This window comes from Desmodus rotundus, chromosome 1 (assembly GCF_022682495.2).
Source record: "Desmodus rotundus isolate HL8 chromosome 1, HLdesRot8A.1, whole genome shotgun sequence".
NCBI classification, from domain to species: Eukaryota; Metazoa; Chordata; class Mammalia; order Chiroptera; family Phyllostomidae; genus Desmodus; species Desmodus rotundus.
This window is the reverse complement of record NC_071387.1, coordinates 133,318,736-133,599,705: the sequence shown is the minus strand read 5'-3', so window position 1 is coordinate 133,599,705 and position 280,970 is coordinate 133,318,736. Positions and strand designations below refer to the sequence as shown.

Sequence of the window (280,970 nt, the reverse complement as noted above, 5' to 3'; positions counted from 1 at the left end):
CCCTCCGTCACGTCCCCACCACTGCGAAGATCCCCCTGTTCTTCCATCCGTAAAGGGGTCCCCCTTTACGGATGGAAGAACAGGGGGGAGGCCCCCAGGAGATGGCTTTCCTCCGAGCCGCGGCTGCTTAGTTTGGGGCCCAGAAGAGGGGCCGCGCATGCGGGGGCAGGCCCCCTCACCACAAGCCTGTCTGCGGGCAACGGGCCCCACCCTTGAGGTATCTTGCCAGGTTCACAGGGTCCCTGGGGTCGTGTCCGGGGAAACGGAAGTCCTCCCTGCCACCCAGAGGACCCCGCGTTTTCTCTTGGACCCCACTTCCCAGCAGCTCTCCAACCCCGGCAGGGGCAGAGTGCACAGGGAAGACCTGGGGACCTAGAGCCGGAGAGGGGGGCCGGCCGCTGTTCAGCTCCAGATGGAGTGGGCCAAGTGGGCGGAACCCACAGCCACCGAGGGGTTCTCCCGGGGGCACTCAGGCCTGAGCCCTGCCTGGGCGGTTAAGAGTCCTGCCCTGGCTCAGACTGCCCCCTCCCGCCCCCAGGAGGCAAACTTGGACCTGGCGACTGCCACTCTCTAAAGTCTGGTCTAAACTACGCAAGAAGCGACTGTGACCACTGAGACCTCGGTCCCCCAGAGACCAACCCCCCTCTCCGTGAAGGCATCCCCGGCCTCCCGTACTTGGTGTCTGCAAAAGGCATTCACCTGCGGCGAGCCTGGGCCCCCGTGAGCAAGACCATGCCCCATGGCAGGAGCCTGGGGAGGCCACTGGAGCCACGGGGGCCAGGGCTGGGGATTTTGCCGGGGTTCTCTCGGGGCCCAGGCGTCCTCTCTCGCCCGCGGAGTGCCCACGCCGTCCCTTGACCCCCGCAGAACACCTTCATCCTGCGATAAGCGGCCCTCTGCCTCCATGGGGCTCGGAAACAAGGGGCCGGGGAGCGAGCAACTGGCCTACTTGGCGGCAAACCCGCAGACCCCTCCGTCACGTCCCCACCACTGCGAAGATACCCCTGTTCTTCCATCCGTAAAGGGGTCCCCCTTTACGGATGGAAGAACATCGGGGAGGCCCCCAGGAGACGGCTTTCCTCCGAGCCGCGGCTGCTTAGTTTGGGGCCCAGAAGAGGGGCCGCGCATGCGCAGGCAGGCCCCCTCACCACAAGCCTGTCTGCGGGCAACGGGCCCCACCCTTGAGATATCTTGCCAGGTTCACAGGGTCCCTGGGGTCGTGTCCGGGGAAGCGGAAGTCCTCCCTGCCACCCAGAGGACCCCGCGTTTTCTCTTGGACCCCACTTCCCAGCAGCTCTCCAACCCCGGCAGGGGCAGAGTGCCCAGGGAAGACCTGGGGACCTAGGGCCGGGGAGGGGGGCCGGCCGCTGTTCAGCTCCACATGGAGTGGGCCAAGTGGGCGGAACCCACAGCCACCGAGGGGTTCTCCCGGGGGGACTCAGGCCTGAGCCCTGCCTGGGCGGTTAAGAGTCCTGCCCTGGCTCAGACTGCCCCCCCCTGCCCCCAGGAGGCAAACTTGGACCTGGCGACTGCCACTCTCTAAAGTCTGGTCTAAACTACGCAAGAAGCGACTGTGACCGCTGAGACCTCGGTCCCCCAGAGACCAACCCCCCTCTCCGTGAAGGCATCCCCGGCCTCCGGTACTTGGTGTCTGCAAAAGGCATTCACCTGCGGCGAGCCTGGGCCCCCGTGAGCAAGACCATGCCCCATGGCAGGAGCCTGGGGAGGCCACTGGAGCCACGGGGGCCAGGGCTGGGGATTTTACCGGGGTTCTCTCGTGGCCCAGGCGTCCTCTCTCGCCCGGGGAGTGCCCACGCCGCCCCTTGACCCCCGCAGGACACCTGCATCCAGCGATAAGCGGCCCTCTGCCTCCATGGGGCTCGGAAACAAGGGGCCCGGGTGCGAGCAACTGGCCTACGTGGCGGCAAACCCGCAGACCCCTCCGTCACGTCCCCACCACTGCGAAGATCCCCCTGTTCTTCCATCCGTAAAGGGGTCCCCCTTTACGGATGGAAGAACAGGGGGGAGGCCCCCAGGAGATGGCTTTCCTCCGAGCCGCGGCTGCTTAGTTTGGGGCCCAGAGAGGGGCCGCGCATGCGGGGGCAGGCCCCCTCACCACAATCCTGTCTGCGGGCAACGGGTTCCACCCTTGAGGTGTCTTTCCAGGTTCACAGGGTCCCTGGGGTCGTGTCCGGGGAAACGGAAGTCCTCCCTGCCACCCAGAGGACCCCGCGTTTTCTCTTGGACCCAACTTCCCAGCAGCTCTCCAACCCCGGCAGGGGCAGAGTGCCCAGGGAAGACCTGGGGACCTAGAGCCGGAGAGGGGGGCCGGCCGCTGTTCAGCTCCAGATGGAGTGGGCCAAGTGGGCGGAACCCACAGCCACCGAGGGGTTCTCCCGGGGGCACTCAGGCCTGAGCCCTGCCTGGGCGGTTAAGAGTCCTGCCCTGGCTCAGACTGCCCCCCCCTGCCCCCAGGAGGCAAACTTGGACCTGGCGACTGCCACTCTCTAAAGTCTGGTCTAAACTACTCAAGAAGCGACTGTGACCACTGAGACCTCGGTCCCCCAGAGACCAACCCCCCTCTCCGTGAAGGCATCCCGGGCCTCCGGTACTTGGTGTCTGCAAAAGGCATTCACCTGCGTCGAGCCTGGGCCCCCGTGAGCAAGACCATGCCCCATGGCAGGAGCCTGGGGAGGCCACTGGAGCCACGGGGGCCAGGGCTGGGGATTTTGCCGGGGTTCTCTCGGGGCCCAGGCGTCCTCTCTCGCCCGCGCAGTGCCCACGCCGTCCATGACCCCCGCAGAACACCTTCATCCTGCGATAAGCGGCCCTCTGCCTCCATGGGGCTCGGAAACAAGGGGCCGGGGAGCGAGCAACTGGCCTACTTGGCGGCAAACCCGCAGACCCCTCCGTCACGTCCCCACCACTGCGAAGATCCCCCTGTTCTTCCATCCGTAAAGGGGTCCCCCTTTACGGATGGAAGAACAGCGGGGAGGCCCCCAGGAGATGGCTTTCCTCCGAGCCGCGGCTGCTTAGTTTGGGGCCCAGAAGAGGGGCCGCGCATGCGCAGGCAGGCCCCCTCACCACAAGCCTGTCTGCGGGCAACGGGCCCCACCCTTGAGATATCTTGCCCGGTTCACAGGGTCCCTGGGGTCGTGTCCGGGGAAACGGAAGTCCTCCCTGCCACCCAGAGGACCCCGCGTTTTCTCTTGGACCCCACTTCCCAGCAGCTCTCCAACCCCGGCAGGGGCAGAGTGCCCAGCGAAGACCTGGGGACCTAGGGCCGGGGAGGGGGGCCGGCCGCTGTTCAGCTCCAGATGGAGTGGGCCAAGTGGGCGGAACCCACAGCCACCGAGGGGTTCTCCCGGGGGCACTCAGGCCTGAGCCCTGCCTGGGCGGTTAAGAGTCCTGCCCTGGCTCAGACTGCCCCCCCCCCGCCCCCAGGAGGCAAACTTGGACCTGGCGACTGCCACTCTCTAAAGTCTGGTCTAAACTACGCAAGAAGCGACTGTGACCACTGAGACCTCGGTCCCCCAGAGACCAACCCCCCTCTCCGTGAAGGCATCCCCGGCCTCCCGTACTTGGTGTCTGCAAAAGGCATTCACCTGCGGCGAGCCTGGGCCCCCGTGAGCAAGACCATGCCCCATGGCAGGAGCCTGGGGAGGCCACTGGAGCCACGGGGGCCAGGGCTGGGGATTTTGCCGGGGTTCTCTCGGGGCCCAGGCGTCCTCTCTCGCCCGCGGAGTGCCCACGCCGTCCCTTGACCCCCGCAGAACACCTTCATCCTGCGATAAGCGGCCCTCTGCCTCCATGGGGCTCGGAAACAAGGGGCCGGGGAGCGAGCAACTGACCTACTTGTCGGCAAACCCGCAGACCCCTCCGTCACGTCCCCACCACTGCGAAGATCCCCCTGTTCTTCCATCCGTAAAGGGGTCCCCCTTTACGGATGGAAGAACAGCGGGGAGGCCCCCAGGAGATGGCTTTCCTCCGAGCCGCGGCTGCTTAGTTTGGGGCCCAGAAGAGGGGCCGCGCATGCGCAGGCAGGCCCCCTCACCACAAGCCTGTCTGCGGGCAACGGGCCCCACCCTTGAGATATCTTGCCCGGTTCACAGGGTCCCTGGGGTCGTGTCCGGGGAAACGGAAGTCCTCCCTGCCACCCAGAGGACCCCGCGTTTTCTCTTGGACCCCACTTCCCAGCAGCTCTCCAACCCCGGCAGGGGCAGAGTGCCCAGCGAAGACCTGGGGACCTAGGGCCGGGGAGGGGTGCCGGCCGCTGTTCAGCTCCAGATGGAGTGGGCCAAGTGGGCGGAACCCACAGCCACCGAGGGGTTCTCCCGGGGGGACTCAGGCCTGAGCCCTGCCTGGGCGGTTAAGAGTCCTGCCCTGGCTCAGACTGACCCCCCTGCCCCCAGGAGGCAAACTTGGACCTGGCGACTGCCACTCTCTAAAGTCTGGTCTAAACTACGCAAGAAGCGACTGTGACCGCTGAGACCTCGGTCCCCCAGAGACCAACCCCCCTCTCCGTGAAGGCATCCCCGGCCTCCGGTACTTGGTGTCTGCAAAAGGCATTCACCTGCGGCGAGCCTGGGCCCCCGTGAGCAAGACCATGCCCCATGGCAGGAGCCTGGGGAGGCCACTGGAGCCACGGGGGCCAGGGCTGGGGATTTTGCCGGGGTTCTCTCGTGGCCCAGGCGTCCTCTCTCGCCCGGGGAGTGCCCACGCCGCCCCTTGACCCCCGCAGGACACCTGCATCCAGCGATAAGCGGCCCTGTGCCTCCATGGGGCTCGGAAACAAGGGGCCCGGGTGCGAGCAACTGGCCTACGTGGCGGCAAACCCGCAGACCCCTCCGTCACGTCCCCACCACTGCGAAGATCCCCGTGTTCTTCCATCCGTAAAGGGGTCCCCCTTTACGGATGGAAGAACAGGGGGGAGGCCCCCAGGAGATGGCTTTCCTCCGAGCCGCGGCTGCTTAGTTTGGGGCCCAGAAGAGGGGCCGCGCATGCGGGGGCAGGCCCCCTCACCACAAGCCTGTCTGCGGGCAACGGGCCCCACCCTTGAGGTATCTTGCCAGGTTCACAGGGTCCCTGGGGTCGTGTCCGGGGAAACGGAAGTCCTCCCTGCCACCCAGAGGACCCCGCGTTTTCTCTTGGACCCCACTTCCCAGCAGCTCTCCAACCCCGGCAGGGGCAGAGTGCACAGGGAAGACCTGGGGACCTAGAGCCGGAGAGGGGGGCCGGCCGCTGTTCAGCTCCAGATGGAGTGGGCCAAGTGGGCGGAACCCACAGCCACCGAGGGGTTCTCCCGGGGGCACTCAGGCCTGAGCCCTGCCTGGGCGGTTAAGAGTCCTGCCCTGGCTCAGACTGCCCCCCCCCCGCCCCCAGGAGGCAAACTTGGACCTGGCGACTGCCACTCTCTAAAGTCTGGTCTAAACTACGCAAGAAGCGACTGTGACCACTGAGACCTCGGTCCCCCAGAGACCAACCCCCCTCTCCGTGAAGGCATCCCCGGCCTCCCGTACTTGGTGTCTGCAAAAGGCATTCACCTGCGGCGAGCCTGGGCCCCCGTGAGCAAGACCATGCCCCATGGCAGGAGCCTGGGGAGGCCACTGGAGCCACGGGGGCCAGGGCTGGGGATTTTGCCGGGGTTCTCTCGGGGCCCAGGCGTCCTCTCTCGCCCGCGGAGTGCCCACGCCGTCCCTTGACCCCCGCAGAACACCTTCATCCTGCGATAAGCGGCCCTCTGCCTCCATGGGGCTCGGAAACAAGGGGCCGGGGAGCGAGCAACTGGCCTACTTGGCGGCAAACCCGCAGACCCCTCCGTCACGTCCCCACCACTGCGAAGATCCCCCTGTTCTTCCATCCGTAAAGGGGTCCCCCTTTACGGATGGAAGAACAGGGGGGAGGCCCCCAGGAGATTGCTTTCCTCCGAGCCGCGGCTGCTTAGTTTGGGGCCCAGAAGAAGGGCCGCGCATGCGCAGGCAGGCCCCCTCACCACAAGCCTGTCTGCGGGCAACAGGCCCCACCCTTGAGATAAATTGCCAGGTTCACAGGGTCCCTGGGGTCGTGTCCGGGGAAGCGGAAGTCCTCCCTGCCACCCAGAGGACCCCGCGTTTTCTCTTGGACCCCACTTCCCAGCAGCTCTCCAACCCCGGCAGGGGCAGAGTGCCCAGGGAAGACCTGGGGACCTAGGGCCGGGGAGGGGGGCCGGCCGCTGTTCAGCTCCACATGGAGTGGGCCATGTGGGCGGAACCCACAGCCACCGAGGGGTTCTCCCGGGGGGACTCAGGCCTGAGCCCTGCCTGGGCGGTTAAGAGTCCTGCCCTGGCTCAAACTGCCCCCCCCTGCCCCCAGGAGGCAAACTTGGACCTGGCGACTGTCACTCTCTAAAGTCTTGTCTAAACTACGCAAGAAGCGACTGTGACCGCTGAGACCTCGGTCCCCCAGAGACCAACCCCCCTCTCCGTGAAGGCATCCCCGGCCTCCGGTACTTGGTGTCTGCAAAAGACATTCACCTGCGGCGAGCCTGGGACCCCGTGAGCAAGACCAACCCCATGGCAGGAGCCTGGGGAGGCCACTGGAGCCACGGGGGCCAGGCCTGGGGATTTTGCCGGGGTTCTCTCGGCGCCCAGGCGTCCTCTCTCGCCCGGGGAGTGCCCACGCCGCCCCTTGACCCCCGCTGGACACCTGCATCCAGCGATAAGCGGCCCTCGGCCTCCATGGGGCTCGGAAAGAAGGGGCCCGGGTGCGAGCAACTGGCCTACGTGGCGGCAAACCCGCAGACCCCTCCGTCACGTCCCCACCACTGCGAAGATCCCCCTGTTCTTCCATCCGTAAAGGGGTCCCCCTTTACGGATGGAAGAACAGGGGGGAGGCCCCCAGGAGATGGCTTTCCTCCGAGCCGCGGCTGCTTAGTTTGGGGCCCAGAAGAGGGGCCGCGCATGCGCAGGCAGGCCCCCTCACCACAGGCCTGTCTGCGGGCAACGGGCCCCACCCTTGAGATATCTTGCCAGGTTCACAGGGTCCCTGGGGTCGTGTCCGGGGAAACGGAAGTCCTCCCTGCCACCCAGAGGACCCCGCGTTTTCTCTTGGACCCCACTTCACAGCAGCTCTCCAACCCCGGCAGGGGCAGAGTGCCCAGCGAAGACCTGGGGACCTAGGGCCGGGGAGGGGGGCCGGCCGCTGTTCAGCTCCACATGGAGTGGGCCAAGTGGGCGGAACCCACAGCCACCGAGGGGTTCTCCCGGGGGGACTCAGGCCTGAGCCCTGCCTGGGCGGTTAAGAGTCCTGCCCTGGCTCAGACTGCCCCCCCCTGCCCCCAGGAGGCAAACTTGGACCTGGCGACTGCCACTCTCTAAAGTCTGGTCTAAACTACGCAAGAAGCGACTGTGACCGCTGAGACCTCGGTCCCCCAGAGACCAACCCCCCTCTCCGTGAAGGCATCCCCGGCCTCCGGTACTTGGTGTCTGCAAAAGGCATTCACCTGCGGCGAGCCTGGGCCCCCGTGAGCAAGACCATGCCCCATGACAGGAGCCTGGGGAGGCCACTGGAGCCACGGGGGCCAGGGCTGGGGATTTTGCCGGGGTTCTCTCGGGGCCCAGGCGTCCTCTCTCGCCCGGGGAGTGCCCACGCCGCCCCTTGACCCCCGCAGGACACCTGCATCCAGCGATAAGCGGCCCTCTGCCTCCATGGGGCTCGGAAAGAAGGGGCCCGGGTGCGAGCAACTGGCCTACGTGGCGGCAAACCCGCAGACCCCTCCGTCACGTCCCCACCACTGCGAAGATCCCCCTGTTCTTCCATCCGTAAAGGGGTCCCCCATTACGGATGGAAGAACAGGGGGGAGGCCCCCAGGAGATGGCTTTCCTCCGAGCCGCGGCTGCTTAGTTTGGGGCCCAGAAGAGGGGCCGCGCATGCGGGGGCAGGCCCCCTCACCACAAGCCTGTCTGCGGGCAACGGGCCCCACCCTTGAGGTATCTTGCCAGGTTCACAGGGTCCCTGGGGTCGTGTCCGGGGAAACGGAAGTCCTCCCTGCCACCCAGAGGACCCCGCGTTTTCTCTTGGACCCCACTTCCCAGCAGCTCTCCAACCCCGGCAGGGGCAGAGTGCACAGGAAAGACCTGGGGACCTAGAGCCGGAGAGGGGGGCCGGCCGCTGTTCAGCTCCAGATGGAGTGGGCCAAGTGGGCGGAACCCACAGCCACCGAGGGGTTCTCCCGGGGGCACTCAGGCCTGAGCCCTGCCTGGGCGGTTAAGAGTCCTGCCCTGGCTCAGACTGCCCCCCCCCCGCCCCCAGGAGGCAAACTTGGACCTGGCGACTGCCACTCTCTAAAGTCTGGTCTAAACTACGCAAGAAGCGACTGTGACCACTGAGACCTCGGTCCCCCAGAGACCAACCCCCCTCTCCGTGAAGGCATCCCCGGCCTCCCGTACTTGGTGTCTGCAAAAGGCATTCACCTGCGGCGAGCCTGGGCCCCCGTGAGCAAGACCATGCCCCATGGCAGGAGCCTGGGGAGGCCACTGGAGCCACGGGGGCCAGGGCTGGGGATTTTGCCGGGGTTCTCTCGGGGCCCAGGCGTCCTCTCTCGCCCGCGGAGTGCCCACGCCGTCCCTTGACCCCCGCAGAACACCTTCATCCTGCGATAAGCGGCCCTCTGCCTCCATGGGGCTCGGAAACAAGGGGCCGGGGAGCGAGCAACTGGCCTACTTGGCGGCAAACCCGCAGACCCCTCCGTCACGTCCCCACCACTGCGAAGATCCCCCTGTTCTTCCATCCGTAAAGGGTCCCCCTTTACGGATGGAAGAACAGGGGGGAGGCCCCCAGGAGATTGCTTTCCTCCGAGCCGCGGCTGCTTAGTTTGGGGCCCAGAAGAAGGGCCGCGCATGCGCAGGCAGGCCCCCTCACCACAAGCCTGTCTGCGGGCAACAGGCCCCACCCTTGAGATATCTTGCCAGGTTCACAGGGTCCCTGGGGTCGTGTCCGGGGAAGCGGAAGTCCTCCCTGCCACCCAGAGGACCCCGCGTTTTCTCTTGGACCCCACTTCACAGCAGCTCTCCAACCCCGGCAGGGGCAGAGTGCCCAGGGAAGACCTGGGGACCTAGGGCCGGGGAGGGGGGCCGGCCGCTGTTCAGCTCCACATGGAGTGGGCCAAGTGGGCGGAACCCACAGCCACCGAGGGGTTCTCCCGGGGGGACTCAGGCCTGAGCCCTGCCTGGGCGGTTAAGAGTCCTGCCCTGGCTCAGACTGCCCCCCCCTGCCCCCAGGAGGCAAACTTGGACCTGGCGACTGCCACTCTCTAAAGTCTGGTCTAAACTACGCAAGAAGCGACTGTGACCGCTGAGACCTCGGTCCCCCAGAGACCAACCCCCCTCTCCGTGAAGGCATCCCCGGCCTCCGGTACTTGGTGTCTGCAAAAGGCATTCACCTGCGGCGAGCCTGGGCCCCCGTGAGCAAGACCATGCCCCATGACAGGAGCCTGGGGAGGCCAGTGGAGCCACGGGGGCCAGGGCGGGGGATTTTGCCGGGGTTCTCTAGGGGCCCAGGCGTCCTCTCTCGCCCGGGGAGTGCCCACGCCGCCCCTTGACCCCCGCAGGACACCTGCATCCAGCGATAAGCGGCCCTCTGCCTCCATGGGGCTCGGAAAGAAGGGGCCCGGGTGCGAGCAACTGGCCTACGTGGCGGCAAACCCGCAGACCCCTCCGTCACGTCCCCACCACTGCGAAGATCCCCCTGTTCTTCCATCCGTAAAGGGGTCCCCCTTTACGGATGGAAGAACAGGGGGGAGGCCCCCAGGAGATGGCTTTCCTCCGAGCCGCGGCTGCTTAGTTTGGGGCCCAGAAGAAGGGCCGCGCATGCGCAGGCAGGCCCCCTCACCACAAGCCTGTCTGCGGGCAACGGGCCCCACCCTTGAGATATCTTGCCAGGTTCACAGGGTCCCTGGGGTCGTGTCCGGGGAAGCGGAAGTCCTCCCTGCCACCCAGAGGACCCCGCGTTTTCTCTTGGACCCCACTTCCCAGCAGCTCTCCAACCCCGGCAGGGGCAGAGTGCCCAGGGAAGACCTGGGGACCTAGGGCCGGGGAGGGGGGCCGGCCGCTGTTCAGCTCCAGATGGAGTGGGCCAAGTGGGCGGAACCCACAGCCACCGAGGGGTTCTCCCGGGGCGACTCAGGCCTGAGCCCTCCTTGGGCGGTTAAGAGTCCTGCCCTGGCTCAGACTGCCCCCCCCTGCCCCCAGGAGGCAAACTTGGACCTGGCGACTGCCACTCTCTAAAGTCTGGTCTAAACTACGCAAGAAGCGACTGTGACCGCTGAGACCTCGGTCCCCCAGAGACCAACCCCCCTCTCCGTGAAGGCATCCCCGGCCTCCGGTACTTGGTGTCTGCAAAAGGCATTCACCTGCGGCGAGCCTGGGCCCCCGTGAGCAAGACCATGCCCCATGGCAGGAGCCTGGGGAGGCCACTGGAGCCATGGGGGCCAGGGCTGGGGATTTTGCCGGGGTTCTCTCGGGGCCCAGGCGTCCTCTCTCGCCCGGGGAGTGCCCACGCCGCCCCTTGAACCCCGCAGGACACCTGGATCCAGCGATAAGCGGCCCTCAGCCTCCCTGGGGCTCGGAAACAAGGGGCCGGGGTGCGAGCAACTGGCCTACGTGGCGGCAAACCCGCAGACCCCTCCGTCACGTCCCCACCACTGCGAAGATCCCCCTGTTCTTCCATCCGTAAAGGGGTCCACCTTTACGGATGGAAGAACAGGGGGGAGGCCCCCAGGAGATGGCTTTCCTCCGAGCCGCGGCTGCTTTGTTTGGGGCCCAGAAGAGGGGCCGCGCATGCGGGGGCAGGCCCCCTCACCACAAGCCTGTCTGCGGGCAACGGGCCCCACCCTTGAGGTATCTTGCCAGGTTCACAGGGTCCCTGGGGTCGTGTCCGGGGAAACGGAAGTCCTCCCTGCCACCCAGAGGACCCCGCGTTTTCTCTTGGACCCCACTTCCCAGCAGCTCTCCAACCCCGGCAGGGGCAGAGTGCACAGGGAAGACCTGGGGACCTAGAGCCGGAGAGGGGGGCCGGCCGCTGTTCAGCTCCAGATGGAGTGGGCCAAGTGGGCGGAACCCACAGCCACCGAGGGGTTCTCCCGGGGGCACTCAGGCCTGAGCCCTGCCTGGGAGGTTAAGAGTCCTGCCCTGGCTCAGACTGCCCCCCCCCGCCCCCAGGAGGCAAACTTGGACCTGGCGACTGCCACTCTCTAAAGTCTGGTCTAAACTACGCAAGAAGCGACTGTGACCACTGAGACCTCGGTCCCCCAGAGACCAACCCCCCTCTCCGTGAAGGCATCCCCGGCCTCCCGTACTTGGTGTCTGCAAAAGGCATTCACCTGCGGTGAGCCTGGGCCCCCGTGAGCAAGACCATGCCCCATGGCAGGAGCCTGGGGAGGCCACTGGAGCCACGGGGGCCAGGGCTGGGGATTTTGCCGGGGTTCTCTCGGGGCCCAGGCGTCCTCTCTCGCCCGCGGAGTGCCCACGCCGCCCCTTGACCCCCGCTGGACACCTGCATCCAGCGATAAGCGGCCCTCTGCCTCCATGGGGCTCGGAAAGAAGGGGCCCGGGTGCGAGCAACTGGCCTACGTGGCGGCAAACCCGCAGACCCCTCCGTCACGTCCCCACCACTGCGAAGATCCCCCTGTTCTTCCATCCGTAAAGGGGTCCCCCTTTACGGATGGAAGAACAGGGGGGAGGCCCCCAGGAGATGGCTTTCCTCCGAGCCGCGGCTGCTTAGTTTGGGGCCCAGAAGAGGGGCCGCGCATGCGCAGGCAGGCCCCCTCACCACAGGCCTGTCTGCGGGCAACGGGCCCCACCCTTGAGATATCTTGCCAGGTTCACAGGGTCCCTGGGGTCGTGTCCGGGGAAACGGAAGTCCTCCCTGCCACCCAGAGGACCCCGCGTTTTCTCTTGGACCCCACTTCACAGCAGCTCTCCAACCCCGGCAGGGGCAGAGTGCCCAGGGAAGACCTGGGGACCTAGGGCCGGGGAGGGGGGCCGGCCGCTGTTCAGCTCCACATGGAGTGGGCCAAGTGGGCGGAACCCACAGCCACCGAGGGGTTCTCCCGGGGGGACTCAGGCCTGAGCCCTGCCTGGGCGGTTAAGAGTCCTGCCCTGGCTCAGACTGCCCCCCCCTGCCCCCAGGAGGCAAACTTGGACCTGGCGACTGCCACTCTCTAAAGTCTGGTCTAAACTACGCAAGAAGCGACTGTGACAGCTGAGACCTCGGTCCCCCAGAGACCAACCCCCCTCTCCGTGAAGGCATCCCCGGCCTCCGGTACTTGGTGTCTGCAAAAGGCATTCACCTGCGGCGAGCCTGGGCCCCCGTGAGCAAGACCATGCCCCATGACAGGAGCCTGGGGAGGCCACTGGAGCCACGGGGGCCAGGGCTGGGGATTTTGCCGGGGTTCTCTAGGGGCCCAGGCGTCCTCTCTCGCCCGGGGAGTGCCCACGCCGCCCCTTGACCCCCGCAGGACACCTGCATCCAGCGATAAGCGGCCCTCTGCCTCCATGGGGCTCGGAAACAAGGGGCCCGGGTGCGAGCAACTGGCCTACGTGGCGGCAAACCCGCAGACCCCTCTGTCACGTCCCCACCACTGCGAAGATCCCCCTGTTCTTCCATCCGTAAAGGGGTCCCCCTTTACGGATGGAAGAACAGGGGGGAGGCCCCCAGGAGATGGCTTTCCTCCGAGCCGCGGCTGCTTAGTTTGGGGCCCAGAAGAAGGGCCGCGCATGCGCAGGCAGGCCCCCTCACCACAAGCCTGTCTGCGGGCAACGGGCCCCACCCTTGAGATATCTTGCCAGGTTCACAGGGTCCCTGGGGTCGTGTCCGGGGAAGCGGAAGTCCTCCCTGCCACCCAGAGGACCCCGCGTTTTCTCTTGGACCCCACTTCCCAGCAGCTCTCCAACCCCGGCAGGGGCAGAGTGCCCAGGGAAGACCTGGGGACCTAGGGCCGGGGAGGGGGGCCGGCCGCTGTTCAGCTCCAGATGGAGTGGGCCAAGTGGGCGGAACCCACAGCCACCGAGGGGTTCTCCCGGGGCGACTCAGGCCTGAGCCCTCCTTGGGCGGTTAAGAGTCCTGCCCTGGCTCAGACTGCCCCCCCCTGCCCCCAGGAGGCAAACTTGGACCTGGCGACTGCCACTCTCTAAAGTCTGGTCTAAACTACGCAAGAAGCGACTGTGACCGCTGAGACCTCGGTCCCCCAGAGACCAACCCCCCTCTCCGTGAAGGCATCCCCGGCCTCCGGTACTTGGTGTCTGCAAAAGGCATTCACCTGCGGCGAGCCTGGGCCCCCGTGAGCAAGACCATGCCCCATGGCAGGAGCCTGGGGAGGCCACTGGAGCCACGGGGGCCAGGGCTGGGGATTTTGCCGGGGTTCTCTCGGGGCCCAGGCGTCCTCTCTCGCCCAGGGAGTGCCCACGCCGCCCCTTGAACCCCGCAGGACACCTGGATCCAGCGATAAGCGGCCCTCAGCCTCCCTGGGGCTCGGAAACAAGGGGCCGGGGTGCGAGCAACTGGCCTACGTGGCGGCAAACCCGCAGACCCCTCCGTCACGTCCCCACCACTGCGAAGATCCCCCTGTTCTTCCATCCGTAAAGGGGTCCCCCTTTACGGATGGAAGAACAGGGGGGAGGCCCCCAGGAGATGGCTTTCCTCCGAGCCGCGGCTGCTTAGTTTGGGGCCCAGAAGAGGGGCCGCGCATGCGGGGGCAGGCCCCCTCACCACAAGCCTGTCTGCGGGCAACGGGCCCCACCCTTGAGGTATCTTGCCAGGTTCACAGGGTCCCTGGGATCGTGTCCGGGGAAACGGAAGTCCTCCCTGCCACCCAGAGGACCCCGCGTTTTCTCTTGGACCCCACTTCCCAGCAGCTCTCCAACCCCGGCAGGGGCAGAGTGCACAGGGAAGACCTGGGGACCTAGAGCCGGAGAGGGGGGCCGGCCGCTGTTCAGCTCCAGATGGAGTGGGCCAAGTGGGCGGAACCCACAGCCACCGAGGGGTTCTCCCGGGGGCACTCAGGCCTGAGCCCTGCCTGGGCGGTTAAGAGTCCTGCCCTGGCTCAGACTGCCCCCCCCTGCCCCCAGGAGGCAAACTTGGACCTGGCGACTGCCACTCTCTAAAGTCTGGTCTAAACTACGCAAGAAGCGACTGTGACCACTGAGACCTCGGTCCCCCAGAGACCAACCCCCCTCTCCGTGAAGGCATCCCCGGCCTCCCGTACTTGGTGTCTGCAAAAGGCATTCACCTGCGGCGAGCCTGGGCCCCCGTGAGCAAGACCATGCCCCATGGCAGGAGCCTGGGGAGGCCACTGGAGCCACGGGGGCCAGGGCTGGGGATTTTGCCGGGGTTCTCTCGGGGCCCAGGCGTCCTCTCTCGCCCGCGGAGTGCCCTCGCCGTCCCTTGACCCCCGCAGAACACCTTCATCCTGCGATAAGCGGCCCTCTGCCTCCATGGGGCTCGGAAACAAGGGGCCGGGGAGCGAGCAACTGGCCTACTTGGCGGCAAACCCGCAGACCCCTCCGTCACGTCCCCACCACTGCGAAGATCCCCCTGTTCTTCCATCCGTAAAGGGGTCCCCCTTTACGGATGGAAGAACAGCGGGGAGGCCCCCAGGAGACGGCTTTCCTCCGAGCCGCGGCTGCTTAGTTTGGGGCCCAGAAGAGGGGCCGCGCATGCGCAGGCAGGCCCCCTCACCACAAGCCTGTCTGCGGGCAACGGGCCCCACCCTTGAGATATCTTGCCCGGTTCACAGGGTCCCTGGGGTCGTGTCCGGGGAAACGGAAGTCCTCCCTGCCACCCAGAGGACCCCGCGTTTTCTCTTGGACCCCACTTTCCAGCAGCTCTCCAACCCCGGCAGGGACGGAGTGCCCAGCGAAGACCTGGGGACCTAGGGCCGGGGAGGGGGGCCGGCCGCTGTTCAGCTCCAGATGGAGTGGGCCAAGTGGGCGGAACCCACAGCCACCGAGGGGTTCTCCCGGGGGGACTCAGGCCTGAGCCCTGCCTGGGCGGTTAAGAGTCCTGCCCTGGCTCAGACTGACCCCCCTGCCCCCAGGAGGCAAACTTGGACCTGGCGACTGCCACTCTCTAAAGTCTGGTCTAAACTACGCAAGAAGCGACTGTGACCGCTGAGACCTCGGTCCCCCAGAGACCAACCCCCCTCTCCGTGAAGGCATCCCCGGCCTCCGGTACTTGGTGTCTGCAAAAGGCATTCACCTGCGGCGAGCCTGGGACCCCGTGAGCAAGACCAACCCCATGGCAGGAGCCTGGGGAGGCCACTGGAGCCACGGGGGCCAGGCCTGGGGATTTTGCCGGGGTTCTCTCGGGGCCCAGGCGTCCTCTCTCGCCCGGGGAGTGCCCACGCCGCCCCTTGACCCCCGCTGGACACCTGCATCCAGCGATAAGCGGCCCTCTGCCTCCATGGGGCTCGGAAACAAGGGGCCGGGGTGCGAGCAACTGGCCTACGTGGCGGCAAACCCGCAGACCCCTCCGTCACGTCCCCACCACTGCGAAGATCCCCCTGTTCTTCTATCCGTAAAGGGGGACCCCTTTACGGATGGAAGAACAGGGGGGAGGCCCCCAGGAGATGGCTTTCCTCCGAGCCGCGGCTGCTTAGTTTGGGGCCCAGAAGAGGGGCCGCGCATGCGCAGGCAGGCCCCCTCACCACAGGCCTGTCTGCGGGCAACGGGCCCCACCCTTGAGATATCTTGCCAGGTTCACAGGGTCCCTGGGGTCGTGTCCGGGGAAACGGAAGTCCTCCCTGCCACCCAGAGGACCCCGCGTTTTCTCTTGGACCCCACTTCCCAGCAGCTCTCCAACCCCGGCAGGGGCAGAGTGCCCAGGGAAGACCTGGGGACCTAGGGCCGGGGAGGGGGGCCGGCCGCTGTTCAGCTCCAGATGGAGTGGGCCAAGTGGGCGGAACCCACAGCCACCGAGGGGTTCTCCCGGGGGGACTCAGGCCTGAGCCCTGCCTGGGCGGTTAAGAGTCCTGCCCTGGCTCAGACTGCCCCCCCCTGCCCCCAGGAGGCAAACTTGGACCTGGCGACTGCCACTCTCTAAAGTCTGGTCTAAACTACGCAAGAAGCGACTGTGACCGCTGAGACCTCGGTCCCCCAGAGACCAACCCCCCTCTCCGTGAAGGCATCCCCGGCCTCCGGTACTTGGTATCTGCAAAAGGCATTCACCTGCGGCGAGCCTGGGCCCCCGTGAGCAAGACCATGCCCCATGGCAGGAGCCTGGGGAGGCCACTGGAGCCACGGGGGCCAGGGCTGGGGATTTTGCCGGGGTTCTCTCGGGGCCCAGGCATCCTCTCTCGCCCGGGGAGTGCCCACGCCGTCCCTTGACCCCCGCAGGACACCTGCATCCAGCGATAAGCGGCCCTCTGCCTCCCTGGGCCTCGGAAACAAGGGGCCGGGGTGCGAGCAACTGGCCTACGTAGCGGCAAACCCGCAGACCCCTCCGTCACGTCCCCACCACTGCGAAGATCCCCCTGTTCTTCCATCCGTAAAGGGGTCCCCCTTTACGGATGGAAGAACAGGGGGGAGGCCCCCAGGAGATTGCTTTCCTCCGAGCCGCGGCTGCTTAGTTTGGGGCCCAGAAGAAGGGCCGCGCATGCGCAGGCAGGCCCCCTCACCACAAGCCTGTCTGCGGGCAACAGGCCCCACCCTTGAGATATCTTGCCAGGTTCACAGGGTCCCTGGGGTCGTGTCCGGGGAAGCGGAAGTCCTCCCTGCCACCCAGAGGACCCGCGTTTTCTCTTGGACCCCACTTCCCAGCAGCTCTCCAACCCCGGCAGGGGCAGAGTGCCCAGGGAAGACCTGGGGACATAGGGCCGGGGAGGGGGGCCGGCCGCTGTTCAGCTCCACATGGAGTGGGCCATGTGGGCGGAACCCACAGCCACCGAGGGGTTCTCCCGGGGGGACTCAGGCCTGAGCCCTGCCTGGGCGGTTAAGAGTCCTGCCCTGGCTCAAACTGCCCCCCCCTGCCCCCAGGAGGCAAACTTGGACCTGGCGACTGTCACTCTCTAAAGTCTTGTCTAAACTACGCAAGAAGCGACTGTGACCGCTGAGACCTCGGTCCCCCAGAGACCAACCCCCCTCTCCGTGAAGGCATCCCCGGCCTCCGGTACTTGGTGTCTGCAAAAGGCATTCACCTGCGGCGAGCCTGGGCCCCCGTGAGCAAGACCAACCCCATGGCAGGAGCCTGGGGAGGCCACTGGAGCCACGGGGGCCAGGCCTGGGGATTTTGCCGGGGTTCTCTCGGGGCCCAGGCGTCCTCTCTCGCCCGGGGAGTGCCCACGCCGCCCCTTGACCCCCGCTGGACACCTGCATCCAGCGATAAGCGGCCCTCTGCCTCCATGGGGCTCGGAAACAAGGGGCCGGGGTGCGAGCAACTGGCCTACGTGGCGGCAAACCCGCAGACCCCTCCGTCACGTCCCCACCACTGCGAAGATCCCCCTGTTCTTCTATCCGTAAACGGGGACCCCTTTACGGATGGAAGAACAGGGGGGAGGCCCCCAGGAGATGGCTTTCCTCCGAGCCGCGGCTGCTTAGTTTGGGGCCCAGAAGAGGGGCCGCGCATGCGCAGGCAGGCCCCCTCACCACAGGCCTGTCTGCGGGCAACGGGCCCCACCCTTGAGATATCTTGCCAGGTTCACAGGGTCCCTGGGGTCGTGTCCGGGGAAACGGAAGTCCTCCCTGCCACCCAGAGGACCCCGCGTTTTCTCTTGGACCCCACTTCCCAGCAGCTCTCCAACCCCGGCAGGGGCAGAGTGCCCAGGGAAGACCTGGGGACCTAGGGCCGGGGAGGGGGGCCGGCCGCTGTTCAGCTCCACATGGAGTGGGCCAAGTGGGCGGAACCCACAGCCACCGAGGGGTTCTCCCGGGGGGACTCAGGCCTGAGCCCTGCCTGGGCGGTTAAGAGTCCTGCCCTGGCTCAGACTGCCCCCCCCTGCCCCCAGGAGGCAAACTTGGACCTGGCGACTGCCACTCTCTAAAGTCTGGTCTAAACTACGCAAGAAGCGACTGTGACCGCTGAGACCTCGGTCCCCCAGAGACCAACCCCCCTCTCCGTGAAGGCATCCCCGGCCTCCGGTACTTGGTGTCTGCAAAAGGCATTCACCTGCGGCGAGCCTGGGCCCCCGTGAGCAAGACCATGCCCCATGGCAGGAGCCTGGGGAGGCCACTGGAGCCACGGGGGACAGGGCTGGGGATTTTGCCGGGGTTCTCTCGGGGCCCAGGCGTCCTCTCTCGCCCGGGGAGTGCCCACGCCGCCCCTTGACCCCCGCAGGACACCTGGATCCAGCGATAAGCGGCCCTCTGCCTCCCTGGGGCTCGGAAACAAGGGGCCGGGGTGCGAGCAACTGGCCTACGTGGCGGCAAACCCGCAGACCCCTCCGTCACGTCCCCACCACTGCGAAGATCCCCCTGTTCTTCTATCCGTAAAGGGGGACCCCTTTACGGATGGAAGAACAGGGGGGAGGCCCCCAGGAGATGGCTTTCCTCCGAGCCGTGGCTGCTTAGTTTGGGGCCCAGAAGAGGGGCCGCGCATGCGCAGGCAGGCCCCCTCACCACAGGCCTGTCTGCGGGCAACGGGCCCCACCCTTGAGATATCTTGCCAGGTTCACAGGGTCCCTGGGGTCGTGTCCGGGGAAACGGAAGTCCTCCCTGCCACCCAGAGGACCCCGCGTTTTCTCTTGGACCCCACTTCCCAGCAGCTCTCCAACCCCGGCAGGGGCAGAGTGCCCAGGGAAGACCTGGGGACCTAGGGCCGGGGAGGGGGGCCCGTCGCTGTTCAGCTCCAGATGGAGTGGGCCAAGTGGGCGGAACCCACAGCCACCGAGGGGTTCTCCCGGGGGGACTCAGGCCTGAGCCCTGCCTGGGCGGTTAAGAGTCCTGCCCTGGCTCAGACTGCCCCCCCCTGTCCCCAGGAGGCAAACTTGGACCTGGCGACTGCCACTCTCTAAAGTCTGGTCTAAACTACGCAAGAAGCGACTGTGACCGCTGAGACCTCGGTCCCCCAGAGACCAACCCCCCTCTCCGTGAAGGCATCCCCGGCCTCCGGTACTTGGTGTCTGCAAAAGGCATTCACCTGCGGCGAGCCTGGGCCCCCGTGAGCAAGACCATGCCCCATGGCAGGAGCCTGGGGAGGCCACTGGAGCCACGGGGGCCAGGGCTGGGGATTTTGCCGGGGTTCTCTCGGGGCCCAGGCGTCCTCTCTCGCCCGCGGAGTGCCCACGCCGTCCCTTGACCCCCGCAGAACACCTTCATCCTGCGATAAGCGGCCCTCTGCCTCCATGGGGCTCGGAAACAAGGGGCCGGGGAGCGAGCAACTGGCCTACTTGGCGGCAAACCCGCAGACCCCTCCGTCACGTCCCCACCACGGCGAAGATCCCCCTGTTCTTCCATCCGTAAAGGGGTCCCCTTTACAGATGGAAGAACAGGGGGGAGGCCCCCAGGAGATGGCTTTCCTCCGAGTCGCGGCTGCTAGTTTGGGGCCCAGAAGAGGGGCCGCGCATGCGCAGGCAGGCCCCCTCACCACAAGCCTGTCTGCGGGCAACGGGCCCCACCCTTGAGATATCTTGCCAGGTTCACAGGGTCCCTGGGGTCGTGTCCGGGGAAACGGAAGTCCTCCCTGCCACCCGGAGGACCCCGCGTTTTCTCTTGGACCCCACTTCCCAGCAGCTCTCCAACCCCGGCAGGGGCTGAGTGCCCAGGGAAGACCTGGGGACCTAGGGCCGGGGAGGGGGGCCGGCCGCTGTTCAGCTCCAGATGGAGTGGGCCAAGTGGGCGGAACCCACAGCCACCGAGGGGTTCTCCCGGGGGGACTCAGGCCTGAGCCCTGCCTGGGCGGTTAAGAGTCCTGCCCTGGCTCAGACTGCCCCCCCCTGTCCCCAGGAGGCAAACTTGGACCTGGCGACTGCCACTCTCTAAAGTCTGGTCTAAACTACGCAACAGGCGACTGTGACCGCTGAGACCTCGGTCCCCCAGAGACCAACCCCCCTCTCCGTGAAGGCATCCCCGGCCTCCGGTACTTGGTGTCTGCAAAAGGCATTCACCTGCGTCGAGCCTGGGCCCCCGTGAGCAAGACCATGCCCCATGGCAGGAGCCTGGGGAGGCCACTGGAGCCACGGGGGCCAGGCCTGGGGATTTTGCCGGGGTTCTCTCGGGGCCCAGGCGTCCTCTCTCGCCCGCGGAGTGCCCACGCCGTCCCTTGACCCCCGCAGAACACCTTCATCCTGCGATAAGCGGCCCTCTGCCTCCATGGGGCTCGGAAACAAGGGGCCGGGGAGCGAGCAACTGGCCTACGTGGCGGCAAACCCGCAGACCCCTCCGTCACGTCCCCACCACTGCGAAGATCCCCCTGTTCTTTCATCCGTAAAGGGGTCCCCCTTTACGGATGGAAGAACAGCGGGGAGGCCCCCAGGAGATGGCTTTCCTCCGAGCCGCGGCTGCTTAGTTTGGGGCCCAGAAGGGGGGCCGCGCATGCGCAGGCAGGCCCCCTCACCACAAGCCTGTCTGCGGGCAACGGGCCCCACCCTTGAGATATCTTGCCAGGTTCACAGGGTCCCTGGGGTCGTGTCCGGGGAAACGGAAGTCCTCCCTGCCACCCAGAGGACCCCGCGTTTTCTCTTGGACCCCACTTCCCAGCAGCTCTCCAACCCCGGCAGGGGCAGAGTGCCCAGCGAAGACCTGGGGACCTAGGGCCGGGGAGGGGGGCCGGCCGCTGTTCAGCTCCACATGGAGTGGGCCAAGTGGGCGGAACCCACAGCCACCGATGGGTTCTCCCGGGGGGACTCAGGCCTGAGCCCTGCCTGGGCGGTTAAGAGTCCTGCCCTGGCTCAGACTGCCCCCCCCTGCCCCCAGGAGGCAAACTTGGACCTGGCGACTGCCACTCTCTAAAGTCTGGTCTAAACTACGCAAGAAGCGACTGTGACCGCTGAGACCTCGGTCCCCCAGAGACCAACCCCCCTCTCCGTGAAGGCATCCCCGGCCTCCGGTACTTGGTGTCTGCAAAAGGCATTCACCTGCGGCGAGCCTGGGCCCCCGTGAGCAAGACCATGCCCCATGGCAGGAGCCTGGGGAGGCCACTGGAGCCACGGGGGCCAGGGCTGGGGATTTTGCCGGGGTTCTCTCGGGGCCCAGGCGTCCTCTCTCGCCCGGGGAGTGCCCACGCCGCCCCTTGACCCCCGCAGGACACCTGGATCCAGCGATAAGCGGCCCTCTGCCTCCCTGGGGCTCGGAAACAAGGGGCCGGGGTGCGAGCAACTGGCCTACGTGGCGGCAAACCCGCAGACCCCTCCGTCACGTCCCCACCACTGCGAAGATCCCCCTGTTCTTCTATCCGTAAAGGGGGACCCCTTTACGGATGGAAGAACAGGGGGGAGGCCCCCAGGAGATGGCTTTCCTCCGAGCCGCGGCTGCTTAGTTTGGGGCCCAGAAGAGGGGCCGCGCATGCGCAGGCAGGCCCCCTCACCACAGGCCTGTCTGCGGGCAACGGGCCCCACCCTTGAGATATCTTGCCAGGTTCACAGGGTCCCTGGGGTCGTGTCCGGGGAAACGGAAGTCCTCCCTGCCACCCAGAGGACCCCGCGTTTTCTCTTGGACCCCACTTCCCAGCAGCTCTCCAACCCCGGCAGGGGCAGAGTGCCCAGGGAAGACCTGGGGACCTAGGGCCGGGGAGGGGGGCCCGTCGCTGTTCAGCTCCAGATGGAGTGGGCCAAGTGGGCGGAACCCACAGCCACCGAGGGGTTCTCCCGGGGGGACTCAGGCCTGAGCCCTGCCTGGGCGGTTAAGAGTCCTGCCCTGGCTCAGACTGCCCCCCCCTGTCCCCAGGAGGCAAACTTGGACCTGGCGACTGCCACTCTCTAAAGTCTGGTCTAAACTACGCAAGAAGCGACTGTGACCGCTGAGACCTCGGTCCCCCAGAGACCAACCCCCCTCTCCGTGAAGGCATCCCCGGCCTCCGGTACTTGGTGTCTGCAAAAGGCATTCACCTGCGGCGAGCCTGGGCCCCCGTGAGCAAGACCATGCCCCATGGCAGGAGCCTGGGGAGGCCACTGGAGCCACGGGGGCCAGGGCTGGGGATTTTGCCGGGGTTCTCTCGGGGCCCAGGCGTCCTCTCTCGCCCGCGGAGTGCCCACGCCGTCCCTTGACCCCCGCAGAACACCTTCATCCTGCGATAAGCGGCCCTCTGCCTCCATGGGGCTCGGAAACAAGGGGCCGGGGAGCGAGCAACTGGCCTACTTGGCGGCAAACCCGCAGACCCCTCCGTCACGTCCCCACCACGGCGAAGATCCCCCTGTTCTTCCATCCGTAAAGGGGTCCCCTTTACAGATGGAAGAACAGGGGGGAGGCCCCCAGGAGATGGCTTTCCTCCGAGTCGCGGCTGCTAGTTTGGGGCCCAGAAGAGGGGCCGCGCATGCGCAGGCAGGCCCCCTCACCACAAGCCTGTCTGCGGGCAACGGGCCCCACCCTTGAGATATCTTGCCAGGTTCACAGGGTCCCTGGGGTCGTGTCCGGGGAAACGGAAGTCCTCCCTGCCACCCGGAGGACCCCGCGTTTTCTCTTGGACCCCACTTCCCAGCAGCTCTCCAACCCCGGCAGGGGCTGAGTGCCCAGGGAAGACCTGGGGACCTAGGGCCGGGGAGGGGGGCCGGCCGCTGTTCAGCTCCAGATGGAGTGGGCCAAGTGGGCGGAACCCACAGCCACCGAGGGGTTCTCCCGGGGGGACTCAGGCCTGAGCCCTGCCTGGGCGGTTAAGAGTCCTGCCCTGGCTCAGACTGCCCCCCCCTGTCCCCAGGAGGCAAACTTGGACCTGGCGACTGCCACTCTCTAAAGTCTGGTCTAAACTACGCAACAGGCGACTGTGACCGCTGAGACCTCGGTCCCCCAGAGACCAACCCCCCTCTCCGTGAAGGCATCCCCGGCCTCCGGTACTTGGTGTCTGCAAAAGGCATTCACCTGCGTCGAGCCTGGGCCCCCGTGAGCAAGACCATGCCCCATGGCAGGAGCCTGGGGAGGCCACTGGAGCCACGGGGGCCAGGCCTGGGGATTTTGCCGGGGTTCTCTCGGGGCCCAGGCGTCCTCTCTCGCCCGCGGAGTGCCCACGCCGTCCCTTGACCCCCGCAGAACACCTTCATCCTGCGATAAGCGGCCCTCTGCCTCCATGGGGCTCGGAAACAAGGGGCCGGGGAGCGAGCAACTGGCCTACGTGGCGGCAAACCCGCAGACCCCTCCGTCACGTCCCCACCACTGCGAAGATCCCCCTGTTCTTTCATCCGTAAAGGGGTCCCCCTTTACGGATGGAAGAACAGCGGGGAGGCCCCCAGGAGATGGCTTTCCTCCGAGCCGCGGCTGCTTAGTTTGGGGCCCAGAAGGGGGGCCGCGCATGCGCAGGCAGGCCCCCTCACCACAAGCCTGTCTGCGGGCAACGGGCCCCACCCTTGAGATATCTTGCCAGGTTCACAGGGTCCCTGGGGTCGTGTCCGGGGAAACGGAAGTCCTCCCTGCCACCCAGAGGACCCCGCGTTTTCTCTTGGACCCCACTTCCCAGCAGCTCTCCAACCCCGGCAGGGGCAGAGTGCCCAGCGAAGACCTGGGGACCTAGGGCCGGGGAGGGGGGCCGGCCGCTGTTCAGCTCCACATGGAGTGGGCCAAGTGGGCGGAACCCACAGCCACCGATGGGTTCTCCCGGGGGGACTCAGGCCTGAGCCCTGCCTGGGCGGTTAAGAGTCCTGCCCTGGCTCAGACTGACCCCCCTGCCCCCAGGAGGCAAACTTGGACCTGGCGACTGCCACTCTCTAAAGTCTGGTCTAAACTACGCAAGAAGCGACTGTGACCGCTGAGACCTCGGTCCCCCAGAGACCAACCCCCCTCTCCGTGAAGGCATCCCCGGCCTCCGGTACTTGGTGTCTTCAAAAGGCATTCACCTGCGGCGAGCCTGGGCCCCAGTGAGCAAGACCAAGCCCCATGGCAGGAGCCTGGGGAGGCCACTGGAGCCACGGGGGCCAGGGCTGGGGATTTTGCCGGGGTTCTCTCGGGGCCCAGGCGTCCTCTCTCGCCCGCGGAGTGCCCACGCCGCCCCTTGACCCCCGCAGGACACCTGCATCCAGCGATAAGCGGCCCTCTGCCTCCATGGGGCTCGGAAACAAGGGGCCGGGGTGCGAGCAACTGGCCTACGTGGCGGCAAACCCGCAGACCCCTCCGTCACGTCCCCACCACTGCGAAGATCCCCCTGTTCTTCCATCCGTAAAGGGGTCCCCCTTTACGGATGGAAGAACAGGGGGGAGGCCCCCAGGAGATGGCTTTCCTCCGAGCCGCGGCTGCTTAGTTTGGGGCCCAGAAGCGGGGCCGCGCATGTGCAGGCAGGCCCCCTCACCACAAGCCTGTCTGGGGGCAACAGGCCCCGCCCTTGAGATATCTTGCCAGGTTCACAGGGTCCCTGCGGTGGTGTCCGGGGAAACGGAAGTCCTCCCTGCCACCCAGAGGACCCCGCGTTTTCTCTTGGACCCCACTTGCCAGCAGCTCTCCAACCCCGGTAGAGGCAGAGTGCCCAGGGAAGACCTGGGGACCTAGGGCCGGGGAGGGGGGCCGGCCGCTGTTCAGCTCCAGATGGAGTGGGCCGTGTGGGCGGAACCCACACCCACCGAGGGGTTCTCCCGGGGGGACTCAGGCCTGAGCCCTGCCTGGGCAGTTAAGAGTCCTGCCCTGGCTCAGACTGCCCCCCCCTGCCCCCAGGAGGCAAACTTGGACCTGGCGACTGCCACCCTCTAAAGTCTGGTCTAACTACGCAAGAAGCGACTGTGACCGCTGAGACCTCGGTCCCCCGGAGACCAACCCCCTCTCCGTGAAGGCATCCCCGGCCTCCGGTACTTGGTGTCTGCAAAAGGCATTCACCTGCGGCGAACCCGGGCCCCCGTTAGCAAGACCATGCCCCAAGGCAGGAGCCTGGGGAGGCGACTGGAGCCACGGGGGCCAGGGCTGCGGATTTTGCCGGGGTTCTCTCGGGGCCCAGGCGTCCTCTCTCGCCCGGGGAGTGCCCACGCCGTCCCTTGACCCCCGCAGGACACCTGCATCCAGCGATAAGCGGCCCTCTGCCTCCATGGGGCTCGGAAACAAGGGGCCGGGGTGCGAGCAACTGGCCTACGTGGCGGAAAACCCGCAGACCCCTCCGTCACGTCCCCACCACTGCGAAGAATCCACTGTTCTTCCATCCGTAAAGGGGTCCCCCTTTACGGATGGAAGAACAGGGGGGAGGCCCCCAGGAGATGGCTTTCCTCCGAGCCGCGGCTGCTTAGTTTGGGGCCCAGAAGCAGGGCCGCGCATGCGCAGGCAGGCCCCCTCACCACAAGACTGTCTGCGGGCAACGGGCCCCGCCCTTGAGATATCTTGCCAGGTTCACAGGGTCCCTGGGGTCGTGTCCGGGGAAACGGAAGTCCTCCCTGCCACCCAGAGGACCCCGCGTTTTCTCTTGGACCCCACTTCCCAGCAGCTCTCCAACCCCGGCAGAGGCAGAGTGCCCAGGGCAGACCTGGGGACCTAGGGCCCCGGAGGGAGGCCGGCCGCTGTTAAGCTCCAGATGGAGTGGGCCATGTGGGCGGAACCCACAGCCACCGAGGGGTTCTCCCGGGGGGACTCAGGCCTGAGCCCTGCCTGGGCGGTTAAGAGTCCTGCCCTGGCTCAAACTGCCCCCCCCTGCCCCCAGGAGGCAAACTTGGACCTGGCGACTGTCACTCTCTAAAGTCTGGTCTAAACTACGCAAGAAGCGACTGTGACCGCTGAGACCTCGGTCCCCCAGAGACCAACCCCCCTCTCCGTGAAGGCATCCCCGGCCTCCGGTACTTGGTGTCTGCAAAAGGCATTCACCTGCGGCGAGCCTGGGCCCCCGTGAGCAAGACCATGCCCCATGGCAGGAGCCTGGGGAGGCCACTGGAGCCACGGGGGCCAGGGCTGGGGATTTTGCCGGGGTTCTCTCGGGGCCCAGGCGTCCTCTCTCGCCCGCGGAGTGCCCACGCCGTCCCTTGACCCCCGCAGAACACCTTCATCCTGCGATAAGCGGCCCTCTGCCTCCATGGGGCTCGGAAACAAGGGGCCGGGGAGCGAGCAACTGGCCTACGTGGCGGCAAACCCGCAGACCCCTCCGTCACGTCCCCACCACTGCGAAGATCCCCCTGTTCTTTCATCCGTAAAGGGGTCCTCCTTTACGGATGGAAGAACAGCGGGGAGGCCCCCAGGAGATGGCTTTCCTCCGTGCCGCGGCTGCTTAGTTTGGGGCCCAGAAGAGGGGCCGCGCATGCGCAGGCAGGCCCCCTCACCACAAGCCTGTCTGCGGGCAACGGGCCCCACCCTTGAGATATCTTGCCAGGTTCACAGGGTCCCTGGGGTCGTGTCCGGGGAAACGGAAGTCCTCCCTGCCACCCAGAGGACCCCGCGTTTTCTCTTGGACCCCACTTCCCAGCAGCTCTCCAACCCCGGCAGGGGCAGAGTGCCCAGGGAAGACCTGGGGACCTAGGGCCGGGGAGGGGGGCCGGCCGCTGTTCAGCTCCACATGGAGTGGGCCATGTGGGCGGAACCCACAGCCACCGAGGGGTTCTCCCGGGGGGACTCAGGCCTGAGCCCTCCTTGGGCGGTTAAGAGTCCTGCCCTGGCTCAGACTGCCACCCCTGCCCCCAGGAGGCAAACTTGGACCTGGCAACTGCCACTCTCTAAAGTCTGGTCTAAACTACGCAAGAAGCGACTGTGACCGCTGAGACCTCGGTCCCCCAGAGACCAAACCCCCTCTCCGTGAAGGCATCCCCGGCCTCCGGTACTTGGTGTCTGCAAAAGGCATTCACCTGCGGCGAGCCTGGGCCCCCGTGAGCAAGACCATGCCCCATGGCAGGAGCCTGGGGAGGCCACTGGAGCCACGGGGGCCAGGCCTGGGGATTTTGCCGGGGTTCTCTCGGGGCCCAGGCGTCCTCTCTCGCCCGGGGAGTGCCCACGCCGCCCCTTGACCCCCGCAGGACACCTGCATCCAGCGATAAGCGGCCCTCTGCCTCCCTGGGGCTCGGAAACAAGGGGCCGGGGTGCGAGCAACTGGCCTACGTGGCGGCAAACCCGCAGACCCCTCCGTCACGTCCCCACCACTGCGAAGATCCCCCTGTTCTTCCATCCGTAAAGGGGTCCCCCTTTACGGATGGAAGAACAGGGGGGAGGCCCCCAGGAGATGGCTTTCCTCCGAGCCGCGGCTGCTTAGTTTGGGGCCCAGAAGAGGGGCCGCGCATGCGGAGGCAGGCCCCCTCAACACAAGCCTGTCTGCGGGCAACGGGCCCCACCCTTGAGGTATCTTGCCAGGTTCACAGGGTCCCTGGGGTCGTGTCCGGGGAAACGGAAGTCCTCCCTGCCACCCAGAGGACCCCGCGTTTTCTCTTGGACCCCACTTCCCAGCAGCTCTCCAACCCCGGCAGGGGCAGAGTGCCCAGCGAAGACCTGGGGACCTAGGGCCGGAGAGGGGGGCCGGCCGCTGTTCAGCTCCAGATGGAGTGGGCCAAGTGGGCGGAACCCACAGCCACCGAGGGGTTCTCCCGGGGGGACTCAGGCCTGAGCCCTGCCTGGGCGGTTAAGAGTCCTGCCCTGGCGCAGACTGACCCCCCTGCCCCCAGGAGGCAAACTTGGACCTGGCGACTGCCACTCTCTAAAGTCTGGTCTAAACTACGCAAGAAGCGACTGTGACCGCTGAGACCTCGGTCCCCCAGAGACCAACCCCCCTCTCCGTGAAGGCATCCCCGGCCTCCGGTACTTGGTGTCTGCAAAAGGCATTCACCTGCGGCGAGCCTGGGCCCCCGTGAGCAAGACCATGCCCCATGGCAGGAGCCTGGAGAGGCCACTGGAGCCACGGGGGCCAGGGCTGGGGATTTTGCCGGGGTTCTCTCGGGGCCCAGGCGTCCTCTCTCGCCCGCGGAGTGCCCACGCCGTCCCTTGACCCCCGCAGAACACCTTCATCCTGCGATAAGCGGCCCTCTGCCTCCATGGGGCTCGGAAACAAGGGGCCGGGGAGCGAGCAACTGGCCTACTTGGCGGCAAACCCGCAGACCCCTCCGTCACGTCCCCACCACTGCGAAGATCCCCCTGTTCTTCCATCCGTAAAGGGGTCCCCCTTTACGGATGGAAGAACAGGGGGGAGGCCCCCAGGAGATTGCTTTCCTCCGAGCCGCGGCTGCTTAGTTTGGGGCCCAGAAGAAGGGCCGCGCATGCGCAGGCAGGCCCCCTCACCACAAGCCTGTCTGCGGGCAACAGGCCCCACCCTTGAGATAAATTGCCAGGTTCACAGGGTCCCTGGGGTCGTGTCCGGGGAAGCGGAAGTCCTCCCTGCCACCCAGAGGACCCCGCGTTTTCTCTTGGACCCCACTTCCCAGCAGCTCTCCAACCCCGGCAGGGGCAGAGTGCCCAGGGAAGACCTGGGGACCTAGGGCCGGGGAGGGGGGCCGGCCGCTGTTCAGCTCCACATGGAGTGGGCCATGTGGGCGGAACCCACAGCCACCGAGGGGTTCTCCCGGGGGGACTCAGGCCTGAGCCCTGCCTGGGCGGTTAAGAGTCCTGCCCTGGCTCAAACTGCCCCCCCCTGCCCCCAGGAGGCAAACTTGGACCTGGCGACTGTCACTCTCTAAAGTCTTGTCTAAACTACGCAAGAAGCGACTGTGACCGCTGAGACCTCGGTCCCCCAGAGACCAACCCCCCTCTCCGTGAAGGCATCCCCGGCCTCCGGTACTTGGTGTCTGCAAAAGACATTCACCTGCGACGAGCCTGGGACCCCGTGAGCAAGACCAACCCCATGGCAGGAGCCTGGGGAGGCCACTGGAGCCACGGGGGCCAGGCCTGGGGATTTTGCCGGGGTTCTCTCGGCGCCCAGGCGTCCTCTCTCGCCCGGGGAGTGCCCACGCCGCCCCTTGACCCCCGCTGGACACCTGCATCCAGCGATAAGCGGCCCTCGGCCTCCATGGGGCTCGGAAAGAAGGGGCCCGGGTGCGAGCAACTGGCCTACGTGGCGGCAAACCCGCAGACCCCTCCGTCACGTCCCCACCACTGCGAAGATCCCCCTGTTCTTCCATCCGTAAAGGGGTCCCCCTTTACGGATGGAAGAACAGGGGGGAGGCCCCCAGGAGATGGCTTTCCTCCGAGCCGCGGCTGCTTAGTTTGGGGCCCAGAAGAGGGGCCGCGCATGCGCAGGCAGGCCCCCTCACCACAGGCCTGTCTGCGGGCAACGGGCCCCACCCTTGAGATATCTTGCCAGGTTCACAGGGTCCCTGGGGTCGTGTCCGGGGAAACGGAAGTCCTCCCTGCCACCCAGAGGACCCCGCGTTTTCTCTTGGACCCCACTTCACAGCAGCTCTCCAACCCCGGCAGGGGCAGAGTGCCCAGCGAAGACCTGGGGACCTAGGGCCGGGGAGGGGGGCCGGCCGCTGTTCAGCTCCACATGGAGTGGGCCAAGTGGGCGGAACCCACAGCCACCGAGGGGTTCTCCCGGGGGGACTCAGGCCTGAGCCCTGCCTGGGCGGTTAAGAGTCCTGCCCTGGCTCAGACTGCCCCCCCCTGCCCCCAGGAGGCAAACTTGGACCTGGCGACTGCCACTCTCTAAAGTCTGGTCTAAACTACGCAAGAAGCGACTGTGACCGCTGAGACCTCGGTCCCCCAGAGACCAACCCCCCTCTCCGTGAAGGCATCCCCGGCCTCCGGTACTTGGTGTCTGCAAAAGGCATTCACCTGCGGCGAGCCTGGGCCCCCGTGAGCAAGACCATGCCCCATGACAGGAGCCTGGGGAGGCCACTGGAGCCACGGGGGCCAGGGCTGGGGATTTTGCCGGGGTTCTCTCGGGGCCCAGGCGTCCTCTCTCGCCCGGGGAGTGCCCACGCCGCCCCTTGACCCCCGCAGGACACCTGCATCCAGCGATAAGCGGCCCTCTGCCTCCATGGGGCTCGGAAAGAAGGGGCCCGGGTGCGAGCAACTGGCCTACGTGGCGGCAAACCCGCAGACCCCTCCGTCACGTCCCCACCACTGCGAAGATCCCCCTGTTCTTCCATCCGTAAAGGGGTCCCCCATTACGGATGGAAGAACAGGGGGGAGGCCCCCAGGAGATGGCTTTCCTCCGAGCCGCGGCTGCTTAGTTTGGGGCCCAGAAGAGGGGCCGCGCATGCGGGGGCAGGCCCCCTCACCACAAGCCTGTCTGCGGGCAACGGGCCCCACCCTTGAGGTATCTTGCCAGGTTCACAGGGTCCCTGGGGTCGTGTCCGGGGAAACGGAAGTCCTCCCTGCCACCCAGAGGACCCCGCGTTTTCTCTTGGACCCCACTTCCCAGCAGCTCTCCAACCCCGGCAGGGGCAGAGTGCACAGGAAAGACCTGGGGACCTAGAGCCGGAGAGGGGGGCCGGCCGCTGTTCAGCTCCAGATGGAGTGGGCCAAGTGGGCGGAACCCACAGCCACCGAGGGGTTCTCCCGGGGGCACTCAGGCCTGAGCCCTGCCTGGGCGGTTAAGAGTCCTGCCCTGGCTCAGACTGCCCCCCCCCGCCCCCAGGAGGCAAACTTGGACCTGGCGACTGCCACTCTCTAAAGTCTGGTCTAAACTACGCAAGAAGCGACTGTGACCACTGAGACCTCGGTCCCCCAGAGACCAACCCCCCTCTCCGTGAAGGCATCCCCGGCCTCCCGTACTTGGTGTCTGCAAAAGGCATTCACCTGCGGCGAGCCTGGGCCCCCGTGAGCAAGACCATGCCCCATGGCAGGAGCCTGGGGAGGCCACTGGAGCCACGGGGGCCAGGGCTGGGGATTTTGCCGGGGTTCTCTCGGGGCCCAGGCGTCCTCTCTCGCCCGCGGAGTGCCCACGCCGTCCCTTGACCCCCGCAGAACACCTTCATCCTGCGATAAGCGGCCCTCTGCCTCCATGGGGCTCGGAAACAAGGGGCCGGGGAGCGAGCAACTGGCCTACTTGGCGGCAAACCCGCAGACCCCTCCGTCACGTCCCCACCACTGCGAAGATCCCCCTGTTCTTCCATCCGTAAAGGGTCCCCCTTTACGGATGGAAGAACAGGGGGGAGGCCCCCAGGAGATTGCTTTCCTCCGAGCCGCGGCTGCTTAGTTTGGGGCCCAGAAGAAGGGCCGCGCATGCGCAGGCAGGCCCCCTCACCACAAGCCTGTCTGCGGGCAACAGGCCCCACCCTTGAGATATCTTGCCAGGTTCACAGGGTCCCTGGGGTCGTGTCCGGGGAAGCGGAAGTCCTCCCTGCCACCCAGAGGACCCCGCGTTTTCTCTTGGACCCCACTTCACAGCAGCTCTCCAACCCCGGCAGGGGCAGAGTGCCCAGGGAAGACCTGGGGACCTAGGGCCGGGGAGGGGGGCCGGCCGCTGTTCAGCTCCACATGGAGTGGGCCAAGTGGGCGGAACCCACAGCCACCGAGGGGTTCTCCCGGGGGGACTCAGGCCTGAGCCCTGCCTGGGCGGTTAAGAGTCCTGCCCTGGCTCAGACTGCCCCCCCCTGCCCCCAGGAGGCAAACTTGGACCTGGCGACTGCCACTCTCTAAAGTCTGGTCTAAACTACGCAAGAAGCGACTGTGACCGCTGAGACCTCGGTCCCCCAGAGACCAACCCCCCTCTCCGTGAAGGCATCCCCGGCCTCCGGTACTTGGTGTCTGCAAAAGGCATTCACCTGCGGCGAGCCTGGGCCCCCGTGAGCAAGACCATGCCCCATGACAGGAGCCTGGGGAGGCCACTGGAGCCACGGGGGCCAGGGCGGGGGATTTTGCCGGGGTTCTCTAGGGGCCCAGGCGTCCTCTCTCGCCCGGGGAGTGCCCACGCCGCCCCTTGACCCCCGCAGGACACCTGCATCCAGCGATAAGCGGCCCTCTGCCTCCATGGGGCTCGGAAAGAAGGGGCCCGGGTGCGAGCAACTGGCCTACGTGGCGGCAAACCCGCAGACCCCTCCGTCACGTCCCCACCACTGCGAAGATCCCCCTGTTCTTCCATCCGTAAAGGGGTCCCCCTTTACGGATGGAAGAACAGGGGGGAGGCCCCCAGGAGATGGCTTTCCTCCGAGCCGCGGCTGCTTAGTTTGGGGCCCAGAAGAAGGGCCGCGCATGCGCAGGCAGGCCCCCTCACCACAAGCCTGTCTGCGGGCAACGGGCCCCACCCTTGAGATATCTTGCCAGGTTCACAGGGTCCCTGGGGTCGTGTCCGGGGAAGCGGAAGTCCTCCCTGCCACCCAGAGGACCCCGCGTTTTCTCTTGGACCCCACTTCCCAGCAGCTCTCCAACCCCGGCAGGGGCAGAGTGCCCAGGGAAGACCTGGGGACCTAGGGCCGGGGAGGGGGGCCGGCCGCTGTTCAGCTCCAGATGGAGTGGGCCAAGTGGGCGGAACCCACAGCCACCGAGGGGTTCTCCCGGGGCGACTCAGGCCTGAGCCCTCCTTGGGCGGTTAAGAGTCCTGCCCTGGCTCAGACTGCCCCCCCCTGCCTCCAGGAGGCAAACTTGGACCTGGCGACTGCCACTCTCTAAAGTCTGGTCTAAACTACGCAAGAAGCGACTGTGACCGCTGAGACCTCGGTCCCCCAGAGACCAACCCCCCTCTCCGTGAAGGCATCCCCGGCCTCCGGTACTTGGTGTCTGCAAAAGGCATTCACCTGCGGCGAGCCTGGGCCCCCGTGAGCAAGACCATGCCCCATGGCAGGAGCCTGGGGAGGCCACTGGAGCCATGGGGGCCAGGGCTGGGGATTTTGCCGGGGTTCTCTCGGGGCCCAGGCGTCCTCTCTCGCCCGGGGAGTGCCCACGCCGCCCCTTGAACCCCGCAGGACACCTGGATCCAGCGATAAGCGGCCCTCAGCCTCCCTGGGGCTCGGAAACAAGGGGCCGGGGTGCGAGCAACTGGCCTACGTGGCGGCAAACCCGCAGACCCCTCCGTCACGTCCCCACCACTGCGAAGATCCCCCTGTTCTTCCATCCGTAAAGGGGTCCACCTTTACGGATGGAAGAACAGGGGGGAGGCCCCCAGGAGATGGCTTTCCTCCGAGCCGCGGCTGCTTTGTTTGGGGCCCAGAAGAGGGGCCGCGCATGCGGGGGCAGGCCCCCTCACCACAAGCCTGTCTGCGGGCAACGGGCCCCACCCTTGAGGTATCTTGCCAGGTTCACAGGGTCCCTGGGGTCGTGTCCGGGGAAACGGAAGTCCTCCCTGCCACCCAGAGGACCCCGCGTTTTCTCTTGGACCCCACTTCCCAGCAGCTCTCCAACCCCGGCAGGGGCAGAGTGCACAGGGAAGACCTGGGGACCTAGAGCCGGAGAGGGGGGCCGGCCGCTGTTCAGCTCCAGATGGAGTGGGCCAAGTGGGCGGAACCCACAGCCACCGAGGGGTTCTCCCGGGGGGACTCAGGCCTGAGCCCTGCCTGGGCGGTTAAGAGTCCTGCCCTGGCTCAGACTGCCCCCCCCTGCCCCCAGGAGGCAAACTTGGACCTGGCGACTGCCACTCTCTAAAGTCTGGTCTAAACTACGCAAGAAGCGACTGTGACAGCTGAGACCTCGGTCCCCCAGAGACCAACCCCCCTCTCCGTGAAGGCATCCCCGGCCTCCGGTACTTGGTGTCTGCAAAAGGCATTCACCTGCGGCGAGCCTGGGCCCCCGTGAGCAAGACCATGCCCCATGACAGGAGCCTGGGGAGGCCACTGGAGCCACGGGGGCCAGGGCTGGGGATTTTGCCGGGGTTCTCTAGGGGCCCAGGCGTCCTCTCTCGCCAGGGGAGTGCCCACGCCGCCCCTTGACCCCCGCAGGACACCTGCATCCAGCGATAAGCGGCCCTCTGCCTCCATGGGGCTCGGAAACAAGGGGCCCGGGTGCGAGCAACTGGCCTACGTGGCGGCAAACCCGCAGACCCCTCTGTCACGTCCCCACCACTGCGAAGATCCCCCTGTTCTTCCATCCGTAAAGGGGTCCCCCTTTACGGATGGAAGAACAGGGGGGAGGCCCCCAGGAGATGGCTTTCCTCCGAGCCGCGGCTGCTTAGTTTGGGGCCCAGAAGAAGGGCCGCGCATGCGCAGGCAGGCCCCCTCACCACAAGCCTGTCTGCGGGCAACGGGCCCCACCCTTGAGATATCTTGCCAGGTTCACAGGGTCCCTGGGGTCGTGTCCGGGGAAGCGGAAGTCCTCCCTGCCACCCAGAGGACCCCGCGTTTTCTCTTGGACCCCACTTCCCAGCAGCTCTCCAACCCCGGCAGGGGCAGAGTGCCCAGGGAAGACCTGGGGACCTAGGGCCGGGGAGGGGGGCCGGCCGCTGTTCAGCTCCAGATGGAGTGGGCCAAGTGGGCGGAACCCACAGCCACCGAGGGGTTCTCCCGGGGCGACTCAGGCCTGAGCCCTCCTTGGGCGGTTAAGAGTCCTGCCCTGGCTCAGACTGCCCCCCCCTGCCCCCAGGAGGCAAACTTGGACCTGGCGACTGCCACTCTCTAAAGTCTGGTCTAAACTACGCAAGAAGCGACTGTGACCGCTGAGACCTCGGTCCCCCAGAGACCAACCCCCCTCTCCGTGAAGGCATCCCCGGCCTCCGGTACTTGGTGTCTGCAAAAGGCATTCACCTGCGGCGAGCCTGGGCCCCCGTGAGCAAGACCATGCCCCATGGCAGGAGCCTGGGGAGGCCACTGGAGCCACGGGGGCCAGGGCTGGGGATTTTGCCGGGGTTCTCTCGGGGCCCAGGCGTCCTCTCTCGCCCAGGGAGTGCCCACGCCGCCCCTTGAACCCCGCAGGACACCTGGATCCAGCGATAAGCGGCCCTCAGCCTCCCTGGGGCTCGGAAACAAGGGGCCGGGGTGCGAGCAACTGGCCTACGTGGCGGCAAACCCGCAGACCCCTCCGTCACGTCCCCACCACTGCGAAGATCCCCCTGTTCTTCCATCCGTAAAGGGGTCCCCCTTTACGGATGGAAGAACAGGGGGGAGGCCCCCAGGAGATGGCTTTCCTCCGAGCCGCGGCTGCTTAGTTTGGGGCCCAGAAGAGGGGCCGCGCATGCGGGGGCAGGCCCCCTCACCACAAGCCTGTCTGCGGGCAACGGGCCCCACCCTTGAGGTATCTTGCCAGGTTCACAGGGTCCCTGGGATCGTGTCCGGGGAAACGGAAGTCCTCCCTGCCACCCAGAGGACCCCGCGTTTTCTCTTGGACCCCACTTCCCAGCAGCTCTCCAACCCCGGCAGGGGCAGAGTGCACAGGGAAGACCTGGGGACCTAGAGCCGGAGAGGGGGGCCGGCCGCTGTTCAGCTCCAGATGGAGTGGGCCAAGTGGGCGGAACCCACAGCCACCGAGGGGTTCTCCCGGGGGCACTCAGGCCTGAGCCCTGCCTGGGCGGTTAAGAGTCCTGCCCTGGCTCAGACTGCCCCCCCCTGCCCCCAGGAGGCAAACTTGGACCTGGCGACTGCCACTCTCTAAAGTCTGGTCTAAACTACGCAAGAAGCGACTGTGACCACTGAGACCTCGGTCCCCCAGAGACCAACCCCCCTCTCCGTGAAGGCATCCCCGGCCTCCCGTACTTGGTGTCTGCAAAAGGCATTCACCTGCGGCGAGCCTGGGCCCCCGTGAGCAAGACCATGCCCCATGGCAGGAGCCTGGGGAGGCCACTGGAGCCACGGGGGCCAGGGCTGGGGATTTTGCCGGGGTTCTCTCGGGGCCCAGGCGTCCTCTCTCGCCCGCGGAGTGCCCTCGCCGTCCCTTGACCCCCGCAGAACACCTTCATCCTGCGATAAGCGGCCCTCTGCCTCCATGGGGCTCGGAAACAAGGGGCCGGGGAGCGAGCAACTGGCCTACTTGGCGGCAAACCCGCAGACCCCTCCGTCACGTCCCCACCACTGCGAAGATCCCCCTGTTCTTCCATCCGTAAAGGGGTCCCCCTTTACGGATGGAAGAACAGCGGGGAGGCCCCCAGGAGACGGCTTTCCTCCGAGCCGCGGCTGCTTAGTTTGGGGCCCAGAAGAGGGGCCGCGCATGCGCAGGCAGGCCCCCTCACCACAAGCCTGTCTGCGGGCAACGGGCCCCACCCTTGAGATATCTTGCCCGGTTCACAGGGTCCCTGGGGTCGTGTCCGGGGAAACGGAAGTCCTCCCTGCCACCCAGAGGACCCCGCGTTTTCTCTTGGACCCCACTTTCCAGCAGCTCTCCAACCCCGGCAGGGACGGAGTGCCCAGCGAAGACCTGGGGACCTAGGGCCGGGGAGGGGGGCCGGCCGCTGTTCAGCTCCAGATGGAGTGGGCCAAGTGGGCGGAACCCACAGCCACCGAGGGGTTCTCCCGGGGGGACTCAGGCCTGAGCCCTGCCTGGGCGGTTAAGAGTCCTGCCCTGGCTCAGACTGACCCCCCTGCCCCCAGGAGGCAAACTTGGACCTGGCGACTGCAACTCTCTAAAGTCTGGTCTAAACTACGCAAGAAGCGACTGTGACCGCTGAGACCTCGGTCCCCCAGAGACCAACCCCCCTCTCCGTGAAGGCATCCCCGGCCTCCGGTACTTGGTGTCTGCAAAAGGCATTCACCTGCGGCGAGCCTGGGACCCCGTGAGCAAGACCAACCCCATGGCAGGAGCCTGGGGAGGCCACTGGAGCCACGGGGGCCAGGCCTGGGGATTTTGCCGGGGTTCTCTCGGGGCCCAGGCGTCCTCTCTCGCCCGGGGAGTGCCCACGCCGCCCCTTGACCCCCGCTGGACACCTGCATCCAGCGATAAGCGGCCCTCTGCCTCCATGGGGCTCGGAAACAAGGGGCCGGGGTGCGAGCAACTGGCCTACGTGGCGGCAAACCCGCAGACCCCTCCGTCACGTCCCCACCACTGCGAAGATCCCCCTGTTCTTCTATCCGTAAAGGGGGACCCCTTTACGGATGGAAGAACAGGGGGGAGGCCCCCAGGAGATGGCTTTCCTCCGAGCCGCGGCTGCTTAGTTTGGGGCCCAGAAGAGGGGCCGCGCATGCGCAGGCAGGCCCCCTCACCACAGGCCTGTCTGCGGGCAACGGGCCCCACCCTTGAGATATCTTGCCAGGTTCACAGGGTCCCTGGGGTCGTGTCCGGGGAAACGGAAGTCCTCCCTGCCACCCAGAGGACCCCGCGTTTTCTCTTGGACCCCACTTCCCAGCAGCTCTCCAACCCCGGCAGGGGCAGAGTGCCCAGGGAAGACCTGGGGACCTAGGGCCGGGGAGGGGGGCCGGCCGCTGTTCAGCTCCAGATGGAGTGGGCCAAGTGGGCGGAACCCACAGCCACCGAGGGGTTCTCCCGGGGGGACTCAGGCCTGAGCCCTGCCTGGGCGGTTAAGAGTCCTGCCCTGGCTCAGACTGCCCCCCCCTGCCCCCAGGAGGCAAACTTGGACCTGGCGACTGCCACTCTCTAAAGTCTGGTCTAAACTACGCAAGAAGCGACTGTGACCGCTGAGACCTCGGTCCCCCAGAGACCAACCCCCCTCTCCGTGAAGGCATCCCCGGCCTCCGGTACTTGGTATCTGCAAAAGGCATTCACCTGCGGCGAGCCTGGGCCCCCGTGAGCAAGACCATGCCCCATGGCAGGAGCCTGGGGAGGCCACTGGAGCCACGGGGGCCAGGGCTGGGGATTTTGCCGGGGTTCTCTCGGGGCCCAGGCATCCTCTCTCGCCCGGGGAGTGCCCACGCCGTCCCTTGACCCCCGCAGGACACCTGCATCCAGCGATAAGCGGCCCTCTGCCTCCCTGGGCCTCGGAAACAAGGGGCCGGGGTGCGAGCAACTGGCCTACGTAGCGGCAAACCCGCAGACCCCTCCGTCACGTCCCCACCACTGCGAAGATCCCCCTGTTCTTCCATCCGTAAAGGGGTCCCCCTTTACGGATGGAAGAACAGGGGGGAGGCCCCCAGGAGATTGCTTTCCTCCGAGCCGCGGCTGCTTAGTTTGGGGCCCAGAAGAAGGGCCGCGCATGCGCAGGCAGGCCCCCTCACCACAAGCCTGTCTGCGGGCAACAGGCCCCACCCTTGAGATATCTTGCCAGGTTCACAGGGTCCCTGGGGTCGTGTCCGGGGAAGCGGAAGTCCTCCCTGCCACCCAGAGGACCCGCGTTTTCTCTTGGACCCCACTTCCCAGCAGCTCTCCAACCCCGGCAGGGGCAGAGTGCCCAGGGAAGACCTGGGGACATAGGGCCGGGGAGGGGGGCCGGCCGCTGTTCAGCTCCACATGGAGTGGGCCATGTGGGCGGAACCCACAGCCACCGAGGGGTTCTCCCGGGGGGACTCAGGCCTGAGCCCTGCCTGGGCGGTTAAGAGTCCTGCCCTGGCTCAAACTGCCCCCCCCTGCCCCCAGGAGGCAAACTTGGACCTGGCGACTGTCACTCTCTAAAGTCTTGTCTAAACTACGCAAGAAGCGACTGTGACCGCTGAGACCTCGGTCCCCCAGAGACCAACCCCCCTCTCCGTGAAGGCATCCCCGGCCTCCGGTACTTGGTGTCTGCAAAAGGCATTCACCTGCGGCGAGCCTGGGCCCCCGTGAGCAAGACCAACCCCATGGCAGGAGCCTGGGGAGGCCACTGGAGCCACGGGGGCCAGGCCTGGGGATTTTGCCGGGGTTCTCTCGGGGCCCAGGCGTCCTCTCTCGCCCGGGGAGTGCCCACGCCGCCCCTTGACCCCCGCTGGACACCTGCATCCAGCGATAAGCGGCCCTCTGCCTCCATGGGGCTCGGAAACAAGGGGCCGGGGTGCGAGCAACTGGCCTACGTGGCGGCAAACCCGCAGACCCCTCCGTCACGTCCCCACCACTGCGAAGATCCCCCTGTTCTTCTATCCGTAAACGGGGACCCCTTTACGGATGGAAGAACAGGGGGGAGGCCCCCAGGAGATGGCTTTCCTCCGAGCCGCGGCTGCTTAGTTTGGGGCCCAGAAGAGGGGCCGCGCATGCGCAGGCAGGCCCCCTCACCACAGGCCTGTCTGCGGGCAACGGGCCCCACCCTTGAGATATCTTGCCAGGTTCACAGGGTCCCTGGGGTCGTGTCCGGGGAAACGGAAGTCCTCCCTGCCACCCAGAGGACCCCGCGTTTTCTCTTGGACCCCACTTCCCAGCAGCTCTCCAACCCCGGCAGGGGCAGAGTGCCCAGGGAAGACCTGGGGACCTAGGGCCGGGGAGGGGGGCCGGCCGCTGTTCAGCTCCACATGGAGTGGGCCAAGTGGGCGGAACCCACAGCCACCGAGGGGTTCTCCCGGGGGGACTCAGGCCTGAGCCCTGCCTGGGCGGTTAAGAGTCCTGCCCTGGCTCAGACTGCCCCCCCCTGCCCCCAGGAGGCAAACTTGGACCTGGCGACTGCCACTCTCTAAAGTCTGGTCTAAACTACGCAAGAAGCGACTGTGACCGCTGAGACCTCGGTCCCCCAGAGACCAACCCCCCTCTCCGTGAAGGCATCCCCGGCCTCCGGTACTTGGTGTCTGCAAAAGGCATTCACCTGCGGCGAGCCTGGGCCCCCGTGAGCAAGACCATGCCCCATGGCAGGAGCCTGGGGAGGCCACTGGAGCCACGGGGGACAGGGCTGGGGATTTTGCCGGGGTTCTCTCGGGGCCCAGGCGTCCTCTCTCGCCCGGGGAGTGCCCACGCCGCCCCTTGACCCCCGCAGGACACCTGGATCCAGCGATAAGCGGCCCTCTGCCTCCCTGGGGCTCGGAAACAAGGGGCCGGGGTGCGAGCAACTGGCCTACGTGGCGGCAAACCCGCAGACCCCTCCGTCACGTCCCCACCACTGCGAAGATCCCCCTGTTCTTCTATCCGTAAAGGGGGACCCCTTTACGGATGGAAGAACAGGGGGGAGGCCCCCAGGAGATGGCTTTCCTCCGAGCCGTGGCTGCTTAGTTTGGGGCCCAGAAGAGGGGCCGCGCATGCGCAGGCAGGCCCCCTCACCACAGGCCTGTCTGCGGGCAACGGGCCCCACCCTTGAGATATCTTGCCAGGTTCACAGGGTCCCTGGGGTCGTGTCCGGGGAAACGGAAGTCCTCCCTGCCACCCAGAGGACCCCGCGTTTTCTCTTGGACCCCACTTCCCAGCAGCTCTCCAACCCCGGCAGGGGCAGAGTGCCCAGGGAAGACCTGGGGACCTAGGGCCGGGGAGGGGGGCCCGTCGCTGTTCAGCTCCAGATGGAGTGGGCCAAGTGGGCGGAACCCACAGCCACCGAGGGGTTCTCCCGGGGGGACTCAGGCCTGAGCCCTGCCTGGGCGGTTAAGAGTCCTGCCCTGGCTCAGACTGCCCCCCCCTGTCCCCAGGAGGCAAACTTGGACCTGGCGACTGCCACTCTCTAAAGTCTGGTCTAAACTACGCAAGAAGCGACTGTGACCGCTGAGACCTCGGTCCCCCAGAGACCAACCCCCCTCTCCGTGAAGGCATCCCCGGCCTCCGGTACTTGGTGTCTGCAAAAGGCATTCACCTGCGGCGAGCCTGGGCCCCCGTGAGCAAGACCATGCCCCATGGCAGGAGCCTGGGGAGGCCACTGGAGCCACGGGGGCCAGGGCTGGGGATTTTGCCGGGGTTCTCTCGGGGCCCAGGCGTCCTCTCTCGCCCGCGGAGTGCCCACGCCGTCCCTTGACCCCCGCAGAACACCTTCATCCTGCGATAAGCGGCCCTCTGCCTCCATGGGGCTCGGAAACAAGGGGCCGGGGAGCGAGCAACTGGCCTACTTGGCGGCAAACCCGCAGACCCCTCCGTCACGTCCCCACCACGGCGAAGATCCCCCTGTTCTTCCATCCGTAAAGGGGTCCCCTTTACAGATGGAAGAACAGGGGGGAGGCCCCCAGGAGATGGCTTTCCTCCGAGTCGCGGCTGCTAGTTTGGGGCCCAGAAGAGGGGCCGCGCATGCGCAGGCAGGCCCCCTCACCACAAGCCTGTCTGCGGGCAACGGGCCCCACCCTTGAGATATCTTGCCAGGTTCACAGGGTCCCTGGGGTCGTGTCCGGGGAAACGGAAGTCCTCCCTGCCACCCGGAGGACCCCGCGTTTTCTCTTGGACCCCACTTCCCAGCAGCTCTCCAACCCCGGCAGGGGCTGAGTGCCCAGGGAAGACCTGGGGACCTAGGGCCGGGGAGGGGGGCCGGCCGCTGTTCAGCTCCAGATGGAGTGGGCCAAGTGGGCGGAACCCACAGCCACCGAGGGGTTCTCCCGGGGGGACTCAGGCCTGAGCCCTGCCTGGGCGGTTAAGAGTCCTGCCCTGGCTCAGACTGCCCCCCCCTGTCCCCAGGAGGCAAACTTGGACCTGGCGACTGCCACTCTCTAAAGTCTGGTCTAAACTACGCAACAGGCGACTGTGACCGCTGAGACCTCGGTCCCCCAGAGACCAACCCCCCTCTCCGTGAAGGCATCCCCGGCCTCCGGTACTTGGTGTCTGCAAAAGGCATTCACCTGCGTCGAGCCTGGGCCCCCGTGAGCAAGACCATGCCCCATGGCAGGAGCCTGGGGAGGCCACTGGAGCCACGGGGGCCAGGCCTGGGGATTTTGCCGGGGTTCTCTCGGGGCCCAGGCGTCCTCTCTCGCCCGCGGAGTGCCCACGCCGTCCCTTGACCCCCGCAGAACACCTTCATCCTGCGATAAGCGGCCCTCTGCCTCCATGGGGCTCGGAAACAAGGGGCCGGGGAGCGAGCAACTGGCCTACGTGGCGGCAAACCCGCAGACCCCTCCGTCACGTCCCCACCACTGCGAAGATCCCCCTGTTCTTTCATCCGTAAAGGGGTCCCCCTTTACGGATGGAAGAACAGCGGGGAGGCCCCCAGGAGATGGCTTTCCTCCGAGCCGCGGCTGCTTAGTTTGGGGCCCAGAAGGGGGGCCGCGCATGCGCAGGCAGGCCCCCTCACCACAAGCCTGTCTGCGGGCAACGGGCCCCACCCTTGAGATATCTTGCCAGGTTCACAGGGTCCCTGGGGTCGTGTCCGGGGAAACGGAAGTCCTCCCTGCCACCCAGAGGACCCCGCGTTTTCTCTTGGACCCCACTTCCCAGCAGCTCTCCAACCCCGGCAGGGGCAGAGTGCCCAGCGAAGACCTGGGGACCTAGGGCCGGGGAGGGGGGCCGGCCGCTGTTCAGCTCCACATGGAGTGGGCCAAGTGGGCGGAACCCACAGCCACCGATGGGTTCTCCCGGGGGGACTCAGGCCTGAGCCCTGCCTGGGCGGTTAAGAGTCCTGCCCTGGCTCAGACTGCCCCCCCCTGCCCCCAGGAGGCAAACTTGGACCTGGCGACTGCCACTCTCTAAAGTCTGGTCTAAACTACGCAAGAAGCGACTGTGACCGCTGAGACCTCGGTCCCCCAGAGACCAACCCCCCTCTCCGTGAAGGCATCCCCGGCCTCCGGTACTTGGTGTCTGCAAAAGGCATTCACCTGCGGCGAGCCTGGGCCCCCGTGAGCAAGACCATGCCCCATGGCAGGAGCCTGGGGAGGCCACTGGAGCCACGGGGGCCAGGGCTGGGGATTTTGCCGGGGTTCTCTCGGGGCCCAGGCGTCCTCTCTCGCCCGGGGAGTGCCCACGCCGCCCCTTGACCCCCGCAGGACACCTGGATCCAGCGATAAGCGGCCCTCTGCCTCCCTGGGGCTCGGAAACAAGGGGCCGGGGTGCGAGCAACTGGCCTACGTGGCGGCAAACCCGCAGACCCCTCCGTCACGTCCCCACCACTGCGAAGATCCCCCTGTTCTTCTATCCGTAAAGGGGGACCCCTTTACGGATGGAAGAACAGGGGGGAGGCCCCCAGGAGATGGCTTTCCTCCGAGCCGCGGCTGCTTAGTTTGGGGCCCAGAAGAGGGGCCGCGCATGCGCAGGCAGGCCCCCTCACCACAGGCCTGTCTGCGGGCAACGGGCCCCACCCTTGAGATATCTTGCCAGGTTCACAGGGTCCCTGGGGTCGTGTCCGGGGAAACGGAAGTCCTCCCTGCCACCCAGAGGACCCCGCGTTTTCTCTTGGACCCCACTTCCCAGCAGCTCTCCAACCCCGGCAGGGGCAGAGTGCCCAGGGAAGACCTGGGGACCTAGGGCCGGGGAGGGGGGCCCGTCGCTGTTCAGCTCCAGATGGAGTGGGCCAAGTGGGCGGAACCCACAGCCACCGAGGGGTTCTCCCGGGGGGACTCAGGCCTGAGCCCTGCCTGGGCGGTTAAGAGTCCTGCCCTGGCTCAGACTGCCCCCCCCTGTCCCCAGGAGGCAAACTTGGACCTGGCGACTGCCACTCTCTAAAGTCTGGTCTAAACTACGCAAGAAGCGACTGTGACCGCTGAGACCTCGGTCCCCCAGAGACCAACCCCCCTCTCCGTGAAGGCATCCCCGGCCTCCGGTACTTGGTGTCTGCAAAAGGCATTCACCTGCGGCGAGCCTGGGCCCCCGTGAGCAAGACCATGCCCCATGGCAGGAGCCTGGGGAGGCCACTGGAGCCACGGGGGCCAGGGCTGGGGATTTTGCCGGGGTTCTCTCGGGGCCCAGGCGTCCTCTCTCGCCCGCGGAGTGCCCACGCCGTCCCTTGACCCCCGCAGAACACCTTCATCCTGCGATAAGCGGCCCTCTGCCTCCATGGGGCTCGGAAACAAGGGGCCGGGGAGCGAGCAACTGGCCTACTTGGCGGCAAACCCGCAGACCCCTCCGTCACGTCCCCACCACGGCGAAGATCCCCCTGTTCTTCCATCCGTAAAGGGGTCCCCTTTACAGATGGAAGAACAGGGGGGAGGCCCCCAGGAGATGGCTTTCCTCCGAGTCGCGGCTGCTAGTTTGGGGCCCAGAAGAGGGGCCGCGCATGCGCAGGCAGGCCCCCTCACCACAAGCCTGTCTGCGGGCAACGGGCCCCACCCTTGAGATATCTTGCCAGGTTCACAGGGTCCCTGGGGTCGTGTCCGGGGAAACGGAAGTCCTCCCTGCCACCCGGAGGACCCCGCGTTTTCTCTTGGACCCCACTTCCCAGCAGCTCTCCAACCCCGGCAGGGGCTGAGTGCCCAGGGAAGACCTGGGGACCTAGGGCCGGGGAGGGGGGCCGGCCGCTGTTCAGCTCCAGATGGAGTGGGCCAAGTGGGCGGAACCCACAGCCACCGAGGGGTTCTCCCGGGGGGACTCAGGCCTGAGCCCTGCCTGGGCGGTTAAGAGTCCTGCCCTGGCTCAGACTGCCCCCCCCTGTCCCCAGGAGGCAAACTTGGACCTGGCGACTGCCACTCTCTAAAGTCTGGTCTAAACTACGCAACAGGCGACTGTGACCGCTGAGACCTCGGTCCCCCAGAGACCAACCCCCCTCTCCGTGAAGGCATCCCCGGCCTCCGGTACTTGGTGTCTGCAAAAGGCATTCACCTGCGTCGAGCCTGGGCCCCCGTGAGCAAGACCATGCCCCATGGCAGGAGCCTGGGGAGGCCACTGGAGCCACGGGGGCCAGGCCTGGGGATTTTGCCGGGGTTCTCTCGGGGCCCAGGCGTCCTCTCTCGCCCGCGGAGTGCCCACGCCGTCCCTTGACCCCCGCAGAACACCTTCATCCTGCGATAAGCGGCCCTCTGCCTCCATGGGGCTCGGAAACAAGGGGCCGGGGAGCGAGCAACTGGCCTACGTGGCGGCAAACCCGCAGACCCCTCCGTCACGTCCCCACCACTGCGAAGATCCCCCTGTTCTTTCATCCGTAAAGGGGTCCCCCTTTACGGATGGAAGAACAGCGGGGAGGCCCCCAGGAGATGGCTTTCCTCCGAGCCGCGGCTGCTTAGTTTGGGGCCCAGAAGGGGGGCCGCGCATGCGCAGGCAGGCCCCCTCACCACAAGCCTGTCTGCGGGCAACGGGCCCCACCCTTGAGATATCTTGCCAGGTTCACAGGGTCCCTGGGGTCGTGTCCGGGGAAACGGAAGTCCTCCCTGCCACCCAGAGGACCCCGCGTTTTCTCTTGGACCCCACTTCCCAGCAGCTCTCCAACCCCGGCAGGGGCAGAGTGCCCAGCGAAGACCTGGGGACCTAGGGCCGGGGAGGGGGGCCGGCCGCTGTTCAGCTCCACATGGAGTGGGCCAAGTGGGCGGAACCCACAGCCACCGATGGGTTCTCCCGGGGGGACTCAGGCCTGAGCCCTGCCTGGGCGGTTAAGAGTCCTGCCCTGGCTCAGACTGACCCCCCTGCCCCCAGGAGGCAAACTTGGACCTGGCGACTGCCACTCTCTAAAGTCTGGTCTAAACTACGCAAGAAGCGACTGTGACCGCTGAGACCTCGGTCCCCCAGAGACCAACCCCCCTCTCCGTGAAGGCATCCCCGGCCTCCGGTACTTGGTGTCTTCAAAAGGCATTCACCTGCGGCGAGCCTGGGCCCCAGTGAGCAAGACCAAGCCCCATGGCAGGAGCCTGGGGAGGCCACTGGAGCCACGGGGGCCAGGGCTGGGGATTTTGCCGGGGTTCTCTCGGGGCCCAGGCGTCCTCTCTCGCCCGCGGAGTGCCCACGCCGCCCCTTGACCCCCGCAGGACACCTGCATCCAGCGATAAGCGGCCCTCTGCCTCCATGGGGCTCGGAAACAAGGGGCCGGGGTGCGAGCAACTGGCCTACGTGGCGGCAAACCCGCAGACCCCTCCGTCACGTCCCCACCACTGCGAAGATCCCCCTGTTCTTCCATCCGTAAAGGGGTCCCCCTTTACGGATGGAAGAACAGGGGGGAGGCCCCCAGGAGATGGCTTTCCTCCGAGCCGCGGCTGCTTAGTTTGGGGCCCAGAAGCGGGGCCGCGCATGTGCAGGCAGGCCCCCTCACCACAAGCCTGTCTGGGGGCAACAGGCCCCGCCCTTGAGATATCTTGCCAGGTTCACAGGGTCCCTGCGGTGGTGTCCGGGGAAACGGAAGTCCTCCCTGCCACCCAGAGGACCCCGCGTTTTCTCTTGGACCCCACTTGCCAGCAGCTCTCCAACCCCGGTAGAGGCAGAGTGCCCAGGGAAGACCTGGGGACCTAGGGCCGGGGAGGGGGGCCGGCCGCTGTTCAGCTCCAGATGGAGTGGGCCGTGTGGGCGGAACCCACACCCACCGAGGGGTTCTCCCGGGGGGACTCAGGCCTGAGCCCTGCCTGGGCAGTTAAGAGTCCTGCCCTGGCTCAGACTGCCCCCCCCTGCCCCCAGGAGGCAAACTTGGACCTGGCGACTGCCACCCTCTAAAGTCTGGTCTAACTACGCAAGAAGCGACTGTGACCGCTGAGACCTCGGTCCCCCGGAGACCAACCCCCTCTCCGTGAAGGCATCCCCGGCCTCCGGTACTTGGTGTCTGCAAAAGGCATTCACCTGCGGCGAACCCGGGCCCCCGTTAGCAAGACCATGCCCCAAGGCAGGAGCCTGGGGAGGCGACTGGAGCCACGGGGGCCAGGGCTGCGGATTTTGCCGGGGTTCTCTCGGGGCCCAGGCGTCCTCTCTCGCCCGGGGAGTGCCCACGCCGTCCCTTGACCCCCGCAGGACACCTGCATCCAGCGATAAGCGGCCCTCTGCCTCCATGGGGCTCGGAAACAAGGGGCCGGGGTGCGAGCAACTGGCCTACGTGGCGGAAAACCCGCAGACCCCTCCGTCACGTCCCCACCACTGCGAAGAATCCACTGTTCTTCCATCCGTAAAGGGGTCCCCCTTTACGGATGGAAGAACAGGGGGGAGGCCCCCAGGAGATGGCTTTCCTCCGAGCCGCGGCTGCTTAGTTTGGGGCCCAGAAGCAGGGCCGCGCATGCGCAGGCAGGCCCCCTCACCACAAGACTGTCTGCGGGCAACGGGCCCCGCCCTTGAGATATCTTGCCAGGTTCACAGGGTCCCTGGGGTCGTGTCCGGGGAAACGGAAGTCCTCCCTGCCACCCAGAGGACCCCGCGTTTTCTCTTGGACCCCACTTCCCAGCAGCTCTCCAACCCCGGCAGAGGCAGAGTGCCCAGGGCAGACCTGGGGACCTAGGGCCCCGGAGGGAGGCCGGCCGCTGTTAAGCTCCAGATGGAGTGGGCCATGTGGGCGGAACCCACAGCCACCGAGGGGTTCTCCCGGGGGGACTCAGGCCTGAGCCCTGCCTGGGCGGTTAAGAGTCCTGCCCTGGCTCAAACTGCCCCCCCCTGCCCCCAGGAGGCAAACTTGGACCTGGCGACTGTCACTCTCTAAAGTCTGGTCTAAACTACGCAAGAAGCGACTGTGACCGCTGAGACCTCGGTCCCCCAGAGACCAACCCCCCTCTCCGTGAAGGCATCCCCGGCCTCCGGTACTTGGTGTCTGCAAAAGGCATTCACCTGCGGCGAGCCTGGGCCCCCGTGAGCAAGACCATGCCCCATGGCAGGAGCCTGGGGAGGCCACTGGAGCCACGGGGGCCAGGGCTGGGGATTTTGCCGGGGTTCTCTCGGGGCCCAGGCGTCCTCTCTCGCCCGCGGAGTGCCCACGCCGTCCCTTGACCCCCGCAGAACACCTTCATCCTGCGATAAGCGGCCCTCTGCCTCCATGGGGCTCGGAAACAAGGGGCCGGGGAGCGAGCAACTGGCCTACGTGGCGGCAAACCCGCAGACCCCTCCGTCACGTCCCCACCACTGCGAAGATCCCCCTGTTCTTTCATCCGTAAAGGGGTCCTCCTTTACGGATGGAAGAACAGCGGGGAGGCCCCCAGGAGATGGCTTTCCTCCGTGCCGCGGCTGCTTAGTTTGGGGCCCAGAAGAGGGGCCGCGCATGCGCAGGCAGGCCCCCTCACCACAAGCCTGTCTGCGGGCAACGGGCCCCACCCTTGAGATATCTTGCCAGGTTCACAGGGTCCCTGGGGTCGTGTCCGGGGAAACGGAAGTCCTCCCTGCCACCCAGAGGACCCCGCGTTTTCTCTTGGACCCCACTTCCCAGCAGCTCTCCAACCCCGGCAGGGGCAGAGTGCCCAGGGAAGACCTGGGGACCTAGGGCCGGGGAGGGGGGCCGGCCGCTGTTCAGCTCCACATGGAGTGGGCCATGTGGGCGGAACCCACAGCCACCGAGGGGTTCTCCCGGGGGGACTCAGGCCTGAGCCCTCCTTGGGCGGTTAAGAGTCCTGCCCTGGCTCAGACTGCCACCCCTGCCCCCAGGAGGCAAACTTGGACCTGGCAACTGCCACTCTCTAAAGTCTGGTCTAAACTACGCAAGAAGCGACTGTGACCGCTGAGACCTCGGTCCCCCAGAGACCAAACCCCCTCTCCGTGAAGGCATCCCCGGCCTCCGGTACTTGGTGTCTGCAAAAGGCATTCACCTGCGGCGAGCCTGGGCCCCCGTGAGCAAGACCATGCCCCATGGCAGGAGCCTGGGGAGGCCACTGGAGCCACGGGGGCCAGGCCTGGGGATTTTGCCGGGGTTCTCTCGGGGCCCAGGCGTCCTCTCTCGCCCGGGGAGTGCCCACGCCGCCCCTTGACCCCCGCAGGACACCTGCATCCAGCGATAAGCGGCCCTCTGCCTCCCTGGGGCTCGGAAACAAGGGGCCGGGGTGCGAGCAACTGGCCTACGTGGCGGCAAACCCGCAGACCCCTCCGTCACGTCCCCACCACTGCGAAGATCCCCCTGTTCTTCCATCCGTAAAGGGGTCCCCCTTTACGGATGGAAGAACAGGGGGGAGGCCCCCAGGAGATGGCTTTCCTCCGAGCCGCGGCTGCTTAGTTTGGGGCCCAGAAGAGGGGCCGCGCATGCGGAGGCAGGCCCCCTCAACACAAGCCTGTCTGCGGGCAACGGGCCCCACCCTTGAGGTATCTTGCCAGGTTCACAGGGTCCCTGGGGTCGTGTCCGGGGAAACGGAAGTCCTCCCTGCCACCCAGAGGACCCCGCGTTTTCTCTTGGACCCCACTTCCCAGCAGCTCTCCAACCCCGGCAGGGGCAGAGTGCCCAGCGAAGACCTGGGGACCTAGGGCCGGAGAGGGGGGCCGGCCGCTGTTCAGCTCCAGATGGAGTGGGCCAAGTGGGCGGAACCCACAGCCACCGAGGGGTTCTCCCGGGGGGACTCAGGCCTGAGCCCTGCCTGGGCGGTTAAGAGTCCTGCCCTGGCGCAGACTGACCCCCCTGCCCCCAGGAGGCAAACTTGGACCTGGCGACTGCCACTCTCTAAAGTCTGGTCTAAACTACGCAAGAAGCGACTGTGACCGCTGAGACCTCGGTCCCCCAGAGACCAACCCCCCTCTCCGTGAAGGCATCCCCGGCCTCCGGTACTTGGTGTCTGCAAAAGGCATTCACCTGCGGCGAGCCTGGGCCCCCGTGAGCAAGACCATGCCCCATGGCAGGAGCCTGGAGAGGCCACTGGAGCCACGGGGGCCAGGGCTGGGGATTTTGCCGGGGTTCTCTCGGGGCCCAGGCGTCCTCTCTCGCCCGCGGAGTGCCCACGCCGTCCCTTGACCCCCGCAGAACACCTTCATCCTGCGATAAGCGGCCCTCTGCCTCCATGGGGCTCGGAAACACGGGGCCGGGGAGCGAACAACTGGCCTACGTGGCGGCAAACCCGCAGACCCCTCCGTCACGTCCCCACCACTGCGAAGATCCCCCTGTTCTTTCATCTGTAAAGGGGTCCTCCTTTACGGATGGAAATACAGCGGGGAGGCCCCCAGGAGATGGCTTTCCTCCGTGCCGCGGCTGCTTAGTTTGGGGCCCAGAAGAGGGGCCGCGCATGCGCAGGCAGGCCCCCTCACCACAAGCCTGTCTGCGGGCAACGGGCCCCACCCTTGAGATATCTTGCCAGGTTCACAGGGTCCCTGGGGTCGTGTCCGGGGAAACGGAAGTCCTCCCTGCCACCCAGAGGACCCCGCGTTTTCTCTTGGACCCCACTTCCCAGCAGCTCTCCAACCCCGGCAGGGGCAGAGTGCCCAGCGAAGACCTGGGGACCTAGGGCCGGGGAGGGGGGCCGGCCGCTGTTCAGCTCCAGATGGAGTGGGCCAAGTGGGCGGAACCCACAGCCACCGAGGGGTTCTCCCGGGGGGACTCAGGCCTGAGCCCTGCCTGGGCGGTTAAGAGTCCTGCCCTGGCTCAGACTGCCCCCCCCTGCCCCCAGGAGGCAAACTTGGACCTGGCGACTGCCACTCTCTAAAGTCTGGTCTAAACTACGCAAGAAGCGACTGTGACCGCTGAGACCTCGGTCCCCCAGAGACCAACCCCCCTCTCCGTGAAGGCATCCCCGGCCTCCGGTACTTGGTGTCTGCAAAAGGCATTCACCTGCGTCGAGCCTGGGCCCCCGTGAGCAAGACCATGCCCCATGGCAGGAGCCTGGGGAGGCCACTGGAGCCACGGGGGCCAGGGCTGGGGATTTTGCCGGGGTTCTCTCGGGGCCCAGGCGTCCTCTCTCGCCCGCGGAGTGCCCACGCCGTCCCTTGACCCCCGCAGAACACCTTCATCCTGCGATAAGCGGCCCTCTGCCTCCATGGGGCTCGGAAACAAGGGGCCGGGGAGCGAGCAACTGGCCTACTTGGCGGCAAACCCGCAGACCCCTCCGTCACGTCCCCACCACTGCGAAGATCCCCCTGTTCTTCCATCCGTAAAGGGGTCCTCCTTTACGGATGGAAGAACAGGGGGGAGGCCCCCAGGAGATGGCTTTCCTCCGAGTCGCGGCTGCTTAGTTTGGGGCCCAGAAGAGGGGCCGCGCATGCGCAGGCAGGCCCCCTCACCACAAGCCTGTCTGCGGGCAACGGGCCCCACCCTTGAGATATCTTGCCAGGTTCACAGGGTCCCTGGGGTCGTGTCCGGGGAAACGGAAGTCCTCCCTGCCACCCGGAGGACCCCGCGTTTTCTCTTGGACCCCACTTCCCAGCAGCTCTCCAACCCCGGCAGGGGCTGAGTGCCCAGGGAAGACCTGGGGACCTAGGGCCGGGGAGGGGGGCCGGCCGCTGTTCAGCTCCACATGGAGTGGGCCATGTGGGCGGAACCCACAGCCACCGAGGGGTTCTCCCGGGGGGACTCAGGCCTGAGCCCTCCTTGGGCGGTTAAGAGTCCTGCCCTGGCTCAGACTGCCACCCCTGCCCCCAGGAGGCAAACTTGGACCTGGCAACTGCCACTCTCTAAAGTCTGGTCTAAACTACGCAAGAAGCGACTGTGACCGCTGAGACCTCGGTCCCCCAGAGACCAAACCCCCTCTCCGTGAAGGCATCCCCGGCCTCCGGTACTTGGTGTCTGCAAAAGGCATTCACCTGCGGCGAGCCTGGGCCCCCGTGAGCAAGACCATGCCCCATGGCAGGAGCCTGGGGAGGCCACTGGAGCCACGGGGGCCAGGCCTGGGGATTTTGCCGGGGTTCTCTCGGGGCCCAGGCGTCCTCTCTCGCCCAGGGAGTGCCCACGCCGCCCCTTGACCCCCGCAGGACACCTGCATCCAGCGATAAGCGGCCCTCTGCCTCCCTGGGGCTCGGAAACAAGGGGCCGGGGTGCGAGCAACTGGCCTACGTGGCGGCAAACCCGCAGACCCCTCCGTCACGTCCCCACCACTGCGAAGATCCCCCTGTTCTTCCATCCGTAAAGGGGTCCCCCTTTACGGATGGAAGAACAGGGGGGAGGCCCCCAGGAGATGGCTTTCCTCCGAGCCGCGGCTGCTTAGTTTGGGGCCCAGAAGAGGGGCCGCGCATGCGGAGGCAGGCCCCCTCAACACAAGCCTGTCTGCGGGCAACGGGCCCCACCCTTGAGGTATCTTGCCAGGTTCACAGGGTCCCTGGGGTCGTGTCCGGGGAAACGGAAGTCCTCCCTGCCACCCAGAGGACCCCGCGTTTTCTCTTGGACCCCACTTCCCAGCAGCTCTCCAACCCCGGCAGGGGCAGAGTGCCCAGCGAAGACCTGGGGACCTAGGGCCGGAGAGGGGGGCCGGCCGCTGTTCAGCTCCAGATGGAGTGGGCCAAGTGGGCGGAACCCACAGCCACCGAGGGGTTCTCCCGGGGGGACTCAGGCCTGAGCCCTGCCTGGGCGGTTAAGAGTCCTGCCCTGGCGCAGACTGACCCCCCTGCCCCCAGGAGGCAAACTTGGACCTGGCGACTGCCACTCTCTAAAGTCTGGTCTAAACTACGCAAGAAGCGACTGTGACCGCTGAGACCTCGGTCCCCCAGAGACCAACCCCCCTCTCCGTGAAGGCATCCCCGGCCTCCGGTACTTGGTGTCTGCAAAAGGCATTCACCTGCGGCGAGCCTGGGCCCCCGTGAGCAAGACCATGCCCCATGGCAGGAGCCTGGAGAGGCCACTGGAGCCACGGGGGCCAGGGCTGGGGATTTTGCCGGGGTTCTCTCGGGGCCCAGGCGTCCTCTCTCGCCCGCGGAGTGCCCACGCCGTCCCTTGACCCCCGCAGAACACCTTCATCCTGCGATAAGCGGCCCTCTGCCTCCATGGGGCTCGGAAACACGGGGCCGGGGAGCGAGCAACTGGCCTACGTGGCGGCAAACCCGCAGACCCCTCCGTCACGTCCCCACCACTGCGAAGATCCCCCTGTTCTTTCATCTGTAAAGGGGTCCTCCTTTACGGATGGAAATACAGCGGGGAGGCCCCCAGGAGATGGCTTTCCTCCGTGCGGCGGCTGCTTAGTTTGGGGCCCAGAAGAGGGGCCGCGCATGCGCAGGCAGGCCCCCTCACCACAAGCCTGTCTGCGGGCAACGGGCCCCACCCTTGAGATATCTTGCCAGGTTCACAGGGTCCCTGGGGTCGTGTCCGGGGAAACGGAAGTCCTCCCTGCCACCCAGAGGACCCCGCGTTTTCTCTTGGACCCCACTTCCCAGCAGCTCTCCAACCCCGGCAGGGGCAGAGTGCCCAGCGAAGACCTGGGGACCTAGGGCCGGGGAGGGGGGCCGGCCGCTGTTCAGCTCCAGATGGAGTGGGCCAAGTGGGCGGAACCCACAGCCACCGAGGGGTTCTCCCGGGGGGACTCAGGCCTGAGCCCTGCCTGGGCGGTTAAGAGTCCTGCCCTGGCTCAGACTGCCCCCCCCTGCCCCCAGGAGGCAAACTTGGACCTGGCGACTGCCACTCTCTAAAGTCTGGTCTAAACTACGCAAGAAGCGACTGTGACCGCTGAGACCTCGGTCCCCCAGAGACCAACCCCCCTCTCCGTGAAGGCATCCCCGGCCTCCGGTACTTGGTGTCTGCAAAAGGCATTCACCTGCGTCGAGCCTGGGCCCCCGTGAGCAAGACCATGCCCCATGGCAGGAGCCTGGGGAGGCCACTGGAGCCACGGGGGCCAGGGCTGGGGATTTTGCCGGGGTTCTCTCGGGGCCCAGGCGTCCTCTCTCGCCCGCGGAGTGCCCACGCCGTCCCTTGACCCCCGCAGAACACCTTCATCCTGCGATAAGCGGCCCTCTGCCTCCATGGGGCTCGGAAACAAGGGGCCGGGGAGCGAGCAACTGGCCTACTTGGCGGCAAACCCGCAGACCCCTCCGTCACGTCCCCACCACTGCGAAGATCCCCCTGTTCTTCCATCCGTAAAGGGGTCCCCTTTACGGATGGAAGAACAGGGGGGAGGCCCCCAGGAGATGGCTTTCCTCCGAGTCGCGGCTGCTTAGTTTGGGGCCCAGAAGAGGGGCCGCGCATGCGCAGGCAGGCCCCCTCACCACAAGCCTGTCTGCGGGCAACGGGCCCCACCCTTGAGATATCTTGCCAGGTTCACAGGGTCCCTGGGGTCGTGTCCGGGGAAACGGAAGTCCTCCCTGCCACCCGGAGGACCCCGCGTTTTCTCTTGGACCCCACTTCCCAGCAGCTCTCCAACCCCGGCAGGGGCTGAGTGCCCAGGGAAGACCTGGGGACCTAGGGCCGGGGAGGGGGGCCGGCCGCTGTTCAGCTCCAGATGGAGTGGGCCAAGTGGGCGGAACCCACAGCCACCGAGGGGTTCTCCCGGGGGGACTCAGGCCTGAGCCCTGCCTGGGCGGTTAAGAGTCCTGCCCTGGCTCAGACTGCCCCCCCCTGTCCCCAGGAGGCAAACTTGGACCTGGCGACTGCCACTCTCTAAAGTCTGGTCTAAACTACGCAACAGGCGACTGTGACCGCTGAGACCTCGGTCCCCCAGAGACCAACCCCCCTCTCGGTGAAGGCATCCCCGGCCTCCGGTACTTGGTGTCTGCAAAAGGCATTCACCTGCGGCGAGCCTGGGCCCCCGTGAGCAAGACCATGCCCCATGGCAGGAGCCTGGGGAGGCCACTGGAGCCACGGGGGCCAGGCCTGGGGATTTTGCCGGGGTTCTCTCGGGGCCCAGGCGTCCTCTCTCGCCCGCGGAGTGCCCACGCCGTCCCTTGACCCCCGCAGAACACCTTCATCCTGCGATAAGCGGCCCTCTGCCTCCATGGGGCTCGGAAACAAGGGGCCGGGGAGCGAGCAACTGGCCTACGTGGCGGCAAACCCGCAGACCCCTCCGTCTCGTCCCCACCACTGCGAAGATCCCCCTGTTCTTTCATCCGTAAAGGGGTCCCCCTTTACGGATGGAAGAACAGCGGGGAGGCCCCCAGGAGATGGCTTTCCTCCGAGCCGCGGCTGCTTAGTTTGGGGCCCAGAAGGGGGGCCGCGCATGCGCAGGCAGGCCCCCTCGCCACAAGCCTGTCTGCGGGCAACGGGCCCCACCCTTGAGATATCTTGCCAGGTTCACAGGGTCCCTGGGGTCGTGTCCGGGGAAACGGAAGTCCTCCCTGCCACCCAGAGGACCCCGCGTTTTCTCTTGGACCCCACTTCCCAGCAGCTCTCCAACCCCGGCAGGGGCAGAGTGCCCAGCGAAGACCTGGGGACCTAGGGCCGGGGAGGGGGGCCGGCCGCTGTTCAGCTCCAGATGGAGTGGGCCAAGTGGGCGGAACCCACAGCCACCGAGGGGTTCTCCCGGGGGGACTCAGGCCTGAGCCCTGCCTGGGCGGTTAAGAGTCCTGCCCTGGCTCAGACTGCCCCCCCCTGCCCCCAGGAGGCAAACTTGGACCTGGCGACTGCCACTCTCTAAAGTCTGGTCTAAACTACGCAAGAAGCGACTGTGACCGCTGAGACCTCGGTCCCCCAGAGACCAACCCCCCTCTCCGTGAAGGCATCCCCGGCCTCCGGTACTTGGTGTCTGCAAAAGGCATTCACCTGCGGCGAGCCTGGGCCCCCGTGAGCAAGACCATGCCCCATGGCAGGAGCCTGGGGAGGCCACTGGAGCCACGGGGGCCAGGCCTGGGGATTTTGCCGGGGTTCTCTCGTGGCCATGCGTCCTCTCTCGCCCGGGGAGTGCCCACGCCGCCCCTTGACCCCCGCAGGACACCTGCATCCAGCGATAAGCGGCCCTCTGCCTCCATGGGGCTCGGAAACAAGGGGCCCGGGTGCGAGCAACTGGCCTACGTGGCGGCAAACCCGCAGACCCCTCCGTCACGTCCCCACCACTGCGAAGATCCCCCTGTTCTTCCATCCGTAAAGGGGTCCCCCTTTACGGATGGAAGAACAGGGGGGAGGCCCCCAGGAGATGGCTTTCCTCCGAGCCGCGGCTGCTTAGTTTGGGGCCCAGAAGAGGGGCCGCGCATGCGCAGGCAGGCCCCCTCACCACAAGCCTGTCTGCGGGCAACGGGCCCCACCCTTGAGGTATCTTGCCAGGTTCACAGGGTCCCTGGGGTCGTGTCCGGGGAAAGGGAAGTCCTCCCTGCCACCCAGAGGACCCCGCGTTTTCTCTTGGACCCAACTTCCCAGCAGCTCTCCAACCCCGGCAGGGGCAGAGTGCCCAGGGAAGACCTGGGGACCTAGAGCCGGAGAGGGGGGCCGGCCGCTGTTCAGCTCCAGATGGAGTGGGCCAAGTGGGCGGAACCCACAGCCACCGAGGGGTTCTCCCGGGGGCACTCAGGCCTGAGCCCTGCCTGGGCGGTTAAGAGTCCTGCCCTGGCTCAGACTGCCCCCCCCTGCCCCCAGGAGGCAAACTTGGACCTGGCGACTGCCACTCTCTAAAGTCTGGTCTAAACTACGCAAGAAGCGACTGTGACCACTGAGACCTCGGTCCCCCAGAGACCAACCCCCCTATCCGTGAAGGCATCCCCGGCCTCCGGTACTTGGTGTCTGCAAAAGGCATTCACCTGCGTCGAGCCTGGGCCCCCGTGAGCAAGACCATGCCCCATGGCAGGAGCCTGGGGAGGCCACTGGAGCCACGGGGGCCAGGGCTGGGGATTTTGCCGGGGTTCTCTCGGGGCCCAGGCGTCCTCTCTCGCCCGCGGAGTGCCCACGCCGCCCCTTGACCCCCGCAGGACACCTGCATCCAGCGATAAGCGGCCCTCTGCCTCCATGGGGCTCGGAAACAAGGGGCCGGGGTGCGAGCAACTGGCCTACGTGGCGGCAAACCCGCAGACCCCTCCGTCACGTCCCCACCACTGCGAAGATCCCCCTGTTCTTCCATCCGTAAAGGGGTCCCCCTTTACGGATGGAAGAACAGGGGGGAGGCCCCCAGGAGATGGCTTTCCTCCGAGCCGCGGCTGCTTAGTTTGGGGCCCAGAAGCGGGGCCGCGCATGTGCAGGCAGGCCCCCTCACCACAAGCCTGTCTGGGGGCAACAGGCCCCGCCCTTGAGATATCTTGCCAGGTTCACAGGGTCCCTGCGGTGGTGTCCGGGGAAACGGAAGTCCTCCCTGCCACCCAGAGGACCCCGCGTTTTCTCTTGGACCCCACTTGCCAGCAGCTCTCCAACCCCGGTAGAGGCAGAGTGCCCAGGGAAGACCTGGGGACCTAGGGCCGGGGAGGGGGGCCGGCCGCTGTTCAGCTCCAGATGGAGTGGGCCATGTGGGCGGAACCCACACCCACCGAGGGGTTCTCCCGGGGGCACTCAGGCCTGAGCCCTGCCTGGGCAGTTAAGAGTCCTGCCCTGGCTCTAACTGCCCCCCCCTGCCCCCAGGAGGCAAACTTGGACCTGGCGACTGCCACCCTCTAAAGTCTGGTCTAAACTACGCAAGAAGCGACTGTGACCGCTGAGACCTCGGTCCCCCGGAGACCAACCCCCTCTCCGTGAAGGCATCCCCGGCCTCCGGTACTTGGTGTCTGCAAAAGGCATTCACCTGCGGCGAACCCGGGCCCCCGTTAGCAAGACCATGCCCCAAGGCAGGAGCCTGGGGAGGCGACTGGAGCCACGGGGGCCAGGGCTGGTGATTTTGCCGGGGTTCTCTCGGGGCCCAGGCGTCCTCTCTCGCCCGGGGAGTGCCCACGCCGTCCCTTGACCCCCGCAGGACACCTGCATCCAGCGATAAGCGGCCCTCTGCCTCCATGGGGCTCGGAAACAAGGGGCCGGGGTGCGAGCAACTGGCCTACGTGGCGGAAAACCCGCAGACCCCTCCGTCACGTCCCCACCACTGCGAAGATCCCACTGTTCTTCCATCCGTAAAGGGGTCCCCCTTTACGGATGGAAGAACAGGGGGGAGGCCCCCAGGAGATGGCTTTCCTCCGAGCCGCGGCTGCTTAGTTTGGGGCCCAGAAGCAGGGCCGCGCATGCGCAGGCAGGCCCCCTCACCACAAGACTGTCTGCGGGCAACGGGCCCCGCCCTTGAGATATCTTGCCAGGTTCACAGGGTCCCTGGGGTCGTGTCCGGGGAAACGGAAGTCCTCCCTGCCACCCAGAGGACCCCGCGTTTTCTCTTGGACCCCACTTCCCAGCAGCTCTCCAACCCCGGCAGAGGCAGAGTGCCCAGGGCAGACCTGGGGACCTAGGGCCGCGGAGGGAGGCCGGCCGCTGTTAAGCTCCAGATGGAGTGGGCCATGTGGGCGGAACCCACAGCCACCGAGGGGTTCTCCCGGGGGGACTCAGGCCTGAGCCCTGCCTGGGCGGTTAAGAGTCCAGCCCTGGCTCAAACTGCCCCCCCCTGCCCCCAGGAGGCAAACTTGGACCTGGCGACTGTCACTCTCTAAAGTCTGGTCTAAACTACGCAAGAAGCGACTGTGACCGCTGAGACCTCGGTCCCCCAGAGACCAACCCCCCTCTCCGTGAAGGCATCCCCGGCCTCCGGTACTTGGTGTCTGCAAAAGGCATTCACCTGCGGCGAGCCTGGGCCCCCGTGAGCAAGACCATGCCCCATGGCAGGAGCCTGGGGAGGCCACTGGAGCCACGGGGGCCAGGGCTGGGGATTTTGCCGGGGTTCTCTCGGGGCCCAGGCGTCCTCTCTCGCCCGCGGAGTGCCCACGCCGTCCCTTGACCCCCGCAGAACACCTTCATCCTGCGATAAGCGGCCCTCTGCCTCCATGGGGCTCGGAAACAAGGGGCCGGGGAGCGAGCAACTGGCCTACGTGGCGGCAAACCCGCAGACCCCTCCGTCACGTCCCCACCACTGCGAAGATCCCCCTGTTCTTTCATCCGTAAAGGGGTCCTCCTTTACGGATGGAAGAACAGCGGGGAGGCCCCCAGGAGATGGCTTTCCTCCGTGCCGCGGCTGCTTAGTTTGGGGCCCAGAAGAGGGGCCGCGCATGCGCAGGCAGGCCCCCTCACCACAAGCCTGTCTGCGGGCAACGGGCCCCACCCTTGAGATATCTTGCCAGGTTCACAGGGTCCCTGGGGTCGTGTCCGGGGAAACGGAAGTCCTCCCTGCCACCCAGAGGACCCCGCGTTTTCTCTTGGACCCCACTTCCCAGCAGCTCTCCAACCCCGGCAGGGGCAGAGTGCCCAGCGAAGACCTGGGGACCTAGGGCCGGGGAGGGGGGCCGGCCGCTGTTCAGCTCCAGATGGAGTGGGCCGTGTGGGCGGAACCCACACCCACCGAGGGGTTCTCCCGGGGGGACTCAGGCCTGAGCCCTGCCTGGGCAGTTAAGAGTCCTGCCCTGGCTCAGACTGCCCCCCCCTGCCCCCAGGAGGCAAACTTGGACCTGGCGACTGCCACTCTCTAAAGTCTGGTCTAAACTACGCAAGAAGCGACTGTGACCACTGAGACCTCGGTCCCCCAGAGACCAACCCCCCTCTCCGTGAAGGCATCCCCGGCCTCCGGTACTTGGTGTCTGCAAAAGGCATTCACCTGCGTCGAGCCTGGGCCCCCGTGAGCAAGACCATGCCCCATGGCAGGAGCCTGGGGAGGCCACTGGAGCCACGGGGGCCAGGGCTGGGGATTTTGCCGGGGTTCTCTCGGGGCCCAGGCGTCCTCTCTCGCCGGGGAGTGCCCACGCCGCCCCTTGACCCCCGCAGGACACCTGCATCCAGCGATAAGCGGCCCTCTGCCTCCATGGGGCTCGGAAACAAAGGGCCGGGGAGCGAGCAACTGGCCTACTTGGCGGCAAACCCGCAGACCCCTCCGTCACGTCCCCACCACTGCGAAGATCCCCCTGTTCTTCCATCCGTAAAGGGGTCCCCCTTTACGGATGGAAGAACAGCGGGGAGGCCCCCAGGAGATGGCTTTCCTCCGAGCCGCGGCTGCTTAGTTTGGGGCCCAGAAGAGGGGCCGCGCATGCGCAGGCAGGCCCCCTCACCACAAGCCTGTCTGCGGGCAACGGGCCCCACCCTTGAGATATCTTGCCAGGTTCACAGGGTCCCTGGGGTCGTGTCCGGGGAAAAGGAAGTCCTCCCTGCCACCCAGAGGACCCCGCGTTTTCTCTTGGACCCCACTTCCCAGCAGCTCTCCAACCCCGGCAGGGGCAGAGTGCCCAGCGAAGACCTGGGGACCTAGGGCCGGGGAGGGGGGCCGGCCGCTGTTCAGCTCCACATGGAGTGGGCCAAGTGGGCGGAACCCACAGCCACCGAGGGGTTCTCCCGGGGGGACTCAGGCCTGAGCCCTGCCTGGGCGGTTAAGAGTCCTGCCCTGGCTCAGACTGCCCCCCCCTGCCCCCAGGAGGCAAACTTGGACCTGGCGACTGCCACTCTCTAAAGTCTGGTCTAAACTACGCAAGAAGCGACTGTGACCGCTGAGACCTCGGTCCCCCAGAGACCAACCCCCCTCTCCGTGAAGGCATCCCCGGCCTCCGGTACTTGGTGTCTGCAAAAGGCATTCACCTGCGTCGAGCCTGGGCCCCCGTGAGCAAGACCATGCCCCATGGCAGGAGCCTGGGGAGGCCACTGGAGCCACGGGGGCCAGGGCTGGTGATTTTGCCGGGGTTCTCTCGGGGCCCAGGCGTCCTCTCTCGCCCGGGGAGTGCCCACGCCGTCCCTTGACCCCCGCAGGACACCTGCATCCAGCGATAAGCGGCCCTCTGCCTCCATGGGGCTCGGAAACAAGGGGCCGGGGTGCGAGCAACTGGCCTACGTGGCGGAAAACCCGCAGACCCCTCCGTCACGTCCCCACCACTGCGAAGATCCCACTGTTCTTCCATCCGTAAAGGGGTCCCCCTTTACGGATGGAAGAACAGGGGGGAGGCCCCCAGGAGATGGCTTTCCTCCGAGCCGCGGCTGCTTAGTTTGGGGCCCAGAAGCAGGGCCGCGCATGCGCAGACAGGCCCCCTCACCACAAGACTGTCTGCGGGCAACGGGCCCCGCCCTTGAGATATCTTGCCAGGTTCACAGGGTCCCTGGGGTCGTGTCCGGGGAAACGGAAGTCCTCCCTGCCACCCAGAGGACCCCGCGTTTTCTCTTGGACCCCACTTCCCAGCAGCTCTCCAACCCCGGCAGAGGCAGAGTGCCCAGGGCAGACCTGGGGACCTAGGGCCGCGGAGGGAGGCCGGCCGCTGTTAAGCTCCAGATGGAGTGGGCCATGTGGGCGGAACCCACAGCCACCGAGGGGTTCTCCCGGGGGGACTCAGGCCTGAGCCCTGCCTGGGCGGTTAAGAGTCCAGCCCTGGCTCAAACTGCCCCCCCCTGCCCCCAGGAGGCAAACTTGGACCTGGCGACTGTCACTCTCTAAAGTCTGGTCTAAACTACGCAAGAAGCGACTGTGACCGCTGAGACCTCGGTCCCCCAGAGACCAACCCCCCTCTCCGTGAAGGCATCCCCGGCCTCCGGTACTTGGTGTCTGCAAAAGGCATTCACCTGCGGCGAGCCTGGGCCCCCGTGAGCAAGACCATGCCCCATGGCAGGAGCCTGGGGAGGCCACTGGAGCCACGGGGGCCAGGGCTGGGGATTTTGCCGGGGTTCTCTCGGGGCCCAGGCGTCCTCTCTCGCCCGCGGAGTGCCCACGCCGTCCCTTGACCCCCGCAGAACACCTTCATCCTGCGATAAGCGGCCCTCTGCCTCCATGGGGCTCGGAAACAAGGGGCCGGGGAGCGAGCAACTGGCCTACGTGGCGGCAAACCCGCAGACCCCTCCGTCACGTCCCCACCACTGCGAAGATCCCCCTGTTCTTTCATCCGTAAAGGGGTCCTCCTTTACGGATGGAAGAACAGCGGGGAGGCCCCCAGGAGATGGCTTTCCTCCGTGCCGCGGCTGCTTAGTTTGGGGCCCAGAAGAGGGGCCGCGCATGCGCAGGCAGGCCCCCTCACCACAAGCCTGTCTGCGGGCAACGGGCCCCACCCTTGAGATATCTTGCCAGGTTCACAGGGTCCCTGGGGTCGTGTCCGGGGAAACGGAAGTCCTCCCTGCCACCCAGAGGACCCCGCGTTTTCTCTTGGACCCCACTTCCCAGCAGCTCTCCAACCCCGGCAGGGGCAGAGTGCCCAGCGAAGACCTGGGGACCTAGGGCCGGGGAGGGGGGCCGGCCGCTGTTCAGCTCCAGATGGAGTGGGCCGTGTGGGCGGAACCCACACCCACCGAGGGGTTCTCCCGGGGGGACTCAGGCCTGAGCCCTGCCTGGGCAGTTAAGAGTCCTGCCCTGGCTCAGACTGCCCCCCCCTGCCCCCAGGAGGCAAACTTGGACCTGGCGACTGCCACTCTCTAAAGTCTGGTCTAAACTACGCAAGAAGCGACTGTGACCACTGAGACCTCGGTCCCCCAGAGACCAACCCCCCTCTCCGTGAAGGCATCCCCGGCCTCCGGTACTTGGTGTCTGCAAAAGGCATTCACCTGCGTCGAGCCTGGGCCCCCGTGAGCAAGACCATGCCCCATGGCAGGAGCCTGGGGAGGCCACTGGAGCCACGGGGGCCAGGGCTGGGGATTTTGCCGGGGTTCTCTCGGGGCCCAGGCGTCCTCTCTCGCCGGGGAGTGCCCACGCCGCCCCTTGACCCCCGCAGGACACCTGCATCCAGCGATAAGCGGCCCTCTGCCTCCATGGGGCTCGGAAACAAAGGGCCGGGGAGCGAGCAACTGGCCTACTTGGCGGCAAACCCGCAGACCCCTCCGTCACGTCCCCACCACTGCGAAGATCCCCCTGTTCTTCCATCCGTAAAGGGGTCCCCCTTTACGGATGGAAGAACAGCGGGGAGGCCCCCAGGAGATGGCTTTCCTCCGAGCCGCGGCTGCTTAGTTTGGGGCCCAGAAGAGGGGCCGCGCATGCGCAGGCAGGCCCCCTCACCACAAGCCTGTCTGCGGGCAACGGGCCCCACCCTTGAGATATCTTGCCAGGTTCACAGGGTCCCTGGGGTCGTGTCCGGGGAAACGGAAGTCCTCCCTGCCACCCAGAGGACCCCGCGTTTTCTCTTGGACCCCACTTCCCAGCAGCTCTCCAACCCCGGCAGGGGCAGAGTGCCCAGCGAAGACCTGGGGACCTAGGGCCGGGGAGGGGGGCCGGCCGCTGTTCAGCTCCACATGGAGTGGGCCAAGTGGGCGGAACCCACAGCCACCGAGGGGTTCTCCCGGGGGGACTCAGGCCTGAGCCCTGCCTGGGCGGTTAAGAGTCCTGCCCTGGCTCAGACTGCCCCCCCCTGCCCCCAGGAGGCAAACTTGGACCTGGCGACTGCCACTCTCTAAAGTCTGGTCTAAACTACGCAAGAAGCGACTGTGACTACTGAGACCTCGGTCCACCAGAGACCAACCCCCCTCTCCGTGAAGGCATCCCCGGCCTCCGGTACTTGGTGTCTGCAAAAGGCATTCACCTGCGTCGAGCCTGGGCCCCCGTGAGCAAGACCATGCCCCATGGCAGGAGCCTGGGGAGGCCACTGGAGCCACGGGGGCCAGGGCTGGGGATTTTGCCGGGGTTCTCTCGGGGCCCAGGCGTCCTCTCTCGCCCGCGGAGTGCCCACGCCGTCCCTTGACCCCCGCAGAACACCTGCATCCTGCGATAAGCGGCCCTCTGCCTCCGTGGGGCTCGGAAACAAGGGGCCAGGGAGCGAGCAACTGGCCTACGTGGCGGCAAACCCGCAGACCCCTCCGTCACGTCCCCACCACTGCGAAGATCCCCCTGTTCTTCCATCCGTAAAGGGGTCCCCCTTTACGGATGGAAGAACAGGGGGGAGGCCCCCAGGAGATGGCTTTCCTCCGAGCCGCGGCTGCTTAGTTTGGGGCCCAGAAGAAGGGCCGCGCATGCGCAGGCAGGCCCCCTCACCACAAGCCTGTCTCCGGGCAACGGGCCCCACCCTTGAGATATCTTGCCAGGTTCACAGGGTCCCTGGGGTCGTGTCCGGGGAAACGGAAGTCCTCCCTGCCACCCAGAGGACCCCGCGTTTTCTCTTGGACCCCACTTCCCAGCAGGTCTCCAACCCCGGCAGGGGCAGAGTGCCCAGGGAAGACCTGGGGACCTAGGGCCGGGGAGGGGGGCCGGCCGCTGTTCAGCTCCACATGGAGTGGGCCAAGTGGGCGGAACCCACAGCCACCGAGGGGTTCTCCCGGGGGGACTCAGGCCTGAGCCCTGCCTGGGCGGTTAAGAGTCCTGCCCTGGCTCAGACTGCCCCCCCCTGCCCCCAGGAGGCAAACTTGGACCTGGCGACTGCCACTCTCTAAAGTCTGGTCTAAACTACGCAAGAAGCGACTGTGACCGCTGAGACCTCGGTCCCCCAGAGACCAACCCCCCTCTCCGTGAAGGCATCCCCGGCCTCCGGTACTTGGTGTCTGCAAAAGGCATTCACCTGCGGCGAGCCTGGGCCCCCGTGAGCAAGACCATGCCCCATGGCAGGAGCCTGGGGAGGCCACTGGAGCCACGGGGGCCAGGGCTGGGGATTTTGCCGGGGTTCTCTCGGGGCCCAGGCGTCCTCTCTCGCCCAGGGAGTGCCCACGCCGCCCCTTGACCCCCGCAGGACACCTGCATCCAGCGATAAGCGGCCCTCTGCCTCCATGGGGCTCGGAAACAAGGGGCCGGGGTGCGAGCAACTGGCCTACGTGGCGGCAAACCCGCAGACCCCTCCGTCACGTCCCCACCACTGCGAAGATCCCCCTGTTCTTCCATCCGTAAAGGGGTCCCCCTTTACGGATGGAAGAACAGGGGGGAGGCCCCCAGGAGATGGCTTTCCTCCGAGCCGCGGCTGCTTAGTTTGGGGCCCAGAAGAGGGGCCGCGCATGCGGAGGCAGGCCCCCTCACCACAAGCCTGTCTGGGGGCAACGGGCCCCACCCTTGAGGTATCTTGCCAGGTTCACAGGGTCCCTGGGGTCGTGTCCGGGTAAACGGAAGTCCTCCCTGCCACCCAGAGGACCCCGCGTTTTCTCTTGGACCCCACTTCCCAGCAGCTCTCCAACCCCGGCAGGGGCAGAGTGCCCAGGGAAGACCTGGGGACCTAGGGCCGGGGAGGGGGGCCGGCCGCTGTTCAGCTCCACATGGAGTGGGCCAAGTGGGCGGAACCCACAGCCACCGAGGGGTTCTCCCGGGGGGACTCAGGCCTGAGCCCTGCCTGGGCGGTTAAGAGTCCTGCCCTGGCTCAGACTGCCCCCCCCTGCCCCCAGGAGGCAAACTTGGACCTGGCGACTGCCACTCTCTAAAGTCTGGTCTAAACTACGCAAGAAGCGACTGTGACCGCTGAGACCTCGGTCCCCCAGAGACCAACCCCCCTCTCCGTGAAGGCATCCCCGGCCTCCGGTACTTGGTGTCTGCAAAAGGCATTCACCTGCGGCGAGCCTGGGCCCCCGTGAGCAAGACCATGCCCCATGGCAGGAGCCTGGGGAGGCCACTGGAGCCACGGGGGCCAGGGCTGGGGATTTTGCCGGGGTTCTCTCGGGGCCCAGGCGTCCTCTCTCGCCCGGGGAGTGCCCACGCCGCCCCTTGACCCCCGCAGGACACCTGGATCCGGCGATAAGCGGCCCTCTGCCTCCCTGGGGCTCGGAAACAAGGGGCCGGGGTGCGAGCAACTGGCCTACGTGGCGGCAAACCCGCAGACCCCTCCGTCACGTCCCCACCACTGCGAAGATCCCCCTGGAGATGGCTTTCCTCCGAGCCGCGGCTGCTTAGTTTGGGGCCCAGAAGAGGGGCCGCGCATGCGCAGGCAGGCCCCCTCACCACAGGCCTGTCTGCGGGCAACGGGCCCCACCCTTGAGATATCTTGCCAGGTTCACAGGGTCCCTGGGGTCGTGTCCGGGGAAACGGAAGTCCTCCCTGCCACCCAGAGGACCCCGCGTTTTCTCTTGGACCCCACTTCCCAGCAGCTCTCCAACCCGGCAGGGGCAGAGTGCCCAGGGAAGACCTGGGGACCTAGGGCCGGGGAGGCAGGCCGGCCGCTGTTCAGCTCCAGATGGAGTGGGCCATGTGGGCGGAACCCACAGCCACCGAGGGGTTCTCCCGGGGGGACTCAGGCCTGAGCCCTGCCTGGGCGGTTAAGAGTCCTGCCCTGGCTCAAACTGCCCCCCCCTGCCCCCAGGAGGCAAACTTGGACCTGGCGACTGCCACTCTCTAAAGTCTGGTCTAAACTACGCAAGAAGCGACTGTGACCGCTGAGACCTCGGTCCCCCAGAGACCAACCCCCCTCTCCGTGAAGGCATCCCCGGCCTCCGGTACTTGGTGTCTGCAAAAGGCATTCACCTGCGGCGAGCCTGGGCCCCCGTGAGCAAGACCATGCCCCATGGCAGGAGCCTGGGTAGGCCACTGGAGCCACGGGGGCCAGGGCTGGGGATTTTGCCGGGGTTCTCTCGGGGCCCAGGCGTCCTCTCTCGCCCGGGGAGTGCCCACGCCGCCCCTTGACCCCCGCAGGACACCTGCATCCAGCGATAAGCGGCCCTCTGCCTCCATGGGGCTCGGAAACAAGGGGCCGGGGTGCGAGCAACTGGCCTACGTGGCGGCAAACCCGCAGACCCCTCCGTCACGTCCCCACCACTGCGAAGATCCCCCTGTTCTTCCATCCGTAAAGGGGTCCCCCTTTACGGATGGAAGAACAGGGGGGAGGCCCCCAGGAGATGGCTTTCCTCCGAGCCGCGGCTGCTTAGTTTGGGGCCCCGAAGAGGGGCCGCGCATGCGGAGGCAGGCCCCCTCACCACAAGCCTGTCTCCGGGCAACGGGCCCCACCCTTTAGGTATCTTGCCAGGTTCACAGGGTCCCTGGGGTCGTGTCCGGGGAAACGGAAGTCCTCCCTGCCACCCAGAGGACCCCGCGTTTTCTCTTGGACCCCACTTCCCAGCAGCTCTCCAATCCCGGCAGGGGCAGAGTGCCCAGGGAAGACCTGGGGACCTAGGGCCGGGGAGGGGGGCCGGCCGCTGTTCAGCTCCACATGGAGTGGGCCATGTGGGCGGAACCCACAGCCACCGAGGGGTTCTCCCGGGGGGACTCAGGCCTGAGCCCTCCTTGGGCGGTTAAGAGTCCTGCCCTGGCTCAGACTGCCCCCCCCTGCCCCCAGGAGGCAAACTTGGACCTGGCGACTGCCACTCTCTAAAGTCTGGTCTAAACTACGCAAGAAGCGACTGTGACCGCTGAGACCTCGGTCCCCCAGAGACCAACCCCCCTCTCCGTGAAGGCATCCCCGGCCTCCGGTACTTGGTGTCTGCAAAGGGCAATCACCTGCGGCGAGCCTGGGCCCCCGTGAGCAAGACCATGCCCCATGGCAGGAGCCTGGGGAGGCCACTGGAGCCACGGGGGCCAGGGCTGGGGATTTTGCCGGGGTTCTCTCGGGGCCCAGGCGTCCTCTCTCGCCCGCGGAGTGCCCACGCCGCCCCTTGACCCCCGCAGGACACCTGCATCCAGCGATAAGCGGCCCTCTGCCTCCCTGGGGCTCGGAAACAAGGGGCCGGGGTGCGAGCAACTGGCCTACGTGGCGGCAAACCCGCAGACCCCTCCGTCACGTCCCCACCACTGCGAAGATCCCCCTGTTCTTCTATCCGTAAAGGGGGACCCCTTTACGGATGGAAGAACAGGGGGGAGGCCCCCAGGAGATGGCTTTCCTCCGAGCGGCGGCTGCTTAGTTTGGGCCCCAGAAGAGGGGCCGCGCATGCGCAGGCAGGCCCCCTCACCACAAGCCTGTCTGCGGGCAACGGGCCCCACCCTTGAGATATCTTGCCCGGTTCACAGGGTCCCTGGGGTCGTGTCCGGGGAAACGGAAGTCCTCCCTGCCACCCAGAGGACCCCGCGTTTTCTCTTGGACCCCACTTCCCAGCAGCTCTCCAACCCCGGCAGGGGCAGAGTGCCCAGGGAAGACCTGGGGACCTAGGGCCGGGGAGGGGGGCCGGCCGCTGTTCAGCTCCAGATGGAGTGGGCCAAGTGGGCGGAACCCACAGCCACCGAGGGGTTCTCCCGGGGGGACTCAGGCCTGAGCCCTGCCGGGGCGGTTAAGAGTCCTGCCCTGGCTCAGACTGCCCCCCCCTGCCCCCAGGAGGCAAACTTGGACCTGGCGACTGCCACTCTCTAAAGTCTGGTAAACTACGCAAGAAGCGACTGTGACCGCTGAGACCTCGGTCCCCCAGAGACCAACCCCCCTCTCCGTGAAGGCATCCCCGGCCTCCGGTACTTGGTGTCTGCAAAAGGCATTCACCTGCGGCGAGCCTGGGCCCCCGTGAGCAAGACCAACCCCATGGCAGGAGCCTGGGGAGGCCACTGGAGCCACGGGGGCCAAGCCTGGGGTTTTTGCCGGGGTTCTCTCGGGGCCCAGGCGTCCTCTCTCGCCCGGGGAGTGCCCACGCCGCCCCTTGACCCCCGCTGGACACCTGCATCCAGCGATAAGCGGCCCTCTGCCTCCATGGGGCTCGGAAACAAGGGGCCCGGATGCGAGCAACTGGCCTACGTGGCGGCAAACCCGCAGACCCCTCCGTCACGTCCCCACCACTGCGAAGATACCCCTGTTCTTCCATCCGTAAAGGGGTCCCCCTTTACGGATGGAAGAACAGGGGGGAGGCCCCCAGGAGATGGCTTTCCTCCAAGCCGCGGCTGCTTAGTTTCGGGCCCAGAATAGGGGCCGCGCATGCGCAGGCAGGCCCCCTCACCACAGGCCTGTCTGCGGGCAACGGGCCCCACCCTTGAGATATCTTGCCAGGTTCACAGGGTCCCTGGGGTCGTGTCCGGGGAAACGGAAGTCCTCCCTGCCACCCAGAGGACCCCGCGTTTTCTCTTGGACCCCACTTCCCAGCAGCTCTCCAACCCCGGCAGGGGCAGAGTGCCCAGGGAAGACCTAGGGACCTAGGGCCGGGGAGGGGGGCCGGCCGCTGTTCAGCTCCACATGGAGTGGGCCATGTGGGCGGAACCCACAGCCACCGAGGGGTTCTCCCGGGGGGACTCAGGCCTGAGCCCTCCTTGGGCGGTTAAGAGTCCTGCCCTGGCTCAGACTGCCCCCCCCTGCCCCCAGGAGGCAAACTTGGACCTGGCGACTGCCACTCTCTAAAGTCTGGTCTAAACTACGCAAGAAGCGACTGTGACCGCTGAGACCTCGGTCCCCCAGAGACCAACCCCCCTCTCCGTGAAGGCATCCCCGGCCTCCGGTACTTGGTGTCTGCAAAAGGCATTCACCTGCGGCGAGCCTGGGCCCCCGTGAGCAAGACCATGCCCCATGGCAGGAGCCTGGGGAGGCCACTGGAGCCACGGGGGTCAGGGCTGGGGATTTTGCCGGGGTTCTCTCGGGGCCCAGGCGTCCTCTCTCGCCCGGGGAGTGCCCACGCCGCCCCTTGACCCCCGCAGGACACCTGCATCCAGCGATAAGCGTCCCTCTGCCTCCCTGGGGCTCGGAAACAAGGGGCCGGGGTGCGAGCAACTGGCCTACGTGGCGGCAAACCCGCAGACCCCTCCGTCACGTCCCCACCACTGCGAAGATCCCCCTGTTCTTCCATCCGTAAAGGGGTCCCCCTTTACGGATGGAAGAACAGGGGGGATGCCCCCAGGAGATGGCTTTCCTCCGAGCCGCGGCTGCTTAGTTTGGGGCCCAGAAGAGGGGCCCCGCATGCGCAGTCAGGACCCGTCACCACAGGCCTGTCTGCGGGCAACGGGCCCCACCCTTGAGGTATCTTGCCAGGTTCACAGGGTCCCTGGGGTCGTGTCCGGGGAAACGGAAGTCCTCCCTGCCACCCAGAGGACCCCGCGCTTTCTCTTGGACCCCACTTCCCAGCAGCTCTCCAACCCCGGCAGGGGCAGAGTGCCCAGGGAAGACCTGGGGACCTAGGGCCGGGGAGGGGGGCCGGCCGCTGTTCAGCTCCACATGGAGTGGGCCATGTGGGAGGAACCCACAGCCACCGAGGGGTTCTCCCGGGGGGACTCAGGCCTGAGCCCTGCCTGGGCGGTTAAGAGTCCTGCCCTGGCTCAAACTGCCCCCCCCCTGCCCCCAGGATGCAAACTTGGACCTGGCGACTGCCACTCTCTAAAGTCTGGTCTAAACTACGCAAGAAGCGACTGTGACCGCTGAGACCTCGGTCCCCCAGAGACCAACCCCCCTCTCCGTGAAGGCATCCCCGGCCTCCGGTACTTGGTGTCTGCAAAAGGCATTCACCTGCGGCGAGCCTGGGCCCCCGTGAGCAAGACCATGCCCCATGGCAGGAGCCTGGGGAGGCCACTGGGGCCACGGGGGCCAGGGCTGGGGAATTTGCCGGGGTTCTCTCGGGGCCCAGGCGTCCTCTCTCGCCCGGGGAGTGCCCACGCCGCCCCTTGACCACCGCAGGACACCTGCATCCAGCGATAAGCGGCCCTCTGCCTCCATGGGGCTCGGAAACAAGGGGCCCGGGTGCGAGCAACTGGCCTACGTGGCGGCAAACCCGCAGACCCCTCCGTCACGTCCCCACCACTGCGAAGATCCCCCTGTTCTTCCATCCGTAAAGGGGTCCCCTTTTACGGATGGAAGAACAGGGGGGAGGCCCCCAGGAGATGGCTTTCCTCCGAGCCGCGGCTGCTTAGTTTGGGTCCAGAAGCGGGGCCGCGCATGCGCAGGCAGGCCCCCTCACCACAAGCCTGTCTGCGGGCAACGGGCCCCACCCTTGAGATATCTTGCCAGGTTCACAGGGTCCCTGGGGTCGTGTCCGGGGAAACGGAAGTCCTCCCTGCCACCCAGAGGACCGCACGATTTCCCACAAGCCACACTGCCTAGCAGCACCTTCAGCCCCGCACAGACAGTGTGCTAAGGACAGACTTGGGTACCGGGGGCATGGGCGGGAGATTTCCCATGGAACTCTCTAAGGACCCGGTGCCCTGTGTGGCCGGGGGAGTGCCCATGCAATTCCTTGACCCCGCAGGACACTTGCATCCAGCAATAAGCAGCCCTCTGCCTCCAAGGGGCTCAAACACCTGGGCCCGGTGTGCGGGCACCTGGCGTACGTGGAGGAAAACCGCAGACCCCTCTGGCCCGAACCCCCCACTGCGAAGATCCCACTTTTCTTCCATCCGTAAAGGGGTCACGCTTGAGGAGTGGAAGAACATGGGGAGGCCCCCAGGAGATGGCATTTCTCCGAGCCGCGGTGGCTGGTTTCGAGCCTATACGTGTGCCGCGCCTGGGCACTCAGGCTCCTCACCACAAGCGTCCCTCGGGTCACGGGACCCACCCTTGAGGTGTCTCCTTACCCACCCTTGAGGGTCACGTGACCCACCCCTGAGGGGTCTCGAGACCCACCCTTGGGAGGTCACCTGTCCCACCCTGGAGGGGTCAGGTGACCCCCCCTTGAGAGGTCACAGCAGTTTCAGAGGGTCCCTGCGCACCTGTCCGTGGAAACAGAAGCCCTCCCTGCCACTCAGAGGACCGCGCCATTTCCCCTAGGCCACAATGCCCAGCAGCACTCTCAGCCCCGCACAGACAGTGTGCTAAGGACAGACTTGGGTACCGGGGAATGGGCGGGGGATTTCCCATGGAACTCTCTAAGGGCCCGGTGCCCTGTGTGGCCCGGGGAGTGCCCATGCCGTTCCTTGACCCCGCAGGACACTTGCATCCAGCAATAAGCAGCCCTCTGCCTCCACGGGGCTCAAACACCTGGGCCCGGTGTGCGGGCACCTGGCGTACGTGGAGGCAAACCCGCAGACCCCTCTGGCCCGAACCCACCACTGCGAAGATCCCCCTTTTCTTCCATCCGAAAAGGGGTCCTCCTTGAGGAGTGGAGGAACATGGGGAGGCCCCCAGGAGATGGCTTTTCTCCGAGCCGCGGCTGGCTCGTTTCGGGCCTACAGGTGGGCCGCGCATGTGCAGTCAGGCTCCCAAGCACACACCTCCCTCGGCTCAACTGACCCACCCTTTAGAGGTCACAGCAATTCCACAGGGTCCCTGGGCACCTGTCCGTGGACACAGGAGCCCTCCCTGCCACCTAGAGGACCACGAGATTTCCGCTGGGGAACACTGCCCAGAAGCACTCCCAGCCTCGCACAGACACTGTGCTCAGGATAGACTTGTGGACCAGGGGCCTGGGCGGGGAATTTTCCAGGGAACTCTCTAAAGGCCAGGTGCCCTCTGTCGCCCTGGGAGTGCCCACGCCATCCCTTAACCCTGCAGGACACTATGATCTAGCAATAAGCAGCCCTCTGCCTCCACGGGGCTCAAACACCGGGCCCGGTGTGCGAGAACCGGGCGTACGTGCAGGCAATCCCGCAGACCCCTCTAGCCCGTACCGACCACTGCGAAGATCCCCCTTTTCTTCCATCCGTAAAGGGGTCCTCCTTGAGGAGTGGAGGAACATGGGGAGGTCCCCAGGAGATGGCTTTTCTCCGAGCCGCGGCTGGCTCGTTTCGGGCCTATAAGTGGGCCAGGCGTGCGCACTCAGGCTCCCCACCACAAGCCTCCCTCGGGTCACGGGACGCACCCTTGAGGTGTCTCCTGACCCACCCTGGAGGGGTCACGCGACCCACCCCTGAGGGTTCACGTGACCCACACCTGAGGGTTCAAATGACCCACCCCTGAAGGGTCACGTGACCCACCCTTGAGGGGTCTGGTGACCCACCCCTGAGGGGTCTGGTGACCCACCCTTTTGGGGTCACGTGACCCACCCTTGGGAGGTCGGGTTCCCCACCCTTGAGGGGTCACGTGACCGACCTCGAGAGGTCACAGCAGTTTTACAGGGTCCCTGGGCACCTGTTCGGGGAAACAGAAGCCCTCCCTGCCACTCAGAGGACCGCACGATTTCCCACAACCCACACTGCCTAGCAGCACCTTCAGCCCCGCACAGACAGTGTGCTAAGGACAGACTTGGGTACCGGGGGCATGGGCGGGAGATTTCCCATGGAACTCTCTAAGGACCCGGTGCCCTGTGTGGCCGGGGGAGTGCCCATGCCATTCCTTGACCCCGCAGGACACTTGCATCCAGCAATAAGCAGCCCTCTGCCTCCACGGGGCTCAAACACCTGGGCCCGGTGTGCGGGCACCTGGCGTACGTGGAGGAAAACGGCAGACCCCTCTGGCCCGAACCCACCACTGCGAAGATCCCACTTTTCTTCCATCCGTAAAGGGGTGCTCCTTGGGGAGTGGAGGAACATGGGGAGGCCCCCAGGAGATGGCTTTGTCCGAGCCGCAGCTAGCTCCTTTCGGGCCTATAAGTGGGCCGCGCATGTGCACTCAGGCTCCCAAGCACACGCCTCCCTTGGCTCACCTCACCCACCCTTTAGAGGTCACAGCAGTGCTACAGGGTCCCTGGGCACCAGTCCGTGGACACAGGAGCCTTCCCTGCCACCTGGAGGACCACGCGATTTCCGCTGGGGAACACTGCCCAGAAGCACTCCCCGCCTCGCACAGACACTGTGCGAAGGATAGACTTGTGGACCAGGGGCCTGGGCGGGGAATTTTCCAGGGAACTCTCTGAAGGCCAGGTGCCCTCTGTTGCCATGGGAGTGCCCACGCCGTCCCTTAACCCCGCAGGACACTATCATCCAGCAATAAGCAGCCCTCTGCCTCCACGGGGCTCTAACACCTCGGCCCGTTGTGCGAGCACCTGGCGTACGTGCAGGCAAACCTACAGATCCCTCTGGCACAAACCCACCACTGCAAAGATCCCCCTTTTCTTCCATCCGTAAAGGGGTCCTCCTTGAGGAGTGGAGGAACATGGGGAGGCCCCCAGGAGATGGCTTTTCTCCGAGCCGCGGCTGGCTCCTTTAGGGCCTATACGTGGGCCACGCATGCGCACTCAGGCTCCCCCACCACAAGCCTCCCTCGGGTCACGTGAACCACCCTTGAGCTGTCAGACCATTTGCACAGGGTCCCTAGGCACCTGTCTGGGAAACGGAAGCCCACCCTGAAACCCAGAGGACCGTGCGATTTCCCATGGGCCACACCTCCCAGCAGCTCTCCCAGCTCGTCAGAGACAGTGTGTGCAGGAAAGATGGGGACCAGGGGCCTGTGTGGGGGATTTTCCATGGAGCTGTCTGATGGCCAGGCGTCCTCTCTCGCCCGGTGAGTGTCCAAGCCGCCCCTTGACCCCCGCAGGAGAACTGATTCCTGCGATAAGCGGCCCTCTAGCCACATGGGGCTGGGACACCTGGGCCCGGTGTGCCAGCAACGGGCCTACATGGAGGCAAACAAACAGACACCTCAGGCCCGACCCCACCACTGCGAAGATCCCCCTTTTCTTCCACCTGTAAAGGGGTCACGCTTGAGGAGTGGAAGAACATGGGGAGGCCCCCAGGAGATGGCTTTTCTCGGAGCCGCGGCTGGCTGGTTTCGAGCCTATACGTGGGCCGCGCGTGCGCACTCAGCCTCCCCACCACAAGCCACCCTCGGGTCACGGGACCCACCCTTGAGGTGTCTCCTGACCCACACTTGAGGGGTCACGTGACCCACCCCTGAGGGGTCTCGTGACCCACCCCTGACGGGTCACGTGACACACCCCTGAGGGGTCTCGTGACCCACCCCTGAGGGGTCACGTGACCCACCCCTGAGGGGATTCGTGACCCACCCCTGAGGGGTCACGTGACCCACCCCTGAGGGATCTCGTTCCCACCCTTGAGGGGTCACGTGCCCCACCCTTGAGCGGTCTCGTGACCCACCCTTGCGGGGTTACCTGACCCACCCTTGAGGGGTCTCGAGAACCACCCTTGGGAGTTCGCCTGTCCCACCCTGGAGGGGTCAGGTGACCCGCCCTTGAGAGGTCACAGCAGTTTCAGAGGGTCCCTGGGCACCTCTCCGTGGAAACAGAAGCCCTCCCTGCCACTCAGAAGACCGCGCGATTTGTCCTAGGCCACACTGCCCAGCAGCACTCTCAGCCCCGCACAGACAGTGTGCTAAGGACAGACTTGGATACCGGGGGCCTGGGCGGGGGATTTTCCATGGAACTCTCTAAGGGCCAGGTGCCCTGTGTCGCCCGGGAGTGCTCTTGCCTTTCCTTGACCCCGGAGGACACTTGCATCCAGCAATAAGCAGCCCTCTGCCTCCACCGGGCTCAAACACCTGGGCCCGGTGTGCGGGCACCTGGCGTACGTGGAGGCAAACCCGCAGACCCCTCTGGCCCGAACCCACCACTGCGAAGATCCCCCTTTTCTTCCATCCGTAAAGGGGTCCTCCTTGGGGAGTGGAGGAACATGGGGAGGCCCCCAGGAGATGGCTTTTCTCCGAGCCCCGGCTGGCTCTTTTCGGGCCTATACATGGGCCGGGCATGCGCACTCATGCTACCAAGCACAGGCCTCCCGAGGCTCACCTGACCCACCCTTTAGAGGTCACAGCAGTTCCACAGGGTCCCTGGGCACCTGTCTGTGGACACAGGAGCCCTCCCTGCCACCTAGAGGACCACGCGATTTCTGCTGGGGAACACTGCCCAGAAGCACTCCCAGCCTCGCACAGACACTGTGCGCAGGATAGACTTGTGGACCAGGGGCCTGGGCGGGGAATTTTCCAGGGAACTCTCTAAAGGCCAGGTGCCCTCTGTTGCCCTGGGAGTGCCCACGCCGTCCCTTAACCCTGCAGGAAACTATCATCCAGCAATAAGCAGCCCTCTGCCTCCACGGGGCTCAAACACCGGGGTCCGTTTTGCGAGCACCTGGTGAACGTGCAGGCAAACCCGCAGACCCCTCTGGCCCGAACCCACCACTGCGAAGATCCCCCTTTTCTTCCATCCGTAAAGGGGTCCTCCTTGGGGAGTGGAGGAACATGGGGAGGCCCCCAGGAGATGGCTTTTCTCCGAGCCACGGCTGGCTCTTTTCGGGCCTATACGTGGGCCGGGCATACGCACTCAGGCTCCCAAGCACACGCCTCCCACGGCTCACCTGACCCACCCTTTGGAGGTCACAGCAGTTCCACAGGGTCCCTGGGCACCTGTCCGTGGACACAGGAGCCCTCCCTGCCACCTAGAGGACCACGCGATTTCCGCTGGGGAACACTGCCCAGAAGCACTCCCAGCCTTGCACAGACACTGTGCGCAGGATAGACTTGTGGACCAGGGGCCTGGGCGGGGAATTTTCCAGGGAACTCTCTGAAGGCCAGGTGCCCTCTGTTGCCCTGGGAGTGCCCACGCCGTCCCTTAACCCCGCAGGACACTATCATCCAGCAATAAGCAGGCAGACGCCACCCTCGGCTCACCTGACGAACCCTTGAGCTGTCAGACCATTTGCACAGGGTCCCTAGGCACCTGTCTGGAAAAGGAAGCCCACCCTGCCACCCAGAGGACCGCGCGATTTCCCATGGGCCACACTTCCCAGCAGCTCTCCCAGCTCCTCAGAGACAGTGTGTGCAGGAAAGACTTGGGGACCGGGGTCCTGGGCTGGGGATTTTCCAGGGGGCTGTCTGATGGCCAGGCGTCCTCTCTCGCCCGGTGAGTGTCCAAACCATCCCTTGACCCCCGCAGGAGAACTGATTCCTGCGATAAGCGGCCCTCTAGCCACATGGGGCCGGGACACCTGGGCCCGGTGTGCCCGCAACTGGCCTACATGGAGGCAAACAACAGACACCTCAGGCCCGACCCCACCACTGCGAAGATCCCCCTTTTCTTCCATCCGTAAAGGGGTCACGCTTGAGGAGTGGAAGAACATGGGGAGGCCCCCAGGAGATGGCTTTTCTCCAAGCCGCGGCTGGCTGGTTTCGAGCCTATACGTGGGCCGCGCGGGCGCACTCAGGCTCCCCACCACAAGCCTCCCTCAGGTCTCGTGACCCACCCTTGCGGGGTCACCTGACCCACCCTTGAGGGGTCTCGAGAACCACCCTTGGGAGGTCACCTGTACCACCCTGGAGGGGTCAGGTGACCCGCCATTGAGAGGTCACAGCAGTTTCAGAGGGTCCCTGCGCACCTCTCCGTGGAAACAGAAGCCCCCCCTGCCACTCAGAAGACCGCGCGATTTCCCCTAGGCCACACTGCCCAGCAGCACTCTCAGCCCCGCACAGACAGTGTGCTAAGGACAGACTTGGATACCGGGGGCCTGGGCGGGGGATTTTCCATGGAACTCTCTAAGGGCCCGGAGCCCTGTGTCGCCCGGGAGTGCCCATGCCCTTCCTTGACCCCGCAGGACACTTGCATCCAGCAATAAGCAGCCCTCTGCCTCCACGGGGCTCAAACACCTGGGCCCGTTGTGCGAGCACATGGCGTTCGTGCAGGCAAAACCGCAGACCCTCTGGCACGAACCCACCACTGTGAAGACCCCCTTTTCTTCCATCCGTAAAGGGGTCACGCTTGAGGAGTGGAAGAACATGGGGAGGCCCCCAGGAGATGGCTTTTCTCCGAGCCGAGGCTGGCTGATTTCTAGCCAAAACGTGGGCCGCGCGTGCAAACTCAGGCTCCCCACCACAAGCCTCCCTGGGGTCACGGGACCGACCCTTGAGGTGTGTCCTGACCCACCCTTGAGAGGTCACGTAACCCACCCCTGAGGGGTCACTCGACCCACCCCTGAGGGGTCACGTGACCCACCCCTGAGGGTTCAGTTGACCCACGCCTGAGGGGTCACGTGACCCACCCCTGAGGGTTCCCGTGACCCATCCCTGAGGGGTCTCGTGACCCACCCTTGCGGGGTCACGTGACCCACCCCTGAGGGGTCTCGTGACCCACCCCTGAGGGGTCACGTGGCCCACCCCTGAGGGGTCTCGTGACCCACCTCTGAGGGGTCATGTGACCCACCCCAGAGGGATCTCGTGACCCACACATGCGAAGTCACGAGACCCACCCTTGAGGGGTCTCCAAAACCACCCTTGTGAGGTCACCTGTCCCACCCTGGAGGGGTCAGGTGACCCGCCATTGAGAGGTCACAGCAGTTTCAGAGGGTCCCTGCGCACCTCTCCGTGGAAACAGAAGCCCTCCCTGCCACTCAGAAGACCGCGCGATTTCCCCTAGGCAACACTGCCCAGCAGCACTCTCAGCCCCGCACAGACAGTGTGCTAAGGACAGACTTGGATACCCGGGGCCTGGGCGGGGGATTTTCCATGGAACTCTCTAAGGGCCCGGTGCCCTGTGTCGCCCGGGAGTGCTCATGCCTTTCCTTGACCCCGCAGGACACTTGCATCCAGCAATAAGCAGCCCTCTGCCTCCACGGGGCTCAAACACCTGGGCCCGGTGTGCGGGTACCTGGCGTACGTGGAGGCAAACCCGCAGACCCCTCTGGCCCGAACCCACCACTGCGAAGATCCCCCTTTTCTTCCATCCGTAAAGGGGTCCTCCTTGGGGAGTAGAGGAACATGGGGAGGCCCCCAGGAGATGGCTTTTCTCCGAGCCGAGTCTGCCTGGTTTCGGGCCAACACCTGGGCCGCGCTTGCGCACTCAGGCTCCCAAGCACATGCCTCCCTCGGCTCACCTGACCCACCCTTTAGAGGTCACAGCAGTTCCACAGGGTCCCTGGGCACCTATCCTTGGACACAGGAGCCCTCCCTGCCACCTAGAGTACCACGCGATTTCCGCTGGGGAACACTGCCCAGAAGCACTCCCAGCCTCACACAGACATTGTGCGCAGGATAGACTTGTGGACCAGGGGCCTGGGCGGGGAATTTTCCAGGGAACTCTCTAAAGGCCAGGTGCCCTCTGTTGCCCTGGGAGTGCCCACGCCGTCCCTTAACCCTGCAGGACAGTCACATCCAGCAATAAGAGGCCTCTGCTTCCACAGGGCTCAAACACCTGTGCCCGTTGTGCGAGCACCTGGCGTATGTGCAGGCAAACCAGCAGACCCCTCTGTTCCGAACCCACCACTGCGAAGATACCCCTTTTCTTCCATCCGTAAAGGGGTACTCCTTGAGAAGTGGAGGAACATGGGGAGGACCCCAGGAGTTGGCTTTTCTCCGAGCCGAGTCTGCCTGGTTTCGGGCCTACACCTGGGCCACGCATGCGCAATCTGGCTCCCAAGCACAGGCCTCCCTCGGCTCACCTGACCCACCCTTTAGAGGTCACAGCAGTTCCACAGGGTCCCTGGGTACCTGTCCGTGGACACAGGATCCCTTCCTGCCACCTAGAGGACCACGCGATTTCCGCTGGGGAACACTGCCCAGAAGCACTCCCAGCCTCACACAGACATTGTGCGCAGGATAGACTTGTGGACCAGGGGCCTGGGCGTGGAATTTTCCAGGGAACTCTCTAAAGGCCAGGTGCCCTCTGTTGCCCTGGGAGTGCCCACGCCGTCCCTTAACCCTGCAGGACAGTCACATCCAGCAATAAGAGGCCTCTGCCTCCACGGGGCTCAAACACCTGGGCCCGTTGTGCGAGCACCTGGCGTATGTGCAGGCAAACCCGCAGACCCCTCTGGCCCGAACCCACCACTGGGAAGATCCCCCTTTTCTTCCATCCGTAAAGGGGTCCTCCTTGAGGAGTGGAGGAACATGGGGAGGCCCCAAGGAGATGGCTTTTCTCCGAGCCGCGGCTGGCTGATACCGAGCCTATACGTGGGCCGCGCGGGCGCACTCAGGCTCCCCACCACAAGCCTCCCTCGGATCACGGGACCCACCCTTGAGGTGTCTCCTGACCCACCCTTGAGTGGTCACGTGACCCACCCCTTAGGGGTCACGCGACCCACCGGAGAGGGTTCACGTGACCCACCCCTGAGGGGTCACGTAACCCACCCGTGAGGGGTCTCGTGACCCACCCATGGGGGGTCACGTGACCCACCCATGAGGGGTCTCGTGACCCACCCCTGAGGGATCACGTGACCCACCCCTGAGGGGTCTGGTGACCCACCCCTGAGGGGTCACGTGACCCACCCCTGAGGGGTCTCGTGACCCACCCTTGAGGGGTCACATGCCCCAACCTTGAGGGGTCTCGAGAACGACCCTTGGGAGGTCACCTGTACCACCCTGGAGGGGTCAGGTGACCCGCCATTGAGAGGTCACAGCAGTTTCAGAGGGTCCCTGCGCACCTCTCCGTGGAAACAGAAGCCCTCCCTGCCACTCAGAAGACCACGCGATTTCCCCTAGGCAACACTGCCGGGCAGCACTCTCAGCCCCGCACAGACAGTGTGCTAAGGACAGACTTGGATACCCGGGGCCTGGGCGGGGGATTTTCCATGGAACTCTCTCAGGGCACGGTGCCCTGTGTCGCCCGGGAGTGCCCATGCCCTTCCTTGACCCCGCAGGACACTTGCATCCAGCAATAAGCAGCCCTCTGCCTCCACGGGGCTCAAACACCTGGGCCCGGTGTGCGGGCACCTGGCGTACGTGGAGGCAAACCCGCAGACCCCTCTGGCCCGAACCCACCACTGCGAAGATCCCCCTTTTCTTCCATCCGTAAAGGGGTCCTCCTTGGGGAGTGGAGGAACATGGGGAGGCCCCCAGGAGATGGCTTTTCTCCGAGCCGCGGCTGGCTCTTTTCGGGCCTATACGTGGGCCGGGCATGTGCACTCATGCTACCAAGCACAGTCCTCCCTAGGCTCACCTGACCCACCCTTTAGAGGTCACAGCAGTTCCACAGGGTCCCTGGGCACCTGTCTGTGGACACAGGAGCCCTCCCTGCCACCTAGGGGACCACGCGATTTCCGCTGGGGAACACTGCCCAGAAGCACTCCCAGCCTCGCACAGACACTGTGCGCAGGATAGACTTGTGGACCCGGGGCCTGGGCGGGGAATTTTCCAGGGAACTCTCTAAAGGCCAGGTGCCCTCTGTCGCCCTGGGAGTGCCCACGCCATCCCTTAACCCTGCAGGACACTATCATCCAGCAATAAGCAGCCCTCTGCCTCCACGGGGCTCAAACACTGGGGTCCATTGTGCGAGCACCTGGCGTACATGCAGGCAAACCCGCAGACCCCTCTGGCCCGAACCCACCACTGCGAAGATCCCCCTTTTCTTCCATCCGTAAAGGGGTCCTCCTTGGGGAGTGGAGGAACATGGGGTGGCCCCCAGGAGATGGCTTTTCTCCGTGCCGCGGCTGACTCTTTTCGGGCCTATATGTGGGCTGGGCATGCGCACTCAGGCTCCCAAGCACACACCTCCCTCGGCTCACCTGACCCACCCTTTGGAGGTCACAGCAGTTCCACAGGGTCCCTGGGCACCTGTCCGTGGACACAGGAGCCCTCCCTGCCACCTAGAGTACCACTCGATTTCCGCTGGGGAACACTGCCCAGAAGCACTCCCAGCCTCACACAGACACTGTGCGCAGGATAGACTTGTGGACCAGGGGCCTGTGTGGGGAATTTTCCAGGGAACTCTCTGAAGGCCAGGTGCCCTCTGTTGCCCTGGGAGTGCCCACGCCATCCCTTAACCCTGCAGGACACTATCATCCAGCAATAAGCAGCCCTCTGCCTCCACGGGGCTCTAACACCTGGGCCCGTTGTGCGAGCACCTGGCGTACCTGCAGGCAAACCCGCAGACCCCTTTGGCCCGAACCCACCACCGAGAAGATCCCCCTTTTCTTCCATCCGTAAAGGGGTCCTCCTTGAGGAGTGGAGGAACATGGGGAGGCCCCCAGGAGATGGCTTTTCTCCGAGCCGCGGCTGGCTCCTTTCGGGCCTATACGTGGCCCGGGCATGCGCACTCAGGCTCCCAAGCACACGCCTCCCTCGGCTCACCTGACCCACCATTCGGAGGTCACAGCAGTTCCACAGGGTCCCTGGGCACCTGTCCGTGGACACAGGAGCCCTCCCTGCCACCTAGAGGACCACGCGATTTCCGCTGGGGAACACTGCCCAGAAGCACTCCCAGCCTCACACAGACACTTTGCGCAGGATAGACTTGTGGACCAGGGGCCTGGGCGTAGAATTTTTCGGGGAACTCTCTGAAGGCCAGGTGCCCTCTGTTGCCCTGGGAGTGCCCACGCCGTCCCTTAACCCCGCAGGACACTATCATCCAGCAATAAGCAGCCCTCTGCCTCCACGGGGCTCTAACACCTGGGCCCGTTGTGCGAGCACCTGGCGTACCTGCAGGCGAACCCGCAGACCCCTCTGGCCCGAACCCACCACCGAGAAGATCCCCCTTTTCTTCTATCCGTAAAGGGGTACTCCTGAGGCGTGGAGGAACATGGGGAGGCCCCCAGGAGATGGCTTTTCTCCGAGCCGCGGCAGGCTCCTTTCGGGCCTATTCGTGGGCGGGGCATGCGCACTCAGGCTCCCAAGCACACGCCTCCCTCGGCTCACCTGACCCACCTTTTAGAGGTCACAGCAGTTCCACAGGGTCCCTGGGCACCTGTCCGTGGACACAGGAGCCCTCCCTGCCACCTAGAGGACCACGCGATTTCCGCTGGGGAACACTGCCCAGAAGCACTCCCAGCTTCGCACAGACACTGTGCGCAGGATAGACTTGTGGACCAGGGGCCTGGGCGGGGAATTTTCCAGGGATCTCTCTGAAGGCCAGATGCCCTCTGTCGCCCTGGGAGTGCCCACGCCGTCCCTTAACCCCGCAGGACACTATCATCCAGCAATAAGCAGCCCTCTGCCTCCACGGGGCTCAAACACCTGGGCCCGTTGTGCGAGCACATGGCGTTCGTGGAGGCAAACCCGCAGACCCCTCTGGCACGAACCCACCACTGCGAAGATCCCCCTTTTCTTCCATCCGTAAAGGGGTCCTCCTTGAGGAGTGGAGGAACATGGGGAGGCCCCCAGGAGTTGGCTTTTCTCCCAGCCGCGGCTGGCTGGTTTCGAGCCTAAACGTGGGCCGCGCGTGCAAACTCAGGCTCCCCACCACAAGCCTCCCTCGGGTCACGGGACCCACCCTTGAGGTGTCTCCAGACCCACCCTTCAGGGGTCACGTGACCCACCCCTGAGGGTTCACGTGACCCACCCGTGAGTGGTCTCGTGACCCACTCCTGAGGGGTGAGGCGATACACCCCTAGGGGTCTCGTGGCCCACCCTTGAAGGGTCACGTGACCCAGCCTTTTGGGGTCACGTGCCCCACCCTTGAGGGGTCTCGAGAACCACCCTTGGGAGGTCACCTGTCCCACCCTGGAGGGGTCAGGTGACCCCCCCTTGAGAGGTCACAGCAGTTTCAGAGGGTCCTTGCGCACCTCTCCGTGGAAACAGAAGCCCTCCCTGCCACTCAGAAGACCATGCGATTTCCCCTAGGCCTCACTGCCCAGCAGCACTCTCAGCCCCGCACAGACAGTGTGCTAAGGACAGTCTTGGATACCGGGGGCCTGGGCGGGGGATTTTCCATGGAACTCTCTAAGGGCCCGGTGCCCTGTGTTGCCCGGGAGTGCCCATGCCCTTCCTTGACCCCGCAGGACACTTGCATCCAGCAATAAGCAGCCCTCTGCCTCCACGAGGCTGAAACACCTGGGCCCGGTGTGCGGGCACCTGGGGTACGTGGAGGCAAACCCGCAGACCCCTCTGGCCCGAACCCACCACTGCGAAGATCCCCCTTTTCTTCCATCCGTAAAGGGGTCCTCATGAGGAGTGGAGGAACATGGGGAGGCCCCCAGGAGATGGCTTTTCTACGAGCGGAGTCGGCCTGGTTTCGGGCCAACACCTGGGCCGCACTTGCGCACTCAGGCTCCCAAGCACATGCCTCCCTCGGCTCACCTGACCCACCCTTTAGAGGTCACAGCAGTTCCACAGGGTCCCTGGGCACCTGTCCGTGGACACAGGAGCCCTCCCTGCCACCTAGAGGACCACGCGATTTCCGCTGGGGAACACTGCCCAGAAGCACTCCCAGCCTCGCACAGACACTGTGCGCAGGATAGACTTGTGGACCAGGGGCCTGGGCGGGGAATTTTCCAGGGAACTCTCTGAAGGCCAGGTGCCCTCTGTTGCCCTGGGAGTGCCCACGCCGTCCCTTAACCCTGCAGGACAGTCACTTTCAGCAATAAGAGGCCTCTGCCTCCACGGGGCTCAAACACCTGGGCCCGTTGTGCGAGCACCTGGCGTATGTGCAGGCAAACCCGCAGACCCCTCTGGCCCGAACCCACCACTGCGAAGATCCCCCTTTTCTTCCATCTGTAAAGGGGTCCTCCTTGAGGAGTGGAGGAACATGGGGAGGACCCCAGGAGTTGGCTTTTCTCCGAGCCGAGTCTGCCTGGTTTCGGGCCAACACCTGGGCCGCGCATGCGCACTCAGGCTCCCAAGCACACGCCTCCCTCGGCTCACCTGACCCACCCTTGAGCTGTCAGACCATTTGCACAGGGTCGCTAGGCACCTGTCTGGAAACGGAAGCCCACCCTGCCACCCAGAGGACCGCGGGATTTCCCATGGGCCACACTTCCCAGCAGCTCTCCCAGCTCCTCAGAGACAGTGTGTGCAGGAAAGACTTGGGGACTGGGAGCCTGGGTGGAGGATTTTCCAGGGGGCTGTCTGATGGCCAGGCGTCCTCTCTCGCCCGGTGAGTGTCCAAACCATCCCTTGACCCCCGCAGGAGACCTGATTCCTGCGATAAGCGGCCCTCTAGCCACATGGGGCCGGGACACCTGGGCCCGGTGTGACAGCAACTGGCCTACATGGAGGCAAAAAAACAGACACCTCAGGCCCGACCCCAACCCTGCGAAGATCCCCCTTTTCTTCCATCTGTAAAGGGGTCACGCTTGAGGAGTGGAAGAACATGGGGAGGCCCCCAGGAGATGGCTTTTCTCCGAGCCGCGGCTGGCGGGTTTCGAGCCTATAGGTGGTCCGCGCGTGCGCACTCAGGCTCCCCACCACAAGCCTCCCTCGGGTCACGGGGCCACCCAAGAGGTGTCTCCTGACCCACCCCTGAGGGGTCACGTGACCCACCCTTCAGGGGTCTCGAGACCCACCCTTGGGAGGTCACCTGTCCCACCCTGTAGGAGTCAGGTGACCCGGCCTTGAGAGGTCACAGCAGTTTCAGAGGGTCCCTGCGCACCTGTCCGTGGAAACAGAACCCCTCCCTGCCACTCAGAGGACCGCGGGATTTCCCCTAGGCCACACTGCCCAGCAGCACTCTCAGCCCCGCACAGACAGTGTGCTAAGGACAGACTTGGATACCGGGGGCCTGGGCGGGGGATTTTCCATGGAACTCTCTAAGGGCCCGGTGCCCTGTGTTGCCCGGGAGTGCCCATGCCCTTCCTTGACCCCGCAGGACACTTGCATCTAGCAATAAGCAGCCCTCTGCCTCCACGGGGCTCAAACCTCTGGGCCTGGTGTGCGGGCACCTGGCGTTCGTGGAGGCAAACCCGCAGACCCCTCTGGCCCGAACCCACCACTGCGAAGATCCCCCTTTTCTTCCATCCATAAAGGGGTCCTCCTTGGGGAGTGGAGGAACATGGGGAGGCCCCCAGGAGATGGCTTTTCTCCGAGCCGCGGCTGGCTCCTTTCGGGCCTATACGTGGGCCGGGCATGCGCACTCAGGCTCCCAAGCACACGCCTCCCTCGGCTCACCTGACCCACCCTTTAGAGGTCACAGCAGTTCCACAGGGTCCCTTGGCACCTGTCCGTGGACACAGGAGCCCTCCCTGCCACCTAGAGGACCACGCGATTTCCGCTGGGGAACACTGCCCAGAAGCACTCCCAGCCTCGCACAGACACTGTGCGCAGGATAGACTTGTGGACCAGGGGCCTGGGCGGGGAATTTTCCAGGGAACTCTCTGAAGGCCAGGTGCCCTCTGTCTCCCTGGGAGTGCCCACGCTGTCCCTTAACCCCGCAGGACACTATCATCCAGCAATAAGCATCCCTCTGCCTCCATGGGGCTCAAACACCTGGGTCCGTTGTGCGAGCCCCTGGCGTACATGCAGGCAAACCCGCAGACCCCTCTGGCCCGAACCCACCACTGCGAAGATCCCCCTTTTCTTCCATCCGTAAAGGGGTCCTCCTTGGGGAGTGGAGGAACATGGGGAGGCCCCCAGGAGTTGGCTTTTCTCCCAGCCGCGGCTGGCTGGTTTCGAGCCTAAACGTGGGCCGCGCGTGCAAACTCAGGCTCCCCACCACAAGCCTCCCTCGGGTCACGGGACCCACCCTTGAGGTGTCTCCAGACCCACCCTTCAGGGGTCACGTGACCCACCCCTGAGGGTTCACGTGACCCACCCGTGAGTGGTCTCGTGACCCACTCCTGAGGGGTGAGGCGATACACCCCTAGGGGTCTCGTGGCCCACCCTTGAAGGGTCACGTGACCCAGCCTTTTGGGGTCACGTGCCCCACCCTTGAGGGGTCTCGAGAACCACCCTTGGGAGGTCACCTGTCCCACCCTGGAGGGGTCAGGTGACCCCCCCTTGAGAGGTCACAGCAGTTTCAGAGGGTCCTTGCGCACCTCTCCGTGGAAACAGAAGCCCTCCCTGCCACTCAGAAGACCATGCGATTTCCCCTAGGCCTCACTGCCCAGCAGCACTCTCAGCCCCGCACAGACAGTGTGCTAAGGACAGACTTGGATACCGGGGGCCTGGGCGGGGGATTTTCCATGGAACTCTCTAAGGGCCCGGTGCCCTGTGTTGCCCGGGAGTGCCCATGCCCTTCCTTGACCCCGCAGGACACTTGCATCCAGCAATAAGCAGCCCTCTGCCTCCACGAGGCTGAAACACCTGGGCCCGGTGTGCGGGCACCTGGGGTACGTGGAGGCAAACCCGCAGACCCCTCTGGCCCGAACCCACCACTGCGAAGATCCCCCTTTTCTTCCATCCGTAAAGGGGTCCTCATGAGGAGTGGAGGAACATGGGGAGGCCCCCAGGAGATGGCTTTTCTACGAGCGGAGTCGGCCTGGTTTCGGGCCAACACCTGGGCCGCACTTGCGCACTCAGGCTCCCAAGCACATGCCTCCCTCGGCTCACCTGACCCACCCTTTAGAGGTCACAGCAGTTCCACAGGGTCCCTGGGCACCTGTCCGTGGACACAGGAGCCCTCCCTGCCACCTAGAGGACCACGCGATTTCCGCTGGGGAACACTGCCCAGAAGCACTCCCAGCCTCGCACAGACACTGTGCGCAGGATAGACTTGTGGACCAGGGGCCTGGGCGGGGAATTTTCCAGGGAACTCTCTGAAGGCCAGGTGCCCTCTGTTGCCCTGGGAGTGCCCACGCCGTCCCTTAACCCTGCAGGACAGTCACTTTCAGCAATAAGAGGCCTCTGCCTCCACGGGGCTCAAACACCTGGGCCCGTTGTGCGAGCACCTGGCGTATGTGCAGGCAAACCCGCAGACCCCTCTGGCCCGAACCCACCACTGCGAAGATCCCCCTTTTCTTCCATCTGTAAAGGGGTCCTCCTTGAGGAGTGGAGGAACATGGGGAGGACCCCAGGAGTTGGCTTTTCTCCGAGCCGAGTCTGCCTGGTTTCGGGCCAACACCTGGGCCGCGCATGCGCACTCAGGCTCCCAAGCACACGCCTCCCTCGGCTCACCTGACCCACCCTTGAGCTGTCAGACCATTTGCACAGGGTCGCTAGGCACCTGTCTGGAAACGGAAGCCCACCCTGCCACCCAGAGGACCGCGGGATTTCCCATGGGCCACACTTCCCAGCAGCTCTCCCAGCTCCTCAGAGACAGTGTGTGCAGGAAAGACTTGGGGACTGGGAGCCTGGGTGGAGGATTTTCCAGGGGGCTGTCTGATGGCCAGGCGTCCTCTCTCGCCCGGTGAGTGTCCAAACCATCCCTTGACCCCCGCAGGAGACCTGATTCCTGCGATAAGCGGCCCTCTAGCCACATGGGGCCGGGACACCTGGGCCCGGTGTGACAGCAACTGGCCTACATGGAGGCAAAAAAACAGACACCTCAGGCCCGACCCCAACCCTGCGAAGATCCCCCTTTTCTTCCATCTGTAAAGGGGTCACGCTTGAGGAGTGGAAGAACATGGGGAGGCCCCCAGGAGATGGCTTTTCTCCGAGCCGCGGCTGGCGGGTTTCGAGCCTATAGGTGGTCCGCGCGTGCGCACTCAGGCTCCCCACCACAAGCCTCCCTCGGGTCACGGGACCCACCCAATAGGTGTCTCCTGACCCACCCCTGAGGGGTCACGTGACCCACCCTTCAGGGGTCTCGAGACCCACCCTTGGGAGGTCACCTGTCCCACCCTGTAGGAGTCAGGTGACCCGGCCTTGAGAGGTCACAGCAGTTTCAGAGTGTCCCTGCGCACCTGTCCGTGGAAACAGAACCCCTCCCTGCCACTCAGAGGACCGCGGGATTTCCCCTAGGCCACACTGCCCAGCAGCACTCTCAGCCCCGCACAGACAGTGTGCTAAGGACAGACTTGGATACCGGGGGCCTGGGCGGGGGATTTTCCATGGAACTCTCTAAGGGCCCGGTGCCCTGTGTTGCCCGGGAGTGCCCATGCCCTTCCTTGACCCCGCAGGACACTTGCATCTAGCAATAAGCAGCCCTCTGCCTCCACGGGGCTCAAACCTCTGGGCCTGGTGTGCGGGCACCTGGCGTTCGTGGAGGCAAACCCGCAGACCCCTCTGGCCCGAACCCACCACTGCGAAGATCCCCCTTTTCTTCCATCCATAAAGGGGTCCTCCTTGGGGAGTGGAGGAACATGGGGAGGCCCCCAGGAGATGGCTTTTCTCCGAGCCGCGGCTGGCTCCTTTCGGGCCTATACGTGGGCCGGGCATGCGCACTCAGGCTCCCAAGCACACGCTTCCCTCGGCTCACCTGACCCACCCTTTAGAGGTCACAGCAGTTCCACAGGGTCCCTTGGCACCTGTCCGTGGACACAGGAGCCCTCCCTGCCACCTAGAGGACCACGCGATTTCCGCTGGGGAACACTGCCCAGAAGCACTCCCAGCCTCGCACAGACACTGTGCGCAGGATAGACTTGTGGACCAGGGGCCTGGGCGGGGAATTTTCCAGGGAACTCTCTGAAGGCCAGGTGCCCTCTGTCTCCCTGGGAGTGCCCACGCTGTCCCTTAACCCCGCAGGACACTATCATCCAGCAATAAGCATCCCTCTGCCTCCATGGGGCTCAAACACCTGGGTCCGTTGTGCGAGCCCCTGGCGTACATGCAGGCAAACCCGCAGACCCCTCTGGCCCGAACCCACCACTGCGAAGATCCCCCTTTTCTTCCATCCGTAAAGGGGTCCTCCTTGAAGAGTGGAGGAACATGTGGAGGCCCCCAGGAGATGTCTTTCCTCCGAGCCGCGGCTGCTTAGTTTGTGGCCCAGAAGCGGGGCCCCGCATGCGCAGGCAGGCCCCCTCACCACAAGCCTTTCTGCGGGCAACGGGCCCCACCCTTGAGATATCTTGCCAGGTTCACAGGGTCCCTGGGGTCGTGTCCGGGGAAACAGAAGTCCTCCCTGCCACCCAGAGGACCCCGCGTTTTCTCTTGGAACCCTCTTCCCAGCAGCTCTCCAACCCCGGCAGGGGCAGAGTGCCCAGGGAAGACCTGGGGACCTAGGGCCGGGGAGGGGGGCCGGCCGCTGTTCAGCTCCAGATGGAGTGGGCCAAGTGGGCGGAACCCACAGCCACCGAGGGGTTCTCCCGGGGGGACTCAGGCCTGAGCCCTGCCTGGGCGGTTAAGAGTCCCGCCCTGGCTCAGACTGCCCCCCCCTGCCCCCAGGAGGCAAACTTGGACCTGGCGACTGCCACTCTCTAAAGTCTGGTCTAAACTACGCAAGAAGCGACTGTGACCGCTGAGACCTCGGTCCCCCAGAGACCAACCCCCCTCTCCGTGAAGGCATCCCCGGCCTCCGGTACTTTAAGGGTCCCCCTTTACGGATGGAAGAACAGGGGGGAGGCCCCCAGGATATGGCTTTTGTGCGATCCGTGTCTGGCTCGTTTCGGGCTTAGACTTGAGGCCGGGCCGGCTCAGGGCTGGTCCCCCCACCCTACGCTTCCTCGGGGCTACGTGCCCTAGTCTTGAGATATCAGGCCAGGTTCACGGGTGCCTGGGCTCGCACTGGGGGACCTGGAAGCCCTCCGTGCCACGCACAGGACTGTGCTTTTTCCCGTGTACCACCCTTCCCAGCAGGTCTCCCTCCTCCCAGGGGCAGAGTACCCAGGGAAGACCTGGGGACCTGGGGCAAGGGCCAGGGGCTGGCCAGGGTCCGCCCTAGGTTGAGTAGGCCCCAGCTGGCGGAATCCACGCCCCAGGGCGGGTTCCCCTGTGGGCACTCTGGCCTGTGCCCCACCCTGCCCCGAGGCGGCAAACTGTACCCAGCGGCTTCAACTCTCTAAAGCCTCGGCTAAAGTACGTGAGTTAGGACTGTGACCACTGGAGCCTCAGTCCCCCAGTGCTCCAACCCCCATCTCCGTGAAGGCATCGGCTGCCTCCGGTCCTTGGTGTCTGCAAAAGGCATTCACCTGCTGCGAATCTGGGCCTGTCTGTGTGGAACTGGAATCTTTCCCTCCCACGCAGAGGACCTCTCGTTTTCCGGGAGACCAAACTTCGGAGCAGGTCTCCCACACCCGCAAAGGCAGAGTTCCCCAGGGAGAACTGGGGTCCTGGGCCCGGGATGGGGTACCGGCCATGGTTCCACGCCAGATGGAGCGGGGTCGACCGGGCGCGACCAATGCCCACCATCAATTTCTTCTGTGGAGAGTCAGGCCTGGGCTCCACCTGGGTGGCTAAGATTCTTGCTTTGGCTCAAACTCCCTCACCGTGCTCTGTGGCAGCAAACGTTGACCGAGCGGCTACGACTCCCTAAAGTCTTTGTTAAACCACCCAAGAAGGGAGTGTCACCGCCTTGACCTCAGTCCCCCCAGAGCTCGAACCCCCTTCTCTGTGAAGGAATCGGTGGCCTCCTGCACTTGGTGTCTGCAGAAGGCATTCACCTGCAGTGAACCTGGGCCCCAGGGGAGCAGGACCAGGCCGCATGGCAGGAGCCCTGGGAGGCAACAGGAGCCTGTGGGGATAGCCCTCGCGCTTTCCTGAGGGCTTTCTCGAGACCCTGGCTCCCCGTCCCCCCTAGTGAGTCACTCATTCTTTTCTGTTTTTTTTTAGTCATTATTTTATTCAAAATGTTTTTGAGATAGAATTCAAATACCATACCATTCACACAAACTCTACAAGCTAATGATACTTAGTATGCTTACAAACAGTGCCACCATCCTCACGATTAGTTGCAGAACATTGTTGTCCCCCTCAAAAATAGCCTTGCCTTAGAGCAGTCTCTTTCTATTCCTCTCCGAGCCCTGGGCTACCACTAATTTACTATCTCTGTATGGATATGTGTTTTCTGGACATTTTGTATAAATGGGATCTCATTATGTATTATCTTTTGTGACTGGTTGCTTTCATCTAGCATATTTTCAAGGCTCCTCATGGTGTTACAAGGGTCTGTACTTCATTCCTTTGCATGCCCCAGTAGTATTTCATCCTATAGACACACTAATTTTGCTTCTCTTTGTATCACTTGATGGATATTTGAGTTGTTTCTACTTTTTGACTATTATGAATTATAGAGCTATAAACAATCATGTATAAGTTTCCATTTCTTTTGGTTATATATCTAAGAATGGCCTCACTAGAGTTAACATAAGTTAACTCCATGTTTAGCAACGTGAGGAAATGCCAGAGTGTTTTCCAGCGTGGCTACACTAGTCAGCCTGTTTACCTCGACAGTGTATTGAGAGCTCAATGAGAAAAGTAGAGGCAACGTATACCTATGTGACCTGGACCGTATCCAGGGAAACTTAATGCGCATTTTTCCGGAGGGCTAAGGCATTATTTGTGCGAAACCCTATATATATTTTGTCAGTTTTGAAAATTAGTGCTCTTGAAAATTTTGCAGTCAAGTCTAGTTCGCCTGCCCACTGTCCCTGCCTTGATCCTCCCTTTGAGTCAGAGCCCCACGCAGGTTCCGTTGTTCACCACACCTATGGCTGTGCGCTCTCACCTTTTTGTGCTAATTCCAGATAGTGAATCTTGATGCCAATTACACTTCAACACTATCGTCCTTGTGACTGGGTTTCTATCAGCAGGGGCACATGTTGTCATTCTAGCTAAACAGATGTGCAGGGCCATCTATCAGCATATTTCTGAGAAGGTTTCCCTTGCTCTCAGAAAGAGACACAAGAGAAAAGGTAGTGATGATCGTGGCATAGTTTATGAATCTACCCAGATCCCTTCTTAAAAACACAGATTATGCTAAGTGAAATAAGCCAGGCGGTGAGGGACAAATACCATATGATCTCACCTTACTGGAACATAATCAACAAAAGAAAAAAGCAAACAAAATATAACCAGAGACATTGAAATTAAGAACAATGTAACAATAGCCAGAGGGGAGTGGGGAGGGGACAGTGGGAGGAGGGGTTTACAGGAGCTACTATAAAGGACACATGGACCAAATCAAGGGAGAGGGTGGTGGGTTTGCCTGGGGTGGGGTGGGGAGAAAATGCAGACAACTGTAATTGAATAACAATAAAAATTAAAAAAAAAAAAACAACACAGCGGCTAGGATAGCAAAACTGAAACCTGTGGACAGTATCTACAACAAAACCAGGTGACAACTTACCACCTACAGTTACAAAACTAATATAAGTCTCAAGTCATTGTGCAAACGCAAGCAGAGAAGCAACGAGCGTGTGAAAGATCTGAGAACTGCAAAATAATCAACAGGAACTCGTGCAAAATTTTGGTGAGCTATACTGAGAAAAGCAACTGAAACTAAGAGGAGTTTGCACACTTCACTAGAGGGGAAGTTTTAGGGGCTTGTAGTAAAGCCTGGGAGCAGTTTGGGCCCTGAGGAATAGAATCTAAATTGAACAAGACAGAGACAAAACAGACCAAGACTTAATATTGTGTCCTTCAGGACAAGCCAGAGTCCAGAAGACAGCCAGGCCCTCCACCCTGATGCCAGGGACCTCACTGGAGCAGTCTGCAGACTTTATGTCATGACCCCTCAGTTTTGAGATAAGTCTTAACCAAGCAAATGGGGGCAGTGAATCCAGTGTGCCCCATCCCTCCCACTCATCCCCCAGGGCCCAAGAGCCAAAGAGTGCTGCCCGATGGCTTTCAGAAGAGAAGGAGCCTGCAAAGCAGCCAAAGCTGTCTTGCCTACACCCCAAATGGGCCAGCATTAAGTCAGCAGCACTGGACTCATGCAAAAGTGACAATGAGGCACATGGGCCCTGGCCTGGAAATGCTGAAACTGAGGATTTTTGACATGAGAGATCGAAGGTAAATGATGGCAGAAGGTCCCACAGCCAAGAGTCGAGACCAAATCCAGTCGTGGACCTGTCACTCCCCAAGTGAACTGGCCTGTGTTTGTTAGGAGGCTATCCTTTTTTCTATAAGGATGTTCTGCACACAGTCCTCCACGTTGTCGGGTATAATGATAGTTGTTAACACCAGACACTCCATCCTGGGGGGGGGGGTCTACTAGCATGTGCAAATGCTTACAATTCTTACCATAATGGTTGGTGCCAAGGGGGTGAGGCAGAGATGGGTATAGCCCAAGTGGATCCCAGAGTTAGGAGACTGGTTTCTAGCCCCATGTGCCCTTCCTTAGCTGTCCCCACTCCATTTACTGTGGGCCCAGGGAGCCAGAAAACTTTCTGGAATGTTAAAATGGTCATGTTGAATTTCTTCATTTTACAGGTGAGAAAACTCACCAGCCAGGATTAGAAATCCTGGTCTTGAATACTTCCCGTGTATCTTCCTCTCTGTTACAGTAGTATCCTTTTAATATTAAACTCAGTGCAATGTAATTAAGAAAAAATCTATGGTCAAAAATATATTTCAATAAGTAGAGGAAAATGGATTTTGGCTTATCCATGTTGTTAGGGTAATTGAACCAGTAGCTTTTTTCAGCTGCATCTATCAATTGACTCAATCTACATTTTATTCTCAGGGCACACATCCACGCATAGCCCCTGGAGTGCCTGGCTTTTGTCTAATAGACAACAGGGAGGAGAGACAACAGCTCTTTGTAAGTCAGCTATGGCACTAATTAACTTGAAAAGGCATAATTTCCACATCCTAGGGGGCCATAGCACCTCTGACCTTCCACTGGCCTCTCTCACCTGCCACCTATTGCCATTCTTCATGTTCCTTCCTGGCTCTTGCCTTCTAATTCCTAGACACAGAGTGGGTGGGCAGGTAGAGACGACGGCATAGACAGTTGGTGAAGAGCAGAGAACCTCCAAAGTCCCATATACTCCCAGCGTCAATTTGAGATGCCTGGAAGCTGGTAATGACAAGCTGTTAGATGCTGCGGGGGCAATCAAAGGGGACCAAACCATGGTCTTTGCCCCCTACCAGAGGGAAACTCTTTGAGGAAAACAAACTTGGAGATGACAACCAACTAAAATGTAAAGAGAAATTTCAAATGAAATGCTAAAGAAAAAAACGTTTCTAAGGGCTCTCATTAGAGAGGACTTGAATGATGAAAAAGATTTCATAGAAGAAGTCCTATCTAATAACTGGGCCAAGAAGGGGTCTGGGGTGGAAGGGCATTTCCAGCCAAAGAGAAGAACATGGGCAAAGGCAGAATGTGCTGTGGGAATGACGTAGAGTTCTCAAAGGAAGTAGGTGGAGAACTGACGGTGAAAGGCTTTGACTGCTATGAGTCAAGGGTGCGTGCTCCTTAGGTCACTGGTAACTAGCAAGAGCACTTTAAATAGGGGCCAGGGATGAGAAGACTACTGCAAAGATTTAGAAATTTGCCTGGAAACAAGAGGAGAAATGAGATGTGATTTTGAGGGATAAAAGTCTACAGGAAAGTAATTTTTTTGTTTGTTTTTAAGTATAAAGACAATCTGAGTATGTTTATAAAAAGAAGGACTCAATGGAAAGGAGCATCCACGTCCATTGCTGTCTCTTTCCCTCTTCCTTCTTCAGAGACAGCAGGAGGATGTCAGGGGAGACTGTACTTAATTTATACCTCCTTCACTTCAACGGTTTGACTTCTTGTCATATCCTTTCCATCTGTATCTAAGGAACTAGTGTTTCTGCTATCATCAAAGTTGAACTTCTCAGCCTACATTCTCCATACCATTCTCTTCTGTCTCTAGGATCTGATTCCACCAAATTATCTTTTAGTTTAAATATTCTCCTCTCCACTGATTCTTTCTCTGTATAAATGTCTTCATGTATGTAGAGAAGAAGACGGAGAGCCTTGTTACCACTGGATGAGAGTGGAAGTGCAGGTTACCCACGTGGTTTCCCTGACACCAGCCTAGTGAGCCCACTTAGCCTTTGCTGATGGGAATAAAAGTGGGGCCATCATTTTTTCTGTGGTGTTGAGCTGGAGTAGAGTGGTTGTTTAAAAGTTTTCTGTCTTTCCCTGGGTAGGCAGCTCAGTTGGTTGGAGCATCGTCCCAATATACCAAGGTTGTGGGTTCAATCCCTGGTCAGGGCACATACAACAAGCAACCAATAAATGCATAAATAAGTGGAAAAACAAGTCAATCTCTCTCTCAAATCAATAAATAAAAATTTTAAAAATAAAAACGCTTTCTGTCTTGCTAGGTTGCCCTTTTCTGAAGGATTTTCTTGTGGCTTTGGTTTTTTCTAGACTGCCTGGTTCTCCAGCACTGAGTCTAGTACATATGAGGTGGGAAAAAACCCAGGGAACTCACTGCTATGTCACCCCTTGGATTCCAAGGCCTAAAGACAGTTTTCTTTCATCCTTCACTCTTCTGATATCTGTTTTATACATAGTGTCCAGGGGGGTTAGTTGTACTTAGTGGGAGGAATAAGGGAAAGTGCTCTACTTCCCAGAAGCAGGAGTACCCATAGTCTCACTTGAGTTTTATGGCCATGAGTTCAGAAAAAGACGAGCTGGCAAGAACACATATCTTTCTTCAGCCACTTCCAATGACCAGAGTGCAAGTACTGGGAAGACAGAGGTTGAATTTAATCATGACTGTGATTTTTGTCAAGTGAGTATGCCAAAGCAAAGAGGGACAGGAGAGTTGAATGATCGTATTGATTGACCATGGACTTTATGTTGGGGAAGGAGGATGGAGAGGACATCAGTGAGTGAAGGACAGCAAACATATGACAATATCAATGGGTTGGAGGTACTAACAATATTGAAAGGTCGTTGGAGTCCATATACTAGAGAAAGGAAGCCGGAAAGAGCAGTGGCAGGGCAGAATGCATGAAGTTGAGTTTCAGGTAATAACAAGCTCTGAAGTATGACTGCAGGAGCATGTAACTGTGGTAGGGTGGAAGACAAGATCCCTGGAGGAGAGGATTAAGAGAACTGAGACACCAGGGAGTTAGAAGAACCATTTGTGTCTATATAGAAATTACCAAGAATCAAAGCAGAGGTAGTTTTAAAGAGCGATGGTGATCCAGGAACTAAAATCAAGGAGTAATAAAAGAAAATGACGTAGGGGCAGTAGACTATAACAATGAGGGAAAGAAAGTGGGAGTGATAAAATCTGATGGCAATGTTGACAGCCTTTTCCCTATCCCACTCGGGCTCCCAATTCCTGTTAGCTTTCTTGTTACTTTTGGAAAATGAGAGTCTTATAATTCAATAGGCCATTTGCTAAGTAATTCATCTTCATTTTTTCCAGGTTTTCATGGCAGGACCTTCGGCTTTACCCCTTACAGGGATTTTATCAGATCACCATTGCCAGTGAGCACCAAAACAATTGTTCTCCTAGGTAAGATTTCCGGCTTGCTTAGGCCATAGCCTGGGGGTTGCTCTACCCCCTGGTTTGTCATGACCCTCTGGGTCTGAGAGGGGAATCTAGGTCACCAAGGGAGGTTGAAGAGAGAATCAACCAGAGGACATTTCTCTAACATGTTTCCTTCTGGGACACAGAGCTCTGCCCCCAGGCTAACAATCCCAGTATTGATTCTCCACTGCTCAGGATTCACTCTGGAATCAGCGGAGGATGATGGCAGATACAAAGGAATAACTGGTACCCCTCTGTTTCCATCTGGGAACAAAAGCAGAAGCTGAAGAAGGCAGCCCTGGGAAAGAAGTAAGTGGAAAGAATAGTTACATTCCACTCCACCCTAAAGTTACATTTATCAAGAGCCTGCTATGTGTCTATGTGTCTGGCTCTACACTGAGTGTTTGTTAGTTTGTCAGCACCGTCATACTGCAGGATGGGGTTCTTTTTCTACCTTTACAGATGGGAAAATGCTCAGAAAACTAAATAACTGAATGATCGTCACATTTGCCAAGGGGCAGAGATAGGATTCAGACCACAGGCTACCTGAGGCAAAAGTTTATGTTGCATAGCAAGAAAGCACCTGGAAATCACAACACAGTAAAGCCCAGGGAATACAGCCTGATATGTGTCGAATCACGTTACAACCATCTTCTACACTACGGAGTTTCTCTAGTTGTCTGCGCATGTTGCAGTTTTATTGAAGAAAATATTGCTTAGTAGATAAGTGAAAAAGCTATGGGCTTATTGCTACTCTTATTTTCATCATTAAAATAAAAATAAATAGCTGAAGATCTGACATATACAACTATACTTATTCATACATCCAGGTTTTTCCTAGCCACTCTTTTCTGCATGGAAGAAGAACTACCCCCTCATAAATAAATAAATAAATACAGTTACAGTTATATTTTATGTCTATACCCCCCAGGAATGCAGGTATCTCCCAAACACAGATGTGAATTATGAGGATGTACAGAGAAATTGGCATACATAAGTAAACACATAAAAATTAGTAAGAAGGTAAAAGCTAAGGTATGGGTCTTTAAGGAGCGAGGAAAGTGGTGGAAGAGTAGGTGGAGAGCAGTTAGAAAAGGGAGGGAGGGTTTAAAGATCTCAGTGTGTAGCAGAACAAAGGATACTATAGCCGGTACACAGTGCCAGGTCTTCCAATGATAGCTTTATGATAATTCTCAGTATAATAAAGAGAGGGCCTTTGAGCATCTCTCTTCTGAGCAGGAGACTGGGTTGCCAAAGCCAAATTTGTTCTATTACTTCTGAGTTTTCAATTTCAGCCAACAGGAGAACATATGTATATTCTTCGACCAATATGGCAGATTCTGCACCCTTCCTGTTAAGCACATAAATATATCTCTTTTTCCTGGAGTTTCTGCCAGTATATGATGGGACTCTGCGATGCACTCAAAAGAATCAGAGGCAGGATGCTAGGTCTTCAAATGTTGCTCTCTAAGCTCGAGAGATTAAGTACACTCACACAGGACGCTCGGGGAGCATAGACACTGAAGCCATTCTGCCTGGGATGGAATCCCGGCTCTAGCACCGTTAACCTGTTCTTGAGCAAGATACGCTCTGTGTGGCCCAGTTTTCTCCTCTATAAAATGGGAACATATATATAATGCACCTGGAAGACTGCATGCTATATAGTAAGTACTATACACGGCCAAGCAAAAAAGAAAGGAGAATATCAATAGATGCGGAAAAAGCGTTCGATAAGATACAGCACCCATTTCTGATAAAAACACTCAGCAAAGTGGGAATAAAGGGAGCAGTCCTCAACATAATTAAGGCCATATATGAGAGACCTACAGCCAACATCACATTCAATGGACAAAAACTTAGAGCTTTCCCACTAAGATCAGGAACAAGACAAGGATGCCCTCTCTCACCACTCCTATTCAACATAGTATTGGAAGTCCTAGCCACAGCAATCAGACAAGAGAAAGCAATAAAAGGCATCCAAATTGGAAAGGAGGAAATGAAACTGTCACTGTTTGCAGACGACATGATAGTGTACATGGAAAACCCTATAGACTCCACTCAAAAACTACTCGACCTAATAAATGAATTTGGCAAAATAGCTGGATACAGAGTCAATACCCAGAAATCAAAGGCATTCCTGTACACCAACAACGAAACTGCAGAAACAGAAATCAGGAAAAAAATCCCATTCGATATAGCAACAAGAAAAATAAAGTACCTAGGAATAAACCTAACCAAGGAGGTAAAAGACCTGTACTCAGAAAACTACACAACACTGAAGAAAGAAATTAAGGAAGATACAAACAAATGGAAGCATGTACCATGTTCATGGATTGGAAGAATTAACATCATCAAAATGGCCATACTACCCAAAGCAATTTATAGATTCAATGCAATCCCTATTAGAGTACCCATGACATATTTCACAGATATAGAACAAACATTGCAGAAATTCATATGGAACCATAAACGACCTCGAATAGCAGCAGCAATTTTGAGAAAGAAGGACAAAGCAGGAGGTATCACAATACCTGATATCAAACTGTATTACAAGGCCACGGTAATCAAAACAGCCTGGTACTGGCATAAAAACAGGCACATAGACCAATGGAACAGAATAGAGAGCCCAGAAATAAACTCAAATCTATACGATCAATTAATATTTGACAAAGGAGGCAGGAGCATAAAATGGAGCAAAAACAGTCTCTTCAACAGATGGTGTTGGGAGATCTGGACAGCTACGTGCAAAAAAATGAAACTCGATCACCAACTTACGCCATACACAAAAATAAATTCAAGATGGATAAAAGACTTAAATATAAGCCGTAACACCATAAAAGTCCTTGAGGAAAACATTGGCAGGAAAATCTCAGACATTCCACGCAGCAACATCCTCACAGACACATCCCCTAAAGCAAGGGACATAAAGGAAAGAATAAACAAATGGGACCTCATCAAAATAAAAAGCTTCTGCATGGCTAAAGAAAACAGCACCAAATTACAAAGAGAACCAACAATATGGGAAAACATATTTGCCAATGATACCTCAGACAAGGGCCTGATCTCCAAAATATATAAAGAACTCACACGACTCCACTCCAGGAAGACAAACAACCCAATTAAAAAATGGGCAAAGGACTTGAACAGACACTTCTCCAAGGAAGACATACAGAAGGCCCAGAGACATATGAAAAGATGCTCAGCATCACTAGCCATCAGAGAGATGCAAATTAAAACCACAATGAGGTATCATCTCACACCAGTCAGAATGGCCAACATAAACAAATCCACAAACAAATGTTGGAGAGGATGCGGAGAAAAGGGAACCCTACTGCACTGTTGGTGGGAATGCAGACTGGTGAGGCCGCTGTGGAAAACAATATGGAATTTCCTCAGAAAACTAAAAATGGAACTGCCCTTTGACCCAGTAATTCTGCTGCTGGGATTATACCCTAAGAACACTGAAACACCAATCCAAAAGAATCTGTGCACCCCAATGTTCATAGCAGCACAATTTACAATAGCCAAGTACTGGAAGCAACCGAAGTGCCCATCAGCAAACGAGTGGATCTAAAAACTATGGTATATTTACACAATGGAATTCTACGCAGCAGAGAGAAAGAAGGAGCTTATACCCTTTGCAACAGCATGGATGAAACTGGAGAGCATTATGCTAAGTGAAATAAGCCAGGAAGTGAGGGACAAATACCATATGATCTCACCTTTAACTGGAACATAAGCACTAGAAGGAAAAAGCAAACAAAATATAACCAGAGACATTGAAGTTAAGAACAATGTAACAATAGCAAGGGCGGGGGTGGGGGGGTGGGGGCGGGGACAGTGGGAAGAGGGGATTACAGCAACTACTATAAAGGACACATGAACAAATCCAAGGGGGAGGGTGGAGAGGGGGGAGGGAAGTGGGTTCACCTGGGGTGGGGTGAAGGGATGGGGAGAAAAGGCATACAACTGTAATTAAATAACAATAAAAAAAAAAAAAGAAAGGAGAGAGAGGGAGGGAGGGAGGGAGGAGAAAGGGAGGGAGGGAGAGAGAGGGAGAGAGAGAGAGAAGGAGGGGAGAAAAGAAAGAAAGAGAGAGAGAAAGAAAGAAAGAGAGAGAGAGAGAGAGAGAGAGAGAGAGAGAGAGAGAGAAGAAAGAAAGAAAGAAAGAAAGAAAGAAAGAAAGAAAGAAAGAAAGAAAGTTACAAATGAGTAATTTCAACTAAATGAGTGGCTATAGAGCAGAGTGAGGTGGAATTAACCAAATAAGTCTTCAAAGAAGACGTGACTACAAAACAGACTGTAAAAGGAACATTCAGGACCATCGATATGAACATGGCCTATGAAAAGACCTTGCTCAGGGGTTGTTCGGACAGAGTCCCCTAAGCGTCCCACCTGCTCTCTTTGACTTTGAACTCCGTAAATTCCCTTATTTAGAAGAACTTCTACTTTAACTTAGTCTAATGTAATTGTTCCAGTTATTCCACCCATCCCAAATCCTCTTCCAAGATTAACACCTTCTCTCCTTATGTTTTCCTTTTGATTGTAAAGTGAAGAAAAATAAGAAGGCTTCCAGGCAGAAAATGGTGAGAAAAGTGAAACTTCCAGGACATTATCAGGAAAACCAAACAGTAGGCTGACCCTGATGGTGGGCAAGGCTGTGAGAACTTGGGCAAGAGAGCAAGCAATGTGGAGATGCTCACAGAGACACCTGGAAAAGTAACCCCAGAGTCAAGTTTTTGGTGAAAGCACCATCTCTGCTGTCTTCATAAACCACACAGGGGAGAATGAACGGGTAAAGCTTTGGTAGAGCTCTGCCAGGGTGTGACATCAGAAGACACACCAGAGTAAAGCTAACCATGTTAAGGAATGTGGGAAAAGTTTCAGCCAGAGCAGAGCTGGGAGTCCACACTCAGGAGAGGCCCTGAAGGTGCAATGAGTGCAAAACTAGCTTTACCTCTGGCTCACACCTCGCCGTGCCGCACACCCAGTCATATTGCCTCGATGGCGAGAAAACTTTACGTGTACCCGTCAGAGGGTGAATCAGAGAATCTAGATTGAAACAAAACTGCAAAATGTAGTCAGTGGCAAAAGCTTCAGACAGAGCTCAGCAGCCCCATCACTGGGTGGCCAAACTGAAGGAAAAACCCCTGTCTTTGCGGTGAGTATGGGAAAGGCTTCAGATAAAGCTCAAAGAGAATCCGCTAGGGAGAGACCCTGCAGAGCAATGGATGTGAGAAGGTTTCCTGCCTCGGCATCAGTTTTGTGATACACAGGAGAGCAGCCTCACAAACCCTGCATGTGGGAAAGTTCAGGTCGTGGCACCTGCCTAATTTTACATTATAGAATCTATCTGGGTGAGAAAACCTAGCAGTGTCGTGTTACTGTTAGAGATTCGGTGGCAGCTCTCATCTTTTAAGATACCGACAACCTCAGGAACAGTTTGACAGAGGAAAGTTCTGTAACATTATATTCCCTTGGTCATAAGCAACTACATAAGGCAAAGGAGAGAATCCACTACTCCAAGGGGGACTTGGCTCATGAATAAAATACCACAGGAGCAAAACTATCTATTTTGCCCTTTACCCCCAGGATTAACTGCATGGTGTTGAAGAGACAGCCCAGGCATTCTCATATGAGTGTGTAACGAAAAGAATACCGTGCAGGGATTGGGGGTGTTGAGACCAAGACAAGATTTCTTTGATATGAAGGGAAACAATCCTTGGAAATTGTGATAGGGTTATCTCAGCCATGAACTCTGATTTTTAGGGTAAATTGTGAGAATTTCTTTCTTCTCCATTTTTGGCTTGATTTGCTGCTTTTGGTTAAAGCATGTTGGATCCTTCAGGTAAATATTGTTCAGGTTAACAACCACTCTGAAGCTTTTAAGAAATACAAATATTTTGTACTTGCTTTGGCAGCACAAATACTAAAATTGAAATGATACAAAAAGATGTATTATTAGCATGGCCCCTGCACAAGGGTGACACAGAAATCCATGAAGCATTCCATATTTTAAAAAAACAACTCACAGACACAGACAACAGCACAGTCATTACCAGAGGGAAAGGGGGTGGGAGGAGGTAGAAGAGGGTATGGGGGGTACACGGTGACGGAAGGAGACTTTACTAAGGACAGTGAGCACACAGTACAATATACAGATGATGTGTTATACAGAATTATACACCTGAAACTATGTACTTTTATTAACAAATGTCATCCCACCAAGTTCAATAAAAAAGTAAATTAAAAGAAATACAAATATTTTGTGCAATATTATCAAAAGATTAGTATGTATAGAATATATAGCAGCAAAGCAAAAATAGATAAACTCTAATTTTCTCCTGTTTTTCTTTACTCTCTGGGCTGCCAAGGTACATTTTTAAAAGATTTTATTTATTTATGTTTAGAGAGAGGGAAGGGGAGGGAGAGAAACATTCACCAGTTGCCTCTGGCATACTCCCAATGGGGGAACCAGGCCCACAACCCAGGCATGTGCCCCGACCTGAGCCACATCAGCCAAGGGCTGCCAAGTTACATTTTTTGGCTGCTTTCTCACTCACAATGCAGTATCCATAAACTGGCATTTCCCCCAGTCTCTAACCGCCATCTGAGAAGCATCTGAAGAGTACACCATCTCATGCCAGGAACTTCGGTGTTTTCTTACTTTAGGTATTATTGGGCCTCCATCCCAACCTGCCCTGGCACTTAAGAGGCACTTTATTGGCACTTTATTAACACTTTATTATCAGTCCCCATTTATGCCCTGAACCTTTTGCAGAGCCTTCTCCATCAGTGTTGATGGAGACATCGGTCAGCCAGGTGGCTTGCAACAAACTCTGCAACTTGCAAAAGCAGAACTGAAGCAAAAACTAGAGAGTTAAATTGGCAGAGTAGGGTGGAGATGGACATGGGTAGAATAGAGCCTCCTGTGACCTCAGAGTGGCTCTCTCCCTTTGGTCGCATCTCTCTCCATGGCAGAGAGTCAGGCAGCTCCAATTATGTTTCTCAAGTACACACACAGAAACAAAACCCACCGCCACTGTTACTGGGCTTCCAGCTACTATAATTTGCCCCCACACCACTGTGACGGTGAGAGGAATCTTCTCTGCAAAAAACTTAGGCGGTCTAGATCTGGCCCAATTCCCTCCTTAGCTCTGCTGAGTTTCTAGCAGTAGTCATTCAGGAAATAAAGGTACAGGGTCAAATTTGGACCCTTCTTTGACAGATAATGATTAGGAAATTGTTACCTTACTCGGGGAATGGCCAGGGAAGAAGGGGCAGAGGGATCTTTGGGAGATTTTATATGGAAAGCAGAAGTGCACACTAACATCCCATGGCATCCCAAGTCATGTCTGTCCTTCAAGGCCACCTTCTTCATAATGCCTTCTGTAACTAGCTCTGCCTCACAGAGTTGCTGGTAGACAGGCACAAGGCATGAAAGGCCATTGGGTCCATTTTTCATCCAATACAAGGCCATTCTTGCAAGACCCTTGACAAATGGTCATCAGCCCGCCACTTCAGGGTCGGGTAGCTCAGTACTCTGACCTCTCCACCTACACACATGGACTCCTCTGAACATTCCAACTTACAGTTCGTACCACATTTTTAAAGGCAACTTCCTTTTCAAGTTTTAAGAATACCTGTTCCAGACAGATAAAGAAGTGGTACATAGTTATAATGGAATATTGCTCCACCATAAAAAAAGGAATGAAATCTTATCATTTGCTACAACAGGGATAGACCTAGAGGGTATTATGCTAAGTGAAATAAGTCAGATAGAGAAAGCAAATACCATATGATTTTACTTATATGTGGAATATAAAGAACAAAATAAATGAACAAAGAAAACAGAAAAAAACTTACAGGTACAGAAAACGAACTGGGGGTTGCCAGATGGGAGGGGGTTGGACGGCTGAGTGAAAAAGATGAAGGGATTAAGAAGTACAAACTGGTAGTTACAAAATAGTCATGGGGATGTAAAGTGCAGCACAGGGAATACAGTCAATAATATTGTAATAACTATGTATGGTGCCCGGTGGGTACTAGTCTTATGAGGGGGGTCCCTTTTTAAACTATATAATTATCTAACCACTATGCTGTACACCTGAAACTAATATAAAATAATATTAAATGTCAATTGTAATTGAAAAATACAAAAGAATATGCTATTAGATAAATAAAAATACTTCTACTGAGTTAAGAAAAAAAGAATAACTCTTCCACTGAGTATCTACTACAGAAATGAAACATAAAATGTAGGTAGTGAACTTTACTTGAGGGTTTTGGCTGGGCAGAGGATTATTCAATGGAGTGTTTCACTTGCTATTTTGGCAAATATGTAAGACTGATAAAGTAATAACAGTCATTGTATCTAGACTACTTCTTAACACCCCAAATCTCCCCTACTTCCACACTCTGTCACCTTCCCATAGATGATCTCACCTTGTTTCATTCCTTGAGAAACATAATTATAAACTTGATCTTCCTACCACCAAATCTGCAGTCTTTGTGTCTCCATCCACGGGTTCCTGCTCCCCTCCTATGTAACGGAGATGGCGGTCCTTTTATGAAAGGTAAATGCCTGCACTTATGCCCCTAGTCCCATGCCCTCCTTTCTTCTCAAGGACTTCATTTCTACTGTTCTCTTTTCTGGCTTCTCATCTCACTCTCTCCTGGTTTGTTCCTATGAGCATACAAACCTGTCCTTACACCTCCCATCTTACAAACCTCCTCATTGTCCCTTCACATCCATCATTGTCCCTCTGCATCCTTTCGCCTGCCTCACCTCATTTTTCTCAGTGCTGTCAGTACAAGTGACGTGGACTATTCTTTGTTTCCTGGTCACTCTTCAGTCCACTCCAATCTAGATTCTCCTCCCACCACACAACCAAAACTGCTGTTGTCAGAATTACCACTGGCTTCCATGCAACCAAATACAGTGATGATTTTTTTCTATGCTCATTTTACCTGAGCTTTTAGTACCTTTTCAGATGACTGTTCTCTCCTCTTCAAAACCCTTTCATCTCTTAGCTGCAATCTATTGTTTTCTTCCCTTTCCTGGCTCCTCCTTCTCAGCCTAGCTGCTAAACATCAGAGTCTATAGACTCAGTCCCAGGTCCCCCTTTGTCATTTTATTCTCTCCATAGCTAACCTCACTGAGGAGTGAAACCTAAGTATCCTGCTTTTTTCTGCTCTCAGTGCTCCCATTTTTCAATCAGCAGTGATTTTCAAAAACATAAACAGGGTTGTGTGTCTCCCCTGCTTAAAACTCTTTAATAACTTCCCATTGCATTTGGAATAAAATCTAATTCTTTGCTACAAGACCCTGAATAATCAGCCCTCATCTACCTCTTCCATTTCACCACGTACCACTCTCCCTGTGTCGTTCATCATGCTGCGGCCTCTCCAATCTCCTTTCAGTTCCCTCAGCCCAGAACAGGGTGTTTCCCTTTGTCCACCTGACTGGCTCTGTGGAATCAGACAGAAATCACCCGAACGAGGAGGTTATTTATTCAGAACCTCCTGTAGCAAGGTAGTCAGCCACAATCACTTGTGTTTTGGCCGAGACTCAAATGCAGAGAAAAGAGTAGGGAAGGGGGAAGGTTTCAGGTATGCCCTGATTGGAGGCTGTTGGCCTGGGGAAATTTTAGCCAGACTCACTAGAAGTGAGGCATCCTATGTGACTGACTGATTAAGAGTACATATTTGAAAAAAAAAAAATAGAGTACATATTTGTCTTTCTCCAGTTGGAAGAGATGGCAAAGATTAGAGAAGCTGTCAGTTACTAATCCAGTCCTGGTTATTTGGGGAAATTTTGTTAAAGGGGTCGTTGTTTTGCTTCCTGGACTGGTTTCTAGAAACAGTCTAACTTCCTACAAGTTTGACCTGAGGATAGTAGGTTGGCTTCCTGCGACGGTTACTGTAGATAATGGGTTGGTTTCCTGGACTGGTGTTGCAGGTTGTAGGTCAGGTTCTTTTTTTTTTTTTTAAGTCAAATTTCAATTCACATAAAGTTAAATCAGTCAAGTAAGTGAAAATATCAAAATTTGGGGGTTAGTGTAGGGCTGCAGAAATTGAATTTTTGTTGCAAATAATGTGGTATTTGGTGTTTCCATTATTGATTACTGACAAACGATGCTGCAGAAAGAGTAATTGCATTGAATCTCAATTTATCAAGCTCATATTCCATAAACTTCTTGCAGACTTCTATGGCACCCTCTAACGTTTCATCGCTAGTTTCCCCATGGTTAATTGGAAATGGTTTCCGTGCATCTAATTCAGAGAGATGCCCATTTACGTGAACTAATGCAACAAAATGAAGACCCGCTTTTTCACCTCTACTTGGTGCCTCAGTCTGACCTTCGGGGGCACTGGTCTCATGAGTAACTCGAATAGCATCACACTTCTCCAGATATCAGGCTCTTTCTTCAGGGCTCATTGACACAGACTCGTCCAGGAGCTTGCTCAAGGTTGATCCAGATTCAAAGTGCATCTTGTGTTTCGTGTTGGCAAGAGCATGGATCAGTCCAATTGTTCCACAGGCATTTCTGACTGTTTGCTTCATGAGATATACTGATGATGTAACATCATGTCCCTGGGATTTTGTTTTTCCTCTTCTTCTGTTCGGCATACTTCACACTTTTCTGTGATGAGAAGTAACACTGCACACACTGGTCTTGGTGTCATGCTAAGGAGTTCAGGATCCATCCCATATACATCAAAAATTTGCCAATTTTGATGTAGACCCAATTGTTTGAGAAACTGGTTGTTGACCTTGGGAAAGGCCTCCAGCGACAGCCAGTGCTGACGCTCCACGGCAGCTCTACACAGCCACTGGTCAGATTCTACCTTTATGTATGTCTGGCCATTGTCTTTCCATTGTCTCTCAGCTCCATTCCTTCTGTAAGATGCAGGAGCTCCAAACTGGGAAGCTGTACTTGTGTTCGTGATATTCTGACAAAACCTCCCAGAGGACCGGGAGATGTGGATGTGCTGTGGTCATGCCGTTTATCACTCACATTACAGGGGATTGTGCCCCACCTCCAACCTTGATGCTACGTATAGGGTTAGGGGGGGCAGCGTGTGGTAAGTCTATACTGTAATAAACACAGGGGCCTTTGAGACACAGGGGCCTTGAGAGGGCTGTTTTCCTCATGCCTTATGGCTGCTGGCCAGGCAGCCACCTGTTCTCTGAAGTCATGGAGGGGCCATGTCCTGAGTTACCCCACACCTTCCTTCTGATATCAGTTTATTTATTTATTTACTTACTTATTTTAAAAAAATTTATTAATATGTTTATTGACTTAGAGAGAGGGAGGAAGGGAGAGAGAGAGAAACATTAATGTGAGAGAGAAACGTTAATTGGTTGCCTCCCATATGCACCCCGACTAGGGGTCAAACCCACAACCTATGTATGTGCTTCAGACAGGAATTGAAGCTGCAGCCTTTTGGTGCATGTGATGCCACTCAACCAAATGAGCCACCCAGCCAGGGCTCTGCTGACAGTTTCAATTGTACTTCTTTCCTTGTCCACCGATTTAAAGTACGTGCTTTTGCTATTAATTTCATTATTCCCTGTCCTTTCCCTTTGAGACATTTTCCCAAATTTATTATTATTTGTAATCTATGCTTTTAGTTAATATCACACATAGAAGGTCCTCAACAGATATTTGCTGAATGAAGTGATAAATGAATGGATATAGATCATGGTGTCTTTTTCCCATTCCTATCTGACTTTGAAAGGTCACAAAATTATAGCGTGAGAGGTGGAAGGGCCCTTAGAGGCTATTTAATCCAACCACCTCACCTATCACATGAGAAAGACAAGGCCCAAGAGAAAGTAATGACCTGCTTAGGGTCACAATTAATAACAGGAGAAGCAGAGCTAGAAACCAGCCCCTAGTTCACAGTCCCCCTTATCACATTCCTCCTTATCACAAAGCCTAATAATACAGATACTGGGGCTGGCTGAGTTTCTTCACTCTTCCTACTTAAGGGTTTCTACTTTTTCTGTTTTCGATCACCACTGTGGTGTTAGGATTAGTTGTTTAGTTCCAGCTCTGTTAACAATTTGTGTAATCTTGGACAAATTACTGAACTTTTCTATGCCTATTTTGTAATACCTGCTCAATCCTGCTTACAGGGAAATTGCATATTGAAAGTGCCATAGTGGATTCTAAAGCACTCTAGACTCATTAGAATCATTTAAATCACCAATACTCTTAAAACATAGCCCTGGCTGGTGTGGATCAGTGAATTGAGCACCGGAATGAGAAGCAAAAGGTCACCAGTTCAATTCCCAGTCAGGGAACATGTCTGGATTGCAGGCCAGGTCCCCAGTAGGGGGCACACGAGGGGAACCACACACTGATGTTTCTTCCCCCTCTTTCTCTTCCCTTCCCCTCTCTAAAAATAAGTAAAAAAATCTTTAAAAACATAACCAAAGGGACTGCCGACCAAGATGGAGGCATAGATGGAGGCAAAGGTAAGATACACTTTGCCTCCTCACAAAACCAAAAGTAGGATAACAACAAATTTTAAAACAAAAAATAATCAGAATTGCGAGAAAACTGTATGGAAGTCTAAAAACCAAGGAGTTGAAGAAGAAACGTTCATTCAGACTAGTAGGAGGGGTGGAGAAGGACACCCGGGACAGAGAAGACCTGCAGCAAGGCAGCAGCTGGTGAACCAGGGCAAGGAAGATGGTGACTGGTGCGTCAGGCATTCTCACATTTGCCTGTGGATGGAAGAACAACTGAGGAGCAAGACAGACTGCGCAACTCAGGATTCCAGCGTGGGAAAAGAAAGTCTCAAAACCTCTGGTAAAAACCTGTGAGGGTTGCAGCAGTGGGAGAAACTCCCCGCCCCACAGGAGAGTTCCCCGGAGAGATCAACAGAGTGTTGGAATGTACACAAACCCACCCACCCAGTAACCAGCACCAGAAAGGCTCAATTTGCTTGTGGGTAGCGGGGGAAGTGACTGAAAGCCAGCCGAGAGCCAAGGAAGTGTCATTGTTCCCTCTCCGACCCCTCCCCCACAGACAGGGCCACAACACAACCACATGGGTTGTCCCGCCCTGGAGAATACCTAAGGCTCTGCCACTTACAACGTGGCGGATAGACCCCACACTTCCCAGGAGGATCCCCCTTGGTCACTAAAATATTTCTCTGGCATTTCAGCTACTGCCTGTGGGAGCTGAGCCAGCCCTCTCACCTCTCCTCCACACTCCATACCTGTCACATTGATGTGAAGCTGTTTCTTCTGTCTATGGTTATAAGGCTTCTCTCCTGCTATAGTTTAGTTGTTTATTCAGGGTGAGTTCTGCACAGTCTAGTTATAATTCCAGATTGGTCCTAGGAAGAGGTTAGCGTAGCCTCCACTCACTCCTCCACTATCTTGGGTCTCCCCCAGATCTTCTTTCCCCTCACTGTAATGTGAAGCACTGTTAGGTTAGGATGTAGGAGACCTAAGGCTCCAGGCTCCCTTTCACAGTTACAGTCGAGTTATAATATCATTGTGGCTCCATTTTTCCTCTGTAAAATGGGACTACACTTTTTGCTTTCCTTGCAGAGATTTTGAAGATCATATGACAAAGCTTTGGAGCCCTATAGAAACACAGAATATAAATACTCAGAATAGAAATACATAAGGAAAAAGATACTCCACGTGCTACAGTGAAAGAACGCAGGCATCACAGCTGGGCACATCAGGGTTCCACTCCTGACTCCAATTCTCCCTTCCCTTCTGACATAGACAACTTACTATCCTACTGAGACTCAGATTGCTCAACTGTAAAACTGCAGTGCAGTCCTAAGTAGTTACTGTAAATATCTTGTAAGCCTTGTGTTATGGACTAAATTGTGCTCCCCACCCCAATTCACACAGTGAAGTCCTAACACCCTGTGTGATTGTATTTGGAGGTAGGGCCCTTAAGGAGGTAATTAAATATAAATGAGGCCATAGCCGTAGGGCCCTCAGTCATAGGATTGACATCCTTGGAAGAAGAGGGAGAGACACACCAGGCGTGCACATGCACAGGAGAGAGGCCGAGTGTGGATACAGGGAGAAGGCAGCTATCTGCAAGCCGAGGAGAGAGGCTCAATAGAAACCAAACCTGTGGATATCTTGATTTCTGATTTTCAGCCTCCAGAATGATGAGAAAATAAATTGTATTGTTTAAGCCGCTCAGTCTGTGGCATTTTGTTATGACAGCCAGAACAGACTAACACACCATGTAAGATACTTAGCACAAAAATAACCACATTGTCATGTATACTATATACATAACTTTTTTTCTCTTAGAAACAAGATTTTACTATTGTCCCAATGGTTTGTTAAGGTTATTTATCTAGACCTAGCGATAGGTTGGTGCTAATCCAGTCATATTCTCTCCTGGCTGTCCTCGTGATCAGTGGTGTTTGTGGTATCTCTAGCCAAGGCTACAACAAAGCAGGTGCCATAGTGCATGATTGGTCATGCTCATCATTTTGTCTCTGTGAGAGGTGTCAAGTGACACGTGTGTTATGAAAGGTAAAACTGTCATTGACATCAATTCCAAAACACACCAGTTCCTCTGTTTTGGTATTCACCCTTGAATTTCCCTAATTTTTTCACCTGCTCTATTTTCTGTCTCTCTGTAGGCTCGCCATTAGTTTACCACCCATGCAGCAAGCACACTTCTTATTTTTTCTTCTTATCTAATTCTGATTACAAGGAGTGTCTCTTAGTTCCACTACCTGTGACTTAGCAGGTTCAACTCTGTGTTCACCCTAAATTACATAGTTTCCTTTTTCTGGAATTCCTCCAAGTTCTGTTTTTTTCTCCTCAGATACAAACCACCTGAGCTGCCATTTATGGTGAAGTCATCCTACAGTACTGCACAAGGGGAGAAATGCTAGCGTCAAGTGTTGTCCCCAATGCCTTTCCCAATGGAGGCCGTCATTTAGGAGGTGAAGTCAAAGCACAGCCTGACCCGCGTGGCTCAATTGTTTGGGCAAAAGGTTGCTGGAGGTTGCTGGTTAAACTCCCAGTCAGAACACATGCTGGGGTTGCGGGTTCCATCCTCGGGCACTCAGGAGAGGCAGCCAATGATGTATCTCTCTCACATTGATGTTTTTCTAGCTCTTTCTCCCTCCCTTTCCCTCTCGCTAAAAATAAATAAACAAAAATAAATAAAACCCTTTTTTTAAAGACATAAAGCTGGGCTGGGAAGAGGGAGGAAACCTGGGAGAGGGGCTTCTTTCCACATCCTGCTGGGGCCAGATGCTGGGGGCACTGACTAAGCAATTTCCACCTCCTCCACCACTTATAGCTGGAAACTCAGAACCACAGAGTCAGTCCTGAAGAGGAACTTCAAGTAGAAAACACAGAACCTTCAGGACAGAGAGAAAAAAATCCCACAAAGCCTGACAGAAGGGTATCACATTCCCACCCCCTCACCTGAGCTCCACCCCTCCTGTGCTCACTAGGAATCCAGCCGGCCTCGAAGGCGAGGTGGTTCCCTGAGCCTTCCTCTATAAATGTAGGGGAATCAGATCACCTCCTCCGGCTGCAGACTAGACCAAGGTTAAGAAATAGCTCCTCACCAGTGAGTAAGAAACAAGGACCTAATGGGGAATCTAGCTACCTGGGTGGAAGGAAGGTGCAGGTTGCAAATTTTGAGAACTAGTGCCTGGTGTCTAATTATTCCTTCTGTAGAGAAAGGACCCCAAGCTAATGACTGACTGGGTCCTGACTGCACTCGGTTGGCTCTGGTACTTTTGTAAAAACCACCAATTTTTTATAGAATTAGTCACAGGCTTCCTCCCTGCCAATACCTTACCAAACATTTCTATAAAATTCAACCAACATGCTCAGTGCACCTGTTCACCGATGTGAACACGCAATGCAGAGTGTACTATTCAGCTCCTTTTTTTTGCCTTCAGTCCTTTCCAACATTTGTATGGTAAAAAACAGGTAAGAAAATAGCATCTTGAGCAAACAACTCTTGCTCTATCTTGCCCAAACTTGAGCAAACAAAATATGCAACCCTAACGTTTTGTTTCCCTTTCCTTTTGGAGGTTTGGAAGGGGAAAGCTGTGATGGATGTGGTGACTGCAGAGAAGCAAAATATTTTGCAGTCAAATATTCAAATCTTCAAAATGTCTTAACTTTTTTCCCCCCGCAACTAGGAGCAAAAGAAAAAATGTAAGAGTACAGATCAACATAGTTTCAACCTCAGAAAGAAGTTTCTGGAAAATCAGAGCTGTTTTAAAATGAAAGAGGCTGTGTTGGGAGACAGTGAACTTCCCATCATTGAAAGGGTTTCATGCAGAAACTGGATTGTCAATTGCTAGGAAATGCTTTCTCCAGTTCAACAGTTACTAAGCACTTGTTATACACACATGCCTACAAACTAAATGGGGACTCTTCCACTTGGGTAAGAGGTCAGGTGTGATGATCCCATGAGACCCATTACAATTCTAAAATTCTATGATTTTATCATATCTTGGACCAAAACTGTTTTCACACAGGTGACAAGAGTTTCACCACTTTGTAATGTTTCATGTTTATTTATAATTTAGTGCAGTGATTTTTTTAGTAGCTTATATTTTTCCCATTACCATTTATCCCCCTTATAACCTCTTCCACGCACCTCCTAACGCAACGATGTTCAACCAGTGTGCTGGAGCACAGTTGTGTTGCAAGGTTCTTTGAAACATGCAATACCTGACTACTTAAGCAGAAGCACTGACCTCTTTTCCCTTAGAGTGTCAAATTAAAAAATGGCAACAGCCAACACAATAGCCATCCAATGTGCATGAATCAAAATGATGCTTATTTTTTTGTCAGATTGACCAAAAAATGTATTTTTGGTGTGCTGTTTTAATAATTAATGTGTCATGAGATGAAAAAGATTGAAAATCACTAGTTTAGTGCTTAAGAGCTTAACTGTTGGAAGCAAAGTGATCTGGGTTCCAACGCTAGTTCTGCCACAGAGGGCCATGTGATTGTGTGAAAATAACTATTCTGAACCTGTTTTTCCAATCTCTAAAATGAGTGCTAATAAGTGAAACCACTTCATGATGTTGTGAAGATTAAGTGAGATGATCCACATAAAGCACTTAGTGTGTATAAAACATGATACTCAGTAAATGTTAGTACTAGGCTTTACTAAACTTGTCATTCTCATGCCTGATCCCTAACATTTAGCTCTTTGACTCTATTTGCAGGAGACAAATCTCCTTAATGCTCCATTTTCTCTCTTCAAGCAATCAGTAACTTTCAGCACAAATTCCATAACCCTTGTATTATTTTCTTTTTCCACAAAATCTTACCCGTCAGTATATCCCTTTCTACCTGTATACCATCCTAGTTCACCAAAGTGAACTCACAATTGAACAGCCACCATGTGCCAGGGACGTACCAATAGTTAACCACCATCAGTGAGGGGGTCCTCATTGCCTCACAGTCAGTGGCTGATTCCACAATTTATTCTTAGTCATCCTCCTAGAAGAGCTCAGAGCACCACATGTCTTACATCAGGTTCCCTAAAGCAGGACCTGAGACAGGGATTCAGGGCCAAATGATTGGCTGAGAGTATGCTCTTCAGGGACAATCTTTACAAGAGTGAATGAAACAGGACCAAGCAAGCAAGAGCCTAGCATGGATGTAGTTTCCAGCTCTAGCCTTAGCCTGATCCACAAAGGATGGGCTGGGGAGCATAAGCTACATTACAGTTTACCTCTGCAAGTGAATCAACCTTTCGTACCCCAAGGTCAATCAGTCACTGGCTAAAGTGGGGAGGGCTGATAACTCCTGGGTGTGGCAGCTCCCACCATCTGAGGACAAGTTTTCAGAGTCTCTGGAGAAGGGAAGAGCTGTGAGCACTTAGCAGCCAAAACTCTGAGCGGCTTAGGAAATGGGTGTGCCAGCTTGGCCAAGGGGATCTGGACAGGACACCTGTGTACGACACAATCAAGCAACACGTTTTTACTGGGTGTTTATTATAAGCTAGGCAGTCAGCAGAGGCAAGACTTCAGCAGCACCCAACAGCTCGTTCTCTTGCTCTAACACACAGGCTGAGGTTAACCGTGTTTTCCATGCCATCTTCTTTCTCCCACAACTCTTACCCAGACCTTCCAAGTAGGCAGGCCTAACCAGGCCATGACCTCCCTGCTCCTAATTAGTTTGCTTTCAAATCTGTAATGCAATTGAAAAACCTGCCACACACCATTAACCTGTGGGATCTACCTCCAGAACAACTGGGAAATTAGTGCACATACTGCTTGGACCATAATTCTTCATTCAAGTTGCTCCAATTCCTTCTATGGATGTAGCCACCCACATTCTTGTGGGTAACAGAAGGGGGAAAAAAAAAAAAAAAAAAAAAAAAAGAGTCCACCATTTGGCTTGTCTTCTCTATTCCCCTAAGGTCCACTCCCCTCTCCTTGAGATATGAGTAGCCAAGTTTCTCCCAGATTGACAAACTTAACTCCTCTTTCTAATAGCTAACCTGATGTTAGATTTTTTTTTTTTTAAGTGTTTCATGGAGAAGTTGTCAATTGAATAGGACAGTAAGGAACACATACCATTCAGCCTCTGAACATCAATTTTGCCAAAATATAAATACCTGAAGTCAATTTTCTTCAATACTTTAATACTTACGATGAGAACAATGACTGGAACCTTCTACCAGGTAGGATAATCATTTCTAGGAAAGGTTCGTTGCTGAGGTATCAAAAGGGGTATCATGCTGAAGTTTTTTTACCTGTGCTCTTCCCTGAATAGATAGGCTATCAACCAAGGCAGAAACTACAAATAAAGCTTATTTCTACTGTATTCATGAGGATTCTTCCAGTGTCAGTGTTCTAAGACTCAAAAGAAGAGTAAGTGCCATCTGAAGGCTTTCCTTCACTCACCCATATCCTTGGGTTCTCTTTCATCTACGTCCTCAAGCATGAAGATGCCAACGAAAGGATTTCTCCTTGGGAAAAGCAAACGGATTACCTATTTAGTGTTCTCCAGTGGTCCTAAGTTCTAACTGAAGGATTTCAACAAATCTGTAGGTTTGATGGTTACACTAGAGAAATTGCTTGAAGTTGTTACTACATTCAATATTGGAGTAGGGTTTCCCTTCAGAAAGTCTTCTCTAAATTGAGTAAGAGCTGTGCCACAACACAAGTATCTATACACTTAAGGTATTTAAGGAATCTGTCCTCTCATGACTTCTCATATGTTTGAAGAGGCTACAACTCCAGCTGAAACGTATTCCACATTCTTTGCATTGAAAGGGTTTCTCACCAGTGTGAATTCTCTGATGCTGGTTAAGATGTGACTTCAGAGTGAAGCCTCTGCCACATTCACTACATTGATGGGATTTCATGTTGGAATAGGTTTTTTGACGTTGTTTTATGTGGGAACATTGGCCGTTTTCTCTACATATATCACATTTACAGGTTTTCTCTGAAGTATGAGTTCTGTAATGCTGAATAAGGTCAGAACTGTAACTAAAGACTTTGCTACATATATCACACTTGTAAGGCTGCTCTTGTAACTCAATCTTCTTATCTTCAATCACTGTTAAATTCCAACTATATGCTTCCTCACAAATGCCATTTTTTTCATTTTTCTGGCCCACGTGAAGCACCTGATGTTCAATGAGGCTAACGTACTGAAAAAAGATTTCTCCACATTCATGACACTGATGGGATTTCTCTCTAGAGTGAAGTCTGAGATGCCCAGCAAGGTGTGAACGCCTCCCGAAGCCTTTCCCACACTCATTACACTTAAAGGGTCTCTCCCCACTGTGCACACTCTGATGCTGAACAAGATGGGACCTCACTCTAAACGCTTTCCCACATAAATGACAGGTATAGGGTTTTTCACCAGTGTGGACTCGCTGATGTTGAGTTAAGTGCACACGTTGATTATAGCTTTTCCCACACTCATCACAACTAAATGGTTTCTCCCCAGTGTGTATTCGCTGATGTTGAATAAGATGGGCGCTCTGAATAAAACTTTTTCCACATTCATTACACTTATGTGGTCTCTCTCCTGTGGAGGATTTTTTGTGGACATATGTGACTTCATTGAAATTTATCCTCTTTGAAGATGGTTGGCCTAGTATCTCTTTCATGGGAATTCCCTGCTTTCTATCCAACTTGTCTTCTCCAAAATCTTGAACTTGAGAAACACTTTTTTTGATTCTTCCAGATAGTTCCATGTCTGCTTCTGAGAATTCTGAAGTTTTCTTAACATTCAACTTTGTATTCTTACTTCTTTTGTCACTGCCTGAAAAAACAAAGAGGAAATGCAAATGTCATTTCTTTCAGAACTGAAAATGTCTTTCAGTTCTTTTACAGAAGAAAAATAAACTGTCGGGAAAAAAGAGGATAATCAAATGAAAATATGATGTAATAGGAGTTACAAAGAGGGAAGCATGTATGTACTTGATATCAATAGGAATGAAAAGACCTTTTGGTATTTGTCAAGTGAAAAGAACAAGACAAAGAAGAGGCTTACTTCGAAGGGTGCCAAGAGTGACTGAGGTTAAGTAATCAGAGGGATCAGCAAAGTACTTTTATTATATGGAAAGAAGAGATAGGAATTCTGAAATGGGAGAAGCAGAAATGTGGAAGGGGTAATGACCCCAACATGAGGTAGGCAGACAGAATGAGATAGAACAAAATTATACAATTAGATGTTGAGAACTAACAAGAACTGAAAGAATGGAAAGCGAAGGATTATGCAGGGAATATGGAACTGGAAGAATACCTGACTAGGAGCCAAGAAAAAGGAGAAATGAGCCAGTATAAAAAACTGTCAAGAGGGCAGGTGATATATCAATCTCTGCTCTCTTCACCCTTAGCCAACACTCTAGCTTCAGTTTCCCTCCCCCACAAAGCACCTGCTAAATCTCCTTTGGAAATGTTCACCACCTTTAATGCCTGCTACTCCCACCAAACCATCAGCTCCATGAGGGCATGCATTACACCTGTTCTGTTTACTGCTATACCCCAAGCACTCAATAAATACAGCTAGATAAGAACACAAAGTATCTTTCCTTTGATCAAAAAAAAAAAAAGGAGAGGGGGAGGTAGATGGATATTAATTAGAAAACTAGTCGTAAGAACAACTGCAGGGAAGATGTAAAAGGAAAGACACTATTTTAAAGCAATTGCTTTCCAAGACCAAAGTTCTTGGATGAATTTCCCCAATGAGACAGTCACCAAGTAGAATGGGACAGAATTAGCTGAGGAGATAGCTCAGCTCAACCCAGAACTTTCAAGACACTATGACCTACATAAACTTCTATTCCAGGATAGAAGAGGTGGCCATGGCTATTAATGCAAATGACAAGCTAGGCTTGGGGGCACAGAGGCATAATTTAAAAGTAAATATTTTAGCTAGTCTTAAAGTTTTCTGAAGAATATTAGTAAGAGCCTTTAAGTTCACAGCAGTTTATAGTAATCTCATCCTTATATAATTCACTTAAAAAGAAAATAAGTGAACAAATAGGAAAATTACTCTAACCATATACATAACCAAATTAATGGAAAAAATGGCAAAAAAGTCTCTTCTGTTTACTCAATTTGTTTGAAAATTTTTTTGATAACCCTGCAAGAAATTTAGTACAATTGATTCTCTTATATGTGGTGTAACTGTTTTAAAAAGCAATTTAGTAATACATATCAAGAGCCATAAAGATGTTTTTGGCCTTTCATCCACTAATCCCACTTCTGGTCATCTCTTATAAGAAAAGAATCCTAGCCCTAACTGGTGTGGCTCAGTTGGTTAGCCGTCGTCCAGCAGAGCGAAAGGTCGCCAGTTGAATTCCCAGGCAGGCCACATGCCTGGGTTGTGGACCTGGTCCCCAGCTGGGGCATGTGTGAGAGGCAACTGATCAATGTTTCTCTTCCTCCCTTTCTCCCTACCTTCTCCTCTCTCTAAAATAAATAAATAAAATCTTTTTTTTAAAAAAAGGGATAGAAATACAGTACATAGTAATAGTTCTATTAGTTAGAATGGGTGAGATTTTGGATGGTATTTTTCTCCCAATTCCTTTCCTCCAAACTTCCTATCATTTTAAAATAAAATAAGTGAAACACTATATTGGGAAAAGGGAAAAAAGCAAGTAAGAGAGCCCAACTCCCATTCACTACAATACAAAGTCAATATATAATGTCTAAAATTAATGAGTAAAGCAATAGCAGAATTATTTAAAATATGGAATTACCAGAACAAAACAGAGCTGAGAGCATGTACCTCTGAGGAAAGGGAAGTTGTGGGGATAGGGGAAAAGGCATAGTGTTTTGCCTACCAATTTGGCAATTCCAGTATAAATAATAATAAAATAGACTGTAATCTTTGTTACTTCCTACTGCTCCCATTACCACAACCCATCTCTTCTAAGCCAATAAAACTTTTTGCCTCCATTTGTTCTCTAACACAGACTCTTCAAACATACATCTTTGGGATTTCTCTCTGAAGTGGCGCTTCAGGTGCTCGATCAGGTGGGAGTGCCGACCGAAGTTTTTCCCACACTCGGTACATCCATAGGGTTTCTCCCCGCTGTGCACGCTGTGATGCTGGACAAGGTGGGAGCTCACACGGAAGGCTTTTCCACACACCTGGCACTTATAGGGTTTCTCGCCAGTGTGGACTCGCTGATGCTGAGTAAGGTGCACACGCTGATTATAGCTTTTCCCGCACTCACCACACTTAAATGGTTTTTCTCCAGTGTGGATTCGCCGATGTTGAATGAAGTTTGAAGCTTGAAGGAAAAATTTACCACAATCATTACATTTGTGACCCCTCTCGGCGTTTGTGTTTTGCTTATGGTTAATGTCTGTGATGGTGCCAAGATCTCCTTTCTGGGAACGGTTCCGCCTTGACTTTCCCGCACTGGGGTTGACCTGCCACCTTTCTACCATGCTGTGAAGGTCACTAGCTTCTCCAAACTCTTGACTTTGGGAAACATTTCTTTCAGTGCATCCTGATGTCATCCAGTGTGATTTGGCTTCATCAGAAATCTGCTTTACTATAAGTTCCATATTGTTACTCCTGGACTCATAATCTGAAATAATAGAAGGAAAATGGAAAATTTAGCTATTTCTTGCATTAGAAGAAAAAGACTAAGGGATATAAATAATTATATGAAACCAAAATGAGGGCATGGCTTTATAAAAGTCATTTAACAAAGCCATGCTCTCCTGTTGGGATAAAGAATAGTTAAGCAGGAAACACGGGTCAAGGAAGAGCGAGCTGGCAAGAATGGTTCGAACAGATGAGACTGGTCGGTCTATTTAATGAAACTGTTATCTTCTTGGTATGTTACTCATATAGAGCTGACTGTGGACGCCTAAGCCATATTAACTATTCTTAATCAAATCTGATATTGACTTATGCAGTTAACCCAGTCTTCATCTTCCTCTTCCTGTTTAGTCATAGCTTAGAAGAGGATCTTTACAACTTTCAATCCCCAAAGAATCTGAGCTGAGTATGAGTTAGTCTAAAGGAAAAAAGGCATTCTTTCTATTCTTAGAGAAAACCTACTACTGTCGAGAGCTAGATTAACAACACTCAATAGTCATTAGGGAATATAGAAGTTTAAGAGACTGCAATCAGTTCCCTATGTAACTGGATCAGCAACATATATTTTGCTCAAAACACTGACATTTAACATGGTTTGCAAAGACAAATCTGGAGTACTTAACAAAAATAGGGAATGTTATTTTTTAAATGCTAGATAGATCACAGCCTATTGAGAACTCTCTAATATAGCTTTTTGAAAAAAGAAAAGTTGTCTTCAAATTTACACGATAATATAATAAAAGCTAACATTTGCTGAGTGTGTACTATAGACTAGGCACTATGCCTTTAAATACTTTCAAATTTTATGGCGTTTAATCTTTATAATAACCCTTCGAGATAAATACTATTACTATCCTTTTTTCATATAGTGAGAAGTTATAATTCTTATAGCATGAAGACCACTTTAATTCTAATTTATCTTATAACTGTTTTTACTTAATTCTCTTCCTAAAAAGACATTTTTAACAAGATACTGGTAATAGTCATCACCTCGTGAGGGACTCGGAGACTGAGGATCAGGGGTCGGTGACTCAGTTTTCACTTTGAGCCCATTTATACTGTGTGAATATGTTGTACTATGTGCATGCATGACCTTTTTAAAGCCAAACTCCTCCACCGCACTCACACCTCTACTCCACCACCTACTTGACCACCTGCTGTCTCTCAACGGGTGACTTTGTCTCCAATTTCAGGAAGGTCAAAGCTATCCAGGTAAGAACTCCCTGAACATCCTACAATCACAACTGCAAACTTGCTGGCAGTCTTATTCTTTCAGCCTCTCCTCGCCTCACCATGGAAGAGCTTTCTGCCTTCCTCATGTAACCTGGCTCTCACCATGGCATCCTATTTTCCAGGGACCTCCCTACATCAATTATATGCTCTTCCTTGCCCCAACATTTCAAACTCACTCTCTACTAGTTCTTTCGCAGTAGCACTTAAGTATGATTAAAACTTCTCCCATTAAAAACAAATTTTTAACAGAACATACTAAAATAATCCATCCACCTAACCCTCTCTCTCTTCCCCTTTACAAAGTTATTGAAAGTTTACTTATTGAAAGTTTACTTATAAGAACTTTCTCAAATTTCCTCTCCTTTGCAACCTTCAATGAAATTGTCTCTTGTTCCCAAATGTCCCAGCCATTCCATGGAAACAGCTCTTTCCAAGATTTATTTTTTAAATCTCATTTTTAAATCTGATGAAATTTTTAAAAATCTTGACCTTTTTTGAAGCTGTTAGGAACCTACAGGTGTGAAAATAATCCATTACGGCCGTCCCAGAGCAGGAGGCAGAAACCACTAAACATGTTCTTAATGGAGAAGAGTACACTGACGTTGTAACCACAAGGTAATAAAGAGATGGATGATAAGAAAAATCAGGAAGAATTTAAAACTGCTTGGAGAATGGTATAGAAAAGAACTGTGCCAATAACCTCAAAAGCTGAAACCCATCAAATGCCTGTAATATAACTGAAAAAGATAAAACAATGCTAATACACTCCAACTAGGCAAGTGAGATAATTGAACTGAATTTAAAAAGATGAGACATTTATTAATTTCATTAAACATAATACACCACATAAATAATTCCTTGAAAGGTCACTAGATCTCCACAGAAAACCAAAAAGGGGGCATGTACAAATAAATCAATGAAAAGGAAATACAAATATATATAACACTAGTAATAAAAGAAATGGAAACTTTAAAAGAGCAGGAGTCAATTTTACACTTTTAAACAAAAGCCTGTGAATGGACAAAATCCCTCAGACTGGTATAACATTTTTCAAAAGAAATCTGGCATTATCTACATATTTCACCTAAAGTCTACCAATGTGCCTGATATAGAGTAGTTCTAAAAGAATTAATTCAAAAGAAGCTAAAAGTTATAAGCTCCAAAATGTTTGCCACAGTGCTGGACGTTTTATAATTGCTCCAGGCAGCACAATCAAATACCAGTTTCCAGGATCATAACTTGGTCAGAAATAGTTGCAAAATCTCATTTGGGTGCAAAATTCAAGAGATATGATGAAAAAACAACAATAACAAAAATAAAGTAAACAGAAGGAAAAAATAAGATTAAAAAAAAAAGAAGGGTGCTCACTTCGACAGCACATATACTAAAATTGGAACGATACAGAGAAGATTAACACGGCCCCTGTGCAAGGATAACACGCAAATTCGTGAAGCGTTCCATATTTTTAGCATTAAGCTAAGTGAAATAAGCCAGGCAGTGAGGGACAAATACCATATGATCTCACCTTTAACTGGAACATAATCAACAAAAGAAAAAAGCAAACAAAATATAACCAGAGACATTGAAGTTAAGAACAATGTAACAATAGCCAGAGGGGAGTGGGGAGGGGACAATGTGGGGAAGGGTTTTCAGGAACTACTATAAAGGACACAAGGACAAAATCAAGGGGGAGGGTGGAGGTGGGGGAGGGAGGTGGGTTCAGCTGGGCTGGGGTGGAGGGATGGGGAGAAAATGCAGACAACTGTAATTGAATAACAATAAAAATAAAAATAAAACAAAAACCAAGAAGGGATATGGCAAGTAACATGCAGATGCTAACAGGGCAAACATCATAAAATGGGTACCAGTGGCCTGAGAATGGTGACAGAGTGAACAACTACCTACCCATGCATTACAAGGAAAAGAATGACTGCCATTGAGACTTTGTAATAACTACTATGATAAAGTTATTCAGCAAAATCTGAGATGCTTTCACAAATGAGAATTAATCAGTGAAGAATTATTTAATCAGTCAAGGACTAGAATACAGAAATTACTATAAATTTGTTAAAATCCAAACCTGTTAATTTTAAGCTCTTTCATTTTAAAGCAGTAAAAGATAGTATTTGCAAATACTATCCCTCAAGCATTATGTCTTCAGTCATACCCTTATTATGATGGAAATAATCAGAGTAAGCTGAATAAAGCGGGAGAAAAGATTGATTTACTCTTTCATGGAAAAAAAAGTAAGCTAAATCACAGCAATTAAACCATACATGCTTTTATAAGATGTACTAGAAATATTCTTTGTAAGATAAAATTAAGATGTCCTAATCCATGCAGACACAGTAAGTCTTACCCATGGAGGTAATACTCTCATAATTCTCCTTCCTGCCATCCCTATAGAGAGATTTCTGGGACTGGTCCAAATGTCCCCATTCCTCCAGGATGAAGGAAACAGCCACATCAGCCACATCTTCAATTTTCACCAACTTCTGAAACATGAGATCTCCACTAAATTCCCATTCCCTGTGTTCAAATTTGGAGTGAGGGGAAGAACTTCACTCATTACACAAAGAAATAGAATGAGGGACTATGCTTCAAAGAGGATGGGGGAGTACTGGGTAGAACAGAAAAAGACATACAGTATAAACCCAAGGTGGGCCTGGACTCTAGTTAAAGAGACAGAACTCCTGATAAAAATTCAGGATTATGGTAGCTACTTCTCCAAGAATAGACAGACATGGGTCCTCATTGCAGGCACAGGGACGCCAGCTCACCTGGGACCCAGCTGAGACAAGTGAGGCTGTCAGCTCCTGGCTGTCCTTCAGGGGAAGGGAAGAAACTTGGAGAGCAGAAAGGGCTGAGGGGGTAGAAAGAGAGAAGAGTCAGTGACAGTATCTTTGCTCAGTTCCTACTGCCACCATATTTCACTTTTGGTCAAGAATCTATAATGGTGCCCTGCCATACCAAGGCCAAACTCTTCTGCTTGGCTCTCAAAACCCTCAACATTGCAGGCCCTCCCACATCTACCCTAAAAACACCCTTGCACCCCCAAAACTAGACTCCCTGCTTTGGTCAGGCTAATCTTTGCTGCTGACCTCAGACTGTGCCATTCCCCTATAGAGATGCACTCTGCTCTGACAACATCAAATCTAACCATCTCAAAGAATAACCAAAGTCCCACAGCTTCCACTGCCTAGAGCCCAGAGCTTCTCAAGCTTTAATGTGCAAACAGATCACCTGAGGGTCCTGGTATAGGGCAGATTCTGGCTTAGTAGGTCTGGGGTAGCCCCCACATTTTGCTTAACAAGCTCCCAAGTGATGCTGGTGCTGCTGCTCCTTGGACCACACTTTGATTAGCAAGGCCTTAGTCCACATGCTCTCCCTTTAACGAGCAGCTGACTATAAACCAACCTTATAGTTGGTTTATAGTCAGCCAGTGAGTATATATTGTCTATTCTGTATTAAGAGTAGACAGATAAAATAATTTTTGCCTCCCAAAACTTCAATCACTTACAGGGAGAACAGACATATAAGCCTTACTTACTTCCAGAATAAGGTAAATTACAAATACTACAAATACTTTGAAGTTCACCCTGTAGGAACACAGAAGCAGGGGCACCTACAGAGTGGAGAGTGGAAGGTGGGAGCATCAGTAAAGCCTTTCCACAGGAAGTAGGGGCGGGTGGGGAAACGATAAGGGTGCTTTGCAGGTAGAGTGAATAACACGGCAATGCCTGGGGGGTCTGATCTCTAGATGCTGGTGACTCTCTGGCCCTCTGCTGTCACCTCTGCTTGTTTTTTTCAAGACTCATGGTGCAACCAGATCTCACTGTCAATGTGGGCCTCAACTTGAACAAATAACCCAACAGTTTAGACTTTGCTACGGTTTCCTCAGTCCTGGAGATTACTGTGTATATGCAGCCTGCTTTTGTCCAAGGACTAGGAAGTAATGAGCAATGACACAAAAAGGAGATAATGGTTGTGGATGAAAGACAAAACCAGACAAAGTCTGAAACCAGGAATGTGGCTGAAGTGTCAAAAGAGGACTTGAAGAAAGGAATGAATGCAGAATACTCAAACAGTAATTTTGAATATAGACTATATTCCAATTATTATTGGAATTATTATAATAATTCTACTTATTTTTAAAGTTCCTGTGAAATCCATTGTTTCTTTAGCTTCTGCTCATCTCAAGCTCAAATTAGTCCCAGGGGCAGAAAACCAGCCTGCAGTGCTATCAAAGGCGAGAGGAATGCAGTCTCCCCAGCATTTAGGGGAGAAAAAACCCCCCACAAAACACAGTAATTTTGTTGGGATGAAGAAACTAACTAGGGTCTGGCTCACAGGGCAGAGAAGAGAAGCCGCAACTGGGAAGAGAAGAGTGGCCTGATCTGATGAGACTCCGCAAGTAGAGGGAAGACGATATGACTTAAGGAGGACAGGAATCTGTACTTGGGAAGGCCTGGTGGTAAAGCAAAGGCTGGATAGTGCAGAAGGGGGTAAAAAGTGTAGATTCAGAGGGTTCAAATCCCAGCTTGTCACTTAACAGCTTTGTGACCTTGAACAAATTACTTAACCTTTTTAGGCCTTAGCTTCTTAATTTCTAACATGAAGATAACAGCAATACCTATTCGTTCCACTGGGTTAGGATGAGCATTAACCTTGGTATACCAACTAGGCCTATTAGACACAATTTTGAGTTTCCATTTTGAACAGTTTTAACCACTTTTCAAGACTGGAATAACAGCACTTTTATTCCTGTAGAGGTTTTCTAAAGAACAAAAATAAAATTCATTTTAGTATTTTTAAAAAACAGAATAAAACTCATTCTATCATGTAATTTCTATCTGGATCCACTGGACCCTTTTACAAACTTAGGATGCATTTTGGGATCTGAGTGATCCTATGTCTTCTGTATCATGAAACATTTGCCTATTTCATCATCTTGGGAATTATTTCACTTTTACTAAATCATTATTCATTAATTATTCCCAATGAGAGCATAAAAGACAAAAAATAAGAAATGAGAAAATAAAGAAAATATTTAGGATCATGCAATAGTGAAATACATCATCATTCTTCATTATTCCCAAAGTATTAAATGCATTACGCAGAGTTTGCATCACCTTCAAGAAGGTGTAAGACTATTGACGCCTGCTGTTAGCTTTCATTAGACCTAGCTGAGCATTCGAAGTTTTTCATCTTCCACCCATACTGGCAAAGACAGACCTGCAGTAGACATTTCACCGTTATTAGATGAGTGAGGCGATGAAGAGTGACAGAGAGGAGCATGTGCTCCAATGATAACGGTGAAACTGAAAAGTATGAGGGAAATCTCAGAATGAGTCTACAAGTGATAATATCCTAGATGAATTTTCTCAGATAATAAACACTGTTATTTTTAATTTCATAAAAGGAATATAACCACCTCATCCAGTGAGTCATTCAATTGGAAGGACTTCACGCAATATATATGCAGTAAGACTCTGTACCATCCCATTTTGCTAAAAGGAAAGTATTCATTTTGTTAGAGAGAGAGTATTGTGTGACTGTTTTTTTCATTTTCTGTGGTTTTGATTATCAAAATGTACTTGATACAAAGAAACTTAATTCTTATTAAAATTTCTTTGAAAATTGTTTTATCTTTTGATTCTTCTGTATATTATTCATAAGATGACTTAAATACACAAAAATAAAAAAGACCTATTACCCCAGATGGTAACAGTGAGGACTGTTTTTCCTGGCACAGCGAAGGTGAAATGAATTCCTACAAATAAAGTTTAGAACAGGTCCTGACACATAGTAAGCACTATAGAAATAATAGTTGCTGCTGCTACTTTTGTTATTTTTACCGTGAAAGGAAAGCTAGAAAACATTAGAGCCATGGGACATGTCAAGTAAAAGACCTGACCACTTCTAAGGGGAACCTAGGAGAAAGTCTGGGGCCAAACAGGAAATACAGGTTCACAATTTCTAACCCGTAATTCTGAAATCCCAAAGCTCTAAATACCAAAGGCGTTTTTTTTTTTTTCATGAAGTTAGACATTAAACTAATTTGACAACAAATATTGACAAAAACATATGTGAAGCTATTCAAGTTTTTATTTAATCCACTATTATAAAAATACATACATTTCACCGCCAAAATATTAATGTGTGATTAAGGGGTACCAGCTCAAATCCTGCTGATAGTGTAATATATGGTATATAAATCACATTACCTTACCAAATCTGAAAAATTCTGAATTCTAAAATATATCTGATAGCAAGAGTTCTGCTTAGACGTTATAAACTTGTGGACATAGATCATCACAAATAAGATACTCAGTTGCTCACCTTTCTTCCTTGATATAGCTAATACAGGTTAATGAAACATACCGAGAGTGGGAAGGGGAGAAAGAGAATAAATGCTCACGGTGAAGCACTGCTTGAACTAAGACTTCAAGGTGAATGAGAAGTCAGAACTGAATGCAATTAGGAACCAGAAAGCTTTTTTGACATAAGCATTAAGGCCACAAAATCTATGAGGTACAGTTGGAAAACTCTTGAAAAAAATTACAATACTTTTGTAGATCTTTTAACAGTACCTATAAAGTTGTCATCACCTGCATTATAGCTTTTGAATAGAACTGTAGTACAGTTATAGCCATCCTATAAGCTGACCTCTCTTAACATCAAGGACTCAATTCCAAGTCCGAGACCTTCTCAAACTCCAGATCCTGCCCACTGCAGAGAAGCTGCCCAGCCCAAAGTCCATCTCTTACAGACATTGCCTACCCACATGGCCAGGGCCCTCACTCTCTAGCCATATCTGCTCCAATGAATCACAGATCCTCACCATTTTCCTCCAGATGAGGCTTCTGTGGCTCTTGTTCAGGCTGAGGGTCCAGAGACAGGAGCTGGTGACTGAAGGACTCCTGCATAGCTCCTGGCTGCACCATCTTCTGAGAAAGGCCTTCAGGGCATGCCACAATCTAACAACCACAACCACACCAATCAGTACATTACTGAAAAGGTAGTAAAGAATCTGGTAAATTCATGTTACTCTTTCATTCATTCATTTACCAAATATTTAATGTGCATCTATAATGAACCAGGCACTGATTATACAGTGGCTAATAAACATGGTTTATGTCTAGTTGAAGATGACCTCCCTCAAACATTTTAACATAAAATACATAATTACAAACTATGTTATATGTTAAAAAGGAGAAGAAAGCGCCATGAGGCAGATCAAATGAGACCTACTTTAGATGGGTGGCCATCAAAGACTTTTCTGAAGAAGTGTCACTTAAGTTAAACACCTACAGGATGATAGAAGCTAGCCAGGAGAAAAGTTGTAACTGTTGCAGGCAGAGAGAACAATATAAGCAAAGACTATCAGGCAGAAAGCGGGTGTTTGGTACAGCCAAGGAATCTTAGAAAGGCCAGTGTGGGTCAAGTTTAGTGAAGGGGCCAGAGGTGAGAAAGGAGTTTGGAAAACTCAATTACAGGACTCAGGAAGTCACACTTGGTTTTCTAGCAGACCAACACCAAGATTGACGCTACTTCATGTCCGGTGTACCACAGCCCTCAATCTTTCTGTTCTTGGCTCTTGCTCAACCCTAGGGTACACACAATTATTCTGCCACAACCAGTCTCTAGAATCTACCTGTTCTGGAAGATACTAGCTCAGTGGCAACCTAGCAGGTAATAAGATTCTGTGTTGAGAGAAAATCACCATCCCCCTTTTCCCTCCCTCATAGCTTCAAAACACTTTAGATTTTAACCCTCCTAGTAGTGGCAAAATGTGGTACAGGAGTTACACTAAGAGGCAGCTGTAAATACTGTGTGTGGAAGTTTGCCTATTGTGGACCCTCTCAGGATAAGAGTTAAGATGATGCCAAGTATGTCAAAGAGCACCATGCACACCAAAGAACCAAACCAGCCCTTGATGCCCCCAAGACTAGGATGGAGAAACCAAGGAGGAAGGGTAAGGATAAAGCCTGGAAAAAGGTTTGCTGAGACAAGACCTGCCTGGAGGTAAAGCTGAGGAAAACTGTCAGGGATACAGGAAGCAGGCAGAGAGAAGGGCAAATAAAGTGTGCTGTGGGGGCCCTTGGGAAATCCCCCTTTTGGGCCTTAAATCCTGACCACCAGTAAGCCATGATTTTTCTCTATGTGTGCTTTCCAAAGATGGGCTGCATATCACACTGAGAAAGGAAAATGTGTAACATCGTCTATTAAAAAGTGCTTTTTGTGGCCCGGCCAAGGGGCTCAGTTGGTTGGAGCATCATCCCATTCACCAAAAGGTTGTGGGTTCGATCCCCAGTCGGGGCACATACCTGGGTTGCAGGTGCAATCTCTGGTCAGGGTGTGGGTGTTTGTGTGTGAGGCAATCAGTGGATGTTTCTCTCTCACATCTATGTCTCTCTCTCTCTCTCCCCCTTTCTCATTCCCCCTCCCTCGCTCCTTCCCTTCGTCTCTCTCTAAAAATCAATAAATATATCCTCAGGTGAGGATTTAAACAAAAAATGCTATTTGTTTTAAACTATGCTTTTGAATATTTATTACTAAAAAAATTGGAAAAAGTTTGTCCATTAATATCCCAAGTTAGGTTTCAAAAAGTATTAACTAGATGTCAACGTGAACCTTTACTTCCTGTCCTGAAAGAAGCAATAGAAAGGTTCAAACTTTCCCATCTGCAGAACAATCCTTCAGAAGAGCTGCAGGGTCTGGCCGTGGTCAGCAGCAACTCTCTCTGCTGCCCACTTGCCTCATGGAGTGAGCTTAAACCAGCTGACGAGCCTGAGGGTGTGACGGAAGGTTTAAGTACCCCTTACCCAGAGGTGAAGAATAATGAAACTGGTGCCTTTCAGTGAAGTGCAATGGCTCTGAAGAATGAGGAAAATTCTCTAACTAGCTTCAAACTCTTGTAGACCTATGATCCCATGAGTTTTGTTTCTTTGCTATAAAAAGAAAATTGAAGTTTAACAGAGTATGGGTCTAGCAACAAGAGGAAGGTAGAAGATCAGGTTATTAATGAGTAAGAAAGTACAAGATGATGTTAACAACATAACAATGTCAATCCTCCCTAGATTAATGATTTAATGCAATTCCACCAAAAATACCAACAGGATTTATGGGGCAGGGAAAACTAAGTAAGTAATTATAAAGGTTGTAAGGAAAAAATACTGAGAAATAATTTAGAAGAAGGAAGGACAGCCCTCTCATATACCAAAGCACTTCAAAGAGCTCAAATAATTAAAATACAGCTACATGAACAGACAGTGAGATCAATAAAACAAGATAAAGAGACCAAAAACGGATCCAAATACATGCAGAAATTTGGTATATAATAAAGATGGCATTTTAACCATGGTGAGAAAAAGTGGAATACAAGTTGCTAGGGCAACTGGATAGATATCTGGAAGAAAATAAAGTTGTAACCATACCAAACACTAAACCAAAGTGAATTCCAGAGGGATCAATCATTTAAAAGTGTTAAAAAAAAAAAAAAAGGCAGCAACTATGAGAAAAGTTTCTTACAATACTGTAGTGGAGAAGGACTTTTCAAGTATGGCACAAAACCCAAAAAACATAAATTAAAAGTTCTAAACTGACTGCATTAATAAGTAAATACCCTGCAAAGCAAAGCTCTCCATAAACGAACACAAATAGCAATGTGAAAACATAACACTTGCAATTCAATGACAGACACAGTCCTTACTTTTTCTAATAAGTAAATAATACAAACAGATAATTTAAAGGAAAAAAAAAAATACAGGCATAGCCCTTTAAAATATGTACTGTAGCCCTGGCTGGTGTGGCTCAGTGGATTGAGTGCTGGCCTGCAAACAAAAAGGTCCTTGGTTTGACTCCCAGTTTAGGGCACATGCCTGGGTTGCAGGCCAGGTCCCCAGATGGGGGTGTGCAAGAGGCAACCACACACTGATGTTTCCCTCTCTTTCTCCTTCCCTTCCCCTCTCTAAAAATAAATAAATAAAATCTCATAAATAAATAAAAATAAAATACATATGTAGTCAAACTCACTCATAATAAGAGAAATGGATTAAAATTCCCAGAATTTGAATACTCACTCTTTCATATTGCCAATAATCAAAAAGTTGGAAAACACTGTGTTATTAGATTGTAGGAAAAAGACTTCTCTCATACATCGTTGTGAGGAATATAAGTTCATATAGACTCTACAGAGAGCTATCCATCCACAGCTGTCAAAATTGCACACGCATAGGGCCTCTGAGCCAACAATTGGACTCCTTAGCATCCATTCTACAATTAATGATGTATGTAAGGATATTCATTGCAGCAAAGTTGGTTGTAGTAAAAATTCAGAAACAATCTAAAGGAACAACTTAAAAAGATCCTCGAGAGGAGTTCAATCATGGTATATCCATACAATGGAACATAATGCAGCTTCAGAGTGAAGTAGCTCTGACATGAAACAAACTAAGGTATAAGAAAAAAAGCAAGAGGCAGGAGTACACAATGATTTTAAAACATTTTTTTAAGCATCATGTCATACACATATATGCTTATATATACAGACTATAATATACCTCTGTAAGGATATACATGTATCATGTAAATGGTTGCCTCTGGCGGGAACTAGGCAGCTGGGGAATTAGGGGTGAGAAGGAAACTTACTTTTCATTACAACCTTATGTACCTTTTGAATTTTGTATCATGTCACTCAAAAAATAAATACAGTAATTTTAAAAATAAATAAAATCGCAGACTGTCTTCTCCAGGTTAACACACTGGATACTGCTTCTCTTTGCTGGAGTGGCAGGAAATCTCCACAGTGTACCTAATCCCAGGAGAACAAAAGAATATGAATGAAGCACCACAGTGCTAAGGATCTCACCCCTGCTCAGCAGCTCCTTAACTCTCTTCCTCTCTTTCCTCATTGCTCTAATATCTCCTCTTCCACTCACCTGTTGTCTGTGTTCCTCTAGTTCTCTCTGCATATTTTCTACCACAGCCACAGCCTCTTCTCCATTTTCCGGGTGATGTTCTCTCACCCAGGTCTGGAGCTCTTCAGGAAGGATGGTCAGAAACTGCTCCAAAACCAGCAGCTCTAGGATCTGCTCTTTGGTGTGCAGCTCAGGCCTCAGCCACTCACAGCAGAGCACCCTGAGCTGGCTGAGTGCCTCCCGGGGTCCTGATGCCTCATGGTACTGGAAGTGCTTGAAGCGCTGGTAAAAAGACTCAAACATTGACGGATTGTACTCCTGCATCCAGGTGCAGTCTTCTTCTTCCACTTTCACTATTAGAAGGTCTTCTTGCTCTTGTGAAGTCTCAGCTGGAGGGTCCAAGTCTATAACTTCCCCTGATTCTGTCATTATCATTCCAAACTCAGAGAGCTGTTTTCCACTGATCAAATTTGTTTTCTGCTCTTTAAGATCTTCTGAAGGGCACTTTCATTAGTGCGCAACCTACTGACATATTGGAAATCATTATTAGCACAGAAATGACAAAGAGGTCACTTATACTAAAGATGACCACTCAACAGAGTAATTTACTTTAAAATATGAACTACAGGGCAGCTAGCTGTTACTCCATCCATAAAATATTAATAGAGAATATCTCCAACACTTAAAAAATGTGAATGAGAACCATGAAAATCTGACATCAGGCCCAACCAACACAATTTTAGATGAAGAACATTAAATTTCATATAAGTAATATGATAAGACTTACTACCTAATCCAGACGCAGTCGTTTCTTCTCTCTACCGTAAGTCAAACTCAAGTCAGAACAGGGTCAAAAACAACAGAATGGTCAAAATTGGTCCTGTCCTTCAAGCCACGTGAGCCTGGTAGACTAACGGGAGACTTCATTGGTCCCAAAGAGAAGCAAGGTAAGAGGTACAGATTTGGACCTGGATTTCTCCGAATCGACCCTGACCCCGTACACACGGAGACCGGTCGGGTCAAGGTTAGAGACAAGACCCCGTCTGGATACACAGTCTATTCCCTTTCCTCGAAGCTCCAGCATCAGGGAGCTCTCCTGAAAGACTAAGCTCCCGCAATAAAGACTGGGAAGACGGGTTTCTTCTCACCGACGGGGAGAAAACCGAAGCCGACACTTCACAACACTTCCTCGCCGGAAGTAAGCAAGTTCAAGCCATAAATCCCACCCCCCAGAGCACTTCCGAGTCCTCTCTAGGAATCCCGGAGGTCCGCAGGCACGAAGTGCCCGCCCTAGGCCCCACCCCCGAGGGTCTGTGGGCCAATCGGCATGGATATTGCCGATTGGTCGCTAGCCTTTGAGCCCAGTCCTACGTCCCTAAACGAACCTCAGGGACCGGTCTCTATAGCCGTGGGGGGAAAACAGAGCCACTCTCCTTCCGCACCCAATCCCAAAAACATTTAAACAGCCCGGGCTCCTCCCCTTTATTTGGAGTGCAGAGAGGGGGCGGGGCCTTAGGTGCCCCTAGAGGTTGCTAAGGCAACAGTTGCTAATACTCGATTTGCCTTTGAACTTGCGCTCCCCACCCTCAACGCTCTGCGCCCCAATTCAAAGTAGGACCCGTACCTTTCTGCGAGCCCACAACCCTCACTTCTCTTTAATTTTGAACCTTCCGGTTTTCTCCCGTGAATCCGACCTCTCCCCGTAACCTTTTCTCCGGACACACCCACCTATTTACCACCTCAGTCAGTTCTAGGAGTCGGAGTCTAGTCACGGGAGCCAGTGGCTACCGGGACTACAACTCCCAGGAAGCGCCTCGCAGGCCAGGCCGCTGACCAAGAGGGTCGCGTTTCTCTTTTCAACCTCGCAACCTCGGCGGGCGTCCAGAATATGAAGGGAGGTGTTTCTTCCAACACTTCAGACTGGGAGGAGTGTGGTGCAGGCTGTAGCCTTTACTCCTAGTTGTTGACGTTGGATGCGTAAGCCCCGCATCCCTGCGAAGTAAGGAACCGTCTATGCTGAGCTTCTTCAGCTAAGGGGCTCCCGTCCTTATAATTTCTCACTTTTATATCCGTTTGCAAAGCTCTTCGATGGGCGAGACAAGAGTCACTGTCGCCACTCTTTTACACGTCCTCAAAATGAGGCCTACCTGCTCCACTCTGAAGCAGAGGGCACACATCCTTGGATGCTCCTGGAGAGGTTTTTTTGTTTGTTAAGTTTCTGTTTGGTTTTTTTTTTGGGGGGGGGGGGATGAATTTTCACCAGTCAGGGATGGCGTTCTGAGGTTGACTTGCTAGCGCTGTGATCCACCTTACCGGAATGAAAAACTCAGAAAAACCCTGCTATCTCCAGAGAGAATTTTAAACTGTAGAGGCTTAAATTGACACTGTAGTATGTTTGGTGCATTGTTGTTTTCCTTTGGTTTCACTTTTTACATTTGGTACTTTGCATTTTCACTACCTAGTGAAAAAGTCTATCTTAACCTCCCCCCACCCCCGCCATTGATTTATGATGCTGCCATTATGACGCACTAAATTCCCATAAGATTTGTGGTCTGTCCCTAAATTTTTCTATCCTGTTGCATTGGTCCATTTACTTACAGATGTGATAATACCATGCCCTTTTAATTTATTGAGGATTAATAACTGGGTTTTTTATTGATAATTATATTTTTAATTTTATCATTAATTTTTTTATCATATGTAATGATCTAAACGTCCCAAATAGTTATTAGTCATTATGATCAGTATGTTTCATCCAACTTTCAAACTTTATTTTTACTGTAGCTATCTTGTGTGACAAAAATATTCAGCTTTGTTCTTTTTTTTCAAGTGTTTCAATTTTATTTAACATTTTTAATTACTATACAGCTCAACTTTATATAATGCACAGTACTAAAAAGTACAAAATATTCACTGTAAACATATGGTCATGAAACTGAATACCCACAATGGTTGCATCATCAAACCCAACTTAGCACTTTTGCTCAGTTAAAAAAAAACATAGCTTTTCTGAAATCTTCGTGGACGTTTCCAGCCACTCTACATCTTCCATCTACTCTCTCCTGAACTGGCTCAAATGGCTTAGCACATACCCAGTGTTAAGAAAGTCATTAACACCCTGGCTGGCTGCAACAACCTGTTGTTTTTTTAGTTGTTACTTGAGTGTAAGTCTGTTAAAGTAGCCAAATCTGTGAACCACTGTATTATGAAGGTGAAGAGTGAATTCTTTCAGCTTATCCAGATTTTTTTTATGAATATAGGATATTTTTTCTCTCTGAGGAAGAGGAATTAAACCCTGACTTCAAAAATTCTGACTGAAGCCTCTTTGCTAAGATTACATAAAAGTTCATTACAGATTTGCTATAGAATATTCAATTTACAATACACATGTATTAAAAATAATTTTAGCTCTTCAAACATGCTGAGCTAATTGGGTGTCAGAAATAATTGGTTTTAGCCCTGGCTGGTTAGCTCAGTTGGTTAGAGCGTCATCCCTATAACCAAGGTTGCATTTCAGTCCCTAGTAGAGCACACACAAGAAGCAACCAATGAATGCATAAATAAGTGGAACAACAAATCAATCTCTCGCTCCCCCCCACTCCCCTCATAAAAAGAAATCAACAAATAAAAAGCTTTTTAAAAAGAAATAGTTGCTTTTAATATCTCTTAGGGTTAATGTAACCAATTGTGTTTCTATTTCAAAATATTTTTGCTTCATTGTTTTTCAAAATTAACATTAGAGCCCTGGCAGATGTGGCTGAGTGGATTGAGTGCCAGCCTGTGAACCAAAAGGTCAGTGGTTTGATTCTTAGCAGGTTGATACAGAGAGATCTGATCAGATCACTGGAAAGGAGAGGGAAAGGCCATAGGAGGTGGTAATGGTAAACAATCTAGGATGGGATTGGCTGAGTGGGTGAATACCTCCAGAGCTCATGGAATTATGGGCAAGATTTGAAATAAAAGAAGCAATCTCGGCCACTGGGAGGGGCACTGGCTCTCTCCCGCTCATCGGATCTCTTCCTCAAGGATGCCTGAATCATCATGCTGCAGCTGCCAACGTTTCCCAATGGACCATATTTTGGATGGGAAGTTACATGGGGTGCAGCCTAGGATCAGGCTGGCATGGCAGGGGACGGCTGGGTTATACTTTGAGTGGTCTAGAGCGGACGAGCTCTGAGCCTGTCATTCTTACAAAATTATGTAGCTTTTGTGCCTTACGTTGGTTTAGTTTGTAAACTAACCCTATGGAAATAAAATAATTAAAAACTAATAGGGGGAAATGATAGGAGAACTTAGGTGTGAAAGAGTTTAGCCTTAATTGATAGGCTTAAGTGGTTAATGCATGTGGAAAGCTGTTATTCCAAAATTGTGTAGCTTTTGAATAGATGCCTTTGCTTTATCACCAAAACTTTGCCTCCAGAATTTTGCCTAGAGCAGGGGTGTCAAACTCATTTTCACTGGGGTCCACATCAGCCTTGCAGTTGCCTTCAAAGGGCCAAATGTAATTTTAGGACTGTATAAATGTAACTACTCCTTAACTAGGGGCAAGGAGCTCAGCACTGCCGCCGGGTAGAAACAACGTGGAGGGCTGGATTTGGCGTTGGGCCTTGTGTTTGCCACCTGTGGCCTAGAGGGTGGTAGTGCAGCAGGACCTCTCTTGGTATCTGGTAACAGGAGGATATGGGAGTGGGGAAGAAGGCTGCTGCTCACGATAAACTGTAAACACACTGTAAACATGACTGTGAGGACATGTGCTGGCAGAGTCACTGGTGACATAGCCAGAGGCAGTGAGGAGCAGCTCATGGAGCGCCTGTAAGCTGGGGGGCTGGATGCCGAGCCCAAAATGAACGCCTGTTCATGTGCACCTGTGTGTGGCTGTGAAACTTTGCCCTTCCTAAAAATGGCAGGCGAAAAAGGGTCGAAGACACTGGGGGACTGACAAAAGTGGTGAACACTAATGCACCATAGGAAAAGCTGGATACTTATGGGAAACCATTCCACGTGTGGGAAATGTGGCCCAGCCCCCACTTTTTGAAAAGCCAGTGGGGACTGAGGTTGGGGGGCAGAACCCACGGCCACAGACATGTTCTCCCATGGGGAATCAGGCCGGTATTGTACCTAGGCTGCTATGAGACTTGCTTTTGCTAAAACTCCCTCACCCTGAATTGAGGTAGGAAATGTTTACTGAGTATCTTTGACTTCCTAAAGTCTGTGCTAAACCTCCCAAGTATGGAGTGTAACCAGTTCGACCACTTTCCCCCTTGAGCTGTACCATCTTCCTCTTTGAAGTAATTAGCCTTATTCTGTCTTTTGTTGTCTGTAAAAGGTAGTCACCTGTGGTGAACCTGTGCATAGTGAATGAGGACCATCCTCGATGTAATGTACCCAGAAAAGCAATCAAAGCCTGTCCAGGCAGGGGTCAGCTCTCGCTCTTTGGCTCTCTCTAGCACTGTCTCACTTAAAGAGTGGCCAAGCCGTCCCTTTTTCTCCACAGGATTTCTGTAGTTCGTGTGTATTTGTCTATTGCTGCCACAACACAGGATCCTGCTGGCCAGGATCCGAGTCAGACACTCCCACTAGCTTCCTGCACAGGTGTTATTTCGGGAGGGCCTTTTTTAAAGAAAAGGCATGGAAATGTTACAGAACAGACGGAGGGGGGGGGTGGTTACCCATATACTATTACGGAAAGGATCCCCCTTTCTCTCTCTGGGGGTACCCCCCACACACACACACCTACTAGGTTCGCAATGCCCGCTGCCAGAGGAAAGACGTCTCTCAATGCCAGAGACTGGTGAAAAGGAAAGAAATTATTTCTTTAAAAGTTACACAGACTTAGAATAATGACTTAATATCTTCATTAAAATACTAAAGTCCTCTAGAACACCCACAGACGCACAGTCCTCCCCTCTCCCTCTGCCCAGTCGGGGGTACTGTGTCTCAGGAAAAGAAGTAGAAGTCCGTGATTCAGGCTTCCCGGCACCATCAGCTGTGTGGCTTCCGCAATCTCCAGTTAATCCAAAGCCGTGTGGCACTTTCTCACGGCCCACCAGCAAGAGTCCTTTCTCCCCTTTTCTTCCCGGCAAAGTCTCTCCTGCTGCCTAAGCTGTGTGGCAAAAAGGAGCACTCCAAAACCGAGTGGTCCTCTCTCTTCTCCCCAAAACCACATGGTCCTCTCCTATTCACTCCGCCAAAGCTGCGCGATCCTTTCCCTTCTCCTCCAAAACCGCATAATCCTCCCACCTACGGCTGCTGCGTCTAGGTTTAAATCCCAGCGCCAGTCTTACTCTGCAGCCCCATTTCCGACTCCTCCTACAATCGGTTACACCTGCCAGCATTCCCTATCTTTCCAGCTTTACTGAGCTGCCATAGTAAGTCTGGGCAGGTGTGGCCCCATGGCATGGAGCCAATCTTCTCCAAGCTCTCACGCAGGTGCTGTAACCAGGGGGAGTTGCTTCCCAGTTACATCTTGGGTGGTAGTCACTCCCAGCTCCCAGGCTCAAAGCAGGGCCACAGCTATTTAACATATCTATGAAACCAGTTAAAGGTTATAGATATGTTCAATGACCATGCCAGAGGTTAACTGCACAGCTGTTGCTGTACAAAACAGCTCTGAATGGCTCTGCTCAATGTGTCCCTTTCCCCAGCTCAGGCTTGTGGGGGTGAGGGCATCCTATATATTTTTTCCAATATTTCCTGGACACCTTGAGTTCTGGACCCCATTACAAATCCCTGTTTGGGGCCCTCCTCTTGGCTGCACCCTGTTTCAGAAAGACTGGCTCGCTTTCTCACTCACGCCCTTGGTATGGAAATCATTTTCTTGCTTTGGAGTTTGGTGCAAGCTCCCTCTAGGCTTTTAGCATTTGGATGTTCCAGGCCTCTGTCCCTGCTCCCCTGCACAAATGGGACGGCTTGTGGGACTAGGAGATGTGGGGCCAACCAGGGGCTTAGAGCCTGCAGAAGATGGGAGCCCACTCCTGGAGACAGGCTCCCCTGCTGGGGTGTGTGCCTCCCTGGGCTCCAGCATCTGAGACACGTGATCCAGGGTAGCACAGCACAGAGTTCCAAGACTGCTACATGGAGACAGAGCAGTGTACCCCAGATTCTGAAGGAGAGAGCTTCTGTGAGAAGATGGTGACCCAGAGCCACAAGTGCACATTCCAGAGAGGATGGGGATCTGCTGGTGTGACTGGCTTAAGGACAGATAAGGAAATGGGGACATTCTGAGTGTGTTTTTGGCTTGTGGTCTTTTGGGGAGCAAGGGCAGTTCTAGGTCTTGTGGTAGAGAAGGGCTCCGAGCAGGAGTGCTCTCAGCACCCCTAAGGTTTGGTACCCTTTACCAAACAGGTTTAATAAAAACCTGTTTCCTTCAACACAGATCGTTGAGTAATATATAAGGGTGCCAGGCAGCCAAAACCCAGTTTGCACAGTTACACTACAGATGAAGGGACAAGCTACATTATAGAAGAAAGGGAAATAAGAGCTGAGAAAAACATAAGTCATGATCAGAGTACACAACACAACCCAGTGACAGACTGATAGCAGCTGGTGAGCAGACAGAACCTACAGCTGCTCTTGGTGGAAGGAGATGAAAAATCCTTGGACTGCCGTCCGTACTTGGTATTCTCTTCTAGATTCTGTAATTAGTTATGCAGGCAGATATTTTCTGGAACTGTAAAAGTTTCTCTTATTTATGAATGTTTTTCTGCCTTTAATTTCCTTGCCCATCCTTGACCACCTAGTGGAAGCCTTGTGCAGTACAGAGAAAACCACTTGTCCTGCCAAATTATGATAGCATCCCCACAGAGATGAAGAAGCAGACTTGTGAAAGTTCCTGCCCTCCAGGGACTTTCAAGGCACTTGGAGAGATCAGATATAAACACATGACAAATTATGTAATTAAATTATTACATATTGTTCCACATTTTTAGAATGACAAATCTGAGCCTTTAAAGTTGTGAATTTGTTTCTCTAGAGGGTGATTTGCCAAAAAAAATTAGTCCTGAAGAATCTGCCTTGGCTTATATCAAGTCCTGTTCATGTCTAATCAAAACAGATCACAACAAACTAGTATAATCACTTAGCTGCCACAACCTAAAGTAGGGGTTGACTACCTGTGGTTTTGCACAACTTTTGGATAAATCATTAGTTTGTAAGTTAAACTTTAGCCCATAAGGATGTCATATGGAATTCTTACCTTGCCTGGAACTTTGCATTTATAAATCAGAACATTAATTTTACTCATTTAAATAAATGAATTTACCTATAACATATAACTTTGATAACTTGTTAAATAATATAGATGATTTAATGTAAGTGTTAAGTTAATGGGTAGTATTCTTCATTTCAACTACATGATGTGTTTTTCTGAACATTGTATATAAATGGATCTAAAACATGTACATGATTATTACGGTTTTATTATATATTATTGTTCTTGAAGCAAGGAAAAAACACTAAAAAAATCTTTCACTCTTAGCTAGTTTATCTGCTGACTTTTCTGAGTACATGGGATCCAAAGCTTCAGTTATTTCCATTATTCTTAAAGTAAGCATTTGGTATTTTATATACTTTCAAACATCTTACAATTAAGAGTTTTAGACACATATATTAGTGTCTTAGGATCCATATCAAACCATCCTAATTCTTTTATTTATTGATATTTAGAGAGAGAGAAAAACATAGCTTTGTTGTTCTACTTGTTTTTGCATTCATTAGTTTCTTCTTGTACGTGCCTTTATTTTATCCTTACCAGAGGACACTATTTAACTGCTTTGGAAGAGAGAGGAAGAGAGAGGGAGAAAAACATTGATGTGAGAGAGGAACATTGATCAGTCACCTCTGTACACCCTGACTGGGAATGGAACCCCGTAGGGGTTTGGGACAATGCTCCAACCAACCAAGCCACACTGGCCAGGGCAGAATGCAATTTTTAAAATCTTTTATTTTATTTTTCAGTTACAATTTGCAGTCAATATTATTTTGTATTTTAGTTTCAGGGGTACAGTATAATACTTTACAAAGTGTTCCCTCAATATTTCTAGTACCCCCGATTCCATACAGAGTTATTACAATATTATTGCCTATATTCCTTATGCTATAGTTTATATCCCCGTGACTGTTTCGTAACATTTTATTTAATCCCTTCACCTTTTTCACCCAGTCTCCCAACTCTTCTCCCCTTGGGCATCCATAAGGATGCAATTTTTTAAAAGAACAACCTATTATTTGAAACAAAATGTTATAACACAAAACAATCTGGATGTTTTTTCTATTTGCTTTTTACCTCAAAATTCTTCAGATAGTGATTTATTTGTATATTCAACCTTAGGCTAGAACACAAATGTAATTTTGGGTTGGCAAAAAAATTTGTTTGATTTTTTTCCGTAAGATGGCTCTAGTAGCGCTTAGTTGTCTTTAACCTCATTCGAAACAATTTTGTTAGATTGTATTGTGACAGCTGTCATATCAGTGTCCATTTAAAACTTATATCAAAATTGAGGAATTTTTGTGTAGCCATTTTAATATTGAAGATGGAAGAAAATATGCAACATTTTTGGCATATTATGCTTTATTATTTCAAGAAAGGTAAAAATGCAACTGGAACACACAAAAAGATTTGTGCAGGGTATGGAGAAGGTGCAGTGACTGACCAAACATATCAAAAGTGTTTTTCAAAGTTTCATGCTGGAGATTTCTTGCTGGACAATGTCCCACAGCCTGGTAGACCAGCTGCAGCTGATAGCAATCAAATTGAGGCATTGAGAACAATCATTGTTCTACCACGTGGGAGACAGCTGACATACTGAAAATACCCAAATCAATAAAGTTATTGGTGAAAATGAAAAAATGTGTCTTTTATTTGATGGAAAAAACTAAATGGACTTTTTGTCCAACCCAATAGAAATCACAGGAGCGTAGACAGGAGGAAGGAGGTGGGGTGGCAGTATCCACACTGATAATTGAAAGTGAGGGAGAGGGAGCACTTTTTCATGGTGCCTTGGAGGTGGTCGGCTGCTTCAGGATGAAGCTGAACATTTCTTTCCCAGCCACTGGCTTTCAGAAACTGTTTGAAGTGGATGATGAACACAAACATCTACCTTTTATGAAAAGGGTATGGCCACAGAAGTTGTTATTGATAGTCTGGGTGAAGAGTGGAAGGGTTGTGTGGTTTGAATCCGTGGTGGGAACAACAAACAAGGTCTCCCCATGAAGCAGGGTGTCTTGATCCATGGCTATGTCCTCCTGCTACTGAGTAAGGGGCATTCCTACTACAGACCAAGGAGGACTGGACAAAGAAAGTGCAAATTTGTCCCAGGTTGCATTGTGGATGCCAATCTGAGTGTTCTCAACTTGGTCAGTTTTTAAAAAGGGGGAAAAGATATTTCTGATACTACTGTGCGTTGTTGCCTGGGACCCAAAAGAGCTGGCAGAATCAGCAAGCTGCACAATCTCTCCAGAGAAGATGATGTCTGCTGGTATGTTGTGAGGAAGCCCCAAAACAAAGCAGGTAAGAAACCTAGGGCCAAAGCTCCTAAGACTCAGTGTCTTGTTACTCCACACATCCTCCAAACCAAAAGTTGGTGCATTGCTCTGAAGCAAGAGCATACTGAGAAAAATAAGGAACAGGCTACAGAATCTGCTAAACTTTTGGCCAAGAGAATGAAGGAGGCCAAAGAAAAAAACAGCCGGAACAGACTGCCAAGAGATGTAGGCTGTTCTCTCCGAGAGCTACTATCTCTAAGTCTGAATCTAGTCAAAAATGAGATTTTCTAAGTATTGTAAATAAGATCAAATATTTTTTTAAATGAAGGAGAGGGAGTAAATGATAAAACAAGGAGTTGAGCTTAGACTAGGACAAAATCCTTGGCAGCTATGATACTGAGTGTGAAGGACTGCAAAGGAGCTGGGACACCCTAATGTCAGGGGTGGGGGATGATACAACCTAGTATGGATTTATGGCCTACAAATTTGTCTAAACCATGTTTTAATTGAAATATGTCTTCAGTGACTTAGACTCTTTAAGCTTTACTCTCCTCTGTGCAGTCTTTCACTGTACCCTCCCCTACCAGGGATGGTGGAGTATGTCTCCCTCTGGCTGAACGAACAAATGTACACTCCCCAGTATTGCATTTACTACACTCTCCTGTAAGGATTAAAGTGTCTGTCTCAGGAGACTGAGCAACTTGAGGACAAGGATTACGTCTTCACCAGTTTTGTAATAATATCTATGATGTCAAGCACGATGCCTTCGCATGTATTGGTAAAAGATACCCTACAAATCTTCCTTGTATGGGTGAAGAATGATTGTTCACTACTGATTGTACAGCTGGATCTTTAACTTTTCCTAAAACAACACTTACAAACTTTATTCGCAGACAGTGTGTTAAAGAATGACATTCAAGTGTTAAAAGAAGCGTATCAATTGGGTCTGGAACCCGAAGGACTATAATCTCCACAAAGCAAGGCAGGCATACATCTCTGGAAGGAGCGAGACAGAAAGCCACCAAGACTCATCTCAGTCCTCCAGGGCGCCTAGAGAGCCCCCAGAAATGCAAGGGGTGGGTCCCGCAGGGAGTCGGTGACGCACTTCCGACCTGGGTTACTAGGTTTGTGGGTTTTGTTTTGTTTTTTAAAATTCTTAAAAATCTTTTTTTGTCACGAGACGAGGCGGGTCCCAGTGGCCTAGCCGCAGGTCGGAGGGCTCCTGCAGGGGGTCAGGTGCGGCGCGCCCCTGTTTAAGGAAGGATAATGAGTTCCATGGCTTTTTGCAGGGTTTGATCTTTTCTAACCTGAAGGCAAAACTCCGGGAAAGTCGACACGTGCGGGAGAAAGATGAGTTCGAGCTTAATGGCAAGTCCTGGCAGTGACGCTGAGCCGCGGGGCTGGACGGTGGCTGCGGGGGCCGGGGGCGCCGCGGCGCCCCTTCGTGACGGACTTTTGATAGTAAAAGTGGAGGAAGACTCACCCGGAGGTCAGGAGTGCGACCCGCCCGTGGTCTGTCTGGATCCCGAAACTTGTGGACAGCATTTCTGGCGGTTCCGTTATCAGGAAGTGGATGGACCTGAAGAAGCGCTGAGCCGGCTTAGGGAACTTTGTCGTCGTTGGCTGAGGCCTGAGATGCACTCCAAGGAGCAGATCCTGGAGCTACTGGTGCTGGAGCAGTTCCTGACCATCCTGCCCCCGGAGCTCCAGGACCGGGTGCGGAAGCACCACCCCGAGAACGGAGACGAGGCTGCGGCCCTAGTGCGGGCTCTTCAGAGAGCGCTTGGTGGGACCTCAATCCAGGTGAGGAGTGAGTGTGCTGGTGGGTGGGAGTGTGGGAATGGAGGTGTATGGGATGCTATGAATTTCAGAAGTGTTTTTCTTCCTATTACATTTTGTGTAAACTTTAGAGTGTGTACAACAGTTTTTAAAAAGATTTTATTTATTTATTTTTAGAGAGGGCAAGGACCAGAGAGAAACATCAGAGTGGTTGCCTGTCGCGCGCCCCCTACTGGGGACCTGGCCCGCAACCCAGACGTGTGCCCTAGACTGGGAATCAAACCGAAGACCCTTTGGTTCGCAGGCCGGCGCTCAAGCCACTGAGCCACACTGGCCAAGAGAAAACTTAACTTTTCTTTATTCCTTTAAAAAAAATAGATTGGCAACCTAGGCATGTGCCCTGACTGGTAATCGAACAGTAACCTTTTGATGTAAAGGGACCAGCTCCAACCAACTGAGCCACCTGGCCAGGGCTGCATAAAACTTTTTCCTTTCCGTGGGAAAAAGTGACAGATCCATCCAGGAGTTAATGACCTCCCAGCACAAAACCTGCACGGGAGTGTTGCTGACCCACTGTGAGATACCCTTTCGTCTAATTAGATTATTGGGGAAAGAAAGATGTCGGGATACTAGAAGAGCAATTCCCCACCACTTTGAATGTGAAGATCTCTTTTTACTTTTAACGGTTTGGCAACTCCCTCCTCTAAACAGTTGATAATAGTACTCCAGAGAGGAGAGAGAGGCTGGAAGTGGAGTTAATTATTCATCATACCTACATGATTAAGCCTCCATTGAAGTCCGAATTATATGGAGTTCAAGGAGCTTACAGGTTGGTAAGCACATCCACTTAGTGGGAGAGCAACACACCTCAGCTCTGTGGGCACAGAAACTGCTGAACTTGGGACCCTCCCAGACCTTGCCCTATGCATCTCGTCTATGCCGCTGTTTCTGAGTTACAACCTTTTATAATAAACTGGTAATCAAGGAAATTGTTTTCCTGAGTTCTGTTCTGGAGCTGCTCTAGGAAATTAATTTTGAACCCAAAGAGAGGGTTGAGGGAACCTCTGATCTAAAGCTGGTCAGAAGCAGGTCGTGAAGTTGGGGAGGGGGCATTCTCATAGGACTGACCCCTTAACCTGTGAGATCTGAGCCCATCTCCAGATAGGTAGTGTCAGAAGGAAGTTACAACTGTAGGACACTCAGGTGGTGGAGACAGGAGGCACAGAACCTCATGGGAAAGACCCCAGGGTGGTCAGGAGGCAGATGACAGAAGCTAGGGGAAAGTTTAGGCCAGACCCCAAATTGGAGTTTCAGAGGAGAAGGAAGAGCATGGCACAGCAAACAATAATACTGGGTAGTTTAAATAATCTCAAGTCAGCTGTAAATTAGAGCAGTGGTTCCTAGGGACACCTGGAGTCAGTTTGTGAGTCATCACTGAAACCTAGACAGCCATCTCCCTGCAGCAGTTTTAGAGCCTTCCTTTTCTAAGAACTATAGCTTTGCCTGCTGTGAATAGTAAACTTACATTTATATAAGTCATCTCTAAAGATCATCTTGTTGGGTAACCATCTTACAGTGCAGCGATCAGAGTCCCTGCCGCTGATGAGGGACTTTCATCGGAAGACCAATATTGGTATGCATTTCACATGTGAGGAAACTGTCTCAGAGCCAGCATTGGAACTTAGGACTCTCCGGTTATCTGTACATTTTTATATCAGATTTCTATTTCTATTTTGAGTGATGAAACTTAAATGCATATTTTGCTCTTACCCCAAGTTAGTGTAGACAGTCCACAGAATGGCTTTTGGGATTACAGGAGAATGTCAGCCTCTGTCTTTGGTCACTTTGAAACTCCCGCATCAGTAGAGGATTCACTGGTAAAGACTCAACAGCTGTGTTTGTTACTTCATTCTCAGTGCTTCCTCCTCGGTACTGGCCAACCCCTCTCTGGAATCTGGCCTCATCCTGAGACTGGTGGTAAGGCTCTCGTGGGACAGCAGGTGCTGATGGGAGGTCTTCTTTTGTTTCAGGATTTGATGAAGGCCAAGGATGTGTCTCTTACCTGGGGGGAGTGGAAGCAAATTGACCCAATTCAGAGGGACTTCTACAGGGAGAACATGCTGAAGGATTATGGGAACACTGTCCTACCAAGTAAGTGCTGTGACTTTGCTTGTTTCTGGCTGTGTGTCATTTGTGAAAGGTTTGCTTCAATCTGATCCCTAAGCCAGTCTGCCATTCACAAACAGGTTGAGAGCCTTAGGGTCTTTTGTGACCTAAACAAGACCTCTTTTCTGTATTGTTGGGTGATAGATTCAGCTTCTTGTTTTGATTTATTTTTTAATAAAATACATACAGAAAAGTATAAAAAATTAATGGGCATCTATGTGTCTACTACCCAGGATTATCAGATTTTAACATCAGACATATTGGCTTCATATATTTTTATAATAAATAATGTCACACCTATAAGTGAAGCCCTGTGTACCTTCCACAAAAGCTGTTTCCCTCACTCCTTTTCCAGAGGTAACCAATATCCTATTGTGGTATTTATCATATCCATGTGTGTTTTATGTTATTTTTATATATTCATATAGTCTCTTTCTCTATATGTATGTATAATTGTGTGTGTATAAATGTATATAAACATAAATATATAAATGTGGACATACTTTTACATATTTTTATTATATATAAATTATATCACTATATGATTCTTTTGCACCTTGCCTCTTCCCCATTACATTTTTGAGATTTATCCGTGTTGATACATGTAGCTCTATAGTTTATTTTAAAATCCATATACCCATTGTAGAATATTCCAAAATTCATTAATCCACTCCTGCCAGTGGACATTAAGGCTTCTAATTTTTCACCATTACAAACAGTATTTTACTGAACATTCTTGTGTTTTTCTTCCTATGGTCATATGTAGGAGTTTCTGAAGAGAATGTACTTAGGGATATTGCCCATCATGCTGTCCAAAGGTATACCTGCCGTATATAAAAACTATTCTTTCTCCACATCCTTGTCAACATTGAGTGTCCAGCTGATGGCATGATGTCTTAGCACAGTAGTGCAAGTATTCCTTTTAAAAGAAGAAAAAAAAATTAAAAATATGAACAATAAAATGACAAAAAATACATATCTATCAACCAATAAATCTAAAAACAAAATAATAAACAAGCAGAACAGAAACAGACTCAGAGATACAGAGAACATTTTGACAGTTGCCATATGGGAGGCGCTGTTGGAGGGATTAAGAAGGTGAAGGGCTTAGGAAGCAAATTGGTTGTTATGGAGTAGTCATGGGGATGTAAAGTGTAGCAGAGGGAATATAGTCAGTAATACTCTAATAACTATCTATAGTTTCAGATGGGTCCAAGATTTATTGGGATGCTCACTTAGAAATTACATAATGCCTAATCACTGGGGTGTATACCTGAAACTAATGTAATATTGTATGTCGACTATAATTGAAAAATAACAAATGATTTATATATTTTTTAAATGTTAGGTTATGTCATGCCTCCGGTCCTTATTTCACACACAGTAAAAGCCTGTGATGTCTAATGTGACATAATGTGACATGGCTCTGTGACCTTGCCAGCCCATCTCCTACTGCCCCTCACTCTGCTCCAGCTCCGCTCACCTTGTGGCTCCTTGATCATGGCTGGCAGCCTGCTTCATGGTCTTTGCTCTGATTTATCCCTGTGCTTGGAATATTCTTCCTGCAGATCTCCACTAAGCAAATTCCTTGACTTGTTTCAACTTTTTACTCAAATTGCACTTGTCACAATGTGGCCTGACCTGGCCGTCATGTTTAATACTACAGTTTGCCTTCCACCGTCTTCTCCCACACACTGCTGACTGATCCCTCGCCTTGCTTGCCTTTATTCATAGCATTTATTACCCTGGAACATCCTATATATATTCCAGAGTCTAGTATGAGTCCTAACTGAAGATTAAACCAACAACAATGGCATATTAGGACGATACTCTAACCAACTGAGCTAGCAGGTGAAGGTCTAGAATTTCTTTTGTTAAACCATCGGTCAGACATAGGATAAAATCTCTCTTGACAACCCTTCCAAATTTGCCTGTTATAATGTGGTGACTCATACAACAGTGGAGTAGGGCGGGGGATAAGAGATGGGTTGGTGGGTGCAGGCACAAGTATAAAAGCAAAGAAACAGGGTTTGTACAGGAAAACGCAAGTGCATTTGAGAGGTTAACTAAAATAACTTCAGGAGTGGTTTAATGGAGATTAAAAAAGTTATTAGGGTTGTTTTTCTGCTAGTACTTGCTTATTTCACTCTTGCACAGGATGAAATGTCAGCAATTTGTATCTTAATGTTTCAGGTTTGGGAACCAGCACTGAGAACAAAGAGTTGATTCCAAAACAAGAAATTCTAGAAGTAGAGCCACAGATGCAGCTACAAGAAGGCTCCCCGTGGAAGGCTCCCCTGTTATCCAGATGTGGTGGTACCCATGAGAACAGGGAAGAAAAGCAGTCAGGAAACCCCTCACTGCTGAAACGTGAAAATCCTCCTGAAGAGCAAGGACTCGTGAGCATCTCAGAGCTCAAGAATGGTCCCACAGAAGAGGGAGACTTAAAAAATAATGAATTTGGGAGTAGCGCCAGAAGGTCAGACTTGGCTCTTCATCAGCATGGCCTGACAGCAGAGAGGTCCCGCAATGGTGATGAAGGTGGTGACAAGTGCAAACAGAGTTTAGATATGGTGAAAATTCAAGTGGTGAAATCTCACAGATCTGTTGACAGTGAGGAAAATTTCCATACTCCAGGCCTTTTTAGGACCCAGAGGCAGCTCCGTGAAGAAAGACCGTATAAATGTGAGAACTGCGGGAAAAGTTTCAAACAGCGTTCCGACCTCTTGAAGCACCAGAGAGTCCACACTGGGGAGAAGCCCTATGAATGCCGAGAGTGCGGGAAGAGCTTCAGTCAGAGCGCTGCCCTGATCAAGCACCAGCGGACACACACAGGGGAAAAGCCATACACATGCCCCAGATGTGGGGACAGCTTCAGACAGAGCTCACACCTCAATCGGCATCAACGAATCCACATAGGGGAGAAACACTATAAATGTGCTGAATGTGGGGAGACCTGCCGTGTTTCCAACCGTTTCAGACACCAGAGAATCCATAAAGGGGAGAGACCGTATACCTGTGAGGAATGTGAGAAGAGCTTCAAACGGTGCTCTGACCTCTCTAAACATCAGAGGACCCACACCGGGGAGAAGCCGTATGGGTGCTCCGTCTGTGGGAAGCGCTTCAGTCAGAGTGCAACCCTCATCATACACCAGAGAACTCACACCGGAGAAAAACCTTACAAATGTCCTGAATGTGGTGAAAGCTTTAGACAGAGTCCGCACCTTATCCGACACCAAAGGATCCATAGAAATAAAGCCCCATCATTTTGACGTGCTTCTGCATGAGCTGTCTCATTTTTCTCTCTTCTTTTTTCATTGCCCAGAAACTACATTCTCTGGCTTTGAAGTATTTCACTCAGTCGTGCGTTGTATTTCCTTGGTCGTCATGTTGACAGGAGAGACGTGGTTCTTGCTGACGCATGTGGAGAGTTACAGATCAGCCAGTCTGTTAGCGGGCAGTCAGTTTATTGGTGACCCCTTCCCATGGGAGAGAACGGGCCTAGCTAGAGTGGGGGAGTGAAAGGCAAAGGTTCAAGGCAAAGCAGGGTGGTCTGAGGCCCTGGTGGCCAGAGAGCCAAGAGCGCCCCTGAGCCCCCAAGAGAGCAAGTCCTTTGTTCTGAGGATTTACATTGTTGATGGGATAGGAGGGAAAAAGTTCCACATTGATTAACAGGTAAATGTGGTGCCAGCTTTCCTGACGGGTGTGACTAACCAAACAGATATGTGTGGGGTTCTGTTAGCCCAAACCTTTTCTTGCTCCAGACTCCATTTTTTCATCTTGTAAAATAAAGTACGTGAGAGGAGTCAAAGTTGGGGGGCACTTTCCCAAAGTTAGTTATGGGCTCTTTGGGTAAGCGTTAGGGACTCCGTCGTAAAACAGATAGTGACCAAAGGTAGACAGTTAACCAAATTGTTTTATGGGCTGCTGCTTTGGGCACCGTGGACCCTCTCCCGCATTCCAGGCCCCGGGATGAAAGCACAGTTTCAAGGCTTTCTCTCCCAGAGTGGAAATGCTACCTAGAATCTCAAGGACTGCCCTCCTTCCTTGCTAACCTAGTGTTTCTTGTGATGTGGGAACACCTGGCAACGTGATCAGACCAGGCTCAGGACTGCTGAGTTGGTGTGTGAGACGTATCTCCTTCCCCCGCCCCCACCTCGTTTATTCATTCTACCTAAGCGCTAATAGCATTTCCTGGTGACCAGGACACCACTAACAGCAGTGCAGTCTCAGAGTTCCTATGCCGTCTCCTGCTTCAATCACACCCAAGATAGATTCGGTCTGACTTAAAGTCTGAAGACATAAGTTCATGTATGAAGGAGAAACACAAGTTGGGAGCCACTCAGAGGTGGTTCTGTGGAGACTTCCGAGAAGCGTGACATGCAACAGAGTTCTGTTCTTGTCTCTTTACTCTTTTTACCTCTGCTGCTCTTGGACCAAATCTTGCACACTCCAATTACTTCCCTAAGAATTCATTTTAGTCACTTAGAATTGACTTTCTATTTCGGTGATAGAGAGGATTTCAAATACTTTAGCATCCAAAATACCTTATTGCATACAGGACCTCTCTATATTTTTTACTTCTAAAAGAGTTAATTTTGCAGAGTCTTCTCCCTTACCATTCTTTCCCTACTGTGTTAAACTGTAGGCACAACTAAAAACTCGGATTAGAGCCTAAATCTATTCTCTAAGCACTTCTGCAAACTGGTAACATGTATTGCATCTAAATTCTTGCTGAACCTTTTTTAAAATTGAGATATAAGCACATTATTGGATATTTGGGGGAAAAACAGGAAAAAAGTCACCCATATTTCCACACTTGATCTGTTTTTGTCATTTACAGTTTACCTTTGAACAATGTGGGGGTTAAGGTTTCCTACACCCTGTGCAGTCGAAAGTCCATGTATAACTTTGGACTCCCCCAACATTTAAGTCATCCCTAGGTGTCTGTGGGGATTGGTTTCAGGACCCCTGCAGATAGGGAAATCTGCACCTGCTGAAGTCCCTTACGTAAAATGGCGCAGAAAAATGCGTATGCTCAGCCTTCCATGTTTGTGTCTTTCCAACTAAAAGTTGAAAATACTGTCTTCATCTGTGGCTGGTTGAATCCATGAATGAGAAGTGGCTTCATGGGGCCAACTGTATATTGAAAAAAGCCCTATGTGTAAGTGACTTTCACAGTTTAAACCTGTGTTCAAGGTTAACTGTATTTCCTTCTGATTTTCTGTGCATATTTTTATATAAAAATCAGTTTTTGTATTTCACATTTAATGGTAGGTATTAAGGATTTTATATGGTTTTCATAAACTTTATGCTTAATGGCTGCATCATACTCTGTCAAGTGGGTGTAACAATTGAGCCATTTTTCTTTTATTGGTAATTTCAGGCATTTCGCATTATTGCTGCAAGCAATGCTGTAGTGAATATCAATGTAATTTTAGCATAGTCCGGATTATTCTTTAGAATCCCAGGCTAGGTTCTCAGGTGGTCAGTGTATGTGCTTAGCTTTGGCTTTTCACTCCCAGTTACATTCTATTATGAGAGTTCTACTCTAGCCTTACCTTGTATCAATTTTTTTCCTAAGTGTATAAAAACTGAAACCAAATTAATTGCCTTTCAGAACTCACCTCCTTGACCTTGGATGTGATAGAATAGCATTGCATGCGTTCTTCTTTGACCTTCCTTGTAACTAACAGGAGGGACTTTGAGAGGGCTGGCCTAGGTGCCTTGAGATTTTTGGAGTGTCAATATGGAGTATTTAATTTTTATTTAAGTGAGATCTAATGTTAAGAGAACCAGGCTGAGGAAGAGGCCATGGTAAAAGTTTAAGCAGCCCACGACCTGTATCGCATTGGTGTTTTGTCCAAGTTTATCAGTTACTTGCCCAAGGTCACATAGGTAGTAAGTCATTTACAGGGTAGGGCAAAAGTAGGTTTACAGCTGTGAGTGAGGAAAACAGTTTATTCTTGTAGTATTTTAATTAGTGAATTATTATTTTAACTATTGTATTATTTTCCACATGAACAACTTAAACCTACTTTTGCCCCACTCTATGTATAATCTGGTACAGGTTCTGATCCTAGTGTTCTTTTTCCTATAGAAAGTCTGCAAATTTAAATAAATTATCCTCTCTCCAACTGTAGTTTTCCTCCATTCTTTTCCTCGTCTACCTTCTACAGACATTTACTGTTACCTATATACTGCTTCGATGGCCCACATGTATATCTTTGGTCAAGATGCTTCCTCTGCTTTTAATCCCAGCTCCCTTTTCTCAGCCCCTAAATCACAAATAACAAAGAAAAAACACTCTCATAACAATTTTAAAGTTGTGCTTCTTAATTATCCCATCACCAAATATGTCCCTAACACTATCTGTAGGTTTCGTTGTTTACCACGCAAACTACTGTATACAGTAAGTTAGTATATATACGCCATCTCTGATCCCTAGATTACAACGGGTGAGTGTCTCAGTCCTCTCATGTCATAAAAAAATACCACAGACTGGGTCAGTAACAAATTTATTTCTCCCAGTTCTGGAGGATGGAAGTCCCAGATCAAGGTGCTGTCAGGGTTGGTGTCTTTTGATGCCTCTTTCTGTCTTGTAGACAGCTGCCTTCTCACTGTGTCCTCGCACAGCCTTTCCTCTGTGTAGAAAGAATTCTGGTATCTGTTCCTTGTATAAAGACACTGGTCCTATCAGTTGGAGCCCCACACCTATGACCTCACCTTAATTACCTTCTTAAAGGCCCTATCTCCTAATATAGTAACATTAGGAGTTAGGACTTCAACACATTGGTGAGGAACCACCTTAACACTGTATTCTCCCATAGCAGTGAGCACAGCATTTGCCAAAATGGTAAATCTAGATTTTTGCTAACAAGGTGATAGAAGATCTGACTGAAGCTGGGAGTTATGAAGTCATTAAAATCTATTGTCTTACAACGCCTTTGTTTTAACATATTCAAGTTCTATTCTGGAAGGTCCAGCGCCCTGCTGGGGACTTAATGGGTCTCCAGGGCAGTGGCAGAGTTAAAAGGGAAGCTCCTGGAGCCCCCTGGCGGGAACTTCAGGAACAGGGCTCTGACCGACTCTGGGTTTCCAGATGGTGCACAGGGCAGAGTTGTCTACCAGGCACACTCGTGGGGCTGGCCAGGGCTAAAAAGATGAGCCCCCGCATCGCACATCTGGCAGGATTCTGAACAGTCTTCAGTAACTACTGTTGATTCAGCAGGCGTCATAATGGATCGTGAGATCATTAGATGATCACAGCATGGCTTGGGGGGCTCTGGCCCGCATCTTGAGTGCCCAGAGAGTTGGGCTGCCACTTCAGATGACTGGACTACAGAATCTGTTCTGGCACTCCTATCAGAATCTGATGCCAGATTCTTTTGGTGAGCAAAAGCATTTGTAATTGGGCTCCCCATTTTGATTATCTCACTTGCTGGACTAGGTTTAGCTGTTGGCCACAGCCAGGAATGGTGTTTAGAGCATGTCTCTGGTTCTATAGTTGAAAGTGCCGCTTACAGTTTAGTCTTCCATCAGGCCGTACTGCTGATTTGCACATCAGTGTTCACCCACATGGCCAAGAGCCGCCATCAGGAAGCCAAATCGCCAATTTTTTGCTTTATCAGGGAGTTTTATGGCGCTCACTTGGCAGTAGGGGAAAGTCTTGGAGGGGGTAACTGCCAGTCTAATAGCGGTGCTGCTCCTCTTTACTGATTTGAAATGCATCCCTCTAAAGGCCTTTCTTGTGGAGGTGAGTGGGGAGGTAAATGTTACTCAGCTCCAAGATCTCTACTACACATAGGTCCAAAATCCTTGATCTAAAGCCTTGGGGCTGGTCACAGATGCTTCAAAAATCAGAATTTCTTAGTTTTTAGAAAGGTAAGATATTTACATAATATCACATAGGGCTTTGGGTCAAGATGCCATAATCTAACATGTTAATATTTCTGGAAAAACATGTATGAATGTGAATATGCCAATTGGAACTGTAACTAGGCGGTTTCACCACCAGATGACCTCAGGTAATGCAGGCTTGGTAACCAAATGGATTATGAGAAAACATTTTTGCCCTCAGAGCTTTTAGGATTTTTGGAATTGGAAAAATAGGGATTGTGGACATTTATATATATATACAAAATTTATATATATAAAATTTTATACATATATATATGCATCAGCTATCTATATCAACCTACATAAAATTTTAGGTACATATCTAGAAACACACAAGGCCCAATTTTAAGGACAGAGGGTCCCTTACCAGCTAGTGGAATACAGAGCCACTTTCTTAAATGAGAGCAACTCCTGAAGAATTAGGAAATAATTACGATTCTTGTAAAGTACTAAAGTTAAAGGCTAAAGGGATCATAAAGATTGTGATCTTTGAAAATATCTTTCATTGTATCACTGGGTCCGTCAGATTTTTTTTAAATGTTTTTAATGAGATACAATTTACAAAATAAAAATATTAGATGAATTTTCACAAACTGAACATACCATGTAACCAGTACCCAGACCAGTAAACTAAACATCACCAGGCCCAGTAAGTCCCTCCACCTCGTGCTCCATTCTAATCACTATGTCCCCAACCAAAGGCATTATCTTGTCTTTAAGCAACATAGATTAGTTTTACCTGTTTTTGTGCTTTATATAAATGGAGTCACCCAGTATGCACTTACATTTTTAAAATTTATCCATATTATTGACGTAGTTGTAGACATTTGTTACGGACTGAAGTTTTGTGCCCCCCCCCCCAAATTCATATATTGAAACCCTAACTGCCTGTGTAGCTCTATTTGGAGAGGGAGCCTCTAAAGGTAAGTGAGGTTATAAGGTGGGTCCTGATTGATGGGCATACTGTCCTTCTAAGAAGAGACACCAGGAAGCTTGCTCTCCCCACACATATACTGAGGAAAGACCATGCGAGGACACAGCCGCTGTCTGTTGGCCAGGTCAGCGAAGTCCTCACCAGGAACCAAGTCAGCTGGAACAGCAATTGGTTTCCTCACGGTTTGGAACTCCAAGATCAGGAGGTTGGTGCTGGGCCTCTCTCCTTGGATTAAAAGTGGCTGTCTTCTCCCTGTGTCTTCACATGGTGTTCCTGTGTATAATAGATCTGTACCCAAATTTCATATTTTCATGAGGACATCAGTCAGATCAGACTGTGGCCCTGGTGACTTCACTGTAACTTAATCACCTCCCTAAAGGCCCTTTTTCCAAATACAGTCACATTCTGAAGCACTAGGGTTTAAGACTTCTACATATATATATATTTTAGGGGGTGAATACACAACTAGACCCATAAGAGATGGAAACTGCTGTAAGACCAATCTTAGATATTTGTTCAAGAATTCATTTGTTTTTTTTTATAATAGTGATACAAATAAGTAGCCATTAATTTATTTTTAAAAGTCCAAGAACTTACCTGAAAACTTATTTTGCCAGGAAGTCATCTATTTCTATGTTATTTTAAAATTTATTTTAGCATTTTATGTAGTATTTTTGCTTTATACTTGTTTGCATCCACTTTCCCCTCTCCTTCATTCCCATCAGCTAAGAAATGTTGACAAATGGAGAGGCCACCTTGATGAAGCTACAGCTGAGAATAAACTTGAACAAGGTAATTACTATAGGCAAAAAAAGAAGCATTTCTACATTCTTAGACTTGAAGTTTGATAAAAGCACCTTTTCATGTGGCAACAATTCTGTATTGATTGGTCTCTCCCATGTTTTACACAATTTAGAATTGATAAACCACTTTTTTTACTAAGAAAGAATGTGCTTGGAATAACCGCGGGAATAAAAAGGATATGGCCCCTCAAGTCAGCACTTTGACAGTCGGCACTTTCTGAGTACAAGCCATTTACTGGTGGGTAGAGGAGCTGAAAAACTGGTAGGGGAATGGAGAGACACAGATAAGGGAGGGCAGACGGCTGACAAAACAGCTGCCATGGTGAGGGAATGTATGTAATCCCATGGGAAAATCTGAAAACAGTATGCAGCACATGCTTTAGAGATATTCCACCCAAAGGGGAAAGAGATCTGGTTTACATCAAATTCACATAAAGCACTGGGTAAGGCCTGCTCCCAGGGTGTGATAGTTACCCCCACAGAGCAGTGGCCTGTCATGGTTTTAGAAAAAGTCTGCTGGCCAAGAGATGAAGACAGTGCAAGGCAGATGAAACACACAGAGGGTGTAAGGCCGGGGGGCAGGAGCAGGGCACCAACAGCATCTGCTATAACCACCGACTTAGCACTCTCCATAGGACGTAGTAGCACAGCGACTTTCAACCCGTGTGCTGAACACGCTGCTGTGCCGCACGAATTTATAAAACATGCAACACCTGAGTATTTAGTCAGGGGCACTGACCATTCCCGACTGTCAGATTAAAAAATGACAACAGCCAACACAACAATAACCATCCAGTGTGAATGCATTGAAATTATACCAATTTTTCTGTCAGATCAGCAAAAATTGGTATATTTTGGTGTGCCAGCAAAATTTTGGTGATTAGTTTATGTGTGTCATGAGAAGAAAAAGGTTGAAAATTGCTGTAGTAGCACATTTAATTTTATAAATCAATTTTAGTAATTCTTAATACTGCACTTCACCAGCTACTTAGTGAGTAGCACTTACTTTTAAACAGCCTAACAGTACCAGGTCATTTTTGTATGTGAAACCAAGAAAGGCATTCTTAAATCGTTCAAGACCTATTCAATGGCATCCGGCCTGGGGGACCACAGAGCAAAGCTACCACGCCTCACTTCTGCCTCCACTTGACTTGGGGGAAGGAAGGTATTATAGGGACTCAAGGGAAACTGGATATAACAGCCCATCACATGTTCTACCAAGTAATTGTGGACTACAGCAAGGTTACCTACAAAATGAGGGCCCCCACAGAAAAAAGTTGTTCAGCTTTTTATTAATTTTCATAAAACAATCTAATTATACATATTTGCAATAGTGGTAAGTCCTGGTCTTTAAATGATAGCTGTTCTGATGAGTACCATGTAGACACCTGCTCTCTGTGGGCACCCTGCTGCTTAACCAAGCTTGTGTGCCAGCTGAAAGGTTTCCGGCATCTGTCGCATCTATAGGGTCTCTCTCCATTATGAGTGACCTCAGTGACTTCATGAGTAAGTCATGAAGATTTGACTTAAAACTAAAAGTTTTTCCATATTCTCTGCATTCAAATAATTTCCCCTTAGTATGGGTCCTTTGATGCTGATTTTTTTCTTATTTATTATAATCATCATTTTTTATTTCTCTTCCTTTTAGTTTTGTTTTGTTTGATTTCATTGTTTTATTGGTTTTCTTTGTTCTCCCTTGCATACTGCATTTTAATTTCTCTTCCTTCACTTTATGCATATTCCAATAGCACACTACTCTTGGTCTTTTACTTTTTATTCTTTTTATCCAGATCATGTATTTCTTGCCATATTATTGTTGTTCCAATTCCCACAAGCACCCTTCCCTGGTCTTGGTCCATTTCATTATCTTCCTGAGCTTTATTACTGTTGTGGTTAACTTCATTCTCTAGCACACTACGCCAAGTTTCTATCCCTTATTCTCACTACATCTCACTATCTAACCTAGCATAAGCTCTCTGCTTTCTGGAGTCAGCTCACATTCTTTTACCCCTTTAATAAGAGTATTATCTCTTTTTCCCCTTTTATAAAAAATGCCTAGTTGGGTGAAATATCACAGTTATTGGTGTACTTCTCCAAAGGATCTATCAGTTTTCTACTTGTTGGTACTTTACTTTTTAAATATCCATATATATTTTATTTACTTACTTTAAAGGGGAAGTGGGGCGGGGGGGAAGAGAGGCAGAGAATAATCAATGTGTGGTTGCCTCTTGCACGCTCCCATCTGGGGACCTGGCCTGCAACCCAGGCATGTGCCCTGACTGGGAATCGAACTGGTAAATTTTCGGTTTGGGGGACAACGCCCAACACACTTAGCCACACCAGTCAGGGCTGGAGGTGTTTTTCTCCTGCAGCCAAACCTAGTCCATCCTGACTATAGATTTCACTTGTTTATTGTCCCTCTCTCTTCAGGAACAAATGCTCCACAAGGGCAGGGAATTTTATTTGATTTGTTTTCCCAGGATCTTCCGTGCCTGAAACAGGATAGCACTCAATACTTGTTCACATGAGCACCCTACAGAACTGTGAGCCCCCTACATAGCTGGCCTGCATCCTCCAGTCTTAATCCCCCCCTATCTATTCTCTTACACAGCAGGCTGAGCTATTGTTCAAGTATGTAAATGTGATCATGTCACTGTCTTTCTTTAACCCTCACTGGCTTCCCACTGCCCTGAGGATAAGCTCCACTCTTTACCCAGCATTCACAGCATTTTGTGTTCTGACCCCTGCTGGCCTCCCCAGATTCATCTGTTATCTCCGTTAACTTTTATTCTTTTTTTTTTTTATTATGGTAAAATTTACATAACACAAAATTTACCATTTTAACCATTTTTAGGTGTACATTAAGTACATTCACATTGTTGTGTAATCATCACCACTATTCATTTCCAGATCATTTTCATTATTCCAAACAGAAACTCTGCCCATTTAACGCTAACTCGCCAACTGCCACCATCCTGTTCCAAATCCACCACCTGGCTCTAAACCCTTCCTGCCTCTACAGTTCCTGGTGCCTGGACACTTGTTTACTGAACAACCACCTCTTCATTTTTTCAAAAGCCAGCCCCGATAAGCTCCTCTTCTCTGAAGTCCTTCCAGACCCTCCCCTCACTAAGGCGTCCATGGCCCTCTGCTGTGCACACATCTATCGCGGTGCTCACACCTGACTACACTTGTATCTTCTGCATAATACCGGAGATCCTAGACCATGTCTGATTCATTTCTACGTCCCCAGTGCCCAGTAATACCAGTACATGTTTGGTGAATGAATAAACGGCTGATAAAAGTTTCCTAACTTCCCCATGTCACTTTCCTGATGAAGCTATCAGTTCCTACTATCCACCCAGTGTTTAATTCTTTATTTACACACACATTGATTCATTTAATTCCCACCACAAGGACACCGGGTAAGCATTACATCCCTATTTTACAGAGAAGGAAACTGAGATTCAGGGAATCGCAGCATCACGCCCAAGTCAGAATTGCCTAACTAGCAATGGTTAACGTAGCCTTTCCACAAAAACATAAGGTGTCAGGCGTCATAGTGCCTGGAAAAGAACTAGCAAAAAGAAGGGCTGGAGTTGTGAACCCCTAGGACCTTGCGTACCTCTGTACTAAGAGCCCAGCCCAGAGCTGGGACACACATAGGTACTCTCAAATCATACCTACTTGGAGCCTAAGCCTGGACACAACTTCTCCCCGTGACTGGGAATTCCTTGAGAGTTGGAATTTAACCTCCCATCCAGCATAGTTGGGAGGGAGGATCTTGATACGCTCTTGTGACTTTATACAGCAAATTTAAGGTGACAGAGTAAGAAAGCCAGGATATTCTTTAACTTTGTAGGATGGGGAGCCCAGGCTGAACCCTACTCCCTCTACCCCTGTCCCTAACTGAGAGGGTCCCAGACAAGCGCCCCCCGGAGACTTCACCCGTTCACCTAGCGCACTTACAGCCCCAGCTGAGAGAACCAGTCGCGACCTGCTTCCCGTGAGACTTTGCTCTCCGCGACCCTGGGGCGCATGCGCCCTACCCAGCAGTCCTCGCGCGGCCCAGCAGAGGGGACACTCCGGACTCCAAGATGGCGTCAGCAGGTGGGTATCGAGAATCGCTTAGGGCCGGTCAGTGTAGAATCAGAAGCCGGGGTCAGGTCTCGGAGACGCACTGGGAGGGGAGGGAGCTGCGGGGCTATCTGTCTGTCAGTGAACGCCTTCGCCGCCATCTCCCCCGAGGCCTACTGAGCCCTTTGCCAAGGGTGCTGCGCCTGCCGCCCTCTCTCTGTTCTCCGGGCTGCGCGGCTGGCTTGGAACGAGCCGCCTCGGGACTCCCACCCACTCGCCGCGACGGAATAGCTGCTCTCGTCCCCGCCGCGACCCAGGCGCTGTGCACTTGAACCCTACGTGCAGACTGTATCTCTCTTTTTAAAGTTGAAAGTTAAAATTAAGATTCAGGAGACGTTTAATGCCTAGGACAGTGCCTGAGACAAGGAAAGGTTAGAAGCATATATGTTAACTGCGCCAAATAGGCTTTAAGAGGTGAAGTGACCTATTCAAGGTCACAGCTAGTGAGAGCTGAGCCGGGATTCAAAGCTAGGAGTTTGGGGCCTTGCGGTAAACTGAAGTTGAATTACAAGGATGATCTTAGGACTAGCTGGCTTTTTGGTGACATGTTGTATAAATTTTTGCAGTCATCGAACTGTGCACAGACTTTTATTTTTTAAATAATACGGAAACCACGTACAAGACCTAGATCCTCAAAGTAGCCTTGTCAAGAAGTCAGTACTGAATGTTGATCCCATGTTAAAAATGAGGAAAATAATGTTTGGAGATGTGGTGTGGCCTGCCTGCGATCACATAGCATGATAGTGGCAGGGTTTTGATGTACCTATGTGTGTCTTACTCCAGTAGTAATCTTAGCCTGGAGAAATGAAAAGGAGATCAGAAAAGATGAGAATGGTGGTGTTCCAATCTGTAAAAATGGGCATGAGAGTATTTATGCACAGGTGGCCGTGTTGTTGAAATAAGACAGCATGTGAAAAGGAAGCATCGAGACTTGGCATCTTATTTAAGCAGAGGGTTGTTGTGAAGAGAACTGTGGACTAAGGATTTAACAACTTAGTACATGTAAGGTACCTGGAGCGCTGCCCAGCGCACAGGTGAGTGCTGGTCATCCCAGCTTAAACTCTGGTCTTTGGGCATGGTCATGTCACATCCGGCACATGCAGCAGCATCCTGGGAGAGGGAATTGGATCCAAGTCTCTTAAGTACCGATGATCTGGTAGATGATATCTGTTGCCATGGCATAAAGCCACTAGTTCAGTAGCAAATAAAGTGATGAAAATATGAATTAATAGCAATAGATGAGATCAGGGGCTGGGAGCCTATGGCCAATAGGCTGGATTTCCTGAGGCCTCTTTTTGTCCATAAGCTAAGGATGTTTTTTGTTTTTTTAAAAATTGTTCAGAAAAAAAAGACTTTATTACAGAGGCCTTCTGTGGCCTGCAAATCGTAAACTCTTTATTCTCTGGCAAACCCCTGGGTTGCATTTAGCACCTAGAAGACACTCGGCATTTCCATGCCTCTTTATATAAAGTGAACAGTATGCTTCTTGAAGTCATAAAATCAGACCAGACCCGTGGTCCTTCCACATTCTTCATTGAAAGTTTCTCATGAGCAGGCATTGTGTATGTGGTTGTACCTACCTTCAGATAGCTCATAGAAAGACAAATAATAATAATTTCCATTTACACAGCACCTAAAGCCAAGCCCCAAGGTGGTTACTGTTCTCACCCTTATTTTACAAAGGAGGAAACTGAGGTACAGAGAGGGCAGTAACTTGCCCAAGGACACACAGCTGTAAAGTGGCACAGAACTCAGAACACTGTACTGTGGAGTCTGCCCTGTTATCACTGCGCTCCGTTGGTGCGAACCAGCGACTGCAGAGGGCTGTGCCGCGCTGCGGAGGGATGCTCAGGGAGGGTTCCAGTATGGCTGCCGAGCACTGAGGCCTTTGTCTTCCACTAAAAGAGAAATTCTTGGAATAAATGTAGATGTATCTCCAATGAATCTGATTGCCCCTTGGAGTTTTGTGATGGTGGTCTACTTGTTCTCCTTAAAACTAATGTGATTTTTATTCTATGCTTATAAATTTCTTAATTTTGATTAAGGAAACACTTTTGTCTTCGTAGTACAGAGATAGAAGTATGTAGAAAATGATTGTTGGCTTTTTTCCTCCTCTGAGACGCCAAGGCACCATGCATATGCCATCTTCTGAATGAGGTCCTGAGAACGTGGAATGTGTTTTCTTAGTTTTTGTGAATGTGAAAAAGATAGCTTTAGTGGACCCAGAAGTAGCCTGAATTTTTTTTTTTTTTGAGTCACCAGCCTTATACCAGTCAAAAATATTTTGATTTAAAATACTGTTCTCCTTTTATTTCCCCCAACATAGTTCTATTTTGAAAAGCACTTTGAAACTTTTATTATGGAAGGTTTAAAATAAAAAGGAAACAAAATAATGTAATGAGTGCTTTGTACTTATTACTCAGTGTCAGCAGTTAGCAACATTGTGCTATTCCGATCCATCATCACTCTCCACCACAATGCTATCTTTAAAGCCAGAGTTGGTTTTAGAATGACATGTTGCACTCCTTACCGCATGCAAGAAGGCTTTGAGAGTGTAGCAAAGGTATTACTATGTTCTTATTTAAGAATAAATGTGGTATGGTAATCCTTGGACTAAAAAGTCTACCGATTCAAATGAAGACAAACCTGTGATGTAAGATATGTACTTATTAAACGTTTTTAAAAATGTCACAGGCAAGGTTACAGAGAAAGGTATAGGTCATTTTCAAAAGACACTGTTTGACGTTGAGCCTAATATCATTTGACACTAAGCTCTCCAACCAAGATTTGGAACATACCTTAAACTTCATTTAAGACTATCTGACGTCTCAAAAATATTACTAATCAGTTTTCTTTTTGTAAGAGAACTAAAGGGTGAGATTAATCCCTGAATCCTATGTGGTTAAAATGTCCTAAAGTATGGTTTATGTGCTTTTCCCCCACTGTATCTTTCCTTTTTTTCAAAAAAATGTTTCACATAAACCTTATGACATTTCAAGAGTAATAATAACAGTTACAACTCTGAGCACTGTTCCAAATGCTTGTATATAGATTCTCACTCAATCCTTGGAATAAACCATTTTACAGAAAAAGAAATGAGCTCACAAATTATATAGAAAGGAAGTGCAGGCACTTGAGATCAGGAGGGCAGGAAAAGAGGTCTTTTGGGAGATGACATTTAAGTTGAGATAATCTTGTGAGGAGCTGGCGGCACTCTGGTGCAATAATTCTGTTGCATATGACAACAAAGGGTTTTGGCCCAAGTGTGGTGAGCCCAAGAAGATGAGTGGATATGTTGTCTTCCCTGACGGAATGTTGGCTCCGGAGAGCAAACTTCTTGTCTGTGGTCAGTGCTGTGTCCACAGTGCTTGGTGTGCTACCTGGCATACAGTAGGTGCTCCCTGTTTGTTGGATGAATCTAGGTGGAAGGTTGGGGCAGTTTGTTTGGGACAGGCAGCCCAAACCATGACCCTTAGACCGTGTATGCAAGTCATAGGCTTATGCCACTACCTGTCACTTGGGGCCTGCTGTGATAAGCATTCAGTCTGGTTCATCAAGGTCAAGGGTCTGGTTCTCCAGACGATCTAGCAGATTGGAAGCTGCTGTTCAGCCTTGCGTTTCTCTTGATGGCCTGACAGTCCTTGTCCTTACGGATTGGGAGATGTCAGGAGACCTGTGGGACTCCCTTTGGTGGACACTTGAGGCTGGTCCTTAGAGACTGTTAGTCTTGCCTTGGATCCTCAAAATGGAAAAGAAATCTTGGAGTGATTAAGTCTGGCTTCTCCTGTGGCTGGTCATCTTTAAGAAGGGACTTTAGTTCTTGATTCCTTGCCCCAAAGAGGACACCTACTAAGCAGCTTTTTAAAGTTGACCTCTGGGGAAGGACAGAGGAAGGGGGACCATTCCCTCATGAGCATCTGGACACTCACAGCTCTGCTCCCCTTCCCAGGCCCTACTCTTAAGCCCTGAGATGAATACAATATGGCCTCAACTAGGAGCCCTTCTTCTCCAGTCCTCAGACTCCCATTGAAATACAATCTGGGGCCCATTGGATCATTTGGAGTGGTTTTTACTGTCATTTGACATCTGTGGTCCCAGGTAGGATTCTTGCGGAAGAAATCAGATTGGCTTCAGGAGCATGGGGACCAGACCCAAGGTTAAGTCTTGCCTGTGTGCTCTGTGACTTTGGCCAAGTTGCCCAACTTCTGTGAGCCCTCCCTACCCCTCCGCCTGTTATAAAATAAAGGCATCAATTACTTGCTTCAAAGATTAAATGAGCTAATACATGTAATGTTAAGATTAGTTTTGCAGTAATCTTTTCTGTCCTCCACTTTATTCCTTTCTTCCTCATGGCCCTTAGTTCTCTTTTTACATAGTTATTTCCAGCAAGCTCTTAAAATCCTGTTTTTAGCCTTGGCTGGTGTGGCTCAGTGGATGGAGTGCCAGCCTGTGAACTGAAAGGTTGCTGGTTCAATTCCTGGCCAGGGCACCTGCCTGGGTTGTGGGCCAGGTCCCTAGTTGAGGGAGTGTGAGAGGTAACCAGTTGTTTCTGTTACACATCAATGTTTCTGTCCCTCTGTTTCTCCCTCTCTTTTCCTCTTTCTAAAAATAAAATCTAAAAGAGAAAAACCCCTGTTTTTAACTAATCTGTCACTACAGCAGTTCTGCCATTACATAGACTCTGGATTAAAATGGTGAATTTGGCCCTGGCTGGTGTGGCTCGGTTGGAGTATCATCCCGTTGCAGGTTTGTTTCCCCAGTTGGGGTGTGTGCAAGAGGCAACCAATTGATGTCCGCCCCCTCCACTTCCTCTCTCTCTAAAAGCAATCAGAAATGTCCTTGGGTGAGGATTTAAAAAAACCAGTGCATTTGGTATGACATATTTATTCATAATATTATTTATGTCCAGCCTCTATGTAGTGACGCTATTGTATTGAATGGTTGAAATGAGTGACATGAAAGGATGCTATTTGTGTTATTGGGAGATTTTTCAGTATGTTGTTTTTTTTTTTTTTGCTTTCCTAATCAGTACCATTGAAGGAGAAGAGACTCTTGGATGTCAAACTAGGGGAGCTGCCAAGCTGGATACTGATGCGGGATTTCACCCCTAAAGGCATTGGTGGAGCGTTTCAAAGAGGTCAGAGCCTTATGGGTACATGTAAACAAAAGCAAATCTCTGGTTCTTTAGGTTTCTTTTTCCTGTGAATTAATTTGAGTAGTAAAGGCCTTGTCTCAGACCAGTAAGTTATGCAGGGGACAGGGAGAGATTGTTAGCTCTTGAATTTCCATGCTTGGTCCTGTCAAAGACTGGCTCTGAGATACTTCAGCCAAGAAAATGTTTTCTATGGCTTGGAGTCGGTATCATTGCCTTCGTCTTGGAGAAAGGTCTATGAGCACTTTCACATCATGAGATGCTTTAGGAGGAAAACGAGTGAAGCAAGCGGGCATCAGTCTAAAGCCTAATGCTCATCTTCCTGCCAGGCAAAACTTCCATGATGAGTATTTGAAATGACCTTCCTCCAGGCCGTTGTACTTTAAAGTGCATAGCTAGTCAGGTCAGTCCTGTGGAACCCCTGTCATGTTCCAGGAATAAAGACCCACATCCTCCCATGCGGGCCTGCATGGTCTCCAGCCGCCTCAGGGGCTCCCCTACTGTGTCTTCTTTCTAACTGGCCTCCCTGTGGCCTCTCTTGTGTGCCCCCTTCCTACCCTGAGTGTCCTCAGAATAGAATAAGCTGCGTTTTCGCCACACTTAGTTACAGTAGTCCCTGACTCAGTGGAGGTGCAAGTGGCCTGTTCATGCCCACAGCCACCTGCAGTGTCCTTTCAAGGCATCCCTCACTATTGTAAACCATGGCCGTCTGTGACCATCTCATTCCTTTTCTGTCTACTGGGCCATGACCCCAAGAGGGCAGATACTGTTTCCTCACTGGTGGGCGCACTAATACAGAGAAATGCACAAAGCCTTCCCCCCTCCTGAGTGGACCTTATTGAGGTTTGGATTCTCAGTCAGATTTAGGGTAAGCTGCTGGCACACAGGTTCTGGGTCATTTCCTGAATGGAATACTCAGGATGGCTTTATGTGATTTTAGCCTGATGTTCTCCCTCTTAACTTTTCCCAGGCTGGAGGTGAGAGTGAGGTAGGATCAAAGACTGACAGGCTGAGCCAAGTCTGTAAGATTGAGGCTAAACGGTAGGGGCAGAATCAAGTGGGGGCATAGATGGAGCTTCTCCTGGGCTTGTGGGGACACAAGACTCTGTGGGGCATTTGTGCTTTTCCCTTTATCAACCTGTGAATGTAGGGTCAGTGGCTTAAAGAGCCAGAGCAGAACTGGGTCTCTGAATTTACCAGACTCGACTTTGCACACTATGTGAAACATTCACAGCAAAGCAGGTTAGTGACCTCCTCTGTTTGCAGGTTACTACCGGTATTACAACAAGTACGTCAATGTGAAGAAAGGGAATGTTGCTGGAGTTTCTATGGTGCTGGCAGCTTACGTGCTTTTTAACTACTGCCGCTCTTATAAGGAACTCAGTAAGTGTCTCTTGTGTTACCTTGTCTTCAGTGGGGTTTCCTGTGAGGGGGTGGCATTGGTTCATTGTCAGATTTAGAAGTCCATCATTTTACTGACAGCTGAAGAAGTGGAGGGACTTACCAGAATGTAGTACTTAGGATACTATTTTAAGTGAGAAAATTGTGGCAAAGAGAACATACACAGGAAAAATAAGATGAAGCTGGGGTAAAGGTAGTACTTAGGAAGCATTCTGCCAAAGGCTGATGGGAAATTTGGCTTCATTAAGAAAGCAGCTCATGCAGAGAGGGAAGGAAGTGGGATAGTCTGGTGTCTGTGCAGTGCTCTGGGAAAGTGTAGCTGTTTCCGGTCCTGAGACCCAAGGAGCTTCTCCAGTGGGTGGTCCTAGAAAGTGTCATCGGTGGCCACTGATTGGGTGTATGGCTGTTTGTCTGAGTGGGTGTTCCATCTGGGAAGGAAGAGGCTGGCCAGGGGGCAGATGAGCATCTGAGATGCCTTCTTGTCTCCAGGTCAGCAGTTGGGTTCTGGGTCATTTCCTGAAAGTTCTTAGGATGGCTCTATGTGATTGTAGTAGCCTAATGTTCTCTTTCTCATCTTGTGCTTTCACTGCACATTTTAAGAAACTTAACTTTCTGCTTTTCTAACTTCAGAACATGAGCGGCGACGCAAGTACCACTGAAGAGGACCCACTGGGGACTCCATATTCCTGACCATTGTCTTTGCACAGCACCTCTGAATCCTTTCATATTATAACTCATGCCTAATAAAAGATGACTGGTACTGGGCTGCTTCACTGCTTTGGCCATTTCCCTGCACTCCCGGTCCCCTTGCACAGGATGGGGTAAGATTGCTTTACCACTCCCAAAGGGGGACTGTTAGTCCTGGCCTTTGAGCCATGATGCCATGGGCACCTACATCACTCATCAGCTCAGTGGGTGAGGGGATCACTGAGCATTACAGTTCCAAGTGTTTCCCTGCTCTGCCTTGAGTGTCCTAAGCACTTTTGGCCTTTTGTCACCTGACACTTTTACTGTATAAAGCAGAAGCTCCTGACTTCCAAGATTGCCTTTCCCACCATGTTCTGCATTACCCAGGAGTATTATGCTTGAAGGAAGGTCAGTGGGACAATCCAGAGGAGGAAAAGCACAGGCCCTGAAAGCCTTATCCAGGGGTGTCCAACCTGTGGCCTAGGGTGGCCACGAATACAGCCCAACACAAAATCGTACATTTACTTAAAACCTTTATTTTGCTCATCAGTTTTTGTTAGTGTATTTAACGTGTGGCTCAAGATAACTCTTCTTGTGGCCCAGATGCCAAAAGGTTAGACACCCCTGCATCCAGTACTCTTACCTGTCCTCATCAAAGGTCTTTAGAAAGTGACACGAAGGCCATAACCAGATTCTTATGGGGGGGATGTATGGTGAGCCTATACACTACACAGAGTAGAAGAGGGTGAGATACCCAAATTTGAGTAACATCCAACATTTGAGATGAAACAAGACCTGCCAGTCAGCTGTCCCAAAATTCAAGCTTCCAGACTTCTAGCTGCCAGGAAAAAGACCTTTTGTTGGCAGCATTCCTTCCCTTCTGGAGAGTCATTTGTTGAAAGGGGACAAGCAGGCACCAATGTCAAAGCTTTGTGCTGGGCAGCTAGTGCAGCCACTAGCAAGACCCTTTCCTTGGCATGGAGTGTCTTAAGTAATGAGACACAGCTTAAAAAACAAGCTTTAATCAACCTCATAAAAATTGTTCTTATAATTGAACTTGGATAGGCCCCCTTGCCCAGCAGGTTCCAGGTGGTTTCCCATTTCCAGGCTTAGGGCAATCTCCACAGGCCAAACGTGTCCCAGTGACAGCAGACACTTGATGGGGCAGGAGGTAGGTGCAAAGGTGGACTGCGTCATCTATTTAAAGGGTTGTCTGCAGCTCCAGTTTAAGGTATACCTTAACCACTGTCAAGCATGTGCCCAAGAAAATAAACCCAGAGGAAAAAGACCCTCACACTTGAGAGCCCGGCACCTCTCCTCTCTATTGCTCCTACCTTGGAACTGGACTAGGCTGAGGCAACAAGTCCACTTGAGTTTGCCCTCAAGGGCTGCCTTGTTCAAATCACATTGATAGGCACAGCTTCTGAGTTCAGCAGGACATGGAGGAAGCAGGCATGACCTAGCTGCAGTTTTAATGACCCACCAGACCTTGGGGTCACCAAGAACTGGTGTTTAATGAGGACTGAGGGGAAGGGCTGTCTTTCATACAGAACTGCTTAGCACAAGCTCTTCCCTGCAACTTCCTCCCCTCTCCAGAGGGCGGTGTTCAGGAAGTCCCAGACAGGAAGTGTTGATGCCTAGACAAACATGATGCTGACTTGAGGGACAGAAATGGAGCACATGTCCCTTCTTTTTTAAAAAAAAAAAATTACAGCAAAATGATAGGGAAACTGACAGACATAGCCCCTTGCACTGATAAACCCCAGTGTGCTTGCCTGCCAGCTCCAGCCAGAGTCGCACTAGCACTGGCATTGAACAGTTAAATGCACACTCCCGAGGAGGGCCCAGCGTGGTCCCCCAAATGGGGCCCCCTGGGCTGTTCTGAGCTGTCTCCAGCTGCTGTCACTGTCCACTGAGAAAGGCCAAGTGCCCTTTGGTGCATCTGTTGGCGTAGTGTCCTTTTTCACCACACTGGGAATGGCAGGAAAGGAAGAAGACAAAACAAAAGTTTTCAAATGCAGTTTTCAAGTCAGCACCCACCAAATACCAGGTTGGGAACGGGGACTCTGAAACTCTCAGTGGTACAGACTGTCATTCAAATACAAGGGAAATGGAACTAGAGAAGGTATATGGAACAGAAACTGTAGCCTACAACTTGTCAGGTGGAAGAGAGACTCCTACAGCCAGAGGATGACCTGAGAGCACACAGCAGGGAGCCCCTTCAGCCAGCTGGGCACATGGGCCTGCCCACAGAAGGGCTCTGTGGTGGGTGGCAGGATGAATAGAAGCCCATGGCTCCAGAGCTCCCCACCTGTCCAGGAATCAAGCCCTTCTGCATGGCTGACCAGTCACTTACCTTCTGGGACTCCCCGGAGATGGGAAGGAACCAGGAGAGAGAAGCCACCTGGCTACTCCCCCAATGCAGGGAGGGATTCATTGCTGTGGACACTGAGTGTGGGCTGCACCCAGATTTCCCCTCTCAGTTCTTGCACATCTGCCTAAGCTACCCATGGGGACAGGTTTCAGCCACAGAGTCAGAGATAGGACAATGGTTAGAAATGGGTGAACAGACCTGGTAAAATCACCTCAAAAATCTATCAATGACTGATTTGTCCCAGCTCTAAAGATCCAGTCCGCCTTAAAACTTCCCTTCATTCAATCTTGTTGCTCCTCAAAAGCAGAATTCTAAGAAAGGAAGTGAATGGCAGCTTCAAGCACAGAACAAGGAAGGGGTGCAGAGGTGATAGGGGCACCCACTCTGCACAAACCCATCCAGCCCCTGCCCGGTCCCTGCTTCCTCAGCCTGGATTGTGGGGCTCTACTTGGTCATCACGACCACTGAGAATTCTTGGCTGCTCTACACTTGAGCCTGTCGTCCTTGTGTTTTCAAGTCTTTCCTGACTCTACGTATGACCTGTCTGGTAGAGTGGCCCATGTAGCTGCCAGTTAGTCCTTTGGCTGATGCGATGACCAGATCAGAGGGAGAGACTATGTAGGCCCATTCATAGCATTTGGCATGTCTTATCAGCCTCCACCACTGACCTTGGGTAATCCAGGATTCCCACGTGGCGTCTTTAATACTAACTGTAAAATGCCCCTGGTAAGAAGAGATTGGCAGGTCCCCACCCCAGCTTTCTAAGGTTCCAGGACTTAGGAGAACTTGCTTCACAGAAGCCCTGCTGAAGAGTCCTGCAGGGAGGCAAGACGACAGCTGTACTGTTTCTGGACACCTAAGTTTCCTCACTGCACTTGAGAACTGACTGGAAGCTGCTCAGCACAGGGCAGGAGTCCCCATTTGCCTTGCTTTCACATCCCTTTCTCACTTTCACTCTGTACTCTCCTCACCTGTTCTGGCTCAGGCGCAGAAACCTGAGGCCTTCCCTGAACCCAGGTGCACTTTAACTTCAGTGTCTCTGGGCACTGGCCTTCCCCTTCCCTGAGAACAAGAACCCCTCCCAGGGAAGAGCAGTCTCTGTTCCCTCAGCAGAGCTGGCGCAGAGCACGCGCCGGTCAGTGTCTAAGGGCCTTGAGAAATACTCAGGGGGTCGGCTTTTCTATGGACATTTTAAATATATGCCTTTCGACTTGGATCTTATACTTGCAGGCACAGATGCTCCTGACATCATCAGACAAGAGCTCACAAATGTCTAGATATCAGATTCAGCACTGTTTTTAGCTGCAAAAATTATAATTTAATTGTCTTCCATCAGACAACTGGTAAAGTAAATTATAGCTATATTATACAGTCACTGAAAAATATAAGATTTACGTATACTGATATAGATCTACAATATATTGTAAAGAAACAAATAAAAAAAGGGTACAGAACATTATACATTCGAGGGCCCACCCATTTATATTAAAATACATACTATCCTGGTGCTTGTGTGGATAAAAGTTTACAAGGACAGTTCTAAACACTTCTATGTCATCAATAAGTTTTTTTAAAAAGCATGTATCAACTTTGTATTTCTTCTAACAATTCCCAATCTGAAGTCTTTGTAAGTCTTGTTCAATTACTGGTGGTTTCTGCTGACTCACTTGGTAGTGCTTCTTTCCTCCTATGTTCTGTGATTTTCAATTGTGTACTCATTCTTAGGAACTCTAGCTGTGGGAATTCTGTGTGACCTGGGCTGAGAATAAATTCCTCAAAAAGCCAGGTGCCAGGAGCCAATCTGGGACTGCTTTAGCTTAGAAAACTAGCTTTTTAGCACTCACCAGTGACTATAAATTCTCAAGGGGTCCCCCCCTCTCCTTTCCATCCAGAGCCAAGAACGACAAGTTTCCTTGTGGGGTTTTAAAAAGTTTACTCTTTTCCTCAGTGTACTATTGTGTGTGTGTGTGTGTGCGCGCGCGCGCGCGCGCGTGCAGGGTGTGAGAACGGTACTCTGATTTCTCTATGTGGGCCTGAAGCTTTGCACCATTCCCTTGAGTATGCCCACATGGGATCTGAGGACAACCAGAGGCTCCAGGGCTCACTCTCATTCCTAGATTCCTGCTTCTACTTTGTGTCTAGCCTCTGAGAGATTTCCCTCCCTATTTTTCAAGTGCATTCCATTCATTGAACAGTGTGTGTTTAATTGTTCACCTGGTCTTGGTGTGTTGTGGCAAAGTCAGATGGCCTCCAGCCCACCAGTGGCCTACTTTTATAATCAGCAAAAACAAAGATTTTTCATTTTCAAAATGAACTTTTTGGGGAGTGAGGGAATGGCCACTGACTGTGAAGACCCTTCCCTGCCCCCCAACCCCAAGACTCACCTTGTAACACGTGACCTGCTCCAGCGGCCGGGGTCCCCGGTTGCCTGCACTGCTGTTTTGACTCTGCATGACCCCGATCACCTGCGGGGCTCTCTGCTGATTGGGAGAAGAGTTCTGACTCGTTAACTGGATCAAGGAGGACGACCTTTGTAATGGCGGATTGTTACTTTGCTGGAAAGAGTTACACAACACGGTTTTACTGCGGAAAACACGTGCACGCGGACTACCAATGGGGACAGGAAAAAAGAGGGCGGGACTGCTCCCGAATGACCAGCTTCTGCAGTGGCCCCACTCAGGAGAGCAGGCAGAATAAAAACATCTGGTGGTGATGGCAGGAGCTGCTGCCCGAAAATACCATGCAGACACACAGAAACGAAAAATAAAAGTAGAAAACAAAACACCAAAGAGACGAGGAGGTCTCTGGGGCAGTGGGGCGAGGGCATGAGCAGGCCTTACTTTTGTTTCTGAGGTTCTAGCTTCAGGTCAGGATGAACGCTTGGTTCAGCCAGATGTTTAGCAGCCTACACGGCGAGCGACAGTCACAGAAAAACAGTTGGAGGCTGACATGCTGACCTGCGGTCTAGGGGCTGAGAGGGCCATCCACTAGGGAGTCACGTGAGCAAGGGGGCTGGGGGCTGCTGGGCTGGGGACTGGACAGCAAGGCCACCTCCCAACCAAGTGGTTTCTGGCTCTGGCCTTCATAAATGCAGGTATCCAGAAACAGAAACACTCAGGTTGTCAGGGCTGCACCCACACCAAGGAATTCCCAGCTTTGCTGATAAGGAGTTCTATGTGATCTGCCCCATCACCTCTTGAGAGTAGGGGTCAGTGTAGCAAGTGCAGACATTTCTTCTGGCTGCTCAGCCTCCAGCACTAAGGAGGACCTGGTGGGGCTTTGGACACAGATTCAGAGTCCGGCCAGGGAAGAGATAAGGCTCAAGATTGGTGGGTGGGCTTGCTCAGCCTGCTGAGACACTGCCTAGTTCACTGGCCAGCACTTCCTCTGGGCTTCCACCCACCACCCCCACTCCAGTAGCCAAACCCAGGGTACTCCTGGTTTTGGGAAGGCTGCTACAGATTCCCACTTGCCCATGGTAGTTCCCTCTTTCCTCCTGCTTGACAGGAATCAGCTGGGTTTTAGGACCCGCCTTGCCTAGACAACTGGAGTCAACTGGTCCTTCAGCCCTCTATTCCCAGCCTTCCTGCAGTTGGGAACAACCACACAGAGCGATCATAGCACTGGCCAGAGAACTAGCTAGCCTCGGTTCTGCTCCCAGATCTGCTCCTGCTCAGCTGTGGTACCTCAGGCAAGCCCCTCCCTCCACCGCGAGCACGGCAGACATGTGGGGCTCATGCTGCCTTCCACTCTGGCTCCTGAGGCGGGCTCGAGGAGGGTACTGCTGAGACGCCAAGGCACTTGTCCAGCAACGGAGGAGCAACCAACTGGGTGTTCAGCTCCAGCAGACAACCCTCCATCTCTAGAGGCAGGATGCAAACTGCTTTGCTCTCTGAATTTTCTGCTGGAACTCAGGATGACTCCCCTCCTATCCTCTAACCTCCGAACCCTCTCACAAAGTCTCCAGCTGGGTCTGTGACAGACCGCGCATTGATGCCGGCACCAAGTTCTCTGCTGCAAGGGCACTGCCAGGGCCAGCAGTGCCACAGGGCCGAGGCGGGGCTAGGACACAGTACCTTTGATGGAGGCTGCGTCTGCTGCGGCAGTGGGGGCTGCTCCGTGGTTCCCATTGGGAGTTCAAATCGAGGGCTGGTCACCCAACAGCCAAAGGGGGCACGAACAGGAGAAGAAAAGATGACAGAGAAGCTAGGTCAGGTGGTGTTCTCAAATTCTGGCCAAGGGACTGTCACAGACACTGTCTTCCCAAGCACAGAACACCACAAACCACCTGGACTCAGCTCTGCCCCTGAGGCTGGAGGACAGTGGGAAGAACAGAGCTGACACGCCTGCTCTGCTTATACCTGGCTGAGACAGGGGCAAAGTGCTGCTCAGAGAAATGAATGAAAGAGCAACTGGTATCATCAGAGGGCACAAGCATGCCCCATGAGGGGCTGTGAGCATGGAAACCCCTCCCAACACATACCTTCCCCTGCTGGGTCTAACTTTCTCTGACAACAGAGACTCCCTGGGGGGAAATGCCTGCCTGCCCCACAAGCAGGAACCCCCACGCCACCTATGGGCTCCTGGGCATTCATCTAGGGAGTGGGACCAAGTCAACAGCGCTGACCACCTGCCTACTGTGTAGCAGCAACCAGGACACTGCTCCTGTAGAGGTGTCAGCAGTGCAGATGGAGGCAGCACAGGAGGGGGATACTACTCTATATCCCCTCAACCACCTAAAGTGACAGGTGCGCTGAGGCCCAGGAAAGGAGCACTGAGACCACTGGTCAAGAACTTGGCTTTGGAGGCCTGCAGACCTGCCTTTGAGCAGGTACCACCTCCTGCTGCTATGCAACTCTGGCTAGTGGCTGAGCTGTCGCAGTGTTCTTGTGTGTGAAATAGGCCATTCTCTTTCACACTTGTGAGAGTTACATGAACTAGTCTATGTGAAACCCTAAGCTCAGTATCTCCATACAGGAGGCCTTGACACTGTATAGTTCCCTTCCTTTAGGGCACAGGTTCTTAACCTGAGGGCCCTAAATTATATGCAAGGCTATGTGTGCATGAGTTCTTCTGGAGCACGGGCCCACAGCTCTCATCAGATTCCCTGATGGCTGTGCCCAATAAAGGTTAAGTGCTGGTCTAGGCAGAGCCACCTCTGGGCTCAAGAAGCAGCAAGGGTCCCTCCCCAAACTTCCACCCTTGCCCTAGGCACTGTGCTAACACCACCCAGTGACTGAAACCCAACTGAGCTCAGGGAAGATGTACAGGATAGCGCAAGAGGAGTGTGGGACTTGGGGGAACAGGGGCTGGCTACTCACTGCATGAATTTACACGAGGGCCCCTCCGGGCAGAATCCCACGAGGTAATTCACACAGATAACTCTCCGCGTGTGCCGGTGCCTACACAGGGGACCTGTGGAGCCAAGCGTCAGGTCACTCAGACCACTCCCTCTTTAGGGCATGCCCTTGTGCCCCTCTGGCAGTCAGAGCCCTGCCCAGACCACTGTGTGGGGAACAGAGAGCCAGAGCAGGGCTTCAAATGCTGGCTTCGCCTCTCATTCATAGGGGACACTGGGCAGGACACACAACCTCTCAAATACTAGTTTCCTTATCGAAAAAGCGGTCCACACTGGAGCTTTGGAAGATTCAAGTGAGCTGAGAGTGTAAAGAGGCCTCACTAGCCCTGGCTGGTATGGCTCAGTGTATCGAATGCTGGCCTGTGAACTGAAAGGTCACGGGTTCGATTCCCAGTTCAGAGCACGTGCCTGGGTTGTAGGCCAGGTCCCCAGCTGGGGGTGTGCGAAATGCAACCAGTCTATGTATCTCTCATATATCGATGTTTCTCTCTTTCTCTCTCTCTTCTCCTCTCTCTGAAAGTAAATAAATAAAATCTTAAAAAAAAAAAAAGCCTCACTAGCCCCCAAATGCCTAACACCTTATTTTGTTGGAATAGGCAGGACAGGTAGGGGGTTATGTGAGCAGAGGAAAAGAAGACTGGCCTCCTGCAAGGGGGTCCAGCCACTCTGACACCTACCATGCTTGCAAAAGCCACGGTCGTACCAAGGGCAGTCCTTGATCTTGGACTCGGGGTCGATGTGAAGAAAGGGGCACTCCTTGTTGCTGCATTCTCCTGCAGGGAAACCCAGCCATGTGTCCACTTGGGGCAGCTCTGGAAGAGCTGGACCCAGACCCACCTCGGTTTCTCCCAGGCTGGGGCCCACAGTGTGGCAAAGAGGACCAGGTGGTTCTGGCATCTGGTCCCAGCCTGGCGAACCCTGAAACTCAGGAGAGTGCCTCGGAGCCTCGGTTTCCTGACCTGTACGTGCTCTGTGAAGGTCCTCCCCTCATATGTGTCCATTCTGCCACAAGGGTCAATGACATTGACAAAGGTGGGCAAAGGGTATACAATTATCATATTATTATAACTCATGGCTCCATCCCTTACCCAGAACGGGTGTCCTGCGCACCGTGGTGTGCCCAGATACGCAAACATACCTCCTGAGGCCAGGAAATTACTGTTCTACTCTGATCAGCTTTTCACATGCACTAGTTGGGACAGGGGAAAGATCTGAGGAAACGGGAAAAGTCTACCTTTTAGGACAAAAATAGGGCAGATTTGGAAACTCAAGGCTGGGTCCCTGTGCTAGAAGGCGATGAAGCCTGTATAAGAGGAGCTGTCTCAGGATCAATCAGCCCAGCTGCCACTACCACCTTCCACCCAGCTCAGTTCAGCCACCTCCATGCTTGCCAGTCCTTTCCCATCTATGTTACACATGAAAGGCCAGTCTGGGAAGGTGCAAAACTCCTTCTCAGACCCACAAGTCCCCATGTGGTTTCACCCACCCCTCCCATCTCCTCCTCTTCTCCAGCCACACTGGCCCCCTAGCTGTTCTAAGACAGTCCTCTGCCAGGACTGGCCCCTGCTTAGCCTTCAGATCCCAGCTCAGGTCTCACATCTTCAGAAAGGCCTTCCTGGCCACTCCACCCAAAGGAAATTCCTCCTGTGGATCCATCACTGTTTATTTCCTTCAGAGCACCTGCTGTGCACAATTCTCTTCTTTGGCTGTCTCAGTGGCATATAAGCTGCCTCTTTCCCTGGGCTCCTACAGCAAAAGCACCATGGGGTAGGGAATGAGCCTGTCCTCTTCACCACTGTCTCTTCAGGGCCCAGAAGGGAGACCCTCACCTGTGTCACAGGTGAAAGGAGCTACAGACAGCATGTCTGCACCAGGCCAGGCTTTGCAGGGGAATGGCAGGCAGGGATTTGTCACAAGGGCGGCGACTTGGTGGAGGGGGGAGGGAGGGGGTGGTGCTGGACTGAGGATCACCAGCAAAGAAGTAGGGAACCCAGGACAGCCTGCAGAGCAACCCTTGAGAATCTGCCCATGAGGGCAGGCTCCTGCCTTTGGGGCCAGATGTGAGAAGGCGCCCATGGCGACGTCACTGCTTCCTTCCATGCTGGTTCCAGTGCTGCTGGGAAGGGGAGGGGGCTGGGAAGCCTGAGTCCTATTTCTGTCTGTGCTTTGACCTTAGCTTGTGCTGCCTCTTAAAAAAAGAGCCACAATTGTAATTAATAAGCCAGCAGGCCAAGCCTGTTGGGCTGCTGAAATAATTAGCGTCTCCTCTGACAATACTGCTTTGAGAGCATGAAGCAGGTCTGGCACTCCGAGGCCTACCACAAAGGGTACAGCAGGCCTCCAGCCTCCCACCAGGCCTCTGCACAGGGCCTGGGGTCAGCAGTCCTGAGGCCATAACGGGCCCTTATCCTGACCAACAAGGCCTTTTCCTGGTCAACCTCACTCAGAGCACAGAGCCAGGAGGTTCTATTTCTATCAGAGAGCACGACAGCTTGGCCGAGCCCTGAGCCAGCCCCATTTCCCCGTGCAGTTCACTCAGGACAGCTCAGGCCACATGCTCTCTAAGCAGCAAGCAAGGCAATCTCAGTTGCGAGGTGAAGAGTAGGGCTATCTGTCAGCAGAATATAATCTCCCCAAACTTGCTATTCTTAAGGAATATTTAGGACAGACAAGCTACTATCTGGGATCACAGGCCCAGAGAGAAGAAAACAAACTCTGGCCTGGGGGCCAATCAGTTGCCATATACTAAGAAGCTGGTTTAAGGGAGAAGGTTCACTTGAGCAGAAAGAAGGCTTCCAGTCAGCTGCACTGTTCACGCAGCCACTGGGAGGGTGGATGTTCACCCATCCTCATTAGTTTCAAATTCCCAAAAGTACCTGAAAGTGCTCAAAAAACAGAAGCACTACAAAGATGTAGGGATTACTAGAGAATAATCATGACTTCCCATGACTAAGGGGTCAGCTGAGGTTGGAGGGCAATGCCTAAGGTTCTTATCTGAAGCTGGAGAGATGGGAGATGGGAGATACTGTGGGTGCCCGAGCAGCTGCTTAACTTCTCTGGGTTTTGGTTCTTGGTGGAGTCTCCCCCGGGCTACTGATGCAGGGGGGTTCTGGGTGCAGGGAGGGGCCTTGCGGCACACCTTACAGAACCGCCTTACCAAACTTCGAGTAGAAGTAGCACTCAGGCATCTTGGTCATGTCGTACTCATGCAGGAACTCACACTGGTCCCCCTTCTTGCACAGCCCCCGCAGCCAGTGTTTGCACACCACTGTCTTCTCGCCACTAATGTGGCGAAATGGGCACATGCCCCCTGTGGAGGAAGATAGAGAGATGTGGCCCTGGGGGAGCCAAGGTGCCTTCTCCTCATACCTCCCTGAAGCGCCCGAAAGCAGCATGTCCCAGAGGGCGCCGGATGCCCCTGACAGAAGGCAATGTGATTTTAGGCAGTACAGGGGCACACATTTTTAAGTTTAAATAGTTATGTATTTTATTTTAATGTGCTTCAGTAAAATATAACAAAAACATCATGATTTCACAGATTTTACTGTAAGATGGAGACCTGACAAGCCCAATGGCAGTGTAGAGGAGGAGTAAGTTTATTTCTTTCTTTAATTAAAGCATAGTCCCAAGATCCACAAATATGGCAAAAATTGTAGGGGCAGTTTGAGAAACACAGCCCTAAAAGACAGAAGGTAAAGAGGAGCACCAGCAGAAGCCTGGACTTCGGGTGGGCTCCATCTTCAGTTAAATTGCCTACATAGCCTCCAATAACTAAGACAGAAGATCAACTACAGAATTGAAGAAATGCACTGCACAGAAACTGGGGGAGGTCTGTCTTCTGCAGTGGGATCTGAGTGATCATCCACACAGGCAGGAAAAAGCCATACTCTGGGAAAGTCATAATTCTAAATAGTGGCCTGGTGGGACTACTGGGAAGGCCCGACCACAATTAGGTTGTGACTGGGAAAGATCTAGACCAGCTCTGTTCAACAGAACATTCTGCAATGATGGGAATATTCTATATTTATGCTGTCCAATAATAGCCACATATGGCTATTAAACACTTGCTAACAGACGGTGGCAGGTCAGAAAGGCAGAAGTACTGAGTAAGGACATGGGAGTGGACCAGAAGTGATGATGGTCCAACTAGCTCACTGGAGTGGTAAATGACTGGTTATAGAACCAAAACTTGCCAAAACCAGCCATTAAAACCAACCTTGCTCTTATTCTGTGCTCCCTATTCAAGCCTGTGATTGAAATTTAATTTCCAAGTAAATTTGCCTATAGAAAGAAAAATGGCCAGACATACCTATAGTATGTAAGGTCCTGCCCAGCTGATACTTTTCCTTATGAATAGTCTGGCTCATGCAGCCTCTGTGGGGGCCTGGTGAGTATGAACAAGACTGCATGAGACAGACTACTATGAGGGTTTTTTGATGAGAGGACACAGAGACCACTGAGTCTGTGCAGACTGTGATGGGCTCAGCCATTAACTCTTTGACCTGAGAAAGTTCCCAAACATCTCAGTGCTAGGAGCTTCTGTTCATGTCATATAGGTCAGCTTCTGGCCACAAGGAAAGTGAGGTGAGAAGGCTGGTTCAGGGCCATTTAGGTCCGGTGTTTTAGGGAGAATACCCCATCATGTTCCTAGCCTATCCAAACCACAGTTTCATCTTGGGACACTGTTAGTGTGGAGAAGGCAATGTAACTCAGAGCCCTGATGGCCTACATATAAGTCTGCTGGGGGGCAGAGTGGTAGAAGGCCCCTCAGGAGGAACATAAAGGAACCAGGGGTTTCTTACCTTTGCCACAGGCAGCTTTCAAAAAGAATTCACAGACAGCAGCCCCTGACTCTGTAGAGAGGAGGGAAAAGGAGAGGGGTCAAACAAAGCAAGGTACAATTTCTAACGGTAACATCTGAAGACAGGGAGAGGAAATGCTTCTGGCCTTTGACCTATGAAGGGTTCATGATACAGGAAACAGACAGGCAAAAAAAAAAAAAAAAAAGCAAAACCCAATAAAACAAGAAAAAAATTCCTTATTTCAGTCACTCCCTGCAAAATGAGACATATACGTTGAGACCAGTCATTTTTCAAGGTTTCTGAGAGCCTCCTCTAATAACGATGCTTTCAAGGAATTAGGAGTGAGTGGGGGAAGGAAGAATGGAGCACAAGATCACCGAAATTAATTACCTCATGCCTTCTAGAGGGCTAATGTGAGGCAGAGAGAGGGAACAATCTCACATGAACCACAAGTGAATGGGGACTCTAAGGAGGAACAGGCTCCAGAGAGAGGCTATTAGGGAGGGGAGAGCATAAATGAAGTCACAGAAGCAGGACAGGTCTTAATATTCAATACCAACACAATTATTAAAGGAGCAGTCTTTTGCTTCTACAGATGCAGCTGGTTCAGGTGAAGGGAGCAAGAAAACACAGGCAGACTGCACGCGGTAGAAATCAGTCGGCTCAGGATAAGCTGTTTCCATGAGCCCAGTAATTCACCGGCCACGGCTGCCAGAATAAACCTCCGGGTTTCACAGAGTTTTCTCTATCAGCAAGCGTTTCAGAATTGCTGAAAACCCAGAATCTCTGAAGGCCAGTTTCGTGCCTCCACCTGCTAACTTGCAAGGGATTCCTTGGCTTCCGGGGAGCAGGAAGATTTTGCTAAGACGAACTTAAGGTGGTGGAACTGGGAATCCTGGAGGTACCAGTCATTTGCATTTCAAAAAGTCTAAAAAGGGAGCTCAGGCAGAGGCCCGGGTGTGATGAAAACACCCAAAGTTGGAGTCCAGAAAACAAGTGAGGGATAGGCTCCCAAGGAGTGTGAATTCTAGGAGAATGGAGCTTGAAAGACTAATTGGGGGTCTTCTGTAGGAGGGGTGGTTCTCTCGGCCAGACTCTCCCAACGGCACAGTTTTGATGAAAGCAAGAAGAGATCACAGTGGGGGCTGGATGTGGGAAGGAGGGTTATATAGTACTTTCCTGTGGTTGGCGAGTGTGTGGGGGTGGAGGAAGGTTTTCCAACCCAGGATACCCGCCTTCATTCAGTAATTACTTTAACAGCCAGACATGGTCTTGCCCTCCAGAAGATTATCTTAAGCTAGCCCCAGGGGTTCAAAGATCCAAGGAAGGTGGGCTCCGCAGTCCGAGTCCCAAGACCGAGGGAGAGGGGTCCCGGTCTGAGTCAGTTGAGCCCCTTGCCCGCCGACCCCGGCCCCACGCTCACTGTCCATGCCGGGGAAGGGCAGCGGCTGTGCCCCGAGCTGCTGCTCCACCGCGATCTCCAAGTCGAACTTGATGTGGTCCACGCTGGCGATGATTTCCTGCATGGCGGCGGCGGCGGCGGCCCCTCCGGCCTGGCTACTCCCCAGTACCTTGCCACCCTCACACCTCTACCCTCCACCTTCTGCCGACACAGCGCACTCCTCTGCCTCGCCTCGCCTAACCTGGCCGCCGCCGCCGCCCGAGGTATGCCGGGAGCGCCCGAGCCCGCGCCGGCCCCTCGCCTGTTCAGACCCGGCCAATCGAGCGCGGAGTAGGGGCCGCTCTGCTAGGCTCGGCTAGCTGCCAGCCGAACGTCGGGGGAGTTCGCGGCGACGCTAACTGCGTCTGCACGAGGTCGCCTGGGGCACGCTCGCCCCGGGTGGAGGGGAAGGAGAGCAGGGCTCAATGCGCTGAGAGGCGAGGCGATCGAGGGCCCGGGCGGGTTCGACGCGGGCACCTAGCCCGCGATCACTGGCTGGACCCGGGGTGAATTCCTATTTGACCCTCACTGGAGCCCGGGACCCGGCGGGGACAAGCCAGAGCGGCAGCGAGTGTTGCAGCCAGGGTCAAGCCGGGGGCGTGCGGCGAGGAAACGGAAGCTCTGAAGGCCAGTGCGGAGGGGTCGGGTCAGCTCGAGGCCCCGGGGAGGGGCGGGTCCTCCAAGGGAAGAGAGGGGCTGTATTTCTAACTCGGGAGTTTGTATTAGCCTGGGCAGGTTATTGAAGTTGGGTAGGAAGAAAATTACACCTTTATTGCCTCTGTGAAACTGAGCATTTCCTTCCATGACTGACAAGTAGCGTTAGCAGTGCCCCAAACTAAGTCGTGATTTCAAGTGAGTGTAAATGAAAAGTATCTACAACTACTACAACTGTTATTTCCACTCATCACTCTTTGACATGATGACAGGATCTTGTTTTTTGTATGTTGAAAAAAAGCACATATACTGGTATAGCATAAGTTTGTTTTTAAAACATTTGATACCTGTTTTGATATATATTTTTTGTAATCCTATGTATTTCATTGAATGTAGGTAAACACTTTAATGTGGCCACTTGAACATTTGAAGTTACGTATGTGCTCCCGTTACATTTCTATTGGAGTTGCAGGCTTCACCAGACATGGAATGGTAAAGGTCTTCTGCACTAGTGTCTGTACAAGTCAGCCCATTTGTCTGGTCAAGAGAGGCTGTCCTTGACCTGGGATCAAAGCCAGCTCATCTCCAAAGCTGACCAGCCTGGCCCACAACACTGGTGCAGAGCCCCCAGCAAGTCAGTCTCCTCCCTGGACCTTAGTTATTAATCTGTTCAGTCTGCTGTCACCTCTGAGATCTTTCCTACAGTCATCTACTATAACTAGATCTTAAAGTATTTTCATGCTGGTTATTTTGATATGTTGTTATGAAACAGTTTCAAGTATGCAGAGCACAACCTCTAGCCTAGCACTATCCAATAGCAATATAGTGAGAACACGTTTGTAATTTTTACTTTTCAAGTAGCCACATTAAATAAAAAGAAACTGTGAAATAAATATTAAATTTCCTTTGGCTTGGTGTATCTAAAATATTATCATTTCAACATGTAAAATAATTGTGTATCTTACATCTTTTTGTATGAAGTTTTTGAAATCCGGTGTGATTTCCATGTTTCATGTGCTCAGTAACCACATGTGGCCAGTGGCTACTGTACTTGACAGCACAGCTCTAGCCCATTTGTCCACAACTTTTGCAGAAAAGTGTTTGAATTAGCTTTTCTGGGCAGTGACCCAAAATACTAACATTTTTTCCGAATAATAAATGATAATAGCTGCAATTTTTGAACACCTATAAATGTCAGGCATTGTGCTGAAACACCTTATTTAATCCTTATAACTTTGTGGTGCGGTGAGTGGGATTATTCTCCTTTTACAGCTGAAGAAATTGATGCACAGAAAGGTCAAGTAATGGTTATGGTCACGCAGCTCTAATCAGGTCTCAGTCTCAGCTCTCATTTCAGCACCTGTGCTATTAGATCATGGCTTGGTAATATTACTAGCTAATATCTTTAAGTGCCTACTGTGCTGAACGCTGAATATCTGAGACCTTATTCAGTCATCGCCTCATTCAAACAGTGCTGTGTGGGTGACATTATAGTTAATCCCAGTTCACATGTGAGGAGATCGAAGCCAGAGCAGTGAGTGCCTACGGACTCATGGATCATTTCTGGCTGAGCTTAAGTCAGAACCTAGGCTTCTAACCTCAGGGCTCATGGCTTGTGACCACTTCTCTATCTTGTTTTTGCCTTTTTGGACTATGAACATAAGTTGACTTCATTATTTTTCTGATCTATGCCAGGTCCTGGAGGTAAAAGCCAGAGATGGACCTGGTGAGACTTGCCCGGCTCTTCTCCAGCCCCCGCCCCCTGGGACTGTCCATCCTGCAACACCTTGACCTTCTCAGAGCAAGGAGGGCAGGAGGTAGGGATGGGCCTGCATGGCTGAGGGCCATAGGGCTGACTGGACCAACACCAGCAGCCTTTAGCAGCTCTGTCTCTCAGCTGCCCCTCAGCCAAGGGAGCCAGAGGAATACACGCAGCCTTAGCTCTGACCCAAGCCAGCCCAGCTCCGTGGCCACCCAGGAGGAAGAGGAGGAAGAGAACTTTGGGACTCTCTCTGATAAATACTCCTCCCGGAGAATGTTCCGCAAATCAACGGACCAGTTGTATAACCTACGGCTCAGGGAACAACATGAAGAAGATGAGGAAAGGGAGCTGGAGCCAAAATCATGGCAGGGCCGGAGAAACACCCCTTACTGGTACTTCTTACAGTGCAAACAGCTGATCAAGGAAGGAAAGGTGAGGGAACCTTTGGATTCTGCAGCTCCTGGCTCCTATACTCCTGGTAGCTCAGTACTTTGTGAGGGGCTGCCCTACCTTTTCAATCTCTAAAGGCAGGGATGCTCAGGGCTCTTCTCTTCCCCATCTTCACTCACTCTGGGTGCTATACCAGTGACCCGCCGACCTCCTGGCTATCAGTGCCCCCTCTTCACTGTAGCTCTTGTATTCGAATTTCCAGCCCAGACTTCCTGTGGACTCCCGATCATGTATCCAGCTTTCTGCTCACCATCTCCCTTACACTTACTCACACTGACCTGAAATTTTTGTTCCTAACCTTGGTTTCCCTACACTTTCTCCATCTCACTAAATGGCAGCCCCGTTATTCCATCTGCCCAGGCCAAATGCCTTCAGATCATTCCTAACTCTTCTCTTTCTCTCACCAGCTCTAACTGCAGAATGTTGCCAGTCCTAATACTTCTCACAACCCCACTGCTGAACGCCCAGGCCTAGCCTTCTCCTTGCCCACCTCAGCTATTACCCTTGTCCCAGGGCTCCCCCCACTCGTGCCGCCTCCCGCCCAGGTGTCGGCTCACAGCACAGAGCCGTTCTATTAAAGCAGAAAGCAGATAGTGTTACTCCTTCCTCCCAAACTCCTAGTGTATTCAATGACATTGAAGATGTTCACTCTCTTAGGTATTGATAATGACATTTCATTTGTGTTTAAAATTCTCTTAGAGGGATGTGTTGAAGATGTTATAAGTGAAATAATAGGATGTCTGGAATTTGCTTTAAAAAAATTCTGTTTAGAGAGGAAGTGCAAGGTATAGATGAAACAAGATTGGCTAAACGTTAGTATTCATTGTTAACACAGTTCTCTCTACTTTTGTGTATTTTTGAAATTTTTCATAATGAAAGTTGAGAAATAGAGAGAAGCAGAGTCCTTAAAATGGCTTATGAAACCTGCAAGATCTGCCACCACCCCCTTTCCACGCCCCTCCCTTACCTTGCTACCCTCATCCCCCCACTGACCCTCTTGCACCCACTCCAGACTCTTCTTTGCTTCTCCAACTCCCAGGCATACTCCTGCCTCAGGGCCTTTGCACTGGCTGTTCCCTCAGTCAGCCATGGTGCTTCTTTGCTCACCACCTCCAGATCTTTGTTGACCTGTCACTTTCTGGAGCCCTGATTGGCTGTCATTTCTAAAACTGACTCTCCCACACCTTTCTGCTAGCACTTCACTGCTTCTTTTGTGTTCATAGCACCTGTCACCACTTGACATACTAGATACTGTTCTTAGTTATCTCATTTGGTATCGGTCTTTCCAGACTAGAAGATGAGTTCCATGAGGGAGCTCCCTCCCAGCAAATAGATCTTGCCTGGCACCTAGTAGGACTCAGTAACTACTGGTTGAATGAATGGATGAAAAAATAAGAAGTAGAAGAGTGACTAAGGATTCCAAGGGGAATGGTTTACAGGTGGGGGTGTGGCAGAGACAGCTGTGGGCCAAGGGAGTTTGCGGTCAGAAGAAGCTAGTCACCCAGGGCTGCTGCTCTACACCACGTCAGGGTGCTGTCGCTGTGAATGGCCCCTTGCGATTGTGTCGTACAGTGGCTCTGAGCGTGCCCACCAAACTGACTAGAGCCCAGCCTCCCATCCAGCTCAGACCCAGGGGGCAGGCACTATGGATGGGTCACCAAGGAAGCAAGGGCAAAACAGATCCATAGAATTAACATTTTGGGGGCTTCCTGAGTGCCAGGCCTTGGCTCCACAATAGACCCACAGATGCCAAGACATCTTTGGCCCCTGCTTTCAAGGAGTTTAGCCTGTGGCTAGAGGGAAGGTAGCCATGGCAGTGGGGTTGAGAGCTGCTACAGGTGGTGGGAGTCCAGTGGGCCCTCCTTCCTGGCTACCACAAAGCTCCCATGCTGCAGAGCTCCGGGACCAAGAGGCTGGTGGCAGAGGCTCAGGGTGGGTGTTTGGCTCCTGGGCATATCCGGTCTTGGGCCCAGTGGAGATCACTCAATCTCCCTCCCTCTGCTGAGGGTCTCTGAGGCCACCCTGAGACACTTCCATTGTTTGCTCCTTCCTTCCCCAGTTGGCGGAGGCCCTGGACCTGTTTGAGAGGCAGATGCTGAAGGAAGAGCGACTCCAGCCCCTCGAGTGCAACTACACAGTGCTTATTGGGGGCTGTGGGCGGGCTGGCTACCTGAAGAAGGCCTTCAGGCTCTACAACGACGTGAGTGGGGGGCATAGGGGTGGCAGGGGCAGGCTCTAAAGAACAAGGATTTGGGGACCAAAAACAGCCAGCTGCTGAACCTGAAAATGTCACCTGCTAGTACCTAACTCTGGGCAAATGATTTAACCTCCCCAGCCTCAGTTTTGTCATCTGTGAAATGGAGTGATCTTGGATAATTACATGAGATTACATGGGAAGTCCTCTAGCATCTGCCTGGATTGTGGCAGGCCCCACCCATCCCTCTTTTTCCACTGCTGTCCTCTCCCCACACACATGCACACACATACACCTTTCTTCCAAAGCTGGTCCTTTGAAAAAGGCTTTTATTTCTCTTGGAAGATGGTTTCACTTTACATTCACCCACCTCTGGAGTGTGTTGTCTTTGTTATTCTCAGAGCTAAGAAGCTGTTTCCTTTGTGAGTCAGAAAGGAGCTGTGGACTCTAGCAGAGATGGCCCATCTTCTCCTGCAGCCAGAGCTGGGACATCCTTTACTCCAGCAAGGATTCTTGGGAGCCTGTCTTGTCATTTGGCATACTGCTACTCCAGGCCTGAAAATCTCTAGCTGGAGGCAAGGGGGAGGGATTGTACTTACAAACAATATAGTAACCTTCTTTAAAAGACAAACAAGAGGCTGCCCGGATCACCTAGCCAGCAAAAAGGCATTCAGGTGCTAAGTGAAAGGGGTTGGGGGTGGGGGGGTGTATGGCACGTTTATTGTGACTCGGTTAAGAGCCCTTAGCTGCACTTCCTTACATTTGGAGGGTCCCACACTGCACCTGAGAGAAGCCCAGGTCACTCTATTTAACCTTAGTTATATTACATTACTTCTTTCTTTTTTCCAATTAACTTTTTATTTTAGAATAATTTTAGATTTATAGAAAAATTGCTAAGATAATATAGAAAGTTACCAAATACTCCCACCTCCCCATCTCCCCTGTTAACATCCTTCGTTATGATAGTGCATTTGTCAAAACTGAGAAACCATGTCAGTTCATTACTGTTGGCGGAACTTCAGACTGCGCTTGGCTTTCGGCAGCGTTCCACCGATGCCCTCTTTCTGTTCCTGTGTCTGATCCAGTTCCCATGCTGGCTCCTCCAGTCTGTGGCATTTTCTGAGATTCCTTATTTTTCATGATCTTGACAGTTTTGAGTAGTACTGGCCAGGGGTTGTGTAGAGTGTCCTTCATTTGAGAATTCGTGCATTCTCATGGTGACGCTGGGGTCATGGTTGGGGAAAGAACGTCACAGAGCTGCAGGGCCCTTATGCAAGGGTTTCTCAACATCAGTGTGACTTATCACAGGTGACATTTACCTTGATCACTTGGTTAAATGGTATTTGCCAGGTTTCTCCACCATGAAGTTACCACTTTTCTTTTCCTTTTTTTTTATTTTTAAAGATTTTTATTTATCTATTTTCAGAAAGTGGGAAGGGGGGAGGGAGGGAGAAAGAGAGGGAGAGAAACATTGATGCGTTGCCTCTCACACATGCCTCGACTGGGGACTGAACTTGTACCCCAGGCATGTACCCTGACCGGGACTTGAACTGGCAACTCTTAGCCTTGTGGAATGACGCCCGACCAAGCCACACCTGTCAGGATGGTACTGCTTTTGATATTTCCAGCCTGTGTTCTGTGGGTGTCCTTCACAGCACTTACTATTGTTGTTGGTTACTTATTTGTCTGTTTTGTGTCTCACCTGCTAGAGTGTAGACTCAGTGAGACAGGCTGTACCTGTCCTGGTGTCCACTGTTGGCCAGTGCCTGACTTGTAGTAAGTCCTTAGTACACATCTGTCTAATGTGGGAATATATATGGAGTGTCATCGTCCTCGAAGTTGCAATCACCGTCTTCATTTTTCAGAGGAGGGAATCGAGGCCCAGAGAGATGAAGTGCCTTGTCCAAGGTTACCTCTGAGGTTGGGATTTGAGCCCAAAATGGCCTGACCAGGGCTCTTCACACCCACTCTTCCACAGCAGCTGTTGTCTGCCCTTGGTCAGCTGGCCCTTTTCTGGGAAACAGTGAGCACTTGACTTTACCAGGAGCTCAGTCCCCTGGAGGGCTGGATAAGCACAGTGGTGGACCCAGCCTGGGGTTTGAGACTCCATAGGGTGGGGGGCCCTGAGGTGTGTCGCAGTAACATGGTCCTGACTGCTGTGGTTCGGGGGCCACTCCCCTCCCCTACCCTTGCAACAACCTTTCAAGGTGACGGTATCATTCCTGTTTTTTCCAATGAGGAGCTAACTTGCCCACTCCCTTCAGTTAGTAAATGTTGGAGCTGGGTTTTGTTTGTTGCCTCCCACCCTTTCCCAGACCGGATCCACCCCAGGGCCAGCTGGTGAGAGCATCAGGGAGACCCTGCCTAAAGCAAGTCAGGGCCTGGGTGAGCTTATGAGCGCCATGGGGAGGATGGTTTCCTGTTTGGTGAAACTGAGGTGTGGGGTCCATTTTCAGAGTCCCTCTGGCTGAGTCGGGTTGCGAAAGCTGAGCTCTGCTGTGTTGCTCTGCTCTGCCCCAAGGCCTGTTTAATGCAGTAACAGAGTCCTCTGTAGCTTTCTCAGGCTGGTTGTCACCCATGTGTCCAGCTGATCCTGGAGCCACCTCCACGTTTCTCCCCATCTCCACAGATGAAAAAGCGGGACCTGGAGCCCTCAGATGCCACCTATACAGCCCTGTTCAACGTCTGCGCCGAGTCCCCCTGGAAGGACTCTGCTCTGCAGAGTGCCCTGAAGCTACGGCAGCAGCTCCAGGCCAGAAACTTCCAGCTCAACTTGAAAACATATCACGCCCTGCTGAAGATGGCTGCCAAGTGCGCAGACCTTAGGATGTGCCTCGATGTGTTCAAGGTGGGGATGCCATTCCTTCCTGCCTCCCACCTGGGGCCTGTCCCGTGTAGCAGCGCAAGGCTGCGGCCATCTGTGTCCCTCACACAAGAAGGTTCAGAGACCAGTGAGACAGGCCCTGTGCTGGGCTCTGGGGTTCACAGATGAATCTGATGAGACCCTGCTTGTCAGATTTCTTTATTTTTAGAGATTTTATTTCTTTATTTTTAGAGAGAGGGGAAGGGAAGGAGAAAGAGGGAGAGAAACGTCAATGGTGAGAGAGACATCGACTGACCAGTTGCCTCTCATACACCCCCAACCAAGGACCTGGCCCACAACCCGGGCCTGTGCCCTGACCGGGAATCAAACCCACAACCTTTTGTTGTAGAGGATGACACTGCAACCAACTGAACCTCCTGGCCAGGGCCCTCCAAGGTTTTTTATTTCCCATTTACAGAGGAGGCCAGGAGGGGGTTTGAGCAGGGAGTACCATGAGTGGGGTGGTGGTTCTGCTTTCTTAGGTTGCAAGGAAGCGAGACAGATGTGAGTTAACACTGAAATGAAGGCTTATGGGAAGCAGGAAGGCTCTGGGTTGCCACGACCAAACCTTAGGAGAACCAGGGCCCTTGGCAGCCTTTTCCTCATACTCTTCCTTCTGGCATTTCTCACTCTGTTCTTACCCTCTACCTGTAGTGACCGACCACTTTCTGTCTTACTCCTCACCTCACTGACTGACACTCTTCCTCACCGCATATAGTGAGGTCCCACCCGCACATCCCAGGAGAGAGGACCTGATGGACTGTCCAGGCACCACGTGGTGCAGAGCAGCCTTTGGCCAGTCCCTGGGTTGGTTACCTTGAGTGGGCCTGCCCTGCTGGAGAGGCAGGGCCGTGGGGTCTTGAGCCTGGAGACTTCCCTGTGGGGAACATATCCCTCCAAAGGGTGCTGTGGGCGAGGCCAGTACCGGAAGCTTCCGGAAGAAGTGTGGCCGATGGGCCTCTGACCTGACTGGTACAGAGCTGTCAGGTTGTCAGGTATTTTAGGCGGGTTACTCTGGCTGACCGGGAAGCTGTGAGTGTGCAAAAGCGAGAGCACACAGACCGAAACCTCACTGAGGTGGATGGTTGGCGACAGAGGGGGAGGCAGGAAAATGGCAGCAGTGGGGTGGGAGCACCTCTGCTGACTAGAGAGACAGAGGAGGACAGGCTTGAGGAGGAGACCCTGCAGTGCTAGAGGCAGGGGGAATGGCCAACCCCACCAGGCCTGAGAGACCAGCGATGACTATGCCTTGAGCACTCGCTCTGTGCAGCCGCCACACTGTTCCATATGTTGTTCCAAGGACCCTCCAAGGCAAACGCTGCCTGTGACCCTCCTCCACAGGTGAGGAAACAGGCCATGGAGCCTTGCCACTCTCCCATGGCTGGGACTTGATGCCAGCGCTACAATCCCAAAGCTTCGAGTACAGGGGCTAAAGGTGATCGCTGGGTGGCCTTTGCAGAGGCGCTGCATAGAAGTGATGGGAGCAGCTGGGAAGAGAGACCTGGGAAAGAGAAGGGGAGGAAGTGCGGGCAGCAGTTGGACAGCTTTTCTCAGGAGCCGGGTCGGAGTTGGCCCCAGAGCCAGATTCGGGCCCTGCCTCTTCATGGGGTGTCGGTCTGGGCATTCCCCAGGAGTATCTGTCCTGAGTCAGACCCATCAGGTGGGTCTGGGCTCTGCCACAGATTTCCAATGGGACTTCTTCGTTCCCTTCCCCAGGAAATTGTTCATAAAGGGCATGCGGTCACAGAGGAGACCTTCAGTTTGCTGCTTATGGGCTGCATCCAGGACAAGAAGACAGGCTTTCGATATGCCCTACAGGTCTGTCCCTCCTGGCTCTGCCTTCCTGCCTCTCCTGTCTCCACCCCCACCCCCGCACTGTGTCCAGTGCAGATGATGATCCTGTGTGCGTTTCTTGAGCTCCTGGTACTGTCCTGGGCTGAGTGTTTTTATATTTGCAATATCGTGGCCTTCCCAGAGCACGGTGCTCCTCTGCCCCACCTCGCTTTACAGACAGGGACAGGAGGCCCTTGGAGGTGGTCTGGAGGCATGCTGCCCTGAGAGCAAGGGCGCAGCCAGCCCACGCTCTCCCATTCTGCTCAGTAGACCTCTGTGCAGCCAGCCGGCGTCCGCTAAGCTTATGGTCCCTGAATGCCTGCAGCACACCCACCCAGGGTACTCGCTCATCCATCTCCCCCAGGTCTTCCTGCCAGTGTCTCTGCAGGGGATCCCCAGGAATTGCATGAAGTCCTGGGGGAGTCTCCCAGACACCAAAGTCAAGACATCCCACTCTAATCCCACCTTAGATTCCCAGGAAGAACTCCACTCATCAAGTGGGTAGGCAGTATTAGCAGTGGTACCACAGCTGTTCTAGCTCCTCAGAGTGGGGAAGGACCCACAGCTCACTCAGAGCCTCCTACTTTAGGGGCAGCTCGCAGATCAACAGCACCAACCTCACCTGGACCTTGCCAGGGTCTCAGAACTGCCACCCCTCCTCTGCATCCAGATCAGCATTTCAACAGGATCCCTGGGTAGCTGGTTTGCACAGAGTTCAAGCCCCAGTAATCTGGGACAGCCCTGGGCCAAATGTTTGCCTCGCCTATGCAGACTTCCTGGAAGGAGTGGCCACTCGCCATTCTCTGGCCATCAGCAAGCTTTATAGTGAAAAGTGGCCAAGACCTAGTTCTTTCCTGGCCTAGATCTGTTCTAGTTACAAAGAGTCTGTAACACTAGCAGCTGTGCACAGAGTCTTGTACTTACTAAAGTGCTTGAGCTAGGCACCATTAGCTTTGTTTTACAGATAAGGAAACCAAGGCTCCCCAAGGTTAAGTAACTTGCCTAAGGTCCCACAGCCACCAAGCAGTGGAGCTGGGATTTGAACCGAGATTCATCTGACTCGAGTCAGAATCCCTGTCACAGACCCCATGGGATAGGGTCTGTGTCCCTGCTAAAACTCAGTTTTGTCAGTGCTCCATGGGGAGGTGCCTGCCAAGACCCTGACTGGTAGATAGCAGCCTTCTTGCTAGTCGTGCCCACATGGGCCTTACTAGCCCCTGCCTCGCCTGCACACTGGTTCCTGTTGAGGGCAGGAACTCAGAGCCCTAGGTCCACTGAGTGTGGCCTTCTGTTGAGCACAGAGACAAAGGACAAGTGATACCTTGAGTCCATGTGGGTCTTGGGGTCTGTTAGCAGACATGATCAGAGCAGAGCTTTTTGGAGAACACACAGAACATGTTAGACACCTGTGGGGATGAGACTGACCTCATCTCATGAGGAAATGGGGCTGCCTCAGCCCACGGCCTGGCCGGGTCCCTGTCCACCCGCATCTGCCTTGTGCTCTCCAGTGTGAGAAAGCTGCTGGGGCAGGGTGCACAGCCGGCACTCAGGAAGTGCAGCTGAATCCAATCCTTAAGTTGGCCTAGACTCTTCCAGAACCTAGCCTCTTTGGCCATTAATCCCCAGGGGAGTACAAGGGTGGGCAGGGACCTAGGGCAAAGCCTGTTCCCTGGTACAGGAGCTGTGAGAGAGGGCAGAGGGATGAAACTGAGAAGACCTTTGGGGTGAGCGAAAGGGAAGAAAGGAACGGTATCCCCCTGAAGTTTCCTGTAGAGTTCTCAGATTCTTAGAATTCTTAGTTGCCTAGAGCCTGATGTGGGGTCAGATACTCTCTGGGTTATTCCTGCACCCTTTGTGTTTGCCAGCTGGCTGCTGACTCTCAGTGCTTGCTCCCTCCTTAGAGGAAGCATGGAGCTGAGGCTTGTTTCTCCCTGGCAGGTATGGAGGCAAATGCTGAGTCTTGGGCTTCAGCCAAGCTTACATGGTTACAATCTACTGTTGGGGGCAGCTCGGGACTGCGGCCTGGGAGACCCAGAAGTGGCCTCAGCGCTGCTCCTGCGGCCCAGGGAAGAGGTGGTGTCACTCCAGCCCCCGGCACATGGACGGTGGGCAAGGAGGAAAGCCCAGGCTGGGACAGTTGACAGCATGTCAGCCAGGTTGCACGTGGAGACCCTGGAGAGACTGCTGTTCCTGGAACCTTCTCAGGCACTTGAGAGGCCTCCAGAGCCTCAAGAGGCCAGAGTCCCCTGCAAGTCCCAGCCCAAAGTGGAAACCAAGGTGGACTGTGAGCACACTGTGGCCCTTGCCTCTATGGCCTCAGAGCCACCTCTGTGGGGGCTGGACGCCAACCTCCTGACTCTCGGGGCAGTCCCCCCGGCTGTGGTCTCTTTTGGGACTGTGACCACCCCAGCTGACAGGCTGGCCTTGATGGGGGGCCTGGAGGGCTTCTTGGGCAAGATGGCAGAGCATGGGCTCCGGCCTGACATCAGAACCCTCACACTGCTGGCTGAGCTGGTAGATCCTGGTAGCCCTGCAGAGTCCTCACTGCTGACCATCCTGGACATGCACCAGGTGGAGGCCGATGTGACATTCTTCAACACTCTGATGAGGAAGAAGAGTAAGCTGGGCGATCTGGACGGAGCGAAGGTGAGCGTGGAGGCAGACTCTGGGCTCTGGGCTGGAGCCCCTTCTTTCCCTCCCTCTTTTGACACTCTGACTGTGGGACCTGGCTGCCCTGCCAGATGAGTCATCCACTTCCACAGTTAGTGGGCAGACTGTCCAGAGCCCCTGTTCTGGGCCTGGGTTCGGGTGAGGAGCTGGGAGTTGAGCAAGCCGCACTCCCTGCCCTCTTCAAGGAGCTCACAGATTGGTTGGAAGCAGACACCAAACATATCCTCACATTGACAAGGGACGTGGGGGCCATGAGAACATGTGGCCTGAGAGGCTGGTGGCTTCTGAGTACCCCTACCCTTCAGCCATCCCCACCTCACTAACATCGCACTGACTCTGTACTAGATGCTGTTCTAAGACCTCCACATCCACTCGTTTCTTTATTGATCACACCTGGAGGCACTGCTGGTCTGTCCCGTTCCCTACTTCACTGATGGGGACACCAGGGCCCTCATGGGATTTTGTCCATTCACATGACGTGTTTCTGTGTGATGGCTTTTTTGCCAGAGCACTAACCTGGGCACTTGTGAACATCAAAGGTGACAAAGACACAGCCCTGCCTTCAGGCCTACAGTACAGAGTGCATCTTTCTCTAGATACCCTACATGCGATAGAACCTCTCCCTGGGACCCTCCCTGACCCAGCCAGGCTGAACAAGTGTCCTCTGTCCTTGTCCTCACCTCCTGCCCTGGCTCCTCAGCCAGCACTTACCACACTATTGTTGGTGTCTTGCACCCTGGACCGTGGGACATGAGCCTCTAAGGCTCCTGGTGCTCCATGGACATTGAAGGCCCAAGTGCAGGGGTGGATGGCCAGCAGAGGAGTAGAGAGGGACAGGATATGAAAGGCATTCAGGGAGAATGTTGGACAGCATGTTGGAGACAGGCAGGCTGAAAGGCAAGTTGTACTTGTAGAGTGGCTGAATTCTGGGGCCACTGTGGCCAGCAGAGGGAGCCTGAGGCCTTGGAGCAGAGCCGTGCAGGTGTGGTCTCCAGCGTTCTGCCAAGGGCTTGGACCGACAAGACTTGTCAGGGCTGATGGGTTACGTACAGCTTGTGGTGATGCCATGTCTGTTTCCACAGGCACTGCTACCAGTCCTGACAAAGAGGGGAATCGTCCCCAACATCCAGACATTCTGCAATTTGGCCATTGGGTGCCACAGGCCACAGGATGGTCTGCAGTTGTTGGCAGACATGAAGGTGAGCGGGATCCAGGCCTGGGCAGGACCCATGGTGCTGAGGAGCACTCTGGGGATGCTCAGGAAGAAATCTGGGTGGGGGGAAGTGGGGGTCCTCCCAAACTCCCCAAACCTCTGTACCGAAACAGGATAAATTGTGTGTGTGGTGGGAGACGGGCGCAGGGACAGGGAGAGTGGGGTCATGCTAGCTTCAAGTGTAGAATGATCATTGGCTCAGTTGGGAGAAAGTGACCCTGGTGAGCTGCTGCAGGACTGGGCATTGAGAGTGGGGGTGTTACAATCTTGAAGATGGTGGCAGTGGGGTGAGATTGAGGGGCGGGGACAGGTCTTGGCCCCGACACACTGGAGGGATAGAGGGAAGACTAGAGCAGGAATGCGTCAGAATTTTGGAGTGGGGGGGGGCAAAGGATGCAGTAAACCCACAACCAAGAACCAAAGAGGTAGTCTCCTGCCTGTGGTTTACTACCTGAGTCTGTTGATCTCAGAGCAACATTCCCTCCAAGTTCTTTTTTTTTAATTGTTGTTCAAATACAGTTGTCTCCATATTCCCCCCATCTCTCTTCAAGTTCTTGAGGACTGAGAGGGTAAGGTTCTCAGCCATATGAGGGGGGCACCTGGGCTTTCCTTCTGGAGGGGACAGTGAAGCCTATTGTTGCTACGAGATTCTGCCCGTCTCATCCCTGGTTGCTGGCCTGCAGAACAGACTTGACTGGCAGGGCAGCGCACCAAGCAGGCTCTGTGCCAGCAGTCTGCATCATCTCGCTGATTGTATGTCTGTGATGTTCCAGAAATCCCAGATGACCCCCAACACCCACATCTACAGCACCCTCATCAATGCGGCCCTCAAGAAGCTGGACTACACCTATCTCATCAACATCCTGAAGGACATGAGGCAGAACAGAGTCCCAGTGAATGAAGTGGTCATCCGCCAACTGGAGTTTGCGGCCCAGTACCCACCCACCTTTGACCGGGTATGTGCACCGGTGTCTAATGTGCCCATTGTCTCCTTTGCCCGTGCTGGCCCTACCCCTGGCTCCAGCCTTCTGGGCTTAGCATTCCCTGGCTTTAAAATTGTCAGTGGCTTCCCTTAGGAGAGAGAAATCCCAAACTCCTTAGACCGCAGCTTGCAAGTCCCTGTTCACACAGCTCTCATCTCAGGCCATCTTTCCTTTGTTGACTCTGTCAGTCCCATTGGACTTCTGTCCTTTCTAGATAACACCATCCTTTTTCCTGCCTCAGGCTTTTTGCATTCTATCTGCCTTGAATAGGCTGCCCCTGCTTTTTTATAGAACTGGCTCTTTTTTGTTCTGTAGGTCTCAGCTTAAACGGCTTTCTCAGAAGATACCTGGCTGGCTGCCTCCCTTCCCGATACATACAGCACTGTTCTTTTTCACCGTGCTTCATAGCCTTTGCTCACAGGTGCACATGTGCGGCTCGCCTTCATGAACTTGTGAGCCCCTAGAGGTGGGGACTGCCTGCCTTGCTCACTTGGATCCCTGGTGCCTGCCCACTGCCTGTACCCAGTACGACTGTTGTTGAGTGGAAGGGGATGGCAATAGGGCAGTGACAGAGTCTGCTCTGTAATGGCCACTTCTCCCCATGCTGTTCTGAGGACATCCAGTTCTGGGGGTTGTTGTTAGGTATACTGAGTCAGACCCTGTGCTGAGTGAGCTCTAGGGCAGCTGTAGCTTGGAGCACCATCTGACGGGTGGGGAGACAAGTTGGCAAGGACATAGCAAACTACGGGAGCATGGGGTCAGGGACAGCAGTGCAGGTGCAGGGCTTGAGTGCCATTTTGAAGGCTTAGTAAGAATTAGTGAGACAGCAGTGGAGAGTGTATGCTAAGCAGAGGGCATAGCTGGCCTCTTTGAGCAGTTGGTTGTCAGTCTTGCTGATTCCTCAGGGGTTTTTATTCTGCATACTAGTCCTGTTGGTTGCATGTTGCAGGTATGTGCTAGTTAGTAGACTGTCTCTTCACTCTGTGGTGTAGGGCCCACTAAGGGTCTTCTCAGGTGGTCAGCAGTCCCCAGACTACCAAAGTACTTAGAGCTTATTGTGTTTAAATCATACATTCATACTCCCTTACGAGAGTGGATTTATTTCTTTAGGATTGTGCAGGTTTTGCTTTATGTACTTTCAGGCAACGTTAGATACATGCAAGTTTAGAATTGTTAAAGATCTTTTGAATTAACCCTTTTATCATCATGTGGTCTTTTATCTCCGATACTTCCAGCTATTCCTCTACCAACTTTCTTTTGGTGCCTGCCTGGTACAGCTAGTTTCCTCCTTTCTTTCCCCCTCTCCGTGGAGACCACCGCAGTGCTGGTGACAGTCAGAGAAGGGAGACTGGCTGTGCAGCGGTGGAGGCACTCAGCACACTAGAGAGGCACAGTTGGTGGGACCCAGTGATTCTGGCTTGGGGGACTGGGATGATGTCCCTGGGTGAGGTAGCAGACCACCACATACTTAGGAAGGATTGTTTGCAGATGGCAATTTGGATCTGCCTCATGGTGTAGCAACTTCATACTTCACTTTTCTTTAGTATACTCAGTTTTTGTGCCCTCCCCTTTTCCACAGCTTCTGGGAAGCCTGAGCCAACGGCTGCGGTTAGGGATTAGCTGTAGGTAGCATGCTGTGATTCTAACTGGTTTCTCTAACCTTTGAATTCCATGCTTTTCTAATTACAGTACAAAGGGAAAAACACTTACTTGGAGAAAATTGATGGCTTTCGAGCTTATTATAAGCGGTGGCTGAAAATGATGCCAGCAGAGGAAACCCCCCACCCATGGCAGAAGTTCCGAACCAAGCCCAAGGGGAACCAAGACACTGTCTCTGTGCCTGATGTGGACAGAGGCCTTGGGGACATGTGATGGGGAGGCCCTGGAGGACCTCCAGCAGAGCTGGAACTAAGTACACAGCCTTCACAGTGCTTTGTGGGAACTCTAGGAGTCTTTCGTGTTCAGATATATGAACATACTGGTGTAGCCTCAAACACATGGTCAGCCAGAGTGAGAACTGCAGCGTTCTGATGGCAATGGTATAAGGACAAGTGCTGGGCCCCAGGTGCCCGACAAATTCACGGCAGGTTCCAGCACAGCTTGACCCTCCTGGGCACATGACCTCAGGCTACCCTCACTTGAGAGGTTGTCAACCCCGTCACTGACGAGGACAGTGAACCTGATCATGGTCACATGGCACCTAAGGGGTGGAGTCCTAAGGGCCTGGAACTCTCCCCCAGGACTCCAAAGACTGCTGGCTCTGTGAAAGAACTGACGCAGGGCCCAAGGTTAAAAGTTTTATTTCTACAAATTATAGCTAATGAACAACGATGCCTTCACACACAGAGACCATGCTCCAACTTGGGCCCGGGGCACTGCTCTACTAGAAGAGCTGCTCTCAGGAAGGGGTGGCACCTCAGGCAGAAACCTATGCAGTCTGAAGTCCTGGGTGGAGAGGGGTCAGGCTCCAGGGCCTCAGCCAGAGCAGCCCCGGCAGCCGCAGTGCGTGCACTCGATGATCCGGCCCTGCGACAGAAGACAGCTGAGACACTGCACCCACCAGACCACATTCCATCCCTCCCGACACATACTAATCCGCCCTCTGAGAAGGCTGCTGGCAAAGGGACAGTCATTCCCTATGGGACACTCCTCAGAAACTCCTCTATGACAGTTCTGAATGGCAAAAAATTCAGTTCCCTCACGAAAATGAAACAGCTGCTGTTGACACTTAAGTTACATCTCTGTATACATTTAATTTATGCAAATTAAACTTTTTCCCCTAAAAAGGGGGGCAGGTAAATCTGTGTGATTCTTTTTGTTCTGCCAAGTGAGCATGACACACCCTGCTATGACCTGGGGGCAAGGAGGGTTCTTCCACTGCTCAGGGCCTCCTCTGGGCGGGGCAACTTTCCAGTGAGGGCACCACAGGGAGGGTGGTGTGCACCTGAGTCTGTGCGCTAGCAGGACAGTCTAGACCCCGGGGCCAGGTGTGTGGCCTGATGTCTGGTTAGGGGCCTGTCCAGTAGACAGAGACCCCAGAGCAGTTTATATTCTTTTTTTGGAGTAAAACTCATGTTTAGGCAAACAAGATCTGATGGCGAAACAACTAAATCCAAAGCGGGCTAGGTTGGGGCAGGACCCCCCACCAAACACTGCCATGGAATCCCGGTGCTCTCAGAGGAGAGGGGCTCCTGCTGCTCTGCCCCCGGGAAACTAACCCCAGAACCTTCCCTGGGTAAGGCAGCCCTCAGTCACTTCCCACTGCTCAGATTGCCTGTCCTTGACTTTCCAGATGATTCCTGCTGAGAGTTAAAACTGTACAAACGAACCAGTCTGCAAAGGGTCCCTGTGATGCCTGTGTGAAAGGCTGAGCTGGAAGATGGAAAATCTGGTCTAAGCTCCCAGCTGGATCCGCAACAGTCAGCCAATGGGCTGCTCCCAAAGGCCCCTAATGGCCAACATCCCAGTACCATCCCTGCTTCCTGCAGTTACATTTCAGAGAGTCTTGTGCCCTCAGCTACCACATTCCCAGCACCATTTACTGAGCTGCCTAGCCTCGTCTGGAACAAAGTTTTGATGACAGAAGAAGTACAGTGTAATTAAAGTGTCAAACTGAGGAAAAGGAGGCCTGGAGAAAAGGGCAGCTGAAGGGTGAGCACTGCTGACTGCCTTATCCTTCCCTGACTCAGTCCTCCCACCTTAGGGGTGTGTGTCGTTAGTGAGTGAGTGAGGCATGGAGTTCAGTAGTTTGCCCAAAGGTAGACTTGAGACTGGCCCCCAAACACAGCAAATATGAATATGGCTAAAGTGCCCAGCACAGCTTCCTGAGCAGAGGGACTCACTCTGGGTTGGGGGGTGGGAGGGGACGGCCAGCAGGACATCCAACAACCAAATTACTTCCAGCCCCAAGAGTATAATAAACTCCCTTGGTGTCAACTAGGACAGAATTCTGAAGTGACAGTAAACATCAAACTTAATTGTCAGATACAGTAGGGAGAGAGACATTACCACTTCCAGCTTGCTTTTGGGGACCCGGCAGATGCAGTTTGTCCCAAAATTGGTGTCCCGTGTCTGAATGCACCGCAGGCAGCATAAGTTCTCATACCCCTGCTTTTTCCATTTTGCAATCAGGTTTTTGTCTGCATAGCCTTCTTTAATACAGTATTCATACAGTTCTGTCAAAAAGATGGGGAAAGGGCATCAAACCATGATGTATCAAAGCTTGCCCAACCCCTAGCCCATCACTACTCTTCATTAAAAAGAGTATCCAACGTTGGTCCCTTCCCCTCTTTTTTAGTGGTAAAAAAATCATGAAACTTGCTGAGGTTGTAAGAATAGAGCCATTACTTAAATAGAGCTCAAAGCTACTCAAGTTGGAAAGGCCAAGAGAGAATCCAGCCAACTACCTCTGCTTATGGCTTTCCGCTTGTAGAAGAGGTCAAAAATATAGCGGGTCTTCTGGTGGTGGATCCTGAAGATAGGCCACAGGGATTCCACTTTCCTCTTTCCCTCATGAGGTTCTGTTTCAGCTGGGGAGAAAAAGGTGTGTGTTTGTTTTGTTTTGGCAGGCAGGGTTACTCTGCACAAGATATAGTGCTTTTGTTTTTTTCTTAAATGACTAGGAATAAAGAATATATCCTACTTTATACTCACTAAGGTGGCTACAATCAAAATGACAGAATAAAAAATAAAGACACAATAACAAGTAGTGAGGATGTGGAGAAATCAGAATCGTCGTTTGCTGCTGGCAGGAATGTAAAAGGGTGCGGCTGCAGTGGGAAACAGCCTGGCAGTTCTTCAGGAAGCAGAAGAGTTATCACGTGACTTAGCAATTCTGCTCCTGGGTATTGGGAACTGGAGACACATGCACACAACAAGTAGAAACAACCCCAGTGTCCACCGCCTGATAAAACAAATAAAATGTAAACTCATACAATGGAATATAACTAGGTCCTAAAAAGGAACGAAGTACTGATGCAATGCTACAACATGGATGAACCTTGAAAACATGACGCCAAGAAACCAGTCCCCAAAGCCCACCTACTCTATGATTCTTTGCCTTTAGAGACAGAAAGTGGATTACTGATTGCTGAGAACTGGGAGATGTGTAGGGGAGGATGACCACTAAAAGGTAGGTGACTTTTTCTTCCAGGGTGATGAAATGTAAAATTGATTATGGTGATGGTTGCCCAACTCTGAATATATTAAACATCCCTTACTTTAACACTTTGAAAAGGCAAATTTTACATTATGTGATGTATATCTTATACAGCTATTTTAAAAAAAAGGCAAAAAGAGTAAAGCATGTGATTTAAACATAATTAATTTTAAAATGCCTTTTTAATTAGATACATTAGAAATCAAAGATTTTGAAAAGAATTCAAAGATAACCTCTATTTAATGCCCTGGTCTTTATCCTTTCAGATATATTCCTACAGTATAATAATTTCTCAACATAATTCTGAGCCCACAGATGGGTATCCTAATCATCTTTAAGGTACCTCTAACTCTATTTCCCAACCAAAGTCCTTTGGGGAGGAGAGAAAAACTGGACAGGTCTGAAAGTTCCCAGCATGGCGGGCCTGCGGGGAAACAGCTGCTCCATCAGTATACACAGGGTCAGGGAGCAGCTTGCTCCCGCCACAGGCAATTTAGAAGTCACAAGTTGATCTTTGTCTACCACCTCCTCTTGGTTTACAGGGCAGAGAAGAAAGGTAAGGAATGGTTAAAACAAAACAAACTATATTTTATTTCTCCAACTTTGAGGCCACTTTATTACCTAGGATTTATAATTCAGCTCAACAAACAGGTTTCTGTGATTGAATCAAAAGGCAAGTGTTGAGGGTGCAGCAAAGAAGTGTGCCACTGTAGGCCAGGCCCTGCTCTGGGAGCCCATGATAGAGCAGTGAGGGAGACACGGAAGTCGCAGGGCTATGTTCCAGAGGAGGGAAGCAGACAACGCCTGGTGGTAAGTGGTAATGGCCACAGAGAAAAAGAAAACATGGGAGGGGACGGCAAGTGGGGAAAGGAGGGACCTACATAAAGGTGATGAAAGAAAGCACAAAGGAGACATCTGATCAGAGACCTTAAGAAACAAGGGGTGGGGGCGGGCTGGGAGATTGGCAGAAGGCACAAACTTCTGGTTTAAGATAAATGAGTCCTGAGGATGTAACGTGCAGCATGGGTGACTAGAGTTAACAATACTGCATTGTACACTTGAAAGCTGCTAGGAGAGTTTATCTCAAATGTTCTTATCTTTCTCTCTCACACACACAAAATGTAACTCTATGAGGGGATGGGTATTTATTAATAGTAAATGTATCATGGTAATCATTTTGCAATATAGGTATACATATATCAAATCATTATGTTGCACAACTAAAACCAGTGTTTCACGTCAATAGTATCTCAATTTTTAAAAAGAGGAAAATGAGGGGCAAACATGCTTGAGAGACAGAGCCAAAAGCAATACAAAGGGCAGGACTGGACCTGGGGAATCAGAGAACAGTAGGCTGGGAATCAGAAAACAGTAGGCTGGGGGGTTGGGAAGGTAAGGGAGGGAAAGGGGTAGGTGATGGAGGTCAAGAGCTGGGGGTGAGAGTATGTTTGACCTGGAAGCCCACAGGACTTTGGTTTTGCTCTGATGAGGAGGTGAACCACTGGAGGGTCATGAGCAGTGTTATGATGTAACTTTGGACTTAAAATCATCACCCTGGCTGCCCTGTGGAGAAGACTGTAGGGAGAAAAGGAGGCTATTATAGTAATCCAGATGAGAGGTAAGGGTAGCTTGAACCAGGTGGTGGGGGTGGACGGGATAAAAGGAGTCAGATTTTAGATACATGAATTTTCTAAGATTTCACTATGAATAATTTCAAATATACACAAAAGTTTATTGAACTCCCAAGTTCTTATCATTCAAGAATTACTAACAGCTAGTTTAATTTTGTCCTGTTCTCCCCACTTTTTTTTTTTAAAGACACTGCAATTTATCTTTTTAATACTTAAAAGATTTTTTAAAATTTATTTTTAGAGAGAGGGGAAGGGAGGGGGAAGGAGATGGAGAAAAACATTGATCAGTTGACTCTCACATGCCTCTGGCCAGAGACCTGGCCCTCAACTCAGGCATGTGCCCTGACCGGGAATTGACCTGGCGACCTTTTGGTTTGTGGGACAATGCCTAACCCACTGAGCCACACCAGTCAGGGCCTGTTCTCCCCACTTTTGGGAGTGGGGGGCATATGAGTATTTTAAAATGAATCTCAAACATCGAGCAACGCATTCTTAAATACACATGTATCTCTACATACTGGTATCTGTAATGCCAATATCCAACCCCAAACCAACCACTATTCCTTATTAGGATCCCATATTCAGCCCGTGTTCAATTTTCACTGATTGCCTCAAAAATACCTGACAACTGTGTGTCTGAATTAAGATGTAAACAACCAGATGTTGTATTTGGTTGATTTTTCTCACATCTTATTTATCTGTAACAATTTTCCCTCTCTGCTTTGCCACCCTTTGTAGGAATCTGGATGTCTTCGATGCTTATATAGGAATAAAAGAAAGAGGGGAGTAAGGACAGCTTCACAGTTTGGGGGCTGAGAAAGGAAGCATCTTTGGGGTGGGTGAATGAGGATTTAGTTCTGGACATGTTAAGTTTGACATGTTTTTAGATATCTAAGTGGGGCCATCCAATAGGCTGTTGGCATAGTCTAGCAGGGAGTCAAGGCTGGAGAAGTCATTTGGTCACCTGGGTAGAGAGCGCGGAAAGCAATGCGGTTAGATGAGACCACGGACGGAAAGGCAGGGGCATGGAGCTCCTAAAGATGCCATCCTGAATTGGAACTCTCCTATGCTTTTGAGTCTTCTCTCAATCTTTTAATAGTAGTATCACGCACTGCAAAAATCCCGTTGGGCCCATTTTGACAAGATCATGTGAACATTTTTGGATATTTTGTATAGGTTCATACAAAAGTGGAAGGCAGCTTTCAGTGGGTGAGGCAAAGTTCTGTCACTAAGGGGATATGAAGAGGCCAGAGGTAGGGGACATCATGTTACAGTCTAGACTTAGGTTTTTGCCTCTTTGCTAATGCCAAAAACTGCTCATTAACTTCAAAACCTGGGCAAGAAGCCCTGACCAGTGTGGCTCAGTTGGTTGGATGTCACCCTGCAAAGCAAAAGGTTGCCAGTTCAATTCCCAGTCAGGGCACATGCCTGGGTTGAGGGTTTGGTGCCTTGTCAGGGCACGTATAAGAGGCAACCAATTAGTGTTTCTCTCTCACATCAATGTTTCTCTCCCTCTTTCTCCCTCCTTTCACCTCTCTCTAAAAATAAATAAGTTAAAAAAAAAACAACCAAACAAACCCTGGGCAACAATTCTTTTAAAGTTCTATTCTTAAAAAGTCTAATTAAATGTTTATTATGCAAGTGTTGATTATGCTCAATTTTCAACTGGTTTATAATTTTTTTTAACCTCACTCAAGGATATGTTTTATTGATTTTTTTTTAAGAGAGAGAAGAAAGGGGTGGGAGGAGGGGGAGAAAGAGAGAAAAGAGGAGAGAGAAACATCAATCAGTTGCCTTCTGCATGCGCCCCAACCGGGAATCGAACCCACAACCTTTTGGTGTACAGGATGACGCCTCAACTAACAGCCTCCTGGCCAGGGCTTCAACCAGTTTAAAGTCCTTATAAAAACAAAGTTATTTTCAAGTCCTGGTTACAGTCATAGAGGTAACGCCTTTGTCAATCCCCACAGAAGCCTCTGCCACACATAATTTCCTCCACCTCTGCCCCTCAGTCCCCATTATCAGGCCATCTTTGGAGGGTCTTATAGGGCAAGAGTGGCTACCCAAAAACTTAAATAACGAGCTAAGAGACATATGAAGAGACAAGAAGTTGTGCTGAAATCTCCCCTCCTAAGGTAACAGTGCCAACTGCTTCACTAAGTATGAACTGTTCTGTAAATGGCCCTCAGATCAAGACAATAGTCATAAAAATGCCACTGGCTTTAGACCTCTCTGTGGCAAAGGCCATGCAGGGGTCTTCCATAAGCTTAAAGTATGGCCATAGATTCCACAGGCAAAACTTGCACTAGCTGCCCTGACTGGTGTGGCTCGAGTGCTGGCCTCTGGACCGAAGGGTTGCTGGTTCGGTTCCCAGTTCCATTCCTGGTCGGGGCGCATGCCTCGGTGGCAGGCCAGGTACCAGTTTGGGGCGTGCGAGAGGCAACTGATGGAAGTTTCTCTTGCCCATCAGTGTTTCTCTCCCTCCCTTCCCCTCTCTGATAGTAAGTAAAATAAAATTGTTAATAAAACAAACTTGCACTGGAGGCTACAAACTGGAAGCTGGCAGCGCCAGCCAGGCTAAAGGTAGGCTTTGTTTGGCTCTTCCTGCAAGTTTTTTTTTTAAGTCTGAGTTTTAAATTAGAAGAGTATACATAAAACAGCTGGATTTCCTGCTTCTCTTGGGAGATAAAAAATTTAGCAAATTGGGCAATACTCAGGCTGTATTAAATATGGTACAATGGGCTCAGAAGGAGCAGTTTCTGCCCTTCTCCAGTCTGCCACACCCCCAGAGCTCCCTATGGTTCCCAACACCGAAGCCAAGTCTGGTACCACCTGCCACCCACTCTGTTTTCTTTAGCGTGGAAGTAAGAGTAAACTGGGCAAGCGAAGAAATGCTGAAGGGCTACATGGTTAAGTAAAAACGGGAGAAAGAATACTTCTTTTGGAGGTAAAGAAGATCACATATGTCTGAATGCTCTCCCCCAAGAAGTCATCCCTTAAAAAAGGAAGATTTTTAAGGACTCACAAAATCTCATCTATTACAGTACTCTCCAAGTTCCTTTATTTTGAATAAAGATTTGTTTGGGGATGAAATCTCTCAGCCCAAAATGATCTTGATTACTTTAAGTTCTGGAATTTAATATAGGTTTTGGAAAAAAAAGGAGGCAAAGTAATTTAACATCAATTTAGTAACTACTGCTGAAGTATGACATCCACAGTAACAATGGTTGGTTACCTCAAACTAAAAGAAAAAATCACTTTAAAAAGCAATTTAGGTCCTGGGGTGGTGGCTCTGTTAGCTGGAGCATCATTTCCTACACTGAAAGGGTGTGGGTACATAAACAGGTCGGGGGTTCAACCCCCAGTTGGGGTGCATTCAAGAGGCAACTGATTAATGTTTCTCTTTCATATCGATGATTCTCTCTCTCCCCCTTCCTATCTAAAATCAATAAATATATCCTTGGGTGAGGATTAAAAAACAAGCAATTTAATAAATGGTTACACAGTAATCATATAAGGCCAACAGATGCTTGTGGCTTCTAATAAAATTTCCAAGAACAGTACACTACACGGATTTACAACTGCAGGATCATATATTTACAGGGAAGTGAAGGTGGTGCATTCTAGAAAATTGGCAGATGATGCAGAAACAAAGATGATGAAAAGATTGTCAAAAACCCATAAGGAAAAATCTAAATAAAAATGTTTCAGAAAAAAGTGAAAGGAACAGGACTTTCCAAGTAAATACATTTTGTATGATTTTAAATATACACCCAACCAAAAATAGTAAGTAATTACAGGCAAACTATTTGCTCTATATTCCCTAAAATTTTTACATGCCAAGTGGCCCCAAAATGTTCTTTTCATTAATGGCCCTCTTCATTAATGTTATCTTACTTTTTGGCACTTACTCTATTCCTGTGAATTAATAAGCAGACAAAATATGTCAGTGCCAGGAGGCCACACTGGTGCCCTGTCTCTCTGCATTTATATGTGCATTTATGTCTGGCCCATAGAGGCAGCTAAACCAGGGACCCTTGGATGCAGCTCCCCCAGACAGGAACTCCTTTACTCACCTTCTCTCATCTTTTGATCTAACTCATCCAGTGTTGGTTCGATCAACTCCCAGCCATCTGGGGGAGCTTTCCGGCTTCTTTTGACTTTAGGCATTTTCCCCCACAAGATAATTTGCAAAGATCTTGGAGGAAAAATTAAGTAAATTAGTTTCTGAATCTCAGATCCCCAAAGGCCCTCACCAGCCTCCATTGTGGGGCACATTCATTTCTCTGTTATCGCATCTGTAAAGTGGGGTTATAGAACCTATGTTATAGGGTCATTGTGAAGACATAACTATAATTGTATGTAACATGCCTGGCTTTTAAAGAAAGTTTAATAGGTTTTTGCTGTTGTCATTAATTACTGACACCAACTATTAGCCTGGCCCTGTACTGGATATTGGGAACGCAGAACAAAGAATAAGATATAACCTCTGTCCCTGAGAAGGTGACAATCTAGGAAGGAGACAGAAAGCAAAAAGGCAATTACAATACAATATGAGAACTATGGGAGGAGTTGAAAGGATGAGCATTTAAAAAGGGAAAAAGAGCACGTAAAACCGAAGTACCTTAGGGCTGTTTTGCAAGATTGTAACTGAAAGTTCTCTGGTCTCTTCGGTTACAGGCTCAGGTTCTTGTCCAGCTCTACCAAATACTCTGTGACTTTGGGAAGTCACATTCTCTGGTCTTCAGTCTCATCTGTAAAGTGAGGGTAGTGGATTAGCTGGATTGCCAAAGTCTCTTTTAAATCCTCATCCAAGGATATGCTTTCTTTGATTTGAGAGGGGGGAAGGGGGAGAGAGAGAGGGAGAGAAACATCATGTGAGAAACATACACACCCTGATAGGGGATTGAACCCAAAACCTAGGTATATGTGCCCAAACCAGGAATCAAACCTGCAATCTTTTCGGTGCAGGGCACAACGTTCCAATCAACTGAACCACGTGATCAGGGCGCCAAGGTCTCTTTTTAAACTCAACAAACATACAACCTAAAGGCAAGTCATGTAAAGCCCATATAATAATAGTTCAGCCCACATGGAGACAACTGTACGTGAACAACAACAAAAAAACTAAGTTAAACAAAAAAAGATAGTCCAACCCAAATGTAAATAGCAAAGCATTTTTTTCAAGCCTCACAGCATTTCCTAGTTGGCAGAGAACTCAGGTTATCTTTCACCATTAAATATAGAAGACTCCCCTCCCCCAAATTAATTCACCCCTCCCTTCTGTAGGACGGAAGACAGTTTACAAAGTCCCCCCCCCCCAACCCTCACAGCCTCCTTTCATAAATTCTCCATAACCACCACACAGATAAGGAATTAAACTCCAGAAGGTAAAGTCAAGGTCGCACAGCTGGGAACTGGCAGTGTCTGACTCTGACTGAGGAATCCTGACTCCCAAATCAGTGGTCTTTGCACTTGTCTCCCCTACGTTAAAGCTAGAGATGGATGGAATCTGCTTCCTGCCTCAGCGCGCAATGGCTGGGAGTACAAAGACACAAGAATAACCATTCTGCTATCACTCAGAAAAATTCGAGGGCCCTGGCCCAGCCTTGGAGTCAAGAGAAGACCTCCCAGGAGAGGTACAGGTAGGAGGTAAACTAGATCAAGAGGTGTCGAGAGATATAACAGAGTCAGTAGAACTCGGGAGAGGCGGCGAGTGGGAAGGCTTTCGGAGGAAAAGAGGAAAGACGTTACATCCAAGACTGCAATAAAGGCTTACAGAAGGACGACATCTGAACCAGGCTTACAACAACAAGCAGTCTGTTGGCAGAAAACGTACTCGGCAGAAAAAACAGCGTGTATGGGCGCGAGGAGAGAGAGAAACAACAGAAGCCCCAAATCTCCCATCCCCTCTGCAAAACGAGCGAGGCGCCGCCTCCTCTCCGCACCTCACTCCGACCTGCCGTTCTAGAGGCCCGAACCCGTCCCAGTCCAGCCGCTCAGATCGCTCTCTGGGCCAGTGCAGACCTCTGATACGTGGCCTCAGCCATTACCAAGGTACTCCAGAACAGATCAAAAACACCCACCGGAACCTTTAACGCCGTCGTCTGCCGCTTCTTTCTTTACTGCTTCCGCTTCCCCGGTGATCACCTCAGGATGATGTCCTTGCGGAGCCCCGCCCCACCTTGCGCAAATATTGCGTCATCTTAGGTGTCCGCATCTCTGCCTGTATAGAATACCAGAATCATTGTTGCCTTTTTATCCTCCCTTTCCAGGGGTTGACCCGCCGATATACGCGTCTCCCCAGGCGAGAAGACTGGGGGTTGTTGTTGCCCGGCAGCACGCGTGCGAGCCTGGAATCAGGCGGTGCGTGGGACAGCCCAGCTTCGGGCTCCGGCCTTCCAGTGTTTCCCAGTCCTCGCGGCGGCGGCGGCGGCGGCCCGCGGTCGGGACTGGGCTGGACGGAAGACGTCCATCCCCGGGTATTTCCGGTTCCGGTGTCAGTGCAAGGCGCCGCTGCCGCTGCCGCCGCCGCTGCCGCCGCCGGAGCCGCGATGCCTAAAGGAGGTGAGGGGCGGGCGCGCGTGGCCGGCAGGCCTCGTGGGGCGGCCGGAGTCTGGCTCCTCCTGCCTACTGAGCCCGGGGCCGTCTCGGAGAGCGGCGCAGAGGGAGGATGTCGGTGTCGGCTGAGGGCCAAGATTGGGCCTCGACGCCTGATTGTCTCGACGTGGAGAGGACCATCGTGGCCTCGAGCCACTCCCTCGGGGGTCTAAGGGAACTCGGAGGCTCCGGGTTTTCGCCGACGCACAAGGCCAGATGTAGGGCGCGCTTCTCCTGGAATGGAGGAGTTTGGAGCTTGCTTTATTGTAGACTCGCCGTGGACTGAGTCACCACGTCCCGCGCCTGTGCAGGGCCCACCTGCCTCGCGTGTAAAACGTGGGCCCTCTCGGGCTCTGGGCTAAGGCAGGCCTGCCGGATAAGAGACAAAAGTTGGTGCTCTTAAGCGTTGGAGACTGAGCTTTGAGTGCCGTATTCATCAGCATCGGCTTGACGTGTGCTTTTGAGCCAGTCGCTTAATTTCCCCGTCTCGGTTTTCTCGTTTGCTAACGTGGGTAATGATTGTACTTACCTCATAGTACTTACCTGATGCTGTGCTTTAAACTAGATAATCCACGTGGAGCGCGCAATACAGTGAGGGGCAGCCAGGTGCCAAGTAAGCGTTAGCTATTGTTATTTGTAAGATTTTTTTCAGTTCCTTGGCCAAGAAGGTAAAGAGTCTGTGGTTTCCCAGTACATTGTCGACCCTCCTCCACCCTCTTTGTCGTAAGGCAATACTTCTCGATTTGAAGTTCATCCTGTGGCTTTGACAAGTTATTTAACTTCTGCCAGCTTGTTTTCCTCATCTGGAACGCCTGGCTGATGACCCTTAGGTTGGAGAGTTGGAGTCAGGGGTCATAAAATGATAGCACCTGAGGTGCCGGGCTGGCTCCTGGCACAGAACATATGTTCAGTTAATGTTGGTAGATCATGTGTCATGTTGGTTGAAGTGTATCCACCCACAGGAAAATGTACTTGGAGCATTTTCAAACCTAAATGACTTCTTGACTCTACTTCCAGCGACAGTGGACTTTACAGAGCTGTGTCCATTTAAACGTAGCTATTTACTGGTTTATTCTGTGGTAGGAATAGCCATGTTTTTATGTTCTTTAGTCTTCTGCACAAAGAGTATGCTAAGTGAGCCCTTCAGAGTCCAGAATTCTGGCTGTAGGAGATACTTTGAGCCACAGTTGGAGGTTAGTTAGAAAGTCCTAAAAGTGAATTCTTGGTTAAATGACATGGCCTTTTGACCTGTGAAAAGCTTTGTATGAAACAAGATTTATATTTCTTGCTTGTGTTAATTTGCTTCAAAAGTGAAACAAAACATGAAGATGTTAAGGTATCAAATTCCCCATGAGCAAAAGACCAAATTTATTTCCATTTATATAACCGAAACATTTTTAAAGGCATGAAGGGCTTCTGATAAAAGTTACTATGGACCAAACTAAGGTCAGCATCCCATAGTCAAGTGTGCAGGATGGGAGCCTGTAGTAGCCAATTTTGAGTTGTTACTATTGCCTGGAATATTAAGGGGGCAAGAAAGGGTGTTGGTTTCTTATAATGGCAAGCTTGATCTCTCACAATAGGACATTCATGAGCGTATACTGAGACACTCCTGGGAACCCAGGTAGTCATTAAAAGTGGGTGGTGTACTTTGTAGCAGCCCAATTATGGTTCTGCAGCTGCTGTCTAGGAAATCAGGGGAGGCCAGTATCTTTGTTACTGTCTTTGGAGTTCAGAGCAGCTCTGGTTGCCTAATAGAGATCCTCTGCTACTAACGAGAGCCATGCTGGAAGTCAGGTGGACCATAGCTTTCGGGAAAGGTGGGGATGGGTCAAGACCACAGCCATCCGAGTGTCCTCTGGGACCAGCAGAAGGGGTGCCACCTTGCTATAAAACTGACTGATGGCTTTAGTAGAGGTCAGCCTATAAAACTGATACTCCCAGATGAACTTTAATTGCTAGTCATATTTTTAACTCTTACGAACTCTTAGGCAGTAGTCAGATTTATTTTCAACTTTGTTTCTTATTCCAAGCACAAGAAAGTTTTCCCCAATAGGTTTTAAGTTTTCTCTTTCTATCATACTACTTAGATGAACATGAAGTATTGGGTTGGGCGAAAAGTTTAATTTTTTCTGTACAATGGCTTTAGTAGTGGTTAGTCGTTTTTAAGTTCATTCAAAACAATTTTGTTAGATTGTATTGTGACAGCTGTCATAGCAGCATGCATTTTTTTAAAACATCAAAACTGATGAATTTTGTGCATCCGTTTGACTATTGAAGATGGAGGAAGATACACAACATTTTCAGCATATTATTATTATTTATTATTGTTTCAAGAAAGGTGAAAACACAGCTGAAATGCAAAAAAAAGATTTGTGCAGTGTGCGGAGAAGGTGCTGTGACTAAATGTATCAAAAGTGGTTTGAGAAGTTTCTCGATACTGTTGACATTTTGGCCAAACAGTTCTTTGTTGTAGGGCTGTCTTATGCATTGGAAGGTGTTTAGCAGCACCCCTGGCCTCTACCCACTAGAAGCCAATAGCGGGAGATAGCCAACTTACTCAAAATATCCAAATCAATAAAGTTATTGTTGATAATGAAAAATGTGTCTTTTATGGGAAAAAACTAAAAGGACTTTTTCACTAACCTAATATTTTGCATTCCCTGACATGTATAGTAAATCACCTATGTGGCTTTGTTTCCTCCCCCTGCCCCAAATACTGTATAGAGAGAAAAGTGACAATCACAACAAACACTTTTATAGTGTTTATCTCATGCCAAGCCCTGTCCCAACAGTTTTAAGTATGTTAAATCCATCTTCATGACAACGCTCTGAGGCAGGGACACGTGAAAGAGCTCAGACTCTTAGAGGTTAAGTAATTCACAAAGCTAGTAAGTGGTAGAACTGAGACTTGAATCCCAAGGTTGGACTGCAACATTTGTGTTCTTCACTGCTCTGTTTTGATTTTAAGTCTGCTTGTCTATAAAATGGGACCAGCTGTGACTGTCCTGCACCATAAGTTTGTTCTGCAGATCCCATGAGCCCATGGCTCTGACAGACCATTTCAAGTAAAAAATTGTAGTGACAGCAGGGATGTGGTCCATGTTGTCATGATTTCGTCTGAATCTACTGTTTGGAATCTAAGGAACCAGAGGATTTAGCCAGTCACTAGATGTAGTATTCCCTCCCCCATATCCTCCCCTCAGGTCTTGTTTGTGGGAGCCTGCATCCAGCATAGTCTGGTGCTGCATTAGATGGACATATGTTGCCTCTTGTCCCTTTGAACACGTGAGGGTGGGGGAGTATAGGTTTGGGTGGTACTTTGTGAGGGGTAAGTGAGGTCTGCAACCTCTGGAGAGAGTGCCTCCAGCAGGACACAGCCCTCTGGGGCTCAATCAAGAACGGTACTTCCTGCCCGTGTTCCTAAACTGCCAATCCTCCTGCAGGTAGAAAGGGAGGCCATAAAGGCCGGGCACGGCAGTACACGAGCCCCGAGGAGATCGATGCACAGCTCCAGGCTGAAAAGCAGAAGGCCCGGGTGAGTATGCGCCTGTCTAGGCCATTCCAGTGCCCCAGGGTGGCGCTCTGCCTCTGGCACCCAGAGAAGCCAAGCAAGGGTCACCCATTCTCAGGAAGAATCCTACACCTGAAGTTTGGGGGAGCAGGAAGGAATAGGCAGGAGTCTCAGAACAACCAATGCCAGCCATCCTCTGATTGGATCAATTAGAGCTTTTTTTGTTCACTTAGAAATGGTTGCCTTAGTGTGTCTGTTCTTGTTCTGTGTTCCCACCTTCCAGGGGCTCTCCCACTGTCAGGCTCTGCTCATCCCCAGGTTGAGCTCTCAGCACCACCCCTGTCTGCTCTAGCTATGCAGGACTGCTTGCCAAACCCAGCATAACATGATGCCCTGCCTTTCCCACACCCTACCAGACGAAGTAACTTTTGTTCCCCAGACCTTGCTCAGTGTCACCTCTTCTGTGTCTCACTGGTGGTACCCACCCTTCCCCTTCCAGTGCAAGCTTAGTAGTTGCCTCTACTCTATTTCTGTAGTGCTGTTTCCAGCCCACTGTTAGGAAACAAAATATGTTTCTGTCATTGGCGTTCATGTCCCCTACCACACCATAAGATCCTCATCTGCATAAGGCCGAAGGAGCACAGTCAGGCTGGGGTAGAGGGAAGGAGGGCCTGCCTGATGGCACTGGCAGCTGAGCAGGATCTTGGAGAATGTGTGGGCCAGTGCTAAAGGGGCAAGAATGTATAGTTTTTGTAAGAGATCTCTTTGGTGGGGAGGCAAGAAAGGCGGAGGGAAGTGGTATGCTGGGGTATTGTCTTGGAAAGTCAATGTAGCAGGTCGTCTGTATGGGCAGGTTGGAGGACTGGCCTGCCACTGACCGTGGGAATGGAAAGTTGGGGAGGACTTGCCCAAGAAGGTCAGTACAATTTGGCAGCTGGGGAGGCAGGAGGGGAGCTGAATAGGACTATGGTTTCTAGCCCCACAGCTGCATCCTTCTGATCCTGGGAGATGTACCTACCCTGAGAAGGGGAACAGGGCCTTTGTGGCTGTGTGAGGAGCTTGCTGGACTGTAGGGATGGCTTCTAGGCTGTACAGTCAAGTGGATAGGCTGCCTCTAACCCAGATCCCCCATGGGGGGCCAGGGTCTTAGAGTAGGACCCTTGTCTTCCTTGGTCCCAGTCTTCTCAAGATCCATAGTCTGGAGGTGGTTAGGGCAGGGATCACAGTCTTGGGGGTTGGTTTTGCATTTTTAATTCTATAGGTTGTCCATTTCTAAAACAGGAAGAAGAGGAACAAGGAGAAGAAAGTGGAGATGGGGCTGCAGGTGACCCCAAAAAGGAGAAGAAGTCACTAGATTCTGATGAGAGTGAGGATGAAGAAGATGATTACCAGGTACTGAGTTTGGTGGGGGCCTGGGACCTGGACCTACTCATCCAACAAACATTTATCAAGTGCCTGTTGATTACCAGTGCCAATTTTAGATTTAGACAGAGTCCTTGCTCTTAAGGGTTTATATTCTGGTGGGAGATACAGTCATATGCTGCATAATGATGTTTTCATTAATGATGGACCACATAGTTGGTCCCATAAGGTTATGGGATGGTCCCATAAGATTATAATGGAGCTGAAAATTTCCTACCACCTAGTGACATCATAGCCATTGTAACATTGTGGTGTAATGCATTACTCATGTGTCTGTGGTGATGCTGGTGTAAAGAAACCTACTGTACTGTCAGTTATATAAAAGTATATATAACACAGACAGCCCTGGCTGGTGGTGGCTCAGTGGATTGAACGCCGGCCTGTGAACCAAAGGGTTACCGGTTTGATTCCCAGTCAGGGGACCTGCCTGGGTTGCAAGCCAGGTCAGGTCCCCAACAAGGGGTGCATGAGCGGCAACCGCACATTGATGTTTCTCTCCCTCTCTTTTCCCCTCCTTTCCCTTCTCTAAAACAAATAAAATATTTTTTAAAAAGTATATATAGCACACATGATTGCAGCAGAGGGCTATACTATCTAGGTTTATGTAAGTATACTCTGTAATGTTCAAACGATGAAATCGCTTGATGCATTTCCCACATTCTGAGAAATCATGATTGTATAGATGATAAGGAAGTAATGAACAGTATAATTTCAAGTAGTGGACTGTGATTGAGGGTACCTGGAGTAGTGTGTGGTGAGGAGGTGACTTTTAAATTGAGATCTCACAAACAAGATGGAGCCAGCCATGCACAGCAGTCAAGGCAGCCAGATTAATTAGCAGTGCGAAGGCTCTGGGGTGGGGACACCATGAGCATGTGTAAGGAACAGAGAGGTTGGTGGGACTGTGACTTGGTGGGTAAGGAGTGGCTAGGTATAGAGGAGGAGAGGTTGGCAAAGGTAGCTGCTGTGTAGTTGTTGAAGGGGATTGGGTTTCACTGAAGGTGAGCAGAGGGCAGCTGGTGGAGGTCTTGAAGTTGGAAAGAGATGACCAGATTTGCTTTTAAAAGATTGTTTGGGCTTCTCTGCAAAGAGTGAACTGTAGGGTATTGAGGGTAGAAAGCAGGGAGGTATTGGTAGGTATCCCAACAAGAATTTATGACTTATATTAGGGTGGTGGTAATGGCAGTACAGAAAAGTGGGCAGATTCAAGCCATATTTTAGAGATAGACTTAGTGGGGTTTGCTGAGGGTTGGGTGAGGCAGGTGAGGGAAGGAATAAGGCCATGCTTAGGACTGTGGGGAGGAGCACGGTGGGTTGAGGGTGAATCTCAAGTTCTGTTTTAGACATTAATTTTGTGATGTCAGGTATCCAAGTTGAGGTGTATATATGCATCCAGATTGGATATAGGTATCTGCAGCTCTGTGTAGTGGTCAGATTGTCTGGTGTTCAGAAGCTGTCTTTCTGGTCACTTTATTGAAGAGAAAAGATGGAGTTGACAGGGTCGGAAACTTTGACCAAATCTGCTCCATCAAGAACTTGTGCTCTCATTTCTTTCTGATCTTCTCCAGGGGTGTGGGAGGTACAGGCTCCAGGTTCTTGGGCCAGTTCTCAAAACCCGTAGATTATGATCTGATGACTCAAATTGTATTTCCCTCCTGTAAGCTTAGATGGCTGGGAATTAAAATTGGTCCTGAAACCGTTGTTGGCCCACCCTACTCTGGGGATCCAGCATTGCTAGTTGCAGTTGGGTGTGAGGTTCCATGGAAAACTGCTTTCCGAGGCTGAGCTTAAAGTGGTGGTGAAGTGAGTCTTCTATGTTGGGAGCTTTCGTGATGGGCTCATCTGTTGTCTACTTACTGGTTGGCTTTAGGCAAGTTATTGAATCCTCTGCCTCCATTCTGTCACTTTTGAAAGTGGGATAATAATCCCTGGCTGCTGGGACTTAGCATAGGTTAGGCTCTAGTCACATGTACTAGCTTTCTTTGCACCTCCCAGGCTGGTGAGGACACTCCTGAGTGCTGTTCCCACTGTGAGTCTTTGAGCCAAGCATTGTGTTGAGCTGGGGGTGGAACAGGAGTTTGTCTCCATCCAGTTGGGGGATGTTGGGAGTGGCCTTCAGGGGCTCTGCAGGACCTAAACTTCTCCAACGGTCAGCTTCTTTTCCTGTCTTAGCAAAAACGCAAAGGCGTGGAAGGCCTTATCGACATTGAGAACCCCAACCGAGTGGCACAGACAACCAAAAAGGTCACACAACTGGACCTGGATGGGCCCAAGGAGCTTTCAAGGAGAGAACGGTAACCTCTGCTGCTGAGCCTAGTGATGTGGGCACACAGGCCAGGGGCTGACCTGTAGGGGGTTGAGGTATTCACTTCCTCTGAGGCTCTAACTTCCTGGGCTCTGAGGTCCTTGGTGGCTGGGTGGGGGCTCCAGCTGTGGTGTTGATTTATGTTTCATGTCATTCCTTAAAGGCTCTATAGAAGCTTCTTCAAAAAACAAAAATCAGAATTTTTAAGTTCACCAATAAAAACATAAGAAGAACAGATTCAGACGTGAGTGTTGCACTTGAAGTAATCCCCAGGGTTGCAGAGGTTTATGCTGCAGTTCCTGCCTCCATAGTAGGGATGCTTCCCTTATCCAACCTGGTATCATCATTCCTGGCCTTCATCTGTCTATAATGTCATGGCCATGGAGATCGGGAGGGGACTTGGGGCCTATGGAGTCCAGAAGGCAGCAGTGTGGGGAGATCCACTGGCTGCCCCAGCCTTCTCCAAGTCTCAGTTGAAAATGGAGCTCAGATAGCTTCATCATAGGTTGTGTGAGGATCACAGTCGAGTAACCAAGGGTCCTACACATGACTAGTTTTCCACAAGCAGTGTCCTGACTTTTGATGGACACCAGCTGACATCAAGAGACTTACAAGAAGAGCTTGAAGGCCACTAGGGAAAGCGGCCCTGTTTTCTGACTGGGCTCCTAGTATTTAAATTCACCTTCCTGTGCTGGCTCCATGGTGGTGGCTGAAAATCCCACAAGATATATGAAAACCCACAGGGAAGGCCCATGAGCTTGGGGTGTGATTAGAGGCTGTGATAGACTGTCCCCCTCCAGTAGCTTCTCACCAGTGAAAAAGGCAGCCTTTGCTACTCCTGCCTTTTGGGTTGCAGAGTGAGAGGCCCACACCCTGCCTGGCACTTAGCTTTCACTGAGGGGGCCTTGCAGAGCCTTCAGGCAGCTTTGTTTATCATTCCAGATGCCTCTGTGCCCCCCCCCCCCCCTTTCAGGGGAGGATCTGCTGGGCTGACAGGTATTCCCATTTCATCTTTGAAGCATCTTGTACAGTTTTCCGGGCGAGACATCTGTTCGTCTGACTTTGGTGGCTGGATTTCTTTCCCTCCCCATTGGCCAGGATCCATGCCTTGTTTTTCATTACTCCCCAGCCCTGTGTGCTATGGGGCCTCTGGATATCAAGACACTCCCTTCCCTAAGCTCCTGCCAGGCAGGACTTCCCTGCCACCTCCAAAATTGGCTCTTCCAGGAACCTGGTGTAAATGAGACACTCTAATCTCACACCATGGAAGGTGTCCACTCTAGTCCAGAATCTCAGTCTTGGGAAGAAGATCCTCAAAGGGAATCCTGTAAGGACCCTCACCTCTCTCTACTTGGTAGAAGTCTCCTTTGTTCCGTGGGAATCCAGTTCTTACTCACACCCCCATCTATGGGGGATCACTCCCTTGGTGGCAGCTTCATGCACATCTGAGCTGCACTGATTGAGAGTGGCTGTGTCTGGTTCCCATCTGTGGACACTTGGTTCACTCCTTATAGAATGTGTTTTGTATTGCCTTCCTCCTCCTGGTCATCTTCTCTGGATACATGGTTCACTTGGTTTTGGTTCTCATTTCTCAGTGTGGACACCAGATCCTAGTTAGTTACACCCTGCCCATCCCCTCACTACCCCATGGTCCACACTATGCTAAGGCTTTTCAAAGGTCACTAGTGCTGAGCCCCTATGCTGTATTTTCCATCTGAGGAAGCTGAGTACACCTCTTGAACTCCCCCTAGGCCCTTGAGCCTGTTATGCAGAGGTCCAGACCTGTCCCTCGGTGTGTTTGGTGAGTGTCCATCAAGGAGGGGGGACATGGAGCCAGGGCCCCTCCCCTAGCCAGGGTGCTGTTCACCACTTGGGCCCTGGGCCTAAGTACTTGGCCTTTATTCTGGCTTCCACATCTAGCTGATAATGGGGGGAAGATGTTCCCTGTGACACTATTTTATCCATACAGAGAAGAAATCGAGAAGCAGAAAGCGAAAGAGCGTTACATGAAAATGCATTTAGCTGGGAAGACAGAGCAAGCCAAGGCTGACCTTGCCCGGCTGGCGATCATCCGAAAACAGCGGGAGGAGGCTGCCAGGAAGAAAGAAGAAGAGAGGAAAGGTAAGTCCTGAGTCACTGGAGCATTGCTGGACTCTGGGTCTGGGCACCAAACCCTGTACTTCACTGTCCTGGTTGTGAAATGGGATGGGGTCAGGTTGTTTGGTAGAGGCCTACCCTGAATGTATGCACCTTCCTTACTGTCAGGTGGAAGTGGGCGTTCTGCCCTCTCCCCCTCAGGGTTCCAGGAGGGTCCAGCGGAAGCATGGAGTCAAGTACGGGTTTGAACCTCAGCACTGTCCATGGCATCTGAGGGAGGTCTCAGGGGTGTACTAAGTGCAGACCTTCGAGTCTGAAAAGTACCACCAAGGTCTGGTGCCTCGTGTGGCTGGGAGAGAGTTGTCTGGGGGCTTGGGGAGCTGGTGCAGGGTAGGCTGGATTTTATGATACAGACTCAGATGAAATCTGGCCTGTGGGAGTTGGTCTGGTTTATAGGAGTGTTTGACTCATGTCCTTCTGTCTCCTGGTCTCACACATTCCCACATCCTGCCTCCTTACCACATGCGAGGAAATGGAAGCCTAGAAATGGGAAAGCAGTTGCCCAAGGACATTGTTACCACACTGTAGATACCTGGTTATCCCAACTCCCTGCTAGCAGCTCTTGCTTCACAGATCCCAAGCAGGAAACTTTCTGTGTAACTATTTCAACACTGTTGCCGATTTTAGAGAATTCATAACCCATGTGGAGAGATTAGAATTATTGGGTCCTGCAGGGGCAGGGGGTGCTAAGAGTTTCTATTTGTGTCATGGATTATGTATTATGTGTTGGTGGGCCAGTAAGGAGTGGCCCCCAAACTCAGTGTCTGGATAGCTGGGTTCAGTGGCTTCAGCAGAAATCCTGTCCCTCTGGAGGACATCAGGCAGGCCTCCTCCAGTCTTTTTATCTCCCCACAAATGTTTTCTGAGGCCTTTCAGACTTAGTTTTATGATTCTGGGAGTGGGGATGTATATGTGGAGGGGTTGTTTTAACTTACCCTTTCCTTTCCACCCTCAGCAAAAGATGATGCAACCCTGTCAGGAAAACGAATGCAGTCGCTATCCCTGAATAAGTAGTGTGGCCTGAAGGAGGAGATACCAGGGAACTGGGCCATGGCGGCCAGGACTGCTGCTGTGTCTCACCCACCCTGTGCCCTGGCGCCGCTGCAGCAGCCCCTCAAGATAAGGAGTCCCCCACAGCCTGGGGCCTCCTCTTCATCTTGGCACAGAAATCGTTTGGGGGATGGTGGGTGGGGGGCTGGGGGGAGGGGGCAGCTGCTATCTTTGAGACAGAAAGATGCAGGACAGCATTTCATATGTAACCATTCGAATGTTTTTGCTGTTTTTAGAATTCAGAACCCTTGTTGGGGGTGCTTGGGAGGTGGGGTAAGAAGAGCTTCCATTTGTCCAGTAGATTGCACGGTAAGGGGTGCTGGTGAGTTTTTGACAGCCAGCCCACTTGTGTTGCCTGGGTGCTCACTCAGGGCCTGTCACCTGGGAGCCTGTACCCCTGCGTCCCTGAGGGTCATGGCTCGTCCCGTGGCCTCCCCTGTGCCCTTCTCTGCCCAATTCCCACCCTTCTGGCCAGGGCCTGTTCTTAACCCTATCCATGGATCATTTCAAGAAACCTGTTTACTGTGCAGCACCCAGGCAAACACGTTCCACAAATCCAACTTGTATATTTGGCAGATTAAACTTGACATTATCATAAATCCTTGTTCTATGATCCATCTTTGGTACCCTGTGCCTGGGCTGTTTTCACTCAGCATGGCATGTTGTCACTCAAGTCAGGCCTGCCCCACAAAGTTTAATTGACACTGAGCAGGGTTTGGGGACTGGACCCCAGGCATCCAAACTGGAAAGACCTTAGGATATAGGAGTCAGCCCCCTCCCTGTAACCAAGTAGGGATCTCAGGCCAGAGTGGCCAGGGACCTGCCCACATCCACAGCAGGTTGGCATCAGTACTGGACCTCTCTGTCCTGTCCTCCGGGTGCCCCCTGGTGGTGACAGCCTCAGGATTTCAGTGCTGGGAGGAAGCATCCCAATAGCCGATACCCAGCATGACTGCCAGCCAATACCCCATTCAGTCCTTACTGCCCAGTTTGGTGGGGGTGGCAGCAGGAACACGGGCTTAGCACAATCGCATGGGTTGCCTGCAGGTTTGGCCACAGTGCCCGTCCTGCCTCAGGAACAGCAGTGTTCTTTGCATGTGGTCCTCAGAGATCAGTGACAGGGTGCCAAGTGGGAGGGTTTGACCTGAGGTCAGACAGGATTTAGTAGCAGAGATGGCAGCAAGCCTCTGACTCCCAGCGATCTCTACCACACCCCTGGGCTTGACCATGCTGGAGGTCAACAGCCTTGGGCACCCCAGGAGGGATACCACAGCTACCAGCATCTGTAGCTCACCCTGGCCTGCAAAAAGCTCATTATCTAGATTAAAAGACTAAAACCATGATTTATGTAAGTAGGTAACGAAAAAGTATGTGATTAAACAAACAAAAAAACCCTGAATAAAATGAGAATGAAGGAAAAGATAACTTAAAAAATGAGCATTTACCAGAAACCCACTGCAAACATTAAATAGAGTAGAAATAAATTTACATTAAAGCCCAGAAGCAACCTGGAGTGAGCAACCACTTGTCTAAGAACCTGACTACCGAATGGCTGACAGGAAAAACAGCCTGGTCCTGGCAGCCTCCGGGCAGGACTGCAGTGGCAAAGGAACCATTTGGGGGAAGGCTCTTGGGTTTACCAATCAATTTTACTGGCAAGAAAAATTAGCTACCTATGTCCATGCAAAAACCAACAACTTCGAAACATCGGCAAGCATGTCTACAATTATATTTTTATTACCTCCATGTTTTGAAGCAATTCATGACCAGCAGAGTGCTTTAGGGACATATTTTTACAATAAATGAAAAGTTTTTGTTCAAGAAAAAGGCACATGTTCCTTCAAATAGGTAAGAAAAGCTTCCTACCCCTCCCATCCCTTTCCCCTGTGGGGACCCAAACTGGTACCCCAGAAACATTCAGCAAAGCAAGCTTTAGCTTCCCTGATCCCTCCCCCAGCAGCTGGGATGAGGCCAACATTCTCCTCATAGGTCATTTGATCTTGAGGTCCTTCAAGGCTGATTCCAAGCTCTGGAAGGAGGTGAACAGAATAGACTGGTTCTCAGCTGTCCTGCAGCTGTCCTACCTGCAGGGACCTGGCCTGCCCCTGCCCTGCCCCAGCCAGGCAGAGGACTGAAAACTTTGTCTTTGGGATCCAGCAGACCTGGGTTTGAATCCCAGCCCTAAAAAGTTGCTCCAGAGCCTGCTGAGCCCAGGTGTCAAGTGGTTGCCTCTCATCCCCCCACCTCATTTCATCCAAGTGCCTTTCTCCTGTAGGAAGGAGGGACAGGGCATTCAGGGTGGCTGCCAGGGAGAAGGGTGGGGAGGGGGAGCCTCACCTTCACATCCCAGATGCTCATGCCGCCATCCATGCCAGTAGTGCAGAACTGTGAGCACTTCGCCTTGCCCCCACTGAGCACTGAGATCTGGCTGCAAAAAGCATGAGGCTTTTATGGATCCCAGCCTATGCCTGCGCTGGACTCAAGTCCATACTGCCTCCAGGAGCTCCTGACTTCAGGGACAAGTGCTGGGGTGTGCCTCAAAGGGAGAGACTGGGAGGCAGGCTGTACAGGATGAGAGTGGGGCTCACAAGTCTGCTTCAGGAACAGCAGTAACGTGAAGGGTGCACACAGCAGCCCAGGCATCTGGAACAGGGCACAAAGGCCTGGGCAGGGCACGAAGGGTATGTGTCTGGGGAATGTGTGTAGTGATGGCAGGGTGGCACAATGGGAAAAAAAAGTAAAGGATGGGGCTGGGAGGTCAAGGAGTTAGTTCTGAAGAGCTTTGAAAGCCCGGCAAAGGTGTTTGGTCTGAAGACAACACTGGACTCACAGGAGGGTTGAACTGGCTCGGTCAGAAAAGTCTTGTCACAATTTTTTCTCTATTTGCCATGGAGCAGACACCTGTGGCTGGTAGGATTTGGAAGTTTTGGAAGGTCTTCACCTCGTCCCACCCAGTTCCTCAGGAGACTGTAACCTGACCCTTAATTCCGCTACCAGGTGACCAGTTTCTAGCACCAGGCCCGCTTCAGCTATGGCCCAGCTCATAAGCTGGCTGGTCACTGGCTGGTCACTGCCTTGTCACCCCTTCTACCCCCTGCCGAGAACTACAGGCACCAGGCCTGTGATGATCCCCACACTGCCATGTCCTACAAATGCTGAGAGGCTGGCTGCTCTGCCCTTACCCGATACTATTTTTATGCAACCTGAAAAGGCTGATCTGGGTCCCTGTACCAGGGCTCCTGCCTTCATGCTGCTGGAGTGAGTCCAGATCAGCAGCTCCCAGGCCCACCCCCTCCAGGCCCTCTGCTCCTCCGCTCCACCCGCCCACCCGCCCACCCACCGTCACCTGGCTCCTTTTTTGGGCAGTGAACTCAGGGCCCGCCCCAGGCCCACCCTCACCTGACGCTGTTCTTGTGCAGTGAGTCTAGTGCTCCTCCAGCCACACCTCCTTCAGAGCTTGCCTTCTTGTCCAGGTTCTGGAAGCGCTCACGGGCTGTCAAGCCACGCTGCGAGCTTTGCTTGGGCACGTCCAGCCGCCCACCGAAGCTCAACGTCCCCGCGGCGCCGTCGTAGGTAAAAAGCACTGGGAAGCAGTCGTGGCCCTGCGGTGAGTGCCGGGTGCTATTTGAGCACAGGCTGAGGGCAGGCGCAGTGCCCCCATTTTCCGCAAAGGGAAACAGGCTGGAAGCAAGGCGTGCCGCCAAGGGGCACTGGGCCATGAGTCTGACGAACCCCATGGCTGGATGCGGGACTTGGGTGGAGGAGCTATGGGGAAGCTTATACCCACTTGAGGACATAGCCAGGCCAAGCCCAGGTAGAGGGACCAGATGTTAGGCGTGAGCATATGGGGGCGGCTCCTACCTCAGCAAGGCCAGCAACTAGATAAGAAGGCATGTTTGGGCCTCCTATCCTAACCAGCAGGTTACACTTGCTCTGAAAGAGACCCCCACAGCTCTATCTTCTCTAGGTCAAATAACCCTGCTCTCCCTCTGGGAGCCCCATTATGTTTGCTGGGGTGGTGAAAAGGGATTGATAGACAGGTAGGCAGTGGGAGAGCAGTAGTGCCCTTCTGGACACATGGTAAAACTGCACTCCCTGCACACACCCACTCTGAGTTAGGTGTGGCTGTCATTTCTACTGGCCAGTAAAGTAAGCATAAATGTTAGGATCCATCCAGGGCATGTAGTCCACTTCCCCCTTCTCCCTCCATGGCAGCTGGGGGAGCATGTTGGTGACAAAGTCTCCATCTGCAATGAGCAGAGCCCCCCTCACAACACCCACACTGGGCATATAAAGTGAGCAAGTCTGTCCCTGTGTTTGGGGATACTTTTGTTACCATAGCTTAATGCAACCTATTCTGGTCAATAGAGGTATATGGATGAAAGGATGGGTGGATGGTTGGATGAAAGGAAGGGAGGGAGTGCAGGTGGAAGGGGGAAAGGGAGTGAAGCGAGGAAAGGAGAGAACAAGTGGATATAACTGCCTGGGCATCTCTAGGCTCACTGGGAGACCTGCTCTAAAGGGCCACTGCTTCCCTCCTTCCTTACCGCGGCCACCAGACTGTTTTCTGTGATGAAGGTCAAGGCCAGCAGTGGCAGCGTTTCAGAAGCCAGAGTTGCGACTCTGAGTGAGAGAGAGATATCAGCCATACCAGCCCCTTCCTGCTCTATATCTTGGTTGTCCTCCCCTTGGGTGGCCTTTACTCACGCCATCTTCTTGTCAGCATCGGCCAGGCACACGGTGCTGTCGTGGCTGACCCAGGCCACACGGCTGCCGCTGGCTGAAAAGCAGACACCATGCACCCAGCCGCAGCTACTGCTGGACTCGAACATCAGCTCCCCAAAGGGCATCTTGGAGCCCCACGGGGTGGGTGCTGGTCGTTCCTCCACCTCCTTTATGTAGGCTGAGAAGATCCTGCCCACAGAGGACCCCCCCAAAAAAAAGGTGACTGGGTGGGTGTGGTGGGAGAGGGGCCCCACCAAGAGACACCCTTTCTCAAAGCAGCCTGGTAGGGTCAGAGCATCTGGCTGGGAGCTCATGATACCAGAGCCAGCTCTCCAAGACCTGCATCTTCACACATGGTCAAGTCTGGGCCTTAGTGCCCTCTCTGTGTAATGAGTGGGGCCAAGAGGTCTCCCAGCTCATTGTCCTGTGAACTCCTGTGACTCTTATCTTACCTGAGGACTGACCATCCATTGGTGACACACCACCAAAGGGTGTCCTGGTCTCCATCATACTGGTCACTACTCCACAGCCAGCTCCTAGGTGCCCTTCCTCCCTCTTACTCTGCACCTTGAACCAATCTTGCCCCTTGTCCTGCCAGCTCTACTCTGCCCCCCGCCCATGCTCTTTCACACATTATTCCTCTTTACATTCCAGGGCCAGCATGGGGTCAACTGACAGACCAGGGTGCCAACAAACCGGCTCCCTACCCACCAATAGAGCCTCATCAGGACATCACCCTTCCTGTGCCCAGGGCCTCCAAAGGGACCTCCAGAGCCCGTGGTAGTAGCCTCGTTTCCCAGGTGGAGATTCAGAGACGTAGGCCATCTGCCTGGAACTGGGAGTTGGAGACCTGGGGAGACTTGGGGCTGCTGAAGGCAGAAGTAAAAACAGCCAGTGGCTACTGGAGACTACATTCCAGGCCTTAAGATAATGAGGCAGGCTCTGTCCCCGCTTATCAGTCATTTATACGCCAGTGTGAAAAAGCACACCCATTCATTTTCCTTCAGATAGGAGGGAAACTGAAGAGGTGGGAGGTTCTAATGAAGCTGGAGAGGAAGACCTAGGAAAGAAACCTTGCTGACATTAAGAGGCAGAAAGAGGCTAAGGCTCTCCAAGGGCTGGGGACAGGACCCACTGATGATCCTTGAAAGAGCAAAACCTCACAGATGCTCGAATGAGCCCCCAGGTCACCCTGCTTACAGCAGAATTGGTCTGCAGCTAGTCTGGAAAGCAGGGTGTGGGGCTCCCAGGAGGGGGCTCCCCTTCACCTTCCAATCCCTGTTCCTGCATGGATGTCAGGGCCCCACCCTCTCACCGGCACTTGAAGTCGCAGGAGCCTGCGGCCAGGAGCACATTGTTGGGGTGCCAGTCCAGGCTGAGGACGGTGGAGCGAATGGGCTTCTTGATGTGCTTGCACACCCACCTGGATACAGCAGTCAGACAGGTAGGGGGAGGGAGGAACAGACAGGTGGGCAACCCACTGGCCTCAGTGCCCCAGGAACTTCAGGTTCCCGCTGGGTCCTACAGACCACTGAGGTCCCAAGAGGGAGGCATCTGGGTACTGTCAGCCCATGGGCTTGTCAGGGCCAAGTTCTGACCAGTAATGTGTGGGAACTCTATCCCTGGTCTCTTTTAAACCTCACAACCCCGGCAGGCTCAGTGAAGCTGCTAACGGGCTAGAGTGGGATTTGAATTTTGGTCTCCCAGACTCCAGCCTGAGCTCCTGCCTGGCCTGTGCCCTCAGAGACTCAGGGGAGAAGATTATGATACAGCTGGAAGCTTGTGTCTGGGTACCTTGGGTAAGTGGCTTTGCCTCAAGGCCTTACTTTGCTCATCTGTGAAGTACAGACAACAACAGATGCCCAGTCCAGGGAACCATGGGAAGTCAACATATGTGCAGAGCTTAATCTGATCACCATAGAGGTGGTCTGGAGTGGTCTGTGTCTATTACTGAAATAGGGCTGTGGGAGCACCCGGTGGTGTGCAGAGCCCCTCGCCTCACCTACAAGGTCCAGAGAGGACCCACTTCTCCAGGGTCGTGTGAACAGGGGGCCCAAAACCCCAGCTGGTGCTTTCTGGGCCTTGTTGGTCTGCAGCCCAGGGTACCTCACAGCCCACTTAGGCCCCACCCAGGCACCCACCAGTCATTTTCCTGCTCAAAATAGCAGATGGAGATGACACGGGAGCCGCTGCCCACAGCGAACTTGTTCTCGTTGGGGGCCCAGCGCACGCAGCGAGCAGCCCGGTTGATCCGCAGGATGACAAGCGTGGGCTTCCATGTGCGGCCCTTCAGTGTCCACACGTAAGCATTGCGGTCTGTGCCGCAGGTCACAATGCGGTTACTCTCAGGAGCCCAGTCGATGCCTGTGGGATGGGGAGCGGGACACTGGGTTGAAGTGAACTAAGCAGAGGTGGCTGACTGTACAGTGTCCATGTAGTGTCCATGGCTCCAGAGGTCACAATCTGAATGAAAGCTGCTCTGGGAGATGCTACTAGAGCTAACTGAGGGTGTTACAGCTTCCACAGCTATCACCAAACATGCTGGAAGGCCAAGCCAAAAGACAGAAAAGCAAAGCATCCATGGTGATGTGAGCTGCTGGATCAAACCTTTCCCGAAACCCAAAACTCTGAGTTTTACAGTAACAGGAACCAACATAATCCTTTTATATCTTAAGCCACTTTGAATCAGGGTTGTGTTACAACCCGAACTATCCTTACCAACACAGTGAGCGGATGGACGGCCCTGGTTGGCCACACCAACCCCCTACCTCTTTTCAGGAAGGCAGTCCCAGCCAGCCTGACCCACCTGTCACCTGCCCGTTGTGCTCCTTGAGCTCATGAACCTTGACCCATTTGGCCCCGCTTTTTTCGTAGATGTGCACCTCGTGGTTGTTTGGGCAGATGGCAATCTCTGCAGGAAAGACGAGCGGGGTGTGGGGAGTTGGAGGATGTGTGCGTGCCCAGGTTCCCTCCCACCCTCACAACTCCCCTCTGCCAGAACACCCTTCACAGGCCATCTGGGCAACACCGTATCCTTTGAGACTCCGACTCCTCTGCCTCAGAGGGGTTTTCTGAAGTCCCTCAGGCTCCCTCCCCCATGACACTTCCCTAGTGACTGGTCACCCTTCACCTGTACCACCCTGGACGTCCCTGCAGTAGTCTCATGACCTCTGGGAACTTCTCCCAGTCCCCTGCTACTGACCTCTGCTCTCAACTCCAGCCATAGTCTCCTTGCTGTTCCAACTCAGAGACTCTACACCTGCCCCTCCCTCCCCTCCTTTAGGTTCTTTGTACAAATGTCACCTCCTTCAAAAGGCCTTCCCCGGCCACCGTTTCTAAACCAGCACCTCTGCCTCCACTGCTTTCCTCTACCCTATCGGTTGGTCTTCATAGCTCATCTCACTACCTGCCCTTGTGGGTTATGTCTTCGGTTCCCACCCCCTCCCCCTCCCCCTTCCCGGGAGCCCCCACACCTACAGCCCAGCCCTCTCGGGTTCTGCTCTCATCTCCACCCTTCAGTGCCCACTGGCCCAGCTGCCCCTGCTTGTCCCGGAGCTGCTCATCCCTTCCCTCCTAAGCACCCAGGACTGAGGATGAAGGAGGGGGACAGCTGGACCCCACAGAGCCCACAGTCCAGGGCGCCTGGCTGCTTTAATGCCCACGTGTGCTCTGGGGATCAGAGGGCACTCACGAGTGCGGTCCTTGTTCCAGGCGTGGCAGCTGATGGGCTCCACCAGGAAGCTGTGGTAGGCCATGGCTTCTCAGCTCCTGTGCCCAAAGGGGAGGAGCCAAGTCAACCCTGCCCCTGCTACAGACTAGGCCCCAGCTGACCTCACAGGAGGGCAGCAGGGGCCACCCTGCCTCCCAGCTCTGGCTTGGTGCCTTGCTTCACTCTGAGGCTCCAGGGAACAAAGAATGGCATGGTGAACGGGGGGTACGGGGGTGTGGGTGAAGCCACTACTGTGAGTGGGGTGTTCTGGGACCCTGCGCCAGACAGGACATCACCCATCATCTATCTGTGCCTCGGTTTTCTCAGAGAAAACCCAGAGCTCACCCAGGTAGAATGGAGACCGGTGCTCTCTACACCCAGAGCCCTGGTCTTCCCCACTCTCTTACAGGTGGAGAGAGGACATAGGGGAGGGGAGGGGGCTGGTCTGTAGGCACCTGTAGGGGGTGCACAGGTGGACAGACAGATTCCATTCTCATCAAGAAAACCCATTTGCGCCCCCAGCCAGTGTAGCTCAGTGGACTGAGTGCCGGACTGCGAACCAAAGGGTTGAGGTTCAATTTCCAGTCAGGGCACATGCCTGGGTTGTGGGCCCAGTATGGAACATGTGAGAGGCAACCACACGTTGATGTTTCTCTCCCCATCTTTCTCCCTCCCTTCCCCTCTCCAAAAAAATAAATAAGCCTGAGTGTGAGGTGAAGGAGAGCCCAGAGGGCAGCTAGGTACCTGGAGGAGGTACCCAGACTAGGCCCAGTTCAGGCCTCAAAGCAGCAACAGCCACTGGACATCCCACCCGGTGAGGGGCCAGCCACTGCCTCCCTCCCCCAATCCCAGCTCAGTCCCTGCACATCCCCAGCTTCCCCCTACCACTGGTTGAGCTGCAGGGGAGCTGGGTGGCCTGAGGAGGGGTGGTGTGCACATCTAGGTGGGTCACCCACAGCCTCTCTTTGCTCTTAGCCCGTCTCACCCAGCTCTGCACATTTCCGCCCTGGACTGGCTGGCTCCTCCCAGCAACTGCCCTCTCAGGCCACGCCCTCACTCCTGGCCGTGAGGGTGGGCGAGGCCCCCCTGCCAGTTCTTCACTCAAGCTTGCTGCCCTCAGGCACCTCTGTGCCTGGGGCATGCAGAACTGGCCTGCACACATGCTGTTCCCTCCCCAAGGAAGACTGCTCCCTGGGGATGTGCCTCATGTTCCTTCAGGGCCAGTTCTGTCCACACTTCATTCCTGCAAGCCATTCTCTCCAGCCACTCAATGCCCGCCTCTGTTCTGTTTAGCAACATCCTACTCATCCGTAAAGACCAAAGTGAATATTACTTCCTCAGCAGCCCAGGCTCGGGCCACAAATACTCATGTACGTTCAGCTCTGCACTTACATAAGCACACTGCTCCCATACAGGTGTGTTCAGCCTTGCACACACACACACACACACATGCACACTGCTCCCACAATGGCTGCCTCCCCAGCCTCTCTCCTTATAAGGCCTCTTTGTGTAGAGCAAAGCCCCGGAAGTGGCGACCAAGCTGTCAGCCCAGGTCTCATGGGGATTTCCCCCAAGCTTCCAATGCATCTGCACTGGGCCAGGGTTGGCATCCAGTTTTGCTGGGGCAGGGTGTCATCACTGTCTACACTACAGATGACAACTCAGGAGTGGGAGCTCCAGGCCTGTCTGACTGCTAAATTGTGCCCACCATTTCCCAAGATCACTAACAGGGCAGGGGCAGGGCTAAAGCCAGAACCCACTACCAAACCCCCGGGCTCCAGTGGAGGCTAGCCACCCCTGACCCCTTCAGTCCCAGGAGGCCCAGAGGGAAGAAGCCTTGTGGCTGCAGCCCAGGATGAGAATGAGGGCCCTAAACCCCAGATTCAGGCTCAAGCTGGTCAGCAGAACCCAGCTTCCTAGCTCCAACTGTCACAGAGTCGCATGTGGCCAGGCATTTCTGCCCCTTGCAAGGTCTTGGCAAGAGTGTCCAGTCATGGAAAAGCCTATCTAGCATGATGTTCCAGAGTTCCAGGCTGTGAAGATGGGAATCTGGGTCAGCTGAGGACAGTGGCCCCATACTAGCAAGCCATGTAACCGAGAGGATTAGGGAGCCCCCACCACTTTTTCCTGGGACCCAAAGTTTGTCAAGTGGGAGAGGGAGGGGCTGGCAAAGATGGCCACATGCACAGTGGGACAGGCAGGGGAGGGAGGTTCAGACTACACTGATGAGCAGTCCACTCACCCTTTAGCATGAATTCAGACAGAAATACTTCCTAGTTCACTGAAACAGCACCTTAAGGGGGACAGAGGGTGTGGTGGAAGGCAGTAGGAGTGGGCAACATGCATTTCCCTTTTTTCATAACTTCTGCAAAGCAACTGAAACCAGCAGGGCCTCAACAATGACTCCCATCCCCCACTTACTAGGGAGGAAGTGGGAACCTAGAGAGGAGAGAGGCTTCTCTAGCCACTGTAGCTTCCTAGCTCAGGAATCATTGGATTGTCCCTGTGGTCAGACCCAGGGAAACAGCCTTCACACTGGGCCACCCGCCTCGGGAACTTTGACTTAATCATTGCCAGGAAAATCTCTACCTACAGAGGTGGGGAGATGGGCTGACTGCCAGTCAACCTCCTTCTGAGGAAAACGCTGTTGGAACTCCTTTGCCCTTGTGTCCCTCAGTGATGGTTCCTGGTAGAGACAATGGCAGGCTGAGGCTGTGGCCTCTGGGACACCCACCCACTTGTCACATGGTTCTGTGAGCCAGCACCCTGTGGGCCCATTTGACGGTTAAAGACAAGGAGAGGAGGGAACCCTGGGGATGGCATTGGGACTTGGAGTCCACAACCAGTGCAGCCCCCCATCACCTCTGAAACTGAACGAGACTGGGGGAACATGGGCCAAACCCTGAAAGAATCCCTGCTCTCCCGCAGCCTGGAGCCAGGATCTCTCTGTGGTCCCAGCAGTACCTCCCCCACGTCCACACACAGCAGATGCTCAGTGTGCTTGGACCCAGGAGGACCCATGGCTGGGGGTGTGAGGGCAAAGAGTGACATGGGGGCCAGAATGGGGTGTTGGTCTCCAAGGTGAGGTGTGGGTTTCCATCCAGCGGATGCCAAAGACCACACATCGGGGTGTGAACATAAGCCCCATGGGTTACTTGTTCACTGATGTATCCCCAGCACCAATTAGAGTACCTGGCAAATGGCAGGTGCTCAGTAAGTATTCTTGAATGTGGCTGAATGAATGAATCGTGTCCTTTCATGTCTGTCTTAGGGGATGGTCTATAAGGGACATGCTGTATGACTTCAGTGGCACGTGGATGAAATTTGTAAATATTTACTGGAGAGCATGTGCTCAAATTTTTTTCTTGATAGGATCGATGATCGGAAAAGCTTGGAAACCCATAATCCAGAGGAACTTTCGAGAATTTGGGGAGAATATAGGTCCTCTCTGAGGCAAAGCAAGCCCGGTGAAGCCTCAGGCTGCCCTGCCAAGGGTCTCAGGCCTCTGCGCTCCTTTCTTAAAGAGCCGGGTTCAAATTCTGGCTCTGTCCATGCTGGCTGGATGCCCTCAGACAATGCTTTCCTCACATCTCCATCCACAAAAGGCTGGGGCTGGACAAGGCACCCACTGTAAGTTTTTTCTTACTTTCAAGAAGCTTGCCCCGCCTTCTCTAACTCCAGACATTTGGCTATACTTGAGGCTAATCCACGCAAGAGCTGCCTGGAGCAAGGATCTCTGCTCTGCAGGCACTGAGGGAAGTCCCCACCCAGCTCAGAGGCTGGCTGGAGAGAGCTGCCCCGAGCCATTTTGCAGCATGCTAAGCAATTACTCAACTTCCTGTTGTGCGTGGAGCAGCCTTTGCCACCCCAAACAGGCCAGCCGATCCCTTCTCCCCAACTTTGCTCTTGAAGTCACAAATCAGGCAAAGAAAGTTAAGTCAAGAAACACAAATGAAAACAACCACATCGCACCATAAAGCCCCAGTTAAAGTAACTCAAACAAAACAAAAATCAAAACCACATAAAACTCAATGCTGGCGGGGCTGTAGAGAAATTCTCATATGTTGCTAATTTGTTCAGTCTTTCTGAAGACCAATGTGATAATGTATAATTCGACAGCTGGGTTAGGAACAAACAAAACAGAATGACAAGAACAGGAAGTTAAGACTGTTAACACTATTGTCCTGTCCTGGCTCAGTTGGTTGGGTGTCTCCCCACAAAGTGAACGGCTGCCAGTTCAATTCCCGATCAGGGCACAAGCCTGGGTTGTGGGTTCTGTCCCCAGTCTGGTCAAGTACCACGGGCAACCGATTGATGTTTCCCTTCTTCTCTTTCTCCCTCCCTTCCCCTCTCTCTAGAAATAAACACAATATTTTAAAAATGCTTTAAAAAAAGATTGTTAACACTCTTTGGTGACATAAATTCATTTTAGTGCTAAGAAAATAACCTCTGACTTTTTTTAAAAGCAAACATGTTCATAATAATCCTCTTTGTAATGAGGACAGGGTAAAAAAATCCAGACGACTACAGATATGGAATAAGAACACGTGATATTAACATGGATTGTATTTAACTATTACAAACACATGTGTAATAAACTAACTTTACTTGCCATCTCTAAATGCCCAGGATTCCCCAGAACTTTCACATACATTCTATTCTCTCTAAAGCAAGCCAATAAAAAATATATATATATATATGTAATAAAATTATGAGGTCCCACTTACATTTTCAAAAAAGAAAAAATATAAAGCAAGCCTAAGCAGTTTTCTTTTTAAACTTCATTTTGTACAGAAGGAAACCGAGTCTCAGATAAAAGCCAACAGTTGCTCAAAGTCATATAGCTCTTAAAAGGCACAGCAGATCCCACCCCAAATCTCAGGTTAGGGTCACCCGGAGAGACGCTTTGGTAAAAGGGGGCAGGCCAATAGCAGCGCACACTCATACTCTGTGTGAGTATGTGCCTGGCACACTGTCACGTGCCTTACCCACATAATCATATTTATGCCTCAGGACTTGAACGGTCCCCATATTGCAGATAAGGCAAGTTGAGGCCCAGAGAGGTTAGGGGGCTTGCTAAGGTCATCAGCCAGTGAAGGAAGGAGCTGGCGCTCTTACCTGGGCCCTGAGACCTCACAGGCAATGGGCGACCTTACCCACTGGCAGTCCCGACCTCCGGGTGAGAGCAGCCTGCGGACAGCCCGGAATAACGGACGGGTGGGGGAGCCAGCGCCCCGGCTGCTTCCTACCAGTCATCCCCGTGCTGCCGCCGCCCGAGGCCCCGGCCCCGCCCCGCCCCGCCGCGCAGCCCCGCGCCTGCTCCGCAGCTGGGGACCGAGCGGCCGGTCAGGTCGTCAGGGTCTGGCTCCGCGGGCGGGGGCCCCTCGGCCCTGGCCCAGGGGCGCGGGGAGGAAGGAGGGGCCGGGCGGGGACGCCAGCTCATTTCCCGCTGCAGCAACCCGGAAGGCTGGAGGATGGAGGGGAAGTGACTGGGCGTGGGTCCGTCGCCCACCGAACTAACGGGGGACGCCGACCGCGACCGCAGGGCAAAGTCACGGACCCGGAAAGCGGGGGCGGAGGCAGGAGCGGGCGCACGGGCCGGGGGCTCGGCCACCCCGAGGACGCCGGCTGCGGTGAGCCCTGCGCTGTCCCCCGCGGAGGGGTCCGCCACCCGCGCCCCCGCGCCCCGGACCCTCTCAGCACTGGGCGTCCCGTTACCTCCAGGCGCCCCCACACATCCGGGAAGGCCCCCGCTTCACCCCCAGGCGCCCCTCCCCTCGTCCTCGCCCCGCGCCCCCTCATCCCCGCCGCCTCTCAGGCGCCCCTCAGCTCCGGGCGGCCCCCCAGAGCCTCCATGTGGGGGGCGCCAACGCCTCGGGCCCCCTCACCTCAGGGCTTTTGGCCGCGGACTCTGGGCAGTCGACGCGCCGAGCCGGCTCTGGGACCCGCAGCCACTTCCTCGTGGGCGGAGGGCGGGGCCTCGCAGCTTCGGCGCCTCCGGGAGGGGCGGGGCTCCGGAGGTCCGAGGCCCCGCCCACGCCTCTGGGTTTGGGGCCCTTCTCACCACATTATGGATGGAGAAACTGAGGCTCAGAAAGGGGTGCGCAGCCTGAGCAGCAAGCTGGCGGGAAACGGGAGTCCGGTGGGAACATGCCCCCCTGCCCCAGCTCCTACCACCACAGCAAGAGCGGCGGGGGCTCTGGGTTCACACCGACTGTGACCCAGCCACTTAGGGATCCTTTGCAGCACTCGGCCCCCAGCCCGCCGGGACTCCCCTTCCTTCACCAGCTGATACACGCTGGGCGCCAAAAGTGCAGCAGGGCGTCGCCGAGGCAGCCAGCGCCCCCACTCCCCGAGTCTCAGCGTCCACACTACGAACCCGGGGTGGGGGTGGGGCAGAGGGCTTGGGGGCGGAGTACGCACCAGCGCCCTGGCTGACTCTGGCTGGCCCAGCGTTTTCTCTCAGTGCTGACTTCTTGCCCTTTTGTTCCACCGCAGACTGCTTCACTCCTTTTGCGGCCACCTGAATTTTGGTCTTGGACCAGGTGGTCCCCAGGGGTCTTTCCATTTCTACCCTCTGTCTCATCCTTGGACATATTGATAGGTGGCCTGACAGATGGAGGAGACCTTGATGAAAACCCTGTACCCTTTCAATTCAGGCCCCTATCCCTAGGATTGACCCATTTCACCCAAAGGCAGCCAGGCAGCAAGCAGCAGCGAGGGTGGGTTGGGGTGTGGGGTCTCCATGGTCTCTGGAGGTCCAGACCCAGGAGCTTTGACAGGTACTGTTCTTTCTGCCTAGAACGCTCTTCTACCCTCTCCCCACCTGACCTACTTCAGTTATCCTGCAGGCGTGGCTGAGCATCTTAGCTCCCGTTCACCCTGACCTCCTCCCCATTAGAGGTGTCCACTGGACTCCCATCCTGTGCTCACCAGCCCCAGCTCCCATTTCATTGAATTCCACCCCTGTAGGATTAAATGTCTCTAAACACAAAGCACTTCTAGTAGCAAGCAGAGTGTTCACTAAACTTTAGCTAAGATTTGTAAGATCCTGAGTCTTCCTGGCTCTGAGGAGACACTGAGGGGCAGTTAACAGGGCCCCCAGGCTAACCTTGTCAAATCCTGGTGATGGCTTTAGTCTCACCAGAAAAAAGTTTCAGACGGTCTGTACCAGTAATCAATCCCCTTCCTGTGGGGACAAGGGCAGTCATGAGGGGACAACCATGGGGCACCTGTGGCTCCTCTGGCTTCCATTCCATACCTTCACAGCTTTGTATTTGCCCAAGACATTACCCCAGGTGGGGCTGACACCCACCTCTGGTGTGGGCACTGAGTGCTCTAACCCACGCAGCTCCTGATGTTCCCTGACCTGGACTTGTGACCTCAGACAGCCAGGTCAAAACAAAGGCCAGGACTTTGGAATACGATGGAGGGGAAAGAAGGCCCCTCTGGGTGAGCTGCATGAATCCAAACACAAAAGTGGAACAGCCACAAAGGAAGCCAGAGGCCCCAGTTAGAGCACAGCTGGAGAGAATCCCAGAGAAAGGGCCAGAACCCTGGTCAACCTCTGACTGGTTCACCTGAGCCAACCTGCTCCATCCAGAGGTTTCAGATACATGAGCTAATAAGGAGTCTGTTTTTTAAGCTGGTTTGAGTTGAGTTTTCCTGTTATCACTAAAAGCACCCTAACAAATATGCATACTTGGACTCCCTTTTTCTCATTGTGAAAAGTGATCTGAAGCAGACTGACTTCATGACCAGACGACTCAGAAGCTTAGTGTGAGCAGAAACCACGTTTGTGTTGCTCACTCTGCTCGCTCCGGTGCCTAGAACGGCACCTGGCACACCGGAGGCCCTCAGTGCGTGTCTGCGGAGTGAGTGAACGCAGGAACGAACCAGTGGTGTTAGAAAACTGAACCCCATCCTGGCTCTGCTGCTTCATCTGCAGTGTAACTTCAGGCAAATAACTTCCCTTCCGTGCCTTGGTTTCTGCATCTGTGAGGCTGACTCATAGCAAGCACTGCTGCCCCCTCACAGGCCTGGGGTCTCGGTGGGAGGGAGGACCAATGGGTGGGAGAGCACAGCTCAAACTGGGAAGTGGCGGGAGTGTTGTTTGAAATGGCTCTGCTGGGGGACAGACTTTCCCAAGCTTGAGAAGTGAAGCCACTTCTTGGGTGAGGGGAGCCTGGGGGTGGAATAATTTCATTTGGAGTTTTGAGAACAAGGCCAGAGCTTTCTGTTCCTTCCTGGAAGCTGCCTTCCCCTGGGGTGCCCTGGGGAGAAGAGTCTGCGCTCGCCCTCCTCTTCAGCCTTCTCAGGTGTCCAAGGAATGCAGCTACACACCCAGGCTTCAGGGCTGGCTGACTCAGAGGAGGGCAGTCAGTCAGGGGCTGGGGCAGTCTCCAGGTCATCAGGGTTCTTGGACTTTCTGCTCCTTCCTCCTCACCGCACTGTCCTTACTGCCTCTTGTCACGTGAGGGCAGCCACACTCCAGACCTCTGGACTCGGGAAGGGGTGGGCTGGCCAAGGCAGTGGGACACCAGGGACAAAACCTTTCCCAGAGGAGCCCAGCATGTTCTTCTGGATCAGTGTGCCCACCCCTGATGTGGACCATGGGTCTCTGTCCCTCAGATAAAGGGGTTGTCCCCTGATCCCTGTGAGCAGAAGGAAAGAGGGGAAACCCTGTGCCTCCTTCCCCAGGCCACACATGTGGGTGAGGTGCCCGATGCCTGGGAGGGCAGATGTCCACCAGGGCTGAGGCTCAGAACACATTCAGCATTCACACCCCCGGCCCTGGCTCCAGCGGGCAGGACTTCTGGTGGTGCTGGCACCCTGTTGCAGCACATCCCCTCCCAAGCCGCACAGTTTTATGTGGGAGTTCAACTGAGAAACTCAGGTCTACGATGAAACTGCACAAGGTATCATCGGAGGGGCCCTCTCCCATCAGTTCCGGTGATGTCCCTCGTGCTCCTGAGCACGAGTGAGCTGGGCTTGGTCACTGCTGTAGCTCCACTCCCTGCCTCACCCCGTCAGGTGCATGCTTACCATTTACGGCTAGAGCTCTCCAGATTGTCATGGTTCCAACACAGGCTGTCTCTCCCCCTCTGGACTTGAGTTTTGTCATCTTTAATATGTGGCAGTGGCAGTTCCAACACTACAAGGCTGTTGTGAGCAGTTAATGCCTATTGGTTGCTTACCTTGGTGCCTGGCACACTTAGTTATTTTTGCAGTGATGCATCAAGGCGTGGCTAAAGCACCCTTCCTCATGAACCCCCGCAGGTGACTGACTGTCTCCCTCAGTGGTTTTCACACTTTGTGCTCAGGACCACAGTGATATATATCGTGACCTAGTACGAACCTCTGTCTGTATCTGAAACATAAGTATTGTGAAACAATACTTTCTTTCTACATGTAATACACAATCTGTTATTTTCTTGTTTCATTTTTTTAAAAAAATGCGACATGACCTACTAAATTGATTTTTACAATCACTAATGGGCTCTGTCAATGTGAAAAACACTGCCCTAGAGCACTCTTCCTTCTCTGGGCCAACCTTGTGTATTAGTTCCCATTGCTGCTGTAGTGACTGTCACAAACAGGGCTGCTGTAAGCGACACAAATGGATTCTCACAGCTGTGGCCAGAAGCCCACAACCCATCTCAGCGGGCAGGTGGCATTCCTTCTGGTGGCGACAGAGAACTTGTTTCCGTGCTTTCCCAGCTAATACAGAGGCCCCCTGCATTCCTTGGATCCGTGGCCTTGTGACCCCCCAGCCTACGATTCCATCATTACATCTCTGACCCTCCTGCCTCCCTCTTGTAAGGATCCTTGTGATCGTATTGGGCCCACCTGCATCACCCAGGATACTCTCCCCATCACATCTTTAATTCAGTCCCATCTGAAAAGTTCACAGGTTCTGGGAATTAGGACCTGGACATCTTTGGAGGGAGGGATTATTCCACCTACCACACTTCATATAAATTATGCACTGATAATAACATAACCTTATGATTCATATATTGATCTGTACTATTCCACATGAGGTAGCTTTCACACACCTGGGGAACCCTGGGACTTCACATCATTGCCTCCAGAGTTGGCAAACACAGGAACTATTCCACTGGTGACGGCTGTTGGGCAAACTGAAGAGTTATGCCTAAGCATTGGGTTCTGAAGCTGCCCCCAGTTTTCTAAGCATAGTATTCTGGAAAGAACTATTCCATTTTTTCTTGTTAGCAAAATCCTTCATACACTGTTCCCAGGCCTACTAAGGGTCTCCAAGCCTATTATAGGGCCAGTGCTAAGCCTGAAAGCAAACCCTAGTTTTACTATCTAACAGGAATTACTAATCCTGTATCACCATTTTATGGGCAGGGAGACTGAGGTTCAGAGATGTTAATGATTGCTCAAGGTTACACAATTTGGCAGAAGTATAATTTGACATGAAATCCCACAGCTTCGAATCAAAGGGCTTCGGTGGCCACCTGGAAGCCCTCCAGATGGGCAGTCATTGTGGACCCCGGCCTGGCCTGAGTCTCAAAGGTAGGGTGAGAGGAGGGAGCTTCCACAATTTTAAGACCCCAGCTTCCATGACTGGGATGGGAGTCCTTCCATGGCTGAGAAATGACCCAGGTTTGCAAAAAGAAAAAGACTACTCTGGCTATGAAGTTCTTGGTAACAGTTCATAAATTACATTTTTTATTGCTGCTGTTTCTTTCATGGAATACAGGGTTTCTCTAAAAACCTCTGGGCTTGTTAATTTGTAATTTTTGGCCTGCCTTTGTCTTTCCTCTCTCTGTGAGGACAGCCTTGCTGGTGCACGGGGGCGAACACTTATATGCGAAGGAGCTACTGCCATCAGGTCCAGAGAGAACACAACAGCAAACAGGGAGAGGCAGGACCACCAAGCTGGCACCTCAGGAGCCGGATTCTCTCCTGGAGAGGAGTAATGTGTCCACGAGTCACCGAAAGGGCAGCAAAACTCTTCAGAGAATACCATGACGTCCTCTGAGAAGCACTGTTACCAGTGTCCTAAAGCTAGACTTGGGTTTCATTCACTGCCCTACTTCTCCTGGGCCAAGTGAGGTCAAGAATATGGCCATGCTCGAGGCCACTCTGTATTTCTTTACTTTGTTATTCATTTATATTTGCATCTCTCAAGAGTCTCTGCCTTGGAATGTCAAACTCCATGTTTAATTATGATGAAAATAACTTAGCCTGGGCACAGTAATCACTAAACCAAGATGATAATGTGTTCCTTTCCTCTTCTCACCGCACAGTATGTGCCTAGACGTGCCTATTTCTGTGGTTGCCCCTGCTGTGGGCCCAGGGCCCAGACCACGGGGTCTCAGAGTGGGCTCCCATTTGGGCTTGGCTGATTAATGGCAGTGGGTATCTCTGTTGCCTCGTGTGCAATGTGGGAACAATACATCTACTTTGCAAAAGTACTGCAATGCCAAAAGATAGCATTCAATAAATTGTTCTTTTGGTTGAAGAAAAAACACTTGTATTCAATTTAAGAAACTAATAATCTAAGACTTTATCTAAAAAACTAGTCTAAAGAAGAGCTGGCCCAGTTTTTCTACTAAAAACAGAAATATTATAAGGAAACAAAACCAAAAACACATTCAGTATTTTTATTTCATTTTTTTTAGCAATTTACATATCTCTCCACCTTTTAAGTTAGTGTGACAATTTTCCATAATAAACTACTAAAAGAGAAACTTTGGTCAAAAATGGAATGAAATAGCAAAAACAAAACCCCAAAAAATAAACAGACAAAAACCCAAAAAACAAACAAAACCCAGTCACTGCTTTTAAAAAAACCAACACTTTCACCAATTATATTCAAACAAAACCACACAAACAACATTTGCGAGATATGCGTCTTCAGTGTTTCCTTGTGGCTGGCTCTCCTCACCATCATGCAAATGGCGGAGCTGCCATGGGCAGTTTGTCAGTTTGTCACGCTGAATTTGGGAGGCTCCCTCAGCTTCACATTATCCGAAGGCCCTGGATGGAAGACTCTAAGGTCTTGAAAATGGCAGGAAGAACACTAATGGTTACTGAGGGTTGTCCATCCTGGCATTTTCCCCACAGTGCCATACCACTCCCCCACCCCTCCTTGGCTGAGGTGCAGGCTCCTTGATCCCACCCCCCCACCTCTGGCTCCAAATCTGAGACCCGCTCTCCCAGGACTCTGTCCAGCAGAGATTCTCTAGGACTGCTGGCTGTTCCAGGCCATGCATTTCCTGTCCCCACCCCCCCACCCCACAGGCTCTGGGCACATTCCTCTGTGTTCCTGGGACACACATCTCCTTATGTATGTCATTGGCCCTTAATGATCAGGGCCATCTGTGCACACATCCCTTGCCTCTTCACCACACTCTCTCTATATATGCCCTAATGGCAGGCACTTCTATGTTTCTGTAGGCCACACAGTAGCCAGCTGGCTGCACAACACAGCAGGTGCTCAAAGGAGGACGGATTGAAGAGAAAACTGCACTGCGACTTGCTAGCTTACACAAGTGCATCAAGAGAGAAAAGGAATGGCCTGAAGGATCAAAGAATAAAGGGCAGAGCTGTAACCACCCAGGTGGTGGGAACTACACATGCCTAGAGCTTAAAGTTGGTATGAAGGTGAAAAGTGGGTGTAGAGACTTTTAGAGAAAGGCAGTTTGTTTCTCCAGAATATTCTGGAAGCTTTTCCATACTATGTATTTGACCCAAGGAGGGGGAAAAAATAAACATCATGGAAAATGCACAACAGCAAAATTCTGTAGAGCTGCAGTGTAGAGTCCTCCTGGATTTATTACTACCCCCTTCTATCAGGCCTCCTAAATCTCTCTCCAGTCCAGAGCTTCCTGGCCACAACCCCTACCACAGCTGCAGTTCATATCCTCATCACTGGTTCGCTGGCCTCAACAGCCTCTGCCTGGAGCCCTCAGTTGCCTAGGCCACTCATGCCTTACAGCCAGGTGCTTTTACTTTGACTCCGGAACAGCTGCTAGCTGTCTGCAGACAAAGCCCAGCTTCCTCTCCCTGACTGTGCCACAGCTCTTTTTTTCTAGTTCCACCTTCTGCTTCTGTAGGACTCACACCACAGTCCAAACCCCTGGCAGTGCCTTGAATGCAGTGTGCACACTCTGAGCTCTGGGTCTGATCCGCACTGGCTGCTCTTGCAGCTTAGAATGCTTGTGCACCCTCTTTGTCCCCAACCATGTGTCCTGAAATCCCACTGCATCTAGAGAGGCAGCTTTTCCCCGCAGCACTGGCAGCCCATGCATCCTCCTAAATTCCTCAGTGTAAAAAGAGAGGCACTGGATTCTCTGCCGGAGCTCCACCCAATCCCCTCACCTTCCTCTCTCTCCTACCAGACAAGCCCCTCAGGGACTCCTTCATCTCAATATCCTCAGTGCCTAGCACCATGCCTCACACACAGAGGGCACTGGGTGAATGTTTATTAGATTAATTAGTGTAAACCATGAAAATACATCTATATAGTGAAACTCAGACTGGTGTCCAACACTGGGCCTGCTACAGAAACAACACGCAACATTTCCTCCATGAGTAGACGGCCATCTAGGAAGGAGTATCTATCTCATTGGAAAAGTGTGGTTTCCTCCTGCTAATGACTTTTAGGTTTTTAAAGACAACTACAGTCTAATGTCCTACATTTATGATTTGCATTGGCTTTGATATTTTGTTTCAAGAAATGAAAAACATTTTTCTCACAGGAAGAGTTTTAACACAAATAAGATTTGTTATAAAAGGCAGAAAATACCTTGAAATCCCAAATAGTCATGGCTCCATCAATGCCAGTAGTGCAAAACTTGCGACAATCTTGCTTGTCCACCTCATAAATAGATACTTGACTGAAAAAAGGCAAAAACAACAGATTGTAAGGTATGTGGTAGAACTGAGCCCCAACCTTCCTAATAGTGTAAGGGCATTTTAAGGAAACTGTCTATTAACTCCTGAATACCAAGTTTCTATTAATATTAGGCTGCAGCCATCTGACTCAGAAAATATGTATATGGCTTTTGACTCAGAAGAGGCGTAGGTGCGTGCCTCCCCTGTGCCACTGAAGTTTGATCCCAATGAAATCAAAGTTGTATACATGAGGTGGGGAAGTCACTGCTACATCTGTCCTGGCCCCAAGATCACCCCACTGGGCCTGTCTCCAAAAAAGGCTGGTGATGACATCATCAAAGCAACCAGTGATTAGAAGGGTCTGAAGATTACAGTGAAACTGACCATTCGGAACAGACAGGTCCAGATTGAGATGGTGCCTTCTGACTGTGCCCTGATCATCGAGGCCTTCAAAGAACCACCACGAGACAGAAAGAGGCAGAAAAACCCATTAAGCACAATAGAAGTATCACTCCTGATGAGATCGTCAACACTGCCTGACAGACATGGCACCGATCTTTAGCCAGAGAACTCTGTGGAACTATTAGAGAGATGCTGGGGATGGCCCAGTCTGCAGGCTGCAACACTGACGGCTGCTACCCTCATGACATCACAGATGATGTCAACATGGTGCAGAGGAGTGCCCAGCTAGTTAAGAACAACAAAGGAAAATATTTAAAGATCACTTGACAACCAATGGGAAAAAAAAGAGGAAACACACAAGTGCATTTTATTACCCGGTGCCCAGAAAAGACTGAAATGAGGGTGCAGTTAGGGACCTGCATTAATTAGTGACGTGGAGGAAAGACAATCCAGAGTGTGCAAACTGCCCAGGAGCAGGGTGAGGGCAGGACCGCAGCCATGACTGAAATGGAAACTGATTTAAAAAATTGTAGAGGCAGGATGAATTACAACCAAAATCCAACTGGTGTCAAACAAAAACTCCCAAATCACTCTCCAACAATCAGGGCACATAAGCCAACAGCTCTCCTTGCATTTGAAATTAATCATTATAAATGTCAGCAACAGTCAGGCAAAGCAGAGGAACAAATAAATGAAACAACTTGTCTCAGCTTAGTTATCTGAAAAACTTCCAAGAAAATCAATTCTGTAGCTTAGACAATATTTTTTTCCCTCCTCTTAAATGCCTAGAACATTCCCTCTAAGAAGGGATGGCAATGGCACATACCATCTGTTTCTGTACAGCCTGTGAGGTAAGAATGGATTTTACAATTTTAAATTACTGGAAAAAAACCACTATTATTTCATGACATGTGAAAATTATGTGAAATTCAAATTTCAGGTCCAGAGCATTTTACTGAAATACAGCCACGCTCATTTATTTACACATTGTCCATAGCAGCTTTTGTACTACACCGGAAGAGTTGAGTAGTTATGATGGAGACTGTATAGCGCCAAAAAGCCTAAAGTATTTACTATCTGGTTCCTTACAGAAGAATGTTGCTAACCTGTTCTGGGGCAAAGAGGACTTAGTATCTGCAAATAAAAGTAAACATGTCAATCTGCAAGGGTATATCATTTTATTTTTAACCTAAAAGTATCAGAGAGGCAATGAGAGCTGTTTCCTTTCTGATACTCAGTCTGCAGAGGAGCTTAAGAAAAATTCACAAGAAAGAACTTTGAAAGTCATTCAAGACAGAGAAGCTCGAAACTGTGATGAAAGTTTTGCTATTTCTCCAAGTTACTTCCTTTCAGTAGGGCACAGACATTTTCAGCCTACTTTAGGTCCAGTGGTCCCTTCCACTGAACATGATGAAAAGCACGACCTGAACTGATAATTCTCTCAAAGAGAAAGTCTAGAGGTTTCCATTATTCTTCACGCCACCATCATATTAAAAGTCTCTCAATATAAAAGGTCTAGTTAAAAAGAGAATATCCTATGGTACCCAACTCTGAACACAGTAACTTAAAATACCAAGAATATATTGCCCTGGCTGGCTTAGTGGGTTGAGTGCTGACCTGTGAACCAAAAGGTTATTGGTTCAATTCCCAGTCGGGGCACATGCCTGGGTTGTGGGCCAGGTCCCCAGTTGGGGGTATTCGAGAGACAACCAATTATATACTGATGTTTCTCTCTCTCTCTCCCTCCCTTCCCCTCTCTTTAAAAAAATACATAAATAAAATCATTTTTTAAAAAAGAATATATTGCATTTCCTGACTAGGTTTAAAAAAAATTAAGCTTTTTGGACTAAACACAGTTCTATTGTCTTACATAACCACATGTCCCTAATGAAAAATAAGAAATTCTTCAGCTTGTCATAATGATGCTAAGGAATTCTGTTTCTCCAATTAAAAAATCTTCTTACTTGTATATATTACTTGAAATTCATGGTTGAAATGGTAGCTAGAATTACCTTTTCAAACAGGATGTAACTAACCTTCCTGTTATTTTCACTACCAGAGGAATGTGATATTTGGAAAGGTCTTCTTTCATTCTCTCTTTTTGAACATTTTTTTTGCTGAATTTATTGGGGTGACATTGGTTAATAAAATTATATAGGTTTCAAGTGTACAATTCTATAATATATCATCTGTATATTGTATTGTGTGTTCACCGTCCAAAGACAAGTTTCCTTCCTTCACTGTATATCCCCCTCTGTACCCTCTTCTACCTCCTCCCACCCCGCTTTCCCTCTGGCAGTCACCATGCTGCTGTCTGTGTCTATGACATTTTTTTTTGTGGCTTAATCCCTTCGCCTTTTTCACCCAGCCCCTCAACACCCCTCCCTTCTGACAGCTGTCAGTCTGTTCTTTGTATCTATGAGTCTGTTTCTATTTTGTTCATTAGATTCCTTTTATTCTCAATCGAGTTTCTGAGAAAGCAAGCTCTGGGAAGAGATTGCACTGACAGTCCACACCAGCTCACACTCCTCTCGTGGGATGCCTTGTACTGTCTGCATCTTGAAGGACAGACTGACTAGGTGGATGTAGTTCACTCCCTATCATGAGCTGAAAATAAGAGCATAAAGTTGGGAAGCTACAAACTTCTTGCTCTCATTCCTGAAGGGATGTCTGGGCATGCAGTATACAGAACTTTCATAGAGACCCAATCAAGAAACAGAGGGAAAGAAGGGCATCTTGGTCACCTAAACACTTCTTTCCAGATGGCCAGGGTCCTGACTACAAGTGACATCCAGGAAATCAGATCCCAGCCCATAGGGCCCCAGGTGGCTGGGTGGCACCTACGTGATGCTATTCTGGTGCAGCGTCTCCAAGGCTGTATTGCGGTCCTCAGTTGTGGCCCTCTTGTCCATGTTGCGGAAGCGCTCCATGGCAGACATGTTGCGCTGGATGCTCTGTTTTGGAATATCTAGCTTGGAGACGAAAGTCAAGCAGCCACGGTCATCATAGTTAAAGAGCATTGGGCAGCAGTCATGGCCCTGAAACAAGATATTAGTCAGTCCCTGGAGAGTACACTGCCTACCTACCAACCCCTCAGCAGAACGTTCACAACCACAGCTATCTCTTACTCCTAAAGGCTAGCTCTATTTCTTCTAAGAGGCTATTCCACTTCGCGCTAGTGCTAGAGAACACATTGCTCCTGTTCTGGACAATTATATACAGTGTATTACAAGGAAAGATGAAGAGAAACACTTACCGCAGCTACAACGCTATTCTCTGAGACGAACGACACACTCAGGAGGGGCAGGAACTCTGTTTTCAGAGTTGAGACCCTGAACACAAGAACACTTGTTAAATGGAGAAAGAACAAACCATTCAGTTTCTTTATAGGTACAGAAGATGACAAAGGACCCATTCTCACAAGGACATTGCAGTATAAACGACTACTTATGTTTAAAAGGAGTCCCATGTCCTAGTCTTTCAGGAATCTCAGGCATGAGATGGCCCTGAGGTAACCTGCAGGAACTGAGGCCTTCCACTCCACTCCTCTCTCTAATGCCCCCCAGTCACAACAAAATGGTTTACACCTTGGTCCCCAGTAGGCCCTTGCTCTATCCCATCTCTGCCTTTGCTCCCACACCCCTTTACCACATGCTGTCTCTGCTCCTCTTGCTTATCCAAAGCCCACCCCAGTCTCTGAGGCTCAGCTCTAATTTGATCACCTCCATGAAGCTTTCCTGGGCCACAGTAGCCTAAAATGGCTTCTCCTTTATCTGACCTCCTAGAGTTCTTATTGTCACTCATGACTGAATGCCTTATTCTGCTATTTTATCCTCGTTTGTGCTTGCCATGGGTTCCGAGAGGGCTGGGACCACAAATGGTTAGGAATGCCTATTCTCTTTCCTCCACCAGGTACTGGGTTAAGAGCTAGGGCTACTGATGAACAAGACAAAGTCTTAGCCAGCCAGGAACTCACACACAAGAGGTGTGTGTATGGATACACATGCAGGCTTAATAAATGTACTAAGTATATAATTTAGTAATCTGCTCCAGTACCTACCCAAAAGGTTACACAGATATGGCAGGAAAACACACTGGTTGATGAATTAGGATCATATTACTTCATGTAAAAGATGATGCATTTTGAAAACTATGTCTCAAGAGACAACCTTCCCACCTCATATACCACTGATATTGGATTAAAGTCTTAACACTTTGTCTTAAGGCTTCACTGTGGAATACCTGGCTTTTACTATACGGAATATTTACATTTGAGAAAGGGAAGAATGGAAGACTTAATCTGACTTGCAGGACCATAAAAGCCAAATATAAATCAATACAAGGGTAGACAGGGGCTTATAATAAGCACATGCTAAGAGCTTATTAGGCATTATAATAAATTATACATGAATTAAATAACTACAACATGAAAACATTATTGAATGACAAAAGGCAAATTACTGTACAGAATGTATAGCATAGTTCCATTTGTGTTAAAAATCAAAAGTTGTATAAGTATCTCTATGTGTATAGAAATCTTCTAGAAGACTGACATTTATAATGAGGGAGTGTTTTAAAGAAACATAAAATTTAAAAATACTATTCAATTCGTTATGAAAATATATTCTCTCTGACGTGTCACTTTGTCATCACTGGACAGTAGAGGGAGCCAAAGTCACCTGATGTGACTGGTTTTCAGTATACAGGTTAAGTCAGGAAACCTTTTTTTTTTAAATCCTCAACTGAGGATATATTTATTAATTTTAGAAAGTGAGGAAGGGGGAGAGAGAGAGAGAAACATCAATGTCAGAGGGAAACACCAGTCGGTTGCCTCCCCTATGTGCCTCGACAGAGCAACCTAGGTATGTGTCCTGATTAAACCTGCGACCTTTGGGGGTATGGGATAACATTCCAACCAATTGAGCCACCTAACCAGGGAAAGTCAGGAGACCTTTAAAAGTAGGCTACCTTTGGCTATAAATGGAAAAGGATGCACAATGAAAGAAGATTCTTCCTCCAACATATGGTGAACAAATATGAATTCTGATGTCTAACAAGATGTCTAATGCTCTCCTTAAGGCTGAGCAGGCACAAATGAATCATCACAATCCCAGTTCTTCTAGCCTGTTATCAGAGGAACTGGCTTCAAGGTTTTAGTATTACTGAATAAAGTCCCAAATTAATGATTATTCACTGACTACACGGAGCAAGAACACATAATCTATTTAAGGAATCACTATTGGCATTTCCATTAAGAATTTGTTTCTGGAAGTGAGACCTAACTCTTTAAAATTGCCCCAAATGGACAATCTAACTATGTGTCTGTGACTTTAAAGGCTGCCTTGCAGTTCTCAGATTTTTATGCTTGTCCCTGTGCAAGTCCCCAGGGAAGGGCAGCCTTAGCCCAGCTGATGAGAGATTCTATTCCACTTCCTAACTCAAAACAAAAAGCAAATACTCACTGCACACTTTTTGAGGCATCAGCAACAGACACGGTGCTGTCGTGGCTGACCCAGGCCAGGCGGCTCCCACTGGCAGAGAAGCTGACGCCATGCACCCAGCCACCAGTGCCACTGCCACCAAACTCTGACATCAGCTGACCAAAAGGCATTTTGCTGCCCCAGGGCGTACTGGCTGGCTTTTCATCCACTTCTTTAATGTATGCAGAAAACACTCTGCAGTTTAAGGGGCAGGGAGAGAATGAAAAAGTAAATGAAAATATATGTATATTGAAATAGGCCACAGGCAACTGCCATAAGTTGTCCCAGAATACAAAGAGCAAAATATGACGGACAAGTTCAGGTACACAAACCTCTTATGACACAGAATGGTTCCAGGTTGCCTACAGGCCAATCCAAGTTTGGTAAATCCATACTCGATCAATGTATATTCACAGAGTGCTTATGATGTGTCACAGAAGTAATGAATACAAAAAGCCCTTTCCTCCAGGAGTGTATATTCTGGGGGAGGACTGTGCTGTCCCGCTCTCCCTTGCCCCTGGGAGATCTGGCTAAATGAGCACAGCATTCTTTCCTGTCTCTTTACTTCACCATCATTCTAGACACTAGTCCAGGACGCCCACACAGTCAAATGGTAGGTGAAAGGAAACTATTTGCCGCTCTGCAATAAACCAATGGTATAAACCCACTTAAAGGGACATCCAAAGAGAAAGCCAAGGGAGGCTGTGGGAAGAGCAAGCAGGCTTTCCCTAGTGCTGTCAGGCAGAGGGTTGTGTTCACTTGGCTCTGAGGCCTACTGCCCAGCCTTTGTGGCAGGTACAGTCTGGGATGAATTGGTTCCTTTACAGCCTGCTTATCAGTCTTTCTTTAATTCCTTGAGGTAGGAAGCAAAAGGGATAAAGAACAGCTAGGAATCTATCCTTTTAATCCCATTTGCTCTATCTACTTTGTAAAGCTTCTCTTCAAAAATTTCTGAACCTAAAGACTCCCTAAATGATCCAGAATATTTCCCCCCAAAATGACAATGGCAGCAGCAGTTCTGGAAGAGTCGGGGCATGAGAGAGGAGAAGGGCGCAATGAGCTATCTGTAAGTTCGATGATGTGACCATTTTAGAATCACTGTGCTTTAAGTCAGCATCACAGCGGCTACTACCTTAGTCATCTGAGTCCAGGAAAGAACAGGTGGTTCTCAGCTGCAAACTTGAGAGTGTGAACTGAACAGACCCATTCCCCAAGGAGCACGAGTCAAAGCAAAGTTTATTTCTGGAAATTATTATTAACAAAGGAATTGTAACCTATTTTCACAACCAGATTTTTAGACACAGCAAAATGACCCCGGTGGTATGGATCATTAACACTTAGCTCCATCTTCTAAGGGAGCTAGAATGATTTGGGGTAACATCACAAAAACAAAACTTTTAAATATCAAAAACTCTAGAGAATATCTATGTATCTTTTCTGTTACACTGGTTCTATGGTAGAATAACCAATATTTTTGCAAAAAGTGCTTTGACACTACTGAATCCCCTTCCCACAAACTGCCACATACATTAAAAACCAAAACAACCCAAAACAAAAAATTCTTGAGTATTCATGGATATAAATCACTAGCTAGGTTTTCTGGATATTCTCCATATAGCCTACTAAAGAAAGATGCATCCCATCTCCCAACCCACCACAGAGTCAACATGAAGCAACACTTATTTGCTTTCCTTTTGGCTAAAGGAAAAAAAAAAAAAAAGCCTTGCTGATGAAGAATAACTTTAAAAAAAGCAATTACTTGTATGAACCTTAAAGCTCTTTGCCAAGTGGCTGTGTTTCTTTTAGCCTCATGCTACTGACAAAAAGCTTTAACTGAAAATGAATGGCACAGTAACAGCTCAGCAGTATACTGTTCAGCTATGTTTTATTAATCTTACTTTCATACTGGCATTTGCGGAGTCTGCTGCCTGGGTTATAAAATGAGAAATAACATTGCAGTTGAGGGAGGGGGAGAGGAGGAAAACACTGCCCCTGCTCCAAACCATGGATGTTTTGCCTAAGGAAAACTTCCCTGTCCCCACCCTTGCATCTCCCTTCTACCAAACTTCCAAGTCTACTTATTTCTACGTCAGTGATTTATGCACTTGCTTTAAGTTCCTCTTCTAGATTACAAGCTCTTTTCATATCTCTGAGTCCCTTATGGTGCTTGGCAGAGTACCTTGCAAAAAGGGACCTTAAAAATATTTGTTCAAAGATGAACAATGAACAGCTTAAGTGTGTCTGCCAATTCTCATGTTCCCACCTGCATTTGAAATCACATGATCCTGCTGCCAGCAAAACATTGTTGGGATGCCAATCCAAGCTGAGGACTGTGGAGCGAATCGGCTTTTTAATGTGCTTGCTTACCCACCTACAAAAGGAGAAAATCCATTTTAGTTTATCCACAAATCAAACAATCCCCAAATGACCTACAAAACACCAATGCACCCTGGCTAGTGTGGCTCAGTGGATTGAGTGCCAGCCTCAAAGTGTCACTGGTTCGATTCCCAGTCAGGGTACATGCCTGGGTGGCGGGCCAGGCCCCCAGTAGGGGGTGTGCAAGAGGCAACCCCACATTGATGTTTTTCTCCCTTTCTTCCTTCCTCCCTTTCCCTCTCTCTAAAAATAAATTAATTAAAAAACAAAAACAAAAACAAAAAAACTCCAATGCATGATTCTTATGTGTCTACCAGGTCTCCTGCCAGAGAGAAGGTGCATTTCTAGAGGAAGACAGGAAGAATCACAGATAGTCCCTTCCATTTTCCTGTCTTTTAGGTCTTGACATTCTCTTCAGGGCAACCAGTTCTGAACTTTTCCAGTTACCAGGGGATCCTCTTTAGTAAGCATATTTATGGATAAACTCTGGTACTGTTCCATGGAGTTTCAGATTTCCTGAGACTTTAACCATTTTTTTTAAAGAGTGGGGAAGGCAGGGAGAGAGAGAGGGAGAGAAACAATTGGTTGCCTCTTGCACACCCCCAACTGGAGACCTGGCCAGCAACCCAGACATGTGCCCTGACTGGGAATCAAACCAGAGACCTTTCAGTTTACAGGACAATATTCCAAACAACTGAGCCACACTGGCCAGGGCAAAAATTACTTGAATTTTTATTCTACATATTCAGTAATTTGTTATTTCATTTTAGGTTAAGTTTGCATTGTAAGATAGCTTAACTTCCTTTCTAAGTTTCCAATGCTAAATACAATAAACTTCCTGAAGCTGCAAATTCTTTTTAACTTTTTCCACAGAGAAAACACAACCAAGAAATCAACAGAACCTCTTTTTGGAGATTAACCTGTAATTCTCTAGCTCCACTTAAAGAGTTTATTTATGTCTAAAACCAGTCATTATTCTGGCATAACTAAATCAACTTCTACCCTTAAACTGCTGCTTAAAAATCAATCATGTTCTGTTGTTCAGGAGGCAGAGACTTAATATTGTACCAAATGTCCTTTCTTGAAAGCTATTTTTCTCAGTGGATTGAGTGCCAGCATCTTTCTCTTAGGAACCCATCTGAAAAATTTCATTCTGAAAACCACACAATATTCTAACTTATTTAATAATATAGTTACTTTAAATTAAAGACTTAGAGTTTGTTTTATTTATTTATTTTTTAAATCCTCACCCAAGGACATTTTTTTCATCGCTTATTTTTTTATAAGAAAATTTGATTTGTTTTTTTTTAGTTCTTTCTTTCTTGTTGTTCAAGTACAGTTGTCTCCATTTCCCTCCCGCTACTCCCCCCAGCCTCAGTCATCCCCACTTTCCACTTTTTCATTGCTTTTAGAGAGGGAGGAAGGAAGGGAGAGAGGTAGGGAAGGAGGGAAGGAGGGACAGGGAGCAGTGAGGGCAGGGAGAGAAAGAGAGAAAGAGAGAGAGAAAGAGAAACATTGACTGGCTACCTTCTCGTACACACCGCAACCAGGGATGGAGGAACCCACAATCTGGGTATGTGCCCTGACTGAAAATCAAGCCTAGGACCTTTTGGTTTATGGGACAACCCTCCAACTAACTGAGCTACACCAGCCAGATAGAGGTACTTTTAAAGTAGTCTCATCATACCAGTAAAATATTGTTCCCTAGCTGAAAAACTCACCTGCAGCTTGTTCATATGACAACACTGTGTACTACAGTAAAGCTCAATTTACCTATATTTGATACTACTTTTTAATGAATAAAAATGTAAACAATCGCTGACATTGGTTACTTAGAAAGAAAAATTGTTTCATGCCTATTTGTTACAGTGAATTTTCTAAATGATTTTTAGCAGGCAATATTTTGTTAGCCTTAATTTTACACATGCTTAAAAGAAAAATGCATACCTTAAATTCACAATTCAATCTTGCTGCAAATTCAGACTTTCTGTTCAAATTAATCAAAATTTCCAAGGTTTTACTAAGTTACAAAGTGTAATATGATAGCCCCTTTTCAGCAGAAAGCAAACAGTAACACTAACACAAAGAGTAATGCGTACTCTGCTGTTTTTAGTGCAAATGCACACTGCCAGTTTTGTACTGACAGTGCCATACAGAGGGGTGCTAAATACCCTTTCTGAGTCCACGTCAGGTAGAGCAGAGTTGTTTTCTTATTAAAGTAAGCAAGAAGGAGTAAAGTAAGTTACTTAGCCATAAAATAAACCTCTGCATTTTGACTGGCTTAGCTACAAGTAATTTATAAAAAAATGTTCAACAGGCTGATTATATTTCCAAGATCCTGGCCAATTTTTACTTCAATGGCTTCAACAAGTAAATCATTATACCAAGGCACAGATTTGGTTAGCAAATAAACTTTAAAGAAAGGAGAACACTGTTATCTGTAGGAATCCTAGATATTTTAAGTGAATAGAGATTAAAAAAATTATATCTTAGGATACTGAGAATCTTTCAAGTTTATACATCAGAGTAAGAAAACAGCAATTTGGATTGTAGAGAGTCAGAAAAGTAGTACTAGCTTATAGAACAATTTAGGGGATCAGACCATGGAAACCAAAGCTCCATATGAGAAAGATGGAGATTTGACTCAAAATGCATATAAGAAGGAAAAATGCTCAATTAGAGAGAATGGAAAAGTTTAGTGGAAAAAAACCTCCAGATGAAGTAAAACTGAAGTTATCCCCTTCACCCAGGGTCTCAAAACATCACCAAGAACACAGCAATCCAAATGTATGACTGCATAGAGAAATAAAAAATACTCAGATGTTGCTCACCAGTCATTTTCAGACTCGAAGTAACAAACTGAAATGAGTCGTGCTCCACTTCCCACAGCAAATTTGTTCTCTAGTGGGGACCACTTGACAAAAGTTGCTGCACGATTAATTCTCAGGATCACCAGGGTTGGCTTCCAGACACCATCTTTTTGACTCCAGACATAGGCATTGCGGTCTGCTCCACAAGTGACGATGCGGTCGCTCTTGGGAGCCCAGTCGATACCTGAAAGTGAGACATGGCATCATCTGCTCTGCCTGGGTCAATGAAAACTGACATGCACAGGCAGTTAGGCAGAACAGAACTGTTTTATAACTGCAGAGGTTGCAAAACTAAGCAGGGATATTCTTCCACCCATTCACAGGTCTAAAGATATCTGGTCTGAAGACCTTGATCTTTCCTCTAAGATCTTTTTCTTTTGTTTGAGAGTACCTTTATTATTCATTAACACACCTAATTCAGTTACATTAACTGAAAGTCTGCCATATGACATCCAAATAAAACATCATACAGGATAAATAAAAATAATTTTTAGTTTTTAGAGGGACAAATATATGTTGTATTTCATTATATATTCTTCTGAAGGTATCTGTCATTTAAACGAACCTAAATACCTTTTCTGTATGACACAGGTTGTATGAAAGAGTCCTTGAGTATCTTTGTATCTAAAACTAGGAAGAGATCTACATATATACCTAAATGTAAAGTTTATTTTTCTTTTTTGACTAGACTTTTACTTACTTGATGCCTCTGTGAAGGATCCCAAAATCAGTCAGTTTATAATATATCAAAAGTAAAAGCTGCTATGACTCAGTCACTTTACAGCTACTGATGAGGTATTTTCTATAAATATAATTTCATACCGAAGTTATACAAATATTAATGAATTTTTATTATAGATATCTCCCTAAAAATAATTAACATTCTTAACATTTATATGGAAACAGGTAAGGTGAATATAAATAAAAATCTCCACTGGTCATGTATCATATTGAGTTAGCAGTATGAAGAGTTTATTCATTCATCTACAGAACATGCCAGCACAGTTATCTGCACCATTGGAAGGAAAAAGACATGAGGGAGTGTGCTCTAAGTGATGTGTATTTTCATTATAAATCCATTCATTACAGGATACTTTTGCAGCCCTCTTTATTAGATTTAAAATTTTAGATTTAAAATCTAAATGTAGTTAAAAGTTTATTTTTAACTACAAAAGCAAAACCCACACATTGTTATGAGATAAACATCACAATGGAACATTCAGAAAATCAATAAAGCCCTGCCCTGTTCTTTATGTCCCATACACTCCTTCCCCCAAATATTAATATTTTGGCAAACATACTCTCTTGCTTTTTACAAATTAGTAGTGATTATTCATTATTTCAGAACATTGATGTTATCATCATAATTTCCCAGACATCCCACAGTTGAACATTTTGCTAGTTTCCAATCACTTATTAAGACAGATAAAATAAGAATAAACATTCAGGCACATATCTTTTTGCCCTGGTTAAAATTATCCCTTTATGATAAAAATCCCAGATTATTTTTAATGCATGTATTGTTTCTCTAACTTGATTATAAGCTTCTTGACCACAGGAAGCAATTCTCTGAATCAACTGTGGTGGGCAGACTGTAGGGTGGTCTGTGATACTGCCTGCTAGTGTTCATGCCTCTTTGCGGTCCCCTCTCCACAGGTGTGGGCAGGACCGGCAACTTGGTTTTAACCAACAGAATTCAGGAGAGGTGATAAGATGTATATGATTACTGCATAAGATCACAGAAGGATGTGCCCCCCCCCAAAAAAAAACCCCCACCCCCACAAAACATAACGTGCCACCCCTCTTGCTAGAGATACTCATACTCATTCTCCATTGCTGGCTTTTGAAGAAGCAAGCTGCCATGAATCTTACAGTTGCAAGGAAATGAATTGTTCTACCAACAGCCTGAAGGAGCTTGGAAGTGGATCCTTCCCTGACTGAGCCTCTGATGAGAAATCACCCCTGACTGACACCTTATTTATAGCTTGTGAGACCCAAAGCAGAATCCCAGAGAAGCCAGGCCCTCACTCTTTTTCTTTTTTGTAACTTTTTAGAGAAACGTTGTTGCCTCTTGCACACACCCAGACCAGGGAACAAACCCACAACCCAGGCATGTGCCCTGACCACGAATTGAACCCCCAGCCTTCTGATGCATGGGACAATGCTGCAAACAACTGAGCCACACTGGCCAGGGCAGGTCCTGACTCTTGAGCCACAAAGACTGTGAGATGACAAATGTGTGACTTAAGCAGCTAAGTCTATAGTATTTGTTACACAGCAATAGAAACCTAATATATCCTCTAGTATCCAGAATATTGCCATGTAAGAGAAAGCTTACTGATTTTGTAATGATTTTGACAATCTCAAATTTCACCTCTTATTCCATATGACCACCACTCTAATTAAACACATGTGTTTGATAAGAATTACCGAGGTATTTAAACATGAGGCACTTAATTTAAAAAATCAGTATACCCTTACTATTTCAGAAAATTATAAGGAACTGCCTTCTGCTGAGTTTTATAGTTCCAAGTCTACTGCTATAGCTACATCTTTCATTTGAATTTGAAAGCAGTAAAACGAGTCATAGCCTCAAATTGTCATACTTTAGATGACAACGGCCTTTAGCTCTTTAAATACACATTTGTTAAAGAGATGTGAAGAGAAAATATTCAGTAAAAGGCAAATTTTCATCCTACTGATTTAGCTTTGCATCTTTTTTTCTATTTTCCTGCCATTAGAAGACTTGAAAGAAAAGGAGGGAAATCAAGCATCTATTCTGTCTTTCCTATACTAACTACACCTCAGGCTAACTAAACAGTAGATGAGATAGCATTTTTCATAAATGTATTCCAGCTGATAGAAAAGAAATGATAGATTTAGAATATCACTACACTGCAGACATTATTAAATTAATGGATATGGGCACTGATCATCAATAGTTGCTACATCACAGAAAGAAAGACAACTAAACATCGTGTATCTTTGATGGAAGAACCTACCATCACCTAACTCAACTAGCAATTTATAGGAAATACAGAGGACAGAGAATATGTAAAACATCATGGGGTTGCAATCTGTGGAATCTAGGCTGTGGAGAACACTGTATAGGACAAACAATCTGATTTTCAATTTTATTAACAAATAAATTGCAAAGGAAAAGAAAGAAAGGGAACCTATAAACAAAAGACTTAGATACATCAACTAATCACAACCACATGTGTATCTTCTTAGGATCCCAATTAAAACAAAATATTGTATTGGTTATTAGTGAAGCGTCCTTATCTTTTAGAGATACAAACTGAAATACTGGGATGTCTGGGATGTGCTTCAAAATAGTACAGGAAGGGAGTTAAGAACAAGATTGGCTGTGACTTAATAATTGTTGAATCTGGATGATGAGTATACAGGGGCTCATTACAACTGTTGTCTATTTTTGTTATCTGCTTAAAACTGTTCATGGTTAGTGTTGTTGTTTTTATTTTAAAGAGAGTGATTAAACATTTAACACAAAAGAATAAACTCACGGAAAAAAACACTAGGACTCTGATATCCCTTTGATGTTTGCCATACTCTTTTTCTCTGCAGTACTGACTAGTGTTTTATTCTAGAAAGCTTCAGAAGATCATTTTTCTTTTTCTGTAGTTAACTGTCTTTCTGAGGAAATAAGTTTGATCCTTGGTCTCCTGCCACAGAATTATATTAGGATTTTTCCAACAACATTTTTTTACAACCCAAAAGAATATCATTTGAGCATTTGGACAGAAAACAGGGCCAAGTTCAAAGGATTCCAAAAACGAAGCAGGGAAAAAAGGACACAACTAAATATTTCATTTTTTTTGGCTATCTCTTTGGTCTTTCATTTTAGCCCTTTCTCACTTAAAAGTACTTCCTAATGCCAAATACCCAATGTAAAATATAAGTGTTATTATTTTCAGGTCATAAGGTCACTGGCAAAGAGACTAATGAAAGTAGGCCAAACCTAATAGAAATAAGGATGTGGGAAAGCAATAGCAACAAAAATAGAAATTATGTCCTTGGTGCTGATTTGGTAATATGAAGTCAGTCAGCTCAGCGTGCTTACTAGCATTACATACAAATTCTGGTAAAAGCAAAAAGGGATGGTCACAAGTTTTTGCTGGGAACAAATGATCTAGATACACCAACACAGAGCTCAGAACAATGGGGAATGTAAAAGAAAGCTGCAAGAGTTACATGATATGATGAGATTTTGGTAGCATTTAAAAATACTAGCCAATAGTACTACAGATTGCTTATGAATACACACACACATGTGTATATAAAACTATTAAACATGGGACAATATCATACTAAATTATAGGCTACCTTTTTTTTAGTATATTTTACTGATTATGCTACTATAGTTCCATTTTTTTCCTCCCCTTTATCCCCCTCCGCCCTTTAACCCCCGATCCCTCCAGCACTTCCACTCCCTCCTGCACTCCTGCTCCCTCCAACATACCCCCCCCCCTTAGTTCATGTCCATGGGTCATACATATATGTTCTTTGGCCTCTTCATTTCCTGTACTATTCTTTTTTTTTTTAAAGATTTTATTTATGTATTTTTAGAGAGAAGGCAAGGGAGAGAGAAAGAAACATCTATGTGTGGTTGCCTCTTGAGTGTCCCCCACAGGGGAGTTGGCCCGCAACCCAGGCATGTGCCCTGATTGGGAATCGAACCAGCAATCCTTTGGTTCACAGGCCAGTGAGCCACACCAGTCAGGGCCCCCCTATACTATTCTTAACTTCCCACTGTCTATCTTCTACCTACCATTTATGCTTCTTATTCCCTGTACCTTTTCCCCCATCCTTCCGCTCCCCCTCCCCACTGATAACCCTTCATGAGATCTCCATTTCTGTGATTCTGTTCCTGTTCTAGTTATTTACTTAGGTATTTTTTTTTTTAGGTTCAGTTTTTGACAGTTTTGAGATTGTTGTCATTTCACTGTTCATAGTTTTGATCTTCTTCTTTTTCTCAGATAAGTCCCTTTAACATTTCATATAATAAAGTCTTGGTGATGATAAACTCCTTTAACTTGGCCTTATCTGGGAGGTCTTTATCTGCCCTTTCATTCTAAATGATAGCTTTGCAGGATAGAGTAATCTAGGTTGTAGGTCCTTGCTTTTCATGACTTCGAATACTTCTTTCCAGCCCCTTCTTGCCTGTAAGGTTTCTTTTGAGAAATCACTGATAGTCTTATGGGAACTCCTTTGTAGATAACTGTCTCCTTTTCTCTTGCTGCTTTTAAGATTCTCTCTTTATCTTGGTTAATGTAATTATGATGTGCTTTGGTGTGTGCTTCCTTGGGTCCAACTTCTTTGGGACTCTCTGAGCTTCTTGGACTTGCATGTCTAGTTCCTTCACTAGACTGGGGAAGTTTTCCTTCATTATTTTTTCAAATAAGTTTTCAATTTCTTGCTCCTCCTCTTCTCCTTCTGGCACCCCTATGATTCAGATGTCAGAATGTTTAAAGTTGTTCCAGAGGTTCCTAAGTCTCTCCTCATTTTTTTGAATTCTTGTTTCTTCATTCTGTTCCAGTTGAATATTTATTTCTTCCTTCTGGTCCAAACCATTGATTTGAGTCCCGGTTTCCTTCCCTTCACTGTTGGTTTCCTGTATGTCTTGCCTTATTTCATTTTGCATAGCCTGTAATTCTTCGTCTATTTTGCAACCCAGCTCAATCAGTTCTGTGAGCATCCTGATTACCAGTGTTTTGAATTCTACATCTGATAGGCTGGCTATCTCCTCATCGTTTAGTTCTTTTTCTGGAGTTTTGATCTGCTCTTTCATTTGGGCCATATTTCTTTGTCTCAGCGCACCTGTTACATTGTAAGGGGTAAAGCCTTAGGTATTCACAAGGGTAGGGCAACCCACTTCACTGCATCGTGGCACCATATGTGGGGGAGGGGTCAAAAAGGGAACAATTCCCCTTGCTTGGCTCTTGCCCTGCTTTCAGTCACTTGCCCTGTGACCCACAAGTGGATTTGCCCTTTCAGGTGCTGATTCTCAGGTGGGTGGGTACGTTCTAGGATCCTGTGGCCCCTTCCAATGGACCCTCCTGTGAGACTGGGAGTTTCTTCCACTGCCGCAAGCCCTACAGCTTTTTATAGCCAGAGGTTTTGAGGATTTAGTTTCCTGCACTGGAACCCTGGTTTGTGCAGTCTGTCTCACTTCCTACTTGTTCCTCCCAGCTTATCCTCATGCTAATGTGGTATATTCCAGTCTGCCATCCGCTGCCTTACCAGCTACAGCCTTGTTGGGCATCCTCATTGCCCCGGCTTCCCATCTCTGCCCCTCCTACCAGTCTGGGTGAATGTTTCTTTAACTCCTTGGTTGTCAGACCTCCAGAGAGTTTGATTTTCTGGCAGTTCTGGTTGTTTGTTTGTTTTTAAATTGGTTGTTATCCTTCTTTTGGTTGTGCAACGAAGTGAAGCTTATCTACCTATGCCTCCATCTTGGCCAGAAGTTTATATGATTTACAGACTACCTTCTGACAGGAACAGGAGTGGTAGCGAGATGGGACTTTACCATTATCTAAAAATAATATTCCTTGTTATTAAATCTTTGTTTCCTAAGTTCCCTGGCATAGGAAAAAAGATAGTTATCTTTTCTGTTGTTAATTCTGGGTGGCAGAAAATGGGTGTTTGTTACATTATTACTCTTTGTCCTTTTTAGTATTTTGTAATATCTTCCTTGCCCCTAAAACAACATAGAAGAAACTTATGGAAGACACTGCATTTCTGCAGCAGTTGGGAACACAGTTTGGTTACATTTTCACACAGCTGACATGCTTTCCAGTTTTCACTTTCATGTCCCATCTCCTAATCTAAGCTCTTCAGTCCTCATACTAGGTTCAGTGTTTTCCACAATACTAATAAAGTGCTGTGTATCAACTGGGCTAAAATAAGCACTTAAAAATTGAGATCACTCTTATGCTATTTTCTCAAATTTTCTAAGGAAAACTCAGCCAATGCTGTACAACTTTGAATATTGTGGCAGATTTACTTATTAGGCTCTTTATTTAAACAAAAGAGTGCTAAATTTCAAAATACTGTACTAAATTCACAGTTATCTTCTTTTACCTGTGATATGTCCGTTGTGTTCCTTAAGTTCATGAGCTTTCACCCACTGGCTCCCATTCTTCTTATAAATGTGGACTTCATGATTATTGGGGCTAAGGGCAATCTCTAGAGAGCAAAGTCAATAGTTAACACTTGAACTTGAAACTGTTACACAAAAAAGGGATATATTACAGTTGGCATTTAAAAATCAGAGTGAAGAAATAGAAAAGTTGTTTCAAAAAATGGTGCTCAATATTCACCCCTGAAGAATTCCTTTTATTATTTTTACCTTTACTTGGACCATATATTTTAAAATGCTTTGTAGAAAAGCTAAACTTAAAAATTCATTCAATCAGAGACATATACAACTGGCAACTAAAGATTATAACTAGTAAGAAATAACAATGTTGCTACACTTAGCTGATATACAGTTGACTCTTGAACAACACAGGTTTGAATGATGTATGTCCAGTTATATGTGAATTTTTCTCCCCAATAAATACAGTCACCCTCTGTATCCACAAGTTTCACATCCATGGATTCAATTGACTGCTGACTAAAAACATTATTTTTCATTTGCAGATGTGGAGGGCTGACAGTATGCATTGTTCCATACCCTTTTAGATAAAGGACTTGAGCATCCTCGGATTTTGGTATCCAAGGTGGGTAATGGAACCACTGCCTGTTGCATACCAAGGGTTAACTGAAGTTACATCTTCGGGGGTCAAAACTCATACATGAATTTTCAATTGCATTGGCAGAGGGGTCAGTGCCCCAACCCCTGCATGGATCAAGGGGCAACTGTAATTTTAGCCCATAGTAAAGATATTTGACATTTTAGCTCCCCTGTACAACATTATTTATAATAATAATTTAATTTCTGTTAGATTTTCAGAAATGCTAAAAACAGATCATAGGCTCTCATTACTGCTATCACAGACCCATGTTGGTACCACCATAGTTTATCAAAAAAACTTGATTCTGCTGATAAACTATATCAAAGCTTTCCTTTAAATAAAGCCAATATAAATTACAAAATAAAATTCTGTTTTCAAGAGAAATCTCTTGGACCAATCCCAAATATTAAGAATACACATATCTATATATGTATATGATAAATTTTTAAATTTATTTGATATTTTCCCTTTCTAGTTGATCCATTAAAAAAAAGTATTTCTTAAAATTAAAATTAAATTTAGGATCTATGACCAAAATTTTAGGTTAATCTTTTAATAGTTTCCCCATCTACTATGTTACCTACCCACCCCTCCTTAGGAAAGCTACTGTTTTACAGATGAACTGTGGAACTAGATAAACATGTAGCTCTAAAATCCTAAGACTTTCAATGCTTTCTGGAAAAGTTACATATTTATAAGATGCATATAGAGATTTCAAAAGTCAAATCCAAAGTTAAACCTGGAAAACATTATAAATTTCAAATTATAATGTGGCATAACAAAAAATCTGACTTAATATATTGAGTTTATTAAGTAGTTTAAATGAGGGCAATAACAACTTGCATCATATATAAAAATTAATACAAGTGATCCAAGATCTACTTATAAGAGCTAAAAATATGAGACTCTTAGAAGGAAACATAGCTATCCATCTTTGTGACCTCAAGTTAGGCAATGGTTTATTAGATATAACAGTAAATGTATAAGCAACAAAAGAAAAAAATATGGATATTTTCAAAATTAAACACTTTGTGCTTCAAAGAACACTATCAAAAAAGTGAAGACATTCTACAGAATAGGAGATCCTGCAAATCATATATCTGATAAGAAACTTGTATCCAGATCATATAAATATAATAAAGATTATATAATAATAAAAAAGAACTCTTACAACTTAACAAAAAAAAGACAACCCAATTTTAAAAATGGGCAAAGGATGTGAATATACATTTCTCCAAAGAAGATATACAAAAAGCCAATAAGAGGGTATACTACTTTATACCCACTATGATAATAATGGGTATAGGGCTATAATCAAAAACAGATAATAGCAAGTGTTGATGAGGATGTGGAGAAACTGGAACCCTCTACTAATGAGAATGTAAATTGTTGTGGCCACTTTGGAAAATAGTTTGGCAGTTCCTCAAAGTGTTCAATGTAATTACCATATGACCCAGCAATTCAACTTCTAGGTATACACTCAAGAGAAGTGAAAACATATGTCAACATAAAAACATGTATGTGAATGTTCATATTAGCAATATTCACAACAGCAAAAAAGTACAAACAACCCAAATATCCACTAACTGATAAATAAACAAAATGAGGTTATGTCTATACAATATTATTCAGCCATAAAAAGGAGTAAGGCTACAACATGGATGAACTTTGAAAACATTATGCTCAGTGAAAGAAGCCAGATGCAAAAATCCACATATTTTATGATCTTGAAATGTCCAGAACAGGCAAATTCATGAAGACAGAAAGTAAATTAGTAGTTGCCCCCTACTGGAAGTTTTGAGGAGAACTGAAATGACAACTAATGGGTATATAGTTTCTTTTTAGAGCTATAAAAATATTCTGAAACTAGACAGTGATGATTGTTGTGTAACTCTGTGAATATACAAAAAAAATCACTTAATTGTATACCTTAAAAAAAGGATGAATTTTATGTTAGGTGAACTGTATCTTAATAAAGCTATTCTTTAAAAAAAAAAACAATGAATATAATTCAAACTTTTAAAATTAACTCATGGGTCTAACACTACACTTATTTCTATATTTTTTTTCACTTTCTTTCTTTTTTTTAAAATATATTTTATTGATTACACTATTACAGTTGTCCCATTTCCCTTCAGTCCACTCCATCCTGCACACCCCTCCCTCACACATCCCCCGCTATAGTTCATGTCCATGGGTCATACATACAAGTTCTTTGGCTTCTACATTTCCTACACTATTCTTACCCTCCCCCTATCTATTTTCTGCCTACCATTTATGCTACTTATTCTCTGTACCTTCCCCTCCTTTCTCCCCCCCACTCCCCTGTTGATAACCCTCTATGTGATCTAGATTTTTTTTATACCTCTTCCTTATCATATTATCTGTCATTTTGCCTACTATGCCTACTTATAAGAGTCTTCTCCATTCATTTCTAGTTTGCTGGAGCTAGACAACTAAAACTCAAGCTTGTTATAAGTAACACAGTAAATACTAGTTACTACTGCTCTTAGTACCTCAAGAATAAAGCATATTCTCTGAAATAGCTTATTTCTAGGTCCTAGAATTCTGACTAAATGCTGGGTTAGTGTGGTATTGCAGAAACCATTGCAGACACTGGATTCTTAGGGCAATGAAAAATGACACTGATATAAACTGTCCATTAGTAGTATAGAAAAAGAAGTGGATAAGGAACCAGAAGGCTTGGGTGCTAGCAATGGCTCTGACATTAACTAGGTGTGTAACCACTGGAAAGTCCTCCTAATATTCTAGGCCTCGGTTTGTGTTTTTAAAGATTTTTATTTATTTATTTTTAGAGACAGGGGAAGGGAAGGAGAGAGGGAGAGAAGCATCAGCGTGTGGTTGCTTCTCACACGCCCTCTACTGGGTACCTGGCCCACAAGTCAGGCATGTGCCCTGAATCGAACTGGCAACCCTTTGGATTGCAGGCTGGCACTCAATCCACTGAGTCACACCAGCCAGGGCTACATAAAATTTCTTGTACCATAATATGTTCAAAAATAAATGCTAAAATTCCTTTATAATACAAAAAAAGCATCCAAATATAAATAAATAATTGAATTAAAGAATTAAAACAAAAGATTTTTTCCTAAAAGTTTGGGCCAAAAATGTGGGTGTGCATTATACATGGCGAAATATGGTATGCAATCCTTAAAAGTGCCTACATCTAAAAGTATCATAAATTACAAAAAAATAGTGCAAAACTAATAGAATACTTACGGGTTCGATCCCTGTTCCAGGCATGACAGGTGATTGGCTCAAGTAAAAACTGATGCAGGGACATTATTCTTAGTGTTTTCAAAGGATAGAAATCTGCAATGAGCAACAAAAAGCACTTAATATAGCAGGCAACCAATATTTAAGTTGTCTGGGGGTCTTAAAATGTTTGGGGATAAAGAAAACATTATTTTCCTATTATAGCCGAATCAATCTCAATATCAAAACTTAATTATTTAAATACAACTAGCATTTTAACCATCAATATATAACTTATTCTGTCAAGGGTCATCAAGGGACTCTAAAACTGTAGGTTAAAGATTGTTGGGTATAGGATATTCACAGTTTCAAGTGATCATCTTACAGGTCACTTATTAATTACAAAGGGAAAAACATACCTTCACAATAAAAAAAAAATCTGGCAGTCACCACCTTAACTGAGTGATCAAACTTGGTATCATAAACAGTGGAACAATTTAGTCTGACAGGCCTCCTGATAGGACGCAACATGAAGTGTACATCATCATTTACAAGTAGTGACCACTTAATTTATCAACTTTTAAGAGAGCAAAAAGGGGCACTATTAGTAATTATGCTGTGACAATAGGTCATGGGACTATCCTGAAGTAAACTGGTAACATGGCCAACCTAGCTATTAAGTATTTATGCCAAACGTATTTAAATCCAGATAAGATCCAGACCCAATTTCTGGTTTATAGGAAATAAGGGAAGTAAAGAACACAAAATGGAAATAAACAGTTAAAACCATAATATATGCCATACTATAAAAACAATTGGCCTGGACTATTCAAAAAAGGCAAGTTGAGGGTGGGAACTGTTCTAGATTAAAAGAACTATGAAGATCAATTTTGCTAGATGAAACTTGATTGTAATCTGTATTTTATTTCTTTTTTTAAAAAAGATTTTATTTACTTATTTTTAGAGAGAGGGGAAGGGACGGAGAAAGAAAGGGCAAGAAATATCGATGTGAGAGAGAAACACTGATTGGTTGCCTCTCCGTCCCTAACCAGGGATGTGGCCCGCAACCCAGGCACGTGACCTCACTGGGAATCAAACTGGTGACCTTTTGGTTAACAGGCTGGTGCTCGTTCTACTGAGTCACACCAGTCAGGGCTGTAGTCTGTATTTATAAAATGGCCATATAAGATACATTCTGTACAATAGGGAAAATTTGAATTTGGGCTGCATATTATGTAACAATATGGAATTATTTTCAATTTCTTAACTAGGATGGTTTGTACTTAGGTAGGAGAATGTCCTAACTCTTAGGAGATAAAGATGATGAAGTGTTTAGGGGTAAAAGCATCATGATGTCACCTGTAACTTCTTTTGAATCCTTCAGAACAAAGAGATATAAAAGCGCAAATGTGGCAAAATGTTAACTGGTAAATCCAGGCTAAGAGTATACAAGCATTTGTTATATTACTCTTTAAACTTTGAAGCAGGAATCTGTGAAACATCATTGACTTAAAAAATCAAATAAAATTCTCTATTTTATAGGCACCCAAATCTATATCCATTGAAAAAGCAGTCATTACCTGAAATAGGAGAAAATTTTTCAGAAAGCACCCCATTTTATCATTTCTAAGAGGCACTCTCACAACTCCCTGAAGTTTCAATACACTTAAGTACAAGTCATGTTAACCTAGGGTGGAGACTGAAATGTGAGACAGGAATTCCGATGTAAGCAGGAAATGAATGGAAGGGCCACAAGAAAGTTGTGAAGTGAACAAAGTTCAGCAGACAAAGCAGAAGTCAACCTTAGTGGAAAGCAGGAAAAATGTCTTTGCTAATTGTTATAAAAGGAATCCAAAGGTGATAGGGAGATAAGTGCACCCTTGAATAAAACATCTGATATCTTGAACTGGCCAAGAAATGTCAGTGTTTCACATTTTATCCTAAGGGTGAAGATGTTTAGGTCATTAATTGTTTACTTTTGCATGTTCTAGAAAGCAAACTGCAACTCACGAAGACTGTCTGAAAATTAAAAAAAAAATTGTAAATAAATTCAAATAAGACTGCTAATTTGTTTTTTTTGGTTTGGTTTGGAGGCCAGCGCTCAGTCCACTGAGCCACACCAGCCAGGGCTAATTTTTTTTTTAAAATAAACTTTCAGATTTACTGCATGATTATCTTTGATATCAGATACTTACCCATCACAAGAGGTTTTGCTTACAGTAACTCAAAACATGTAATGTCACAAATATCTCCCTAATTAAAAGCAATTTAGTTCAAGAGCCACACTTCATAAACTCATTTGTTAACTGAAACAAAATTGGTCTGCAAGTGAAAAATTCAATGTGAAATCTATATGCAATAAATGCACATATTTCATGTATAGATAAAAGAGAAGAGCTGCAGACAAAGGTTTTCTCATTCTTCAGTTCAGTTTTACAAGCAATGTGACAAAGCCTTCAAAAGAGGTAAATATTTACACAATGGCATAATTATTTCTAAAATTACATTTCTAATTTTGTTATTATTATTCAAGCTCCATATTTGGACACACACTCACACCTATAATTCTTTCACAGTCATGTGGCTATTTTAAGTTTGTAGGCCAAAACAACACTCATATTTTTGTCAAATATATAAGACACTCAGTAAACACAGCCTGTATTGATGAAACTCAGTGAATGAAGAACAATAATAGCTTCTTATACCAAAAAGATACTCTCTGTCATAGTGATAATTATAATTTCTAAACTGTGATTAATATTTAAGTGAAATCTTAAAACCTCTGTTTTAATGAGGGTAGAGAGGAAAAAAGTGACAAAAAGGTGACATTAAATTTAACAAGCTTCTACTAATGACCTTTTATTGTCCAACACAGAGAGAGAGATGATTTATAGCACAGCATGATTCCAGGAATTCTCCCTCTCTTCAAACTCCTTTCTTTACCTGTCACTTTGAGTACAAAGTCATTCTGATGTTTAGTTTGCCATGGGCTCTGGAGCCAAGGGAACCTTGGTTTGAATCTTGGCTTTGACACACACTAGCTATCAGACCTTGGGAAAGTCACTTAATAAACCTAAATCTCACTTTTTCATCTGTAAAATGGTCATATCAGACATGTCACTGACATCCCAAAGCTGTTGGTATGAGGATTAAATGAAATAACATATGAAGGAATGTGGTACAAAGCCTAACTCAAAATAGATGCTCAATAAGTTAGATCCCTTTCTTCCTTTGACCAGGCACTTTTGAATCATCCCAAGAAGTTACACCAGTTAATATCCTCTGAAGTACACTCCAGTTGGTATGTCTTCCGAACCTGGCCCTGGAGCTTGAAAGTATTTGTACAAGTGGGAATTTCAGTTCCGTGTTTAGAGTCAGTTTTCAAGGCTGTGATTCACTCAGTTCTAATTACTCTCATTACCCAACCCAGCAATACCAGGTACTCCAATGAGGTCACCACACCCTCCACAAGTTCGGAGACAGGTTCCAACTCCTGGCACCAGCCTCACCAGCAGAGCATTCTGAATTTCTTTATGCAGAATTTGTTTCAGCATAGGATTAGTCAACTAATAGATCAAAATACTGACACTCTGTCTCCAAGCAGTCTTAATTTTTCCAAGATGATCCCCTTCTTAAATTGTGGTAAGTAAATAAATTAACCTCAGAAATTCTCTGAATTCTTACTGTTAGGAAGGAGCCATTCATACGCACTCCCTAACAGGGCAAAACCACCCTCCTGACATCCTCTCTTCTGTTTTTACATACCTGAAAAAACCAGTGCCTACATGAAACGGAAAGGTTAGATGAAATTGATAAAAGAGGACAGAACTAGGATAATTTACGCAATGAGTTGAGATAGATAAAAGAAGGCTCCGAAGTCGTGGTATGAGAACAGATGGCTTTATAATCAAGAGTCTAGGCCGCAATTTTTTAAGTGCCTACCATGTTCCCAGCAGTGTACTAAATGCCAGATTGGGGCCCAAAACATAAGTCAATCCGACACTTTTCTGGTCTTCAAGTAACAAGAGAGGGCGGTTTAGGAGAGGAAACAAAGATAAATATGCAGAGAATGCCCAGAAGCAGTAATAATAGCTAATATTTATAGCTAATAGTTTCTGGCCCAGAGCACCTACTGATTCTCCAGAAAGCCCTAAGATGTTCTCACCGCAATCTTCCCAGGGTTATCCAATGAAGTGGTGGTGCCAGGATTAGAATTTGGGCAGTCTGTCTGGAGGGTTGAAAAGTGACAGGTGCTGCTACAGCAAAGGTCCACGGAGCCAATGTGAGCAATTTTGACTTAGGGGACAGTGGCACTTGAGAGGGGGAATCTTAAGGCACTCGGGAAAAGGTTTGCCTCGAGTTTAGAAGGATCCCCAATAATTGAAGAATTGAGGGCTGTCTTAGATGGAAGCCAAATGTTCCACAAACACTGTGTGCAGGGACCTATTCTAGAGGCTAAAGAAAGAAACGAACGGTCCCTTGTGACACCCAATTAGGATGAGATTATTTCATTTACCAGTTTTACAGACTGTGATAAATGGCCGCGTGCATACAGGGCTATGGAAGCGCAGGAGAAGGAGCCGTTAATTCTGGCAATGGAAGACTCTTGGCGCTTGAAAATTTTGAGAGAAACGATCTGTATGGGGACCCAGGGGCACGGCAGGTCCTACAGAGAGTGAGGATCCCCTGCCCCTCAGGAGGCCAGCTGGGGAGACCCGGCCCGCCCTCAGCCTCTGGGCCCCATGGCCTAAGCCTTCGCCTCAACATCACTGTAGGTTCAAGTACAGACCCACAGGGTCAGAAGCTCGATCCTACTGCCCCTTACCTGGATTCAGAGTGGTGCGGACCAGCACGGAGCGGAGAATTCGCGGACTCTGGTCAGTCGACGCGAACAGGCTCCAGCGGGCGCTGGTGGAGGACCCAAGCCCAGAGGGAGCGGCTGACAGATCCCGGAAACGGTCACGGCGCCGGCGCAGGGTGGCTGCGCGGGTAGTCCGCGCTTGCGCAAAGCTCGGGTGCACCGCTGGTCCACAGTTGGTCCGGCTCCGGCGGGGCGGTGTCCCGCTGGAGTCGCCGTGTTAGTCCGTATGAAGTGGCCTCGCAAAGCAGCTAGAAGGTGGTTTCGAAGCAGCGTAGACGTCTTACTCCTTTCCTAGAAAACTTCTTCAGACTTGTAGACTGAAAGTGTGGATCCTTGTCGGTTTCACAAGAGCTTCTGTCAGGAAATGAATTACTGAGATTTGGGGTCTTTCCAGTCACAGAGACTCAAGGAATGACTGTTTTTCTCCCTTTAGGGAGCCCCCCCCCCAAGTTTCCTCTGGAAAGCACTGGAGACCGGTCCTGGATCAGAACCACTTGTTCCCTGCTCCCAAGATGGCGCCACAGGACCGGGAAATTGGGGGAATTCAGCAACCCGCCGTCCTCTCCTCTCCTTCACGGAAGACAGTGCTTGCTGTGCAGGTGCTTCCTCAACTTGTGAAGAAAAAGGGACGCTGTAGTAGACAAGAGAAGTTCAGGAGGCTACTTGGCAGGCCCAGCAAGCTCAGTGCCAGAAAGTAACCGCACAGGATGGTATAATAATAAATCCTAACGGGGCAGGTCATGGTGGATAGTCATGTCCTAGTCCTATAGCTTCCTTAACAAAGGTCACAAATTTTTAAGTGAGTCCTGTCCATTGCTCTTATGCACCTAGGATAACATACCTTTGAAATGTCAGAGTAAATTTCTTTTTCAGACCCCTGGAGGGCACAACCTGCAGCACCAGAACATGAGACCACAAAACTTACTGTTGTCTTGTTTCCTGCATACCATAGCTACATGCTATAACTATCCTGCATCCATTAATGTAAAAGAAGTATGTGCTCCAGTTTGTTTTTTATCCAATCTTAGTTCTCTGCTTTGCTTTCTCCGGCTTCCTTAATCTACTGCCAATGGATTTCCTGTAGTTTTCCTTATATTTTCTCCTTTGATTCTAAATATTTAAAATGAGCTGCAAAACTGCCGTTCTCTGGAGCATTTTCTCAATCCATTGAGATTCTTTTTCCAGGCATGTCCCCCAAATTTTGATCCAAATTCATATAAAGTTTTTCTATAGGTTTAGACATGCTTTCCTCAACATACAAATGCCTTGGACTTCTAGCTAGACTTGCTTTCTTTGAACTAAAAAATTTAGGAGCAGCACTCCCACCCTCCGAGTCACTGCAGATTGCTAATCTGCTGCTTATTTTGTTCCTTCTAGTGGTTTGTGAATTTGACCCTAATGCTTGGCTCTAAGGTGATGTCCACAGAAGTGAACTTGTCAATTTCCCAATTTCAGAGCCACACTAGGTTCTCTGGGGTTAGTTAATCCAGTTGATTGTGGAGCACTAATGTACTGGAAGTACCTGGTTTTACTCTGTCCCATGGCTGCAAAGTCTTTGGTGCTAGGGAGATTGAAGACAGACTGAGAGAGTGCAATGATAATTTTAAAGTAATTCCTCCCTCCCAGGAACAAAATCTTGGCAAAGGAAGGATAACACATGGAAGCAAGGATTCCTGTGTCTTCAAGTTACCTGGACCAATTGGAAGTATGTAGGGTTGGTACCCAGAGTCAAAATACCAACAGTGTTTTATTTAGATCCCACCTGTTTACAAAGAATTTTTCCTTCTTTGAAGTTTATGATCTGGGTAGATGAGACTAACACATACAAATCAATGATACCAGATTCTTTATAATAAATAACAAGAAAAGAAATAACTTAACCTCATAAAAGTAACAGGCATTTAATACTAATCTCTGGTTCTATCTTTTGAGTTAGTATTTTGCATTTTAGCTACCATTTGATGCATTTCATTTCATATTTTATGAGTCATTCCTGATGGTAGGACCTCAGTTCTAAAGGGAGCCCTTTAAGTGAAACCACCTAATGCTGTAACTGAGGAAACAGGACCTGAGAATGTCAGTGGCAGGTCTGGCCTCTTGATGCCTAGTCTAGAGCATTTCTCATTATCTCAACATGTCCTATGTAAGAGTCCTTGGCGTTCCAAGGAGGAACACTTTTTAGTGTTTGTTTTTTAGACTTGCATAATGATACTGATCTGGTATCCAAAATGAGGACTCCATCTTATAAAAAATTAGCTCCAGGGAAAGTGGTACTTAGAATGGTAAATGGGAGGAAGAGAAGGGTTGGACACTGCCTTTGGATGATTTTGTTAGCTTTATTGATTTGATTGGAATTGGAATAGGATTGAATTAGAATTTGGTCAAGCTTTAAGTTGTCAGATATTTAGTGAGTACTTACCAAGTGCCAACTATTGTATTAAGCTATTTCATGCAGTGTATGTAAGAGTTGAGTAAGATCCCTCAGTCCTCAAGGAACTTAGAGACTGGGATAAGATCTGTTCACAAATAATTTTAAATATACAGTCAAACCTCGGTTCTCAAGTGTCTCCCACCTAGAACAATTATGTTCTTGACCAAGTTGTTCATGGAAAAAAATGTCTCAGTTGTTGAACCAAACTTCAGTTCTCGACCCGATACCCCTTTCATGCTGATATATGTATGATCAGTCATGTGTCTCTCAGGTGACAAAGATGATTAGGTTTTTGAACAAATTGCTTTTTGAACAGCCTTGGAAACAAATTAAGTTCCAGAACCAAGGTTCCACTGTAAGGAAATGCACAGTGCCTCGAACCAGGAAGGGTCTAGTTAATGTTTGGTAAATGATACTATGCGTGAATGAAGGACATAGTCTAGGATTGTGAAAAACACAGATGTTGCCACCAGTTGCTAATTGGTGTGGGAGCTTGTATAGATACATCAGAACATAACCAATCATAGGTTGGAAAGATTACATGTTTTCAAAGGCCTAATGATTTCCTTCTGATCAGGAGAGTTTTGATTTAGTATGTAGAATGTGGAGAGTAAGAAGATTGTTGTTATTTGTGCTAGTGAACACTTACTGCCAATCTCCCATTTCTGTTTCTTCCATGGGTTAATGCTTGCCCCCTACTTACCACAAACAATGTTGGAAATGTCATTGAATCAGTGCTTATGAAAGCTGTAAGTGAACAAAAACATAAATGATACTCTGATAATGCTCAATAATCCTTGTTTTAGATATTGTCCTAATTGCTATGGTATGGTCCAATGAGGAAAAGTTTCCTCTAGAAAGGATCTAGTACAATTCAGTGCCATAGGGACTGAAAAATGCTATGGATTTTTCTACTCTAGGCTGCTGACCCAGTTTATTTCCATAGAATGGAGATAAGACCAGTGTATGGGGTATGTAGGGGCATAAGGTAGTGGCAGATGGTATATAAATAGCATACTATCACAAAAACCATGCTTACAAGGCAAGCCCTCAAGCATACTTTTGAATACAATGTATCGTTTTCCTAATTTGATAAGTGAAATTTGTAGTCCTCTAGGCTGTAAACCTCTTGGTGGTCAGGGCCCCTTCTTACTACACATTTTTCCATGTTGTTATGCAATCTTAAATTATTTTTTTAAATTTATTTTTATTTTTGATTTTAGAGAGGGGAGAGGAGGGAGAAGGAGAGCGAGAGAAACATCGTTGTGAGAGAGAAATAGCGACTGTCTGCCTTCTGTACGTGCCCCAGCTGGGGACCGGACCTGCAACCTAGGCATGTGTCCTGACCAGGAATCAACCAGTGATCCATTTGTGGGATGATGCCCAACCATTTGAGCCACACTGTCTGGGACCGATTTTAAGATTGTTTTAATAAAAATATGATGGAGTGCTTAAGAAAGTTTATTGGCTTTGGTAATAAATAGAACTGTGTTCAAATTCTGACTCTGCAGCTTACTAACTTTGGGCAAGTAAGTCAACTTTTTTTTTCCAGTCAACTTCTCTAAGTTTATCTGTCGAATGAGGGTAATAGTTCATACCTCCTAGGGTTTTTCTAAGGATTAAAATAGACAACGTGCAATCCGCTTTGGGCCAAGATGGAGATGTAGGTAGATATAGTGTGCTTCTTTGCACAACCAAAAGAAGGACAACAAATTTAAAAGCAAAAACCAACTAGAACTGACAGAAAATTGAACTGTATGGAAGTCTGACAACCAAGGAGTTAAAGAAGAAACATTATCCAGACCGGTAGGAGATAGGCAGCTGGGGTGGAAAGGACTTGTGGCAAGGCAGCAGCTGGCAGAGCAGGCAGTGGCTGACAGACCAGGTGAGGCAGCAGCTGGTGGAGTGGGCGGTTCCACATTTGCATGCAGATAAACCAGGAGGAACAACTGGAGAGCGAGGCAGACCATACAACCCAGGGTTCCAGCATGGGGAAATAAAGCCTCAAAACCTGTAACTGTAAAAAACCTGTGGCAGTTGAGGTGGTGGGAGAAACTCCCAGCCTCACAGGAGGGTTCGTTGGAGAGACTCACAGGGTCCTACAAGGTACACAAACCCTCCCACCTGGGAATAAGCACCAGAAGGGTCCAATTTGCTTTAGGTAGTGGGGGAAGTGACTGAAAGCCAGCAGAGAGCTGAGCAAGTGGCATTATTCCCTCTCGGACCTCTCTCCCACATATAGCACCACAATGCAGCAATGTGGGTTGCCCCACCCTGGTGATACGTAAGGCTCCACCCCTTGTACATAACAGGCACGTGGAGACAAAAAACAAAACAAAAAAAATGGCCCAAATGAAAAATCAAAGCTCTAGAAAAAATACAACTAAGCAACATAGAGATAGCCAACCTATCAGATGCAGAGTTCAGAACACTGGTAATCAGGTTGCTCACAGAATTGGTTGAGTATGGTCACAAAATAGAGGAAAAAGTGAAGACTATAAAAAGTGAAGTAAAGGAAAATGTACAGGGAACCAACAGTAACAGGAAGGAAATTGGGACTCAAATCAATGGTTTGTACCAGAAGGAAGAAATAAACATTCAACTAACAGAATGAAGAAACAAGTATTCAAAAAAAAAATTAGAGGCTTAGGAACCTCTGGGACAACTTTAAACGTTCCGATATCCGAATCATAGGGGTGCCAGAAGGAGAAGAGGAAGAGGAAGAAACTGACAACTTATTTGAACAAATAATGAAAGAGAACTTCCCCAATCTGGCAAAGGAAATAGACTTCCAGGAAGTCCATGAAGCTCAGAGAGTCCCAAAGAAGTTGGACCCAAGGAAGCACACACCAAAGCACATCATAATTACATTAACCAAGATGAAAGATAAGGAGAGAATCTTAAAAGCAGCAAGAGAAAAGGAGACAGTTACCTACAATGGAGTTCCCATAAGGCTATCAGCTGATTTCTCAAGAGAAACCTTGTGGGCAAGAAGGGGCTGGAAAGAAGTATTTGAAGTCATGAAAGGCAAGGACCTACACCCAAGATTACTCTATCCTGCAAAGCTAACATTTAGAATGGAAGGGCAGATAAAGTGCTTCCCAGATAAGGTAAAGTTAAAGGAATTCATCACCAAGCCGTTTTGATATGAAATGTTAAAGGGACTTATCTAAGAAAAAGAAGATAAAAACTATGAACAGTAAAATGACAACAAACTTACAACTATCAGCAACCGAACCAAAAGAATAAAAAAAAAGAAACTAAGCAAACAACTAGAACAGGAACAGAATCACAGAAGTAGAGATCACATGGAGGGTTAATAGTGGGGAAGGGGAGGGGAGGAATGGGGGAGAAGATACAGGGAGTAAGTAGCATAAGTGGTAGGTAGAAAATAGACAGGGGGAGATTAAGAATAGTATAGGAAATGTAGAAGCCAAAGAATTTATGTGTATGAACCATGGACATGAACTAAGGGGGGGGATGTGGTTGGGAGAGGGTGTGCAGGGCAGAGGGGGATAAAGGGGGGAAAATAGGAGAACTGCAAAAGCATAATCAATAAAATATATTTAAAAATAAAATAGACAATGTAAATAAAGTGCTAGATAGTTCTTGGCATATTAAAAGCACTCTGTAAATTGTAGCAATTATTATTTGAACATATTGTACCAAGTTGATTTTTATAATTTATTACAGGCATATCTCATTACACTTTGCTTTATTGCACTTTCCAGATACTTCATTTTTATCAACAATGAGGCAAGGCTCTCCATCAGCAAAAAGATTACAAGTCTCTAAAGGCTCTTCGATAATGGTATTTTATTGGCAATAAAGTATTTTTTAATTAAGATATACATTGTCTTTTTTAGACATAATGCTATTGCACATTTAATAGATTACAGTATAATGTAAACATCACTTTATTTCAGCATTTGCTTTACTGTAGTGGTCTGGAGCAGAATCTGCAATATTTCCAAAGTAGGCCAGTATTCCCCAGTATTTTTCTCCCAGTCTGTGGCTTCTCTTCATTTTCTTAATGTGTTTCAAAGAGCAGAAGTTCTTAATTTTGAGGAAGTCCATTTATCTGGCATCATGTTCAAGAAATATTTGCCTTACTCAAGGTTATAAAGATTTTCTCCTATTTTTTTCTAGAAGTTTTATAGTTTTTACATTGACTGATTTTAGAGTGGTAAACTAATCTTGCATTGGTGGGAAAAGGCCTACTTGGTCTTGATGTATTATTCTTTTCATACATTATTGTGTTCAGTGGCTAAAATTTTGTTAAGAATTTAACAGTTTAAAATCCAATGTAAAATCTTTGCATATGAAGGATATTGTTTTATAGTTTACTTCTCATAACTTCTTTTCTAGTTTTGGTATCAGTAATTCTGGCCTCATAAAATGTATTCAGAAGTATTCTTTTCTCTTCAGTTTTCTGGAAGAGTTTGTGTAGAGTTGGCATTTCTTAATTTCTAAACATGGAGTTCTAAGTTATATTTTTGTTATTAATTTCTCCCTTAATTACACAATTTCTAGTTTACTTATTTGTTTTTGCTTGCTTGTTCTTTTAGTTACTAAGAAAGGTGTTACTATCCACCAAATGATTATGGATTTGTCTATTTCTACTCTAACTCTGTCATTTTTTCTTTATATATTATGGTGCTATATTATAGGTGCCTCTATATTGTAGAATTATTTTGTCTTTTGTTTGATGAATTGAATGTTCATTATAAAATGTTCCTTCTAATTGTGCTTTTTTCTTGATGTTTACTTCTCTGATATGAATATAGCTACACTAGCTTTCTTTTGGTGTTTGCCTATTATGTCTTTCTCTTTTTATTTTAAACTTCTGTATTAGCTTATGTTCTTAGATGTGTTGTTCATAAAAATGTATAGTTACATTTTATATTTATAGTACACTTATCTTTTAACTGAAATATCCAGATCATTTACATTTAAGTAATTACTGATATGTTTGAGTTCAACTGTATCACCTTATTATATGGTTAATTTTTGTCATGACTATGCTGTTTCTTTTTCTCTCCTTTCTTGCCTTCTTGGACTGATTATTTTTTATGATTTAATTTTCAAGAACTAATTCAGAGGTGTGCTGGAGCTGTCTTATACTCCAGCACACTGGCTCAGAGGAGCCGATTGTGCCCATCTCTTCACAGCTCCGTGTTCAGTAACCTCTTGTTGGTAGCTTGAAATCAGCCATGGTGGGAGCATTTACATGACAGAAAGTAGCAAAGGCTACAGAACAAGGCTTTTGTCCTTTGAGGAAATATTTACCAGCCCAGCAACGATCAGTATTTTCTCTTCACGGATAATACAAAGGCCTTAGAGTACCTTAACTCTATTATTACCCTTCTCCCTAGTTATAGTCTTTTCTTGTCATGCATTTTAATTCTATAGTAAATATAACATATTTGCCATTTTTATGAAGTTTCTGTGGGATTATGTCTATTACCAACATGTTGTTATGACTGGTTCTCATCTTTTTGTCCTCTCATATGCTTGGTGTTATGTCTAACATTTTATTGGAAAGATATTTTTATTTATTTTTAGAGAGAGGGGAAGGGAGGGAGAAAGGGATAGAAATGTTAGTGTGAGAGAGAAACATCAATTGGCTGTCTTCAGTACGCACCTGGACTGGGGACTGAATCCAAACCTGGGCTTGTGCCCTAACTGGGAATTGAACTGGCGATCTTCTGGTTTGTAGGATGATGCTCAACCAACGGAGCCACACTGGCCAGGGTGTGTCTAACATTTTATTTTAAAAATTGTATAGGAATAATTTGAGAACTAAAACGATTGAATCTTTGCCCAGATAAGATTTTCATTTTCATTTTTCCTCGTGTCTGAGGGTATCAGCAATCTGGGATCACCTTAATTTAATTTTAGGATTGAAGATTTTTCTAGACCATTCAGATGATTCAAAGTTGGGCTCTAGTCTTTAGGAAGAATGTTCATCTTCTAATTCATCCTTACAACTAGAGTCCTAACCCCAAGCACAGGCGTGATGGCTAATTTTATTTGTCGACTTGAGTGAGCCATGGGATGCTCAGATATTTGGTCAAACATTATTCTGGATGTTTCTGTGAGGGTAGTTTTGGATGAGATATTGGCATTTTAATTGGTAGACTAAGTAAAGCAGATTACCCTCCATTATGTGGGTGGTCCTTTTCTAATCAGTTGAAGAACTGAATAGAACAAAAGGCGATGTCCCCCAAGTAAGAGAGAATTCCTCCTGCCTGCCTTTGAACTGGAACATTGGCTCCGCTGATATTTTACTTGCCAGCCTACATAATCATGTAAGGCAGTTCCTTACAATCTCTCTTTATAGCTACTTGTATATCTCTCTATCTCTGTCTCTATCTTTGTCCCTATCTCCAACTCTCTAATCTCCTATTGGTTCTGTTTCTCTGGAGAACCCTGATTAACACAACAGGCATTTACCAGGACTTTTATTCTTGGAGAGCCCTGGGCAAGTTTCGTCTCTGTAGTTTAGGCTGTTAAAAGTACTGCTTGGGCTCTCAACAACCTGTTCTGGAATCGGGAAATAGCCTCGGGAGTAAGGTAGCCCTAAAATGCTGGGCTTGCTCTCTGATGTTCTCTTTGCTCTTAAATATTGATGTGGTATTCACTACCTTATTAGCTCTCTCTTATCTTTGAGTAGTTGTTTGTATGTTTTGTCCTCTTTTCTAGTTATCATTAGTGAGAGACTTGTCTTTCATTACCAGAATCACTTGCTAAGTAACAAGAATAATATAAAAGTCACAAGAATAATATAATGAATATCAATATACCTGTTTATGTAGATTCACCAACTATTAACATTGTTTCACTTGCTCTCTCTCATATATGTAAGTAATGACAATAATGGTTGTCATTATTGTTTGTTGAACCATTTGTAAGTCACAGACATGTGCCTCTTTACCCCTAAATATTACCACTATGTGTCACTGAAGAACAAGAATCTCCTCTTCTATAATCATACGACAAGGATCAAATTTAGGATATTTAACATTAATTCAATGTTATTTACTATAATAATAATTAATTATAAAATTTAATTATATAACATAATTATACTTTTAAGGTCATATACAAATTTCCCTGGTTGTTCAAATAATGTCATTTCCAGCAATTTTTTCTTGATCCCAGAGCCAGTCCAAGACCATTTAGTGCACTGAGTTGTGTTTCTTTATTCTGATCTGAAACAGTCCCTCAGGCTATTTTTCTTTGCCTTTCATGACATTGATAATTTTAAAGAGCCCACACCAGTTACTTCATAGACTGATTGTCAGTTGGGGTAGACACCACCATAAATGACTGATTAAAGTTAATGTCGCAAATTACGGCACAAATTGGCATCATGTCCTTTTGGTGTGATGCAGTGGGTTCAAAATGCATAACCGTAGTAGATTCATGACAAACCTCCCTTGCCCTCTCAGTGGTCCATGCTCCATAGCAAGGCATCCAGGTCTCCCATGCGGTTGCTTTCATCTCTTACCCTGTCCTCTGTGTGCAATCTGGCTACCTCACATCACCTTTCCCACCTTGGCTTCCCTACTTTTGTTCAGGTGGCTCTTGGGGAGGCAGGGCCCTTCCAGGGAATGAACCACAATTGGTCCATGCCTTACATGCCAACCCCATTGACACGCACTGCTAGTTGGTTTAGGGATGGGTGTGTGACCCTTTTCTGCCCATCAGGACTCAAGAGGAGGTCTCCTAGGGAGCTTCTGGGGAAAAAATATGCTCCATGATAAAAAAAATTTGGTGAGAAAGTCTTTATATTTTTCCTCCTGTCTTGAACGTGGTTGTGAGAAGATATGATGGTTAGAGCTGTGGAAACTGTCTTGACAGACCCAGGGTAAAGAGGTATGGAAAGGTAGAGAGCTGGGTCCTTCACGTTGTGCTAATCCTGAGACTGTGACTGCAGGGGATGGTGTGTAAAATTATTAAATTTCTCTGTAGCACCACTATTGGCTCATGTGCTGCTAATTGTCACTAAGCATGCTCTTAGCTAGTTCTCCCTCCTCCCGCCTTTCATTCAGCACGCTCTCCTCTACTTTATGCCTGTTACTTAATTTCCTCTGGACCAGCTTCTTTTATCTTCCAAGACTGGTCTGAGTTCCTCTCCTGTAGCATTCTGTACTTACCCCACAGAAGCCTTCCTAATCCCTAACCTAATACTCATAATGCGGCTTTCCCCTTGGTGTACATGTCTGGTTACTATTTTTTGCCTATATTTAAAAGTTGGCTTTTTAGATGTAAAGAAAAGTTTTATGGAATCACTGCTCCAAAGCCACAGGATACATTTTTCATTAGCCTAACTCAGATTCAGAAAGTAGAGGGAAGAATAGTTCCTTACAGTAGCCAGCAGGTTACCCCCCAGTCTTGTGATTCTGTCATAACTGAAGGTTGGCCTTTTCACAACAAATCTCTAGTCCCAATTTCTGGTAGCTTGTGGGTGGAAGGGTTGGGGTCTTTGTGATGATTTTGTGATTTCTGGAAACAATGATATGCTCTATGGGAAAGACCCAGAACCTGCTGGGTTCCCTACAAGGACCCAGGATTGTTTCACATGTGAAAGAAGGGGGAAGGTGATTGGTGTTTTCAAAGGTACCAATTATTTGTTTTAATCAGGTATGGCAAGACACACAGACATAGAAGTGATTATCATGAAGGAAGAACTTTTTGTATTCACACACACATCTCTAGAAGCAGGAGGCACAGCACGCACGACACTCAGTGCCACACGGGAAAGCACTGGGTTCATCAGGAGGCAGGAGTGCGGGGACACCATGGGCACGAACCTTTATCATTGGTTTCCGTGGGAAGGACTGGGCGAGGCAGGGTAGGAAGGTTTAGGATTTGGCTAGTTTGACTAAGTTCAGTGGGTTCTGTGGCATAGGGGCTATCTCAAGTTTTCTGGTACCTTGCTTTGTCTGAGCAGGGAAGGGCAATATTGCCTCCCAGAGTATAAGAGCTAGGTAGAAGAGGTGGTTCAGAGTATGAGCTGTGGATTGGGTTAGTCTGTGTATGAAAGTTGTTTGCTATCTCTAAGAAGTGGCTGTGTCTCCTTACTCAGGGAGGCCCCAGATGCTGGAGCGTGAAGAATATAGAAAATAAAATATAGTTAATATAATTAGTGATACAAAATTTAGCAGCTTTGAAACTTAGCCCAAAACACTTAGCAAAACCATTTAAGTGGTCTTTGCTCCATTTACTCTGTAGAGCTTGGTGCCAGTGCCCTGATTTTAATTATTGTGGATACTAACTAATGTTGTTATTTAGAAAGGCTGTGATTATATCATGTTAGACCCTCAAGCTATTCTGAAATTACATGTCCTTAGGCAAAAGCAGAATATATGACTAGGCGAAGTCCATTTTCTTATAAATATTGGGTCAGAAACTTTACCTCATCTTATGCTACAAAGAATTTGTAGCTCTGCCATTAAGTGAACGGTCTTGGGCAAGTCACTGAGTTGTTTACATCTCCTCTGCCACTCCCCTCCCCCAAATGTGGAGCTGCACTGGAATTCTGTGAGTGTGGGGTACTACAGGGTGGACTAGCCTCCAGGAAACAATGATGAAGTCTTAAAACCTCATGGAATACTACACAGCAGAAAGAAAAAAGGAACTCCTACCCTTTGCAACAGCATGGATGGAACTGGGGAGTATTATGCTAAGTGAAATAAGCCAGGCAGTGAAAGACAAATACCACATGATCTCACCTATAAGTAGAACCTAATCAACAAAACAAACGAATGAGCAAAAAATAACCAGAGACACAGAAATAAAGAACAAGCTGACAGTGACCAGAGGGGCGGGGGCAGTGGGGTAACGGGAAAGAAGTGGAAGGGTCAAGTCAAGGAACTTGTACAAAGGACCCACGGACAAGGACAATGGGGTGGGGATTGTCTTTGGGAGTGGGGCTTGGATGGGGCAGGGGAGAGCAATGGGGGGAAAAATGGGGACAACTGTAACTGAACAACAATAAAAAAGTTCAAAAACTCATGGAATGCCCCTTGCATTTTTCTAGTAAGAGGCCTGATGTTGTCAGCCCAGCCAAGCCTCTCTTTGGAGGTCAAGTGTTGAAGTCCTATGGAATGCTAGAAACTTGGCAAAAGTGCAAGTGTCAGGCACTATAGGCTCTATGCCAAGTTATCTTGTTTAGATTTCACATTCCTACGAGGCAAATGCTATCATTATTCCTTGTTTAATAGTTGAGAAAACAGGAGGTGACATAGGTTAAATTGCCTGAAGTCATACCACTGGGAAAGGTGAAACCCATCTGCCTGACTTTAAAGTATAGGATGAGCCTTAATTACAGAGGGGAATATTAGATTAAAATAAGGACAAAATAGAGGGAGACATAGTCTAATTTGATATTAGGTGGGACTTTTGAACCATGGTTGTTGGTCAGAATTGCAGTGGACTACATTTTTTTCACTGGGAGAGTTCAGGTACAAATTGGATTACCCTTTTTTTTGAGATGTTATGGAGGGGAATCCCCAACTGCGTGAGCA

At 51.6% G+C, this 280,970-nt stretch overlaps 9 protein-coding genes, 2 long non-coding RNA genes, 1 other non-coding gene and 3 pseudogenes across 25 annotated transcripts; 8 read left to right on the top strand and 7 right to left on the bottom strand.

The window, feature by feature from the left end:
- Positions 1 to 101,531: 101,531 nt before the first annotated feature.
- Positions 101,532 to 101,644, top strand: LOC112315083 (U6 spliceosomal RNA; annotated as a pseudogene).
- Positions 101,645 to 105,743: 4,099 nt separating this feature from the next.
- On the bottom strand, positions 105,744 to 108,141 carry LOC128780095 (ubiquitin carboxyl-terminal hydrolase isozyme L3 pseudogene; annotated as a pseudogene).
- Positions 108,142 to 111,706: 3,565 nt separating this feature from the next.
- On the bottom strand, positions 111,707 to 137,034 carry ZKSCAN5 (zinc finger with KRAB and SCAN domains 5). Of its 9 annotated transcripts, none has more exons than XM_053910993.1 (7): positions 136,790 to 137,034; positions 130,880 to 131,383; positions 126,781 to 126,916; positions 122,717 to 122,799; positions 122,296 to 122,431; positions 118,078 to 118,686; positions 111,707 to 115,901 (listed from the first exon to the last, which is right to left on the bottom strand). In XM_053910993.1, exons 2-7 carry the CDS (start codon positions 131,291 to 131,293, stop codon positions 114,796 to 114,798), a joined length of 2,484 nt encoding a protein of 827 aa, XP_053766968.1. In that variant the 5' UTR covers positions 131,294 to 131,383; positions 136,790 to 137,034; the 3' UTR covers positions 111,707 to 114,795. The 9 variants fall into 9 exon arrangements, with proteins under 9 accessions (XP_053766968.1, XP_045060457.1, XP_024427345.1 ...); XM_045204522.2 differs by lacking the exon at positions 136,790 to 137,034 and adding an exon at positions 131,646 to 132,046; XM_024571577.3 differs by lacking the exon at positions 136,790 to 137,034 and adding an exon at positions 131,649 to 132,046.
- Positions 121,297 to 121,403, top strand: LOC112315076 (U6 spliceosomal RNA). Its single transcript, XR_002975843.1, has one exon. It is a non-coding gene; the product is annotated as a U6 spliceosomal RNA (small nuclear RNA).
- Positions 137,035 to 139,856: 2,822 nt separating the features above from the next.
- Positions 139,857 to 141,670, top strand: LOC123480835 (small ribosomal subunit protein eS6-like; annotated as a pseudogene).
- Positions 141,671 to 142,458: 788 nt separating this feature from the next.
- Positions 142,459 to 148,819, top strand: ZNF394 (zinc finger protein 394). Its single transcript, XM_024571509.3, has 3 exons — positions 142,459 to 143,143; positions 145,150 to 145,270; positions 147,479 to 148,819. The coding sequence occupies exons 1-3, from the start codon at positions 142,691 to 142,693 to the stop codon at positions 148,555 to 148,557; spliced, it is 1,653 nt and encodes a 550-aa protein (XP_024427277.2). The 5' UTR covers positions 142,459 to 142,690; the 3' UTR covers positions 148,558 to 148,819.
- On the bottom strand, positions 143,154 to 158,951 carry LOC123480836 (uncharacterized). Its single transcript, XR_006656960.3, has 3 exons — positions 158,891 to 158,951; positions 146,110 to 146,204; positions 143,154 to 145,181 (listed from the first exon to the last, which is right to left on the bottom strand). It is a non-coding gene; the product is annotated as an uncharacterized lncRNA (long non-coding RNA).
- Positions 158,891 to 166,371, top strand: ATP5MF (ATP synthase membrane subunit f). Its single transcript, XM_024571400.3, has 4 exons — positions 158,891 to 159,031; positions 164,088 to 164,195; positions 165,477 to 165,593; positions 166,242 to 166,371. Exons 1-4 carry the CDS (start codon positions 159,019 to 159,021, stop codon positions 166,268 to 166,270), a joined length of 267 nt encoding a protein of 88 aa, XP_024427168.2. The 5' UTR covers positions 158,891 to 159,018; the 3' UTR covers positions 166,271 to 166,371.
- A 933-nt stretch (positions 166,372 to 167,304) lies between these two features.
- Positions 167,305 to 180,506, bottom strand: CPSF4 (cleavage and polyadenylation specific factor 4). 3 transcript variants are annotated; one of them, XM_024571397.3, is made up of 8 exons: positions 180,257 to 180,506; positions 178,834 to 178,884; positions 177,189 to 177,341; positions 174,709 to 174,804; positions 173,994 to 174,087; positions 172,749 to 172,821; positions 171,057 to 171,227; positions 167,305 to 168,269 (listed from the first exon to the last, which is right to left on the bottom strand). In XM_024571397.3, exons 1-8 carry the CDS (start codon positions 180,357 to 180,359, stop codon positions 168,201 to 168,203), a joined length of 810 nt encoding a protein of 269 aa, XP_024427165.1. In that variant the 5' UTR covers positions 180,360 to 180,506; the 3' UTR covers positions 167,305 to 168,200. The 3 variants fall into 3 exon arrangements, with proteins under 3 accessions (XP_024427165.1, XP_024427161.1, XP_024427163.1); XM_024571393.3 differs by having other exon boundaries at positions 171,057 to 171,152; XM_024571395.3 differs by having other exon boundaries at positions 171,057 to 171,149.
- Positions 180,507 to 180,620: 114 nt separating this feature from the next.
- On the top strand, positions 180,621 to 197,696 carry PTCD1 (pentatricopeptide repeat domain 1). Of its 2 annotated transcripts, none has more exons than XM_053910924.2 (9): positions 180,621 to 180,920; positions 182,624 to 183,122; positions 185,200 to 185,340; positions 187,964 to 188,182; positions 189,914 to 190,015; positions 191,969 to 192,676; positions 193,783 to 193,899; positions 194,687 to 194,869; positions 196,586 to 197,696. In XM_053910924.2, the coding sequence occupies exons 2-9, from the start codon at positions 182,646 to 182,648 to the stop codon at positions 196,766 to 196,768; spliced, it is 2,130 nt and encodes a 709-aa protein (XP_053766899.1). In that variant the 5' UTR covers positions 180,621 to 180,920; positions 182,624 to 182,645; the 3' UTR covers positions 196,769 to 197,696. The 2 variants fall into 2 exon arrangements, with proteins under 2 accessions (XP_053766899.1, XP_024427169.2); XM_024571401.4 differs by having other exon boundaries at positions 180,623 to 180,901.
- On the bottom strand, positions 197,181 to 207,925 carry BUD31 (BUD31 homolog). 2 transcript variants are annotated; one of them, XM_024571398.3, is made up of 6 exons: positions 207,772 to 207,925; positions 206,310 to 206,439; positions 205,762 to 205,883; positions 199,303 to 199,425; positions 198,905 to 199,071; positions 197,181 to 197,422 (listed from the first exon to the last, which is right to left on the bottom strand). In XM_024571398.3, exons 3-6 carry the CDS (start codon positions 205,853 to 205,855, stop codon positions 197,372 to 197,374), a joined length of 435 nt encoding a protein of 144 aa, XP_024427166.1. In that variant the 5' UTR covers positions 205,856 to 205,883; positions 206,310 to 206,439; positions 207,772 to 207,925; the 3' UTR covers positions 197,181 to 197,371. The 2 variants fall into 2 exon arrangements, with proteins under 2 accessions (XP_024427166.1, XP_024427167.1); XM_024571399.3 differs by having other exon boundaries at positions 207,634 to 207,773.
- A 172-nt stretch (positions 207,926 to 208,097) lies between these two features.
- On the top strand, positions 208,098 to 219,332 carry PDAP1 (PDGFA associated protein 1). The gene is made up of 6 exons (XM_053910969.1): positions 208,098 to 208,252; positions 211,732 to 211,823; positions 213,081 to 213,191; positions 215,394 to 215,515; positions 217,496 to 217,647; positions 218,639 to 219,332. The coding sequence occupies exons 1-6, from the start codon at positions 208,240 to 208,242 to the stop codon at positions 218,695 to 218,697; spliced, it is 549 nt and encodes a 182-aa protein (XP_053766944.1). The 5' UTR covers positions 208,098 to 208,239; the 3' UTR covers positions 218,698 to 219,332.
- A 1,116-nt stretch (positions 219,333 to 220,448) lies between these two features.
- ARPC1B (actin related protein 2/3 complex subunit 1B) lies at positions 220,449 to 233,207 on the bottom strand. Of its 2 annotated transcripts, none has more exons than XM_024571531.4 (10): positions 233,056 to 233,207; positions 227,150 to 227,226; positions 226,265 to 226,369; positions 225,600 to 225,822; positions 224,774 to 224,881; positions 223,441 to 223,647; positions 223,281 to 223,356; positions 222,133 to 222,335; positions 221,071 to 221,161; positions 220,449 to 220,762 (listed from the first exon to the last, which is right to left on the bottom strand). In XM_024571531.4, the coding sequence occupies exons 2-10, from the start codon at positions 227,211 to 227,213 to the stop codon at positions 220,724 to 220,726; spliced, it is 1,116 nt and encodes a 371-aa protein (XP_024427299.1). In that variant the 5' UTR covers positions 227,214 to 227,226; positions 233,056 to 233,207; the 3' UTR covers positions 220,449 to 220,723. The 2 variants fall into 2 exon arrangements, with proteins under 2 accessions (XP_024427299.1, XP_024427300.1); XM_024571532.4 differs by having other exon boundaries at positions 221,071 to 221,157.
- A 5,581-nt stretch (positions 233,208 to 238,788) lies between these two features.
- On the bottom strand, positions 238,789 to 268,125 carry ARPC1A (actin related protein 2/3 complex subunit 1A). The gene is made up of 10 exons (XM_024571512.3): positions 267,969 to 268,125; positions 263,168 to 263,260; positions 259,272 to 259,376; positions 252,129 to 252,351; positions 249,185 to 249,292; positions 246,904 to 247,116; positions 244,698 to 244,773; positions 244,286 to 244,479; positions 240,951 to 241,041; positions 238,789 to 239,200 (listed from the first exon to the last, which is right to left on the bottom strand). The coding sequence occupies exons 2-10, from the start codon at positions 263,229 to 263,231 to the stop codon at positions 239,162 to 239,164; spliced, it is 1,113 nt and encodes a 370-aa protein (XP_024427280.1). The 5' UTR covers positions 263,232 to 263,260; positions 267,969 to 268,125; the 3' UTR covers positions 238,789 to 239,161.
- Positions 268,113 to 271,918, top strand: LOC123480853 (uncharacterized). Its single transcript, XR_006656986.2, has 3 exons — positions 268,113 to 268,603; positions 269,631 to 269,709; positions 271,659 to 271,918. It is a non-coding gene; the product is annotated as an uncharacterized lncRNA (long non-coding RNA).
- Positions 271,919 to 280,970: the final 9,052 nt, after the last annotated feature.

Bases quoted from the DNA above. Each gene is read 5' to 3' on its own strand.
- ZNF394 (XM_024571509.3), top strand. From the start codon at position 142,691: ATGAGTTCGAGCTTAATGGCAAGTCCTGGCAGTGACGCTGAGCCGCGG. The intron at 143,144-145,149 runs GTGAGGAGTGAG...CTTTTGTTTCAG, and splicing joins TTGGTGGGACCTCAATCCAG to GATTTGATGAAGGCCAAGGA. The intron at 145,271-147,478 runs GTAAGTGCTGTG...TTAATGTTTCAG, and splicing joins TGGGAACACTGTCCTACCAA to GTTTGGGAACCAGCACTGAG.
- BUD31 (XM_024571398.3), bottom strand. From the start codon at position 205,855: ATGCCTAAAGTCAAAAGAAGCCGGAAAGCTCCCCCAGATGGCTGGGAG. The intron at 199,072-199,302 runs GTAGTTGGCTGG...TCTTTTTGACAG, and splicing joins GCGGAAAGCCATAAGCAGAG to AACTGTATGAATACTGTATT. The intron at 197,423-198,904 runs GTAATGTCTCTC...CTTCTGTCGCAG, and splicing joins CCAAAAGCAAGCTGGAAGTG to GGCCGGATCATCGAGTGCAC.
- PDAP1 (XM_053910969.1), top strand. The intron at 213,192-215,393 runs GTACTGAGTTTG...TTCCTGTCTTAG, and splicing joins ATGAAGAAGATGATTACCAG to CAAAAACGCAAAGGCGTGGA. The intron at 215,516-217,495 runs GTAACCTCTGCT...TTATCCATACAG, and splicing joins GAGCTTTCAAGGAGAGAACG to AGAAGAAATCGAGAAGCAGA.
- ZKSCAN5 (XM_053910993.1), bottom strand. From the start codon at position 131,293: ATGATAATGACAGAATCAGGGGAAGTTATAGACTTGGACCCTCCAGCT. The intron at 122,800-126,780 runs GTGAGGATCTGT...CTACCCCCTCAG, and splicing joins GCCTCATCTGGAGGAAAATG to CCCTTTCTGCTCTCCAAGTT. The intron at 122,432-122,716 runs GTGAGCTGGCGT...CTCATGTTTCAG, and splicing joins TTGTCTCAGCTGGGTCCCAG to AAGTTGGTGAAAATTGAAGA.
- ARPC1A (XM_024571512.3), bottom strand. From the start codon at position 263,231: ATGTCCCTGCATCAGTTTTTACTTGAGCCAATCACCTGTCATGCCTGG. The intron at 252,352-259,271 runs GTAAAAGAAGAT...TCTCACTTTCAG, and splicing joins ACACAACGGACATATCACAG to GTATCGACTGGGCTCCCAAG. The intron at 244,480-244,697 runs GTAAGTGTTTCT...ATCTTGTTTCAG, and splicing joins AGAATAGCGTTGTAGCTGCG to GGCCATGACTGCTGCCCAAT.
- ATP5MF (XM_024571400.3), top strand. The intron at 164,196-165,476 runs GTCAGAGCCTTA...CTCTGTTTGCAG, and splicing joins TGGTGGAGCGTTTCAAAGAG to GTTACTACCGGTATTACAAC. The intron at 165,594-166,241 runs GTAAGTGTCTCT...TTCTAACTTCAG, and splicing joins CCGCTCTTATAAGGAACTCA to AACATGAGCGGCGACGCAAG.
- PTCD1 (XM_053910924.2), top strand. From the start codon at position 182,646: ATGGACCTGGTGAGACTTGCCCGGCTCTTCTCCAGCCCCCGCCCCCTG. The intron at 188,183-189,913 runs GTGGGGATGCCA...TCCCTTCCCCAG, and splicing joins TGTGCCTCGATGTGTTCAAG to GAAATTGTTCATAAAGGGCA. The intron at 193,900-194,686 runs GTGAGCGGGATC...GTGATGTTCCAG, and splicing joins AGTTGTTGGCAGACATGAAG to AAATCCCAGATGACCCCCAA.
- ARPC1B (XM_024571531.4), bottom strand. From the start codon at position 227,213: ATGGCCTACCACAGCTTCCTGGTGGAGCCCATCAGCTGCCACGCCTGG. The intron at 225,823-226,264 runs GTGGGTCAGGCT...CCCATCCCACAG, and splicing joins GCACAACGGGCAGGTGACAG to GCATCGACTGGGCTCCTGAG. The intron at 224,882-225,599 runs GTGGGTGCCTGG...TGCTGTATCCAG, and splicing joins TTTGAGCAGGAAAATGACTG to GTGGGTGTGCAAGCACATCA.
- CPSF4 (XM_024571397.3), bottom strand. From the start codon at position 180,359: ATGCAGGAAATCATCGCCAGCGTGGACCACATCAAGTTCGACTTGGAG. The intron at 178,885-180,256 runs GTGAGCGTGGGG...TCCTCTCTACAG, and splicing joins GCCCTTCCCCGGCATGGACA to AGTCAGGGGCTGCTGTCTGT. The intron at 171,228-172,748 runs GTACTGTGTCCT...AACTCTTTCCAG, and splicing joins AGACGCAGCCTCCATCAAAG to CAAAGTAACAATCCGCCATT.